Source organism: Perna viridis, chromosome 13, assembly GCF_037379345.1.
Source record: "Perna viridis isolate PV_CMFRI_1.1 ecotype Kerala chromosome 13, ASM3737934v1, whole genome shotgun sequence".
NCBI lineage: Eukaryota > Metazoa > Mollusca > Bivalvia > Mytilida > Mytilidae > Perna > Perna viridis.
In genome coordinates this window covers 3,607,178-3,868,457 of record NC_142457.1, presented here as the reverse complement: position 1 = coordinate 3,868,457, position 261,280 = coordinate 3,607,178, and the positions used below count along the sequence as shown (strand labels likewise).

The 261,280-nt window shown below is 33.2% G+C and overlaps 10 protein-coding genes, 1 long non-coding RNA gene and 1 pseudogene across 29 annotated transcripts; 6 read left to right on the top strand and 6 right to left on the bottom strand.

The window, feature by feature from the left end:
* Window positions 1-1,559: 1,559 nt before the first annotated feature.
* On the top strand, window positions 1,560-10,222 carry LOC148599286 (uncharacterized protein CXorf65 homolog). Its single transcript, XM_088558827.1, has 5 exons — window positions 1,560-1,642; window positions 4,918-5,004; window positions 6,979-7,089; window positions 9,002-9,067; window positions 9,996-10,222. The coding sequence occupies exons 1-5, from the start codon at window positions 1,615-1,617 to the stop codon at window positions 10,178-10,180; spliced, it is 477 nt and encodes a 158-aa protein (XP_088414953.1). The 5' UTR covers window positions 1,560-1,614; the 3' UTR covers window positions 10,181-10,222.
* Window positions 10,223-15,240: 5,018 nt separating this feature from the next.
* LOC148599285 (uncharacterized) lies at window positions 15,241-47,407 on the bottom strand. 2 transcript variants are annotated; one of them, XM_088557721.1, is made up of 4 exons: window positions 46,199-47,407; window positions 30,519-30,654; window positions 23,848-23,951; window positions 15,241-20,554 (listed from the first exon to the last, which is right to left on the bottom strand). In XM_088557721.1, the coding sequence occupies exons 1-4, from the start codon at window positions 46,967-46,969 to the stop codon at window positions 20,369-20,371; spliced, it is 1,197 nt and encodes a 398-aa protein (XP_088413847.1). In that variant the 5' UTR covers window positions 46,970-47,407; the 3' UTR covers window positions 15,241-20,368. The 2 variants fall into 2 exon arrangements, with proteins under 2 accessions (XP_088413847.1, XP_088413846.1); XM_088557720.1 differs by lacking the exon at window positions 23,848-23,951 and adding an exon at window positions 25,073-25,176 and having other exon boundaries at window positions 46,199-47,404.
* Window positions 47,408-52,013: 4,606 nt separating this feature from the next.
* Window positions 52,014-59,588, bottom strand: LOC148599284 (large ribosomal subunit protein uL10m-like). The gene is made up of 5 exons (XM_088558478.1): window positions 59,508-59,588; window positions 57,687-57,871; window positions 54,699-54,877; window positions 53,963-54,102; window positions 52,014-52,258 (listed from the first exon to the last, which is right to left on the bottom strand). Exons 1-5 carry the CDS (start codon window positions 59,536-59,538, stop codon window positions 52,041-52,043), a joined length of 753 nt encoding a protein of 250 aa, XP_088414604.1. The 5' UTR covers window positions 59,539-59,588; the 3' UTR covers window positions 52,014-52,040.
* A 2,526-nt stretch (window positions 59,589-62,114) lies between these two features.
* Window positions 62,115-148,048, top strand: LOC148599283 (hyccin-like). 3 transcript variants are annotated; one of them, XR_015917723.1, is made up of 12 exons: window positions 62,115-62,316; window positions 66,432-66,528; window positions 67,335-67,439; window positions 94,470-94,604; window positions 101,530-101,574; window positions 132,021-132,101; window positions 133,448-133,569; window positions 138,506-138,601; window positions 140,025-140,210; window positions 141,325-141,560; window positions 143,091-146,194; window positions 146,271-148,048. XR_015917723.1 is itself a non-coding variant. In XM_088557429.1 (11 exons), the coding sequence occupies exons 2-11, from the start codon at window positions 66,481-66,483 to the stop codon at window positions 143,552-143,554; spliced, it is 1,518 nt and encodes a 505-aa protein (XP_088413555.1). In that variant the 5' UTR covers window positions 62,115-62,316; window positions 66,432-66,480; the 3' UTR covers window positions 143,555-148,048. The 3 variants fall into 3 exon arrangements, 2 of the variants coding, with proteins under 2 accessions (XP_088413555.1, XP_088413556.1); XM_088557429.1 differs by having other exon boundaries at window positions 143,091-148,048; XM_088557430.1 differs by lacking the exon at window positions 62,115-62,316 and adding an exon at window positions 63,661-63,891 and having other exon boundaries at window positions 143,091-148,048.
* Window positions 148,049-158,090: 10,042 nt separating this feature from the next.
* LOC148599282 (acetylcholine receptor subunit alpha-like) lies at window positions 158,091-173,312 on the top strand. 4 transcript variants are annotated; one of them, XM_088558646.1, is made up of 9 exons: window positions 158,091-158,236; window positions 159,238-159,485; window positions 161,569-161,652; window positions 162,374-162,523; window positions 167,573-167,724; window positions 169,432-169,476; window positions 169,941-170,056; window positions 170,937-171,469; window positions 172,100-173,312. In XM_088558646.1, exons 4-9 carry the CDS (start codon window positions 162,475-162,477, stop codon window positions 172,477-172,479), a joined length of 1,275 nt encoding a protein of 424 aa, XP_088414772.1. In that variant the 5' UTR covers window positions 158,091-158,236; window positions 159,238-159,485; window positions 161,569-161,652; window positions 162,374-162,474; the 3' UTR covers window positions 172,480-173,312. The 4 variants fall into 4 exon arrangements, with proteins under 4 accessions (XP_088414772.1, XP_088414773.1, XP_088414775.1 ...); XM_088558647.1 differs by lacking the exons at window positions 159,238-159,485; window positions 161,569-161,652 and having other exon boundaries at window positions 158,117-158,236; XM_088558649.1 differs by lacking the exons at window positions 158,091-158,236; window positions 159,238-159,485; window positions 161,569-161,652; window positions 162,374-162,523 and adding an exon at window positions 163,864-163,981.
* A 1,671-nt stretch (window positions 173,313-174,983) lies between these two features.
* On the bottom strand, window positions 174,984-182,598 carry LOC148599281 (C-type lectin domain family 4 member A-like). The gene is made up of 4 exons (XM_088558651.1): window positions 182,208-182,598; window positions 180,995-181,125; window positions 179,181-179,271; window positions 174,984-175,852 (listed from the first exon to the last, which is right to left on the bottom strand). Exons 1-4 carry the CDS (start codon window positions 182,548-182,550, stop codon window positions 175,623-175,625), a joined length of 795 nt encoding a protein of 264 aa, XP_088414777.1. The 5' UTR covers window positions 182,551-182,598; the 3' UTR covers window positions 174,984-175,622.
* A 5,054-nt stretch (window positions 182,599-187,652) lies between these two features.
* Window positions 187,653-209,747, top strand: LOC148599278 (heat shock 70 kDa protein 12A-like). Of its 3 annotated transcripts, XR_015917657.1 has the most exons (6): window positions 200,299-200,451; window positions 203,752-204,093; window positions 204,847-205,068; window positions 206,183-206,336; window positions 206,944-208,445; window positions 208,538-209,747. XR_015917657.1 is itself a non-coding variant. In XM_088557191.1 (5 exons), the coding sequence occupies exons 2-5, from the start codon at window positions 203,782-203,784 to the stop codon at window positions 208,014-208,016; spliced, it is 1,761 nt and encodes a 586-aa protein (XP_088413317.1). In that variant the 5' UTR covers window positions 187,653-187,671; window positions 203,752-203,781; the 3' UTR covers window positions 208,017-209,747. The 3 variants fall into 3 exon arrangements, 2 of the variants coding, with proteins under 2 accessions (XP_088413317.1, XP_088413316.1); XM_088557191.1 differs by lacking the exon at window positions 200,299-200,451 and adding an exon at window positions 187,653-187,671 and having other exon boundaries at window positions 206,944-209,747; XM_088557190.1 differs by having other exon boundaries at window positions 206,944-209,747.
* Window positions 187,684-192,635, top strand: LOC148599280 (uncharacterized; annotated as a pseudogene).
* Window positions 192,560-197,616, bottom strand: LOC148599279 (lactose-binding lectin l-2-like). The gene is made up of 4 exons (XM_088557220.1): window positions 197,231-197,616; window positions 196,425-196,528; window positions 194,940-195,030; window positions 192,560-192,777 (listed from the first exon to the last, which is right to left on the bottom strand). The coding sequence occupies exons 1-4, from the start codon at window positions 197,547-197,549 to the stop codon at window positions 192,560-192,562; spliced, it is 732 nt and encodes a 243-aa protein (XP_088413346.1). The 5' UTR covers window positions 197,550-197,616.
* Window positions 209,748-209,892: 145 nt separating the features above from the next.
* LOC148599277 (neo-calmodulin-like) lies at window positions 209,893-212,384 on the bottom strand. The gene is made up of 4 exons (XM_088557192.1): window positions 212,097-212,384; window positions 211,833-211,927; window positions 210,569-210,734; window positions 209,893-210,304 (listed from the first exon to the last, which is right to left on the bottom strand). The coding sequence occupies exons 1-4, from the start codon at window positions 212,250-212,252 to the stop codon at window positions 210,047-210,049; spliced, it is 675 nt and encodes a 224-aa protein (XP_088413318.1). The 5' UTR covers window positions 212,253-212,384; the 3' UTR covers window positions 209,893-210,046.
* Window positions 212,385-226,119: 13,735 nt separating this feature from the next.
* Window positions 226,120-255,969, bottom strand: LOC148599275 (perlucin-like). Of its 11 annotated transcripts, none has more exons than XR_015917833.1 (8): window positions 251,568-251,954; window positions 248,290-249,395; window positions 237,606-237,714; window positions 235,200-235,309; window positions 234,371-234,470; window positions 233,027-233,246; window positions 231,090-231,174; window positions 226,120-226,557 (listed from the first exon to the last, which is right to left on the bottom strand). XR_015917833.1 is itself a non-coding variant. In XM_088557937.1 (7 exons), exons 3-7 carry the CDS (start codon window positions 237,649-237,651, stop codon window positions 232,673-232,675), a joined length of 510 nt encoding a protein of 169 aa, XP_088414063.1. In that variant the 5' UTR covers window positions 237,652-237,714; window positions 248,290-249,395; window positions 251,568-251,952; the 3' UTR covers window positions 232,516-232,672. The 11 variants fall into 11 exon arrangements, 9 of the variants coding, with proteins under 9 accessions (XP_088414063.1, XP_088414059.1, XP_088414057.1 ...); XR_015917832.1 differs by having other exon boundaries at window positions 226,121-226,557; window positions 231,082-231,174; XM_088557937.1 differs by lacking the exons at window positions 226,120-226,557; window positions 231,090-231,174 and adding an exon at window positions 232,516-232,706 and having other exon boundaries at window positions 251,568-251,952.
* LOC148599276 (uncharacterized) lies at window positions 251,947-255,823 on the top strand. The gene is made up of 2 exons (XR_015917834.1): window positions 251,947-252,123; window positions 255,211-255,823. It is a non-coding gene; the product is annotated as an uncharacterized LOC148599276 (long non-coding RNA).
* Window positions 255,970-261,280: the final 5,311 nt, after the last annotated feature.

Genomic DNA, 261,280 nt, shown 5'->3' with positions numbered 1-261,280 from the left:
AACGCCATTGTAAACAGAAAGTAACATGTGGTTTTTCATATAACCCTTGTTCATAAGAGATAAAAATTATATAGAATGCACTGTAGAATTCAAAATTAAGGGAGATAACTCTGTAATTGAGACCAAAATACAATAAAAACTATTGGATTTTCCATGTGGATTATCTCCTAAGAACAGACAAATTGGAATGAATAATTATACACTTCATCATATAGTCCTATTAAGCAACTTAATAACAAAAATAAAAATATGTAGCCTTTTTTTAGGTGTATCACATTTTACAGAATTTGCGTGATTCCTAAAAAAAGACTGTTACTTAATTGTTCTTGGCTTGTCATTTGGGCATGATTATCTCATTAGCAATCATACTATAATAGTATAACTATATCTCCTATTTTTTATATATGATAAGCGACAAATGCATCTTTGTTAAAAAAAAGGGACCAAAAAAAAAAATGTCAAATAAAATTAAGGTTTGATTTTAACTTTCATTCTGACTGAAGGATACACGTGATCAACGGTCAGAAGATTTTATGATATATTAAGGTCATAGTTAACAAGCTAACATTTAAACTTTAGAATTACTTCACAAAGATATCGCACAATCCATTGACCAAGTAGGATTAAAGTGTTTTATTTAGAAATAAAAAGTTTAATTCCATTTATCATTGTATATGTTATGGAATTAAAACTCTTGGTCAAATGGAATTTTTATAACCCGTAGAAAAAGTGCATTCAAAATTTAGTGAATTTACTTTACTTTGATAATACTTTAGGAAAAAGATGATGTTTGATTTTGATCAATTCTAAAAGCAGTTTTATGTCAGATTAACTTTCCTATTCTATGGGCTTGGAAATGGTCCGGTGGTATTCATTATTTCAACAGTAAAGTTATAACCGGTAAATATTGGAAATTACAGATCAAATTAACAAATATTCATTTTATAAACCTCACAAATGATTAAGATGCGATTGTCTTTTCCAGCATGAATGTCATGACTTGATCGTTTGTAAAATAAAATTTAGATATTTGAAGAAAAGACCTATTACAGTATATGAAAACTTATCTTTAATTTCTTAAAAATTATAATGCCTGCCTCTGTGACTATGCTTCGGTCAATATTGCAGTAATTACCCACTCAGTCTATAATTAATTTTCATTTACAATTGATTGAATTACAATTCATGGCAAGTTATGGCACCTGAAATCTTTGTGCCTGGTTAAAAAAAAAATGTTTTTTCCGATCTCAACACCGACCCGAACAGCACGTCACCAAATCGTATGTTAATGCACGATCGGTGATATATGATTAACATGTATAGTTCTGAAGTTTAGTTTTAAGATCAGGCATTTGCTAAAGTCTAACAGACGAAACAAAATTCATAATAAATTACAATTTCACCAGTTATTTTCATTGTTGTGTTGTTTTTTTCACCTTCGGGGAATTTCCAATTTCTTTTTTCTTTATACATATTACCCGGGTTAACTTACACATTTCGTCCCAGGTATATTTAAACTTCGAGTAGTTTGTACTGTAAATAATTAAAACTTTTACAAACGGCAATAAAATAATGGTTACCGCAGCTCTATAAACAATCAGGATATAATTTAAAATGGCGTTCATTACGGTAAAACATGGAGGTATGTATTTTTGTGATTTTTTTGACAGACAAATCTTTCATTACATTGTCCCAACCCAATTATTAGGTCTTTAACAGAATTAACAAACTACTGCCGAAGTATCTGTGCCTTGTGTTGATATTTTCATTCATTCATTGATAAAATATTCTTTATCAATGATTTTTATTTAAAAAAATACCTTTGTTTTCTATTTCTTTGCTTCAATGTTTGTAGATTACAATTTTTTTTCACTTACATATATGTGTTATATGAGGGTAATACACATGTAAAAAGCAACGTAGATATTAGCAATAATGAATATATCGTATAGAAATTTAGTGTAACCTGATTTATTATGGTCATATCTGATGAAAGAATAATCATGGGAACCAAGATTCTAGGGAAATCAATAGAATGTAATCCAAGTACAAAGACCAGACATGTAAAATAGACGCACACAATAAAGAACATAAAATATATTGTAACCAAAATAATACATACAAAGTAACAAAAGTAAATTAACAACTCGGATTCCACTAAAAACTGGGAGCATGGACAAGATGCACTCGTAGAGTCAGCGTCCACAGTTTTTCTAGAAACATCCTTCGAGTTGCTCATAAAAAGTCAAGATAAGGCTAGACGACAGAGAAAAGGAAAACTATGACACGTTGAAAAATTAACTTTCATACACCGTTATAATACACGAGTTCATGATGACGACCATAAAACGTCTGTAGTGATGACTTCAATGTTGAAGAAACGTAGAAAGAGCATAGAAACCTCCTATTCATTTACTAAATTAGAGCCTTTGGTATTATCCAATACTTCCTTTCTCCGAATCAATTAAAACCTACGTTAGTTAGGCTTCATTAAGACATCTCATCACAATACAACTTAATCTGAATAATTTAAAGCTTTTTTTAATGTATGTTTCATTTACATTAAATAATCAATATTTGATTACAAAATTATAAACACTTTTGTTCTGTCAAAATCTAAATTGAAGAGGACAAAATACCCCAAAAGGGGAAAAAAAAAACAAAAACAAAAAAAAAACAAAAAAAACAAAAAAAACAAAAAAAAGCAAAACTCAAAAACAAAACAAAAAAAGCTTAACAATTCTTGTTTTGATTTTTATTCTGTTATTCATAAAAAGAGCAAACTCAAAACAAGTAAGAATATTTCCTGTAACGCAAAATAATTAAACTCGCATTATCAGAAGTTAATAACAAAATCCATCATAAATCACCATACCAACATTTCTTTCATTCAAATCTTTTTACGGATAGTCATAATCTTCTTATCACGTAACTGATTGACATTAAACAGTCTTTCTAAACAAATAGAATTCTTCTATTATTAATATATGAATTCCATCGGTTTGATCAATAAGGATTTGTGGTCAAAATAAAGTCGGATAAATTGTATTCTTTGTTTGTCCCTTCGTATTAAATATCGTCAATGTAATGACTCTGTAAATCGTTGTCAAATCTAGAATTTCCAATGGTAAAAGCAGTTAAATCCAATGAATTATTTAAATATCATGCATACAGGGTTATCGAATATCGATGCAAAAAACCCCGAAGCTTTAACGATAGGACAATTCGTTACGTCAAATTCCAGTCGGTATAGTTTCGCTTAAGGGCCCCGTGCAGGTCCAGGTGTTAAAAGAATAGGCCTGCAGCAGCGCTAAGCTTGTCGTAAATGGCGACTAAATAGTGTTCAAAACCTTAGCCGGGGGCTAGGGCGCTCTGCTCACAGAGCAACTGGGTTGTGTGCCCCAGGTGGTGGAATGCGGTACCCCTGGTGTGTTACATGCTGGGGTTGTCAGGATATAATACGGAAAACCTGGCCGCAGACCATGGTGGTGCACCGTGTTGGAAAAGATGCCACGTTCCTCGCACATTAAAAAACCCTACTGTGGTATTCTCCCGGAGTAGGAACCATAGGGCTCCGCCACAAGAGGCTAAATTGCCCGACCCTACCCACCTCTCCCTATTTCCAGTGGCAATCAAAATTTGTCGACCCCATTATCCTTGTGTCCCATCCTATTTTTCATGTCATTATCATTTCATGTTCATTTTATCATCCACTTCATGTTCATCGTCTGAATATTGCTGAAATATTGCTGCTCGGACGTTAAACCCCAACAATCAATCAATCATTCAATCGACCTTAAGGATGCTCTCTTTTGGAAACGCAAGTCGCCTGATCGCAATTCTGTTTCCCGATTGACCAAATACTGATAACTTCGAACACAAAACAATACAAACAACGTTCACCTGTCAATACATAACCAAATATAATTTCTCGTGAAGTATAGTGAGGGTAAAACAATAAAATGTTTATTATAAAATACTATTATACTAATGAGTATAGAAGTCCATTTTGCTCATTTTTTTTGTAGATTGAAATTTTTTTAATAATGCAATAATAATAATGCGGAATAATGCAAAACTTACACGTAATAACGCGAAATATGATTACACGACGTTTGCAAAAATCGATGGAGACCGAGATTTTATTATTATTATTATTATTTTTAAATCTATCACTTAGTTGAAGTATATGTAGCAGTGCAGTGAGTTTTATCTCTTTCATAGTGGTCACGAATAAACCTCCTTGAAAACGAGAACATTTTGAATTGATGACAAGCATTTCTGCTGTTGCTTTTATCTATTTATTTTGTTTGCATTTTTTTAGGAAGAAGATAGCTTCTCAATATTTTGCTCTTGTGATTCAAATGAAGTGTTTTAATCCATTATTCTATGCCTGAACTCGCATTAATAAAACGAATAATACTTTATTGGTGTTTTCAGTATTTTAGGGGTCGTGCTCAAACGATAAAATTGCAATATCCAATGCCCGCAATAATTACTGAGTTTACAGAATTTAGTCTATCATCGACTGCTCCCTCGAAATTTTCAACGTACCATATACACTTTTGTGGTAAGTTGGTGAGCATGCTCAATATACACTTCCGCGAGGTAGAGCTTGGGTAGAACAAAAGAATTTTCCTCGCGGAAGTGTTTATTGCGCATGCTCTACGCATGCTCATCGACTACCCCAACGTTAGCACAAAAGGGTCTATTGATAAAATACATTTTAGTAGATTAATAGAATTGTCTTAATTATTTACATTAATGTTTGCAGTTCAATTAAAAACGTAACTTCGATTTATTAAAAAGTTGTTCCTGCATATGGTAGATGATATTCGTAAATTAGATTCCTTAGATAACGCAGTTTAAAAGTGGTCTACCTGTTTTATATTCAAAGGGTGAATTTCATTTTTCCAGATTCACAAGAGGATGTATTTAATCCAACATGTAGAATCTTTAACCTCCTAAAGTGCATACAAAGAAGATGTAAATGTAATGATGAAGGTATGAGTAATATAAATCGTTTTATATTTTGTTATTTGTATGTGGGACGTGTGTTGACTGAAACGCTCCCTAAGAAACCAAACTTTGAAGAAAGGACGGGACTGTTGTTCATGGGGTGATAAGCAGTTGGACCGATTTGTTACAAATGCTCTTACCGGGAACCTCTTTTTAGCCATCTGGAAGTATGTTAAGGGGTCTATTATATATATTTGAACTTTACTTCACGGTCATTTTACCATATTTTGAATTCTCTTTCACTTGGCGCCATAGTAGAACATATAATATGGAGTTATTGTAATAATATAGTTTGAAAATGTTTCGAAATAAGATTACATTCTGCTTGAGTCTACTTTACCGTATAACAAGTATTGGAACTGTCCTTATGTTATTAATGACGTCTTAGATTTAAGGCTTTATTTGCAATAACATAGAGCAATATATGTAAAAACGACAAAACAATACAAACTTGATTAACTATGCAGAGAGTAATCAAGGGAACCAAGGTTATAGCGGTGATCAAAAGAATATGATCAAGAGACAAAGACCAGACATGGAAAACAGACAATACACAACAAAGAAAAAAAGTAACTAAAGTCTGAGAGCATGGACTAAGTGCACCGGTAAGGTAAGCGTTTACTTAAAAATCCTGCCCCACCTTAGGATGCACACAGTCAAAATATTTACGAAGTAAAAGGAAGATGATGTTGCTGGGGTCTGAAATCAAATAACCAATACAAAACTTCTGTCCAAATATTAAGTTGCTGTTATAAGTAGTTGCAGAGAATACTGTAACGAAAAAGAGGCCGATGGTCGAATCAAACATACAAGGACGGAGAACGGACAGAAACCATGATAATTATCAACATTTCGCTTCCAAATCTGTGGTATAATTACTCAACATGAAAATCGCCTACCATATATAAATGTACTTGATATTACATTTTGAGGGCATGGGTTTTGAAATGTAAATGAGTTTTTCACACAAATATCTTGGCATTCACATCAGACGATTTAAATGTGTAATAAAAATGAAAATCATTGAAGAGGTTGTCTATGTAGAACTAAGTAGTTTCTATGATAAGGATGGCAGGGTAAATTTTATCCCACAGAATGTTTTGTTCCAAAGTAATGTATATATCATATGTTTTTCAAACAGTATAAAGTTTGCTTTGAATTGAGAGATGTCTCAGAAAATGATTCCAAATTTCCCTTACAAAGCAACAAAACTTTTTTAAAATTAAGTACTAGTAGTTATCTCCCCTTTTCAATGCTTTTTATGTTGTTTATTTCTCCTTAATCGTTGCAGTAATTGACGAAAACATTCAACTTTGAGAAAGGATGCATTTGTAATATGAAATGAGTGAAAATATTTTGAAAACAAAATTTGTAATGTGCCAGCCCTGCCTGGTTTTTGCATGGACAGCCTCTTGAGTATCTAATGCTTAATATTTTCATTTCGGTATCAAAAATGCTTAATAAAACAAATAAAGCCAGGTTTTAGAAAAAGGAAAACAACTCAGCAATTTCATCATCTGTATTTTGAAACTTTTAAAGAAAAATCCATAACATGATAGTATGAGAATAGAAAAAGTGAACGGATTACAAAACGAAAAAAAAAAAATAATAATAAATATTAAAAAAATAAAATAAAATAAATCAAATTTCAATCATTTTACCGGACAGGGTCATTGATTGTCATCACAAAATATGGGTAGATATCACACTGGAAACTGTGACTGTGACGTCTTCAACATATTTTTTCTGATTTACTCCATAAATTTTAATAATATAATTAAATTATATGGAATGGCTTTTATATTTTTCGGTCTATTTGAAATAACTTCAATGCCTGTGGTGCACACTTGAAAATGACCTACTACGCAGTTTATTTTATGTGCACCACGTGATTGAGGACATTTCCTCATGGAGCGTAAAAATATTAGAGTCAATATAAACTGTACTGTTTTTCTGCAGTTGAGTTATCTGATGAAAATGGTAATATCAAACATTTGAGGGACTGCCCAGGAAAATATGCAAACGAGTTATTATCGGACAGAGAGACGTTGGTACTACTTAGGGTCGAAAGTAAGTGCAGTAAGAGACCCATTTGATATTAATGTTGGATAGATTAAAGTTGTATCTTCCATTTTTTATATTTTATAATGAATTTGTTTATTTTTCGTTTAACTTTTGACGACACGATCACATTATCTTTTCAAGGGGTGTTTTCTTCATAGACAAATTGAATGTTAACAATGATCTGTTCGTGTGACGTACTACCAACTGCACTTTATTGGCATATTTAAACAAAATGTACATGGTTCCTTTTTTATTACCGTTCGTTATCTGAGTAGTCAAAATTGAGAGTGTGTCTTCTGTAAACAACGTTGGCAATTATAAAACAATAACAACATGCACGAAAGAAAGTATATTCAATGTTCGAATGTTTTTTTATTTAATTTTTTAAAGATAAATCTAAGAGGCTGTCAAGACAAAAATCATACAGTGGGTGGCACATGACAAATTTTGTTTTAAAATTTTTTTCACCCATCTCATATCACAAATGTATCCTTTCTCAAAGTTGAATGTTGGTTTTGGATAACGATAAGATAGAAATAAATAACATAGAAAGTATTCAAATTCATTGACGATTATTTTGATTATTATGTGATATAACCTCATTTGGCTTTCATACCGTTATGGAACAGTTTAAATATTTTCATGGGGATTATTATCTCCTTATCATTAAATGTCAGGCTCAATAAGAATCAGGCAGTGGTTGACCATGTTTCATTGTATATCAAATGTAATTTGAGTATTTGCACCATAAGAATCAAGGAAAAAACAACATTTTCCTTATCATATCGGTAAACTGAGTATAATTTCATTGAAATATACAGAAAATGAAAATTTTAAGGGAAGATACCTCTGTCAAAATTTCTATTGAAAAATATCTGAGCATATCTAGTGATGCAGAGATCAATTTTTAAAAATTTTTTTTTATATAGAGAAAGCATCGTTGAGTGATATTGTCAGATCCGCGGGTTTTTTTGTGCATGTTCCTGATTTTTCCCATTTTGCCTGATTCTTACACCTAAAAGCGCAAAAAAACTAACTTGGCAACACAAACAGATCAAACGGTTTCTGACTACAATGGATATCTGAAGGATAACTATTATATAAATAGCAGTGATTTATCGAATGTTTACTGTGTAATTTCTTTCGCAAAAACGATACAAAGCAAATATCGTTCCAACTATCACAAAATTTGAATTAAGTTGAAAATTTCAATAAATCATTTCGAAAATCTATATTTATAAATGATTTGACCATATGGTTTTCGATAATGACTCTGGCCAAGAACGCTTAAAGATTTAATTCGTAATCAAATATTGGTTATTCACTCTTTCTAATTAATTGTTCTACTATCCTTTTAATTGATTATCTGATTAGTAAATTAAATAACTTCTTATTTAAATTCACAATTTCTATTATATCAGACGGAAGTAGACAATTTATCATCCAGTTATAAAAAAGAAAAAGACAGAAGTAAATTTTCGTACATTCTTTAATTTTCATGGATATATCGATCCTGCAAAAAGCGTGTATATAAATAGTTCTATATTTTCACTTACTTCACTACCTAATATTTGGAATCTTCTTACTATTTTCTTGACTAACATGTCAGTGCACTGTAACCCTCGCTGGCTGGCTGTTATATCTGGTTGTTTATTTTGACACAATATCGTTTAAAACAAGTTGCACTTATCTGAACTATTCATTTCAGGCTTCATTTCTTGTAATGCACATGGTAGAACCTTTCGGTGATTCAACTTCCTATTTTGATAATTATGGTTTGGAGTACTTCTTGTATAAAAAAAGTTTTGATTTATGATCTTCCTACATATTTGATTCTAATGCTGTTTATTAGAGGTTAATCGAAATTTACAATATATATGAGTGGTAGTTAGTGTATTCCATATTTTACTTTTTGTAGAAAAGGAGAACGGCGAAGTATACATTCCCATGTTAAAGGATGAATATATTTCTGATGAGTTTAGATGTACGTATAACAATATGTAGAATACTGTTAACATGTGCATTTTTGAGAATTCTGTCAAGTGAACATTTTCGTGGTTTCGAAAAATAGCGTAATGTAGGGTCAAAATCAATTTCCAACTTAGAATTTGACATCTATCACAATGCAACGCATTTGCGATCTTATTTTTTTACTACCACGAGTATTTGATTAAAAAAAACAGAACAGTTTGATTTCTAAAGGTTTTACATTCTGAACTTCTAGATTTGAGAAAACACCAAACGCGTAGTGATGTTACAAAAACATTTGGTCGTATTGTTGTTTTTTCTACGTTAAATTACTTACTTTTAGCGAACAAAAATAACATAATACTCATATTTTGAAAAGATTATTCAAATGTAAGTAAAAGTATGACATAACAGTGTACATCAAGATTTGCTGGTAGTAAAATAATAAATATATAGGTCTGTTTCAACAAGAATGGAGACTTTGATTATGTCAAATACATTGTATTTTTACTATTACTGAAAATGGATTTTAACGGAGGATTAACTGCATCTTCTTAACTAAAACAGATCAATTTTAAATAATGATATATATCCATCTGTATGGTAGACTTAATAAATTACAAACGTTATACTTTAGTTTAAAATAAGAGAGTAATTTTAACCTATTGGAATACTGGTGATATTTCGTTTATCTCTCTCGATAATAAATGTTAATATTAAAAAATTCAAATAAAAATTTGTTACTTTCTTTATTTTATTACATCGACAAAAAGTCTCGTAAAAGCACTTTTAAGAACTGAATTTTCACATATTTGTACACTCGTTCGACATGTTCAATTGTAGAAATTAAAAACAATAATGAGTATGAATAAAAACAATGTACATTTTCATAAGTGGAATGTATTGACAATTCTTTTGCATGTGACATATTTACTACATTACAGCACGTATTTCTACAAAGGGGCTGGGTTTGTCTGATTCTCGTCCGAATAGCCGACGGATACGTTCAACCACCAGACGCCACAACAAGAAAGATGAAAAGTCAAAACGTCATGACCCAAGCCCAAAAGCGACACCTGCTTCCGCACGGTTAGATCCTAAACGTTCAAGGTCAAGGCAGGGTAGATAATAACTTTTTTTTCTTCAATAAATAAAAGTTAATACTATTGTATTTTGTTTATGTGATGAATAAATCTCTGAATTCAAAGCAAAGCGACTAAAATTCCGAGAATCAAATACAAACCTTAACAAAGGAGTCGATTAATCTGATGGCCAGCTCTGTGTTGTCTGATTTTGGAACATTCCAGCAGGATAGAAAGAACGATATACATCTAGTAATACTTTTTCATATTTGACATGAATAGTCAGAATTTTACAATAAACTCTACAAACCAACTTGGCGAATGATTACTGTAAACATATCTATTGTTGTGGTTGCTAATTTTCGCGGATTCTGTCAGCTGAACATATTCGCGGGTATCAAAGTTCGCGGTTTCAAAATTTGATCAGCGTTATGGAGTGTAAAAAATCAATTTCGCTAATACTATCTATCGCTGTTTTCTATACACCCGAAAATTGCGAAAATTACAACACCGCGAAATTAGTACGTTTACAGTATAAGGATAATTTTAATAATCAGCAATACCAATTTAAAGCAAAACAAAAATGTCAATCATATATATTGCAAATTTCGATATACGTGAGTAACCTCTCATCAGCAGCATTAGAATCAAATATGATAGAATATCTAAATTCAAAAATAAATTGTATACTAGAAAATAATTCTTGTAACACAAAATAATAATTGAAGTAAATAATACCACATACAACATGTATGGACCACACGTAGAAAACATATTTATTAAGAAAGGGAACATAAACGAGGCAAGGTAAACGTCAAAAGGCAATTACATAATTCAGAAAAGTATTATTCCGGGAAAAATCGTTAGTCTTATTTAAGTCATACTCGTAAAACTAAATTGTTTGAAAAATTAGTCTTCGTTCACTCAGTACTACACTAATAAATTCACTTTTGTCAATATTTTGTCCGAAATATCAAGAAGTCGATAGATGCATCCCATTGTATGAAACCATATGGATGGAGGATTGTTTTAAAACACAGAATAGACATCATGTCAATATTTTATAGGGAATAGTTGAATGTGATGGTGAAAAAAAAACAAAACAAACATTAAAACATTGTCGCCCTCACCCATGGGAAAAGCCTTGATCTGGTTGCATTTTCTTCCGTATAAATAGACTCATGCATATTTAAAATATCTGGCAATTATTTTGAATAACATTAATTTATTTCTCTGAAAAAAAATATGGACTATATTAGTTCACGGTTTAATTCTTCACTTCAAAATTTATACGACTGTCAGACCAACATAATATATTCTCCCATCTCCATGATCCAACATATTACACAAAGAGCAACTGATAAAACAAATAACAACCAAAACATTACGTAAAAAATAATAATTCAAAACGTACACAATACTAAATAGACAGAATATGTAAATAAATAAACACTTTACCATGATTTAGGTCTCAGTATCGTATTAATATTCCTATTGATTTCTGTGGTAAAGTGCATATTTTTAGGATTTAAAAAATATGTAAATTGATCCAATAAAGCTTTCACTTACGTAGCATTTCTAAGGGCATGTGAAAAAAAAATAATTTCCTGCAAAATAGTGGGGTGAGTCCACGCAGATCGGACAGAAAAGTAGTCTTGAACTATAAATAGCCGTTTTCTGCACTTCCACTTTCGTATTGCAATCATCAGACCAACCTTTTCAGTGGAACATTTTATGTTATAATGTTAGATTTTCATAACAAAAAGTTTGTCATCTTATGGAGTTAAATTTGCTTTAACTTATAAGTCATTGCTCATATCTTTTGACAAAACATTCGTTTGTAGAGAGGCAAAAAGAAAATGCACTATATTTTTTATACCCTCCAGGTTTTGACGTACACCCGCTCAGGGTTATGCAATGTCATACTGGTACCTTTATATGAACCGTTGTTGCGCACGACAATCATGGTACAAAAAAGTAATTACTGTATAATCATTTATTTTCATGGGAATAAAATTTAATGATTTTGTCTTAAAAAGCAGTTTCACGAGGACAGTATTTGTTATGGATTTTCGATTAATTTTTTAATGAGAATGTGTATCTGATCCAAGCTTTCTGATTTGGCAACGTATATAGGAGATTCTATTACGTTAAGTATTATTTGTTGATACATAGACCACGTTTTTTGGTATCCATTTATTATGTAGATAGCAGTGTTTTATCGAATGTTCCCAGTGTAATAAATTTCGATAATTCACACTGAAATAAATTCGGTAATTTCACTCTCGTACCTTCTCCCGCCAAAACCGGATATCAATCCGCCAATCATAGAATTTAAAAGTTCATGTTGAAGATACCGATTAATTATGAAGAAAATCTATATAATAAATAGGATAAACAGTTGGTTATCGTGAATAACCAAAATAGGATCACCCGTGCCAAGAACGCTTACGGATTTAACTAGCCCGCGGAACAAAGCTCCGTACATTCGTTAAATCTAGGCGTTTTTTGGCACTTGTGATAATATTTAGTTTATTCACTCTTTCCAATTAGTTAACCTTTTACCATTAGTTAAAACAATACGACATTGGTTCCTCTCATCTCCTATATTTACGGTTCCTTCTGTTTCCGATTATGCGCAAATCAAGGGTTTTACTGAAACAGTGACGTCGGCACCGACATTGTCGCAGTTAATGAAAAAGATATTTTGAATATACCAAGCTATTTTTTTAAAATTTGACATCTGTAAACAGTTAATCAAATTTGCAGCTGTTTTAGCATCGAAAAGTATGTAGTCAATAGAAAATGAAAATAAAGAGAGCCTAGTCTGAAGATTACACTGTCATCCAAAGGATCAATATCCGAAACTTTATTTGCGCGTTACGAGTGACTGGTAGACTAAGAGTAATCAAGGAAACCAAGATTCTAGCGGAAATCAAAAGAATGTATTCAAGGGACAAAGACCAGTCATGGAAAACAGACAAACACAATCATTAAACAGTGTCAAATCCTTACATTCTAAAGAATTTACAAATATGACGTAGGTATAGTTACTGTTACATAATCCAACAGTTGTATAAAGAATATGTCAAAATAATTTTTTGTTGTGGAGATTGTGATTGTAACAAAATATATCTGGGCAATTAATTACATCAGATGTTAACGTATTTAGTTTAGGTCTTCATCAGGCTGGACATACCTTTAAAGGCCATTCTACCTAAAACACACGAACACATATACACGATAATAAAAACACGCCCATGCTTCGAAGATTAGGACAACGAGATGATAAGCCTATATTGTTGTTCAGCGGTTGTTGTGAAAGAGTAATCAAGGGAACCAAGATTCTAGACACACACAACAAAGAACATTAAAAAACAAAAGTAATACATACAAAAATATCAAAAGTAAATGAGCAACTTGGACTCTACTAAAAACTGTAAGCATGGTGCAAAGATATTCCAGCTTGATAGTGTTGTTGTTGCTTATCCTTCAATAATGGTGTTCGTGGTTTATTATTTGTTCAATAGGGCACATGGAGACTATAGTACCTCCTTAATATGCCCCGTGCAGGTCCGGGTGTTGAAAGAATAGGCCTGCAGCAGCGCTAAGCTTGTCGTAAAAGGCGACTAAATAGTGCTCAAAACCTTAGCCGGGGGCTAGGGCGCTCTGCCCACAGAGCAACTGGGTTGTGTGCCCCAGGTGGTGGAATGCGGTACCCCTGGTGTGTTACATGCTAGGGTTGTCAGGATATAATACGGGAAACCTGACCGCAAACCATAGTGGTGCACCGTGTTGGGAAAGAACCCTACTGTGGTATTCTCCCGGAGTAGGAACCATAGGGCACCGCCACAGGAGGCTAAATTGCCTGACCCTACCCACCTCTCCTTATTTCCAGTGGCAATCAAAATTTGTCGACGCCATTGTCCTTGTGTCCAATCCCTTTTTCATGTCATCATCATTTCATGTTCATTTTATCATCAATTTCATGTTCATCGTCTGAATATAGCTGAAATATTGCTGCTCGGACGTTAAACCCCAACAAACAAACAAACAAACCTCCTTAATATAAAACTATTATCAATATAAACAATGCGAAATGAACATTTTAAAAATAAAAACAGAAGTATTTAATTGTTTCAGACCTTACGAGCATTAGGACCATATATGTATAGTCTGTATCATATGAGTTCTCAGTAAGTAAATGGTATACAGAACAAAGTGCAACATATGTGCAACACATTAAAAATATTCCATGACAATTCAAAACCGTTCATATAACTTATATGGCATCAAATGGAAATTACACACAATACAAATTTTATAAATATGTTTTCATAAATCAGGTCATTAGTCCCATACGTTTTATCAGATATCTTTTATTGAATTTATTGCGATTTTTCTGGTGTAACTCGGTTGCTTCTGGAATTTTTTCTTTGTGTTTCTTAAGGCTCTACGTGTGACTAATAAAGTCGGTTTTTGCAACTAAATTAGCAGGTTACCGAGAGACTACTAGGAGTTTTGCGTTATTGTAAGTCCTACTCACTGTTGTTTTGTTGCTAGTGTAGGTGTGCCATCGACATTTTTCTAACATAGAAGTTTTATTTTTTGTATATGACCCATTCTCATTAAATCTCGGAGTCTCGTGACGGGACTTGCATACCCTATTGTAAGACTTGGGTTTAAATATAATAGTTCTACAGTAAATGTAAGTAAAATTTAAACACAATTTAATTGTACACCTTGTACACCAAGATACAAATATTTAGTTCTTGTTAGAGATGAGCAAATCGGTTCTCAAATAATGCAGATGGATACACTGTAATGGACCACAATTTCTTTATGACAACCATAAAACTTCTGTAGGGCTTATGGCATTTTTGATACTCAGAAGTTTATATGGTATGATTTATTTTAAGTTGATTTGTATTTTGTACTTTAGTTCTTTATGTCACCGGCTGTTATGGCTATGCATTGTTTATATATACATTGCTGCTCATTTGGTAAAGTTTCTACCATTATGTGAAAAATATGCACTTCCAAGAGTAAAAAATAAATGCAAATTAAAAAGGAAAGAACGAAAGAGAATGAAAACAAAAACAAAGCATTTGAAACAAACATTTATTAGTCAAAATAGATAATTATATCTTAACAGGAAAGACATATACATCAGTAAGGTGTAACAATTTTCACACAGTTACACAGGAATTGAAGCTCTTTAATCTATATACTACTCATATTCGTATAGGTTTTATTACAATTTTGCGTTGATTCTCTAAACTTATTCATAGTTGTATAAAAGATGTCAATCTCCAACCAATACTAATTTGTTAAGTAATGCAGATTATATTTTTAAACGGTTACCACAAATGTTGGGCAGAGTTTCTTATTTAATTAATATGTACTAGTATGATGATGACTTATCTTAACATATCACTTATAGATCTGCCAAATAAAACCATTTGGTAAACCACAAGTGTCGAGAAAGGTTTAAAAGCAAACGTGAGATGTGAAGAAGTCAACATTGAACAAGTGTAGGTCTACAAATTTACAGCTGTTATACACTTGACCTTCACGAGCTTACACTTGTCTTGTAAAATTTACTAACCACAAATAACATCTTTACGTAATTCATCTAGCCTAGTTAACCACATTGGTGTATTTATACAGTCAAAACACTTGTAATAAATCTGATTTAATTGTATTTGTGATCAAAATTTAGTCAACAAAATTTCCTACATTAAAACCTAGTAACCTCACCCTAAGTCTTCAAATGTATACTATATATAATGAAAAATAGACACATTGAAAACAAAAAGATTCGTAAAATGCATTTGATGAAAAAATAAGTTACATTTGTTATAGGGATAAAATATCATTTATTTCCATTTGAAACATTTATAGTTTTAGTCCACTTATTTGAGGCCTAAATTAACCTTGAAGTCGAACTATGAAAAAAAAAGACAATTACAAGAATAAGTCCTTAAAAACATCTAATGTAGATACTAAAAATACTGTTCTTTGTATAATATGAGCTTCAGATCAGACAGCTGTGTCGTGTTAAAAAACACAGCAGTACACAATAAGATGGTATGGCATGATCTTTATATACGTACCGCTATGCATACACATTCAAGTTTGTATTAGATACAGGTTATTAAGCAATTTATTGTTTAGTATAATTTTTCTTATTGTAAGATTTTACGTTGTTCCATATTGTAGAGCTGGCCATCATTAATACGAGGTTTCATATGTATAAGTAGGTAACCTCCCTTCGTCTAGAATAATAAATACAAGTACAATTCAGTTTTAACAAACATGAATAGACATATGAATATACATATGAATATATACATTATGTTACTAGAACAACGTATAACTAAAAAATCTATGTAAATATCAAAACACGGAAACCAGATACGAGTTACTACCAAACATAAACAAATTATTTCAGTAAGGTTTTATAGGGGTCACAATTATATAAATACATTCAAATTGTATTAAGGTCACTACTTTGAAGTATATAAATACATTCAAATTGTATTAAGGTCACTACTTTGAAGTATTGGTAAATAAGTATTTTTTATCTTGTAACTGTAAATTCAAATAAAATAAATTTGTACTTCTGAAGGTTTCTAAACGATTTTGGAAACTTCAAACTGATAAGTGTAAAATGTGTTAATTTGTTATTGACTTAAAGTATGTTTTACCTTATTCCATATCTAAATTGATACGCATAGAAATATAATCATTACACTTTCATAACTCCTAAGACTAACTCCTCTAAAGATATTCTACAAAACTTGTGATAAAATATAGTATTTTTAAATGGGGTATAATCGTATGAGTTTGTGGTGTGAATCGGCTTAAAACTTGTGTCGTTTTCAAAGGTCACTTTCAAACGATTCCACTAGAGTTACGCTACTTTTGCAGTGTAGCAAAATCTGAAATACGCTCAACTTAGTCAAGCTAATTCTATAACATAACAATCATCAGTCCATTTTACGTTATGAACGGACATATCGGAGCAGGCGTATTTTCAAAATAACGTAAACGAAACAGGTTACAAGACACTGTAGGAAATGCTATGTGACCTCAGATCTGACGCCCGAATTTACCCTGAGGACAATCAGTTAATATTAAAGCACTATTGATGCAAACAATTAAGAGATAAAAGAACGTCATAGGTACTTAGTCACTAACCCCCCCCCCCCAATATACAATGTATAAGAATTATTACATGTTACAGCAGGGAGTACTTCAAAGAGCTCTCAGAAACCAGAGGTTATATATTTCTCTACCTGTATGTAAGTATGTGCTTTAAAATAAAAAAAAAATCTTTTCTGATAAAAAAATAGGAATGCCCGTAAACTATCAATGTATCAAAGAAGGTATCAAACATTTTTATGACGTCACAACCGTCACGTGTTTTTTATCACTCGTTTTATTTTTCTCTTCGATTTCAGATAAAGAACTGAATTTTCAAGTCAGGTCCAACAATACAAGATAAACATATTTATATATCTTGTCAATAGTTAATTACATATCAAACTTAATACTACAGAAATAAAACAACGAACATTATTACAAAAAATAATTAATTACATGGTAGGATATCAATAAAGAACTAAAACAACAGATATTTATTGGTGTGCATTGGAACTTCAGTAGCTCGAACTCGAATGGCTCAAACAATCACGATATTCAAATTTTAAAGTAACAAGGTTTCCTCCTATACAGTCTATACTTAATTCTGGATTTCTAGTATATTCAAATTAGTGTTGGTATCAGCAATCGAAAAGCTTGAGAAGTACCATATGTACCTTTGCAGATATTTTGTCAGCTTGTTTATTTAAAGGTGTCAAAACTGAAGCCCTGTCAATGACGAAGTCAGACATGTACCAGGAATGAAACATTTCCGGAATCTCCGAACTTTTCTCGAAATTCTGAGTACACATTGCATGGTCCCTTGGAGTTCGAGCTGAATTGTATTGAATGTAGTATTATAGTAATTCCAAATGATTATAACTATGATGAATGTGCAAATATGCCAAGTGAACCAAATTAGATGAGGTTTTTAGAATTTTCATAGAAAATAATTGATCAATTTATAAGACAGTTCACTACGTAGCTGATCATATAAATAGTGAAGTTAATATCCAATACTACATTGCCAATTATCAGTCACAAGACATATTACAAAGTAATACGTAGATATTTGAGAATCATTCTGTGTAAGAATCAAGCAATGGGCAAAACATCATTTTTTGTTATTTTTGCATAAAATATATTAGTACATCTAGAATACAACCGAAAGGCAATCTAAATTTATCCTGAAGCATCTGTGACGTAGATTTTCTTTTACTTTTTATTTAGGGAAAAATTACAGGAAAATATTCCAGCCGTTTAAACATAACTTTGGCGAATCAATACCTTAAGAAGGCAAGTTTTTCGAACACTTATATTGTTAACACTTACACAGTATCACGTAAAAAACTATAACAAACGTGTAGTATACAAACACAAGGTGTATCATTTAATATATTACCCCAGATAAAATTTATCATTCTTAAATATGATTTCTCGAATGATTTTCATCTAAACACAATTTTATGCGACAGAGAAATGAAATGAAAAAGATATCTAAAACCTAAAAGACCCTAAAACATGGTGCACACGTCCTTCTATTAATACATTAATTAACGAATAAACGTATTTCATTTTGACAATCATACTGAAACGAAATCCAACTTTCTTTTTGTGACAAGGACATCCTAAAATGTGTGCTGAATTTCTATTATTCAAAATGTAAAAATGACTAAATTTCAACAAGACCCCTGACACAGAATTTCACGAGTAACTAATTAACTTTCTACTGTGCTTGCTAATCTAGTACAAAACAAAGTAAAACAACATTTTGCATGCACATCCTTAAACTCAAACTTCAACCAATCAAATCGCAATAATCTCGAAAAAAAATCTAGGTCTGTTATGTCTGATTTGTGTTTTTCAAAGCCACCAGTGCAAATGCTTTTCAGTCATGACTACATAACAAAATCTTGACATTGCGAGAATCTTCTTCAGAATATATGTGATATTATAATATATGTTATTACAACGTAATCATATTATTATTATATTATTATAATGAATAAATGTTACTGTACAATGCAATTTCAAGTTTTGTATAACACATGTAGTGCGTGCGGTATGATATAACTTTCACTTTCGGTATAATATAACTTTCACTTTCGGTATAATATAACTTTCACTTCCGGTATGATAGAACTTTCACTTTCGGTATAATATAACTTTCACTTTCAAATCATTTTTATATTCGACAAAAGTAATGCAATAAATTATATCAACATTTTGAGTTATAGGTTTATAATGAATATCAATAATGTATTACTCTAGTTCTTAGCTTCCTGTATATTTTACAGCTTAACACAACATAATGATGACCTAAATCGCCAGAAGAAGTGATTCAGCAACATTGATCTTTGTTGAATGGGATAAATACTTTATTTAAAAGTTTGTTATAAAATTATCTGCTTAAAAATCAAACGACTACTCCTCAAATAATTAATGGACCTTGTCCAAGATTCAATGGTAAACGACATAAACTCTGTATCAGATCAAATGACCCATGACCATGATAAACAGTGGTTGGATAAAGTTTTAACAGTGAAAGATTCCTCTATGTGCTTATAAACGTAACGTCGGTTTTCCTGGGTTTAAAGTGATTTAACACAGCAAAAATGGACTCCAGTTCCAGGTTTTTTTTATAAAAATCTTACATTGATAGTTCCCTTAACTCAAACTTTGGGAAATCAGATCGCCTAAAATTGAACATTAAGGAAAACTCAGGAATGGAGGACAGTATCAACATGAGCTTTATTATAAAATCCAGTCCTGAAGAGTTTTCTTGTAATTGAAAATTCGGTTTACTGTGCAGAATGATCTCTCCCACTGCTATCATAAAATTACAGTAAACACTTGTTACATTTATATGAACTATATGTACAAATGACTATTGAGATTCATGAAAATTGCACGAATTATATTCGTTAATGTTCAATATCTGATCAACTATACACAAAATATACATGTTGCATTTGCAAAGTACTGGTTCTGTAGATTCTTTACCACCATTTCTCGTCGTCGAAATATTTACTACTACTCGCCACAATAACGCGTCTATCAGAGTACAAATATGTCAACTGCTTTTGAATTCAGTCGATCATGATTTTGTTATCTTCAATACCATTTTGGTTCTTATCAAGTTGTTGCTTCCTTTGTTTTTCTTTTTCCTTCTCCTTGTCATCTTTCCCAAATGTTGTGTCGTCGACGATACCGGTCGCATCCCAGACTCTCATCGTTCCGTCAAACGATCCGGTAAATAGTTTACCCCCTACGATCTAAACGGAAACAAAATAATTAATTTTCACTTGCTTTCGGTAGACACAAATTATAGTCATATGATTTCAAGAAATAATAATGATAAGTATAATCACATGTAAAGGCTTCTTTTTCAATTATACTAATTTAAATAATGTATTAAGTAAACTTTTTTTTGCCACATGAACGGTATTTAACTATTATAAAATAACTATTTTTCCAAATCAATACAGACATTGATTTACAGTAGAGTACTTTTAAAAAATTATATATTTTTGCTTTGAACACTAATTTGCTTTAAAGTTAATAAACTAAATTTTCGAAACGATGATATTACGAAAGTTATTGGTCATTTTCAGAATGAAGATTTCAGATCATTACAAATTAGCTATCATTATAACAATTAAATGTAACTGATATTATACAGCTCCAAAATGGCCAATATAAAAGATATATAATGGTGCACCGGTAGGGTAAATTCTATAAATTCAGAAATTATTGCAATGTTTTAAATATAGCAAAAAATGCGACTGATGCTATGTTGCAAAAATTATAACTCGCATTATGAAATTTTTAACATAACTCATCTCAAATTTGCAAAAATTAAAATCGACAAAATTACAATAATTAATAGAAGCAATAATTTCTAAATTTACATTATATAAGCATGCGTAGTTTTTTTTTATCACACAAACAAAGACAACATTTAGCTAGAATAGAAAGATGTTGAAATTCATTCAAGAGAAAATAATAAATAGCGAACATATAAAGGAATATAAAACTTTCATTGATAAAGTCTATAGCAACATACGTAAAGTTCCCTATTTAAAGCAATGTGCACCAACCCAGTACACATCATGTATTATTTAACGAAATCTATCGAAGCACAAAGTTCGAACTTTGTACATGTATCAAACATGGGGCTACAAGATTGTAGAAGAGAAGAATAATCAAGGGAACCAAGGTTATAATGGTAATCAAAAGAATGTAATCCAGGGACAAAGACGAGACATGGAAAACAGACATACACACTAAATAGCATAAAGTAAGTAAAATGTAGCTCTTTTAACATACTTTGGTTGAAATTATCAGTGTTAGATTTGGCTTCCTCTTCTTGGGGGGCTTTGAATGCATCTTGTATAGAAGTTTGAAATTTCTAATCATTTGCTTGTTATGCTGCTTATGTAAGGTTAGAGCACGTGTACAGCATACCAAAATTTGCAACATTTATAATGAATTCATAAATATATTTTCTATTTGAAAGTGTAAAGTATGGGTATTTACCTCAATAAATACAATACATTACTTAGCCATATAAAATGGACAATAGGAGGTAGCCATACAATATGGACAATACTTAGCCATATAAAGTGTAAAGACACTTATATTTCCGTATCAAAGACAAATAATCGATAGCAGAGTATGAAACTGACGAAAGAAGACACGAGTTACCGACTCAAATAAGTGAAGCAAATTAATAATTCATGTAAAGAAGAAAGTGTCAATTCCTTAAACCGAAAAAAGCCGGACACCCAAGTCGGAAAAGACGAAAATTTTAATCGAAAATCCTAGCATATGGCAATTTTAATTGTTTCAAATTTCGTTTTTTTTGCCTAGATATTGCCCTTTGTAATAAGGACTTCCAAGTTTTACTATTTACTTCATTTGTTTATTGCCATGAGTTTGCCTATTAGTTCAGTAACATTGTTATTACCCGAAACACGTGCACAACATATCGAAATTGACAATATATATGATTGGCGTTTTGTGTCAAAAATAGTTACATTTTGTATCAAAGGAAACAAAATTCAAGCGGAAATCAAAAGAATGCAAGAGTAATCAAGGAAACCAAGGTTATAGCGGAAATCAAAAGAATGAAATCCAGGGACCAGACATGGAAAACAGACATACACAACAAAGAACATAAAGTAACTAAAATCATACATACAAAGTAACAAAAGCAAATGAGCAACTCGAACTCCACTAAAAACCGGGAGCATGGACCAGATGCACCAGTAGGGTAAGCTAAACGCAGGAATAAGAATAGAAACACAAATGAGAGAACATGAAAAAAAATAAATAACACGTACAAAGAAACAAAAGTAAATGAGCAAAACAAATCAAATAAAACTGAGAACATGGTCTAGGTGCACCGGTATGTTAAGCTCCCTCTTCTTTTCTAGAAACACCCGCCAAGTTGGTCATAAAAGGTCAAGTCCGGGATATATGAAAGAAGGAAGAAAAACCTATATGACACGGTGAACAAATCGGTTCTCATGGTGCAGAAAAGAAAATGGCGCAATTATCCTCACTTATATAAGATGTCATCGATCTTAGCACACGATTCTTAGATAGAGATATTACTTCAATTTGACATATGAATTCAAAACCAAACTCTCATCCGTTGTCAAAGCAAATGTAGATCTGTAACAATGAAACAACGGAAGCATTTCTACGTCATCATTATTATAAATGTACCTTCAGTAAAATGCCTTGTTATTCTTTATAGTAAAACTATATAAACCCTTTTTATCTATTTTTATCATTGCCTTATATGTTTACATATCGTGATGTTAAAATTGATAAATTGATCAAATGATATGAAATTGTAATGTCTATCGATTAACCTTTCATATATGAAGTACTGCACCCCATAAGAGTCATGCAAAACTATAAGAATTATAAGACAAGACATAATATCTGAATCAATGATGGTAATGGTGAGACGAATTAATTTATATTTTACTTGTGGATCCCGAAATAATTCGCCGTCCTTCGTTTAACTATCAACCATGCTTTGATGCATACTTCGTTTAACTTCAGATTTGTTTAATAAAGCCCGAACTCATTTAAGATTCTTACAAAAAACAAAATATTTCCTACAAATGTTTCTGACTTATGAGTTTAAAAACATGTACTTTAAGAATGTTACATATAAAGATCAAAGCATTTTGAACAGCAAACACGAATAAATAAATATACTGAAAAGGCTTCATATTAAAATTGTCTATTTATCAGTTTCGTAAACGTTTCGTTAACTGAAAGTCTGTTAAGTAGTTTAATCAATATATTCCTTGCTATGATACCATTAAGACATGATAATACGCATGCACTGAATAAGTAGATAATGACATACTTAAAAATGTTAGTAAAACAATCTATTCCTTGCATTGTAAGTAACATGCATTATTTAGTGAAGCAGGTATTCATGCCTCTATGATACTAACATGTCAGTCGCATCCATACAGGTATGTAGATGTGCCTTAACTATGGATATTAGTTTCAATTTACATAAAGGTATGTCATACGTTACCTCAATAGAATTGACACAAAATGTATGACCTTCAAATTTTCTCCTTATCCCTGCAGACTTAGCGTCAAAGCACATAGCTGTGTTGTCTCCACTAGATGTAAACACTTTAAAGTATGAACAGCAAAAATAAACACGATATCTTAAAATATTATGTTAAAATAAAAGGAAAGGAAAATGCTCCAGGTTCTGCTAAACCTGTGTTGTTACAATATTGTTTAGTCGAACCCAAAGTATAAAAACACAATCATTTGTTCTCGACAAAGAATTGAAAATGGAATTAGCGGGTTTGAAAATAAACCAATGGCAATTAAAAAAATAAAACAAATATGGTATATAGAAGACTTACTAAAACCTCAGTTTCACACATTTTTAATATAATTTCAATAGCAAATCACTTTCTGAAATAAATGTTGGAATACATGTTGTATTAATCTTGCAACTTCATATAAAAAATAGCAGGTTCGTAATTACGTAATTAGCTATTTTGGTATGACCAACTAATTTGTTAAATTTGTTCCAGGAACGCAACTACATCAATTACCTGGGTTGGACAAAGTTATATAAACCACGACCATGGTAATCTTCTGACTAAATCAGCGATTCTTCCATGATGTAAGAACATGATCAAATATATCTAATGAAAATATCAGATTTTGTAACGGAGAAAAGCGGGTAGAAAGGCAGAAACAAAATTCAAAGTTTAGAGAGCAGTCACTACACTCAGAAAGCAAACGTATGTATATACTATAGCAACCAAAGCAATGTATTAGAGAATTGTCAGCTAAAATATTGAAATAAGCACCAATAACTACCTGGCCTAAATCTGACTGATATACACAAGCAGCTAGAATGGCTGCAAGTCTTTCTGAAAAATGTATGTTGTTCTAAATTTATATAATTTACTATCAAACTTGATATTCTTTTCCTCTTTAGCTGCAGTATTAGAAGTCCCTGCGTGTTGGATTATAGCAAACGAAATTTGGTAGTAAATTATATCAATTTAAAAGAATACATATATTTCAGTGAGACTTATAGCAAGTCTAACAAACAGTTGTAATTTACAAAACGCATTGTAAACAACTGGTTAAGCAGTTAAGCTTCATTTATCTTTAAAAACCCTAGTTTTAGAATGTGACAGCGAGTTATCGGTGCGTTTGATACCATCAAAACAAAATGAAGAGAGTAGACAAGCTCAGAAAAGTATTCAGCACACAGTTGTTTTAACCTGTAAAGCATATATGGCTTTCTCGTGACCTTTGAACTCTCGTTTCAGGGCCCCAGACTTAGCATCGAATACTCTAGCTACACCATCCCCGCATGCAGTATACACTAAAACATACATAGATATTATTGAAAAAAACCTGTTCTCCAATTCTAAGCCAGTGATTATTAAAATATGTGACTTTATAACCGGCTGTTTCTGCGAAAGAGTTCCCGCAGTTTACCGTTTTCCAATTTTTCTACAGATTTCATGGGTGAACCCGATTCTCCTTCAGCTTATTCTTCATTTTATCTAATTCTTCACTCTATGATGAAGTTAAGATTGAAACATAGCACCTATAATAATCTCGAGTGAAGTAAAGCCTTTAATTACTTAATGTGAATCTGTACTAGCATTACTTTTACGTTTTATAATGTAACTTTTAAATTTAGATTTGTTGTCAACAATTCTTTTTCTTTAAATTGGTAGGCGACAAAAACATTTTCTCGTTCTACATTTTGTTGCTTTTGCATTTTTCTACATGATTGTTCTTGCTATAATTTGAAAAGCAGATTTGATTAAGAGTAAAAGTAGCGTGTATGAAATAAAATCGTCTTTCGTTATCATATAATCAGAGATTTATCTTCATTTCTTTACCTCTGATGTATTCGTGTATAGTGATGATGCTTTTCAATCAAATTTTAATGATGCTTTTTCTTTTCGTAGAAAAGATCGAATATTTGTTTATATAACTAATAATGACATTCACAAAACATAGAAGCAATTCATCGTAATTGCATTGGCGTAAGCAAAAGAAAAAAATGTCAATTCACAAAATGAAAAAAACTCATTAAAAAGGCGTGTTTATATAAAAATGTACCTGGTTACCCTGCATTCGTACAATCACATGTTACAAAATAATTGATAAACATGCCACCCTATGGAGGTTGTTAAGGATTGTGTGGGTAAAAAAATGTCGACGTCAAAGACCAATTGGGAATAATTCCGTTTTATCATGATGATATTGCACTTTGGGTGATTAAATATGTTCAAAACATAAAAAAATGTTACTTATTTGAATGAATAACCAGGCTTTAATCATCATGACAGAACAAAGTTTGCGTATTTATTGTGAAGCATGACACAATACTGCATAAAAAACACAAACAAAATGTGTTAATCAACCAGATCCTTATAAATATAGAAATAAAAAACAAAACGAAAAAAATATTTTTTTCGGACTCCGTAAGCCTTGACAATTTTACAATAAAAATCATCTTACTTAATGTCTGAAATAAAACCAAATCATTTTTCTACAATTGAGAATAATAACTTTCAGAGATGTCTACAAAATGAACTTGATCTGCGGCCATTTCCACAAAACAAATCGTAAGAGTAAAATTAGTCGTAATTTGCGACGTCACAATACTTTTATCTATTGTGACATGATAACTTACGACTAATTTGACACTAACGACTTTTGTGAACAGGACCTCTGGCTTAATTCAATAGATAGAGTATATCTTTCAAAAGAAATCCTCCTATTTCTAAGGCTGGGGTATTAAGTAGCACTCCAGATAAGAATCATGCAAAATGTGATTCATGGTTGGAAATCCTACATATTTTTATTTTTGATATTATGTTTACAATGTCATCGTAAACAGAAAGTAACATGTGGCGTTCATATCACCCTGTTCATAGAAGATACAAAGTTGATAGAATGTACTGTATAATTCAAAATTAACGGAGATAACTCTGTAAATGACACAAAAAATACAAAAGAAACTATTGGATTTTCCATGTGGATTATCTCCTGAGAGCAGACAGATTGGAATGAATAATTATACATTTCATCATATAGACCTATCAGGCAACTTAATAACAAAAATAAAAATATGTAGCCTTTTTTAAGGTGTATCACATTTTACAGAATTTGCATGAATCTAACAAAGACTACCATTTAAAAGACAAAGTGGCATATGACATATAGCACCGTGAAAGAAAGTACTTTTATTCGTGGATACCAACATTTGTGGATTAGGAAAGAAATACAACTTCGTGGATTCTTGAATTCGTGGTTTTGGGGGGTTTTCAGTATACACTTCAATGGGAATCTCCTTTTTGAGATGTATCACTTTTTTATTGAAATCTTAGAATAAAGTATTTTCACAGTATCTATATGTTCCATGTCGCCTTGTGTATTAAGTAGTAGTCTTTGTAAGATTCATGCAACTTCTGCAAAAGTGATATATCTCAAAATGGAGATTTCCTTGAACGCTCCTGAATCAGGGGTATGAGAAAATGCGTCTTTTAAGGTCCTTACCAAATTCTTTTTTAAATACAAATCCTTTGGTTGAAAAATACTCAGTTTCTTCTAAAATAATGAGTAATGATTGTTTTTCGTAAATTGTTACTTGTGCTGATGTGACCGTTGATTTACCAATTATGAAAATAGCATGCAAAAAATAAAGGCTATTAGAATGCGTTATAGAAAAGAATCAGTGAATTGGAAATTGCATGGCGAGACTTTTACTTCACGTATACATATTTTTAATTTTTGATATCTTTATACTTATTTTAAATAGTTACACTTTTTGCTTGATTTCTATGTTTATCTTAGGAGTAAATTAATAATATGGTAAGAATATTTGGGCATAATTTATTTGTTTCATATGACCTGCATTTTTTAACAAAGAAGCCTTGAATAATCAGATCCTACATTGAGTTTGAGTTTTCTAATCCTAATAAGGCTCTGGCGATATCCATATAATTGTAATGTTCTTCTAGGTAAGATATAAACTACCAACATCGGTAATAAACAGGCAGGAGTTGTATGGTTGAAAAAAAAACGACAATTTGACAATGAAATTGGAACGAAGAAAGAATTTTCCGGTCTTTATGATTACTGAATTATAACTTCATTACAATGTACATTTTGTACTGCAAATTAATAATTCACAACTGACAAATATTCAAATTTTCTACAGCATACCGACATCGGTAAAATTTCTTAGGTTTCAAGACATGAGGAAACAATTAGCACATGTACATGGAACCAATGTGAGTATAAGTGCACTATACTACTTATTTGTCTTTTGGTATCAATGGTAAAAATCTTTAAAATTTGTGTCTGATTCATTCTTACATGTACGAGATAAAACTTACTTCCTATACGAAACCTTAAAAATACCTCTTTAGTGCGTGTACATCTGCAACTTCTATTTTATTGTCCTGTCGCCAGCAAAAGAGCATTGTTTACTACTATCCACCCGTAACACCCACGTGAACAAGCTTAACTTAAAAAGCTGCAATGGATTTTTGCCCAAACCGGCTACACACTTGGTACATATAGTACCTCTGAATATTTATCTTATATAATACCGTCAACTTTCAACTTAATAGACCAGAGACAAAACGAGCTAACAGAGTTTTACACTGTTAGGGGATGCATTTAATAGTGCCCTTGTTTTTCGTTTCCTATCATGTCCTTTATAGAACTAGATTTTTTAATAAAAATACTTCATATAAATTGATGATACATCCCCTGCCGCCTAAAACAATCCGTTTTTGTTGTCTTAGTCGACTTCCTATGAAATTACAAATCGATAGGGCACTATATATTCCTTAGTCTAAGTATGTGCCAAGTGTGATTGTAATCGTTTAAGGGATGTTGGTTCAACACCGTTCATAAGGGCGGAATGTAGCGCTAAAAACTTAATTCCCTCACTTTACTAGCTGGTAAGGTGATTATTCCACTCATAACTTATTGAATGGCTCCAACAATGAATCGTATTATGTTTCTATTGAATCCATGATGCAGAGGAATTAATTCTTAGAAATAAACTGTGAAATAAGCTTATAAAAAAGCTTCTTACAGTATTGTCCGCTGCCATTCAAATAATGATATCAAAAAATGTATGTAAAAAAAAAATAATTCTTTTCGAGCAGAACTTCATGGAATGTGGGATGACAAAACTGCCTACGATTTTTGTCATTTTAAGATCTTTTCAGATTTAGTTTAATTTCTTAGATATTGGGTTAACTGGTGAAACTGCTCATGTAAACAACTCTGAGTCACAGTTAAAGAGGGCACAGAAGCTAAAACAATAATAGATTTTAGACTTGACCTTGGAGGAACAGAGCTGTAATTGAATTATATCTCATTCTATAATGTGAATATAGATTTTCAAATACTTCAATTGGGAAGACTTAAGGGCTCTTGAAGAATAAAAGTGACTTGCATGATTCGCTTCGTAAAACACAATTAATTTACCCGTTATACAACTCACAAAAAAAAAACAAAAAAAAAACCAACTGTTGATGATGCACTGCCATGCTGTTATTTGTGATTTTTTTTTCGACCAGCTGGGGATACAAGACTTTCTCACGGACAGACTTGTTAAATTTAAAACTCAGTCTTGAAATTTGTATTTATTTTATGACTATGAGTGTTTGATTTTATACCAGTATAGCGGAACCGTTCTGTGCCTATGCCAATTTGTCGAAACAACGTCATTTCCTACTACCGAACGGTTTTGAGCAATCTCCTCCACAGACCTATAACTGCTTCCTGATTCACTTTGAACTACTCCGCTAGTTTCTAGGCTTGGTTATACAGGATGCCAAAAAATTCACAGAGTATTAACACTACTCATTACCATTCCACAAAGCTGTTTCTGGTGTGCTGTACTAATTTGCATAAAGGGTGGCAAAAAAATTGGCATAATCCAGACCTTATCACTTTGTATGAAATATTCTTAATTTTGTTTTAATTAGTGAATTTGTCATAAAACCACCTACCATATCAAATTAGAAAAGTACTTGATATTTAAATTGGGAATATATTAAAATGGTTGATCTTACTTTGAAGTATCCCATAAAGCCTTATTCCCAAGTGAACTGAAACCCAATAATGCTTTTAAAAATCTAATACGAGTATGCACTTCATATCGGTTAAATATGATAGTTGATTTCTGCAAAACGCGGTCTGGTTTTTAAATTGGACGCCCTCTTCAAATAATGTATATATTTTAACCTAATTTTAAATAATATACAATGGAATTTGTAATTGCTATTTAAGCTAAGGTTATGAAAATAAATTTCTTCGTAGAGGAACAATGGTAAAGTGTTGTTTTTCTTCTATATAATGTATTAGTAAATGTAAACTCTGAAATTCCAATTCTTAGTTAAAAATGTGTTGTCCTACTTACAATAAGAAAGTGAAATGCACATTGTGTGTACATACAATTTTCTGAATTTTGCACGAGTCAGTTACTGTGGCAGCTATGCGCAATTATCATATTCCAGTTTTCTACAATTTTCCTTTGGAGAAGCCGATTCTTCATCAGTCAACTCTTGACTTCAAATTTCAATCATTTTTTCTTTCTAATTAAGGATGCTAAAATTCAAAACATTCCTATCTCGAGTAGAAAAAAAATCATCCCCCTCTTGAAAGAACAGCTGTACTTACATAAACCTTCTCTGAATTTGACAACCGCCACCGAATGTTTATGGCCTTTGTATACTCTCGTACAGTCCCCAAACTCTGTCACCCATGCACGCGCCGTATGGTCTGCACTTCCGGTATACATTATTTTGTTCACCACCTGTAAAAATTGAAAAATATATAGTAGAGTTTTACTTTTTAAAAGAGGTTATCGATGTAAAAAATCAGGCATATTCTATGATGGTAAATTTTATTCCACTGAGTATCTTGTTCCAATGTAAATTGTATACATCATATGCTTGTACAATAGTAAAAAGATTGTTCAAAGCAACAATGAAATATTATAAAGTCAACCAAACTTTGCTTAGAATTAAAGAGTTATCTCCCTTTTTTCAATGAATTTCAATGATTTTATGTAATTAATTTCTCTTCAACCGCTGCAATCAATCAAAAATCCAACATTTAACTTTGAGAAAGGATGCAGTTATGATATGAAATGGGTGAAAATCTTGTTTGACATGTATAAAGCCTTATTTTGCTTAAGATGTGACTGGATTAAACACTGTTTTTCAGCATTTATCAATGTAATCATGTAAAATTTAACTATTCAATCACAATTATGATAGACTTTTATGCCAGGCTTATGAGTGTATGATCCAATTTTACAGATCAATAAATTCTGGCAAACCAGTTTTAAACAATTACAATTCAAATCACCAAAAAACAATCTGACAATGTATTCATCTTTTTTTTTCACAAGTCCTCATATCTCATACCCTATATCACACTCCTAGACATACTTGTATATCGCGTATCTTGTATCGCATGCTTACACGGGACACATTTGAAGTATAGTAGAAATACAATGTATTAAGATATAATTAAGTATACAAAAGTAATCACGAATTAATATCTACTTAAGTAACTTTAAGAACAAATTTAAAAGTGGATTTATTGTGACTACGGTCGATAACGATACATCTGTCTCTGCGCCCTTGCTTTGACATTATACAACATACATTACATGACAAATTCTCATTTATAATTAAGTAGCACTCCAGGAAAGAATCATGAAAAATGTAATTCATGGTTGGAAAGCCTACATATTTTTATTTTTGACATTTTGTTTAAAATGTTATAGTAAACAGAAATTAACATGTGGGTTTTTTTGTATATAACTTTATATCTTTAGGAATAAAAATTATATAGAATGTACTGTAGGATTCACAATTAAGAGATAACCCTGAAAATGACACTGAAATTCAAAAGAAACTGTTGGATTTTCAATGTGGATTATCTCATACAAAATATAAGAACAGACAGATTGGAATGACTAATTAAGGATTTCATCATATAGACATAATAGCAATTTAATAACAAAAATAAAAATGTATAACCTTTTTGGCGTGTTTCACATATTACAGAATTTGCATGCTTCTTACAAAGACTACACTGTACTACTTAAGTTATATACTAGGCTTTTGTTTACCAAAAAAGGACATTTCTAAATTCTGAAATTTAAAAATATTAATTCCCTTCTTCAACCAGTTGTAGGTCGTAAAATGATTACTTTATGTCTTTGAATAAAACCCAGTTAATATTCTGTCTGTGCGTCATATATTAGTTTTCTACGCAAATGAGGGTTATTTTTTGTTCCCTACCGGATGGTAGAGCAGCTTGGTATCAGAAGCTATAAATTTCATTTGACACAATTCAATTGATTGAACTTCATCAATACAACAAAATGAAAAACTTTCAATGTGTTAAAAGAGAAAACAGGAAATCTGTGTTTAAAGCTGGTAATCAAAAATCCGGTATCTTAAAACCAAATCTGTTGTATGTTATTCGAAACATATTAAAAATCTATACATTAAAATTACTGACACAAAAAGAGGAAACAGAAGAAATTAACACATTAAACTTCAACAGAACAATACTTCACAAAACAGAAGACATTAACCCAGTAAAACTTAGGCAGAACAATATTTAACCAAAAAGGAGAAATCCACATAATAAAAAAAATCTGCTGAGTAATACTTCACAAAACAGAAGCAGTTAGACCAGTAAAACTTCAACTGAGTAATACTTCACAAAACAGAAGAAATTAGACCGGTAAAACTTCAGCAGAACAATACTTCACAAAATAGAAGAAATTAGACAAGTAAAAGTTCAGCAGAACAATACTTCACAAAATAGAAGAAATTAGACAAGTAAAAGTTCAGCAGAACAATACTTCACAAAATAGAAGAAATTAGACAAGTAAAACTTCAACAGAACAATACTTTACACAATAGAAGATATTAGACCAATAAAACTTCAGCTGAACAATACTTCACAAAAAAGAAGAAATTAGACCAGTAAAACTTTAGCTGAACAATGCTTTAATTGGCAGCAACACAAGAACGCTGAACATTTCAAGAATGTGCCTGCATCATGACTTAAGATGTTTTTTTCCAAGATGCGTAGCTATGGGTCTTGACTCATCTTCCTGTCCTGACCTATGATATTGTTCCCTTGCAAAAACTTTGCAAAAGCCTAGTTCATAATAAAATATGCGCTACACAAAAAAAGATTTTATAAGGCTGGTCTTGTACTTCACTATAGGAACAAGGATTTTTATAATGCAGGTCTGGTATTGCACCACAGAAACAAGGTTTTTTTTATAAAGCAGGTCTTGAACTATACTCGATAAACAAGAACTTTAAAAAGCAGGCCTTGTACTGCACTACAGAAGCAAGGATTTTATAAAGCAGAGCATGTACGGCACTACAGAAACAACAATTTTATAAAGCAGATCTTGTACTGCACTACAGAAACAAGGATTTTATAAAGCAGATATTGTACTGCAGTAAAGACACAAGGATTTTATAAAGCTGACCTTGTATTGCACTACAGAAACAAGGATTTTATAAAGCAGGTCTTGTACTGCACGACAGAAACAAGGATTTTATATAGCAGATCTTGTACTGCACGACAGAAACAAGGATTTTATAAAGCAGGCCTTGCATTGCACTACAGAAATAATGATTTTTATAAAGCAGGCATTGTACTGCAATACAATAACATAGATTTGTATAAAACTGTACATGCACTACACGACAGAAACAAGGATTATATAAAGCTGGCCGTGTACTGCACTACAGAAATAGGGATTTTTATATAGTTTGCCTTGTACTTCAATACAGAAAGCAGGTCTTGTATTGCAATACTGAAACAAGGATTATTTATAAAGCAGACCTGTATTGCACTACAAAAACAATGATTTTATAAACCAGGTCTTGTACTGCACTACACAAACAATGATTTTATAAGAGCAGCCTTGTAATGCACTACATTAACAATAATTCTATCAGGCTGGCCCTGTACTGCACTACATAAACAATGATTTTATCAAGCAAGCCCTGAATTGCACTACAGAGACGATGATTTTATCAAGCAAGCCCTGAATTGCACTACAAAAACAATGATTTTATCAGGCTGGCTTTGTACTGCACTACATCAACAATGATTTTATCAGGCTAGTCTTGCACTGCTCTACACATGCAATGATTTTATCAAGCTGGCCTTGCACTTCCTACATAAACAATACTTTTATCAACCTGGTCTTGTACTGTCCACAGAAACAATGATTTTATCAGACTGGCCTTGTACTGCCCACAGAAACAATGATTTTATCAGACTGGCCTTGTACTGCCCACAGAAACAATTATTTTATCAGCTGGCCCTAAACACTGGTTGACATTTTATTCATGTCACATCTCTAATAAACACTTTTGCAGACCAAACCATACAACAAATTCTGCCTGATAAAGTCATGTCATGCTAACTGAATAGTAACATTCCTTGTACCACAGTTTTTATTTTAGCAATTAACACTAACACAATGATCAAATTCGATATAACGAAAGGAAGACGCCAATAAAATAGTTACATGTAGTTATAGATCAAATAAAGTGATTTTTTGAAGTAAGTTACAGTGATTTACAGGTTACGATAATGGTACATAATAGATCTTCTAACTATGACTGACTCACAAGATTAAAGAGTAAGAAGCCTTAAATTGAGAAGATCTTTCGGACTTTCCTTTTTTTACTATTCCTTTTGACTATTTTTTTAGAGTTAATCAGGTCGGTAATTCTATTATTACTATGCGCGAATATCAGTAAAATATACTTAGTAATTACCCAAGGCATGCAGAGCGGATTCAATTCCACTTTGAAAAAGTCCAAATTAAAAATTAAAAGAGAGAACTAACAATATTCAGACTGACATTAGAGAGGCGTAATCGGAGATATGATATGATTTATAAATCTGTATTCCCTAATGTAAATGAAATCCAATTTATGTCAAGTGAGTAATATCAGTTAAAAGTGTCAAGTAAAATTAGTAGGACTACAGTTTTAGTTTTATCTTAACCTTGTATGCAATAATTGCCATCCAATGAAAAATTAGCCATGCAATGAAGTCTTAAATTATGCATAGGCACACCATCCTTTCTAGAAAGAAATCAGAAAATGTCAAACGTCCCATTAAAAAAATACAACAAATTCATATTGTTGCAAATTAATTCGATGAGCCACTTGCGCATTTTAATAACGTCTGCGCAGTCAATTTAAACGACAATTAGTAAGATACTAACATATCGTTCAAGAGACTCGGTAAACAAATAAAAGAAATGTACAATAAATGTACAATAAATGTACATTGCTAGAAAATATCAAATAAATTGAACAAGCTTTAGAAACAGTCACGAGGGCTGATCTGACTGTTTCGAAGAGTGTACAAATAAATATATCGATATTTTCGGCAATGTTCATGTCTTGTTTTCATCCTGCACCACATATTCAAAATAAAACATGGGAAATTTGTCCAAAATTGTTTAATATTGTCAGCAATCTTTTGAACCCGGCGGTCAGCGAGAGCTCCTTTAAACTTTTTACCTGTTTTCTGTTTATGATGTTGCTCATAACTGAAAAGGTAACCAGGAAACGATATAATGCAGTGGAGGAATAAAGCTTTGCGTTATTCGACATCATTATTTGTATGGTAGAAAGCTTAGTTGCAGGATAAAATAAAGCACCTAATTTTACATTTTATTTTGTAGAGATACTGTGATAATAATCACGCCTAAAGTTTACCGTGGGTGATACCAAATTAGCTATTTATGTCAAGAAAACAATTGCATGAAAAATTACAATATAATTTTACAGCTTTACGAAACAATAAAAGCTTTCAAATCAATTTAAAAAAGATGTGGAACAAGTTTTATTGTTCCACCGAAATCAATTTTTAAAGACTTGATCGCACCATGAGTTAAGGTTGGCATGGAAGTATAATTTTATGATTAAACATTTAGAATTGCATAGAAACATAGTAACATTCAAAAGTTGACATGAATTCCCAGAACCAAACAGTGAAACGTTGAAAATGCTGTCACGCTCGAATTAAGGGGGGTGTATTAGTAAGTCAAACGATCATGATGACAAAATCACAAGCATATGATATACTATGTTGTAAATAGAATCATATCAAATGAGATTTTTTTTTCAGTCAACATATTTGACATAAACAATAATAACGTGTAAATGATAACCGTACAAAGGCCTTTAGACTGTAATGTCTGTTATATTTGACATCCGTATATGATCATCTTAGTATTGTTATTATTTATTACTTAATCGTGAGTGATATCAAAGATCTATTCTATTTTACCTTTTTTATGACCTTCACCCGATTGCCATTGTAGTTATCAACACTAATTAAAAAGGTTCTACGTTTGGGTGTAGACAGAAGTTTTTTTTATACTTAAGATGCAAATACAATACAGGGCCAAGATATTTCAAGGTGATGGTCTAAGTAACTTTGGAACTAATTCCATGGTTCATATGGAAGGATTGTTTTTCACCCGAACACAATTATTTTGTACGTGCGCATGGAAAGGGGCGTTCGGACACAATATTATAATGCCAGCCCATTGCGCTCGTTGTCATTGTCAAAATCAATTAAACGACAGAAAAATGACACATTTCTTCGTATTGTAATCAATATCAAAAGACTGGATGGCATCGTGTTCAATGATAAACATTAATTATATTGTTTAACAAACCATGGCAAAAAAAAACAATATAACTGCTTGATACCACACGGAAGGTTGAGTGAAAACAAAACCTTTTATAAAACAAAATAATATTCCTGGTCGAATGGTTGTCTCTTTGACATATTCCCCATTTCCATTCTTTATTATATCTCATAGACAAATTAGGTAATAAAACAGTTATTAAATGGTTTGGATGCAATGGACCAGTACATTTGTCCGTTGGCCTCGTGCAATAGAACACTTGATCATTCTCAGTACCTCAGGACAAATATTCTGGTCTATTGCATCGAACCCATTTAATAACTGTATACTCAAATGTTGTTCGAGGTATATTACGCTGAGACTTGGTACGTGGACGGAAATTTACTTTATATACACTTGTAAGGGCATGACCATTTGAATCTGAGGTTGGGGATGTCAGATTTTGGAAATAAACATTTTGGCCCTGAACAAGTTAAAAATAAATATTCTGACCTCAGTCCACACACTTTATACAGTAAAATGGAAATAAATAATCTTGCCCCGATGTGATTGAAAATAAATTTCTGACCCACAAAATTTCAAAAAAATTAATATTCTGACCTTACAAAATTTGCCAGTCCCCCCTCAACAGTCAAATGGTCGTCCCCTGATCGTGTCCAGTGTTCTTTTTTTTACACGCAAAAGCACTTAAATGCGATTCCGAACCAAAACGTAACGAATCCGTTAAGCGTACATCCTGTGATTATCCCACAACCCTCTGTCAGTGTCCAACTTAACCGTCTTTGCAAAAACATAAAAGTTGTAGACAAAAAAAAAAAAAAAACAAAAAACAAAACAAAAAAAACAAAAGTTAGCTTGTCACCAGGAAGCAGATCATCATATTCGTCATCCTAACAAAATAACAATATCAAACTTTTATTTGATGCTATATTCAGCCATTGTGGAATTTATTGGAATAAAAGCCGTTAATATACAATTTCTACGTCAATAGTCTCGAATAGATTACGGTGTCTCACAAAAGAAAAAACTATGTTTTGTGATTTCTCGGATGTTGAAACTGCATACGAATCGATACATTGTAAATTTTTATGTGATAGTATCAGATAATTTATACTCGCCAATAAACACAAGCCTGTAGGATGTGCCCTATGTCTCGCGTATGGTCCGGAGGACAATGTTTTTGAAGCCGGTTACGACTTTCAGCTGGCCCTTAACCGGTCAATGTTATCCTATCCTAAGTCGGCCAAGAGCATCTGGTTTGTAAGACTTAGTCCAGGTTATTAAAAAATCTCTGATTGAAAATTTCTAAATCTGATGATGAAAAATCAGATTGCTTAAAATATAAGTTTTGAAGTAAACTGAAACTCAAGATTTTGAGTGAAATTTCGATGTGATATGTTTATGAAAGCCCAGTTCCGAAAACCGCGGTACATTGCTTAAAATCAATATTAATTTAAGTCTATAGTTCATTCCATATAGCCGGTCCAGTGTATTAGGTCAAATTTGCATATAGTTGAACATACTCAACTTATACGGTGCATACTTACTAGTGTGTAGACGGTATATTTCACATTTTGTAGAATTATACATATCACAAATGCCTCACCGAAGACCCATATTGAAATTGAAAAAAAAAATAGTTTGCCTTGTGATTTTCATCATTTAGAACCGTTTTTCTGGGTCTAATTACGGCTATCCTGTTTTGGTCATGTGACGAACAATAATTCACGTGATATCCCGTCGTACTTCAGGTCGAAGTTACTGACAACATATCTAGTGCTACACTAACTGGCTTCTATATGTGTTTCTTTAAATCAAATCAAATTACACTTAATTGCAGCGAATTTGGATTATTCCCCTCTACCCAAGTTTGTATGATGTATACTCAATTATTTTAAATGTAAGCCCTAGACATGGTACTTATAGACATAAACAGTCTTACATCAGTCGAAGTGCAAGACAAACCCAGACACCCAAGGGTGTAATATCAATTTCACTAACTCAAATAAACATGGTCATCAAACATTCGTTGCTGACTCGTTAGCACCTGTGGATAGAAATAGAGTAATTTCTGTCTCCAAAGGAGTTCAACTGCGGACAACGATCACTTTAATAAGTTAGAATGGATATAGTCAATACCTGTTTATTGTCATAACGAGAGTCAAACTCAGGCCATGGACAGAAATCGAGAAAATCTATCGATAAATAAAGTACTTAAGTAGTTATTTAGATGCGTTATTCTCCCACTGTGAGCAATTGATTACTATATATTTTCTCTAAAATTAATTAAATTTTGATCATGTGCGCTCTTGTTCATTTGTTGTTCACCTTTTTATTTAGTTTTGTGGTAAATTAAGTGCTGCAGGCAAGTTCTGAACAGATAGTGATACAAACCGTAGAAGTTGGAAGAGATAGTATTGGACACTACACAGGCAAATATTTTTCACGTGAAATTCATATTAATCGAGCTTCACATGAAATTCATGTGAAATTCATGTGAAATTCACTAACACGAATTTCATGTGAACATTTCGTGTGAATTTCCGGTGAAGGCTCCATTCACCCGAATTTCACGTGAACTCTGTCACTTAGTTTATTTGCTCAATTCAGGTGAAAATCATGTGAAATTCGTGTGAAAATCATGTGAAATAGTTCTGCCTGTGTATCTGGTCGTCAATATGGACTCGTATTTAAATCAGGAAACCATTAAAACAGTGGCGGTTCCATCCATCGGCGTACCTCCCTTCTTTTCTTGTTAATTTTGTTGATTTCATGTAACATTTGGGCAAAGAGTGGCAGGCCGACAAAAGAATGTAACATTTCCCCTTTTTAAAACCCGCCCCTGCTATAGTAATTTTATAGACTCTCCCAACAAAAACATATAGGCAATAACACAGAATGATTTTATATTGTTTCAAAGCGTTTTGCTACTTTACGAGTATAAGCAAAAGGGGCATTTATAATGATTGTGTAAAGATTTTGGGTTTGGTAATGAGTTAACCAGACTCGAGTAATGGCATGTTCACTCATTTCATTTTCGGAGTTAAGAAAGACTAGTTTCGATGATATTGGGTTTTGGAAACGAAAAGAACATGCAATATTCGGTTCCAATAAATGCAAAGAAAACGTCATGTAAGAGGCTGATGTTGTTCAAATCTTGCTACTTTGACCAGCGTTTAATGCAGCCTACTGCAATACCATGAATCAGGCCATGTTTGTTCAGAATCAAGTAGCCGTTTGCTTTGTACCAAGTAGCCATGTTTATTCTGAATGGTACATGCCAACCTCTTATGCTGGATTATTTTTGCTAATACCGGGCTTTTTCAAATCTGTCTTACTCAGTTCTACACCCAAAATCATTTATGCTTATTGGTACAGAAAACCAGGAATAGCAAGAGTTCCCAGATTCGTTCAGTACATATGCTCGTGCCCAGTGAAAACATTTACAACCATGGAATCAGAACTAAATAATCTAAAAATAAGGCGCTTACTAAATCACTATGTATTCATCATGTTTTGGGATAAGACTGAAATCAGGAAACTAACTAGGAAACCGGCCTTGAGCAAATTGACCGGAAGTACTGTTTGATCGATCACTCCTTCGTGGTCAAGGCAATGGCTTCATTTATCCAACCTAATTCACTATACCAAATAGTATGGAGCTTTTTGAGTGGGGTTATTTTAAGGTTTGTTCTCCTAACTTTAAAGCGTGTAGTACTGAGGTCAGACTGATAAATTGTGTACAGACCGATACTTAAGGAACAACCATTTTTATTTCATGGGGTCACAATCCTTTATTTAGTCATAATCTGGACAGTCTAAATACTTGCATATTGAATTCAATTATTGCCATCCCACTTACTACTAAGCAATAATTCTCAAATATTTAATAGGCAAGTTAACCTAAGTTGACGTCCTAGCTCTCATCGGGTTAATCCAAACGTTCACCATCAGCTTAAATGTCAATTACGTCGAATGGCGTCCTAGTTAACCTAAGGTTAATCCAAACGTTCCCCGTCAGGTTAAATGTCAGTTACGTCGACGCCCTAGTTAACCTCAGTTTGCTCCACACGTTCCCCGTCAGGTTAAATGTCAATTACGTCGAATGGCGTCCTAGCTAACGTCAGGTTAATCCAAACGTTCTCTGTCAGGATAAATGTCAGTTGCGTCGATTGACGTCCTAGCCAAGCTCAGGTTGATCCAAATTTAATATCAGATAATTTAATTGGTGTCCTAGCTAACCTCAAGTTGATCCTAACCTTTACCATCAAAGTTAAATGTCAGCTCTTATATCGAGCACTAATCTACTTGACCATCATATATAAGTACTCATATTTATGAATATTTTATCCTGTTGCAATTTAAATGTGATCATACATTCAAATATTTATAAAGTTCCATTGGAAACCCGAAGTAATAATATTCTTCTGTTGATTTGATCGATTTTATTTGAAAGCTATAGGTATTGTATGTATAAAGGAATGACACTACAGAGCTAACCTGTATAGTTTCGGAGCTGCGATCATCGACGTTTCAAAACTTTAGTACTATGATCGGTAAGAATAAGGCAAAATTGAAAAAATGAATAATCATGCTTAGAAAAACACATAACTTTGATATTGTGGGGTCATAAGTTATACTCGAATTACTGAATTTCTGCATTTCAGATGACATTTTGAATTAGATTTCATGGAATGCTTGTCTACTTTTTCCAACATGAATAACCTTCTGCCTGGTTCTTACAGAGAATAGTACTTATGTCAATACGGTGTTACAGGAAATTCAAAGATCTTGGTAGCGCTGGTACATTGGGTTTTATCGGTGTCGCATCTCCAAATGGTTTCAGAAGTCAAAAGTGAATTGAAAGAAAACAAGAAGTATCAGGGTTATAAAGACTAGATATGCACAGCGTTACAATAAGAAACGAGTAGTATAGATAAGCCTTAATCCTTAGGGAACAAATTAACTGATCTAGTTTTATGGTATTCCCTGCCTCTTTTGACCACTACAGAATGAAATAACGTTAAAAGAATAGCGACCAAGGATGTCGTAAGAAAACAGGACCTTACAAAATACTTTGATCGCAAAATCTCACTTACGGGCTGATGTTAATTTCAATTTTTGTCACTTTTAAACTTCAAAAAAAAAAAAAAAAAAAAAAAAAAAAAATGTAAGATAATATATAGTTGCTGAAGTATGTTTTATTCATATTTCTTTGAAGTCCTTTACGTCTTAAACTTGCTAACTAGGCAATGGTGTCATTATGATCTCATTGCCTTCCTCGTTCGCTGTACATGTATGTAAAATGCAGAACTACCACTAAAATGCAATTATAATGTAGACAAACTGTGGGCAAATCTTAGTAAAATATTTATCCGCTCCCTACAAAAGTAACCATACATGGTCAGCATAAAAACATAGTCGTCAAACCGGAAGCTGTTGTCGCTTCAGTCTGAAATCAAATCCCTTGATACTGCATACCTATATAAAACCCGTCAAAATTTCAAGTGGCTGGAATAACTAGCCGCAGAAAAGGGAGCGGACGGACATGTGGACGCATGAATACCATGATCAATATACATTTCCCGCTTTCAAAGCGAGGGTATACAAATGATTAATGATGTACACGTAGCTGCATATATTGATTATCTTTTAGTCCATTAACTGAAGATTCACATATCGTTATAGCGTGTTATTATTACATTTATACTGAGAGTCCCAGTGAAGCATATATTAATCTTATAATTGCATGCATTTTGAAAACCAAATCATGAATGAAAAAAAAATTGTTGGAATTAATAATGTATTGTCATAGGACAGTTCGGGAAAGACACAAAACTGATGACGTCAAATCAACGGAGCGTATAAGATGTAAAAGGAAAGCTGAGGAAATACGACAATGGGCATATTGTTACAACACCATTAAATCGTAAGAAAGGAAGTTAGACCAATAAAAGTAACACAACATATAGCTTATATGTCAATGACACAAATCAAGTACAATAGCACGAAGTCCATGCGGGAAAGTTCCATGAGTTAACTAGGAAAATACCATTTGATTTTTTATGAGGCTACGATCAAACTTGAAATAAAACGGCAGGACAGGTCGTACAAAAATAAAAGCAGGAGTTACTATAATTGTTCAAATATTTCTTGCACATGTATATATCAATCGGTTCATTGCGCCGAAAAAAGCAGCACCCAAAAATAAAAGGCAGAACTAAAAATATTATCCTAGCTTCCCCCTCCCCCCGAAATCAAATGGTTGCTCCCTTAACTACCAAGCGAATTAATCATAAGAGAACAAAACAACGTAAAACGGAGAAAAAAATTCCTGTTTTCAATAAGCAACAGTAATATAACAGGACTACAATCGAAACGACAAGAAATAGACTAGCCCTCAACGCTGAAGTACAATATACATATACAGGGGCGGATCTAGGATTTAAGATTAAAAAAAAATGAAAATAATAAAAAAGAAATTTTTGAAATATTCCTCTAGAGTGGGTGTAATGTAGATATCTTTTGTGGTAAAATTAGCGAGAAATTAAAGTTTCAACCTAAAACCGCCTAAATCTACCCCTGACAACCCATGCTTTGCCTGAATCCGCCCCTGATATAGGACTGTTTTATTGTGGCCTGATATTTCAGGTACACATAATAAATCTAAACAAAGTTCATGATGATTTAGCAGGACATGTGAGAATTATTACCTCTTCCAAAAAAAAAAAACACGTTTGAATAACAAAAATACTACTTCATAAGCCTCTCTTCGTTATAAAAAAAAAATAATTAAAAATTAAATTGTATACAAGAAGTACACAAAATAAAAGTATCGAAACAGGAAGCCAAATCCTGCAATGGGAAGTTCTACCACTGAGAACATAGATATATTTAGAGAATAATTAATCAATCTTTTTGTTTTAAAATATTCAGCTTATGTGATAAAAACAGCAGCCAGGCAGTATTGATACAGAAGAAAGTAGACAAGTCATTCATTTAAAAGATTTAGTAATTTTAGCCTCCTCCCGGCGCACCTGACGTGATTCCTGTTTTTTGTGAGAATTCATGTTGCCATGCTGCAAGTGCTTTAGTTTTTTTGCGTGATGTCTTGTTTTCCTTATTTTCAGTTTTTACGTGAGGTATATTTACTTCGGTTCATATTTTGGGATTTTGACGTATTTGAATTATCTCACTGTTGACGCTTCTGTATTTTTTTTCATATTTAAAATCATTATGTTGCTACTCATAGTAGTGCGATTGAAGCTTTGTTGTGGAATGTTCACATAAAAAAACTATGGAGTGAATTTCAGGCGAAAAACAAATGGACTGTAGCTGACTGGGCAAAGCAATAACATCCAATGTTTCATCTCAGAAATGAAAAAAAAAACGTCCATATCCATGGAAAAAGAGAGATAAAGATAACATGCCAAGCGAATTGAAGTGTAACCTTCATACGGAAAGCAAATTCCTGGTGGTCTTTACATGCAAAGTATACATAGAATGAACTACACAGTAATATATGTATTTTAATCATACTTTAAAACAGGTTATTGCTGGATACAGATGTTTGCTAAGACGGTTGGGTCTTTTTAGTCATAAACACGCAAAAACATGTCTAAATATTCTAACTAAATATATTTGTTGCGTTAAGTTAAATGAGAATGCATTACATAGGCTATATATGACACAATTCGGCTACAAATGGATAATACTTCAAAGGTATATAATTAATGAATAATTAATTTATAAATGATAAGCATATGGCTATCATTCTGAGAATTGAATACTCCAATTACATACTGAATTATTCAATAAATATGATATTTGTAAATTTATATTTAAATGCGTTTTATCTCGCCTTCCAGACCGCATTTATTACTGAGAGACGCAAATAATTGATGAGAGCGCTTAAATAAACTTCTGTAATATAAGAAGTACATCATATCATTATTTCAATGACTTTGAGTGGTGACAGATACATGTAGTAACTTAGTTTTAAATTACCAATCGAACAGCCAATAAATGGAACTCTTTTTCAGGGCAACAAGAAACAAAGAAATTAACACTGGTAGAAAATTGGTACAAGAAGCAACATTTGGTACAAGAAACAACATTTGAACTACCAGTTCACTTACTCAAGACAAAGGATCCCAGACAATAATTCTCTCATTGTTTGCCATCAGGTTTTTTTCCGAAAATAAGAAGAGAGCTCTAAATGGCTTTTATAATATGTCTTAAATGGTCCAGCCCTTTAAATATGCCATACTCATTGTATTGTAATAATTTTCAGCATAATTTTGTTTACTTTCGGCAAATAATTTTCAAAGAATGACATTTCAAGCTTAATGGAACCATGGAAACGGAAAGCAATGATTCTCAATTAAAAAAAAAGTATTGGAATAAAATGCGCTTTAGTTTAAAGCTTATTTGCCATTCGCTTATGGACATGTGTTTGGATAACGTCTCAGAAATATATGGCCTAAGAAAAGTTAAACACATTGGTCTATAAATATAGCTTAAAAGGCACCTGAAATACGGCCTAAGTAAAGTTCAACAAAAAATGTGGCACAAGAAAACTTCACCAAGCAAAATGGTCCATTGCAAGAAGAGCCAACAAGCTATATGGAATTAGAAAAGTTCAAATGCCAAGCTACATGTTTATGGCCTACGAAATGTTCCAACAACCTATATGAGTAAATTTATATCAATTTATATGACTTCAGAATGCACTCATAGAATATCCAATTCAATACAAATCTTAGATGATTTTACGTGTAAATATATCCACTGTAACTAATAAAATCTTTTTTTCTCTCTCCAAGAGATTGATTTTGTGGTAAATCTGCGATAGTTTAATCAGTACAAATTATGTAAAACACAAAAACAAAATTGCAACGCATGACAAACGATACAATGTAGCTAGAAACGTTAATGTGAAGTAGAACATTGACGCATGTATACATGGTTTCGTCAGTTTGGTTATGTGTGACGTAGTGGAGACTACTAGCATAGGCAGATCCAAAAAGGGGAGACTCTGCCTATAATGCCCGATATGTTTGGTTACGATTATAGAGAAAAAAACATTGATATCACTTGGGTGCTTTCCCCTTTAGAATAGTTCGCGCCTCCTCCCTTTCGAAGTTTCTGTACCCGCTTGACTAATTTACGACAAAATCTGTTTCAGCGGATATTCAAAGGGGTTCTATTACTCAAAACCACTGTTTATATATGTGTTTAAGTTTACCATACCTACCTGCCTATCCTAGTACATTTTGATGGTATGTTTTTGATGGAATGCCACTACAAACTATCATTTTTAGTTGGGCATGTAGGGTCTTTCTTTTTTTTGACATAAAACAATTCGATATAACAATTTAACAATTTGATAATTTGTAACAAGTCTAGGGCATACGTTTTACATGCAATTGGCACATTTAGAAAAATGTAGGAGATAAAACAGAACTTTGAACACAAAACGAAGGAAAGTTTCATAATGAATCGGACTTTACACGGGGTTCATCGAAGCAAAAATCCATGAGGGACGGAATATTATTTGACACTAATGAAACTTTCATACATTCAAGACTATGCATTCACAACTCCATACATGAGTCTAACATACCTGCATACAGATGACGGACCCTGTGTGTCCTTCAAACACCTTCATTTGTTCACCTCGGGCTAAATTCCAGCTCCTAATGGTCTTATCAGCACTTCCGGTAAACAGAATTCTACCAAGGTTATCAGTTGCCATACACATAATGGCTCCCTCTCTTGGGTCATGGCCTTTGAAAACTTGCAAACATTTACCGGTTTCGAAATTCCATTTTCTCGCAGTTGCGTCGGCAGAGCCCGTAATAAGAAGGTCATTTGCTCCATCCATATCAAGAGTGCCGTCTACGTCATCGTCGTCTGCAGGAATGAATATCAGCGGACAGACGAACTTTTTATGCCCACGAAACACTCTCAGGCATTCACCGTTTTCGAAATCCCAACATCTTGCAGTGCAGTCGTATGAACTTGTAAATATGAAGTCTCCAGTGCAGATCATTCTGTAAATAATTGAAGTATGTCCCCGGCATATCAACACACACTCGCACGTACTTACGTCCCACTTCCGAATAGTTTTGTCAGCACTACCTGTAAGCACGTAGCAGTCTTCTATAAGAATACAATTGATATATTCTTCGTGTCCTCTGAGAATTCCAATGCATTCACAATTGTGTGTTCGAGTACTCCAAAGACGCGCTGTTTTGTCCTCGCTTCCGGTTGCCAATACTGAACCATCTTCACTAAGCGCCATGCAATTGATGCCTCTCTCGTGACCAACCATAGTCTCCAAATGGTAACTCTTATTTTTTGCCGAAGCGTTTTTCGAACCGCAGCCTCCCATGTTTACAATTCACTCGAATAAAACAAAAGAACTTTGACCAATTCAAATGATTTTAACAACACTAACCTGTTCTCAGAAGTTTCCTTAGTTTCTAATAAAAAATGGCATCGTTTTTCCCATGTAACGAGTTACATCATCAATTCCTGAAGTGCTGTGAAGTCTTTAAACAATATAAAATCGAATTCGGATAAAACTGGAAAGAAAGTGACGGGATACTTCCCAGAAAACTTTCTCTAATTCCCTAATTCTTATCGGACTCTTGATATACACAGTTTGGTTGTTATATTGGTGTAAGTATCTGTAGAAATCGAGGACGATGGTATATTCCCTAGAACCACTGCTATCTCTAAATAAAAAAAAACACTTGACCGTATGTCAGAACTTACCCCGATGTCTAGGATCAACAATCACACATTAATAATGAATAACACCGAGGTGTTACGATTGTATCAATCGATTGTGTTACCTGTTTAATCGATTCCAATTTAATTGCTAGAAATTAGCTGCTATCAAAATAAAATTAATTTCATGGAAATGTTGGATTTAACTATTTTTTTTTTATGTTACGAAATATATAAATCATACTTGTCGAGATTTATTGCAGTTTTAAGAATTATTGTTTAATTTGTTAGTGAAGTAAGATGTATAATTAGCAATGTTTAATCTTGTTTTCTCTATGCTCGCTATTGATTCCTGAATACCATATCGGTTTCCAATGTTTATACCTTGTCGCCATGACTACAACAGAACACTTCCACCATCTTGCATGGGACGGGTAGATGCATTGAATAAAACAAAATATATCTAAAGTTTTATCGGTGAAACATAATGATTTTTTTTTCTTGCGTCAACGTGTTCTCAAAAGGGTACTATGCAAACTTATGACAAAGATATAAATATTGTATCCTCTGTTTTTATTTATCCGTGGGGCGAGCATTTTTCAGCACTTAAATTTGTCATGCTTAATATGTTTTTATTCTAATATGCATAGTCTGATGGAAATAAAGTGTCTGTCACATTTAAATAATTAATTAGAAGTGGACAAAACTCAAGTTAATAGGACCGAGGACTTAGTTTTTGTTGAAACTACTTTTCATATGAATTTTTATTACTTAAAACAAAATATACTATTAAAATGGAGATAAGTCGTAGATTACGGTCATACAATTCTAGTGTTCTTTTTAACTTAGTTTAATTTTACCTTCTATCTAAAGGTGTATCGCTTATATGGTCTAGTGGTAGCGTGCTCGCCTCAAGTGTTACAGATTAAAGGTTCGATTTTCGACCGAGTCAATCTCCGCTAAATACAAGGCATGTTGGAAAAAGAGTGACGACTGGTTTGAACGGGGCTCGGAGTGAGAACAAAGCGTCCGGGTTGCTTCTGTGAGCTTCATGTGGCAAGCTCTGAAACAGCGTTTTTAGAAAATGCAAGAATCTTGCAAAGTGGGAAAAAATATGAATTTTAAGCGACGTTGTCCGATTGTCAAACAAAGTTTGATTTGAATAATGTCCGAGAATCCGCAGCAATTAGTAAAAGAGGAAACGAACGACTGCCGCTGTGATTAGCACATTCAAAATCGACTTGGCGCGTCGAATGAACAATTTTAATGTATTTTTAAATGTGAGCAACATTGCCTTGGATCCATACGATAACGTTACAAGGAGTATAAGCTTCAAATAACATGCATAATTATAAGTATAAAAAATGGAACTTCAATCCATGAGTTTTCCTCGGTTTGAATGCGACTCTGCCGGAGCACCTGATGCCACTCCCAGTATTTTGTGAGCGTTAACATTGCAAGGGCTTTAGTTTTTTGTGTGTAGTCCGGAGCTTTCATATGTAATTGTACCTTATTCTGCTGGCTTCATTGTGCCGTTAAAACGTCTCTGTTCTTTTTTTGTCTACATTAGATAATGTCTTGAAATTCTGATGTGTCTGAATACTTCTTCACTTTTGATGCTTCAATTTTTTGCTAATGTTAAGAATTAAAACGAGACAATACATGAATGGTCAACTACATACAATCGATATTTCAAACGGTTTCAACTTTTATTTTTAAGTCCTACTAAAGTAGACCAAGTCAATTGTGTGTAGGAATTGCATCTGTTAAGTGCCCACTTATCTAATCAACGTACAAAAGCTAAAACACAGCTAAAACACACACATAATTATATTATTTGCAGTATTTTTTTTTCAATTTCTGAAATACATGCAACTTAAAAAAATCAAGGATAAGTCAGATTTGTGTATGAAAGGGAGGCAATCACAATACATAAAGATGCAATAACATAAAATAAAAAAAAACCGTCGCCGAGCACAGCATGATACGACTGCAGCCAGTTACACTATGTTCACTTGAGGCATGTGTACATAGACACAATATTCGTTTTTGACACTTAACATAAGGTCTTACTGGACATTATAGACACATAAACTCACTTGGGTACAATATTGCACAATATTTTGCGATTCAATTTAAGTACAAAGTTCTGCTTCACTGTGCATTCAAGGATCACTTTGTACCTCATTATCTAAAAAAATAAAAAAACAAAAAACAAAAACGTAAAAAACAAAAAAACAAAAACAAGAAATGATAAATTACAAAGCATACTTCTAAAAGCTCTTGTATTTAGGCAGGGATTTTCATTAGAAATCTAATTTTAAAAAAATCAGTCGGACCAAAAATAGAAAAAAAACTGTGAACACTCACCAACTTGATACTCCCCCACTCCCCATTTTTTTTAAATAACATGAACCTTTTGGCCTCCATATTGATTTGGATCAAATCTAAAGGAGGAGGTGCACAATGGGAACATGTAATAAAGTTTCTGTAAAAGTTTCATTCAATTCTTTTCAGTGATGTTTGAGAGATGGGGCCCCCTATGTCCCCATATTTAAAATGACATAATCTCAAATTTTGCTGTTTGAAACCCCTAAAATTGATTCCAATCAAAATCTAAAATAGAAGGTGCACAATGGGAATATGTAACAAAGATTCTGTGAAAGTTTCATTCAATTCCATTCAGTGATGTAAGAAGAGTAACAGATAGAAAATAGGTCTTTCACGCCCCATGTGCCCATAATCATATAATTCCATATCATGCAATGTGAAAGCCCTGAACTAATTCAGACCAAAATTTTAAATAGGAGGTGCACAATGGGAACAGGTAAGAAAGATTCTCATTCTGTGGTGTAGGAGGAGTATAGGATAAATAATAGGTGCCCCTCTATGTTATGGAAGGAAGGAAGTATGGACACCCTTATCACTATATAAACTCCTTTGCAAATGAAGCATAATAACAGAGACATTTTTTAGGAGCATGTTCTCTTTCAGCCCCTCATAGATTGGAAGAGATGTCTGCTTCCATGGGGAATTTAATTTAAAAAATTCCAAATTAGACCTGAAATAAAAAAAAAAGTTTATTTTTTAAGGTATGGCCCCAATTTGCCCTCACAGACTTACAATGCTAAATGCTACTTGAATCTGTTATTGAACCTCAAAATAGAATTAGAAACAAATTTAAAAAATTAACCTACAACAATTCTACATAAACATCTATTTTACTCCTACTGGTCCCTCCTTTGGCAGAATGATAGGGGCCATTGATCCCATTTTAATTATCAAGCTTCCATAAGCAACCAGTAACAATATATCAAAATTTCATCACATTTTGTTTACTACAACTAAAGTTATCACACTGAAATGTAAAAAATAAACAACCCTGATGACGACAACACGAACTTCAATGAACTTAGACAATGTAATACAAAGTCTTTTTTTGCAGTCATATAAAAACTGCCAAACACATGGTGTCTTTTTAAGATCTAAAATCTATTAACTTGGAGATGACAGATGAGAAAACAATGAAAAATATGGCATAATAGAACAAGTTATACCTCAAAACATAATGGTGAAAAAAGGGATGGCAAAATGTTCAAAATAGCCTAACTCAAAAACTATATATTGGATTTTGCTGAAAATTGTACTAATGACAAAGACATTTCACTTTGTGTGGCAGGGTCTAATCAAAGTGCTGTTAGTGTGGGAGGTTTTTGATTCTTTTGAAAATTGCAGCATAAACAAAGTTTGAAATGCTGTCATATTTAAACAGTATTAAACTACTTACACAATTATAAGTTTTGTTCCAATTCACCTTTTCTGCATTTACATTCAAAAACTGTTTTGATAGAATTTTTATCCTACACTGTCATTATACTCAAATAAAACCAATTTCAGCTTAGGAAATTAATATTCTTGAAGATTTTCCAAAACTAGACACTTTTTGTCAATTTGAAATTTCCCACCAATTTTACTTGTTAAAATCACTGCTCTCCACTTCCTGTTTATGAATCATAACATATTAATGATAGGATGGTGATTTTCACGTGTAAGTTTATTAAATGGAACATGCATACTTACCGCATTTAGTGCTTATTGAAACATTACAGCAAGAATTAAATTCCCTAAATCCAAATATATAATAAACATCTTTCAACATCAAAAAGGAAAATAAAGGGGAAATTAGAAGTTGTTGATTTTTTCTATCAATGAATCCCACCATATGGTATACCTACAAATCCCACCATATGGCATACCTACAAATCCCACCATATGGCATACCTACAGGAAGAATGTGTTAAAATTTCAAGTTGATGTGATGTTTAGTTGCTGAGAGAAATTGGAAACTGATGGAAACACAGACCCACAAGCAGGGTTAAAACAGTATGCCCTCTTCCTCCTTTGAGGCGGGGGTATAATAAACCCTAATTGAAATAAAAATTGTGAAAGGCAGATTCTTTAAAACTAAAACAAAATGCTGATCTGTTTACAGCACACATCTTAAGTTTTGTTATGCAGACAAATAAATCCTAGTTGATGTAAAAATGTTAGACATAACTTTAAGAGTATCAATATACATTCAACTTCATCGTCTTACAGGTTAAACCCACCTAATATCATATTACACCCACACACTGCATGTATAATACCCAAGATACATGTGTATTTTTTTAAATTGAGACTTGTATTTAAAACACCTTAAATATAAGACTAATTTTATTAACATAACATCATGATTCTTCTGAACTTCCTTCCATGTTTTGTTTTACATACTGTTCAAGGTTTCTACACAATGTCTGTTGATGTGACTCCAGTAGAGAACGAGTTTTACCACCAGCTGCTAAGTTTAGAATGCTTACAAGTTCACCACGTGCAACTTCTATGCTTGGTAATTTAGCATACTCCATTAGACCGTCCCTTGAAAATAACTGGTTTTCTACCAATCCACCTAAGTATGAGAAATATTTCATTTTTAATACACAAAGTAAAATATAATTAATGCATTTTTTGCCAAGAACATTAGAACAAATCTCATCCATTCCTTCAAGAAATAAACCATTTATATTCAGGTTGACTGAAATAAATGATTTTGGTCCCATATCAGATGTATCACTAACCTCTTTAACTAATATTCAAACATTTGTGTTCGAACTTAAGGAGGTAGACCTTGGGTAAGGGACACAACTGTTACAAATCATAGGGACATTTGTATTCAGCATTTTACATCAATCCCATGTAAGCATCAAATTCACTTGGACAGGTTTTATTCTGCTTCAAACGAAAGCTTGATATGCTTTGGTGAGATTGAATTTAATACAAACATATCACTGAAGTTATGAAGAGTTATGTCCCTTACCCTAGGTCTACTTCCTTACTACAGATTTGTTTACTATTAATGCTTAAGTTATTGACCCATAAAGTACCTATAGGTAATGACTAAAATAAAAATAACCAAAGCCCCAAATGTCATTCTGACGGAAAAACAAAATAGTAGGTACACAATGGCATCATGTGAAAGAGTAATCAAGGGAACCAAAATTCTAAAGGAAATCAAAAGAATATAATCCAGGGACAAAGACCAGACATGGAAAACAGACATACACAACAAGGAACATAAAGTAACTAAAATCATACATACAATGTAAGAAAAGTAGACGAGCAACTTGGACTCCACTAAAATCTAAGAGCATGGACCAGGTGCACCAGTAGGACAAATCAGTTTTCATGGTGCAGATCGATACACTGTAATGATCCACAAGTTCATGATGACGACTAAAGAACTCCTGTAGTGATGACATAAATCTTGTAGCAACATATCCCTGTTCCAGAAACTTGTAAGAAGTCTAGCAGTGCAAAAAGTCTGTATAGTTACGGGATGCTCAGGCATAACTTTATGAGTTGTAAAATGAAAAACTCCATACGCAGGTGCTGAAGGGATGTTGCTAGCCACAGATGAAAACTCCATACGCAGGTGCTGAAGGGATGTTGCCAGCCACAGATGAAAACTCCATACACAGGTACTGAAGGAATGTTGCCACAGATAAAGGAAAGTTTACAATACAGAGTGAAATGTTTGGTCAATAGTTTTCCTTTACCATTGATCTCTGAGTGTAGGTCAAGATAGAGGCTGACCTTTCAGTGAAAGTTTCATCAAATTCCATTCAGGGATGTTGGGGATTTCTGTATACCTCCCACTTTACACGTGGTGTATACAAAACATGAAATTATACCAACTGCATCGTAAAACAAGTTTATCATCAGATCAGGTAATAATGTGTCAGTCTAAGAATCAGGCAATGAGAGAAACATGGTAGTGTATAACCCATCATTTTGTAAAGTGTATTTTGACTTTTTGTACTATGACAATCAAGGCATACAGAAAAGATTGTTAAAATAATTTAGGTAAAATGAGTTATAATCTTATTGAAATGCACAGCAAATGAACAGTGCAGGGGCAGAAACAGTTTAAACCTCAATTCTCAAAAATTCTTATGAAAAAAATCCAAACATCTCCAGTAATGCAGAGATCAAATAGAATTCATTGTAAAAAGAGAAAACTTTCATGAGTGAAAATATATTATCAGACCAGTTAAAATATTTTTTCAATTTATCCAATTTTCACACAACCTTGAATATAATTTTCTTCCCTTACCTAACACAATTAATTCTGGAATTTTCTTGACCAGTTTAAGCACTTCCTTGACTTTGGGTTCTGAACAAACAACATAGACATTTTTAGCTATGAACCATGGCATCATATTGTTATACTGTGGAAACTCTGTAACATATCGTCTGAAAGAAACAACGAAGATAAACACTGTAGATTGTCAAAACTATAGCGTTGTGTTTGGCCAAAAATATCATCATCATACTATCTACCTTACATCATACTTCTGTAATTAAGGCTTATCTATGAATGTATGTTAAAAATTTATTCACAATATTAGTCCAATCAAGTCTATTTAAAAGTTTTGTAAAGTAACATTTTCTTTGATATTATTACAAGTCTGAGAAAAATCAATTATCCAAGTGTAGGAATATAAACTAGAGCTGATTAATTCCGTTATAAGATGTTCTTCATATGAAAAACATTCTCATGTGTCTCACCCTTATGATTCTCATGTGTCTCTAATTCTTACCTACGATTCTCATGTGTCTCACTCTAATTCTCACCTATGATTCTCATGTGTCTCACTAATTAACATATATGATTCTCATGTGTCTTACTCTAATTCTCATGTGTCTCACTCTAATTCTCACCTATGATTCTCATGTGTCTTACTCTAATTCTCACTTATGATTCTCAGGTGTCTCTAATTCTTACCTATGATTCTCATGTGTCTCACTCTAATTCTCACTTATGATTCCCATGTGTCTCTTATTCTCACCTCATTAATCTGTTATTATAGTAATGTATCTTCATGCCATTATCCATCAACTTAACAAATGTTTGATGTTTTGCTTGTGCCGTCATACTTAGTAGTTGGCAGACTACTATCATCTTGTTCTCTTCGAACATTCTTACAATCCTGTTTTTATAAAACCACTCTTCATATTCATCTGATTCCTATAAAGAGACAATTTGTATTACTTGTGTCCTAATGCATGGTCCACTTTCATTCACATCTCAAATTTAGATTTTCATAAAATCCTTCAACTCAATTTTTGACCAATCAAATCACTTGAAATTTAAGATTTGAGGAAAAACACCAGACTTGCAGAAATTTTCAAGTTAAGATTTTTTTATGAAACCCCGGCCAGACATCAGATATTGAATTCAAGTAAATAAGTAAATGTACCAATAAATGTTACAGACCACCAATTCAACCAATGAGCATTTGGAACGTACGCAAAAACAGTCCTACGCAGAAATTACCCCTGTTCCTCATAGTGCTGTGAAAAAAATTCTCATTTTATTTTAAAACTTTAAACAGTTTCTGAAAGGAAAAACATTTCTGTACATTTTATAGGTGCATTTTGCTTTTTGTGATGTGAAGCTGAATCTCCATAATGATTTTTAAATATACCCCATCTTGTGAAAACACTGGGATTTCCCATGCTATTTATAGACCCTTCACTTCCGGTGACCAGTACTGCACTGCAGTCTGCTAACCCCACATGCCATTGTGATGATTGTGAGCTGACATATGTAGAATCATGCTGATATATAGTCCTCTGCAGGTTAAAGTTAAGGTAAAGTCCAGAGAAACCACTGAATATTGTGAAATTAGCATAGAAACCTATGGGAAGTGGAATTAGTGGTTTCTAGCCTACATTGGAAAGATAATGAATTTATTCTACTTCAATTTCAACCGTAAGTCACAGTTTTATTATTTCTTGAAAATGTTTAATAAGTTATAAGAACTCTTAATATAATGTCTTCATATCGTCAAACAGTATATGTTGGTACAATCCCACCTTTAGCATCTGTGCACTGTCTCTTTTCTTTTGCTGTGGCTTTGAGACAAAACACTCATTTAAAAACATTTACGCGATGATTTAACGGCTAAGAGGTTATCTAATGCTATATTGATACTGATACTTATTCAATAGATGGTTTATTTGGATATGTGGTTTATTTCTCAATCCAACTTCCATACGGGGAGGTTAAACGGAACAGCCGTTATTTTGGCTACACCCAGGGAAATTTTTGTCAAAAAAATTACCGTATTTGTCATATTAAAAAAAGAAATAATTCATGGAGGGGGTAGATTTATACTCATTTTAACATAGGTTTGGCATCTATATTCTCATTTCAATTTATCGAATATAAATGCCTTACCGATGTTAAAATGAGTAAAAATCTACCCACTCCATAAATTATTTCTAAATTATAACACGCATGTAGTTTAACTTAGGTATATACATATTGTATACAAGTGACAAAAAGTTGACTAAATATATAACAATACATACTGAGTAGGTCTAAAATATCATCTAAACCTACATGTAGCTAGGTCGCTAAACCTCCTACATGTAGCTTGGTCTCTAAACCTACATGTAGTTTTATAGTCTCTAAACTTACATGTAGCTTTATAGTCTCTAAACCTACATGTAGCTTTGTAGCCTCTAAACCTACATGTAGCTTGAGTCTCTAAGCCTACATGTTGCTTAGTCTCTAAACCTAGATGTAGCAATATAGTCTCTAAACCTATATGTAGCTTGGTCTCTAAACCTATATGTAGATTAGTCTCTAAACCTACATGTAGCTTAGTCTCTAAACCTACATGTAGCTTAGTCTCTAAACCTACATGTAACTTGGTCTCTAAACTTATATGTTGCTTTATAGTCTCTAAACCTACATGTAGCTAGGTCTCTAAACCTACATGTAGCTTGGTCTCCTATTTGTAGTATTCTAATTATACAGAGCAAACTAGAAAAACTGTGAGTCAAACTCAGTCGGTCTTATACCCACCCTCGCTTCTCACAATAAAAAAAAACAACATTTAAGCATCCCCTAAAGTCATTCAAATGGAAAGCCATGTAAGAGGTGTACAATGGTATCATGAGGTAAAGAATTCCATTCAGGGGTTTGAGAGGAGTTGTAGATAAGAGCATGATCACTGCAGAGCGGGGATAATAATCATGGTGATACTACTCAATTACACAGTACACACTCAGTGATTTGGTTACCTTTGTTAGACCCTCCTGCTGATTTTGGGAAGAATATTTACCACTTAGAAACCAAAATGTTCTGGGGTAGTGGCAGTGACTGAATTTAAAGGGAAATACTTGCTACATGTAAATTTAAGTTAAAATTCAATTTTGTTGGTAGAAATTATTTCCCCTTGCTAAAACGTGCATGTGGAATTCTGAGTTCATTATAAATTCAATTAAGAAATAACCCAGAAACTTATATTCAGCAAGTGTAAGTTTTCAGAACTGACTGAGACACCATCCATTTTTATCCTGAGGAGAGGGGCCTAGGATTTAATGTCAGATAAGAATTTAATTTTTGCTCAAGCAGAAAATTTTTATCTTTAATTCTGCAGCAACCAAAATCAATATTTTTATTTAAAAATCTGCCATTAAAGTAATGGGGAAAATATAGAATTATTATCATGATTATTTTTTTTTTCAATTGATAAATAAAATGTTTTCCCCCCAAAGTTCGGAGCATTTATTTTTCAAAAAAGATTCCAGGCCTCCCTCTATAATAAAATGGTTGGTGCCTAAATTTAGCAAGTGGAAAAAAATTCTATATTCAATCCCTGTAGTTGTAAACATTTATTTATCAAAAAGTGAATAAAAATTTAGAATTAAGCTAAGCGTAACAACAAGAATTTGAAGATAAATACTACAGATAACAAATACACTGATAAACATGTACAATATACATGTACCTACAAGACAAATGTACACAATTTTTTGCTTACCTGTACAACACATGCAGCATGTACTCTCTCACACCTGTCTGATATAGGTACAGGATCTTCAAAGTATATAGGTCTAGTAATACTCGCCATAACCCTAACTTTCCATGGTTTAGGCCTTGGTTTTTGGACATTGGTCTTTTTGCCACGAGATACTATCAACTGTCTATTGGAACATCTAAGACACCCTGAGAACAAAATAAAAGCTCTTTAATAATAATACATTTTGTAGTTATAATATGAAAGTATACATATAGAGCTTTAATACTAAGCTTATAGAAATAATCACGTCCTTCGGAAACTTTTCTAATTAGGGTCAGACACGAAGTAGTTTTATATTACTTAGGTGTAAGTTTTAAGAATAATTTTTGAACAGGTTATATCAAATAATATGGTTTACAGCAGTTTGCACTTTAATGTATAAGCTGTTAAAAAAAGTGTAAACTGACCCAAACCTGAATATTTTGTATAATCTGTTCAAAAATTTGAAACATTATTTTCAATTTAATTTTAAACAAATTCATATCCAAATATTGATAAATCATAAAAATGTTATTTTGTTTGCGATTTTTTTAATTGCAGAATGAGGATCAATCAACAGTAATGATGTCTCAGTACCATACCAAATTTAACAAAATAACCTGCTTTGCTCAAAGACAACATACCAATTAGAATGCTTGTTACAAATCAATTAAATTATTGCCATTTGAATAAGTGCTTCTCCCAATAAACACAAGCTGCCAGGTCAGTCCAGTTTTTAAATTAATGTTCATTGTTATTCTCAAGCATAGATTCTTAGTAAAACTGAATGTTAGACTGTCAAACTGTGGTACATGTAGCTGACTGTAACTCGAACTTCAATGAACAATTCAAATGTGTTCAAGATCTGGGTGTTCATGAAACTGAAGTTCAGAAACATGTCTGCTATTGTTCTGTTCTAAAAGTAACCAGGTCATGTGCAATTTCATAGGTAAAATGTCCCAACATGTCAACAAAACAGTGGTTACCATGTGAAATGACCAAGACTTCAATGTCTACAACTGGAGGCTCCCAGTAGCCTGAATCGCCTATCTGGTTCATTTTCACCTTTCAACTCTAACAAGGGATCATTAGGAATATTCATGCCAACTTTGATTATGGTATAATCTGTCAAGTACAGTTGTTTTAGAGAAAAAGATGTCTCAGCAAAATTTAAAGACAATGACAACTTGACAACAGATGCCAAGAGATGACAGTAGCTCACATAGCTGACCTATTCCTTCACTCTTATGAGGCTGACTTCATAGCTGACCTGATCCCCGGAAGATGCTGCTACTGAGTTACTTAAATGAAGATATGCAACTTTCATGAAACTAATCAATATATGTTTGTTGATCTGTATTAATGTCATAAAACTTTTTTAATTTGTTAAAAAAAGAATCATAATGGTAAAATCTAGATTTCAATTTGCGGAATTCCGGTAAAAAGCGGGAAAAAAATCATCCATGTGAAACAAGTTCATGCCCAAAATTTAAGGAAAACATCTATCAGACTGATTATATTTTGTTCTCTAAAATGAGCTATCATACAATGGCTTTCATTGTGGAATAGAATTTTGCTGTCTTGAAAATGGCATGATCTACACTCTGATCAGTACAGACAAGTAAAGCTTTTCATACACGTGAGACTTCAAAACCTTCCGTCCTTCGGCTTCGAACACTGCATTGACACATGATTTAAAAATGATACAAACACAGGAAAAACAACGATCATCACATGTGTTTCAACTTCTACAATTAAGCAAGGTTAAAAAAGAGTAAATCGTTTAAAAAAAGGACAGTTAACCTTGAGAAAGTTTTCTAATAATTGTTGCCATTTCTACTGTTTCTTTTTTAATTGTAACACCTTGGATCCAGTCCGACTGTACCGCATGGAATTAAAAATCGGTAGGACCTAAAATGTGTAACGCGTACCCGTACCAACTTTTCCCCGTACCCAAATAATGTTTAGCTAAAATATTCATGGTATGTTAAGGACTGAAAATTGCATGAGACATGGAAAAATCCGTTTCAGTTCATTTCTAATCAAGAAAATGAATTATATTTTTCTAATATTTGTTCTTTGATCGGTTTTCTGAAGTCAAAAGATCTAAAATGTGTAGTCGGAAGTTACCGTACCAAACTAATTATTGACTACATTATGTATTTCACTTTCAAATTTTACGGTTTTCTAAAATCATTAAGGGGTTAAAACTTCTCTTTAAGACTTTGGATAAGGTTTTGAAAGATTAGGTATTGTTTTAAAAAAGAAGGGATTGAGTTTGAATTCAGTAGCGTATCTAGCGTCAATTCCCGTACACAAGCAAAGAATGAATACGATCTTATCCAGAATGAAAAACAATGTCTAATGCGATTTTGATTTATCGTCAATGAAAATTTTGACAATAACATAATGTTCTAATGTCAAATATGCATTAAAATTGTACAGATAACAAAAATACCGGAGTTTGATTTTGGGTACGAGAATTTCGGGTTGCACATTTAAGACCTCTTGAAAAGAGACAATTGAAAAAAAAATTTTTTTGACAAACATTTAAAAAAATCATGAAATCTACCCTAACCATCATATCATTTTGTAAATATGTATCAACTTTCATTTTAGACCTTACCTTATAATATAAAAACCCAAAAGCCGTTTTAACGTAAAGACATGAAGCGGATAGTATTTTTTCAGACTGTACTAATTACCATGCCTTACATGAAAACTCTTTGAAAATTAGCCAATAAAGTTTTAAAAAGGAAAGTTCTATTACCAACTATCCTCTCATTTGTGAAACATCCCTTTACATTCTTTTGTTTTCCGCTAGAATCTTGGTTCCTTGATACATGTATATATGAATTCTTGATTACTCTTCCATAGTGTCTGTTGTGTCCATTGTCATGCCTATGCAATGTATGAAATCCACGGAACTAAGATCGTTTAAAGACAACATGCCATCTCTACAGCGGAGATAAAATAATCTTGCTATAAACGAATTTCCTTCTTTGGTATACCAGCTATGAAGTCAGTGAAGGAATAGGTCACAGAGTAGCGGACCACAATTTGTTTCTATTGCATGGAATGCTCATCGTCTGTTGAAAAACGCATCCATCACATTGGACAAATGTTTTGTCATTAAAAATAATTCCAGTATTTTGACAACATCCTGGGTATGATCAGAAGATGATTTGGAATAGTTATTTTTTGAAAGTATGGAGAATCTCTATCTAATGCACTGTATCAAGGGTCCCACTGTATGACGGTATTGCCTGAATCGTTCGAGATCATGGAACGATGCACTTTTTCAGTATTTGTTGTGCTCAAACAAGAGACCAAAGTCCAACCAAGGAGTAGGAAAACGAGGGACAAAATCATGTGATTTTTTGGCTATTTTCAAATTTTTCAAAGCATGCTAGGAAAATTGCTAAATGAATACATATAAGGATTTAAAAGTTATCCTGATCTATTGAAAAATAGATGAATTAATTTAATCGTACATGTTAATTTTCACTGCCAAACTTTTAACAATAACAGACATGATTGTGTACTTTTTTTTATTTTGGGGTCTTGCGTGAAACATTTTATAAGCACATAAATTCACCTTACACCTTTTGCCAAGCAATAACTGAATGTTAAAGACGCACTAGAAAAATAAGTTCAGTGTGATGGAAGATAAGATGCCGCACAAAATGGAAATTCACTTTCCCAGAGGCCTTTCTTTTTCAAGTCGAGAAAAATGTGATGTAGGAGATTAATTCTTAGACTAGTCAAGGATTTTTATAATAGACATATTTAACTCCTTGGACTGGTTGAATCTGGATATTAGAAAAGTAGAATGTTACAATAAAGTCTGACTCCCAAATTTTTTTTTAATGATGGGAAAAGTTTATTTTCATCCCTATTGTTGAAGCTGGTTTAAAATTTGAAGCATCGGCATGTAAAAGAGTAATCAAGGGAACCAAGTTTATAGCGGTAATCAAAATAATATGATCCAGGGACAAAGACCAGACATGGAAAACAGACATACGCAACAAACAACATAAAGTAACTAAAATCATACATACAAAGTAACAAAAGCAAATGAGCAACTCAGACTCCATTAAAAACCGGTAGCATGGACCAGGTGCACCGGTAGGGTAAGTGTCCTTTGATTTCAAAAAACACAGTTTTTTTTTCTGAAGTTGCGAAATTATTTCACGACCATTTCTGTTATATTTTTTCATTTTGGATTGTTGGTCATCAGATATTAGAAATTTTCATTTAATTAAAATTTTGTTTTGCTGGGATGTCACATTGACAACAGTTGTATTATTTAAAATAAAATCGCTTTGTTAATCACAACATATTTTATTATTTAAAAAATTGTTCTATTATTTACGTTTAGTATCCTTTAGCGCTGATCACCGGAATAACTAAAAGTCGGACTTCCGGAAATGCCTTGACAGCACCGCCTGTGAAATTTCGTCTGCTTTTTACCCCCATTGACATTTAAAGTGAATCTTTGACACTTGGCTTCACGTTCTTGTGTTCCGTAAAATCATTGGAATCGACAGTAATCGTTTATACTGCAACACAACCTAAAATCAAGATTGTTTGTTCCTATTTTACCAATCAGGCACGTAGATCATGTAGACTGTTGTACAAACATATTTCGAACCGAACTAATGCTGAATTTGTCTTGTCCCAAATTTTCCTGTTGCTGTAAGGCATTTGATTAAACATCTATTTACTTCTTGAAGTGCATTTATATGTAAAATATCTTATCATTGTCACTGTCTGCATAATTTACTATATGCATCAATGTATTCTACTCAAATTCTAGTATTTAGTCTCCAAGTCGCTTGCAAGCATTGTCTGATTAAATCTTAGACTTATCAAATGTTTCATGGTGATGTGATATGCTCATCATATGGTGGGAATTTTGGTAAATTTACATGACAAATTTTTTAACCCATTGTATTTCAGATCCTTAATTTTCATTTGACCGTTTTTGAGTGTAACATGAGGAAATGATTTGACTCACAAAATTATACTCTGCCCCCCCCACCCCCCGAGGATCAAACCCTAGACCGCTCAGTGACAAGCCAGTAACAAACCAATTTGGCTAAAGAATTAATCCTTTTAAACTTTTTAAAGTATATTGCGTCTCAACATTAACTTCATCAGAAATTTCAGTGTGTAAAAATTCTACAATAGACTCTTTGAACTTTATTGTTTTTTTTTAAATATTTAGTTGTGTGTGCTGCAATATTCTCCCATATTACTTGATGGAATTTCTTGAAACTTTGTATTTCGTGTTAAAAAACTATGTTTTATTTTGTTCAGTTATTCAAGATATTTTTTCTTGTCGTAATATTATACCCTTGTTTATCCTTTATTATTATAAGTGGTTCTTAATATGATATATTTTTGGGTGTTTGTTATGTTCATAACTCAACGGAATTCTGGTTACCCTATTTCATTGATTTTCTTGAAACTTTGTAGAGTTGTGGAAGACACAATGTATTGTCATACTGTGCTCATACTCATGCTCACCCTGTTTCCAGCTTATTGAAAATTATCAGATTTCCTTAATTATATCTTATTAACTTTGAAGTTTAATGGATTGGTTTAACGTAAATTTCATATAAAATTTCATTTTCATAAAAATATTTAGAATGATATCATTTGTTTTAAATTATATTAATAGTATCTCACTATACTTTGTTTAATATTTCTAACACATAATTTGCTAATTAACCTTTCCATTCCTAAAATTTTTTTTGTTTAAAATTTATAAGAACTTTTCAATTTTATTTATTAAAATGAATTTAACCCAAAATCTACTACTTTATCTAAAAATTAAATAAAAAAAGGTTGCTGTTCACTTATTATTTTTGATTGTTAAATACTTATAAAAACATTTGAATGGTTATAAAATAACACCCATTGTCATTATCTGAATATCTATTGAAATATTTTCGTTGGCTTTTGAGGAATAGGTAACATATAAAATGTTGGCATTCGAGGAAGACACCCTTCGTACCACAAACGACTCTAACACTAGCTCATTTGCTAACCAAACCCAGTGGATTTTTTAGATGGGTGCCAAATGTAACGGGAGAGAATGATTTTACTCACAATATTATACTCAGCCACTGAGGATTTAACACTAGACTGCTTGTTGACAAGGCAGTGACAAATCAATTAGGTAAAAAAATTAAACTTGTAACCAAGTCAATTAACTGGCTATTTGAATCTCACTACCTGCTACCTAGATTTGTAAAGGAATAAAAATTGATTTAAATCCACAGAATGTTACAATATTTGTTTGATTATAGCTGAAATCATGCAAAGTGAATTTCATTCATCAGTTTATTCCCATTATAAATTAATTAAAAGCTCTGCAGATACTGTGAAATACTTTTTTGCAAAAAAATTTTCTCTTCTAAAGCCATAATAAAATGGTAAGTGTCTATGGTTACATTCTAAGCAAAAATGGGGTCAGTACATGTAGATCACACTGGTATGTGCACATTGTATAATGACATTACCTTCCATTTTAAAAAAAAATTTTTAACAAAAGGATTGTTCACTTTGTTCATTTTCGCTTTATTTTACTTTTTCACTTTTACTTCATCCAAATCATTAGTCTTGGAGTAAATTTTTTAGGTTCACTTCCCTTCATGTTTATTATAAGTGCATTAAGAACCACTGTTAATGTTATAACAGACTTGGTGTCCATATGTCAATATTTATTAAATTTCAGTGCTGACATTGGTTATGACTGGGTGTCTATATGCTTTGACAAACACGATGAACATGAAAACACCCTTTAAGGTAGATCAGGCCTATTAAATGGAACATTTTTTTCTGTTATCTTGCAAAATCATACTGATCAAAGTATATATTTTTAATGAGAAAATAGTGTTTGAAATGATGCAAAAAATATTGTCTTTAAATTATTAAAAAATATTTTTTTGGCATAAACCAACATGTAGACATGTATAAGGTAAAATTACGAACTTTTATTTTCCTCTTTCAAGGGGAGATAATTGAGGGGAAATGGTTCTATAGAAATGTAATGGATATTTTAGTTTTGACGATAGAACAGTTTGATGACCTCCACTTTGCTTTTGGAAAGATATAAAATGTCAGATTCATCTTTTTACACTTATTACGATTCTAAAGATTTTTATTCATATACAGGTTTATTAATAGTAAGCAAAACTGCAAAATTCTCTACAGAATCTATATAAAAAATTACCCTATGTACCTTTGCAGTAAATCAGTAGCATTTTCACTTTATTTTATATTATAAACTACTTGTCATGGGAACTTCAGAGTAACATAAGAAAATATCAAGCAGTTGACTAGTCTCTAACCTCTAGATAATTATAGTAGGTGCCATGTATTTTAACCGGATAAAGTCACAATTTTTAGATCACCTGGCTGAAATTGTTTAATTTAGCAGAAGTCATGGATTGTTATCTGTTCAAAGTGTCATATTTAGAAAAAAATTATTAAACCTTCATCGTTTTAACTACTGCCAATTTCTATGTTGTTACTTTTGCATGTAAACAGTAACTCTGTGATGCACTTCTCCTGGGGATTTCTTAAGTAGACTTTAAAAATCTTCGCTTTCAAATAAACCATAAATAAATTTGGATTTCCTGTTCCTATATATGGAACATCTCAATGGTCTTTGTCAGAAGAATATATTGGCCTCATATATCTACCTTCTGAAAATTACTGCTCTTGCTGTCACATTTTCTTATTTGATCAGACGATTGTTTACATGTGTTTTGTTATCAAATCACTAATAATTACACATGGTCCATGCACACAACCAGCTTAGAAAGAATTTCTCAGAAAAAAGAAAACAAAAAACAAAACAAAATAAAAACACAAACAGAGCACAAACTTGGAAGAAACAAGACACTCAGTTGTCTTGGTGTGGTGGAAAATACTAAAAATGACATCAGTTATTACTTAAGCAAACATGAAAAAATGCAGAAATTGAAAGAAAAGTAGTTACACCCTGCTGTTTGTTGTTAAATGTGTTGTTTTAAATTGAAACCAAAACTTGCTTTGACCAGGTTACATTAGAGATGACTCGTCACACATGTTGATGGACACACCTTTAATGGGAACTTAACCTTTGCATTGACTCAGGGATTGGAAAAAAACAAAAATCAAGCCAACTGATATTCATTCTGGACTACCCCCAATTTTTATATATGCCTATGGATCCACCACTGATTCGGTTTAATTATCTGGAAATTAATTTTATTGTCCTATGTTTTACCGTATTATATATTGTAAAATAAACATGTATGTATCATTTAAGAAAATTAAAAAAAAACATTTTAACAACCAACACTAGGATAATTGGAAAGGCAATTATATTCAAGTTCTATTTAAATCTAGCTGTCACTTTCCTAGTGTTGGAGGAACATATTTGGGTTCATTCTTTTCAGGCATTGCTATTTTGATGAGTAATCTTAAAAAATAAAGCAATACCCATACATGTATATATGTAGTATAAAGTAGAATTGACAAAGTTGTTTCTGATGCTTTCTGTTAACTGAGAGTCTTGGAGCTCATGATTTTGGATTACTTGTTTTGATTATAAGCATTGAAAGGTCATTCTCAATAGATATAACATTTGTTCCTTAGCTACTATCTGTATGAACATTAGTAGACAATGTTTGTTGACATGGCTTATTTGTTTATTTTGGTATTTTCTAGTGCTTGATTAGATGGGTGAGGACAGCTGAGATACATACTATTGTGTAGAATGGCAGAATTGCCACATCCTGTCAAAGAATGGCTCACTGAATACAAGGTATGATAAAAAGAATGGCTCACTGAATACATGGTATGATTAAAAAGAATGGCCCACTGAATACAAGGTATGATTAAAAAAATGGCTTACTGAAAACTAGGTATGATTAAATAATACAAGATATGCATAGTTGAAGAATGGCTTTCATCAAAGTTACAATGTATTCATAGTAAGAAAAAGAATACCATTGAGGCGGTATTCAAGGTTCACATGTTTATACAGAATGACCCTCTAAGTACTCTGGTACTACATTTATAGGTATACATAGTGACAATGAGTGGAATGCATGATTACATAAACTAAAATAATTAAAAAATGGGTAACTGAATACTGTGAAAGTACATTAATTTATGGATACCAGTTTTTCGTGGATCAGGGAAGAAACAAGTTCATGGATTCTTGAATTCATGGTTTTGAAGTTTTCAGTATACTCTTCAATGGGAATCTACTATTCGGTAGAAACCAAATTTTGTGGTTTGACGTAACCCACGAAAACCATGAAAATTAGTACCCCACGAACAATAGTACTTTCACAGTGTTATATACTCATAGTTCAAAGATTGGAGTCTCTGAATTCAAGGTATAAATGTACATCATTCAAAAAATATATACAAAAGAATAGTTCACTATAAACAAGGTATATATATATATATATATACATCTATATATAAAGTAAAAAGGATTGATCAGAAAAACAAGCAATATACACCAATTATAAATATTTCAGTGGATTTTCCAGACCCTTCCACTTAGCTGTTGCATACTTATATATATCTTAGTATGTTCTTACCTGATTTTTTTTCTAGACCCTTTCCACAGAAGAATTACATACTTACAGTAGTACTATACGACAGAATGATGAATTAATTCAATCCTTGTACCAGTTATTTAAATCAGAAACAGATGGCCAGGTAAGTTTTACACATTGACAAAAAAGAAAAAGAAAAAAACATGAGCAGCCATTTTAGAATATTCACCCTGGTCTGACATTTGAAAGATTCAAGACTTTCTAGTTTTAAAGGATTGTAGATATGTCAAAAACTATGTATGACCACAGTTCAATGGTATACTGTTGATTTTGTTACAGAAATATACTTGGCCTGCAATCTGCAAGAATAGAGAATATTTTTTCTTATTTTGGTCTTATTTTAAATATTTTAGTAGTAGCAAAATCAGATCTATTCTGAAAATTGGAAAGTTTTGATAAGCACACCTAACAGAAATTATTTTGAATGTCATTTCAAGTATCCTTGAATTATTTCCCTTTGACAGTAGAGCTGGTGAGTTTGTAAGTGCAATTCTTAGACAAAAAGTTGCATTGATAAGTACGTATTTGGTAATTCACTGCAGTAATATTTTGTTATGGTTATGTCATATCCAATCTTTTTATAAGACAATTGTATGTATATTGTATCCAAATTAAATTAAATTTGAGGAAACTTTAATAAAAACAGAAATTAAGGCTTGATATGTAATGGTTGTACTTTTTGAACTCTTACAAATTGAAATTAAAATTTGCAAATTATTTCTACATGTTTAAGTTTTGATCCTGAATTGACTCAGGTGTCTTAATTCTTTTATTAACTTGATGATAAAAAAAATGTATTCAGAGGATTATTGTTGACTTCCTGGTCTAAAAGATGACAATGTTAATTACTATTCTTGGTCCCTTTTATTGTTGTCTTCACGAACTAAGTTGTGGATATTGAAGGTATCACCCTGTCTGTCTATTTGTCTGTGAATCTGTCATTCTTTATCTCAGCTGCTCAATAGAATTTGATTTACAGGAAGTTAAGGCATCATGTGTAGCAGTGCATAAACATAAGCATGCCACTTCTAGTAGCTACATGGTCAAAGTTCACTTGAAGCATAGGGGTATTCTCTTCATAAGTTCACTTGTACTTCTGTTGATTAATGTTTCATCTTAAAACTGTGAATTGTAATCGCATGAAAAGATATTAGTGTTTTAAAATATTATCATCCAAACAAGTCAAGAGAAGTCATGTATACTGTTTCAAACAAATAAGAGATTCTTAACTTTAAATGTTGGCTTGGTAGTCTACAGCTTAAATTATGGTAGCAAATATGTATAGTTCTTTACAATCACAGAAGAAATTAAGTAGCCTACACCAAATGTTAGGCACCTTTGCAAGTGCCCCCCACTAATTTCAAGGCCGGTAGTGTAATGTATATGGCTTGTTGTAATGAAGTTGACAAAGAAGAATTATGGATAACAATCTGTTATTTATAACTCGTTGCTATGGACAACAAACAATCTGTCATTTATAACTTGTTGCTATGGACAACAATCTTCCATCCACAACTTGTTGCTATGGACAACAATCTTCCATCCATAACTTGTTGCTATGGACAAAAATCTTTCATTTATAATTTGTTGTTATGGACAACAATCTTCCATCCACAACTTGTTGCTATGGACAACAATCTTCCATCCACAACTTGTTGCTATGGACAACAATCTTCCATCCATAACTTGTTGCTATGGACAAAAATCTTTCATTTATAATTTGTTGTTATGGACAACAATCTTCCATCCATAACTTGTTGCTATGGACAAAAATCTTTCATGTATAACTTGTTTTTATGGACAACACTCTTTCATCTACAAATTGTTTTAGTGCTACTACATCAGTTTTTCATCCATTTCACAAAAAGTCTTCAGTGTGATGTTGATGGTAAGTAATGACATCACAACTTAAAATAGCATTGTGACGTCATAATTTACGATCAATTTCACACTTACAACTTTTTGTGAAATTAATGCCTGGTCTTTTTTTTGGTACTTAAAATTAAAAACAATAATTTGGTATTACTTTCTGTTTCATATTTTTTGTTCATTTATCACATTATTCTTAAACTTATGGTGTTTAATAAATTTGTACCATTTGTACCAAAATTCATTCCAATATATTTAAGCATCATTAACACAACAGAAATACTATAACTACTGTAACATCATTGACTACCGGTACTTTTACAAGTCTTAGAGGATCAATTTGATAACGTTATGTGTTGATAAGGATTGACTCCATTTTTTGTTTTTGTGTTTTTTTTTGTTTTTTTATGGTTTGCATATCAGGGAATACATTTGTATGGGTGGTTTCTATATAAGTGCTTATTTTTTACATGATCACATTTTTTGAGTTACATTTGTTATCATTGTAAACAAGTTATTCTAATATATTGTGCTTCAAAGCTCTTTAGACTGCAGCTGTGGTAAAAAAGTGATAAACATATGACCAACGTCATAGATGATTGACAGCTGTTGTTGCGACATCATAGATAGATTTACGGAATTTTACTCCAATTGGCCAATTTCATGCATCGCATAGGCAGTGTCCATTCATTAATATGAAGAAACTGGTCCTATTAGAATGGAAATAAATCAAAGAAACTTCACATTGTCATTACTTTATCACAGGCTGGCCATTTATGTTGTTGTTTTACCCCTCGCTGTTTCTCAGGGTGAAACAATGCGACATAAATGGCCAGCCTGTGGTAAAACAATGGTAAAATGGAGTTTCCATGATTTATGTCTAAGACAGAGGTAGTGACACAGACTGGCTGTGAAATGTATAAATTTAGTCTTGGTAGTTTAACTAATTAAGGAAGAAGACCTAGGGTAAGGGACACAACTCTTACAAATCATTGGAATGTATGTATTCGCTATTTAACATCAGTCTCATGTAAGCATCAAAGTAACTCAGGCTGATTTCATTCTGTTTCCAAGGAAAGTTTCAAAGGCTTTGGTGAACCTCTTTAACACATAATAGTTATTTGAATAATGATAAGATATAAAATTTTCCTAGTTTGAACAACCGGTATAGGGCACATAAATCTCTTCATGTGACTCCATGGATTCACTAAAATGGGTCCTAATCTGCTACTCAAATGCTTGAAAACTGTCATTTACAGAATGTTAAGTTCAGTAATAAAGATGATAAAATTGAAACATCTTGCGGTGTAAAATATTGACAAAAAAAGACTAATATGTTAAGAAAAGCAATAATTACAAGATTGCAGCATTTCCACTTGGAAGTAAACCATGAAATGTAGATCGGTCTGTATCAAAAATTCTGGTACATAAAAATGAAACTAGAACGAGGCTTACAAACCCTATTGTCTTAACCAGCACATTTATTCATGTGCCAAGCCAGTGAAATGACAACATGTTATAGATGTATAAAGGCTAGAAACCACTAATTCCACTTCCCATAGGCTTCTATGCTATTCTATAACTTTTTTCACAGCACTATGAGGAACAAGGAGTAATTTCTGTGTAGGACTATTTTTGCGTACGTTCCAAATGCTTATTGGTTGAATTGGTGGTCTGTAACCTAAACTGAACCAAGTAACTCACAAACTTATCCATTAACATGTCAGTGAATTAGTCCAGTTTATATATCAATAACTTGATTTAATCTTTAAAGTGTTTTTAATAAGATTGTGCTTGATCACAAGAGTTACTTCCCTTATACCAATTTATTCATGAAATTGAGACCTAATAACAACTTGATTATACATGTATTTACATTAGGTAGGTAGACTGTTTTTTATTTGAGATCTAATTACCATTTGGTATTTGATTCCAAGCAGACAAGCATTTGCCATTAAATGAGAAAACTTAGCTACATTTACACCTTAATAAACATGTACCAGCCAAGTGTCACTTTTTGTGGGGGTTTCCCCCATGAGAGCTCCAAAATTTGAATATTCAAAGAGCAAAACTGACCACAATTTACAACCCAAGATTCAAATGAGTTGGGCACTAGATTTGTTTTGTCATAAAAAAAAACACATTGATAAATTTGAAGGTCCTGAATTGGCTTTCTTGGTTGCTCAGGACTATTTCATGATTAAAACCCCCATGGACATTTTCAAAAGTTGGCAGGTATGTTAAAAGGTTTTACTATATATTTTGTGGTTCTATAAAAAGTAAGAACTGAGCGGGCATCAGTAGTGTTGACACATTTTCATTTTCACGCATCTGGTCATATGGCTTTACTGCCTCTGTTCATTAGAACATAAATCCACTTTTTTATATAAATTTATATAAATTTTTATATATGACAAAAACTGCAGTTTTCTAATGTTATGGCACTGTCTTTGTCAATGTTATTGTTGTCTTCTGTGCTGTTATTATTCCTAGATAGTTTGTTTTGGTGTGATAACTTATATCATATGGTGCATCTTTATGAAATTGTACAAATAATTGACTTTCAGTTTGAGTACACAATTGAACACCTGTCTGAATTTGTTCAATTTTCAGTCAAAACACGACTTGGAATTCATTCATAAGAATGTCCTAATTTAATATGCAACTTCGATTTTATGAGTCGTATCATGTCTGAGCTTAAAACACACTTCCATTTTTTAGCTCACCTGGCCTAAAGGCAGTTGGAGCTACTGTCATCACTTTGCATCCATCGTTGTCTGTCATTGTTAACTTCTCTGTAACTGTTGACTAATTGGAATGAAACTTTGCATGGTTATTTCTTAGGGTATTCTGCACGAATTAATTATTTAAAATTTATGGAACATTGAAAGACATGGCTGCTTTTACTAAAAATAGAACACAGTTGTCAAAATGCAGCTTTTTTGCAAACAATTTAAAAAAAATGTTGAATTAAGCAAAATTCTGACGGAGGATATAATGGTTCACCATCAGAAGAGGGACCTATGCAGAAATTTTCAAAAAGAGTCGTCGTTTGATGTAGGAGTTACGGACTTGAAACTGATCTTTTTGTTTTTTTTCACAAGTACAACTTTCATGATTTTCTTCTCTAAAACCATTTGACAAAAAATAATGAAAGTTGGCATAATTGTTCCTTAGGGTACCCTGCACAAATGGATCATTTTAAATTTTTCATTGTACTAAAATGAACATAGGGGTCATTTTTTCTTTAATTCCTCAATTATAGAAGAATAATGAAGATGAAAGCTACCCATAAGATAAACATGATATTGAGACAATTTTTCTAGAGGTCCATTTTCAAACTGCCTTGTGGCCATTTTCATCAGTTGCTCAAACTTCAATGATTTTTGGTTTCTTGTAGGAAACATGGTATTCTAAGTTGAACAGTGATGAAAAAAATTTGTTCTGGATGGCCTTGTTCAAGATGGCTGCCATTTTCCCGCTTTTTTTTATACTTGCTTTGATTTTATTGCTATTTGGTTTGTATAGTATGGTCTTCTGAGTTGAATGGTAATGATGAAAATGTTTTATTTCCATGATTTAACTTCATTTTATGTTCTTTCTCAACAAATGCATACTGGGCTAATTTGTGGGCATGACTTATACTGCCTATTAGAACTCTGATTTATTGATTAATTGAATGCGTCTTTTTAGTTCTATGACAGATATTCATTTTATGGGAATATTTGATCAATAAAACAGGCCCCTCTCTGTACTTGTCAAACACACTGAATTATTACAAAAAAAATGTGCAACTTCAATCCATGAAACAAAAAATACCAAAAAAACAAACAAAAAAAATAAAATAAAATAAAACTTCCATAGGTTGATTAGAAAGGTCATCTGAAAAGAAAGTAGTTTTGAATGTTGTTAGATCCTACATGCAGTAATTAGAATGGAACAAGGAATAAGTCTAGTTTAAATTAGGTTGCATTATTCCAATCAGATACCACAATGAATGGATACTTTTCCATCATTGGGGAAAAAAAATGAACACTGTTGTCTAGGTGAAATACAGGTTTTCTGATTGGTATAAAATATGGGTTAGTAAGCACCTGCTTGTAGTGGTTTTATTCCACTGTGATTCTGGTTTTTTTTTTGTAACATTTCCTCACAATGATGATATTATCATGAAACTGACCTTTTATAGATTGTCTCTGTCTGTTATACAATACCTTGGCCCTGATAGACTGACGTTTATAAGTCATGATCATGTTCATTCAAACCCTTGCCCTTATAGTGCATTTAGGGAAAGTTATTAACTTAAAAAAAATTACCATTTAATTTATTACTGTATTTGGCTGTGCTACCTGTTTTTTTTGTCACCCATATCTACTCTCTCTGCATGTTCCTTGGATTTTATTGACATTAATAGGTTAATCAATGCATCACCATTGCTCTAGACCAATCAGAGCATTTTGGCAAAACTCAAAGATTTATACCATGGAAAATATGAAACTTTAACCCACCTAGTCACAATTTAAAGTTCATGCTTTCAACATTTGGAAAGAAGTCAGTAATTTTATTATATATTGACTTTTTCTTTGTTCAGCATTTTTGTAGTTGTACAGTTTTTAAAATATGACAGTGAAGGCTAAAGTACATTAATATTGTTTATGCCCTGCAAATAAAAGTGGGGAGGAGAATATTGTTTAACCCCTGTCTGTCACACAAGTTTTTGCATGATAACTTAAAAATGCTTGCACCAATTAAAATAAGGTTTGGGGGAAAGGTACAAATTCTTATAAGTAAGCTCTCCTAGATTTTTTGAGATATTCCAATTTTTCATTTTCAAGTTACAGAAATTTATTCATGAAAAAGGTTCCAGGTTTTAGCACAATAACTCAAAAATACTTGCAGTAATTAACATGGAACTTTTGCAAATTTTATATATATAGATATATCCATAGTTGCATTTTACCATTAAAATTTTAAAAGCCTGATAGTTTTTGTTCTTGTAGTAAAGAAATTTATTCGTAAAAAGGGAGTTTTCCAGTATTTGGAAAATAACTCTAAAAAGCTTGCACCATCTGTACCTGTTCTTCTTCATGCATATATACATCATTTGTACATGTGGTGTCTGTTTGTCGATTTGTTTGCCTGGCTGTACATTTACAGTAGTTTTATCACAGTATTTTGACAGAAGTACATGTATTATATAGATGCACCATATCATGGGATTCCATTTCCGACTGAACCAATGTCAACTTCCTGTCTGAAGATTTTTTTTATGCTTCAGCCATATGATTTCTTTAGTTAAAAGTAGTGAGTAACGTTTATTGGGCTAGCTTTTCTCAGTTCTTTTAGTTTTAAATTCTTCAGCTAATTGGGAAGACTTTAAAACCAAAATGTCATGAAATTTTCAAAGAAATGTTAGTTATGTACCAGAAATATTTATTATTTTCTTGGCCAAAGTATTATTTTATATATTATTTTTTTGCTTGCGTTTTTAAATTAGCTTACAGTACAGCTTTTTAATTTCACCATGGTGAATCTGTGTTATTTATTTTTAACTAATCAGTAACTGTTAACTTCTTCAAATTCTCATGGTAAAGAAGGATTTTGAGAATAAAAATTGAGATGATAAATTCTATGTTCTGTAAAATTTCGAACTTGATATGTAGATTTTATTCCTGAGAGAAGCAACCTTTAAAAAAAAAACAATGCCATGACAGTATACTTTTATTAAAAGACCTTTCATGTTTGCAATGAAGAAATAAATTGTTCCTTCTACATATTTCTGACCTCATTTCCTTCCATCTCATTGTTTGTGGTCAGTACACAGAATTTACACAAAAGCTCTTTTTCTTTCCTGAAGATATATCTGGGTTCATGTATGAGTCAGAATGAAATACATTACAGTTAATTGGCCTGGCAAACATTTGAATAATAATTAGTTAAATATCGTATGATCAGTAATTTTTTTGGGTGACAAATTTCGCGGCTTGCTCTGTGAATTTTGTAGCCTTTTTTTTTACCTGTGTTGTCAAAGGCAGATGCAGGTCTAGGAGTCGAGTCCATCTGTCCTTAAAACTTCAGCTTGTCATTGCAATTCATGAAACTACTCTACAGAAATTCTTGAAACTTTGTATGTAGCAAGAACATCATTTGTAGTTGTGCATATTATCAAGAATGTTTTATTCTCAAAATTGTATGGGAGTTAAAGCCCTTTGAAATTGACCAATAATCGTTATGTATCAGCTTGTCATCCCAACTCTCTAAATCTACCCAACAGAATTTATAAAATTTGATATGTAGCAAGAACATTTTATGTTGTTCATATTATCAGGACATTTTTATTCTCATAATTTTTATGGGAATTATTTTCCATAATTCTCTATCTGTTTTCCTCAACAAAATCACAGCTGCAGTGTGACACAGGTCCAGACATCGATTGGTCTAGCTTGTTTGAATAATGGATACTATCTTCTGGATAACTGTAAAATATCTGGACTTATATTTGGCTAGCTTTTATTTCCTCGAAAATGAAAATATTACAACAATAGAACCTCATTAAAATTTCCCACTGTACAGTATGTTATTTCTAGTTACGGATGGCAGATCTGCAATATTCTTAATATATTTTAAATGTACATAAATGGATATGCAGATCATTGGAATAGAATTACTTGACTTCCATAGTACTTGAAAAATTTGCATACTAAATTCTGATAACTATTATTAAACTAAAACAAATAAATCAATGATGGATGATCTGTTTGTCTAAAATTATTTATAAAATCATTTCTGACTTTTTGACAAAAGACTCTTTCAGGGATTATATTACTTGATATTCATCCATAGGGGATCTGAAAATAATCATATGACAATAACAGTCGCCATATTTTGACAAAATTTTACAACAAAAGGGGATCAAAATGAGTGTGATTAGCTAGAAAACTGTCAAAATAGAATTTTGATTGATTAGTAAAAACACAACAGTCCGATTATTGTTAATTGCATGCAAGGTGCGATGCCTTGTTATGAAATTGACAAATATCAGGTGTGTCAAAAATCAATGAAAATCTCAGACACACTTGGGTAATATTTGTAGTTCTCTAGGAGGCTCAGATTTTAATTTTATTTCATTTTTTACACACATTATTAACATAACAAATAAGCAATACATAGTGATCAATAAAAGTAGTCAACTTAATTGTGGGTGTGGCCTATTTAAATAGCTCGAAAATGTGTTTCATCAACTCATGAAACATCACCAATTTAGCCTATTATCCAATGAGATTAGAGTATTTTATTGATGTATATGCACTGGATATGTAAGTATATACAATTTGAAGATATTATATGTCCTATTATGGAGAAATATGATTATTTTTGTTTTATGTGATTTAAAACATTTTCTCTGGTAGCTCATGATGGTTAGTGGTTTGCCTTTAGGTGAACATATAACAATAAAACAAACACGAACAGAAGACCTTATGTAGCTTATTAGGACACAACTAGTGTGTACAAATGAATAAATAACCAGAAATTTGTCACCTTTGTATGTATTTATATGTTTTCACTGTCAGTTTACTTTTATATTACTGGACAACTATTTCACTGTATTTGTGTACAATGTTGTTTTGTGGCAGCTGCACTTTTTAGAAAATCATACATTTATCTCCCACTAAAATCAACCAAATCAAGAAAGATAACTCTTGCAAAATGCCAATTTCATGTACAGTCTATATAATTTTTACCTCAAAAGTGCAATAAATAATGAAAAGTAAAACTGATTTTGTGGTCAGTAACTGTTTATGAACAAGAAGTAAAACGGAATACGGTGGGTTTTTGATATGCACGAATCACCTTCTGTCTGATTTTTATAAAGACTGCTACTTAATGATTGGTAGTCACTGTTTCCCAGCCAAGGGGATAGAGTAACAACTGGTTGGCGCAGAAGACAGAATAATGTGTCCTTGCACAGTATGGCATACTTTTCTGTGCAATGTTGCTTCTGTGATGGCACAGCATGTTAGACTAGTACAAGTCGGGGTCTGTTTGATTGGTAAATCATTCTTGTTCTGAGATGCATGAAATATCTGCCATAGGACCTTAAACCATAATCATCAATCTCACTTGTGGGTGAGATCAGGAAATCACATGACTAAAAATATGAATATCCTTTTCTCATATTTTTAGTCATGTAAGATTTACTGTACAACTCAGCTGTCTTCTTACAGATGAACTTTTGCAGTCAAATTAACCGCGAACTCTGATATGAATAGATTTTCATGATAACAATAAAAGCATTGAACCTAGCTTGTTTATTGGACTACCTACCATAATAATTTCAACGATTTGTCTCAATAGACCTACCTTAAGGGGGTTTCAACCAAACAATTAAAGCTTTGTGGTATTCATGTTATGACTTTTGTAGCCAAAGCCACCAGTGATCTGATATAATACTAAATAGAATATGTTTGAAAACTGTGCTATATGTCCTTTGAAGACTTATAATTTGTTCATATGTACTCTGCCAGTGCACCTGGTCTTGTGGATGCTATTGAGCAAAGTATTGCAAATGCTGCTGATGAACTGGTTTTAAATAAATATAGGTCTGAGAATATTTCCTAATGGTCATGGAGGTACTCCAGTTGAAGAGTGCTATCTGTTGGTTCACTGGTTCCCTAGGGTTTTTGGCATCTTGACAACAAATCGAACTGCACAACCAAGTATTTTAGAGATCTAACGTAACTGAAACATGTACTTCTGACCTTTAGATACAAGTAAATACCAGCTATGGTGTACATTGCATTTATTGTTCAGGAGTTATGGCCCTTATATTTTTTGGCCTTGGAGAAAGAAAATATGCATTTTTAGCTAAAACTCTTCTCATGCAGTAAGATATTTGATTAAAGCAGCTTAGCTATTTTGCTGACAGTATAGAAATTAAATAGAATTCTAGTTACCTGATTTTTTTCCAATAATTAGCATTTGCAAACTGATATGGAAAATGTGCTTAGAGGGGTTAAGAAGGACTTGTTAGAGCTCCATGAAGTAAACAGCAATTTGTTCTTTAAATACCAGGCCATGCAGAATAAATATTAAGTTACAAGTAACACCCAGTTACAAGTATCTTGAGCAAGTTAAACCAGATAATTAATACATTTGATAGGAAGTCCTTTGTTATTACAAACACTTCATTGTTAAAACATGCTTACTTCATCACCAACAAGTTTCACAACACTTTTTTTAATTAAATTTAATAGGCTACAATTATATTTAGCTTATTTAACTGCTATCCATTGACATATTGTTTCTTTTTTTTTAATTATATCTGCAGAGGTAAATGTATTTCTTACCCAAAATTACTAGACATTTTTAATGCAGTTTTGCTTATTTTCAATGCTAAACATGGAAGTAGTCATTCATCAACCAGCAGGGAGATTATCTTCCCATGATTTATTCATTCGTCAATCAACAGGGAGATTATCTTCCCATGACTTATTCATTCATCAACCAACAGGGAGATTATCTTCCCATGATTTAGTCATTCGTCAACCAACAAGGAGATTATCTTCCCATCATCAATTCCTTGGAAATGGGTATATAGAATGTGAAGAAATGTGCACACATTCTTCATTAAATATAATGCCATTGTGCATATCCTATCTTGCATTTCAAAGTGAAGGAAATAATTAGGGTTATGCCATTTTTTGACCAACAGACAACATTTTTCTACAACCACTGTCACAACCACTTGGTACTTTGAAAGAAACTTTATGTAAGTATGTCTTCTATCATTGAACTTGATTGACTTCAGACTAGAGTGCCATCAAAATTCCTTTGGATACTGGATAGGGATAGAGGGGTATCCTGTCTTTTGTCTTTACTCACACTCCTTTTCAGTCTTATTAGTTGTTTTGAGTTCTGGCAGCTTATCAATGGCCACATCCAATAAGGCAACTTATCAATGGCCACACCTATTCAGGCAACTTAATAATGGCCACATTCAATCAGGTAACTTAACAATGGCCACACTTAGTCAAGTCATGCTACTTATCAATAGCCAAACTCAGTCAGACAACTTATCAATGGCCACATTCAATCAGACAACTTATCAATGGCCACACTCAGTCATGCAACTTATCGATAGCCAAACACAGTCAGACAACTTATCAATGGCCACATTCAATCAGACAACTTATCAATGGCCACACTCAGTCATGCAACTTATCGATAGCCAAACACAGTCAGACAACTTATCAATGGCCACATTCAATCAGACAACTTATCAATGGCCACACTCAATCAGGCAACTTATCAATGGCCACACTCAATCAGGCAACTTATCACTGGCCACACCTATTCAGGCAACTTATCAATGGCCACACTCAATCAGACAACTTATCAATGGCCACACCTATTGAGGCGACATATCAATGACCACACTCAATCATGCAACTTAACAGTGGCCCAACTCAGTCAGACAACTTATCAATGGCCACACCTATTGAGGCGACATATCAATGGCCACACTCAATCAGACAACTTATCAATGGCCACACCTATTGAGGGGACATATCAATGACCACACTCAATCATGCAACTTAACAGTGGCCCAACTCAGTCAGACAACTTATCAATGGCCACACCTATTGAGGCGACATATCAATGGCCACACTCAATCAGACATTTTATCAATGGCCACACCTATTGAGGGGACATATCAATGACCACACTCAATCATGCAACTTAACAGTGGCCCAACTCAGTCAGACAACTTATCAATGGCCACACCTATTGAGGCGACATATCAATGACCACACTCAATCATGCAACTTAACAGTGGCCCAACTCAGTCAGACAACTTATCAATGGCCACACTCAATCAGACAACTTATCAATGGCCACACTCAATCAGACAACTTATCAATGGCCACACCCGATCAGGCTCATTTGTGGGTTAAGTATTATGTAATTTGCTTAAAAAAAACAAAACAAAACAATAAATTTAGAAGGCTTGCTATATGTACTATATATTGACATGGTCAATCACTTTCAGAATGAAAATGATCCATTTGGATGTAAATTTGGTCCCTTGAAAAAAAAATCTGAAATTGGCACTTCTGCATCATGTCTTTTCCAACCATATACTGCATTGCTGGTAATTTAGAATTCACTAAAAATGGGTACATATCCTCCCCCAGCAGGAAGGCCATTTTGTGTCAGCATGTTGTCAGTATGTTGTACGCTGATGTTGTTTTAACTGGATGCTTTATTGAGACAGAAGAGTCCAAATATTTTCTAAGAGCCATGATTAGTGGTCTTCTGCACCAATTTATCAGGATGTCATTTCTCTCTTTTACCATTAATCATTTTTACAAAGTTTATCTGTCTCCATGGCAACTGTATTATAGAACTTAGGTAAACATTAGCTCCACCTGTAATAGGTATTGATCAGAGATCGTATATAATTAAACACAGATTATTATTTTTTCCCCATTTCCATAGAAACTCTTTGAATCTATTAATTTTGCCTTCGTTAGTTCTCCATGTAGAAAAGTCCCTTTCTAATGAGCAAGTAGTCCAAACGATCAGGTGTGCTATAGACAAGACTTCAAAGCAAGAAAAGGCTATAAATTAGATGTTTAATATCAAAGAGAAATATCTCTTAGAAAATTTAATGAGTAAAGAACTTCAATACAGTTTGAAAAATGATAGTAACAAAGCTAATCTCACTTAACTGTACAAAATCCCTCTTGCCTTGATCTAAACGAACTATGTCATTTCTTTATCTAAATTTATGCCAAATTACTTATTTGAGAGCAGGTAATACTGGTATAAATACAACTTAAGGAAAAACCATGGGAGAAGAATTCCAATGACAAAAGCAAAGTAAAACTCTCAAGGACAATATTACTTATGATTAGGATATGATATTTCATCTTAAAAAGGTGCCTATATACTAATTTCAATGAAATAAATCATTTGTAAATGAGAATAGAAAGTTTTTCTCAAATGAACAAATTTTTATTGAGTATAGCTATGTAGTTATTCTTTTTATTCCTAGGTTTTTACACTTTTAAGTAGTACTCCAGCTAAGAATCATGCAAAATTTTATTCATGGTTCGAAAGCCTTCATATTATTTTTTTTTACATTTTGTTCAAAATGTTATAGTTAGCAGAAATTATAATGGGCTTTTCATATAATCAGTGTTCATAGGAGATATAAATTATAAGGAATGCACTGTATAATTCAAAATTAATGGAGATAACTCCGTAAATGATACTGAAATACAATTGAGTTTTCAGTGTGAATTGTCTCCTAAGAACAGACAGATTGGAATGATTATATATTTCGTAATATCAACACATGAATCAGCTTAACAAAGAATATGTTGCCTTATGGGGGGTGTATCACATATAGGGTATGTAAGTCTCATCATGTGACTCCATGATTTCATGAGAATGGGTCCTCATCTCCCATTCAAATGCATAGAGATTCGTCATTAACATAGCTTTTAGTTTAATGTTAAAAGCAAAATATTTTTTTGTGAAAAAATACTGATAAAAAATGACAAATGTCTAGTTCTACTGAATAAAAATGTTAAGAAAAGCATAGAAATAGAAGATTTTGCATAGTGATACAGCGTTTTCATTTCACGGAAGTGAACAGTAAAATGCAGACCGCCCTTTGGATTTCAATACGTTCTACATCTAAAATTCCGGAAAGAAAACTGAAACTAGAGCGAGACTTACAAACCCTATTACAGAATTTGTATGATTCTTAGAGAGACTGTTATTAAAACAACATTAAAAATCATATAATGATGTGGTGCTAAATGTCAGAGCATTTTGATGAAATTCTACTACAATAGCTACAAGATTTCAAATCATAAAGGAAGGTCGATATTTAGTTTTGGAGTTATGACCTTAACCATTGTTTTGATGAAAATGGGACAAAACTGATCATTTCATAGAATTTAACTACATAACTCAATTACACTCCTTGAGACGTTAAGGTTTCCTGCAGGCACAAAACCTAAACACACACTAAATGCTCACTGAACGTACATTAAATGAACGCATGATAAATGAACTTTCCCTGTGTGCGTTTAAGAGCATGATATAGACAAACGCTCATAGTGTGCATTTAAATGCACTAGACCAACAATGAAAAAAAAATAATATTAACCAAAAAAGAAGAAAGTAAAAACAGAAAGAAACAAAACAAATGAAAATACCAAAAAAAAAATAAAAGCTAAAAATATGAAAATCATAGTTGAATAAAGGAAATAGTGAATGTACGAATATAAACAAATGCTTCTATTGTGCATTTAAACGAATGCTGCAGTTACATATATGGAATGAGTGAGAAAAAATTCTTCTAAAAAATTTCAAGGAACAAATTTATTTCAAATTTGGTTTGTGGCTTTATATAGGTGGGACAAACAATGTTAGTTGGTTGATATTAACTTCCTGTATACCGGTAAGACTGGGTATACCTAGAATGACAAACATACAACTTTATTTTGATGGAGTCTGTTACCAATTGAACTGAAACTTTCTTTAAATAAAGAAGAAGCTCTTGAAGAGCCTGAATTACTCACCTGGCAAACAATGCCCTATTAACTAAGTATTAGTATAGTTATCATGCTTTGTTACCATGTTTGACAAAAAAATGCTGAAAAAGAGTACATATTGATGAAGGCAGGAAGTTCAGCTAAGTACCTATGGCACTGTAAAACGTTGAAAATGCCTTCAAAGTGTTTTAAGAACCTCTGGATAAAATTTTGTCCTATTATTCCACAGGATCGAGGTGGGGGCATGAGCCCAGTATTCATTTGCTGAAAAAGAACATAAAGTTAAACGATGGCTATACAACATTTTCATCATCAGCATTCAACTCAGGAGACCATGTTTACTATTTAAACCAAATATCATTGAGATCAAAGCAGGTATAAAAATTGGGTGGGAAAATGGCATACCTTAGTCATCACCATTTAACTTAGAATACTATGTTTTCATTTTAAACCAAAAATCATGGCAGCCCCCAAAAAAAATTCTATACTGCCAGTCAACTCAGAATTTCATGTTTATCTTACTAGTAGCTTTCATCGTTATTATTCTTCTATGGTTGAGGAAAAAATAGCAAAAACTTTATGCCAACTTTTGTTAAATTCAGAGAAGATTTTCAAAGTTTGGTCTGTCTTCCAATAGTGAACAGTATTACCATTATCTAGCATCATAATTTGGCTAAATTTAGCAGTCTTTGGTAAATTTCATCCAAATCTATTCAGTTGTTTCAGAGGAGAAAGTGTTTGAAAAATTGTTACAATGATGACAGATGACGTTGACGGATATAAAGTGATGGCAATAGCTCACATGGCGTACTGGTTATTCTGCATAGTACTGATGATGGGATTTTTCTATCTTTCTAGAAACATGACCGCCGTTACTAAAATAGAGCATAGGGGTCCAACCGTTAGGTTAAGCCAAATTCTGACAAGCGAAAGAGTTCAATATGAGTTAGACTTTTTTCACCCTTTTTTATGTTATTTCTTTAAAAAATCTTCTCCTCAGAATATTCGACCAAAGAGAATTATACTTGGTATGAATGTTTCTTAGGGTATTCTGCATAGAAATGATACGAGAATGGATGTTTTTGGCATGTATTGTTGAAATGATCCTAAGGCCTATAAAAGTCTGCATTGGGTCATAGATGACCTTGTTAGAGTTATTACCCTTGAAAGGTGAAAAATGATATATTTTTTGTTTTTTGATTTTTTTGTTTTGTTTTTGTTTTTGTTTTTTTACAGTTTTTAGCCAGTATCTTGAAAATTAGGATAGGTAGAAACTTCCAATTGCTGAAATGGTCCTTATGATTAGGCCTACAAATGTCAGCATTGGATTAAAGATGTTGGTAATTCCTAGTTAGAATTATTGCCTATGAATGGTCAAAAATTATGGTTTTAGCCAATGTCTTGGAAACTATAATAAATAGAAAGAAACTTTCAATAAATGATATGATCCTTATGATGTGTCCTACCTTAGCCTTCTTTTGTGATGAAACTGTTAGACAACTCCTTGTTAGAGTTATTGCTTTGAAAGGCAAAAATTGAACCAGGTGAGGGATTCAGGCTTCCTTTTTTACCATGGACCCATGAAATTTTATTTACTTGTGTCCTGGACATTCAGTCCTTTCATTGACACTTTATTGAGGATTTTTCTCAAGTGGAACACTGAATTTAATTTAGGATAAGTCCATAACCTTTCACTCTTAAAATTAAATTTAAATTCCTGACTCTCCTGTTTGATGAAGTTGTTAATATTCCAAAACATGTGGGATATCCTCAGCTTACAAGGTTTGTATCAACACTGTTTTGTCTTAAACATCAGCAACACCCAAGCCCTTATAAGTTGACATTTTTGTCTATATGCATTTGATAAAATATTAATATTATCCATTTTACAGGTTCTATCAGATACATTGTGCCCATTGACTTACATAATGACTACATTATATAAGAATATTGGCAGCCAGTTTCAATCTTTTCTGTTGTTAAGTAAGAGATTTTTTAGATAAATTTTTCCATCACACCCTTAAGAGTCTTACGGTATTTTAATTACATGGAAGTTAATACTGGGTAAAATAGATACATCCTATCATGTGGCACGCAACTGTCAAGTGCATCTCTTTGGAAAATGTTTACGTTAATGTACACCTTCTCATGATTCTATTAAGTTTTTAATCATTGGATTTTTCTTGGTCTAATTATTGCTGTTGATTTATTACATTTTCAGTCTGCATATTACTGTTTTTTTTCTTATTTGAATTGTAAAGAATTGCGCAGAAGTATTTTATATCTTTAACAAAGTATTGTTTGGTAAGATGATTGTTTTATATCAGTTTGTAGTATTTCTTGAGACTTGAGTTACAGAAATATTTGATATATATATTTTGATGTCCATAAAAAAAAATCCTTGAAACAGAATTTAATTGCGTTTTTAGAAATAATCTTGTTAAATGCACGTTATGTAAACCTTTTTGCAGTGTAATTGTGGGTCAAAAGTGCCTAGTTTATCCCACATAAAAATTGTGTCCAATATGAAACATTTGTCCACATTGGTCTCCAAATATACAGGGTTCAACAGAGTGCAGGGGTATTAGTCCTGTTTAAGGTACAATGTCTACACGGTTTATACTTTATCTTTAACTTGCTCAGTTTTATGCTTTTATTGAAGATATTTATGTGCTGACATGTGTATGATGGAAAGTCCAGACTAAATGTTATAAGTCTTGTTGCTCCATCCTCTGTTTTCATCACCTTTGGCTTGACATGACTGCTTTACCCCATCTCTGTTTTCATCACCTTTGGCTTGACATGACTGCTTTACTCCTTTGTTTTCATCCCCTTTTGCATGGTATGACTGCTTTATTCCTTCCTCTGTTTTCATCCCCTTTCGTATGACATGATTGCTTTACACCATCCTCTGTTTTCATCCCCTTTGGCTTGACATGATTGCTTTACACCATCCTCTGTTTTCATCCCCTTTGGCTTGACATGACTGCTTTACACCATCCTCTGTTTTCATCCCCTTTGGCTTGACATGACTGCTTTACTCCTTCCTCTGTTTTTAACAACACTTGTTACTCCTGTAGTGGTATTCAATATGGATCCTGAAAAATTCGAAAGATCTTTTCGAGACAATCAGTTCAAGACTATTACCAGGATATAATAGCATTAAGACCTATGATTTTTCAACACTGTATACTTCTATTCCCCATACTCAGTTAAAATCCTGACTTAAAAACATTATACATCGTTGTTTTTCCAACAAAGATGGTACACCTAGATACAAATATATAGTTCTTGGTAGTGATTCCTCATACTTTGTAAGAAATAATTCCAAAATCATCTTCCAAATATACAGAAGAAGACGTTTACAAAATGCTGGAATTTTTAATTGACAACATATTTGTCCAGTGTGATGGAAACGTTTTTCTACAAACAGTTGCATTCCAATGGAAACCAATTGTGCTCCTCTACTTGCTGTCCCATTCCTTCACTCTTATGAGGCTGACCTTATAGCTGATCTGATCAGAAAGAAATCGTTAAGCTAGATCCTTTAATCTCAGTTTCCGCTATATAGATGAGGTATTATCTTTAAACAATCCTAATTTTGGGGATTTGATACATCACATCTATCCCCAAAGAACTTGAGATAAAGGATACTACAGACACTGTGAAGTCAGCCTCAAATCTTGACCTACACTGAGAAATAGATGGTAAAGGAAAACTATTGACCAATCTTTACGACAAACATGATGATTTTTCATTCAGAATTGTCAACTTTCCTTTCATCTGTGGCAACATCCCTTTAGCACCTGTGTATGAAGTGTTCATATCACTACTCATACATTATACCAGAGCTTGCTGAAACTACACAGACTTTTTGTATCACACTAGAATTCTAACAAGTAGGCCTCTGGAACAGGGTTATGTTGCTACAAGATTGAAGTCATCACTACAGAAGTTTTATGGTCATCATGATGAACTTGTGTATCCATTTGTGCTTCGTAAACTGATTTGTTCAATGTGTCATAGTTTTCCTTTCCTCTTTCGTCTACCCTGGAATTGACTTTTTATGAGCAACTCGGCAGGTGTTCCTAGAATAGCAGAGGACTCTTACCCTTCCGGTGCACCTGATCCATGCTCTGAGTTTTTAGTGGAGTCCAAGTTGCTCATTTACTTTTGTTACTTTGTATGTTTTATTTTAGTTACTTTATGTTCTTTGTTGTGTATGTCTGTTTTCCATGTCTGGTCAGGGGCAGATTGTGGTGGGCGTGCGCCCCACTAAAATTTGCAAAGCATGGGTTGTCAGGGGTAGATTTAGGCGGTTTTAGGTTGAAACTTTGATCTCTCGCTAATTTTACCACAAAAGATATCTACATTGCACCCACTCTAGAAGAATATTTCAAAAATTTAACCTCAAAATTTTTTTTGGCGAAATTTCGCTCATGCTGGTCTTAGTCCCTGGATTACATACTTTTGAATACCCCTATAACCTTGGTTCCCTTGATTACTCTTTCATCACCTCTGGCTTGACATGACTGCTTTACTCCATCCTCTGATTTCATCCCCTTTTGCTTGACATGACTGCTTCACTCCATCCTCTGTTTTCATCCCCTTTGGCTTGACATGACTGCTTTACTCCATCCTCTGTTTTCATCCCATTTGTCTTGACATGACTGCTTTCCCCATCTCCTGTTTTCATTCACCTTAGAATGACATGACTGCTTTACTCTGTTTTCATGTCATAAGGCTAACTTTTGACTAAGGGTAAACCCCTTGGCCCTCTTGGCATCTAGTCACATGTGCTACAAAAGGTAGGGTCCATTCTGTCAAACTGTTTGTGTTTAGTTTGGAATATCATGTATGTATAATTACTGGAACTGTCTGACTGAAGACAAATTGATCAATTGCTTGGAACTTTTTGTGTGAAGTTAATTTTCGTGAGTGGTAATTTAATGTAATTTACATGCAATAACAGCATTGATATCAGATTAGTCTATCACTGTTCTGTGACTTTTATATACTGAATATTACATGTCAAAATCTGTATCACATGTGGTATCAATCTGAGACTTCTATATCATCCCAAGGGCCACTCGAGGGTTGATACCACATGTGATACAAATGTTGATAATGTCATGTTCGTTATATCATATATTTTAACTTTATATTAAGTATGGTCCATGAAGGGGTGCAATATAGGGTATGCGATATAGGTCTAGTGGTGTGATATAGGTCTAGAAGTGTGATATAGGGTATGCAATATAGGTCTAGGGGTGTGATATAGGGTATGTGATATAGGTCTAGGGGTGTGATATAGGGTATGCAATGTAGGTCTAGGCATGTGATATAGGGTATGCAATATAGGTCTAGGGGTGTGATATAGGGGATGTGATATAGGTCTAGAAGTGTGATATAGGGTATGCAATATAGGTCTAGGGGTGTGATATAGGGTATGTGATATAGGTCTAGGGGTGTGATATAGGGTATGCAATGTAGGTCTAGGCATGTGATATAGGGTATGCAATATATGTCTAGGGGTGTGATATAGGGGATGTGATATAGGTGTAGGGGTGTGATATAGGGCATGCAATATAGGTCTAGGGGTGTGATATAGGGTATGTAATATAGGTCTACAGGTGTGATATAGGGGATGTTATATAGGTCTAGAAGTGTGATATAGGGTATGCAATATAGGTCTAGGGGTGTGATATAGGGTATGTAATATAGGTCTACAGGTGTGATATAGGGGATGTTATATAGGTCTAGAAGTGTGATATAGGTTATGTGATATAGGGTAAACTATAAAGGGTTTAAACAAACACTTTCAATGCATATGCAAAAAAGTTATATTTTAATCTAAATATATGATATAAACTAATATTTTAACATTTAGTTACAGTGTTTCCAGCAGTTAATTTACAAATCCATGTGACTTTTGTAAATACAAAGTTCTGTAGGAAAGCAAAAATAAAGCTTATCAGAAATTTTTAAATTTCCCTTTTTTAATCAGGTTTTTCTTTTTGAAGAGGTAATTACTTTCTAAATTGGAATCTTCTCTAATTTTTTGTTCATAGTTTGATTTCTTGAAAATTTGATACCTTTATTGTCATTAGCTTGCTATATATACTTGTAGTAAAAGTCTGCATTTATGTGTCCGTTTGTCTGTCTGTCAGTTTAAATCAGACCTTAATTGAAGTTAGTAGTACTTAACTTTGACTTTTAATTCAGCTTTTATTGTTGCATCAAGACCAACAAGACTAAATTTATCACTTTCTACATACATTTAGAAATATAGGTTCTCCTTCAGCAACAAGTGGTTTAAATGACTTTTCCACACGAGATAGTAAAATTATAACATTTTCAACTTGCAGCTTTAGTGAGCATGTTAAAATCTTAATTTTACCATAGAGAGTGGAGAAATAATATAAATCATGAATAGGCTGAAGGGGAATTGGATTCTCCCATGAAACCAGTAGAAACAGTGAAACAGTGGCTGGAAAACTCTTGCAGAAATTTAATCACTGCCTGATGGTTAAAAAGGCACATGCATTTTTAATCATTGGCTTAGAAGGAGAGTAATATGATTCTCAGAATAACCTAGTGGTAGGTGGTGTTTATATTATTTGACTGTTCATAGCTTTTTTTAAAGTACAGTAAGATGAAAACTAAATTAGAAATGAGAAAAACAAATATATTAAACCAATATACAGTCAGTTTTTATTATTACATATATTCTACAATGGAAGTATCTTCATACTCTTATTTCTAATTATAAAGATGGGAACTCAATATGGAAAGAAATATATCAGAAGAGTAAATTGTGTTTATAAAACTCAAGTACGTCATGATTCAATCACCTATATCAGATGTAGAATAACCACACATTCAATTATCTCCAATTCCAAATGGGAAATAATATTGTACAGTTCTACATGCACAATACATGGCATAAGTAATGATAATTTTTAATGAGTTGAATAGTACTCAGGTTAACTGGTTCACCTCTTATTTGCTAGATTCTTTTTATACCCCAGCACAGTAAATGTATTGTATATAAATCACATTGTCCTTCCTGCCAATCACAGTGTCCTTCCTGCCATCACTCCAAATTTTATCACAAATCATTTTGACTTTGGATGCTGTCCGAAATGAACCTCTTGTTAATTGTGGGATTTTCTCAGTTGACATAATAGGAATGAGTGAGGTATATCTAGCACAACAACATGTGCAACTTAATGTTAACCTTGGTAAACACTTACCAACAGGAATTGGTGGATCATTTGGAAATTTTCGCCATATTACACATTGTGGGATTAAGGGATCCAATTTCAGGACTGTTAAACATCTACTTCCTGTTTAATGAAAATTCAGCAATTTCTGTCTTTGACTCACTTTCTTATGTGTTCATTAATACCTCAGATAACAGCTTTCTTCCCCACTAAGATAACAGTTTGTTATGCCTGATAATCAGGCGTAAAAACATTCTCTCCTGTGACTAAACAAGACTCCACAAAGTTAAGTTTTGAGTTTTGATCTTACTGGAGAGTATGGATCTCAATCACCCCTTTTTATGTCTTGATAGTACTTGAGAGTATGGATCTCTATCCCCCATTTTTGTGTCTGATATTACTTTAGTGTATGGATCTCTATCCCCCTTTTTGTGTTTTGATATTACTGGAATGTATGGATCTCTATCACCCCTTTTTGTGTCTTGATATTACTAGAGTGTATGGATCTCTATCCCCCTTTTTGGTTTATTGATATTACTGGAGTGTATGGATCTCTATCCCACCTTTTTGTGTCTTGATATTACTGGAGTGTGCGGATCTCTATCCCCCTTTTTGTGTCTTGATATTACTGGAGTGTATGGATCTCTATCCCTCTTTTTGGTTTATTGATATTACTGGAATGTATGGATCTCTATCCCCCTTTTTGGTTTATTGATATTACTGGAGTGTATGGATCTCTATCCCCCCTTTTTGTGTCTTGATATTACTGGAGTATATGGATCTCTATCCTCCTTTTTGTTTCTTGATAGTACTTGAGTGTATGGATCTCTATCTCCCTTTTTGGTTCATTGATATTACTGGAGTGTATGGATCTCTATCCTCCTTTTTGTGTCTTGATATTACTGGAGTATATGGATCTCTATCCTCCTTTTTGTTTCTTGATAGTACTTGAGTGTATGGATCTCTATCTCCCTTTTTGGTTTATTGATATTACTGGAGTGTATGGATCTCTATCCTCCTTTTTGTGTCTTGATATTACTGGAGTATATGGATCTCTATCCTCCTTTTTGTTTCTTGATAGTACTTGAGTGTATGGATCTCTATCTCCCTTTTTGGTTTATTGATATTACTGGAGTGTAGGGATCTCTATCCCCCTTTTTGTTTCTTGATATTACTGGAGTGCTTTGATCTCTATCCTCCTTTTTGTGTCTTGATATTACTTTAGTATATGGATCTCTATCCTCCTTTGTGTTTCTTGATAGTACTTGAGTGTATGGATCTCTATCTCCCTTTTTGGTTTATTGATATTACTGGAGTGTATGGATCACTATCCCCCTTTTTGTTTCTTGATATTACTGGAGTGTATGGATCTCTATCCTCCTTTTTGTGTCTTGATATTACTGGAGTATATGGATCTCTATCCTCCTTTTTGTTTCTTGATAGTACTTGAGTGTATGGATCTCTATCTCCCTTTTTGGTTTATTGATATTACTGGAGTGTATGGATCACTATCCCCCTTTTTGTTTCTTGATATTACTGGAGTGTATGGATCTCTATCCTCCTTTTTGTGTCTTGATATTACTGGAGTATATGGATCTCTATCCTCCTTTTTGTTTCTTGATAGTACTTGAGTGTATGGATCTCTATCTCCCTTTTTGGTTTATTGATATTACTGGAGTGTATGGATCACTATCCCCCTTTTTGTTTCTTGATATTACTGGAGTGTATGGATCTCTATCCTCCTTTTTGTGTCTTGATATTACTGGAGTATATGGATCTCTATCCTCCTTTTTGTGTCTTGATAGTACTTTAGTGTATGGATCTCTATCTCCCTTTTTGGTTTATTGATATTACTGGAGTGTATGGATCACTATCCCCCTTTTTGTTTCTTGATATTACTGGAGTGTTTTGATCTCTATCCTCCTTTTTGTGTCTTGATATTACTTTAGTATATGGATCTCTATCCTCCTTTTTGTTTCTTGATAGTACTTGAGTGTATGGATCTCTATCTCCCTTTTTGGTTTATTGATATTACTGGAGTGTATGGATCACTATCCCCCTTTTTGTTTCTTGATATTACTGGAGTGTTTTGATCTCTATCCTCCTTTTTGTGTCTTGATATTACTTTAGTATATGGATCTCTATCCTCCCTTTTGTTTCTTGATAGTACTTGAGTGTATGGATCTCTATCTCCCTTTTTGGTTTATTGATATTACTGGAGTGTATGGATCACTATCCCCCTTTTTGTTTCTTGATATTACTGGAGTGTATGGATCTCTATCCTCCTTTTTGTGTCTTGATATTACTGGAGTATATGGATCTCTATCCTCCTTTTTGTTTCTTGATATTACTTGGGAGTATGGATCTTTATCCCCCCTTTTTTGTGTTTTGATATTACTTAGATCTCTTTAACAATTTGTACTGTATTATACTGTACTATGGAGGGCTTGGATTGAATTATTTTTGTGGGTTCTAGCTTTAATAGATATCAAATGTCAAAAGGGACTTGAAACAAACATTTCCTGGTGTTCACTCAATAACTTAAGTCTCTTTGAAATAATGTTACATTTAGGTCTATTTCTTAATAAAACTACCTGCTTTTGTTGTTTTGCTTTGTTGTAATTGTATGACAATTTTATTACATACACTGAAGTGTAGGAAGAACCATGTATATCATGTCTTAACAGTTCCATACACCTGTTTGTCAGTAATCTGTACCTATTTTTCTATGATCTTGTTAGCATATATTACATTCTATATCTGGTCCATGACAAGACATTCCAAAATATTGGTCAAAACATTTGGAGTGATTGTGATGTCATCAGACCTTCTATTGCAGGTTTGAATGAAAACAGTATCATGCACCAATAGTGTGTAGTTGCACTTAATGTACTAGATTTTTTGTGGGACCAATGAGTAGCCAGAAAATTAAATGTACATTAAAATAAATAAAACTGCAAAATTTTGATTACAGTTTAATTGAATAATAGTTATTTCATCAAAATATTCCACCTTGTCAGTATCAAAGGTGAAAGTTAGCTAAGGAATGTATCTAATTGAACAGGTTATGTGAAATAACCTCACCAGGTTTGTGGCAGTTTTCACATATAAGGCTGGTTACTCAGGAACTGCCATACTGTTTCTGAACACAGAATGTAGTCCATGTATAATTCCTTTTATATCAATTAAAACCTCTTTATAAAATCATTAGATATGTTTCAGGCAATTATTCAGCTTCATAATATTCTATCATTGCTTCAAATAAAGTTAAGATCTAAGTCAAATGAAGATTTGAGGGACTTCTTTTTGGCCTTGAAAGACGTATAGTAAAAAATTTGCTGTAAAGAAATTTATTTTTTTGCAAACTGTGTTTAGAAGCATGAAATGTGTTAAGCATGTTCTATTTAACACACTTATCCTTCATCCTTTTATCAATATTGTATAATTGATAAACAGGAAGTGAAGGGCAGTACATTAAACCTAGTAAAATTTAGCGGGAAAATTCAAATTAATAAAAAGCATGTATTTTTTTCTGAAATCTTACATACATCTTAGAAATTATTTTCTTAAGTAGAATTTTTTACTGTAATTGCAAATCAGTTTTTGGAGAAGTTAAAAATTTGTAAAAAAAAATGAAATGAAACATAATTTGTAAATGTGAATGAAGTTGGAAACTATGAAACTATTGATCTACAGATCATATTCATACATTAGGGGGAACTCCCACAAAATCTCGGAAAAAAATTAGAATCTCCCACATAAATATATAAGATTTGTGATGGGTTTTAGGGTTAAATTACCATATTTTCTGTTAAAATTATGAATATGAGTTATTTTATATAGAAAATTTGTTTTTATGTAAAAATCTCCCATATGAGACAGTGTCAAAGGTTAACAGGTATGCTTATCTCTGAAATCAGTATTGAAAATTAACTTTTGGTTAAAACATTTAAGAAGAAAAAGAAAAGTTCTAAATTATATGTGAAATGTAAATTTTTGATTTTTTTGATTACAGTTTTATTCTAAATCATCTTATTGTTGATATTGAATATATAGTACTATTTTCACAAGAATCAGAAACCTCCAGTGCTAACAGCACTTTGATTTCTTGATGTTTTGGGAATATTTTGTAATCGTAAGGCTTTGAACAAGTGTGGATAATCAGTTAACTGAAATTAATTTCTTTTTTTTCTCATGATTCTCTTTTTATACCCCTGCTCAGAAGGAGAGGGGTATATTGTTTTAACCCTTGTGTATTTTTCAGTCTGTAACATTTTTTTCTGTTGCATTTTTCTTAGCAACTACTAATCTTGAAAATTGAGCACATTTTTCCTGTAGGTATACTAGTGTAGGGATCTATTTTTCAGAAAGTTTCAACAACAACTTCCTGTTAATTGAGGACTTACTTTATTTTCCTTATATCATGATTGAAAGCAATGGCTCACTGATTTCTTGTTTATTTTACAGGTTTTGGACCCAGTCTGTCACCAATTATTTGAGTTTTACAGATCTAACCTTGAAGGGTTAAAGCTGTTTGCACTAGAATTCATACCTACATTGGAATGTGTGTATCTATCCTCACTAAGTATCAATGGGAAAAAGGTAGGTCTTTAAAATGTCTTCATCTACTGATTATTAGTATGATTCAATGACAATTATTGACTGACCTATTTGTACTGAAGGATCAACTTTGTTATGGGTGATTTTTGACCAAACAAAACTAGGTAAGACTTCTATGACATAACCGATGTGTCTGTGTTAGAAGTCCTTACTTCATTTTCGAACTGCATCACTTCTGACAGGACAATTTTGAGCCATTCAGTTTTCACTCAGAGCGTCTACATATATAGGATGTTGCTGACACTCTCTCCCTATTAGTTATTATACATCATGCTTTTGAACCAAATATCAAAAAATACTGAAGTGGCTAAAATAGGACAAGTCTGAAACATCAAAAACCAAGTACACATGTCCTTAATGTAAACACAGGAAACATTATCTACATATATAATGTGTCTAACAGAATAAAATGCTTAAGGAATGTTTTTAATCTTTGAACAGGTTATACGAAATAATCTGGTTTTGGCAGCCTATAAACTGGCCCAACCTGGTTATTGAGTAGAACCTTTTAAAAAATTAAAATTATTCCTTATAATTTATTTTCTAACAGATGGTTGTCTAGTGTTCATATTCAAAATGTCATTTTGTTTGGTATTTTTTGAATTGCGGAGTATGGACCAATTGATGTTAATGGCATCATAGTACCAAGAGAACCAGCCAATCAGAAAGCTTGTTACAAATCAAATTAAATTATTATTACATGTCAAAACTTCTTATAGTGATGAAGTATTGGCAAAGACTGAACATATCTCTGACAGAGAAGAATAGTGACGGTATTCATTGCTTTGTTTACTGATCACAGGCAAGACATATACTCTATAGATTTGAGATGTTTACAATTTGAAAGACAAAATCATCATGTCTGTCATAAAATTGCAATATTCAGTTATTCTCTGTCTTAAAGGTCTTGGTAGGTAGAAGATGATGTATCAGTTGTCCCTTTAATTTCCTGTTCATTTGGTATGTCTGGGGAAGGATTGTTCAGAGGAGATTTCTTGTTGATGGATCAATATTCCCTATTGTTTTCCTTTGTCATTTCATCATTATGGGACTAAAAAAAGCAGAAACAACTATTTTCTACATTATAGTGCAACTGTTTGTTACATTGATTGATTGATTGATTGATTATAGATGAATGTCCTATTGCAGATGTTTCATGCCTTTCAGGATGATCAAACAGAATTTGTACTAGTGTGAAAAGGATTCTCATCACAGAAACATTTGATTGCAGGTGGGCATGCCACCCCACTCTGACACATTATTCTGACTCCCTGCAATTCAGTCTTCACTCTATCCCCATAAATATACTGCATGCTTCGCGGAGAAGCAGTGACTACCAATTTTATAAATTCATTAGTGTGACTGGGTCGGAGATCCTATTTATGATCTCCTGCACTCAAGGCAAGCATGCTACCCTGAGATCATTCAGGCACCAGTATAGTTACTCCTTGTTACTAGTTGAATTTTCTAGATACCCTGGTAACTGCATCTAACCAAATTAAACCATAAACATTCTATTGTCAACCTGTTTTTTAAGTTGCTTATTTAACCATGATAAATACATTTTAAGACTTGATATCATGACCTTTATATGTAATATATACTGCATGTTTTTAACAGAGGAGGGCTTGTTTTGTGAGAAATAAGTCAGGAAACTGAATTTTCTTAGAAAGAAATTATCCACATAATACAAACATTATAATATGAAACACACAGGAAGCAACAGGTCATAGTGTTGTGCAGGGAATTTTAATTATGGATATAAATCTCTGTGGTCTGTTGATATTTATCAGTTCTCAGCTTAAAAAAAGCATGGCTGTTACCAGATCATTCTAGCTTACTATTCATTTGGTGTTTGTTCATTTTGTTTGACTGAACCACAAAAAACATGAAAACTTATTTTAAAAGCAAAAGGCTTTTTACACTTCTACTTAATGCAAATAGTTCATTCTCTCTGATTTTGGTTTAGTCTTAGTTACTCATTTATCTGGATTTTCCAGAGGAAAAAAATGATTATTGATTTGGTGATGTATATTGGACAGACAGTGGCTTGGCAGGCAGCTGCCAGAATTTGTCCATGCTGTAACTACAACCTCAGATGAAATCATTTTGAATTCTGATGTTTGTTTTGAAATATAAGAAGAGAGGCAGTTGATTTTCATAATATCTGCTATTACCTGTATTGTTATTATTGGCTTGGTCTTTAGTTTGGTCCTTGGTTTAGTCCTTTGTTTGGTCTTTGGCTTAGTCCTTGGTTTAGTCCTTTGTTTGGTCCTTGGCTTAGTCCTTGGTTTGGTCCTTGGTTTAGTCCTTGGTTTGGTCCTTGGCTTAGTCCGTGGTTTGGTCCTTGGTTTGGTCCTTGGCTTAGTCCTTGGTTTGGTCCTTGGCTTAGTCCATGGCTTGGTCCTTGGTTTGATCCTTGGCTTAGTTTTTGGTTTGGTCATTAGCTTAGTCCTTGGTTTGGTCCTTGGCTTAGTCCTTGGTTTGGTCCTTGGCTTAGTCCTTGGTTTGATCCTTGGCTTAGTTCCTGGTTTGGTCATTAGCTTAGTCCTTGGTTTAGTCCTTGGTTTAGTCCTTGGTTTGGTCCTTGGTTTAGTCCTTGGTTTGGTCCTTGGCTTAGTCCGTGGTTTAGTCCTTGGTTTGGTTCATGGCTTGGTCCTTGGTTTGGTCCTTGGCTTAGTCCATGGTTTGGTCCTTGGCTTAGTCCGTGGTTTAGTCCTTGGTTTGGTCCTTGGCTTAGTCCTTGGTTTGGTCCTTGGCTTAGTCCTTGGTTTGGTCCTTGGCTTAGTCCATGGCTTGGTCCTTGGTTTGGTCCTTGGCTTAGTCCGTGGTTTAGTCCTTGGTTTGGTCCTTGGCTTAGTCCTTGGTTTGGTCCTTGGCTTAGTCCATGGCTTGGTCCTTGGTTTGATCCTTGGCTTAGTTCCTGGTTTGGTCATTAGCTAAGTCCTTGGTTTAGTCCTTGGTTTGGTCCTTGGCTTAGTCCTTGGCTTGGTCCTTGGTTTGATCCTTGGCTTAGTTCCTGGTTTGGTCATTAGCTAAGTCCTTGAATTAATCCTTGACTAAGTCCATGGTTTGGCCTTTGGCATGGTATTTGTCTTTTAAATTAGTCCTTTCTTCTTTAAGTGATGTGAATTTTTATGCTACCACAGGGGGATCTAAGGGGATGATCACAGGCACCTGTATGCAAAATTGTTGATTTTAAATACACTGGAAACCTAGGTTTTTTTGGGGAGGTTTATGGATCCATCACTGAAAACAAACTAACTTGGTTTATAGGAGATCCCTTCATTTTCTGTGAATGATACACTATTATTAGAAACAAGAATGGATATGGTGAACCGTAACAAATGCACTGATTTATAACCTTAAAACAAAATATTTTTAAGCACTTTTTAATGTATTAAAAACATAGCTCATTCAATATCTGTTGAACTCCCTCCCTTGCCTAGACTTGAAACATTGAATGTAATTTTGTAGTAGTATATTGCTGTGTAAATGTGACAGAATCACAAACTTAATAAAGTCTGAAGGTGATTTGGTCACGTTTACATATCAATAAATTCTGTAAAAACAATTTTGGTTTGTTATAATTCTAATTTTATGCTACAAAAACTATGTTTTCACCTTTTTAGCTCACCTGGCCAACGGCCATGTGAGCTATTGCCATCACTTGGTGTCCGTCGTCGTCCGTCGTTTTCCGTCGTCATCGTTAACAATTATACAAAACTCTTCTCCTCTGAAACTACCTGACTGATTAGAACCAGACTTGGTATAAATGTTCCTTGGGATATCCTGCATAGAATTGATGTGGGGATTTTAGATTTTGTTGAAAACATGGCGGCCATTACTAAAAATAGAAAATAGGGGTCAGACAGTAGATTTTTGAATATATCTCCAAAACCACTAGGTTGAGCTAAATTTTGACTGGGTTAAAGTGTTCAGCATGATAAGATCTATCTCTGGTCAAGTTTTGGTTTTAATCTGTTTAGCCATGTTGGAGTTATTGCCCTTTTTCATCAATTTTGGCTATTTTTAATGTTATTTCTTTCAAAGATCTTTTTCTCTGACACTACTTGACCAATTGAAACCAAACTTGGTATGAATGTTTCCTGGGATATCCTGCATAAAACTGATGTGGGGATTTTTGATTCGTTGGAAAACATGGCCGCCGTTACTAAAAATAGAACATAGGGGTCAGACAGTAGATTTTTTAATATATCTCCAAAACCGTTTAGTTTAGCTAAATTCTGATGAAGTAAAAGTGTTCAGCATGATAAGATCTATCTCTGGTCAAGTTTTGGTTTTAATCCGTTAACCCATGTTGGAGTTACTGCCCTTTTTCAACGATTTTTGCTATTTTTAATGTTATTTCTTTCAAAAATCTTTTTCTCTGATACTACTTCACCAATTGAAACTAAACTTAGTATGAATGCTTGTTGGGATATCCTGCATAGAACTGGTATGGGGATTTTTGATTTGTTGAAAAACATGGCCGCCGTTACTAAAAATAGAACATAGGGGTCAGACAGTAGATTTTTTAATATATCTCCAAAACCGTTAGTTTCAGCTATTTTTGATTGGGTAAAAGTGTTCAGCATGATGAGATCTATCTCTGGTCAAGTTTTGGTTTTAATCTGTTAACCCATGTTGGAGTTATTGCCCTTTTTCAATGATTTTTGCTATTTTTAATGTTATTTCTTTCAAAAATCTTCTTCACTGTCACTACTTGACCAATTGAAACCAAACTTGGTATGAATATTTCTTGGGATATCCTTCATAGAACTGATATGGGGAATTTGATTCGTTGAAAAACATGGCCGCCATTACTAAAAATAGAACAAAGGGGTCATACAGTAGTTTTTCACATATATTTCAAAACCGTTAGGTTTAGCCAAACTCTTTCAATTGCTGAAATGATCCTTATTATAAGGCCTTCAAAAGTCTTCAGGGATCAAAGTTGTCAGAGTTATTGGCCTTGAAAGGTGAAAAATTACTTTTTTTTTTACAGTTTCAGCCAATATCTTGAAACCTATAATAGATAGAAAGAAATTTTCAGTTGCTGAAATCATCCTTATGATAAGTCCTACCAAAGTCTTCTTGAGTCAAAATTGTTGGACATCTCTTTGTTAAATTTATTACCCTTGAAAGACAAATTTTAACGAGGTGAGCAATTCAGGCTCCTGGGAGCCTCTTGTTTGGTATCAGTGTTGATGGCACTATTTTGTCTCTGAAGGCATTAATACGCATTAAAACTTTTTGATTTTCATGATGTTGACCAATCAAATTAAATGTTACATAAACAATTGGAATTATATAATGTTTAAGGTACACTATGTGTTCTTATTAATGTACAACATCATGATTTCTGTGAACATTGTATAAACCAAGCCTGGCCAATCCTAGAAAATATAATATGGTATTTTATCAAGTTTCATAATTTCAGCCAGTGATATCAAATCGTGACAAAGTAGACTGGTATATAATACCCTACACCTGCCAATGATTAGCACCTTTTTGGTAAATGTGTTATTTTTTATTATCCCCGTAGCCGATCTATGACCTTTGTAAATCTAGCAAGATGTTAATTATCACATATAAATATGGTGTAATTACACAAGTATATTGTAATTTATTCCTGATAGACAGACTCAGATTTTTCTTTTACAATTTAACAAAAAAATATAGTATGGAATTACAGTATTCATTTATGTTATTTAGAAGATCAGGGCTCGTGAGATGTTAGCTATTGAATATTGTAAATTTTTGGCCTCTTTCAGCAGAATATTATTAGGATAATTAATTGGAAAGAGTGAATAAGTAAAAGAACGCCTAGATTGAACAAGTGTTTGGAACTTGTTCTGTGCACGAGTTAAATTCTCCAGCGTTCTTGGCACGAGTGATCATATTTTGGTTATTCACATTAAGTACTTGATTATCCTATTTATTATATAGATGTTCTTCATAATTTATCAACATTTTAAACATGAATTTTAAATTCTGGTTGTGAGGTTTTGGCGTGAAAAAGTGAAATTACCGAATATATTTCATTTGTTGATAGTGTGAATTATATAAATTTATTACACTGGGAACATTCGATAAAAAACACTGCTATCTATATAATAAAAGACTTTTATTCTATCCTCACTAAAAACTTCTTCTGTGATATTTAATATAAATCATATATTATTGTTCATCTAACAACAAAGGGACTAGACACAAATTTTTCAACTTAGTGAAATCCTCTTCATTAAGCATAGAAAGTCATATTTAGAATAAGGGTAACAACAAAATTACTGAACACTAATCCATCCATAATCAAGGCAAGACCAAAGTAAATCTGGCACAATAGATATAACACCACTGAAACAGCTGGTTCAGTAATGGTCCTGACTTGGAACAGGCACTTCAAATGAAATGGTGGGTTAAATCTAGGTTAAACAGCGCGCTAAACCTCCCTCTTCCATTGCGACATTAATATACTAGTGGTGATTAAATAGCATGTTATTGTGTCAAATTATAAGTACCAGGTATGTAAATAAGGATCATACATTAGTAAAGGAAGAAAAAAAAGAACAAACGCAGGCAGAATAGACTAAGTAGTGGTTCATCATTTGCTTAGTATTAGAGATTGATCTGGATAGCATATCATAAACAATTATTGAAGAATTGGAAACTTGAATATGATCATACAGTGACTATAAATAATGGATGGAATAATATAATTCTTTATGATGCCCTTATACCACATACCACTTTTTTGTCTCCATCCCTTATAGGCTAAGTCTATTATCTTATTTTCAAATGAACACAAGCTTAGGAATTGTCACTTGTTTTAAGGAAAAATAAATATTCCACTTCAATCTGTATAAACTGAAGATTTTAGTTTGTTATTTAATTTTTTTTGTAGAGTTGTGGTGGGGTAGAGGCATTTCTTCTTGCAGTATATAATTTGGTAAGTAAATGTGTTCAATCTCACTAAACACATCAAGGTCACCTCCATTTTGTCTTGGTTAGCTCCCCTTTAAAAGACCATGACTAATAATGTGTTTTCATAATTTACAATCCATCCCTTAAGATTGGTAGTAGTGAATATAATCATAAAGGAATAGAGGCCAACTGTGGGCAAATTTTAAAATTTTTTGCATAAATCTCTATCATATAATGTTTGTGAATGAAATAAAAACTGAAGTATTCTAAGTTGCTAATTGTCAAATAATCTATATTGTTGATTTTGGCTTGCTTTAAAAATCCAAAATGGCACATATGCGATAAAGTAAAATCGGTGACTTCCGTTAGAGTCTTGGTTCCCTTGTTGTGATTACTGTTTTTTTAACAATGATGACCCAATTGTTTCTCAATCAAAACAACTGGTTACCAGGAAGTGCGGATAAAATTTTCGTTCCACAAGTTTATCTCCAATTTTTAGAATTCTTTGGGTCGCTTTTGATATTGATGAGGGAACCAGATTAGAAACCAGATTAAACAACTGGCAATGACCTATATAGTCAATTGTAACGAGCCCCCTGTGTCTGAAACAGACACTGAGTGATATTACATTAAGTTCAATGCTAATCGATCATTTCATCTTTTAATGTAAACTGTAAAATATTAATTAAATGTCTTATAAAGGCAAAAATTACATGTAGAACACGTGTATGATAATTAAGAGGTATATTTTTATCTTATATGGAGCTAGAATTGATGGTTTTATGGCACTTATCAGCAGCATAATGTGGTGTAGTAATATATAATTATGCAAATCATATGCAAATGTAAAATACTGAAATTGCAATTGCAAGAAGTGGCTAACAATATTAGTGACTTAAAAAAAACAATTCATATTTAAAATAATGAACTGATCATCCATCACCTGGACTGATCATCCATCACCTGGTGTAAAAGAAGTATTTACTGGATTAATGGATTGATATGATGGATCAATGACGGATCTGAAGCTGATCTCTGGATTTATGGATTGGTGTGATGGATCAATGACGGATCTGAAGCTGATCTCTGGATTTATGGATTGGTGTGATGGATCACTGACGGATCTGAAGCTGATCTCTGGATTTATGGATTGGTGTGATGGATCAGTGACAGATCTGAAGCTGATCTCTGGATTTATGGATTGATTTGATGGATCAGTGACGAATCTGAAGCTGATCTCTGGATTTATGGATTGATGTGATGGATCAATGACAGATTTGAAGCTGATCTCTGGATTTATGGATTGGTGTGATGGATCAATGACGGATCTAAAGCTGATCCCTGGATTTATGGATTGGTGTGATGGATCAATGACGGATCTGAAGCTGATCTCTGGATTTATGGATTGGTGTGATGGATCAATGACAGATCTGAAGCTGATCTCTGGATTTATGGATTGGTGTGATGGATCAATGACGGATCTGAAGCTGATCTCTGGATTTATGGATTGATTTGATGGATCAGTGACGGATCTGAAGCTGATCTCTGGATTTATGGATTGATGTGATGGATCAATGACAGATTTGAAGCTGATCTCTGGATTTATGGATTGGTGTGATGGATCAATGACGGATCTAAAGCTGATCCCTGGATTTATGGATTGGTGTGATGGATCAATGACGGATCTGAAGCTGATCTCTGGATTTATGGATTGGTGTGATGGATCAATGACAGATCTGAAGCTGATCTCTGGATTTATGGATTGGTGTGATGGATCAATGACGGATCTGAAGCTGATCTCTGGATTTATGGATTGATTTGATGGATCAGTGACGGATCTGAAGCTGATCTCTGGATTTATGGATTGATGTGATGGATCAATGACAGATTTGAAGCTGATCTCTGGATTTATGGATTGGTGTGATGGATCAATGACGGATCTAAAGCTGATCCCTGGATTTATGGATTGGTGTGATGGATCAATGACAGATCTGAAGCTGATCTCTGGATTTATGGATTGATTTGATGGATCAATGACGGATCTGAAGATGATCTCTGGATTTATGGATTGGTGTGATGGATCAGTGACGGATCTGAAGCTGATCTCTGGATTTATGGATTGGTGTGATGGATCAATGACGGATCTAAAGCTGATCTCTGGATTTATGGATTGGTGTGGTGGATCAATGACAGATCTGAAGCTGATCTCTGGATTTATGGATTGATTTGATGGATCAATGATGGGTCTGAAGCTGATCTCTGGATTTATGGATTGGTGTGATGGATCAATGATGGATCTGAAGCTGATCTATGATTGATGATAGTTGCAAGATTGGTTCAGGTACTCAGGACATTTAGCATTATTTCAGTAGTTCCTTGTGATTGAATGCAAGTAGCATAATTTCTATGGCTTACCAAACTTTGATTAGATATATGTTTGTCAATTTCAATTAGAGGTAGCCTAGCTCTTAACAATATAATAAAGACTTTTCATTGTCCCAAGTCAGTTTATTTAATATACATGTGTATTTATCATATTTTTGTGAATTTGTGAAGAAGTAATATATACCAGTTCTGAGAGATTTTATCTGCAGAGTATAATAAATAAAAAAAAGACATAGATAGACTGATTAAATAGAGGATGGAATCCTCCTAAAATTTTAACCTTTGACCTCAGAACCAATGTATATCTTGTTTAATAATACTGATGGGAGGTCATCTGCTGTGCAAATCAGATTGTGCTAATAGGGTTTTCTTGTTCTACTTTCATTTTCGGATATAGAACTATTGAAAACCAAAGACTGATCAGCATTTTATTGTTTACTTCCAGGATCTAGAAATGCAGTATTACAATGCAAAATCTACTAATTTTTGCTTTTCTTGACACTTTTATCGTGAAGAAATAGATATTTGCCATTGGTATGGGTTTTTTTACTCAGAACTTGTCAGAAAAATGTTTTGATTTTAATACTGTACTTAACACTGTAAATTACAAATTTTCATTCATTTAAATGATAACCTGGGATCTATTTTCATGAAATAACAGAGTCACATGCATTGGAATATTATTGCAGTGTTTCAAGATCCAGGAAGTAAACAATTAAACAAAGATCGGATTTCAATATGTTATACATCATAAATTCAGGTAAATGAAACTAAAGGAATTCTAAAATAAGACTTACAAACCCTATAACTTGGTGAACACTTTTCATAATTAAAAATTAAATCTAAATACAGCATGCAACAACCATGTCATTAAATTATATTATTAGAGGATCTTTTACAAGACGAAATCATAGTCTTAATAGCCCAAATTTTATATAAAGTTGCTCTTAGGCTGGTGGTTTATTCTGAGGGTTGGTTTTTTTTTTCTTTATTATGAAATGATTAGAAATTGACACCAGTGAGTTCATTAACATGAGAACCCTTGCATGTGTTGATAGTTTTCATAATTTTCAAGGATCCTTGCAAACCACTTCATCAATTGTCATTTGTCCATTAAACAAAGTTTAAACAAAAAATAAATAATTGAAGTCAAGGCTAAAATTTCCACCTGATTAGATAGAATTAGACATAACACATGATTAATGATGATCTTCTATTATTTATTGGCTTACCTCTCTGCTATAAACAAGTTGATGATAGTCTTACCCTTGTTAAGACTTGAAATCTACTCCTACGGTATCATGTTCAAAAGAGAAAGTACTGTAATTAAATGTAAACATTCCTGAAGCTATGTATGGAAGTATATTTCTATGTAACATGACCCCCTATCTGTTGAGAAATTTGTCCTCAGAATTGTTTCCTTAATACATTTAATTGTTTTTCACAAACTAGAAATGGTACAACTGTTAACATGCTTGCCTGTGGTGTACTTTCATAGTGGCTTTAAATCAAGATTTTAGAAGTTTAGTTAGTGTCTTGTTCAGGTTAAAATTTTCAAGGTCTCTTCATGTTTAATCATTCTTTATTTCACTGTTATATAGCTTGATAAGTGGTTGTTGCTGACTCTCTGTAGCTCTTGTTTTCTTCCGGGTGTTGTTAATGTCTTTTTTGCTGCTGTGCAACAATGCTTAATTTTATGCCCTCTGAAGGAGTGTGGGTTATACTGTTTTACCCTTGTCTGTGTTTCTGTGTGTCCATAACAATTTTAACAAGTTTTTTCAGCAACTACTCATCACAGCCACGAGAAACTTGTGGAACAAAAACATCACCTGCATTTCTTGGTAACCAGTTGTTTGATTGAGAAACATGTGAGTCATTAGGGTTAAGAAAGAGTAATCATATCAAAGGAACCAAGATTCTAGCGGAAGTTACCCGATTTTAGAGCATATCGTATTCGTGTCATTTTGGATGTTGAAAGCAAGCCAAAATCAATGACATAGAATATTTGCTGATAAGTGACTTTGAAGACTTCAGTCTTTGATTTATTTTTCTGTATTTCATTATTTACTCCAGCCTTGCAATGGACTGCTGTTGTTAGTCTATGGTTTACCACTCTTTAAATGTTTCCTTCTTTTAATTGTGGTTTGTTTCTAGCTTATTTAACTGTGTATTGTAACCTGTTGTCTGTCCATAGTTTGTTGTTGTCTAACTATTTTTTTTTCTGTGTTACCATTTTCTAAGTCTAGTATGTTAATGTGAGGTTGTTGTCCTGCTGTCTAAGGTTGGGTTCATTGTTATCATCCTCTTGTTTGCTGCTGTCAAAAGTTTGGTTGCTGTTGTCTTGCTATTGTTTTCTGATGTATAAGGTGGGCGGCTGTAATTGTTTTGTTGAGTGGTTGTTGCTGTCTATGTGTCTGAGGATGTGTTGTTGTTGTCTTTCTGTTATTTTCTGCTGTCTAGGGTGGATTGTAATTGTTTTGTTGAGTGGTTGTTGCTGTCTAAGTGTCTGAGGATGTGTTGCTGTTGTTTTCTGTTGTCTAGGGTTGACTGTAATTGTTTTGTTGATTGGTTGTTGCTAAGTGTCTGAAGATGTGTTGTTGTTGTCTTGCTGTTGTTTTCTGTTGTCTAGGGTGGGCTGTAATTATTTTGATAAGTGGTTGTTGCTGTCTAAGTGTCTTAGGATGTGTTACTGTTGTTTTCTGTTGTCTAGGGTTGGCTGTAATTGTTTTGTTGAGTGATTGTTGCTGTGTAAGTGTTTGAGGATGTGTTGTTGTATTGCTGTAGTTTTCTGCTGTCTATGGTTTGGCTGTTGTATTGCTGTAGTTTTCTGTTGTCTGTGGTTTGACTGTTGTTGTATTGCTGTAGTTTTCTGTTGTCTATGGTTTGGCTGTTGTTGTATTGCTGTAGTTTTCTGTTGTCTATGATTGGCTGTTGTTATCTCCCTGTAGTTTTCTGCTGTCTATGGTTTGACTGTTGTTGTATTGCTGTAGTTTTCTGCTGTCTATGGTTTGACTGTTGTTGTATTGCTGTAGTTTTCTGTTGTCTATGATTGGCTGTTGTTATATCTCTGTAGTTTTCTGCTGTCTATGGTTTGACTGTTGTTGTATTGCTGTAGTTTTCTGTTGTCTATGGTTTGGCTGTTGTATTGCTGTAGTTTTCTGTTATCTATGATTGGCTGTTGTTATATCTCTGTAGTTTGCTACTGTCAAAAGCTTGGTTATTGTTGCCTTTCTGTGGTTTGTGAGATTTCCTTCTTGTTGTTTTGCTTTGACTGGCTGCTAAGTCATTGTCTTTTAATTTGAAGATGAGAACTATTTTTTCTTCAGATATGAATGGTTGATATTATTCAGGGGCAGATACAGGATTGTAAGGTTAGGGGTGCTAATAGAATTAAATGCTGAAGGAAGTGGGAGAAACAAAATTTTGGATGTAAAAATAGTTAAAAATCAAGATATAATTCCAAAAGATATATTTTTTTCTAATTTTTGGGTGAGGAGTAGGATGTGCCCCCAACATGAGTCCACACCTTTTTTTTTTGTAGTATTTTATTTATTTGAAACATGGAAGCTTAATCAAGCATATTAGAATGTTAGTTCAATTATTGGGAGAAATATTTCAAACGATGACTTGGCAATATTTTGTGGTATTTTTTAAATTTGTTTGATAGAGATTGGGTTTGTTACAAGAAATTAAAGGCATATGAAATGACTGATGGAAATTAATTCACAGCCATCGTTAAATAGTTGTGTATATTTAAACACTTTTTTAGATTGGAGGAAATATTGTTCTGTGCTCTACTTTGGTTTTACTTTTTATTTTGAAATAAATTGTATTGAAATACTGTGAAAGTTTTAATTTTCATGGTTTCTGTAAGGTGAACACATATTTTTGTTTCCAAAAATGATAAGCTTGGTACAGTGTAAAAGTAAATTTTACCAGTTCATGTACTATTTTTTGCATTGTAATGTTCACTCTGAAAATATAGAAAATTAGATCACCATGAAAATTAATACTTTTGTAGTACTTCAGTAGATATCTAAACTTGATATTGCATAGAAAAAAAGATGTCTATCGATTGTTAATATGAGTTGTTGCCATCATTTGTGGGCACGTTGTGATGTGTGTTCATGTCAAGGAAATTATTATAGATGACAAAGTCATCATAATGATATTTAAGTATTACTCTAGGTAAGAATCATGCAAAATGTGATTCATTTATTTTTGATATTTTGTTTAAAATGTCATAGTTAACAGAAATGAACATGTGGCTCTTCATATAACCTGTGCTCTTAAGAGATAAAAAATAATGTACTGTAGAATTCAAAATTAAGGTAGATAACTCTCTAAATGAAACTAAAATACAATAGAAACTGTTGGATTTTCAAATGTGAATTATTTCCTAAGAGCAGACAGGTTGGAAAAAATAATAAAAAATTTCATCATGTGTAGCCTTTTTTGGAATGTATCACATATTACAGAATTTGCATGATTCTTACAAAGACTGCTACTTAATGTGAAATAAAGTCATAGATTGGAAGCATTGAAAGCCTGATTTTAGTCTGATAGGAAGTCACATCTTATGGAGTTTTCCAACACAAAGTTTGGTATTTTAGTATCTTCTACACTAAAAAGCATTTACCAATATAATACAGTGTTCAATATTAATTCAAATTCTGACATTTTTTTCTGCTTCCATTATGTCATAAGAGTAGGCCTTTCTTGCTTTTGCTAGAAAGTTTGCTGTACAAGTGCAAAAGCATCCAGATGTATAGAAAAAGTGACAAGAAGATTTTAAATATATATACAACTTGGTTTTCTACAGGTTACACCTATCTCATATTAATGATGATAACTGTGGTATGACCATAATTATAATGGAATGACAAACAAGCTTTATTAGTAATACATAGAAAGATACAGCTTATTAAGAGTTATAAAGATATACAAATATAATAGTCATTTTCTGTGGTATCATTGACTTCTACAAATAACATGTTTTCAATATTTTGATAAGCTTAAACCTTCTGTTACTGGTACATGTATATTCTAAGAAATTAAGAATGTATGCTCTTCATTGTGAAGTTAATTTGCTTATTACTTATTTACTTTGATTTTTTGGGGGGTTTTGCTTTTTTGGGAGGGGCAATGGGGTAAGAATCAAAATTATAAAATGGTTTCATTTTTGGCTGTCAAAGGTCATAATCTGTTGTCATACTTCAAAACTTCTCCTCTGAAACTACTCAGTGGATTGTAATATTTTATCAGCTTCATTCCTGGGGTAAAAGTTGTGCCTTTTATGCTGATTGTAAAGATCAAAGGGGTTAAGTTGTTAATTTCTACAAATATTTATAAAACTGTAACAAATATGGTTACAATAAATGTAGATATATGAACTTGATTTCATTGAAAATGCAAGGCTATATTTATCGTTGATTATGATCATGTCTTGACCAATGGGATCATGTAAAACTTATCTTTAACACAGGCTATGAGTCTGATAAAAGTTTAACAATCACTTTCTATCTGCATTTGGTGTTTCTGAAATACGTCACTTCCAACAGAACAGTTTTGAGCCATTCATGTATCAGAGTATTTACATATATTCCATACAATCACTGACTGTTCCATCCCTATGATGATACCACAATGAATTAAAAAACCTTATTTACTAGATGACACTAGACTTCAGTTGAAATCTGACATGAAATGTAGTCATTGTATAAGATTTAATTATTGCAAACTGTATATGGATGTCTTGGTAATGTGTATTGTAAAAAATACTATAATTCATAGTAATACCAGTATAGATAGTTTGATGAAATTCCAAGACTTTTAAAAGTGTCAGTATCTGTAAGAATAAGGTGAAACATTGTATGAAAAAAAGTACCATTTTGAAGTTTAATTTGACTATTTGTACACAGGCAAATATTTTTCACGTGAAATTCACATGAAATTAACATGATTTTCATGAGAAATTCACTAAACATGAATTCCATGTGAACATTTCGTGTGAATTTCACGTGAAGGCTCCTTTCACCCGAATTTCATGTGAACTCTGTCACTTAGTTTATTTGCTCAATTCAGGTGAAAATCATGTGAAATTCGTGTGAAAATCACGTAAAATAATTTTGCCTGTGTACTATCAGAATCAAGGAAAAATTTAGAGTCATGATTTTCCTTATTATTTTGGTATATTGAGTTATAAATTTAATGAAATGAATTGAAAATGTGCATCCTTGAGTAATATTCCTGTCAGGTTGGTGGGTATTGGACATGCATGTTTCTGATTTTTACCATTTTGCCTGATTCTTACAAACACACTTATTAACTCTTAGCAACCAGCAAACAGTATTTGGAAAATTTAAGAACCACTTTGTATGTCAGTCTGTTTAATTGATTAATCCTTTGTCCATGTCTCTTCAGAAACTAATGTGGAAAAACTTGGGGAGATGTGAATTTTTTACAAATTTTCATCCCATTTTGAGTAACCTCTACATCATCGCTACATGGCCCTTGAGGAAATTGATTGCTTATGAACTCAGTGTCCTGCTAACTGCAGCACTAGATATTCATGTAATTTATAGCTGTGAAACGTAGCTCTAACTATTTTTTTTTGTATTTTCTTAACATTAGATCGCAAAATCAAAAAAAAAAAAAAAAAAAGATCAAGAGCTACGATTTCGCAGCTATGTAATTTAATGCTTGTCATTTTGTAGAATAAATATAGACAATAATAAACGCATGAATTCACTTAACCACCCTGGTCTCCTTCAGGACAAAATATGATAAAATTAACATGGAGGCAACAAAATGTTTTGGACAATGTAAAATAATAAAATTTCTTGAAGGAATAAAATGTGCATAAAGGGTATTCTCTTTTGAGGCTTCAGAATTTGTTGCCAATATATACAGAAAGAAGTCCATGTAACTGCTCCAGCATTTGCTTAACATTTGCAGGTTTTTTTTTTCTGCTGAGTTACATTGAGTTATAAATCTTTGGGAAAACACCTTTCCTGTTAAGACTCACCTGACACTCCATTGGTTTTTTTTTTTAATTACACAGGCAAAATTACTTCATGTGATTTTCATGTGAATTTCACATGATTTTCACCTGAATTGAGCAAATTAACTAAGTGACAGAGTTCACGTGAAATTCGGGTGAATGGAGCCTTCACGTGAAATTCACACAAAATGTTCACATGAAATTCGTGCTTAGTGAATTTCTCGTGAAAATCATTTTAATTTCATGTGAAGTTCGATTAACATGAATTTCATGTGAAAAATATTTGCCTGTGTAAGGTTCCACTGATATTACAAGTTATTGCTTGTTGACCTTGAATTTTCAGAAGGATAATCTGTAATTCTAAAGATAATGGGCTTCCTTATTTTATGACTGCAAAATAATATTGTAAGTAAATTGCAATCACAATATTTTTATGTTCACTCAGTGTCTCAAAATGTATTTTTGTGTATCGTCAAAAATGACAAAATAGCACATTGCATGCAATGATTTCTGAAATAGCTGTGTCTTTTAACGTGACTTCCCTTGTTATTATTATCATTTTCTTGAAAAAATTAATGTCAACTCAATCATTTCACCTAATTCACCCCAGCAAACAAAGTTTGTAGTAGATAGACACCATCTTATTCCTCTAGAAATGTTTATAACATTCCAGTAGTTTTTACAATCAATGTATGATATGTATCCATTGCTATCCCCTAAAAAAATGAAACAAAAATTACTCAATTTGGTTGATTACTTTTCATTTGATAATGTATTTGCATTTTAATTGAAATCTTTTAAAAGTTTGAGTAGCTTTATATGATTCAAGTCATCAGTTTAACATAACTATGGAGGGAAAAAATAGGCTATAAACTGTAATCAGCTTTTTTGTTCCAATTTAATCACCATAAAAGATGACATTTTTTCCAATAATCAGTCGTCTCATCGATTATGCTCTTCAATTTATCATGAAACGACTTACGGCAAAACTATCCGCTAATTAAACTATATATCCTAATCAATAAGATTCTGAAGTGAGAATTTGGAATAGGACAAAATCACAGTAATTAGGCGCAAAACATGTAAGAACAAAAATGTTTGGTTTTCCCATGGCCATCAAGTCCCAACATAACAAGCTCAAAACCAAACCTGACAATTTTCACCTTTTGGTTTCCATGGGAATTAAGTAGCGCCATCTGTTGGAGAAGCCACCTCCCACCTGGCACATGATATATAGGTGAGTGTCTTGAGGATGCACAACGTCAGATGAAGAAAAGTTACCTCCATATAAGGCCGTGTTGCTGAAGTGGTGCTAATCAATTTACAGGGAATCAGTAGAAAGATTTGGGAGCACTTTACAGTGGCAGAGATAATGTTTCTATTGAGAAAGTCATATTAAATTGTTTAGTACAAGGTAGGATCTTATTTTACTTTATCCTTACATTGAAGTACATGGTAGGATCTTATTTTACTTTATCCTTACATTGAAGTACAAGTAGGATCTTATTTTACTTTATCCTTACATTGATTACATATTTCCTCATTGTTTCAACAGCTAACTTGTTGACAAGTCTTCACTGCTATAAAGCCTTTTTATAGCCATTTCTTATGTTTTGTCTTACCTCATGAAAACCAGTACATTTATATCCTAATGCTGTTCAACATTACTTCATATTTGTTGGAAGGATACTTTAGGGAATGGTTTCAAATTTTGTTCTTAATTGCTAAGTATATACTTGGTTTGTTATGCACTAATTACATGAAAAGGGCTTGAAGTTGCAGTGATTTTCATCCTTATCATGCTTATAGATGCATGTGATATTTTCCTCTTTTGGGGATAAAATGTAAATTTTTAACGTATGAATAAAATTGAGTATTCAATTGAAAGTTAATTCTATTTCATCTATGAATTGATAGTTAATTACAAAAAAAATCATTGTGATATTGTAAATATTTGGTTGCCAAGAAACAATTATATAGAGACTACCATTGCCAGGCCTTAATTATGGTTTATTCATGATATATAAAGTTTATTCACTTACATGATGGCTCTTCAGAGAAATGTATTTACAGATATTATCCCTTAAATGTTTCCTTTTCATATTACCTTGAATGCTTTACTTTAAATCAAGAATTATGTGGACTGTTGTGTTGTGTGAAGCTGAAATTGAAAATTACCAGTTCTTAAGTATTGGTTAAAACATGAATTTGTTTTGGATAAATTAAATCAAAAACTAATTATTTCTTGCAAAATTACATGAATTATAATAGAGGTTTACTGCAGTTATGCCAGAGGTTGGCTGGAAAGCTGTTTTCTGACTTGATGGAGGAACAGAATTCCAGTTTGTTACATTGTTAAAGCTTTGGAAACTTAGCTTCTGATTATTTGACAGTTGCTTGTTATTTCTTATGCCGATTACAGACCCGATGTTTCTCTATCAGTCTTTCCAAAACTTCAGTTTTTTCTTTCGGGTCATTCAGTCCTGTGATGACATACTATTTTAAGGACCAAACCAAGTTTTACTGTCCATTTTGACAGTAATCAAGAATGACTAATATCAGAAATTTTCCAGACTTCCGGTATGGTGTTCCAGATTTTTTTACCGGTCCTGTCACATTTTTACTGGTGATATTCGACAGTCCGATGAACCTTCGGAAAGACTGCTGTATTATTTATGTGAATACCTGCTAGATTAGTACAGTTTCATCATCATTATATCTGAGTACCTTTAATTGTATAGCTAAAGCAAATGAGTTTCAGAAAAGACAAAAATGTAAGAATAGTTGTTAGCAAAGTGGTGTCACAAAAAGATGGAGGATGTCCATGTAGTTTAGGACCAATTTTTCTCTGAAAACTTTTTGTGATATAGACCACTAGTTATTACATTAATACTTTAATTAGAACTGCTCAATCTTTAACATAAACAATATATTATATTGGAATTTTCTTTTTGAGTTTGGAAAATGACCAAAAAAAATAATTTGTGAAACTAATCCCTACTAATGTGTTCTGTTACCCCTTCAGGGCTAAAGGGTTAGGTTAGTTGGTTTAACAAAACGTAAAGGAAAACTTACTACCCCCTTCCCTTTTAGTCAGGGATAAATTTAATGTATTTTTTAAACTTATTTTTCTAAATCCAAAATTCAAATTTAAATAACATCTTGTTTTTATAACAAGTAACAGAAACAAGACTTTCTACTGTACCAAAGAAAGTTCTGAATTTATTACCTTTTTTTAGAATTTGACAAGAAAAGTACAAGTATTTTTTTCATTAACAAAACACTAAATATTAGTATTAAGTTTTGTGAATACTTATGTATTAATTAATTTTCTAATGAGATATTTTAGCCTTTCCTTTTGTTTCTAAACAAATATGCAATGACAGTCAGAACTATACTTCACTTACATTTGTGCAATGGGGTCCTGGATACTGAAACAATTGACTGACCATCTTGTATATGTTACCAGTCATTCCATCAGATTTTGTCTTCACTTTAAAAGTTAAAGTTAATAATGCACATTTCCTTCAGAAATTTTCAAAACTTGAAAACATTACCATTAATATGAATTATCTGTATTTTAAAGCACTCATTTTGAAATTTTACATTAGCTTAATTTCTCATTTATGGCATTAGTGCATTGGTGTCCATTAGTTTCCTAGACAACCATGGGTGTAATTCTGAGAATCCTTCTATTATCACAGCAGAACTTGCAGGTTTTGTACAGTCAATGTTTAGATGTTATAGAGATGTGATAATCAGTACATATCTATACAAAATGGTTCCATTTAAGGCCAGATAAAATAAACTAGTAGATTCTTCTCATCCCCTCCCCACCCCACCCCCCCACCCCCCCCAAAAAAAAAAATCACAAAAAAAAAAGAAAATTGGGGCGGGAATTTTAAAATCATAGAGACAGAAAAGGGAACTTGTAATAAAATATAAAGTCTTCATAGAAACTTAAAGTTACCTTAGTTTTTCATCAGTATGATAGAACTTGACATATGTTAGATAAAATCCAGTATTTTTCACCTTAAGATCAAGTAAACTTAAATGGTAGATTCACATCCAACCTTCACAAAAAAATATAGGGGGTTGGAAGGATTGGAAGGAAAGAAAAAATATAAGGGGTCGGAAGGATTGGAAGGAAAAAAATATATAAGGGGTCGGAAGGATTGGAAAGAAAAAAAAAATATAAGGGGTCGGAAGGATTGAAAGGAAAAAAAATATAAGGGGTCGGCAGGATTGGAAGGAAAAAAAAAATATAAGGGGTTGGAAGGATTGGAAGGAAAAAAAAAATATAAGGGGTTGGAAGGATTGGAAGGAAAAAAAAAAAAAAATTTTTATTATGATATGCTTTCTATTGTACAGTGATGAGTCATGTCACTATTTAATCAAGTTGTATGCTTTAAAAATACTCTGATTATATTTCTCATTACGATTCATAGTTTTTGGGTTAAGATTAAATTTGTTTGACAAATTGTTTGAAATGTCAAGGTAGTAACTGCTGAAATCATTTGTTTTTCCATATTGTTCAGTAAACAATTGAATTCCTACTTTTGTATAAAAAATATATACATATAAGTGTCAGTCTCTGTAAGAATCAGGCAGTGAATGACACATGGTATGAAAAAACCTATCATTTTGAAAGTTTAATTTGACTACTTGCACTATCAGAATCAAGGAAAAAGGACAAGATTTTCCACATTATTTTTGGTTAACTGAGTTATAATTTCATTGAAATGTACAAAAAAAAAATTAACATTTCAAGGGCAGATAACTGTCAAATCCTTTTTTTTTCTAACATGGTGTTGAAAAATTTCTGAACAAATCCAATGATGCAGAGATTAGATAATGGTCTTTTCAAATAAAGGAAACATCCTTCAGTGAAATTGTATTGTCAGATCGTTGAATTTTTGACATGCATGTTTGTGATTTTTGACATGCATGTTTGTGATTTTTGACATACATGTTTGTGATTTTTCCAATATTGCCTGATTCTTTAAAAAAAACTTACACTTAAGGTTTTTGCAGCAATGTGTTAAGTTTAGTGAACAAATAAAAAAATGCAATGTTGATAAAATAAAAATTTGATAACAAGTATTTATGCAATAAACCTAGAACTCTTTTACATTGTGGCTTTTTATATAGGATTTTTTTCTTCTTTAAGTTGACATAAATAGCAATTTTGTCTGAGGTTGAATATATTGATGGGCACTTGAGAGTTCAATGAAATAACATGGACCTCTCTCATTGAGTGATATATTTATTCAGTGGACAATTCTCAGTGGATGTTCATGTAAACATTGTTTATACAATCTCTAATGGCAACTCTTAATAATTTGTGATAATTTAATGACAAGTTGTGATTGGTCCGCCTTTAGGGACCATGAACAGCTCTGGAGTAAATCATGCAACCAGTTTGTCTGTTTCCTTTTTCACGGCATTTTCCATTTACAGGGTTAATGTACACAAATTTATTGAATTGATATACGACAATGAATGAAAATGTGATTGCATTTGACTTTAATTTTAAAATGTCAACTTTTAAGCTGTGTAAAGGTAATTATTTAGAGCAAAATTCCTATGAGAGATATTTTTTGTTTATATATATAAATTTATTAACATTAATATTTGATCAATTTAACTTCCTCAAATTATGTTTACGTGACTTTTTGTTTGCTTGTGTTCGATGTAAATTTATAAAGCATGAATTATAGTAGATTATCAATATGTACTTTATTTGATAATTAATAAAGTAATGAAATAGAAATAGCAAGCAAATTATTTTAAATTAGGACCTTAAATTTGGATCTGCCTAAGGCACCGAACATTACTTTTCTACGGAGTGGAACTTGACGATCTTCTGTGGAGAAATTACTTTTGCACAGGTGCCAAATTTTTTCAGCAACAAACCAAGTTCAAATTTTAATTTGAAAATCTTTTTTGTTAATTGATGTGGAAAATATTTAAGTACCATTCTTTGTAAGAATCAGGCAATGGGTTGCACATCATATTCCTCAATTTGGTCTTTTTTGCCTCAGGTACATTCAACACATCTAGAAAACAACTGCACAGCTATTTAAATTTATCCTGAACCATCGGTGATATAGATATTTTTTTACTGCTTATATAAGAAACAAGTTCAGGAAAATTTTCCCACCATTTTTCCACAGTGCATTTCAACTAAATTTGACCTATCAATATCTTAAAAAGGCAAACTTTCAAACACTTTGACAGTAATTTCTTGAGGTTATGAGGTATAAATACTTGGATTATGCAATAAAATGTCTGTGCATTTTTTCTTCATGTGCCACACCTTATACACATTTTTTCTTCATGTGCCACACCTTATACACATTTTTGCCTGATTCTTAGACAAGTACTTAAGATTCTGACCATTAGTGAACAAAATATTTTTTTTCTAAAATTTTGAAAATCTTGTAAAGTGCCATTCATCATTTACAAGCAAGTCTGGAAATTTCATTCGTACAGTCATTCCATTCATTCAATAATATTCCTATTGAAAGAACAAAAGTAGCAGTATATAGTAAAGCCTGGCTTTGGTCCAGTTTCTCAGATATCTATCAATATATAGTCAATTGTAATCAACCCATTTAGTCACAAAAGGAAATTACACTGTGATTGCAGATTTTTTTCTAAGACATTTTTGTGAAATCAAACACTGTCCTATTATTATCTGTAAGTGGGTAGCCTTATTTTTCTGTATCTTTAATGTGAAAACTTCTAAAACAGGCTTTTTAATGAAAGTAAGAAGAGACGATTTCCATCTGCCATCTATTCTGCCATCTATTTAAGGTAGATAAGTTTTGTATACAAATATATCAAAGATTGAATTTCACCATTTTAAACAAAAAAAAAAAGATCCTTTGGATACTACATTTAATTCTGCACTATGAAATGTAGGTAAGTTAGCTTAGTTTTGATCTTGTGTTACTCAGAAGCTCTACAAATTTTGTTCAGATATAGTTATAAAGGAGCAAAGAGGAGAAATTTTAAATTCTCTGGAACTGGTCCATACTTCTCCAAAATAAGATAATATTTATCATATTTTGAGAAACGTGGACCAGCTCCAAATTCTTTCAAGATTTCTCCTCTCTGCTCCTTTATATCAAGTCAATGCAGTGTTATTGTCTTTTACTTTGAGAAAGACAAGGACAATGCATTGACTTGATATAACCAATATATAGATAAGACTGCAGGTAAATGTTTGATTTGGCCGAGGATTTTCATTGCTTTGAGCTGAATTCGCATACAAGTTGTTTTTTTTTAGTGACAGTATATTGTATAGCAGGGTATTTTGGTGGGTGTAAAATTTGACGATTTTGAGATAAAAAGGTATGCACAAAATTTGGAATTTCTAAATTTGGTAGATACTAAGTGATTTACTTAGTACTTTAGACCAGAGAAAAAATATGCAGAATTTATTTTGGTGGTTTAAGAAAGACTGCTAAAATACACCCGCTATATGTTATCACATGCAATCATTTCGACTTTTCAAATAGGGTAGTTGTAACATAAAGTGCATTTTCAAATAGGGTAGTTGTAACATAAAATGCATTTGTATCAAAATTCCTTGAGATATTAAACCTTACAACTGAATAATTGAATAAGCACTTTGATTGAATTGAAGCAGATAGTATCAGCTAAAGTCAGCAGTGATTCTCTTGATCTTTATCAATAGTGTTTCCTACCCAGGGCCACAAACTAAAATTGATTGCAATTAATATTTGATGGAAGTTGCTTTGAACAGAATGATATCAGGGTTAATGAGGTAAATGTGTTATTAGCTTGAATTTATATACTGTATGGTTAGATTGTGATCATTGCTGTGTAATGTTGTTTATTTAACAAAGTGTGTAAGGGTAAGGCAGTGTAAGGGTTTATTAAGTAAGGGTAAAGTCGGGACATCTCTCAACAAATTACACTCATTATGATGTTGCCATAACAAGATAATTATTAATGATCCCAGTTACTGAAGAAGCTCAGGTCTAGATATAAATAGATGTTCTGCCAAAAATTGATGCACCACCAAACTTGATTTTTATACCTCCACTCAAAGAGTAGGTGGTAAATTGGAATCATTTTGTCTGTCTGTCTGCCAGTCTGTGTAAATTTGTCGCTGTTGTCTTGGCTCCCAGTGGATGGACTTGTTTCAAATTTGGTGTGTTGCTTTATATATTAGGATCATACACTATAAGTAATTTTGGGTACTGTCCGATATCAACTTCCTGTCTGAGTGGGTGCAACTCTAACACATCAAGGTATGACAGCTTTATTTCCCACTTCATTATAAGATAAGTCCCAAGTTTACCAACATCACAACAAAATGTTGCTTCATAATGGCGGCCGTTTTGTGCAACACTTTTAAAAAATATGCAGAAACTAGTCCTATTAGAATCCACACAAATCAGAGAAACTCAGTTTTATCATTGTTTTACCATGTGCTGACCATTTACATTTATATTTAAAATAATGCAAAATAAATGGCCAGCACATGGTAAACCAATGATAAAATGGAGTTATTTGTGATTTATTTCTTGTTCATCAAGTGTTCCTCGGAAGCTTCTACTTATCATGTACAGTCAGCAATTTTGGAAAGCCCTTCCACATTTAAGGCAACTTCTAAAAAATTAAGGTCATGACAATCACCCAGCCTATAAGCAGAATATAACAGATTCTTTTAAATAAATGCACTAGTATATGAACAATGAAGTTGTCTGAAAGGACTTTAGTTCCTGTAACATTGCAGTGGTATGATAATGAAAGTAATTAAACATCAATAGGAAAGTAACTTAAGTGAAAAATTGTTGAATGTAAAACAAATTCCCTTCTTTTACTCATAATGAAACAAAGTTAAAACAACCGTAAGTGGATTTTCAGCTGATTGGGTTCAATTAAACAGCAAATTAAAGGAAAAGTTCTGATACACGGAAAACAGAGATAAAGCATGTTATACACGCTATAACCAAATTAATAGAATTACCTCCCTTTTTTATTACTCAATTAATTTGTGTGATTATTGTTGAAGCAATGTAGAATGGTACTTTTTCCCGAAAAAATTGTCCAATCAATATTGTTTCAGACGATTGGATGTAGTTAATGAAAATTACATCCAAACCTTTGCCAAACACTTTCAGTAATTTTCATCAAGAATTATACCCTGACAAGATAAATTATTTAAGACCAAAACTTGTCCATTATTGATTGGCTGTGTTGAGTGAAGAGACAGGTGCTTCTTGGTTCTGGTGTGAATTGGCAGTGAATGGTTCTGATTAACACTTGTAATTATATCCCCTTTAAAATATGTTATTTAATATTCTTTATTATTCCCTTGTTTTGCTGGGTTGTTATGAAACTTATTCCCAAATATCTGCATAATATACTGAAGCGGCAATAAATGGACAATACCGATAAAAGGTGTGCATATTTTGGAAAAGGGGGTTTATCAATTATTTGCTCACCTTTGCCCTATTTTTTCACAGATTAACAAAATTTCCAAACAATAACAACAACCTCCCCAAGATCCACTACTGGTGTTCATTTAAGCATTAATACATGCCAATAGTTTTACCCAGACAGTTTCCTTCTTTAGTTAGTCCCTAAATGGTCACTAGATAGTTCAGTATGTGAACTGAAATTGTCTCAAAATCTCACGTTTTTTTATCTGCCTGGTTTGTGTATGTTATTTCAGATTTATAATTTATACTCAATTTAAAGCATAAATGTTCAGTGTGTGAGAACCATAATGTCAAGCTCTCCCAAAAAACAAAAAAATTGAAAACTCTGAACTAACTATGTTTCCTTTATATGACAACCTTTATGATAGCTGTGTGTTACCATCAAGGATGGAATGGCATTCATGACAGAGTATTAATTCTTGTATAAACTAACTTCCTGGATGATCTCTTTTTATCATTATAACAAAAAAGTAAGTAGCTCTCTAGCTATTAATCATGCAAAGTGTGATACATGGTTGGAAAGCCTACATATTTTTATTTTTGATATTTTATTTAAAGTGCTTAAGTAAACAGAACATATTATGTGGCTTTTCATAGAAACCATGTTCTTATGGGATAAAAATTATACAGAATGCACTGTAGATTTCAAAATTAAGGGAGATAACTCTGTAAATGACACACTAATACAATAGAATCTATTGGATCTTCAATGTTGATTATCTCCTAAGAGCAGGCTGATGTGAATGAATAATTACATATTTCATTGTATAAACCCATAAAACAACTTAATTACAAAAATTAAAATATGTAGCCTTTATGGAATGTATCACATTTTTCAGATTTTGCACAATTCTAACAAAGACTACTACTTAATTTCTGATAAATGGCATTTTTACAGACATAAGCAACCTATTCAATAAATATAATAATGAAGTAAGTTTTTAATTAAGTCACTTGTATAATGCTAAAATACAGAGAAATTATCTGTGATAAGAACAGAACCTACATAGGGCAAACAAAAAAATGATCTGTTTCCTGCAACCCTACCTTCCATAGTTTATAGTGCATACCCTAAACATTGGCTCAAGCACCGTTAAAGTCTTGATTGTTTCCCCATTAACTCAATTTAAAATGTTTTTGAAAAATAAGATAATTTCTCTACCTACCTATCCTATTTATTTCTTTCTGGAAACAAGACTAATATATCTTCATTGTCATATACAGATGTGAAGTTAGAAATAACCATTGTTTTGTTGCATTCTAAATAATGATGAAATCTGATGAGGTGCTAAAGATATTTTAGTAATCACCATAAACTGTTAAGCTGATGGAGAAATTCATTCCAGGTGATAATTAAAAAACCTACATACTTCTGTCAGTTAGGCCAAACAAAATAATACATGTACTTGTGTTTGTTTTTTTCCATGCTTTCTTGCTTATGCCTTTGGTACCGATGAGGTACACAGGGCACTAACAACACTTCTCCATCTAGTTCTGTTTGTGCAAGTCTGACTATGTTTTTTTTTCATACATGGATCAATTTTTATTTAAAAAAAAACTTGATTAAGGCTCATCTTATTATGTTTATTCTTTTGCAAAATATTACTTGGTGCACTATAAGAATGTTTGATAACAAAACCATTCAATCAATTTGTTTTCAGTTGAAAGGTTTTTCCACCTTTTTTTCCATTTTAAATTCTATTATGAAATTTACAGTTTATCTACAATAAAACATGTTTTAAGACCGTTTTACTTGATTTACCTGAGGAAAAAGTTGAAGTGATTTTTTTTAAGGGCTATTAATTGATTACATCTTTTTAAATGAATATTTCAGTTTATAATATAAAAAATACTGTAATCTGATAAAATGTCACTAAAAGTACTTTAAAATAAAAATTTAATATGCTTTTCTTTTTTTTTTTGCAAGTAGACAAAGGAATTGTAATCACAATAATTAAACTCAAATAAGATTAATAGTCATATGGGAAATTCAACTGTTAAAAGAACGTTTACCTAAATTAAACAACATTGCAGTAAAAAGTGCATTAAAAGAAATATTCTGACAATTCTATCTTGTGAAAATATTTGGCTTGGCCTATTGAGCTGACTGACCACACCTTTAGAACTCCACCTGTCCAGGTAAGTTAACAACTATATCACCTTTCTGCTGATGATGTTATTGTGACAAGCCAATCATTATCCACCTTTGGGAGGTAGGATCAGGTATTTAATTATCTTGTTGGTGACAAATTATTCCATATAAGATTGATCAGCATCAAACTGGTCTTCTTTGAAGCATCAAGATATTGCGTTTATTAAAGGTAAGAGGATGCTTTGTAATATATGATATTTTCTCAGAAAATGACGATTGAGCTTCATTTGACCTTTGAATTTGCTTTATCTTTTTTTTTCGTCATGTATTCTTTTGAATTTACTTCTAATTTTTTTTCTGAAAGGTGAAGCTTTGTTTCAGTTTTGCTAAGTATTAATTTTTTATTTTGTTGATGTGATGAAATATAATAAAAAAGAAAAATTGAATCATTTCGTTTTGCAGTAGATAAGTTCTGTCTTTGTCTTAGTTAAGTTATTCTGTAGCTTATTAATTACAAATATATTTGTTTATCTTTTATAACTCCACCATTGTGACTTCTTGTTGGCAGGTAGAGAAAAATTTTTTTCTCACCTGTGACCCTAATACATATGGTTTTCCAAGAATCAGAATTTCATGCGACCTTCATTCATATTGCTGAGGAATATCAGTTTGACAAGGTTTTATTTTGGCTTCATGTTTAGATATTGTTTGTTTGAGATGTTGTCTCTTCAGGATTGATTCCTTAGTTTTTCCTAGATGTTGTTGTTTTATCTACTTCTTGGATGACTAGACAAGGATGTCAGTTGTATTTTAAATAGCTGGGAAAAAACAGAAAAAAGTAGCAGGTAAACAGATGAAAATTTTGCATGAATTCACCCAGTTTTAAAAATAGAATAGCAGTCAAAATATGAGCTTTTGTCAGTTGAAGGCTTCTGTTGACATCCCTGCTAGATATTTGTGATATCACACTATACACAAGTGATATCAAACATTCACCAAATACTAGTAGGTTGTTATGTGTTAGTGATGCATTGTATATAAAATCTTATTGGTTGAAAGCTGCAGGTACATTGTAATGTTTCTTACATAATCTGATTGGTTGAAAGCTGCCGGTACATTGTAATGTTTCTTACATAATCTGATTGGTTGAAAGCTACCGGTACCTCATAATATTTCACTCACTATGAAACCGTTTGTATTGCTGTAATATGTTTAATTTCCACTATGAAACCAAATAATGAGATGCTACATTGTAGTGTTTGTGTACTAAATACTTTCTTCATGACACTCTATATGACCTACATTGAAAGAACTAAAATAAAACTCTTGCAGCGATTGATTCGACCCATTTTAAGGTTTCCTTTTTTCTGTAGAAGGAAGTTTTCCACTTTGATTAAGTTCTAAATTAGAAGGATAAAGTATGTTATAGTATGGAAAACACTGATTAAACTCAAAGATATTAAAGGAAAAAAATTGATATTAACAACCTCGTATAGATTACAGATTGTACAAAACAATGAGAAATTCTGTAGCTTTATTTTATATGTAATCACAGTAGTGTTTCTCCACAAACAAGGTATTATTTGAATTTGGAATTATTTTGGATTTAAGATAATAAGTGAAAAAATATTTATAAAACTGACCCCTACTAATTGTGTTAGTCATGCCGTCATGACTAAAGGGGTTTAGTAAGTTTCCTTTACTTTTGTTATCCTACTAACCTTACCCCTTAGCATGACTAACCCCCTTAGTTACGGTTAGGTTTACAAATTTGTTTTTGGTCATTTTCTGAATTCCAAATTCAAACAATACCTTGTTTACAGGAAAGTTAGGTTTCTGATATTTTAGTAATATTGGGGTCTTCCATGTTATAAGATATCAACTCATCTGACACAAAGCATTCTGCTTTTGTGAATGATTTTGTATTTCACATTTTCAGGCGCAAATTCATTTTCTCAGTAATTTAATTTTATATTATGTTTGTTGATGCATGGCTTGAGGATAAGGTACAATTTACTTTCACAAACTTTTTTGTCCCATTATAAAAGGGAAGTAGATTTACCTATTTATATTTTATATAAAAGGTGCAGAATGATTTAATCAATATAGAATAGAAAAAAAAGTTGTACTAAATAATAAAAAAATTGAATTCTCAGTCAAAACCCCTGAAGATTATTCTTAAAACATTGACTACTTTGGTTTGAAACAATTGCTTGAAGACTTAAGAGTTTTGAAGATTTCAGGATACATGGTTGCTTTTATGGCTTCTTTTCTGGTGTTTTGTAATCATCATATTCTTTGCAACATCCAAGTAATAAGGTCATAAAGCTTTAATTTTACTGTACTAATAAGATTAGTTTGTTGTAAACTAGGTCCTATAAACTTTATGTCGAAGTGTAACTGTAAACTAGGTCCTATAAACTTTATGTCGAAGTGTAACTGTAAACTAGGTCCTATAAACTTTATGTCGAAGTGTAACTGTAAACTAGGTCCTATAAACTTTATGTCAAAGTGTAACTGTAAACTAGGTCCTATAAACTTTATGTCGAAGTGTAACTGTGGTTAAACTAGTACTCCAGAAGTGTGATTCAGATAAATAAATGAACAGGGACCCAGTTACTGAGCTATAAGTATAGTGAAATCCAAATAAACTGAACACTTTTTAAATTGAAACTTTTGTTTAGTTAAGGCAGAGATTTCATTGATAATAGCATTAAATTCACAAAAAAATGTTAGTTTAAAGTTTATTGTAAGTGTTGAGGTCACAACAGAAAATAGCTTTGGGACATCATAAGTGTCAATCATGAAACTTACAATTTTTTGTGACATTTAAATGCACTAGAAATGATGTCAGGGGAACTTGGAAAGAAATCTTGTTTATGAAGACAGATTTGTCGTGAGTTCGGTTTTCATTATTTTCTCTGTACTATAAAAATTTTATGGCATTTGTTACTTTAGGCTGAAATGTCAGTCTATAAAGTAAATATAAAAATCTCTTCTGTTTAGGATCCATAATCCAGGAGATATAAATATTGGCACCTGTTCATGTAGTTGATTTAATTATTATAGTAACCTCAGATAAGATTTGAGCATGTTCAAATCAAAAATTTTACTATCAAGAGTTGGAAAAAAATCATTAAAGAAATATTAGTCTATATGGTAAATATAAAAATCTCCATCTACTAAGACCAGGGGTTGAGAACGCAAAGGGCCATGGCCCATTCAGATCGTAAACATCCTGTAAAAATCTTGAAAAGACCCCTTCTCAAAATTTCCTTTCTAAGCACTATAAGACACTTTGAAATATATATAGACCCCCCCCCTTTCGTGTAGTTATTTTTTCCCTCATGATTGATAGTAAGAACTTCACTCAGCATGTTTAAGTCCAAATTTTACCATCAAGAGTTGGTAATAAATAAATTAAGACTTTGCTTATAGAGAATTAAATTTCTTTTACGTAATTGTTTAATTTAAAATTGTAAGGAAAATACTGGTGAAAAGATCTTACATTATCTACAACAGTATATCAGTTGAACTATTGTGTTAGTTTATAATTCTACAAAATGCCTGGTGCAGTGTCAATTTGATGGCTACCTGTAGCAATTAAACCATCTTGTTAGTATACTCTTAATGGCTTATATGACTGGTACTCAGCTGTGATCATAAGATTATTTTCTTGCCAATGAAGAGATGGGAACAGTTTATTTCTCATTTGATGTTTTTGTGTTATTTTCATGGCTAATTTTAGCTTGAATGTGCATGCATTTGCATTAAACCTAATATTTAAATTATCAAGATATATTGAGTAGGGTCACTAGGGGCTTTATATCATATCTCATAAATCTGTGGAAACATGCATTTTCTGTCTTCTCATTTTTGCATCATATATAATAGCCGCCTTTATTACCTTTCCAAAAAGCATTCATTTGAGATATCAATATTAGGTTGGGATTACAAAGTAAACATACTTGTGTTGAAAGAAACATTTGCTAAATGGTCTATTGTAAGTGTCCTTTATTGTAAAAATCTCAATGCAAGACATATGGTTTAACTATAAAGAACAAGACCATTTCAAAACAGACAGACTGACAGATTATACCCCTGTACAGTAGCCATGGTTAACTGGTTGTCATTGGCCATTAAAGGAAATGCATTTCGTTTGAAGAATTGTATACATACTAGAAGATCGTTATTCTGTTACAGTTTAGCAGATAAAGTCTAGAGTATAACATACTGACGTTGGCTATGGTCCAGTGAGATTGTATTTACCAATGATTCATGTATGACAAATCCTGCACAGACCAGATTTTGGAACATGTATGACTATTCCACACCAGACAAGATTTTAGAACATGTATGACTATTCCACACCAGACCAGATTTTAGAACATGTATGACTATTCCACACCAGACCAGATTTTAGAACATGTATGACTATTCCACACCAGACAAGATTTTAGAACATGTATGACTATTCCACACCAGACAAGATTTTAGAACATGTATGACCAATCCAGCACAGACCAGGTTTCAGAACATGTATGACCAATCCAGCATAGACCAGATTTTAGAACATATATGACAAATCCTGCACAGACCAGATTTTAGAACATATATGACAAATCCTGCACAGACCAGATTTTAGAACATATATGACAAATCCAGCTCAGACCAGATTTTAGAACATGTATGACAAATCCTGCACAGACCAGATTTTAGAACATGTATGACAAATCCAGCACAGACCAGATTTTGGAACATTTATGACAAATCAGTAGACAACTGTTAGATAGTCACTTTAATTTATCAGCAGTTGTACCACTGATTTGTTTTATGTTTCCATAGCAACTAACCTATTACTAACACAGACAGAGGTCAAGGTTAACTACTACTAATTTCTACTAACAAATGACTCAGCACAAAGAGAAAGGAATGTAATATACTATTGTGTGACATACTGAGCACTGTACTGGAGAGAACATGCCACTAAGGAATCTTTGACAAGGCTGTTCTGTGTAGAAAGATGGTAAAATAAAGAAATAACCAAACTGTTGTTGTATGTAGTCTGAATTATTGCAGTTTCTATACTTAGCAGTTATGTATTTTTCATTTATATTACCGGTACTTCATATCTTACACACAAGCATTGAATAATACTTCTCTATTTTTGTTAATAATATGCTGTCTTTATTCGTCACATCTTTTATTAGAAGGATGTTAGTGATATCCCATAATTCTATGTTTGAAATTTCATTTAAGTCTACAACTTTATATCAAAATATTTTTCAGGCCGAAAATTGTTTAAGGTTAGCAAATCCTATATATAATTCTTAAAAACATTTTATTCCACAATGCATTTTTTGAAAAGAAGACATTTGTAGACAACTTTATGTTTGTAACATGAACAATTTATATTCTAAGTCATGTATTAGTTGTAGTGATGGCTCAAGATTTTAATTGCTTTTCAGTTTATCTTTTAAGTACTTTTGACTTTAAAGGTCAGGCAGATTGGAATTAACTGATTGATTTAATTAATGTTTAAAGTAATAGCTTACCCACTTGCCTATCATAGAAGAAAATGATCTCCTGAGATGTAAAATTTTGGCTAATTTGACCTGAGTATGTCTACTCCTGAGAATAACATAGGCTAGCAACAATTGTCCTCTTTTCTGGGCACTGCGAACAAGGTCATGCTTAATATAGCCTACCATATCATCTCTAACCATCTCTAAAAGTGTATAGTTCTTTAGATGGTCATATTTGAGGCAACCATGGAGCATTATATAACTATTCCCAGTTTAGTTACAATGCAAACTTGCCTACTGAGGCAGCCTTTGTCAACACTTACTTCTTGCCAGAACTTAAAATTGTGTTGTACCGGAGACAATCTTTTAATCACTGATGTTCTGTGACAGAACAAAACAGATCATTGTAATTACTGGAACTGGGACCAGATCATAGTAATTACTGGGAACCAGGACTTCATTATTGATTACTTGTCTTTACATGGTGACAGTAATTAAGAATTACAGGATTACAGAGAGTCTTGCAATAACTCACCTGTGAAATACGACCATGGCATACAATGGTTAGCTCTTTACAAAGAAGATTTGTAAAGACACCAGCTGGTTTAAACTGTAAAACCATTACATAATGATTCTGTATTGGGTTGTCTTCATGGTGACACATAATTCTTTGTTCAGTTTTTCTAATTGTTTTAAGAATTAACAAAAATTGTTTCTTACTCGAGGGAGAAAACATGTTTTATTGTGTACACAAGGGAGAAAACATGTTTTATTGTGCATGTCAGACTTTAAGAATAGAGTATCTTCTTGTAATTAAGTTTCGACTCTACCTAATTTTGATATGAAATGTTCATTCCTAACATTGGACCATCCTTTGGGTTTTGTTTACATTGACAACCTCAACCTGGATTACAAATTATAGATCTTTTACATCATTAGCTAGATCCTTTACTCTCGGTGTCTGCTATATAGATGATGTATTATCATTAAAGAATCCTAGTTTTCGGAAATTGATACATTGCATCTACCCTAAAGAACTTGAAATAAAGGAATTGCTACAGACACCTAGAGATCAGTGGTAAAGGAAAACTATTGATCAAGCTATATGACTAATGTGATGACTTTTAATTCTGTATTGTCAACTTTCCTTTCATCTGTGACAACATCCCTTCAGCACCTGTGTATGGAGTGTTCATATCATAACTCATAAATTATGCCAATATGACTTATTGTATCGCTCTAGACGTCTCACAATTAGGCTCCTGGGACAGGATTATTTTGCAGCAAGATTTAAGTCATCACTACAGAAGTTTTAAGGTCATCATGAACTTCTGGATCGTTACGGTATTTTCATCTGCACCATGAAAACTGACCTATTCAACATGTTATAGTTTTTCTTTCCTCTTGTCTACCCAGGACTTGACTTTTTATGAACCCCACAGGTTTTTCTAGAAGAGCAGAGGATGATTACCCTACCAGTGCAACTGGTCCATGCTCCCAGTTTTTAGTGGAGTCAAGAGTTGCTTATGTACTTTTGTTACTTTGTATATAATTTTGGTTATTTATGTACTTTGTTTTGTATTTCTGTTTTCCATGTCTGGTCTTTGTCCCAGGATTACATTTTTTTTATTTCTGCTAGTACTCTTTTCCAAGTATACACAGATGATGCTGTAATTACACCCCCACTTGACTAGTTGATGATACATTTGAATCACCTTATCTGTCTAAATTCATTGCAATTATCTTGACTACTAATCGATGGATTGATTTCAAATTTGATATGTAGCTTTATATAGATAGGCATATGTTGTGATTTCAGTTGTTGTAGAATATCAATTTTTTGTTCATGTGATGTCTGGCCAAAAAAAATATAATATGTCTGTTTCCTGTCACCCTTCCTACCCTAGTTTTCGTGCCTTCCCTAAACATTAAATGGTCATTTTGGCTCAAGCACAGTTAAAGTCCAGATTGTTTCCCCATTAACTAAATGTAAAATGATTTTGGAAAATAAAATAACTTTCCCACCTACCTACCCTAGTTTTTGTCTTGTTGTTAGCAGGAAACAAGACTTTTATTTTTTGTCTTATACCTTCAGTAATAATGCATGTGTGTTGATTTGTATAGTATTTGTCTTAACATGGAGTAAGAAATGACTTCATCTTCCCCTCTGACACACTCATACTCATTATTACATGTCAGGTTGTCATGTCATTATAGTGTAATTATAGAAAACTTTACCAAATGTGTAACTACTGCTGTTAACATAACTAACTTTTATGGATTCTGTCGCTAAAACATTATTACAGGTATAACATTTCACAATTCAGGGCATTTTGACATGAATTATTGTAAAAGTAGATGAGTTTCACGCTATAATAGAAAGTGTTCATTAGTTTACTTTAGTTTTTTTGGCCTTTTTTGCCTTTTCTCAAATTTTTGTTGAAGTTTGAAAATGTATATAGTACTTTTGACCATCTTTGCTACAATTTGACCTTAGATTTTTTTTTTAAGTTACTTAGTTTTTAAGATTAAAACTTGCTATTCTCTCACAGCATACCTTCAGTGATCTGCAGCCCTTTCCACAAAAAATTGTAAAGTAAAATGAGTCGTAAGTTATGACTTCACAATTGTAACTATGGTGACATCAGGTTTTATGAGTAATTTTCTGTGGAAAAAAACCACAGAATCTTACAGTAGTCTTATGGCTTGTTACTTAAGCACATATATAAAGAATTTCACTTGTTGAGAAACAAGAAATTTGCACATCAAAAATTCTTTTTGCAAAATATTTTGGTAAAGTTTTATTGTTTTCTGGAAGTTTTATAGTTATAGGTAGTAAGTTTGGAAACCTTAGCTACCATTAATTTTTTATATCAATTTTTTTTGTTTCGATCAAAATTAACAAGGTTAAAGGAGAAACTCACAAAATCTCATTGTATAAGGCTAGTTTTTGTCAGTATTTGCATTAAGCAGCCTGTTTTTCAACTTGAGATACCAGGGGCAGATCTGGGCACTTTGGAAAAGATAGGTGCCTGCCTGGGTTCCACAGAAAAAGATCTGAAAAGTCTGGAGGATCCTAGTACATTATTTACCTTTTCTTGTTGTCAACTTTACACATGAAAATGACTAATTTTCCAATAAAAAGGACGGATGCCAACTCCTTTCACTCCTCTTCTGGATAAGTTATTGGTTACAATGACAAGAAATAATGGATACAGTCAATACTTTATTCCATTAGCATTCTATGGAAACTGGCAAAGTCTTCTCATTTTATGATAACTGTTATTATCTCACAATATAAGGACAAATATTGCCTATGGTCATGGAATGACAGATTTATGCTCACAAAATTATGGTTAATAAATAGTAACAACTTACAGAAAAATCAGTCGTGTCATTGGACAGTTTTAGTTAATATTTTATTTTTTTAAAATATGGTTTTGGTAGTCATTGTGTAAATTTATTATTTAAGCTTCATTGTGCTGATATACTACAGATAGCTGTGGACTTTTGTTTGCTTTTATTCAAAGTTGGGTTTTTATCCTGAATTGCTTGTAGTTTCTGTCATTAAAATTCACTCAGTTTCCTTTCAGCCAATCAACTGCCCATTTAACATATAATTTAATGAACAGTTTTAAATGGAAGCGTCAGTTCCTTGGCTAGATGACAGTTGTTTGTCCTGAATTTCTTTACCAATCAATCAATCAGTCAATCAATACATTATATTTTGTGACAGTTTTACAGGGAATGGCGGTTGTTTACACTGTATTCCACTCTTTTCACTCTGACATCCCGGCAAGTGTGTGATAATGTTAAACAACTATCAACCAATCAATCGGTCAATCAATACATTACATTTTGTGATTAACAGTTTTACAGGGAATGGTGGTTGTTCACACAGTATTCCACTCTTTTCACTCTGACATCCCGGCAAATGGATGATTATGCTGAACAACAATAAATCAATTGTTTTTATTTTTGCAGGAGATAGTTGACAGTGATGGTAAACCAAAGACAAAGACATTCCGTATCCCTACATTTGGTCAGCCATCAGTTTATCATGAGGTAAGATATGGTGTAGAGTGAAACGGGTATTACCATAACCCTTTTTTGACTGTAGAATTTGTTGGTTTTAGATGGATTACTAAGGTACATAATACATTGAAACTTCTATGACAGGACTTGAAAAAGTGTCTGGTTAAAAGAAAGCTTTGGGTAAGAAAGGTTCCACTGTACATCATAAATATTGTTTTTTTCCTACCAAAGCTGTTATAAAAACCTTACAGTTATAGCTTTCACATATAAAGTTCCCTGAAATGTTAGTACATGTAAATACAGGCTATATTACAGGTAAAATTATTATTTTTCTTTAACAACACAAAAGTACATTTCAATTAATATAGGCATTGACTTCACTATCATGGACATTGTTTACAAAAAAACATTAAGCAGTACCATTGTTAATGCATAATCAGAAATTCAAAAGCAAAAGAATAAAGACCAAACAAAGAAACACATGTAATACTAACAAACATACAGAAACCAAACAAAAAATGCTACAGGTAAATGACTTCAAAAAACACTACAGGTAAATGACTTAAAAAAAACACTACAGGTAAATGACTTCAAAAAACACTACAGGTAAATGACTTTAAAAAAATGCTACAGGTAAATGACTTCAAAAAACACTACAGGTAAATGACTTAAAAAAAACACTACAGGTAAATGACTTCAAAAAACACTACAGGTAAATGACTTTAAAAAAATGCTACAGGTAAATGACTTAAAAAAAACACTACAGGTAAATGACTTAAAAAAAACGCTACAGGTAAATGACTTAAAAAAAAAACACTACAGATTAATTACTTAAAAAAAAACGCTACAGATAAATGACTTCAAAAAATGCTATAGGTAAATGACTTATAAAAAAAATGCTGCAGGTAAATGACTTAAAAAAAATGCTGCAGATAAATGACTTTAAAAAAATGCTACAGGTAAATGACTTCATCAAACATAGGAACATTTTCCATGTATCTAACTGAACTTTGCTTTGTACAGCATAAAGGTAAGTAATCCTTGTGATACTTGGTAGACTGCAAACCTGACCAACTGTTTCCTGTAAAGAAAACCATACAAATGTTTATCTCCTTTATTATTTATTTAGTTTTTGCTGTGAATGGTTGCCTTGTTTTATTGATAGGTTTTAGTGCCTAAGATATTTCTATTTGTGGTAATAATAGGTAATTTTTCCAAGGTTTAAAGGAAGTTCTCTAGAATTTTGCCACGTTTATAAGGGCTTGCATCACAATGTTTAATGGTGTGAAGATTAAAAACTACTAAAATTAAGATGTCAATATCTATATAAAACAAATTGTCAAATTTTGCATCCTAAAAATGTTTCTATTTTTCAGCCGTCTGCTCTCAGCAGCCTCTCCTTAAGTGAGAGTATCCTATCAAGATATGATAAGACAGAGCCGGAGGTTTGGAGAAGTGGACCGTACCCTCAGTATGAGGCTGTTAATGGCCAAAACAGGTATGATTGAATCGGTATACCTGACTGTGATGTCAACACAACACAAAGACACAATTTTTGGTCAGGTTTGGTATACTGTAAACTTAATTTTCATGAGGAAATGAATGAAAATCACAAAAATAAATCACAGAAAAAAACATCACTTTGTTGTTTAAGTGTAAGTCTTTGTAAGAATCAGGCAAAAATGGGAAAAATCAGAAACATGTAAAACCCCTCTGATCTGACAATGAAATATCACTGAAGAATCAATAGAATCTTGGAAAAGTAAGGTTTTTGACAGAGTTATATGCCCTTGAAATATTTCATTTTCAGTGCATTTCAATGAAATTAAAACTCAATTGCCCAGCATGATATGGCAAATCTTGTCAGTTTTCCTTGATTCTGATTGTGCACATAGTCAAATTACACTATCAAAGTCATAGTTTTTTTAATCCATGTTTCACCTACTGCCTGATTCTTACAGGGACTGACACTTAAAATACATCTTTAACACTTTGTGTTGTAATTTCTCTATAAAAAAACAATAAGAAAATTTCTATTCAAACATCAATAGTTTTTAAGTAAAATTTTCATATACTGTGAAAGTACTTATTTTCATGGATATCAATTCTCGTGGATTAGAAAAGAAACACAAATTCATAGATTCTTGAATTTATGGTTTTGAGGTTTTCAGTATACAAATCGATGGAAATTTCATTGGTAAACAAATTTCTAGGTTTGGCCACCCATGAAAACCATGAAAATTGGTACCCCACGGCCCATGAACAATATGCCCTTGATAAGACAGATAAGACAGAGCTGGCTGTACATTTACAGTATCATCATAGTGATATTGGTAAGGAATATCAAAACATCAGACACAGATGAAGATTTGTCTGTGTTAAAACTATTGAATATACTTTGATCAGTACAAACTTGCTGAAGTTCAATGAAATCATTAAAATTAAAATTTCATAAGAACCAATATCTGTCAGTATAACAATATAGACATTCTACATGATCATATATTTTAATACCAGTTAGGGACTACATAAAATTTTAACTCCACTGCCAAGACTATAGAGGTATGGCAGATTGGTGATTGAAATGCTATAACATGAATTACTGTATCAATCCCAGACTAATTATTATTACTTTATTGACCAGACACACAGGGGAAGGAAATAAGATGCATCAATTATTCAGTATCTTAGTCTTGGTTTATTGACTTCTAGGGTTCTACACTTTCTTAAACACTGATGTCCAGAGATTTAAATATTCTCACATGTTCTATATTTGTCCCAAGGAAGTAAAGAGGTGGTGTATATTGGCAGGCATTTGGCCTTAAAATTTCATGCATTGCCTCTTCACAAATCATACAATAATGCAAAATCGCTTTCAGGGAATCAAATTTTTTTTTTGGTACTCTGTCCATCTTTACAAAAGATGGGCTCTTTCTTCCCATTTTTTCAATATTTTTTTCAGCTATTGAAATATTAATACTGTGGGGAAAAAAGGGCATGTTTATCATTTACTTCAGGGCAGCTGTTTATTAAAGTATGTAGTATGCTGTAACTGTAAAAGAATTAAATTGCACTGATGCCTGTTTTTCAGATTCTGTCTAGTTAACATATTCCCAAGTTTCATTTTTCATGGTTTTAACAAAGGATCATAAGGTTTCACAAAATAATTTTTGTAGATTTCATGCTTATCTATCCTCCATGAAAATAATGAAAATCAGTACACAACAAAAAGTAATACATTCACAGTAGTCCTTTAACAAACACCGACTGAATACATGTAGTCCAACATCAGCGATAATCACTAACCCCAGCCCCACACAACTTGAAAAATTATTTAAGTCTGAGAAAATTCTTAACTGTTTGTGACGTCATCAATTTCAAAGACTTTGATTGGAGTTATAATACCATGGATGTTAAGAATATTCTCAGATGTAAGTACTTGTAAACTTTTGTGGCGCTAGGGCCTGTTCTCATAAATCGCATCTTTAGTACTGAAAAAATATATCATACATATCATATAAGCCTACATGTACAATTTCTTCACAAACTTGTTACATAGATTCAGATTCAATATTTTTTGAAAGTCTCACCACTTGTACAACATATAAAATACCATAATTTATGCAACATACTTATGCTTAAAAGTCAACAATAAAAGACATAAAGGAATGAAAAGCAGTATACAAGTACCATTCTATTAAAAATTGTGAGAGACTATTAAGATTTATTTACATATGTACACATGCAAAATAAAAAAAAGAAGAAATATACAGCACATTTATAAAAGTTAACTATTTATATAGAAAACTAGTCCTCCTACATAAAATATTATAGCAGGTTTTAGCAGTTGACACAATTCTTCACAATTAAAAATAGAAATAAATTTATTGTTATCAGACAATGTATAAAACAATTCATTATATTTACATGCTTCCTCAAATAATAAGTTACGAACATCTGCATATAATTGACATGAAGTTAAAACATGTTTTTCTTCTTCGATAATATCTTTACAATTAAAACAAATGCGCTCAGATACTGGTTTGTTTTCATAACGTCCACTTTCTGTTTTTAAAGGAGCAGCACCACATCTAAATTTTGCAAATGCACTTCTGTGCTTTTTGGACATATTTATATTCTATTTTGCCATTCACAAGTAAATTAATCAAATACAAAAGTTTCAAGTTGAACAATAATATGTCTATTTAATATACTATCTAGATTTGCATATACATCAAAATTACACTCTTTGAGTTTTCACATTACTCTAAAATACCAGTTTTTCTTTTTATTTATAGCATTTCTATGGGACCATTTAAAAACTTTATCATTAATTCGATCACTATACATAACATTGCATCTAGCCCAATGTCTAAAAACACATGTTCATTGCTTATCATTGAGTGGTCTCCAGCCCATATCACCATGAATAGCAACATTTGGTGTATATTTGCCAACCCCCATATAAAATCTGATAGCCCTGTTCTGGACAGCATTAATACACGAAAAATTGCAAGTACCCCAAACTGACATTCATAGCTTATTACTGACCAGACAAGGGTATCAAAAAGTTTAGTAAAAGGACTGTGCTGGAAACTACCATGTGCTTTACTTTAAACAATAAATAGATCAAGAGCATGACTTTGAGACATAGCAATAGCTTTGGCCATTTCATTATAATCAAGAAATTTGGTTAACAACAGTCCAAGATATGTATAACTTGATACTATTTGTATATTATTATCATTTAAAATAAACAAATTCCATGTAACCTTTACAGAGGGTTCCTAAAATGTACAATTTTGACTTATCTAAATTGACTTTTAAACAATTTGTTACACACCATTTACTTAAAACATCCAATGAAACTTGTAAATCATTTTCATATATAACAGTATTGAATGATTAATCAATACTCAATAGTAACTTCATTAAGGTGAATGATTTAATTACCATTAAATTACTATTACTCATTTGGAGTTGTAATGGCTGTAATGACTAAACTTAGTATTTCATCTTGTAGTAATGACTTAATTTTTTTAAAATTTTTTATATACACTGTTAACTTGGAAATTTTTCGCACTGTCTTCTATTCGTAATTTCTTTGGTCAGTCTAACTTCTTGTACCTTTGAATTAGAAATTTTTCACCAAATTATATTATTACTTTCTTTGAAGAATATATTCACAACGATTTAGTTTTCATGTTACAGGTATTACTACAAAAATTGACAAAAAATTACACTGCCACGGAAAATTCACGATTAACAGTATCTTGTTCTATTTTGTGCTTTCTAAATTTTCACATGGTCTTTTGTACTATTTTGTACTTGATGTAATTCTGGCATCTGTTTGATAATTGGTATGAGGTCATTTCACATATGGCCTAGCTACATTTGATGTTCTCTGTAGAAATTTAAACATTATAAATTATTCAGGACAATTGAGTTAGTTAATTGACTTAGAGAACTAAACCCTTTCAATGTAATTGATACCAAGAGAGTTAAAATCTAAAATTAGCCTAGATTTTTGTAACTCTTTAAAGTAAATGCATTTTAACTTATAGATTAAAGTAGGTTGAGAAAGTGGTCAGAATTATTAAATGTCAGTCTCTTTAAGAATCGGGCAGTGGGTGAAACATGGTATATTTTGACAGTGTAATTTGGCTACTAATTTACTATCAAAATATAGAACTAAGAGCCAATTTTTCGTATCAATTGAGTAAAACGAAGTATTAATTGAATTAATATTTGAAGAGCAGATAACTGTGAAAATTCTCAATTTTCTATTGTTTTAAATTGAAATAAATTTCAAACTTATCCAGTGATTCAGACACCAAATAGTTGACATTTTAGATAAAAAAAGGCTACCTTGAGTATGTTGTCAGTTTGTAGATATTTGACAGGCATGTTTTGGATTTTTCTCTTTTTGCCTGATTCTTCCCAAGACTTGTATTTAAGTAGATCTTGACTGCTAGATAGTCTCCCAAGTCTCACTGGTTATCAGTTAGTTAAGGTAGTTGATCTAGTGTGTGTTTTCAATCGTATTGTGATGCATCACTGTTAATTTAATAGAGTTTTAGATATATTACTGTAGAGGTCTTAACTTGTATTGAAGATGAAGCCCAGTAGTAGTCAACCAAAAAGATTAAATTTTTTTTTAAAAAGTCTGCTAGCGTAGTACACCAAATTATTGCTTGAGTCACAGAGAAAGTGAATGCCTTGTTGGTAGTTTCCATGGAATTTTAGAACATTTCAAATTTTAAGGATTTTTTTAATTGTATATTATCCAGGTCAGTTGTCTCAAGACAGTAAGAGAGTAAGGTTTTGGGTATTTAACCTTTCACCTTTCACCTAGGAAGGTCTTTCTTAGAATTTTTATGGTTTATGGTATGGAGAAAGTTGTACTTGAACAGAATCTTTTGTCTATATTTCAGGCAGTCTGTATTGGCCTACCTGTTACAGTGTTACAATTCCTCAATATCAGACCTTTCTATCCTGTCTCATCAGATGTACTGTAGAGCATGCTCCAGGTAAATATACCGGTCTACTGGTATTACCGGTAGTTTTTTTTTTAATTATGTCCCTTAGTATGGTAGCTTCTAAATAATGATATAGGGTTATTGCATGAATACTGGTGAATATTATTCCGAGCAAAATATTATATTGCATGAGCTTGCGAGTGCAATAAAATATTATTCACCAGTATTTATGCAATAACCCTTTTATTATATAGTAATACATATTTCAGTTAACATTATACTAATTTGTTGGATATAATGCATTTGACAGTTGTATGTGTTTTATTGCAGTAGTTCAAATATGATGCATAATAAATATATAAACTAGTGCAATATGAATTTATGAATGTTTGATAAATTGTAGTAAAATTGAAAGGAATGCATTTTTTGTTTGTATTATTTGAAAGAAAAATGGAATCACAATAACTGTCACCAAACACGGAAATATGTTGACCTATATAAAGAGGTCATTGTCATTTTTATAACAACCTGTCAATATCTCGTTCAGCCATTTTTTTAGCAGACGAGAACAGTGCAGTGAATTTAATGATAGATTGATTGTTGTGGTTAAACGCCCAAGCAGCAATATTTCAGCTATATTTAGGCAATAAACATGAAATGGACGATAAAATGAACATGAAATGGAAAAAGGGATGGGACACATGATAATAGGGTCGACAAATTTTGATTGCCACAAGATAAAAGGGAGGGATGGGTAAGGTCGGGCAATTTAGCCTCCTGTGGCGAAGCGCAAAGGTTCTTACTCCTATCGAATACCACAGCAGGGTTCTTTAATGTGCGACTATGGTTTGCGGTCAGTTTTTCCGTAATATAGCCTGACAACCCCAGCATGTAACACACCAGGGGTACCCCATTCCACCACTTGGGCCTACATCCCAGTTGCTCTATGGGCAGAGCGCCTAGCCCCCGGCTAGATTTCTGAGCACTATTTAGTCGCCTTTTACCACAAGCTTAGCGCTGCAGCAGGCCTATTCTTTTGACACTCGGACCTGCATGGGGTCAATAAATTTAAAAACATATTCAGAACATCTACAAATTTTTCCAGATATGCATGAAAGTTTGCGTGCAAATACAGGGATATATTGCATGCTTTGTTTTCTATTGATTTGAATAGGAAAATATTTATTACTATACAATAAATCACTTGTCATGATTTATTATTGCATTAATGTGGTCAACCCATTTACTGATCATTAGGTGACCTAGTTGATTCGAAATGTCTTTTGTCCTATCTCTGTCTGTTACAAAGTTTTCTCCATATGTTGCTATTTCTTGTTAATCAGATTGAAATAAAACCATACATATAGATTTTTAAAATTTGATAAAGGTTTACCATGACATAAAAAGGGGGGTACAATAGCAAATTATAATTGTATCACAGATTTATATATTTATTTTCCCCTATGTTTTACAGCTTAGCAACTACAGGGTTTGATGATCTATCAGACATTTCATGCAGTGTGAAGCCATCAGCAAGTTTTAACCTTTCAGAATCCTCACCAAAGACCAAACGGAAAAGTCATGTTGGTGAGATGTTACCAAGGATTGCCATTAGTCCTACACTGATGATAGAGATGGTGTCTGGGTTATATTTTATCATGTAAGAAAATTTATTCTCTAATTTCCTACAGATGTAAATATTTCTTGATCTTTTGTGGAAATATTGATAATTTTACATATAAGTTCTTTGTTTTGGTAATTGCCGTGAATTCCTTTGCAATAAAAAAAAGATGATTATACACAAAGGTTAGGAGAATTTGAGCTGCAATTTTTATCTGTGATTTATCTAGAGAATTACTATTGTACTGCAACTAATAGGACTTTTAATGAACCTGCAAGCTGTCATTTTATGAAATACAGTGGTTGCATGCAATTTCTAACTACTGGGGAAACACTTTTTTTAATGATTAAAAATTTTTGTGGTTTAGGGTACCGGTAAACTTATCAATTTTATTGATTCTGGGATTCGTGGATTTGTCTACTCTATCATACAAACAAATAAAAAATTTACTTTTTGTTGGAAACCAAATTTCATGATTTACTGAACTCACGAAAACCATGAAAATTGGTATCCCACAAACAATACTATTTTCATAGTATTCAATGTCAATTAACATTCAAACAAACAATTGAGCTTGCAAATTTCTTCAAAAGAATGCATGTCTTCTTTATTCCCACATCTATTACAGCCCTACAGTAATTGTAAACATCTATTACAGCCAAACAGTAATTGTAATTGTAAACATCTATTACAGCCGTACAGTAATTGTAATTGTAAACATCTATTACAGCCAAACAGTAATTGTAAATATCTATTACAGCCAAACAGTAATTGTAATTGTAAACATCTATTACAGCCGTACAGTAATTGTAATTGTAAACATCTATTACAGCCAAACAGTAATTGTAAATATCTATTACAGCCGTACAGTAATTGTAAACATCTATTACAGCCCTACAGTAATTGTAATTGTAAACATCTATTACAGCCCTACAGTAATTGTAATTGTAAACATCTATTACAGCCAAACAGTAATAGTAAATATCTATTACAGCCGTACAGTAATTGTAAACATCTATTACAGCCCTATAGTAATTGTGAAGGAGTTTTTTTCTGTACGTTACTTCTTGTATTTTTATCTTAAAGAATATACACAGATATCGATTTTAATAACAATATGTCTTATTTTTTTGTTTTGTATTTTGTTTTTTAGGTTCAACACAGACAAATATTTAGCATCCAGGGCCATATTAGACATTCACAACAGGGCAAGCTACGAATTGTATCCAGACATTATACTGGTTACCAATGCCATAAAAAACTCACTTCCTGTGGGGCAGGAGGAAGTTGGCCCTATGGGATTGATGACTGTGACCCCTTCAAGCTCAGGGCATACTATTGCAAAATCTGCTATCACAAATGCTTCATTTAGAACAAAGAAATTGCCAGGTATTTTGGATTTCTTTAAAATACACGGAGTTATCTTTCTTCGTATGTAATTGCAATTTGAAAAATAAAATTTATTTCTGTATCACAAAGGTAGAAGGGTATTTATTCATCCTGATAAAGGTATAAGGGTATTTATTCATGAAAAGTATAAGGGTATTTTTTCATAAAAAAGTATAAGGGTATTTATTTATCTCATAAAGGTATAAGGGTATTTATTCATTAAAGGTATAAGGGTATTTATTTATTCATAAAATGTATAAGGTATGAGGGTATTCATCTTGATAAAGGTATAAGGGTATTTATTTATAAAAGTTATAAGGGTGTTTGTTCATAAAAGGTATATGGATATTTATTCATAAAAGGTATAAGGGTATTTATTCATCTTGATGATGGTATAAGGGGATTTATTCATAAAAGGTATAAGGGTATTTATTCATCTTGATGATTGTATAAGGGGATTTATTCATAAAAGGTATAAGGGTATTTGTTCATAAAAGGTATATGGATATTTATTCAAAAAAAGGTATAAGGGTATTTATTCAACTTGATAAAGGTATAAGGATATTTATTCATAAAAGGTATAAGGGTATTTATTCATCTTGATAAAGGTATAAGGGTATTTGTTCATAAAAGGTATATGGATATTTATTCAAAAAAAGGTATAATGGTATTTATTCATCTTGATTTTCCAGTTTTTGAGGTAGCTGTATTTTCTATTGCAGGATTCCACACATAATGAGTATAATTTAAATTACTTCTCTTATTCACTTTTCAAATCGAATTTTTTTTTTGGTTTCATTAAATTTTAATTTAACATTTGTTTATAAGGACTCAGAAAGCATAAAATCTTGCCTCACTGTCCATTAAAGTTTTATTCACATTCAGATTTAGTTCTGAGAAACCTATAGCTTTAAGTGAAGAAATTCTGTCAGCAGTTGCCTTTAATTTATTGATAATACTGACATCATTAAGAAAGGCCTATGATTAAAACAAAAAAAATGTATGTATTTAAGTAGCAGCCTAAGTAAGAATCATGCAAATGCTGTAATATGTGATACACCACAAAAAAGGCTACATATCTTTATTATTTAAGTTGCTTTGTAGGTCTTTTTGATGAAATGTATAATTATTTTATTGAAATCTGTCTGCTCTTAGGAGATAATTCACATTAAAAATCAAACAGTTTCTATGGTATTTTAGTGTCATTTACAGAGTTATCTCCCTTAATTTTGAATTTTACAGTACATTCTTTATAATTTATATCTCCTATGAACAAGAGTTATGTGAAAAACCACAGGTTACTGTCTGTTTACTTGAACATTTTAAACAAAATATCATAAATAACAATATGTAGGCTTTCCACCATGAATCATATTTTGCATGATTCTTAGATGGAGTGCTACTTAACTTGTATGGTCAAAACATGAGTTTATTGAACTTTGAGTGAATAAGGTGTTTCTAAGGCATTATATGATGAAAGTTGCACAAGACTTTATTACACATTTCTAAGTGTTTTTTTTTCTCTTTCAGATGACATAGACATAGTGGAAGATGATGAAAATGTCAACAAATTAGAAACAATTGAAGAGGATAGCGATACTCCAACAAAATCTGTAACTAAACTTCCAAAACTTTCCATGGACAAGTTCAAAATTGGTATTAAAAAAGACAAGTCTAAAGCTAAAGAACACAAAAGAGAGAGTGATCCATCAAAAACACTGAGTAACGGAGACCCTGGTGACTCTGTACAAGTTAGTGTTGTTAAAAACAATGCAAGGGTCGTGGTCGATACCATCGAAATGTCAAATGTTTCCAAGAAAAATTCCTTCATGGATGAGATTTCAGAAGACAAGGTTGGAACTTCCCCTCATGGAATCTCCAGACAGAAACATCATTCCAGCAGTTCGTTAAAAGAACTTAAAAATAAACCTGGACATACCCGACATTCTTCTAGCTCATCTGTAAATACGGAAACATATAGCACTGACCTTTAACCTTAGGTTATTTATAGAAAATTTTAGCAAGGTTTTAGATCATGAATATAGAATTCAAAATGCAATTTTGAAATACTCTTTAAATTGAGAACTACTTTTCACATATCCATGCCTTAGACAGTGTGAAATATCTTTTGACTAATTGTTTTATTTCATAATTGTTTGCACATAAATATATTCTTATATTATTTAGTTTGTTATTTTTATTTGCAAAATTTTAAAAGTTAGATTATCAGGCAGTAATATTAGTGATGTTAAGTGTAAGTTTTTGTAAGAATCAGGCAAAGTCGGAAAAATGAGAAACTTGCATGTCGAAACCCCTCTGATCTGCCAATGTAATATCACTCAAGGATACTTTCTCTATTTTAAAAGACCATTATTTGATCTTTGCATCACTGGCTTTGCACAGAAATTTTTCGATAGAATCTTAAAAAAATGAGATTTTTGACAGAGTTATCTGCCCTTGTATTGTTCATTTTCAGTGCATTTCAATAAAATTGTAACTCAATAGTCCAGCATATGGAAAATCTTGCTAATAGTCAAATCACACTATCAAAATGATGTGTTCTTTCATACCATGTTTCACCCATTGCCTGATTCTTACAAGGACTGACACTTAATATTGACCATTTTTTGAGATGATGGATTATATGTAAATGATTTTGAATGGAAGCAGAGCATTCATAGCCCAATATGTTGTCATCATTGATATATTATATAACCAAAATATGTCACTAGATACAAAAATTGTAAACCATTTAAAATTCATCAAGGCATACATGTTCAAATAGGAATACTGTTCAACATATCCAACTCATGTGAAATTTTTATTAAAAAATATTGTAAAACTTATTTTTTTCTAAAAACATATCCTAACAAAAAGTTTTATTTTTATTTTTAAATTACTTGGTTGTCAGACCCCCCCCCTCCTCTTCCTAGTTGCAACTGAGAAGGGTCTCATGAACAACATCATCTTTTCAATGAGCAATATAAAACTCATCAATCACTCTTTTGGGTAATAAAAGGGGAAGGCCAAATCAAAGAAAATTTGTGTAGTTTCAGTCACTTCTTTTAATAAAATAGTGGAAAATCATTTTTTTTTCAATGAACAATATAAAGCTCATCAATCACTCTCTTGGGTAATAAAAGGGGAAGGCCAAATCAAAGAAAATTTGTGTAGTTTCAGTCACTTCTTTGAATAAAATAGTGGAAAATCATTTTTTTTTCAATGAACAATATAAAGCTCATCAATCACTCTCTTGGGTAATAAAAGGGGAAGGCCAAATCAAAGAAAATTTGTGTAGTTTCAGTCACTTCTTTGAATAAAATAGTGGAAAATCATTTTTTTTTCAATGAACAATATAAAGCTCATCAATCACTCTCTTGGGTAATAAAAGGGGAAGGCCAAATCAAAGAAAATTTGTGTAGTTTCAGTCACCTCTTCGAATAAAATAGTGGAAAATCTTTTTTTTTTTTTCATTTTTCATTTTTTTTTTCAAACAACCCATGAGGTCACCTTGAAATGTCACAAAATCTTGCAAGATGAACATTCAAGTGTCCATTGTAAATATTAATTACAACAAACTGATCATTAGACAATTATCACAAACAGGAAAGAAACATCAACAGGCTGTAAATTGCAAGCAGTTATTATCGTTTGCTGTTATAAATACAGAGTTTGGTCTGGAAAAGTTATGAAAAAAAGTCTCTATTACCTGAAAAGGGTAGAGTTGGTTGGTTTTTTATTTTTAGCTTTTTTTCTTTTTGGCAAAAAGAAGTCTATGGGCAACTAGAACCACACATATTTTTTTATTTGGCCTACATAAATGCTTCACCCCTCTGGTATTTATGATAATAGTATAAGAACCAAGAATTTTACTTTGAAGGGCCTTATCATCTTACTTTTGAGTACCTTTCATGTATATATTCTTTTTCTCTTGTCAAGTTCAACTTTTCCTTTTGTACACATGTATCTGAATGACAAATTATGGTTTAATGCTGTCTATCTTCACATTCTTCTAAAATGCTTTAATATATTTGGTACAATATTTACAAAGGAAGGATTAGAATTTTTCTTTTTTTTCAACTGGACCTGTTTCATAAAGAATCTTATATGATATTTCCCTCTAATCTTTAATAAATTCAAGTGTTGATCAATCCAATTGAAGATGAAGATAAGAAGACCAAGCTAAAATGCCTGTTTTTCTTGTAAAAACTCTCCACTCAAATATGGTCCTTCCGGTCACATCATAAATTTGTTTCAGAGTTACACGAAGGTATTTATATAGTGCTTTAGTTCCAGTAAGACTAAGGCTTTTTGTAGTATAGGTTTGTGTCTTTTCACTTTTCTTTTGTTCCTTTTTATGTAATTTGTTTTGAATCAGAGTAGCCTCCCTTTTCCCAGTTTATTTAACTTCCCCTGCTTTAAATAAAAGAAATTGTGATATATAAAAGTAAAGGCACTGTTGAATTGATGCTCATAATAGTTTATAGTTTAAGAATTAGGTATTGTGATTACCACTACTATGGATTTTGTAGTTTTTTCTAACATGAATCCAGTGACTGGGAAAGGAGGAACCATGGACATGTTGGATATGAGAATAACCTATTAGATTTGAAAGAGTAATCAAGGGAACCAAGGTTACAGCGGTAATCAAAGAGTAATCAAGGGAACCAAGGTTACAGCGGTAATCAAAGAGTAATCAAGGGAACCAAGGTTACAGCGGTAATCAAAAGAATGCAATCCAGGGACAAAGACTGTTTGAAGAATTTTCATTTAGAGACTTAAAAAAAAGATGGCTAATTAGAACTTTTAATATTTGTGAAAAATGGTGAAAATAGCTCATTAAACAAATCCTTTCTTAACCACTGCATAGCAATTTCTTTCAGCTAGAATACTTATTTTGAACAAGAGTAGTACAACAAAGTGAGAAGTTATTATGTTAATATAATCTATTTTTAATAAACACATTTTGAATCAAAATAAATATTAATCTATTTTGCCACATCATAACAGTTATTTTTTGTCTTAAAAATTTATTTTGTTTAGTTGTGACATTCTATTAAATAAGTTCTTTCGGTTTTCAAAGGCGTTAAAATTTCTAATACATGTAAAATCCATCCTTAACCCCCATTGTTCTGCTTCAATCATACACTGTTTTATTTGAAGGTTTATTTTCTGTGTACATGTAATGGACATATGGTTTTAAAAGTGAAACTTCAATTTGATGAGGCCTAGGATTCATAAGAAATCTCAATTCGAGATTCTTTAGTTTTTCCTCAGATCAGGGGCAGAACCAAAACATTTTTAAAAGGAGAGGTGCCAGCCAGGTTTCTTTAAAAGAAGGGAGTGATTTGACTATTTTTTTTTTGCAAAAATGACAATTTTTCCAATAAAAGGGAGGGATATAAAACACCCCCTTTGGATCTGGGCCTGCAGGTCTTTGAATTGATCTGATTGATCAAAGAATGAGTTAAGGAAGGATTTCAGAAAAAAAACATTATCTGCTGTATATAAAATGCATGTCTTACTATACTTCAGACTTCTATGCATTGGTCTCTTACTTTTGTCATTGGTGGCCGAATGACCAGAGTATGGAACTGGGTCTGCTTAATTCATTCTAGTCTTTGGAAGTTGCAGCACATTTATTATATTTATTAATGTTAAATTATGAACAAAATATTGATTTTAATGTTTATTTATACCTTGTTAATATACAAGATTTGTTCAAATACCTCTAATTATTTATTAGCAGCATGATATAGGTGCACGTATGTATAAAAATTTATATATAGCTAACAGTAAGGCAGTATTTTTGGTGAAGGTGGTCTAATAAAACATCAAACTGAAATTCTCCCCAAAACGGGAAAAATTCCTGAGATTATTTTGTTCAATAATATAATTTTAACGAGTTTTTAAAGACAAATATATTGAGCAGTGGAAGTATTTAACAACTGGCCTTAACCACAAAATGTGATGTATTTAAAATTATTATATAAAAATAAATTAATATAGAAATGTTAACCTCGACAATAGTCATAAATCAGTGATGTACCGGTAATATAATTTATTGTACACTGGCAACGTATTTTTTACTTATGGAATTTTACCTTTTGTGGTATGGAGATAATATTTGCACCATGTTTATCAAAGAGTCCAAAAACACCAAGTTCAACTTATTGGAACTAAATAATAATGCAGTAACATTTATCACACTGAAAAAAAATTATTTCCAGAATTGACATTTTTTTTCTTCGGTAAATATGGAGTTTATAGTTAGTGACTGCTTCCCTGGTGATAGAAATGTTTACATTTTGTATCACTGATCACCATTACAGCAACACTGAAATAAAACTATGTATTGGTTACTTTTATTTCTTAAGTACAAATGTATGTGCAAGCAACCTCTAGGGCAAGTTTATCTAGAATTAAAACTGTTACTATTTATTTACATATATATATATATTGCATCAATAAAAGTAATGAATACACGATCTTGCTTGTTTACTTTGTTCTGGTAGTCCAAGGGGTATCTATTCTGTTCTGATTTAAACCTCAAACTACAGGAAAGGTCGTAGAGCGAAGAATACGACAAAAAAATTGTATCCATAGACACCAGAAGAAAATGTACAGGAAAAGGAAAAAAAAACCGACTACCGTCTTAAAAGTTAATAGAATTGATAGCGTACGCTGATATGGGAAACAACTGCTATTACATACTACATGAAAATTGAGTTATGAATAACAAAAAGAAAAACGTCGGTCATAACATGAGTATGAAAGTTTAAAAATGTAATTTTTCACGAGTGACGACCTCCGCGGTGACTCATGGTAGCGTGTTCTATCGAATGGGTTCGATACCTAGCCGGTTCACTCCAACGACATTTAACTAGTCATTGCTTTCAGTAAAGCACGTTGTATTAAGGAGGTGACAACTAGTTGCTTTGGAGTCAGTTTATGTGTCTGAGTGACTTGCATTGCCTACCTGCAAGCTGTTAATTCTGTGAGCCTTCACAGAAAGTCCAGCTCATCGTGACGGACTTGCGCAAGGCAGGGTATGTTTGACGAATAATCGAACAGTTTCGTCCTGAAATGCATGAAATGTTTGCTCTAGGACGTTGCAACACAATCAATCAGTAAATCACGCGGTGACTGATCATGTACCAAATTTGTAGGAGAAAGGGTTCATACACATTTTACATGAGGAACAGGGTAAATGCGTAACCTAAACTAATTTACACACTGAATACAGTAGAATGTAAATGATGTCACAAAATGTCTTTAAAGAAAATAAATTAATATTCATCGCATCAGTTTTAACCAAGCATGGCTGTGTTTCCCGTAGAACATTTACCACCTGTGCATAAAATGTATAAATCCCTGAATATCGATTATGGTTACAGGAACTACATTATGTAATCCTGAATCAATCTTTGTCAAAAGGCCTTAGATAAGTAAAATATATAGGAAGTATACCCAAGACATTTGTTATACCCCCACTCGCGGGTATATATTGATAGGGGTGTTCGTCCTTCCTTCCATCCGTACTTCCTTCATTCCTTCGTTCCGTTACCCAAAGTGCTACAAATGTACCCATCTTTTATTTGTTACTCCGCCTACACCACTAAATGGACTTTGATGAGCCTCACATATTCTGTATCACATATTCTCATTGTGCACCTTTAATTAGCGCACCTGGCCTATTACCACATCACTAGGTGTCCGTCATCGTAAACTTTTCTTTAAAAATCTTTTCCTCTGAAACTATTCTATACATTACTACCAAACCTGGTACATAATTTGTGTCGATTGTTTAGATCAGGCGTAAAATATGTCTAATATCTTGTAAACTATAACAGATAAAAAAAACTTTCATTGATGAATTGATACTAATTAGAAAGTGTGGTAGCAGTATAGGTCTTATTACTGCCATAATTTACTATGTCTACGTCTAGATCTGATAATAAAATGGAATGTAATACATTTTGCAGACAAAACAATGTTGTTTTTAGCTTTGTCTGCTGGTATGACAACATATTTGTCATGTATAGAACACAATGGTCTTTTTTCTACCTTAGGGTCTGTGAAACAACTGATGTAGCATTGATTCTCTTTGAAACTACTTAACACTCTCATACGTTTCAAAATTAAAGACATCACAGTCTTTACCCACTCTGATAGTAAATCAATGTCTTCTTGTACTCGTTTTATTCATTTTCTTGTGTGAGCCCTCTACGGCATCCAAAACAACTTTGAAGTTATAATTCATATTTATGGAACGTGGTTCTCGGTAAGATCTTTTAGAAAGTACCTTACGGAAGGATACGTTTTCGATGATGTTTAAATCTCCCATAATGACGTGACCGGAAGGACCATATTTGAGTGGAAAGTTTTTACAAGATTTTAGCTTGGTCCTAAGTGTCGAGGACCTGCCATAACCTTTTATGATTAAAATGTTTGGATGCAATATTTGAAAGAGTAATCAAGGGAACCAAGGTTATAGCGGTAATCAAAATAATATAATCCAGGGACAAAGACCAGACATGGAAAGCAGACACATACAATAAAGAACATAAAGTAACTTAAATCATACATACAAAGTAACAAAAGTAAATGAGCAACTCGGACTCCACTAAAAACTGGGAGCATGGAGTATAGGAATATGAAAAAAATCAATATTGATTTGGCTTTGAAATACGGGGGAAATTTTTTCCTGATATTTTGTGATGTTATTAGAATGTTGCATGTCTTGACTTTTTATGAGCAACTCGGCGGGTGTTTCTAGAAAAGCAGAGAACGCTTACCCTACCGGTGCACCTGGTCCATGCTCCCAGTTTTTAGTGGAGTCCGAGTTGCTCATTTACTTTTGTTACTTTGTATGTATGATTTTAGTTACTTTATGTTCTTTGTTGTGAATGTCTGTTTTCCATGTCTGGTCTTTGTCCCTGGATAACATTCTTTTGATTACCGCTATAACCTTGGTTCCCTTGGTTACTCTTGCAATGTTTAATTGCACATTTTGATATAGTACAATGTGGTTCTTCATCGTTGTAGTCAAATATATCATTCAAAGTGATAGAACATGGTTTGATTATTTTGAAATAGAATTTTTGTACTGAAAAAAAAGATGGTAATCAGACTGAACGTACGATTGGATACATTTTGTTTGAATTGTCGAGGCGCTATCAATACCAGATGTGAGCCTGCTAAGATTCCCATGAGGGGATACAGCAGTCTTTAACGGAAACCTTGTGTCCGGTCTGTTGTCAGGTTCGGACCGGGGGACATCCGAGCCAGTTTTTCATTTATTCCTCGTTAAAACTATGAATTATATTACTGGGCTGACAATACCTTCGGGGACAAAATCTACCGACAGAGTTATCGACCCAGTAGTGTAATCAAGTGAACCATGATGGAGCAGAAATCAAAAGAATATAATTCAAGGAAAAAGACCAGACAGGAAAAAAACACACACACACAGTAAAAAGCACGAAATAACCCCCACCCCAAAAAAACAAAACAAAACAAAACGTACAAAGAAACACATACAAACGAACAGCTCAGACGCCACCAAAATACTGGAAGCACAGACTGGGTGTACTTTTAGGGTAAGTTCTGGCATGACACTCGCTTTAATGATAACTAGCTACTGAACATTCAATCCGTTGAAAGAGGGAGACTTTCTATGAATGATATAAAGGTGTTTTTCATATCAGTCAGCCAGATCATTGTGAGCTGCTGGAATGAAATATGACCCTGTATATTTTCTTTAAGAGGCTGATCCATATCTTGATAAAATTGAATAGCATTTTCTATGTAAGTATGTTAGTTAAGAGACAGAAACTTCATACATGGAAGCAGCTGGAATGGGAGTTACAGTAAAGTAGATATAAAAGTATTAGTATTGTAAATTTTCGTTACATGTATATAGATGACATTTTGTCCTTAAACGATCCTAGATTCGAGGATTTTATACATCGCATCAACCCCAAAACAATAAAGATGAAGGACACTAAAGACACTATGAAGTCGGCCTCATATTTTGATTTTGACCTACTCATAGGGATCAATTGAAAGGGAAACTTCATGAACAATATATCTGATAAACGAATCGCAAAGTTTCCTTCATACTAAGCAACACCCTCTTAGCACCTGCGTTTGGAGTTTTCATATCAAAACTCATTTGCTTTGCCGGAGCTTTCCGAAAGTCTATTGACTTTTTAAACTACGCTAGACTCCTTTGATTCGGGTTGATTACATGGTTATGTTGCTACAAGATTAAAGTCATCACAACAAAAGTTTAATTGACTTCATAATGACCGTGGATCGTTCTGGTATGTGCATCTGTTCCATTATAACCGATTTATTTATACTGTCGTAGTTCTCCTTCCTCTTTTTGTTTACCTCGGATGTGGCATTTTATGATCAACTTGATGGGTGTTTCTAGCAGTGCACCTGATCAATACTCCCAGGTTTTAGTGAATTCGATAGGTGTTTCTAGCGGTGCAACTGATCAATGCTCCCGGGTTTCTGATCAATGCTTCCAGGTTTCAGTGAACTCGATAGGTGTTTCTAGGGGTGCACCTGATCAATGCTCCCGGATTTTAGTGAACTCGATAGGTGTTTCTAGCGGTGCACCTGATCAATGCCTCCAGGTTTCAGTGAACTCGATAGGTGTTTCTAGGGGTGCACCTGATCAATGCTCCCGGGTTTTAGTGAACTCGATAGGTGTTTCTAGCGGTGCACCTGATCAATGCTCCCAGGTTTTAGTGAACTCCGGTTTGCTCATTTACTTTTGATTCCTTGTTCGTGTTATTTTGGTTGTATCATGATTTTTGTTGTGTATGTCTAGTCATTGGATTATGTTCTTTTTGATTACTGTTCGAATCCTGATTCCCTTGATATCACTTCCGGTATAAGTAATATCTCATCAATAGTATCAAAACCAAATGCTTATGATACTTAGAAAGTTCAAGCGTTAAAAAATAAAGTATTATGATATATACAAAAGGTGCTACAAACCAAACTTATCAAGGGGCACCGATCAGTTCTATAGGAGTATATCAAATGAGCTACATTGTTTTAGCTACCATGTTTACACAAAAATAAGTTTGAAGCGTTTTAATTTCAAAAATACAAAATACTAAACATACAAGTATTGTTAAGTTCGGTATGCTGCACAGCTGTTTCAAAGAATAAGCGACCTATGAAACAACTTTGTCGTGTTTTTTCATGGTTTTTATTGAAAGCTTTCAATTTCAAGACAACGACAAGAAGAAAAAAGCTATTTTAACTACAAGAGACGATGATGGTCACAAAATCTAGGATTGAGTTTTTGATAAGCGAAAGTGGAAGCGCAAAACTGTTTCATTTGTTAGAGTAAACTTAGGATAATATCTGCCTCATTTGAGTTTTATTTTCTTTTCAGTAATCATGGAACTTCTGATAGTCCAACTATGGTGGACATTTTTTATTTGTTCATTGTATATGTGAGATAGATGAATGATACTTCGATTATGTTTCATATTCGTCTATTCCAATACTTTAAGATCACGTTTTTTAGGTGGAAAGCACTGCATGATATGAATTATAAGCAAACATAAGATCCAACCAAAAACTTCTTTCTTTTTTTTTTTTTTGGTTTTTTTGTTTTTGTTTTTTTTTGATTCGATGAAAAGTTAATCCCTGAAGGGACATTTATATCAGAAACATAAGTATGAAAACTAGTAGTTTTAAGAGACACCAATATGACTATCGGAAAACATACTGTTCAGGAAACCTTTATTCCAACATATTCAAGACATATTTCGAGACACTCCGAGAATCAGCTATGATTAACTTTGGGATAAAAGTATCCAAAATAGACATTTTCACCTAGACGCTTCCTTACTAAATATTCCAGACAAACACAAGTTGTTCCGACAAATCAACAGACCAACATACTTTTAAAAGGTTTTTTTTTTCAAAAAGTATAACGTAAAATGGAGTGGCTATAATACTTTTCAATTTTCTGTACACAAAGAATTCATTCGTCAGTGACAATATATCATAATTATTTTTCTTGTAATTTAGTGTCAGGCTCTGTAAGAATCAGGCAGTGGATAAAACATGGTATGAAAAAAAACACCATTTTTTTAAATTAAGTGTGACTATTTACATCAACAGAATAAAGGGAAAAGACAAGATTTTCCATATTATGTTGGTATATTGAGTTAGAATAGAATTTCATTGGAAATGCACTGAAGATGAACATTTGGATGGCAGATAACTCTGTCAAAAACTTCATTTTTCTAACATTCTATTAAAAAATGTCAGAATAAATTAAAGAACATGAGATCAAATAATGGTCTTTTCAAACGGAGACAGCATCCTTAAGTGAAATAATATTATCAGATTGTTTGTTTGGTTTTTGACATGCATGTTTCTGATTTTTCCCATTTTGCCTGATTCTTACAAAAACTTACACTTAGTTGTAAAAATAACCTGTCTAGGCTAATAAAGAGATTTTCCATACAGACATATTTTTTTCGATATGAAACGGAAACCTGTTTTTTTATTCCAGAATTTACAGTTTTGATTCTTTTGTATTTTGAATTTACTGGTGATATTTGTTGGAATCGCACATGCTGTCAACACTTATTAGATAAACATGAACATCCCACACTATTAAACGATATAACAAAATTTAAAGTACATAAGCATGTTTCACTCTATACAATTCATTCAAGTCTTACGTGAAATTTAATACGTGAAAAATTAATACGTGAATTTTTCGTCTACCCCGGACTTGACTTTTTATTAGCATTCGGCGGGTGTCTCTGGAAATGTAGAGGACGCTTTCCCTACCGGTGCACCTGGTCCATCCTCCCAGATTTGAATAGAGTCCGAGTCACTCATTTCCTTTTTGCTTTGTAAATGTTATTTTGGTTATTTTATGTTCTTTGTTGTGTATGTTTTCGCTGTCTGGTCTTTGACCCTGGATTACATTATTTTGATTTTCCGCTAGAATATTGGTTCCCTAGATTACCCTTTCATGACACCGAAAAGCTACATAACAATCATGTGTAGTAAATTTGCAAAAGGGCATTAAGGCAAATCTAAATTATTTTATCGATAACTTTAATGAACGTGACCCGCTTCTATCTGTATAAATTCTATGGTCACCATTATGATCATGTCGGCCGATTGAACGTAATAATTATCATAAATGAATGAGGACGACAGTGACCCTTTGATTGAGGTCAAAATTTTTCTTAGTTTTACAGACATGACAAATCTAGAGGAATTCTTAGTTGTTAATACATTAACCCTGCACATTGTTTACAATTTACATGTCATCTGTGTTTTTAAGTACCAGTCAATATAAAATTTAAACATTTTCCCTCGGTAAAATGATTCATGGTGTGAAAAAAACCGAGTGGTCTTGGGCGCTGGACTTTGTGCAGGCAGTGTTGCCATAAATGTCACTGCGGTACGAGTTTGCATCGCAAATTTGACAGTTCTAACATCGTTGGGATTTTTTCAGACCTTTCTATATATATAAAGTATGCTCAAATGTAAATGTTTTTTATTTACTTCAAATATTTTATAACTTCAGCCCTAAATGATAAACCTTTTTCTCTTATCAGTTTAACTTTTTAATTAAAAAGACCAATCTGTTGATTCTCATATTTTAGTTCAAAACTCACTAAAAATCTGATATCTCCCAAACAATCATGCAATGCCACATACATAATTCACCAATTAGAATACATGATTATACATCCTCATTATCAATAACTATATATGTTACAAGTTTTATTAGTAAAGGGTATCATGACATTAAACACGCTATAGTACCATCTCATTCTATTCATTGATAATATACTGATCTTGAAATGGAAAATTCAAAAGACGAACTAGGTTTCAGTAAAGCATCGTGTAAATCATTCAATCAATTTTGAATATTTTTAAATTATATATGAACAATACATAAGAGACCACTTTAAATACAAAAGCACCAATCACATATATGTGCAAATATCTATATGCTGTACATGTTTCAAAGGAGTAACCTCTCATCGGTAGCAGTAGAATTAAATATATAGAAAGATCTAAATTCCCAACAGTGGTTTACAAGATGTACTCAAATTTTTAAATCAAAAATTTCGAAATAGGAAGCCAAATCAATCACCATGTGCAATACAAGAATTGAAGCCTCAATGATTTATTGACGCCTTCACGTCTCATTCAGATTGTATTTGGAACGTTTACAAACAAAATTTTCATATTAATAAAAAAAAAAAGATGAGACCCTTTTATCTCTGGCGACAATTAATTTTCAAGGATGGATACAAGTGTCATTTACTATATGGATTTTCTCTTTTGACTATTTTTAGCGATTGCATACAGTTAACAAGATACATAAAATTGTTGTTGAAGAATTAGATACACAGGCAAATATTTTTCACGTGACATTCAGGTTAATCGAGCTTCACATGAAATTCATGTGAAATTCACATGAAATGAACATGATTTTCATATGAAATTCACTAACACGAATTTCATGTGAACATTTCGTGTGAATTTCACGTGAAGGCTCCATTCCCCCGAATTTCACGTGAACTCTGTCACTTAGTTTATTTGCTCAATTCAGGTGAAAATCATGTGAAATTCGTGTGAAAATCATGTGAAATAATTTTGCCTGTGTACATAGAGTAATATTGCAGTCTATGCAACCCTCTCAGGAAATGAACTTTGCTGTAGAAAACGGTGATTTAGTGAATTGTGTGATCACTGTGCTATGTTTCGTAATTCAATTATTTGACTGGTTCAAAAAGTAAGCATTACCAATTATCCGATGTATTACAGGTTGCTCATGATTCTATATATATATAAAAATTTTTAATTTTACCATCTTCTGGTGATGTTAAACATATTTAGACGTTTATTTTATTTATTGTTATGTTTCGCATCGTTTTTAACGATCCATCACCCCGTAAGAGTGATTGTTGACTATTATTTAGACGATTATATATATATATACAACGTCTCAGAATGTGACGAGTCTATATAGCCTAGCTGGCCGAGTGGTCTAGGGCGCTGGACTTAGTGCAGGCGGTGTTGCCATAGATGTTACAGCGGTACGAGTTCGAGTCCCGTAGGGGGAACGACAAAAATTTGCTTCGCAAATTTGACAGTTCTTACATTGTTGGGAATTTTTCAGACCCTTCTATATATATATATATATATATATATATATATATATATATATATATATTATATTCCGGACACTTATGCTCCCTATGCACAGGCAATATTATTTCACATGATTTTCACACGAATCTTACATGATTTCAACCGAACAGTGTAAATGAACCTTGTGACAGAGTTCACGTGAAATTCGGATGAATCGAGCCTTCATGTGACATTCATTTAAATTGTTCAAATGCAGGTCATGTTAGGTGAATTTCACGTGAAAATCATATTTATTTCTTGTGAAGTTCACGTGAATTTTATGTGAAGCTCGATTAAAATGCATTTCACGGGAAAATATTTGCATGTGTAGAGCTTCACTGAATTTCATTGTTGCTTTCACTTTGGTAAAATGAAATGCGAGGCTGAAAGTCCCATTGGTTACATTGCCATGGTTAGGTATTGTGGGTGTCACGTGATGTAAAGACAAACTCAATACCCACTGCGTCGGAAGAAACAAAGTTAAACATAATATGATTAAAATAAACAAAAATAAACCAACAAACCATAGATGGCTGTCCAAGTCTGGATGATGTCGTTGGTCTTCATTTGGCAACGATTCAGAGAGTTAGAACAACAATTCAAACAATCATCATTTATTGATGTCCTCATCAGCAAGTATTATCTTTATAATTAAAATTGACTTTAGATAATGGTATTTTTTTCCTCGAAGAATTAAGTAGCTGTCTTTGTAAGAATTATGCAAAATCTGAAAAATTTGATACATCCCAAAAAGGCTACATACTTTTATTTTTGTAATTAAGTTGTTTTATGGGTCTATACTATGAAATGTGTAATTATTCATTCAAATCTGCATGCTCATAGGAGATAATCGACATTGAAAATACAGTAGATTCTATTGTATTTGAGCGCCATTTACAGAAATATCTCCCTTAATTTTGAAATCTACAATGCATTCTACATAATTTGTATCTCCTAAGAGCACAGGTTATATGAAAAACCACATGTTTATGTCTGTTTACTATGAAATTTCAAACAAAAGATCAGAAATTAAAATATGTAGGCTTTTTACCTATAAATCACATTTTGCATGATCCTTAGCTGGAGTGCTATTTAAATCATTCCATTAAAACTAGGGTTGTTATCAGGATACATTGATTATTATTGAGCTTGTGAGTTGAGATGTTTTGTTTTTGTTTTATTTCCTATAGAAAATAATTAGAGTTTTTTTTTAGATTATTTGCTATGCAATTGAAGTTATGCATCGATAAAAACCATACAACGATAACAGAATATTATGTAAAAAGGACCGAAACCTTGAATATTTGTTCTACTCTGAATTCAATAATTTCAGACACTTTTATAACTCATTAGTAAATGAATGGAGAATCCAACAATACAACTGTCTTTATTTGGTTTTGTTCATGTATATTTTTATTGGTATTACCGACATAGATCTGTGAGAGCAGAAAGGATTTATGTAACAAGTAAGTAATATAATTTTAACTTACATGAAAACACAAATAAAGAAATGTTTTTCATTATAAATAATTAAAGATCAACAACAATGTTTTTTTTTCTATTTAGAATTTTTTTTTGCATGTAAAGGTGATCATAACTATTTTTTATCAATCGAACTTTTTAATATAAATAAAAGCTTTTGACAAAGCTGCTGGCTTTCTATTTTAAGTTAAGAATGTAGTGAGTTTTTCAATGTTCCTAAATAAGATAGATTGTATTGGGTTGGCAGGTTCAATTTCTAGTGTTATGTTTACAAGCAAAATGCGTCCATGATTTTTTTTATTGTTGAGAACAATCACGTTTTTTGAATGCCTTCTTATTCTTTAAAAAAGTAAAGAGAACGATACATTTTTCTTTCCATTTCAAAATCCATTCAATGTCTTGAATTCAATTGTACAATTAAGCTTTTGGAACAGCTAAATTTTGTTACAATTTTAAAGTCTTTACACCACAAGTTTTGTGCTCGTTAATTTTCTCGGTAGATCCATCTGAACCATGAGGATCGATTGGTTCGCCTTGTCATAGTTCTTCTATTACCCCGACGTGAAATTTTAGCAGAAGACACTAACCTACCGATGCATCTGGTTAATGATACTTGTTTAAGTGGATTCCATATTTCTCATTTACTCTTGTCTCTCTGTGCTTGTAATTTTGATAATTTCATGTTCTTTTTATGTGTATCTTGTTTCTATGTAGTTTTGTTATCCCTGGATTATGTTCTTTTTTACTACTATTTGAATTATAAATCCTTTGATTTGCCTTACATTTTTACAGATGGAATTTATTTGGTTATTAAAATGACGTATTTACATATAATTACAAGATTCGTTACATTATAATTTTATATTTCTCTTGCTTGTATATTACTAGTATCCATTTGAAAGAGATATGGTATTATGTCCCCAATATCTGTTTGGTTATTTTTTGCAATGGTTTTCGATTGTACATGATATTGATACTTTTACAGGAATCGTCCTTCTTGAGTTGGTTGAATCACAATCTCCTGTACAGACGGTCTATTCGCTATTTCAAAGCTTTACACCTCTGCCACACTCTGTGTTTAACTTTATCCCTTTATGCAAAAAGTACAGTTCCTCGAAACAGCTTGGAAATTTGTGAGGAGAAATGCTCATGCCCTACGATTTTATCACAACCTGCAGAGGAGATTGAATGAAAGCATGGGTTTCTCCAAATAGCAGATCTGTATTCATGAAGGTTAATAGTTACATAATTATAAAATAAAATGCACTTCGAATTGCTTCTACCATTGACATTGTCTTAATTTAATATAGATTGATACTAAAAACGAAAAATCCTTAGTGTAAAAGAAAACTGGAAGATTTAGTTGCAGCTTCACATTAAGTGGAACATGATCACATCCATTTCTGGACCGCTTTTCTGTTTTTAATAGAGAGTATTGTGAATTTGATTTTTGAATCGAAGGCCAGTGCTGTACTGGGTTATCATCAATAATACTTCCAAAACCCAGGCACTAGAAGTATGAAGTGTAGATGATTTGGCGAACATTCACGAGGATGAGTACATATATCTTCTCTCAACTAAAATCAAATAGAGTTTCACTGTACAATGGCATTCATGACGTTAAAACTGAACTACAATGGAAACAACTTAAAAATACTTATTTACTCGTAAACTTATTCCAGCCAACGAAAATGAGACTCTAATAAAATAAAATACCAAGGCGTCGTTTTATTGAATTGTTATAATAATTATTCAATTATTGAATTGAAGTAATTTAAGTAAATTTGAATGAAGCGATTTATTATACATTTGACATCAATTAAGTAGCTGTCTTTGTAAGAATCATACAAAATCTGAAAAATGTGATACACCCCAAAAAGGCTACATATTTTTATTTTTGTAATTAAGTTGTTTTATGGGTCTATATTATGAAATGTGTAATTATTCATTCAAATCTGCCTGTTTTTAGGAGATAATCAACATTGAAAATCCAATAGATTCTATTGTATTTGGATTTCATTTACAGAATTATCTCCCTTACTTTTGAATTTTACAGTGCATTCTATACAATTTTTATCTCCTATGAGCACGGGGTTATATGAAAAACCAAATGTTAATTTCTGTTTACTAAAACATTTTAAACAAGATATCAAAAATAAAAATATGTAGGCTTTCCAACCATGTATCACATTTTGCATTATTCTTAGCTGGAGTGCTACTTAAATATCTTCAAATGAGGGCAAGATTTTACATATACCGTAACTTTCCTCTTACATTATGCTTCATGCAAGAATACAGGGTATGTACAGTAGATAAATCATGACGGACAGAAATGTACCTCACATATCAATGAAAATCTCTTTTTAATTAGCAATGATAGATCATCAATGACCACTCGGTTAAGGAGTATAGGCTGAATTGGTTGTACATGGTAAATATTCATACCATATCGATTTCGCATCTAGGATTCTTTTCGTAGTACAAAGATTGATCATAGCATAACCTTTATTTATTCTTAAACAGTTGGAATATTAATTCCAATAAAACAATTAACTACTGTAATTTGTAAACATCCTGAAATATTTGCTACGATTGTGACAGAAAGTTTTGTTTTTTTATTTCTTATTCAAAGATTGTTTTATGTTTAATATCTGTGATAACCATCACGTACCTACAATTTACCTTCTAGGTTTAGCATGTTTAAAATTTTGCTTAAAAGAAAGAGGAATTGAACCATTCGACTTTGAATATGAGAATGGGGGAAGGAGGACATTGAATTGAAAATTGACTATTCCAAATAGCTTTAGTTCTATACTGTCCTCCTCATAAAGAAATAGGAATACCTAATCTGTATTATGGTGGAAATGTGTTTCAGTTACATATGACTAGTAGTATTTTTTAAAGAAAAAATCTTTGTCAATATGTTTAGAATTGTTGATGACCTTTACAAACTGTCTTCTTTCGATAAAACTGGGACACCTATCTGTTCCCTTAAAGTTGTCATCGAGCCCGATAATTAATGTACATTTGTATGTTCAAAGATTGCAATTTTTAAACAAAGCGGTTTTCTTAGTGACTTCGGGTTCCTTTGTGTTATGTGGTATATGGACAATATTATAAACATGTTTATTTCCCAAAAATATCAAATTCATTAAGGAACAGTCAGATCGCGAGGATTCCTCAATCTAATCTGAATGTTTCGAAGCGAGTACAAATGCATGTATTTGTATTTTCGGCAATGTTCATGTATTATTTTAATTTTGCAACCACATTTTCTAAATAAATCATGTGAAATTTGTCCAAAATATTTTTTCAGCAATCTTTTGAGGATGGCGGTGGGCGTGGGATCCTTTAAACTTGTTACCTGTTTCCTTTTTTGACGTTGCTCATAACTCAAAAGGTAACCAGTAGACGATATAATGCAGTGGAGGAATAAAGCTTTGCGTTATTCAACACCCTTTATTTGTATAGTAAAAAGCTTAATTGCAGTATAAATTGAAAAAGCTGTTACTGTCTATTATTGTCTTTATTGCCTGATATTTCTGTCTCATTTATTTCTGCTGTGATGATACAATTAATGACTTTAGATAAGGTTTTTTCTTGTTTATTAAATATACACATATTTTTCTCTATTTTCAAAATTTATTCAGGACAGGACGATCTATTGCACTGTCGATGTACTATTGCACGGTGCAATAGTCTCCTTGAGGAGTCTATTGCACTGACCCCATAATGACCTTTATCTAAGCCTTTTGATTGATTGAACTTTTTTAAGCGCTTCATTGAAGTGGAATTTACACACAAAAAACTCGTGTGAAAAAACGTAGATGGACATATTCCCCATTTCCATTCTTTATTATATCACATAGACAAATTAGGTAATAAAACAGTTATTATTTTTTTTTAGTTTTTAGTGGAGTCCGAGTTGCTCATTTGCTTTTGTTACTTTGTATGTATGATTTTAGTTACTTTATGTTCTTTGTTGTGTATGTCTGTTTTTCCATGTCTGCTCTTTGACCTTCTTTTGATTACCGCTATAAACTTGGTTCCCTTGATTACTCTATCAAACATTTTACAGGATTAATACATTTATAATTAATGTATGTCCCTTTCATATTCAGTAGGTCGCCATAACCAGATACAGTGATTGATAAAACAGTAAACAATAGGTTGGATCAGTTGAAAGTAGCAGTCATTAGAAAGTAAATGTAAAGCTGGAAAGATGAATATTCCGAAAGGTTTTGGAGTTATACTGTTCTTAGGATTAGGAGGTATTTTATGTTTACTATAAAACATATAATGTGTACATGTTCACAACCAACAATGCCACATATGATAATCATTTGGTTCATAAGACAATAATATGCTAACATACATATTATAGTCACATGATTATCATATGATTCTCATTTGTAATTATTGGCTTGCTAGTATGTTTGTTTTAAATACATATGATTATAATGTGTGAATTGAAACATATGTTAATCATATTTCGCTCGATGTTTTTGAAATGTTTCACTTAATATGATTCTCATTTGTGGCACTTAATATGATGCTTATTTATGGCACTTAATCTGATTCTCGTGTATGCCACTTCATATGATTCTCATGTGTGGCACTTAATATGATTCTCGTGTGTGGCACTTCATATGATTATTGTGTGTGTGGCACTTAATATAATTATTGTGTGTGGCATTTCATATGATTCTTATGTGTGGCACTTAAAATGATTCTGGTGTGTGGCACTTAATATGATACTTGTGTGTGGCACTTTATATGATTTTCATATGTGGCACTTCATATGATTCTCGTGTGTTGCACTTTTCTGCATAACGGTATGTTTTGTGTCATTTCAAGCCCATCAAATTGAAAAGTGTGGTTAAATGAATAGTGCTTCGGTGTCAGGTAAACTATTTGCTCCAATACAAATATTTTTTTTTAAATTATTACATTTCTTCCTTTGGTAATTTTTAACCATGAGGGGATTTTTCGATTGTGGCGTCACAACATTTAAAACATCTATCCAATATAAATCGGAAAATACGGCTTTTTTGACTGGCATACGGTACTTATTGCAAATCCAATGATAAAAATTTGTAATATCATAAGAAAAAAAACACAAAAATAAAACTTAAATGGTTCTTTTACGAAAGACCAAGGAAAAATGGATGTTATAATATATATTTCTAATAATAGATTAAAATACATGTTAATGGCCTACTGCTTCCCATTTCTAATGAACTTATTTAAAAGACGTGTAAAATCTAAATTATTTAGAATTTCAATAATTTCTTAAAACATTTAAATAATCCCATAGCAATTGTGAAATTACATATATACCGCTTCAGCAATGGAATCTGTTTGTGAACAATAAATTTTGTTTGTCCTCTCTACTTTATTTTACCTGTTTAATTGTGCATTCAGTATCAGAATTGACGTATATCACATTAATTTGTAGTAACTTGTTAATGCAGCAATTACAGTGACAGGTCCGGACAAAACAAAATGTCTAACTTTACTGATTATGTGTTAATCATTAAAACTTGTCCATTATTTCATTGTTACGAATTAATTTATTTCTGCTTACGCCTTCACTGAAGTTCAGTGATATTATATTTTTGATATAAATTTACCTTTGAATGACGTATCGTCGCTAATTTACATTAACTTTTGATAGTTAACAATGTTTTTGTTGCATGGATTATTTGTTTATGTTTTATATTCTAACAGTAAGTGAATATGTATTTTATTCTGTGGGTCTTTAATTCTGAAAATAGCTAATTAGGGTTCAAAACTATGTCAGTGCGCATATCTAGCTACAAAGGCTGTGCAAATCTATCACCTTAACCTAAGGTTTGATAAGTATTAGAACTACGTATTTTATTCTGTTTTTTTTTCCTACAATTTCAACTTAAATATAACACCATTCAATAAATGATGAAATCCATTTATCTACACATATTTAAAATAGTTGTCATTCAATCAGTATTGCATTATACGTCTATAGTACAATTTAAAAAAAAAGTGAATAAGTTCTTTTTCAGATTAACTGCTGTTTGTACATCTTTCTTATCATATGCAACATATTATCTTCTGAATATAAAGAATCACATCCGAAATTTTTACATGAATTTACATTGAACCTTTCTAACAGCAAAAGAATTTAAACAAGTACTATCTTTAAAAAAAAGATAGCCGTTGCAGTAAACATTTCTTCTTTTTATTTCTAAGTTTCGACATTCTTTCAAGAAAATAACACATGGCATGCAATTACAAATTTTCGAAACATTTTTTCGAACGCCACTAAGTTATCAGTATCTGGCCAATCGGGAAACAGAATTGCGATCAGGTGACTTGCGTTTCCATAGAAGAGTGTCCTTAAGGTGAAAGGGTAAAAGCGAAAATATAAATAGATAGATAGATAGCTTTATTCAGATCAGAACATCATACATACAATTTACAGGACAGCATCCATTCATTAAATACAGTCATACAATATATAGTATACTCTTATGACAATATAGTATTAAAACTTGCCATGAATGCATCTAGGCTAAATGTTAAAATTTAATTGGTAGCCTTAAAAAGTAAAAATTAGGTCGATGTCTAACCTTGGATAGCCCATTAAAGCTTTTCAGCATATTTCCAATGGGGTCCATTAAATGTACCCAAACCTATTTAGGGCTAAACATCAAAAAGCAACAAATTGACCGACGCAAGACTTAGGGAGGCTTTATATTTATATATTATGAAATAAAATTATTTTCTAAAGTAACCTTCATTTTTTCAAAAAGAAACTTTTTAAATTCAGCTTTAAAACTGTTCACATTTTTTGTTCTCTTCAATTCTAAGGGGAGACTATTCCAATCCTTTATAGCATTATAATAAAATGTATTTGAAGAATGGCAATTAACCGATGGAGTAAAAAAATGAATTTACTTGATCTTTAGTATCATAAGTATGAATATCTGCCATTTTCACAAAATTGCTATTCATGTACCTTGGGCACTTATTATAAAAAATTCTATGTGCATGGTTTAGACACATTTGTTATACTCTAAGTTCAACATTTAAAAAAACAGTTGTTAACAAAACAGGGTAATCAACTCTTTTCCTGTGGTCAAAACCATTAATAAATCGTACAATTTTATTTTGCATAACGTGAAGCTCTCTTTTCAGAGATTTATTTATACCACTATACAATGACGAACATGTATAATCAAAATGACATTGTATAAGGGCCATACTAAAAGTCTTCCTCGCATTTTTAGATAGACATTTGGCATTCCTGTATAAAATATACCGACTGCGTCGGAAAAAAGAAACAAACGAAAAGAAAAACCATGTCAAACGCATTCCACACATCAACTACTGTTTATATGACCAACAACTCGTGTATATTAGATATGAAGAATAATTATGTGTATGTGTATAATACTTTTCGTGGCAATGTTATAGTTAATGAAACAAATACATTGTAATGTACTACATGTATCATTATACATGAAAGTGCAATAAAAACGTTAATCTAAGATGGTTTTACATAAAACAAATTTCACGTCTTTGCTGTTTACAGACAGAAAGATAATGGTCGCATAAACTGTAAGGTACTCCACTGCAGAACTGCCACTATAGTTGTATGCAAGGGTTACTACTTACAGGTTAAAAGTTTCAAATTACTCTATTCAAAACATATATGAAGTCATCCAGCAATATTTAATTGATATAAAATGTGTTTAAAAAATAAACATTAAATGACGTATCACTACTAGTAATTCGGTCTCGATGATTAGGTTTGATTTATATTTGTCAGTCAGTAAAATGGAGAGGAAAAATAAGATATTCAAAAAAGCTTCTAAAATATTTGAATGATGCGGACCTTACATAGAGCAGTAGATAACATCAATTAGGTTATAAGTAAGTAGATAATGAATTATTAAGGCTTGTAAGTACCAGTCCATATACAATTCATCACTGCCAATGGTAAAGTGATTCATGGTTAAGAAAACCCACCAAACAAACGATACTTTTTCAGTCTACATATGCTACACTTTCACATAACGATAATCTTTTCTGCATTCGATCTTCCACTAAAATCAACCCAATGAAGTCATGTCAAGAACGATAACTCTGACCAAGTGCAAATTCCATGTACAATCTATATAATTTTTATCTCAAAAGCGCAACAACCAAGACTGGTCAGTAACGGTCTCTGAACAAGAAATAAAACTGAATTAAGTGGGTTTTTGATATGCATGAGTCACCTTCTGCGTGATTTTTAGAAGGACTGCTACTTAAATCTTTGACGTATAAGTATAAGTTTTATGAAAGATGTTATCACCTTAACCTTTCAATAATTCCTAGGCCCATTAACAATTATAAGTTAAGTATTTATGTTTCCCTGTTTCACCCAATGCATTTGAACGTATTTCAAAAGTAGCTCGAATCTTTCGACAAATTCATATGATTTACTATTTACTAATGCGGTAAAATATTGTCTATTTCCCCCCAGAAAACGACCGCTGCTCCGTTCTTTGCACAAAATACATTTAATTGTTGCGATTTCTTTTTATTCAGCAATATACAAGAATATAAATACGTAAAATACCAAACATATGAATATTGCATATTCAGATATGCTGAGATGTGTTTTATGCACTAAACCCAATAATAAAATAGAATAAAATGTCTCACTGTGTGACTGAAATGCCATAAATTCATTAATATGGCCGATTAAAAATTTAAACAAAATATATATATATATATCTTCCCATGTTTTTAAACGTATGGTGACACATACTTTATAACGAATTTGAAATAGATACTGTCGTTACGTTGTTAAAAAAATGACGTTCATCAACAACCTAAGGGTGCACTGTACAGTTACATTAAGGCACACTGTTTCGCACACCAAGTTACCCCGGTCAAATTTTGTAAAACTAAAAATTAAAAGTTGAATTTTGGTGGATACAATGTTTAAATGTAATTAAGCATTTATACATAGACAGATTTAATATATGTAATGGTAAACAGGTGTAGTTTAAAGGCAGAATGGTATCGGGAACGTTTCAGTCCCCTGCCGTATTAGGTTCTCTCCTCAGCACCAGATGGCTGATTTTCAAAATACCTTATTTCGCACGAACTTTTGGAACTAAAATTGTGAGAGAATGAATCGAAAAGGTCTTATTATTTCTACCCTTTTCCCACCTACTCCGTGCATGCTTTCATCCTGTGGTAGTGTCTATAAAGCACATATGTTGCAATGTTTTCCTGTGCAATATAAGTTGCTGTAACTAACATATTTTTATTTCTATTTGAAGGTTTTTATCAAGTATATGCAGCCTATAGCTACGCTACAGAAGAAAGTCTAAGGTCGTCGTTGGGAATAGGAACCACTTACAACATTTTTGTTCGACCTTTGGCAAATGTCAATGTAACTGTGGCACTGAATATCATTACCTTAAACTCTTTGGTAGGTCAAACAACAGACATAATGGAACTAATATACTGTATGAGCCAAATATTTATTCTTGTACATGTAACCAGCAGTCATAATTCCAATCTAATTAGCATATGCCTTTTTAAGTATTATGATTGGTTTTTCATCTTTTACGACCTCAGCGATGACAGTTTTTATAACAGTATAAGTTCCATGTACAAATCGTAAACAACATGGCTATCATCGCTTCAACAAAAGATAGAGCCTTTTCGAGGCTTAAAACAGTATTATCTGCTTCATTCCATTCATTGTCGACATTGTGTATTTAAAACAACAATGAGAATCTTTTAAAAAAACTATTAATATATTTCAGATAATTAGGGATAGAAATTATAAGGATTTTACATTGTTTTTCCAGAATTTATGGATGTGTAATATCGGACCATTCACTCACAAACATGAATTTAAATTGATTTGTGAGTGAATGGTCCGATTTTACACATCGATAAATTCAAGGAAAACAGTGTTTAATCCTATAATACGTTTATTTATTTATTTTTTTTTTGCTCACAGCCAGTTTATAATTTCTTACGAAAGTATAAAATATCACTTGTTTACAACGCGTAAATAATCCTACCTGTCAAACAGAAATGGAATTTTATTTTTTTTAATCATGGAGTTTGCTACATAAGCGCATTATATCAATAGATAAATTCGTGATAGTGTTGAACTAATGATATCTAGGGTCATTCATTGGTAAAAAAAAACAATGTTCTGTTTTTATGTTGAAAGTTCAAGTTCTAAATTCGTTGTTTCGTCATAATTAAAAAATGAATATATATATTGTTGTGACATGCATCATTAATTTGATCCTCTATTCTTCATAATAACACCTAGATGAACTGTCCCGTACTACCATACACTCGTGTACGAAGTTACAACCCTAGATTAATTCTACAAGGAGGAATGACCCGGCCAGCGAAAGCTATATTTTTATATAGCCTAGCTTGCCGAGTGGTCTAGGGCGCTGGACTTTTGTGCAGGCGGTGTTGCCATAGATGTCACAGCAGTACGAGTTGAGTCACGCGGGGTGAACGACCAAAAATTTGCATAGCAAATTGGACAATTCCAACATCGTTGGGAATATTTGAGAACCTTTTATAAGTTTCTATTATCTTCCCTGTATCAATTTGATCCGATGGAGCAGTGTAGCGAACAGTGTCGTCACATTCTGAGACGTTTGTGTAATATTGAGACAGTTCATCTAGGGTTTTGTTATGTAGGATATGGGATCAAATTAATGATGCATGTCACAATAAATCGATTTAATACAAACGTCTCAGAATGTGACGACACTATTCCGATGGAGCAGTGTAGCGAATATATTTTTGCAGATTAGTGTAATTCGCTTATTATATTTTCTGTATTCGTTAAACATTCACAAGGGCTTTCAAGACACAAGTTAGATAAACATACACACACAAACACCAGAAATGCAAATGTTGACCCAACAAAAGCTGGTATTTAGACCTAATACATCTGTAGAGTAAGCATTATAGATGCTTTCATAGAAAAATACGAGGACATTTATAGCTCTTTGTCATATAGGCCAAATCAATGAATAGTAATGATTTGAAGAAGTGATAACTTATATAATAATAATATGTGAGAAGCCATTGTCCAGTTCTAAACTCCAATCTTCAAACAGCAGTTCAAAATGTATTATTTGTTTTATTCTAGAGCATAGCAGATCAATCTATGAAACTGGCGGGATATTTAACCATGGTACGTTTTTGTTGTTTAACACTGACTTATGTATGGTCCTTGTAATTCTTAATTTGTCAATTGGTTGTTCATAAAAACAGGTTATTCATTATTCTGGTCATACATAACATACTGTAATACACAAAGCTGTCGTTAAGTCTTTCATGTTTCAGTTTGTGTTGCAATGTTTTAAAACAGTGTTTATTTGTACATATGTTTTAAGGAAGTAGACCTAGGGTAAGGGACACAACTCTTACAAATCATTGGAACGCTTGTATTCAGCATTTTACATCAATCTCATGTGAGCATCAAAGTAACTTGGACTGATTTTATTCTGTTTTGAATGTAAACTTGATAGGCTTTGGTAAAATTGAATATGATACAAACATACCACTGATTTCAAGATTTATGTCCCTTACCCTAGGCCTACGCCCTTAACTCAACCATTCGATCAACAAACAAAACTTGTATTGTTTATTTTTCAGTCCTGGAATGACCAACGACTAGATTGGTCAACTGATTCCACATATAACAGCGTCATACCGTCAATATATACCAACGAAAATTACATTTGGAGGCCTGCACTTATTATAGAAAACTCGTGAGTGTAAAATGGCATCAGTATAAATATATTATGAATTACAACCTAACCATACAGAAGGCTTAAAACATGTATTTACATTACAATTAAAGCTAATTAGTATTTTAAGTGTACATTTTGGTACGAATGAGGCAAAATGGGAAAAAGCAGTAACATGCATGTGAAAACCCCACTAATATGACAATATAATTTCGCTGAAGGATGCTTTCTCTATTTAGATAGATCCTTTTTTGTATCTCTGCATTACTGGATTTGCTCAGAATGTTTTCAATAGGATGTGAAAAATGAGTCATATGTCCTTGAGATGTTCATTTTCAGTGCATTTCAATGAAATTTTAACTCCATTTACCAAAATGATATGGGCATAATTGTCCTTTTTCCTTGAGTCTGATGCTGCAAATAGTCAAACCAAACTGTCAATTTTTTTTATTTCATGTTTCACCCACTGCCTGATCTTTACAGAGACTGACACTTAAAACGTATGATTTACTGCCTTCATAATGTAATATCTCAAGTTGACTACAAAACATAAAACATCACTTATTACTGCATAATCAGAAATTATTGCTACAATATAATTAATGGCGGAAAAAACCAACGCAATGGACATTTAATTGCAATAAGTAAAACTAATATTCTCGAATATTTTACACAATAATTGTGAGATTTTCTTTAAAAGCACAATAATTGATATCCCTTTAAAAGATTTACTTTGTTTACTGTAAAACAACAGCTTTCGTTCATAGTTCTCCCTTATTTTTCGATGCAGACATGTTTCTAATTATGAAACTAAAAAAATAAACGTTGAACACTTTGCATTTTTTCATATATCGTTAGTTACTTTCTTTTCATTTACCGTTTAAATGTCATTTTCTTTTAGAATTAACGATATATCTGTAGTAAGTGATGAAAAAGTATTAATGCAAGTTCAGATGTCAGGAGACGTCATTTGGACTCCCTCTGGAATTTATACAACACACTGCGATACGGATGTTACGTACTATCCATTCGATACTCAAAAATGTGACGTCATAGTAACCACATGGGGATATACTGCAATCGAGTTATCGTTGATTATAGATTCGAACCCTGTCAGACTAAGCTATTACAAAGAAAACGGCGAATGGAGGTACGAAGGGTACACATCATACTCATCAACAAATACAAGAGAGGGCGCTTCAACCCCGGATGTGACGTTTACATTAATATTCAAACGACGCCCAGCCTTCCATGTACTGAATACTTTAATTCCGGTGTTTTTATTAGCGATTCTCAGTGCATTGGTATTCAAACTGCCTGCAGATTCAGGGGAGAAGATTGGCTATACTTTGACCGTATTACTGGCCTATGCAGTTTATTTAACTATAATTTCAGACAATTTGCCCTCGTCCTCAAAATCGACGGCAATTTTGAGTAAGTATCTTTCTCTTTACTATTTTATAACATAAATTCAGTCATTGTACGACTTATAATACAATCGTTATTATATAAGAATATTTTTGGTGTCGCATTTATTTTTAATTTAAAAAAAAATACAAAGGGTTTGACTGGGCTGATTTAATCTGTAGGTTGTATATTTCAAGCGTATCCGTGTGTATCATTTCCTTAGTCTGGTTCACATCAAGCAAGAATACTTAACCCTTTGATTTAATGAGTCTGAATAACAAGTGTGTTGGATGAGATGATGATTGAGTTTCAGTCCATGTACGAAACAGGCATTGGGTGAAATATTGAACATTTTATGAAAATTAGCCACTAATTTGGCAGTGTAATTTGCATCAAGGAATAAAGACACGATTTTCCATACCATTTTGGAAAATGAGTTACAATTTGACTAGAATGAACATTTTAGGGTTAGAACCTATATTTACATTTTCGTAGGGATCAGATAGTGGTCATATGAGTAGGAATGACTTCCTTAAGTGAAAGTATATAAGTATTGCCAGATTGGCAAGTTGTTTACATGAGTTCAGGTTTTTCTGCTTCCTATTTTTCTTGATTTTTTCAAAGACTTGTAACTTAAAATTCTTTGTTTTCTTCCAGCTGTGTACCTGTTATTAGTGTTAGCTCTAGGCGTCATTTCCGTTATCATTACCATACTTGTACTGGATGTTCACCATAAAGACGATTCACTTCCTGTCAGTAAATGGGTGACAACTCTTGTTACTAAATGTTTGGCACCCGTATCCTGTTGGCAACATTATCGTTGCATTTGTGGAAAGAAAGTTAGACCAAGGTCAGAGGAGAGTAAATACGACAAAAAGGTGGAAAAAGAAGATTTGGACGAAGATCACGCCACTCCAACGTGGAAAGATATTTCCCATGTTTTGGATGCTTTCTTTTTGCGCGTTTATTTATTCGTTATATTGTCTTTGAATTTTGCAGTTCTGATAAGTCTTGGTATTGGATACAATATGGGTTGAAAATTAACATGCTAAGTTATGTAAAAGACCAATTACAGGGGTGTTTATTTCTCATGTAAGTGATGGCCACCACCTAATGAACAACAAGTTCATAATGTTGACCGCAATCTCTTTGATTTTTTCTTGTTTCAATAGCTTTTGTTCTAAGAAATCATAATCAGAATGTTAATGAAATGGCTGCCACTTTAATTGCTCATTTTTCATCATCGAAGGCCAGTAAAACCAAATCCGATACCCCAAAATCAAATATTTTGAACGCTTCGACATCTAAATTCTGTTTACCGCAACAACCAATCAGAGTTGTCGAACTGCACTGTGCCACAGAGGTTATTGATATAACATTGTGAGATAGATCCGCGGAGTGCTATATATTAATTTTTTTTCTGTTAATATTTTGTTACAACGTATATATTACAAAAATCCATATTTCACGATTAAACCTACATGTAGCAGCCAAGGTGTTGAGACACAAGATACATGTGCAATTACAGTATATTTAATCTTTCTATTCAATTTTTGTCGTCATATATTAAGTGCCAGTCTCTGTGAGAATATGGCAGTGGGTGGAACATGGTATAAAAAACAACATCATTTTGATAGTGTTACTAGAGGATGCAAAGTGTGAACACAGTACTAATTTGACGGATTTAAACATAATGAGTAATCGTTGTAAAGGATCTACGATCATCTTCCATATATAAATGATGTACAGCTTTGTTCAAATTGTTTTAGTGGTTTGAGAGGAGTTGCCCATTAATTTTTCAGGGGGACTTGGTTTTCTTTTTGACTCAGAATTGGTTTTTTTTTCGCAAAATATATACTTTTCTAACGCATGTAAGCGAATTGTTTTTTTCTTTTTTATTCACATTAATAATTTTTTCAAATCTTCCTTACCAAACTATTTTTATTCCAAAGTCAGGATCGAAATATTTTTAACAACCAAGGACAAAAAAATCACATAAAAATTGGAAGGGGTCCGGACTTCGGGCACAAATGTTTACACATAAAAGGGGAAGGTTTATTTCGACACGTTCTACGCCTTTTCATGTCTGGACAGTTTTGCACCCCAGCAAAATGGTGGATGGCGTTTAATTAAGCAAAATGATGAACTTTCAATACCCGTGTAACACATGTGCACATGACCCGGACAGTACGTCGATTGAGAATGCGCGAAAGCGTATTATAACACACGGACCAATAACGTTCTTTTAACGTGGATATTTTCACAAAAAATCGCGATTTCCGTAGAAAAAAGACAAATTTAGGAAGTACACAACACTACATTTATACCTCATATCACAAATATATTCGACCTTGTATGGTTTCAGTGGAGTTCCTCAAAGAAATCGGTCTATCCCTTTAGTAGTTTTGATTATACTATTTGCACCCTCAGAACCAAGGAAAAAAGATGATATTTTCCAAATCATGTTGGTGCATTGAGTCATGAATTCATTGAAATGCACTGAATATTAACATTTCATGGGCAAAAACCTTATTTTTCCAACATTCTATTGAAAAATATCTGAGCAAAGCCAGTGATAGAGAGATCAAATAATGGTCTTTTCAAATAGAGAAAGCATCCTTGAGTGAAATTATACTGTGAGATCGGTGGGGTTTTGACATGCATGTTTCTGATTTTTTTTCCATTTTGCCTGATTCTTTCAAGCACTTACTCTTAATTGTTCCGTGCAGCAGACAAAGCCCAAAATGATACCGACCGTTTGCCTTCATTAATGTATTAACGTAAACTACATGTATGCTTTAAAATATGAATCACCTTGTAATAGATATAACTTATGCTATCTTTACGCTCTATATACTAGTATTAATACAGAAGTAGTGTACTGCCAAGTTTATCCTGTCTTTTTTTCTGAATTTTAGAAATTGCAGATTGCTTAGTATGAATGTCAGCTACGTACCTATAAAACCCTGGAAATAAAATTAGATCACGTGAATGTTTTGCCAATATTACAGCATAGAACAACCGTGTATCAATTTCTATACGTTTTTACCCAATTTCGAGTATTTGTACCGAAATGCGACTTTATTGTTCGCTAGTTTAACATGTATGTATGATCTACCTCACGTGATAAGACGTAAAAAATGTTTAAATAGTCATAACAATCCCTTAAAGTGAAGAAAGAAGCTTACAGCATTCAGTCGATTCCTCTTAATTGATATGTGTTTTCTTCTGTAAAACTGTTAAAACTTGTTTCCAGTGATCTTTTCCGACATTAGAAAATATTCATAATAGGCTTCTTCATCGTATATAGACAATAACAAGATATAACGTAATTGTTACGGGGAGAGGTGGAGTTTACCGGTAGTAAAATGAGTACTGAAGTAAATTTGGTAGAATTTGAAATGCAACATTACTTACAGTGCATAGTTTTGCAATTTCGATTATTGTTCTAAATGTTATGTAAAATGGTTTTATACCATGAATTATTTTATATTTTCGGCACAAACTAATTCGATACCATAAGTATAATGGTATCGAGTATGTAAAACAATAGAAATTATTTGATTTTTAATGTAGATTATCTCCAAACAGCAGATGAATGAATGATAATACATTTTATCATATTGACTCACAAAACTTAATAATAAAACATAAAAGGTGTAGTCTTTTTAAGGTGCATCAAATATTACAGAATTTGCAAGATTCTTACAAAGACTGCTACTAAAGCATGCCCTGTACATGACACTCGTCGTAATGCAAATGAGTAGTGTATCTCCCTGACGCACTCTCTCCCAATGTATAATATAGAAAGTGGTTTAACTGACAAAGAAAACAGAACAATAATTTAAATAAATGAATGCTTAATAGTTATTAAATTCATTGGTAAGCTTATTGACACCAAAAATAAAACTTTGTCAATTTTTCGAAAGGTTTAGCATTTTCTTAGAACACATAGGATAGAAAAAATAAATAAAATTTACGGTTAAACAATTGAAAATAAAAAACAAAAAAAGACGTAACTATCTATCTACCGATTTCAAGAAATTCTGCTCGATAATTCTGTATTTAATTTCTGAAAGGAATATTTTGTGACACAATTCTTTTCGAACATTATATAGAAAAGCCAGTAATTCAATTCAAACAAAATTTTCATCCCTCAGATGTATGTTTGGCGATTGCATTAGATTAACAAAGGAATTTCACAGATACAGGGATAAGGGATATTAACGCACGATATATCGCCCCATCTGTACTGGTAGGCAGAATTAGAATACAGACAATGAGACACGTCAGGTGTATTAGGTTGCCCCGGTTCCCAGTCTGAGTAGCTGATTGGAGTGTTAGGGTCACTGGCCCATTCAAACGTGGCATCAACATTGTAGTTATAACCACCTATAAAATACCTGTCACCTGTAAAAATAATAAATCAAATTAAGACGTTATGCAATTTGTGGTAATATATACATGTATATATATATCCTAATCCAAAGCATCAGAATGAATGAATTAAACTTACTCGATATATGTATATTTTTAGATTTCTTTTGCTCGGGTTATAAGACGCTAAAATAGGCAACGGACTTTTCAATTCTGCACACATTAAACTACATAAAAGCAGAAATCTTTAATATCAACAGCTTTTAAATTCTTCCACCCGTAGAAATACAGCGTATACTCCGCGACGTGACTCCCCTATGAAGAGCAACTCTCCAAAACAAATCTTCGAATTCAAAATAATCAATATAAACATCATTATATTCATCTGCTTACAAAGCGTCGATGAAAGTCCAATGGTCCGCCAATCTTTTCTAACTCTGTGGTTTTTGCCAATCCACCTATAACAATTTCTGATGCTTTACTCTATTGTATATGGGTTTTACATATACAGGGCTTTCTTCTGGTCTAAATTCTGTCTTCAGTAAAAACTAGTACAAAATATTTGAAACACTATGTTCAAGCCGATCTTGTTTTGTCGCACCATTGCCCAGAATTATAACCCCTAAACAGAACCTTATAATTTCATATCTTGCCATCAGTACAACATCTGAAGTTGCTATTGCTTAAAATTGGTTTCCCTTTGTCAAATATTTACTTGAAATTGACACAGATATATATAGGGGGATTCTTGAACACCTACCGCTAAAGATAAAACCCACTCTGACGTAGTAACATTTAGTCCACGACGAAGTAACATTTAGACTGACTTGATCTGTCTGTCGTATACCTCGACGTAGTAACATTTAGAGTGACTTGATCTGTCTGTGGTAGACATCCACATAGTAACATTTAGAGTGCCTTGAACTGTCTGTGGTAGACCACGACGTAGTAACATTTAGAGTGACTTGATCTATCTGTCGTAGACGTCGACGTAGTAACATTTAGACTGCCTTGATCTATCTGTCGTAGACTTTGACGTAGTAACATTTAGAGTGCCTTGAACTGTCTGTCGTAGGCCTTGACGTAGTAACATTTAGAGTGCCTTGAACTGTCTGTCGTAGATCTTGACGTAGTAACATTTAGACTGACTTGATATGTCTGTCGTAGACCTCGACGTAGTAACATTTAGAATGACTTGATCTGTCTGTCGTAGACCTCGACGTAGTAACATTTAGACTGCCTTGAACTAAGTTAACTACATTCAACTTTCTTTGCATTTTACATAGCAGATCTCCCTGAATAGGACTTTCTATTAGAATATCAATTGTGAATACATCCTTTGTAACCATGTGGAAGGATATGCCGAAGCAAACTCCTTCACTATCAATGACAGTGCATCCTTAGCAAAAGGTAGTTGATTCTTATCACTGGCACATAACTTTTGATATCAATCTGTGGATTCGGACAGACGCGAATGATTTTATTGTCCGAAACCTCCGTCTGTGAAGATTCTAATGAACCAATTCAGCATTCAATGCCCACCTTGACCCTGCTGATACGATGTGCAAGGACATTTTGTTCTTCCACAATATGAGCGGCCGTTATAGTGATGTTCAATATTTGACTTCAAAGAACAATTAACGTCATTCCTCTTTTAGTAGAGATGATTTCTCCTTGCTGTCAGGCTAGCAATTTTCTATCTTCCGACTAAATTTTACCAGTAAACTTTCATTTGACTGAAGCTCCTGTAATCTAAGAGATTCGAATGTGTTTCAGCTTCCTTTTGGAGAGAATCACCTTCATATGTGTATTGTCTCCACTGAGCATCTACTTATTAATCTCAATTATCTAAACTTTAAGTCTTATTTTTATCTTACATTGCCTTACGAGTTAAAATCAAATTACCACTTTTACCTGTTCACAAAACATTGTAATGTATATACCATGATAGGAATGAACGTTCAAGACATTTGACGTTAATTTCTCCTCTAGCCCAGCTGCAAGTTCTTTGAACTTAACTTCATTTCTCCTCTACACTAGCTGCAAGTTCTTCGAACTTAACTTATGCTTTTTAGGAGAATTGGTCTGAACCAGTTTTGCTTAATCATCATAAGTATAAGGTTTTTTAACAAGGATGTCTCATTATGAATGTTGCCATCCTACTGAAAGACGATTATTTTTTAAACCGAAAAAGAAAGCTGCTTCATAGTACGTAACCGGTACCACAATGTTTCAACTTGCGGAATGAGTCCAACGACCGAAGATAAAAAAAATTTAGTGGCATATTTATTTTTGATACAGAATCAATTATGATATTTCAAATTAGATTGATATGGATTATGCAGTGAAATACCAGAAGGTCACATGCACTCATTTGTTCTCAAATCTTATATATATATAAAAAGTGGCTGTGTTAAACTTATATTAAGTAACAATCCTTGTAAAGTTCAGACACTGCCAATGTTTTTAAACTTAAAAGCGATTCATGATGTAGAAAAAAACACCGAACAAACGATGTTTTTTCAGTCTATATATGCTATATTTTACATAATGATAATAATTTCTATATTCAGATCTGCACTTTAGAGAAAATCATACATTCATCTCCCACTAAAATCAACCAATTCAAGAACGATAACTCTTGCACAATCTATATAATTTTTATCTCAAAAACGCAACAACCAAATGAAAAACTAAGACTGCTTATGTGATCAGTAACTGTTGCTAGACAAAAAATAAAACTGAATTCGATGGGTTTTTGACATGCATGAATCACCTTCTGTTTGAATTTTAGAAAGAATGCTACTTAATTATTGACTTATACAGTTATTTGTTTTATTAAAGTAAAACAATTTCAAAGAAATTATATTTAGGTCGAGAAACAAATAAGGCAACGAAAAATAAAATAAAACAAATAAATAAATAAAGTATAAGTGCGACATGATGATCAAGCCAAAAGACTGACTTTGTCGTCGATTGGAGATTATGATAAAAAGCTAGGTAATTCTAAATATCTCATAAATAAAGTGTAACAATTTTACATTTAAAGAACAAAACAGTACAAAATAAACCAGGGACTTTATTTACACTCCTTGAATAAATAAACAACAACAAAAAACAAAACAAATCAAAAACAAAACAAAACGATAGATGGAAGTTTACGCCAAGAATGTACATTGCATAAAAGGGATCAAACATTTTCTTCGCAAATATATAGCAGTGAATTTCCTCTCTGATAATTCGGTTAAGTTATGCCCTATCTCAGCTTTCGTTTAATGTAATAAATTTCTGGTACAAAAATGTTTCATATTTAACAATTTTAGTTAAAGTTTTAATGCTTTTATTTAAAAAGCTAACTAACCTCCCTTTGCCTGAAGTAATGACTTGATAAAGTCATTTTCTTCAGGTGTCTCGGCTTCTGCTAGTTTTCCGCCATAAGGTTGACACGCAGCCTGAAAAATCGCTTTAATTAAAAGTTTGTAAAATCTTTAGATTTTCTCCTTTTGATGTAGCTTAATCAGCTTGACCATTGCAAGGCACTATTTCAGAAGGTATGTACCTACATATACATATAGATCCTTACACTATTTCAGTTGGTATGTACCTACATATACATTTGGATCCTTCCACTATTTCAGTAGGTATGTACCTACATATACATATAGATCCTTACGCTATTTCAGTAGGTATGTACCTACATATAGATCCTTACGCTATTTCAGTAGGTATGTACCTACATATAGATCCTTACACTATTTCAGTAGGTATGTACCTACATATAGATCCTTACGCTATTTCAGTAGGTATGTACCTACATATAGATCCTTACGCTATTTCAGTAGGTATGTACCTACATATAGATCCTTACACTATTTCAGTAGGTATGTACCTACATATAGATCCTTACGCTATTTCAGTAGGTATGTACCTACATATAGATCCTTACGCTATTTCAGTAGGTATGTACCTACATATAGATCCTTACACTATTTCAGTAGTATGTACCTACATATACATATAGATCCTTACAGTATTTCAGTAGGTATGTACCTACATATAGATCCTTACACTATTTCAGTAGGTATGTACCAACATATAGATCCTTACCGTATAATTGTTCACCGATCACTTATTAGGATTGTACTAATGCTTATAATTTGTTGAAGATTGTTGGTAAATATTAGAAATCTTATATATTGTTGAAACTATGCAGATACTATGATGCAGGCTGTATCACACTGTTTTATGTCAATGTTATGTGAAATTAACTCAGTGTTGTGACAAAAAAAAAACCGGGATTTTTCTGCCTCAAATGCCAAATCAACCAAAATATGAAGACAAAGAGATGGTTTTCTTTATCAAAGGTGTTAATTGTTATTTATGTAATTTAACCATTGAAGTAAATTACTAACATTGATTACAGCGTCATGCAGGCAGGCACGTAGCTGAGGCCAAATTGAAGTGTAGGCAAAATTACGGCAGGGGGTCTGGGGAGATAGCGTTTTAGAGCATCATTTATGCCTCTCCTGGATGTATTTTATCTCAAAAAAAAATAATAAAAATTGGCAAAATTAAGTGCAGGCAAAATCTTTTTTGCCTAACGGCAGCTACGAGCCTGGCAGGTGTCCTTTGTCTTCCATGAATATCCTTTTAAGGGATGTCTCATGACTTTTAGTATTCTTCTACTTTTTGATCTGACCTACATGTATCGTTTATTTTGACTTTCCAATTATAAACTACCTCTTCCTAACTAAATGTAACTCGAATAATTCAGCGCAATCGGAGAGCGACGGAATATAACGACTAATACATTGTACATTTGTATTACTCCCTAACAATAGATTAACATGGTTTAACGTAACGATATATACAAAATGTAACATTATCCAGTTCCTCGTCATTTCTGTATTTTAGATAAGGTTCTCATATGGATTTTTGTTGAGTGGTCACAATGAATACTTTGAAAATTGTCTCGTGCTCATTCCCTTCCTACTTGGCAAAAACTTAACAATATTTGAATCAGTACTTTAAGTTTGATAGTCAAGAATTTCAATACTCAAGTTTCCTGACCTGCCCCTTGTCCCGTGTCATTGTTGTATCTATGAATAGTTGCTGAAATAAATTATTTTGTAGTACTGGACAGCCAGTATATACCCCGAACTCTAGTATCCTTACCTGTCCCTCGTCCCATGTCATTGCTATGTCTATGATTAGGTACTTAGATGAACCGTAGGTTGAACATTCACCCGTGGGACACTGCAGTACGGTTGTGGTTGTTGGCAGCGCAGCTGTTGTTTCCATCACGTCTAAAATTAGGCGAAGCTACGGTTAAATCCACATTTAATTCAGAAAACAAAACCAATGAAACCAAAAATAGTACCGTTGTAATCAGTTCGAGTTACAAAATAATATATTTTCACTTGCAGAATTAACATGTCTCTGGGACATAAAAATTCTGAGGGGAATTTTCATATTTCTGTCTAAAAAGATTTATCATGTTCTTAGGACTTTATCTCTTTTCGGAAGGTATGCAGCCGAATAGGTACAGGACATTTACACAATTAACAAAAACTGTAAATTCTAATGTGGCCCGCAATCAAAGGAAATGTACGGAAGCGTATGTAATAACCGTATCTGCCTAAACACTTAGCCTGTGCCGGTGGATCTGGTACATACTTACAATTGTTGGCAGAGTATTTAAGTATCAGTATTTATAAAAATCTGACAGGAGGTGATTCATGCATGTCAAAAAACCATTGAATTCAATGTTATTTCTGGTTCAGAAACAGTTACTGATCACATAACAAATTTCAGTTTTTCATTTAATTGTTGCGCTTTTGAGATAACAAGTGGAAGATAAATGTATGATTTTCTCAAAAGTGCAGCAGCCCTTTTCACAACAAATCGTAAGTGTAAAATCAGTCGTAAGTTATGATGTCATAATAGAGTTAAGTATTGTGACGTCACAACTTACGACTAATTTTACTCTTACGATTTTTTGTGAAAAGGGCTGCAGATCTGAATACAGAAATAATTATCATTATGTGAAAATATAGCATATGTAGACTGAAAGAGTATTGTTTGTTTTGTGGGGTTTTTTTTTCACTATGATTCACTTTACAATTGTCAGTGTCTGAATTTTATGTGGACTGGTACTTGAAATCATTTTTTTTTTTAATTTGCTGCCAGTTTTCTTTTGTGCTTTTACATTTTATTTGCTTCTTTCCCTTTTCTTCTTCCTGTCCTTTGAACTTTTTAAAATATCTTTGACCTGTGTTCCTTTTGAGTCCATAATTTTGAAGAAAATACTAAGAGCATACACTAACTATTACATTGCATGAACATAAATAAGGGCATGTACGATTTCTACCATATAACTTATTCAGACCTTGGTTTGTGTTGAAGTATGTCCAGTTATATCCTGGCTGCTGGGCTATAGTCGCTGGAATGCTGAACTTAGAATTAAACACATCGCACTGTCCTGACACCGCGTTATAGGAGTACGATACACATGGAACAGTTTCCATACAAAAGGCGAGACAAGCGCTGACGCTGCGAGCATTCCAGGAATTTATGGGAGGTTCGAGAATTTCGATGTCAGAAAAATCTGGTACGATTTGCGCCGTTCTTTCTTCGAATGTCTGTTCAGAACGATCGAGTAACAGAAAAATGCAAGTGAAAAACCACAATTTACGGAATAAGTGCTTCATTGTGCATACGGTGTTTTTCATCTAATCCATATTTTGAAAAAAAAAAAAAAACACTATAGTTCTAGATTGTTTAATTGCAATGAGTTGTTTTTACAGTATTTAATGTTACTAATATCACTTTATTTTTTCCTATATAATATTAAAAATAAATTTATTAAAATTAAAAGTACAAAATAAATAAAAACTACTCATCAAAATTCAAAACAATTGAGATAACCGAATAATAATTAAAATATCTTTTTGCCCCAGTTTTGCGCCAAACCTTTCTACCAAATATCGAAAAAAATGGTATTAAATTTAAATTCGTCGAATGAATAAATTCAAAAAAATCTTTATTTGCAAGCTTACTGGTAATTAACTGTACATACCCTGACAACCGAACTGAAGAATAACGACAGACTATGCACTATATTCATTAGTATTACTCAGTTTACTTTTACTTTTTTTTGTTCTTGAACATTGATTAGTCGAAATTCATTGTGACTTAAACGGTTCTCTGGGCAGTAAGCATATAAAGAATTGATGGTACTATGCACTAAAACAAATAAAACGGGCCACTCAAAATAAAATACTTTGTTGAAAGTTCTAAGTGTTAGATATTCATTGTTTTCTTTTTAAAAAGTGAATTTGACAGCTGTGAAATATTTGCAAACATTTCATTTAAAGAACAGAAAGAGTGTATTTAATCGAGTTTTTAGTGAACATGCTTTAGGTAGTCATCACACGTGGTTATGGTTGTCAATACTGAATACAGTTGTTGATGGCTGTTATGACAATAAATTAATTGGTGTTTTAAAATGTATCCATTCTTGCAGTAACATGCCAAAAACATTAGTACAACTTCAATTTCACTGAAGTACATCTGGATACGATGTAATGTACGGAAAGAAGCAAAATAGCTATGTTCTTTACGATAAGTACACATGTACGGAACCATTGATTTTGAAATGGGGCAGCAGGCTTTTATTTACTAATTTATGTCAATAAAAACCCCAAAAATTCCAACAGAAGGGGAATGGGGATTCCAACAACTGGAATCCACTTCAGATCACTGGTGTACACAAGGTACAATGTCTAAAATCGAGAGGCTCCTGATTGAAGTTAAAAAGTTATATTCTCTGGTAAGATAAAGCACACCGTAGGTCATAGAACTTGCCAATGGTTTGCCTTAAAATTAAGAATCATTTTTTTTGTACAATCAGAAAAGTGCGTTCTTGGCGCATTTGGCGTAAACAAGCCGTATATAGGGGCAACTATTTGGCTGTACCTATGTATTATGATGTTTTTGGGGGTAGCTCCCATGTGGTGTGAAGATTTCCTCGTTCTTCATTGAAGACCCATGGTTGGCCTTGGGCTGACATTTTCATCTTGGTGGGGTTGTTGTCTCTTTGACATACTCACCATACCTATTCTCGTTGTATTTTATATTTTCGAGATATACCACATATATACTGTATTTATTAAGTTCTGGACAAACAATGGTCAATATGTACATCTTACCATTTGTAGGTTTAACAGTTGATCAATAGGAACTTCAACCTATAATATTTAGATATAGGTTAATAATATTTGTTCAATTTATCGAAAAGTCGAATTACGAATTGATATGTCTATGCAAAAGAATTTTTTTCTTGGCATGGGTTGTTGTTGTTTTGTTTGTTTTTAGATTGAAAAGAGAAAAGGGTTCAATATCCATTAGCTCAGCCATTTCGTAAATTTAGTAATAGAATTTTATTATTAATGGGAAGGTTTTTTTTATTTTCTTATGACTCTTTTCTTTGTCCATAAATACAGCATTTGAAAGGTTATATGGTCTCTGTAACTGTTTCTAAATAAAAAAATACAAGTGAAATTTGTGGTGTTTTTTTTTAATTTCCAACATGCATCATGTCCTGTCTGATATTTATAAAGACTGCGACTTAATTAACCAAGCTCAAGCTGCCGAACCATAACCCAGCGATTGTACCGACATTCTTAATGACAGAGTAAGAACAAGGATTTTTATAGTCATGATAGTTGTCTACATTTAACTCCTTGGTAAGATTGACAAAAACTTCACACTTTCAAACCTACAGGACCCATCTTGTAATCGTATACATTAAAAATATACAACTCAAAGAGTGTACATTGCAGGTCCAAAAATCCGTCATTAAAAACTCCCGACATCTTCTTGTGAATATTTGACCGGGTTGCTCGAATAACCAAAAACTTCGGTGTTATGTAAACACACTTGCAAATAAGTTTTTTTATTAATATTCCAACACTTTCTAGCTACCTGTAATAATCAATATGGCGTCAGTACTTTGAAATTAGTCGGAGGTCCTCCAGACGCCATGTTGGTTATTAGAGACTCTCGTTGGGTAGTTAGAAAATGTTGAAATATACATAAAAACAATTTTTTCACGAAAAAACCTTCATAATTGTATATTTAAATAATGTAAGCACCAATTATACAACAAAAACGTATTTTATCGAGGTTTTCAGATATATATATACACCTGGTTTTCGGTTTATTTGTGTAGTTTTCGGAAAAGAGACATGTTTTCGGTTATTGGAGGTACCGTGTATGACCTGCGTCAGGTTAATTATAAAAAATAGTCCTGCTCGCGAAGACAAAATTCAAATAGTTAAAAAAAGCACATAATCATAGAAATATTGCAATTCAAAAAATATTACTAAGTCTACTAATTACTATTTTTTAAATGATTTATTTTCCATGTGAAACAGATTGAAAAAATGAATTCATGTTTTATTTAGCTTTGCGTAGATAGGCGTTAGAAAGTAGATTTCATACTAATTTAATTTATTTTGGAGACTGGGTTAGGGCCCTCATTCGTAGATCTGAGATTGATAACTCCGTTAACTTTAATGTATAGGTTACAGACCACCAATTCAACCAATGAGCATTTGGAACGTACGCAAAAATAGTCCTACGCAGAAATTACCCCTGTTCCTCATAGTGCTGTGAAAAAAGTTCTCATCTTATTTCAAAAATTTAAACAGTTTCTGAAAGGAAAAACATTTCTGTACATTTTGTAGGTGCATTTTGCTTCTTGTGATGTGAAGCCTAATCTCCATAATGGTTTCTAAATATACCCCTATCTTGTGAAAACACTGGGATTTCCCATGCTATTTATAGACCCTTCACTTCCGGTGACCAGTACTGCACTGCAAGTCTGCTAACCCCACATGCCATTCTGAGGATTGTGAGCTGACATATGTAGAATCATGCTGATATATAGTCCCCTGCAGGTTAATGTTAAGGTAAAGTTTAGAGAAGCCATTGAATATTGTCAAATTAGCATAGAAGCCTATGGGAAGTGGAATTAGTGGTTTCTAGCTTTAATATTACACAAATCAGTTACACAAAGAAAGAATAATGTTGAAAATTAGCAATTCCACTTCTATATAGATTCAAAATATATAGATACAAAAATAAATTCCATCCCCTTTTCGTCAAAACACAAAAAACAAAAACAAACAAACAGAAAAAAATTAACGAAATAAAAACAAATAATCACCCGTCACTGTTAAATTTCACTCCTCAATAAACATTTCTATAAATATTTAATGCAATAGAATGAGAAAAATGAGGTGTGTGTTGGGTGGGGGTCCCAATTTTGGGGTTTCGATCTATGTGCACATCCTAGAAATTTGGCTGTTAACTAACCAAAATATTGAAAACTCAGCTCTTAATTGTCCACAAAAGCTTAAGGTTACTTCAAAAGGGCTCCCATGAGTAACATAAACTGCCAAATTTTACACGAAACTTCTTCAGAACTGTCCACACAATGTATATGGATTCTAGAAATTTAGAGGTGAACTAACCGTAAGTGAGACTACCCTAAATGGCATAATAGGTCATCACCAATATTGACGCTCATATAGTTTCTTTTTAAAATGTGTAAGCAGCAGACGTGTGGAGCAAAGGTAAAAAGCTGAAAGAACGGTTCATATGCACACCCTGGAAATTTAGTGGTGAACTAACCGGTATGGTGACTAACTAAGCCTGAATTGTCTGTAAAAGCTTTGCCGTAGGAAATTTTTATGAGCCCCTGAAGAGGGGTCCCCCTCATGAGTTTCTTGCCAACTTTGAATTTCAATCTTGGGAGAACGGTTCATATGCACACCCTGGAAATTTAATAGTGAACTTACCGGTATGGTGACTAACCAACCCTGAATTGTCTGTAAAAGCTTTGCCGTAAGAAATTTTTATGAGCCCTTGAAGAGGGGTCCCCCTCGTGAGTTTTTTGCCAACTTTGAATTTCCAGTTTGGGAGAACGGTTCATGTGCACACCCTGGAAATTTGGTGATGAACTTCTATTCTATTGTGGGTCAGGTTATGACCCTACCACTTCGTTCACCAGCAAATTTCTAGAATCTATATATGAACTGTTCTTGTGAAATCAGGTTTGAAATGGGCAGTTCAGTATGTTATGCAGGGGACCCCCAATCAAGTAGTTAAAAATATTTCGTAGCCTTATACTTTTAAGAACAATTAAAGGGTGAGTTTCAGTATATTGGTTAGTTAACCATAAAATTTCTAGGATGTGCATATGGATCTTTCCCCAAATCAGCATCCCCCAACACATTATTTTTTCATTCTAGTTACGAATTAACTATTTTTTAGAAATGCTTTTTCGAGGATTGAAATTTAACAGTGGTGGTTCATAATTTGTTTTTATTTCATTGTTTTGTTTTGTTTTGTTTTGTTTGTTTGTTGTATGCTTTTGTTTGTGTATTTTTACAAAAAGGGATAATAATTTATTTTTGTATCTATATAAAAGGAGAATTTTTTATTTTTAACATTATTCTGTTTCTATGTAACTGAACTGAATTGTACAATTAAAGTTGACAGAGTTATAAATGTCAGATCCAGATATTTATAAATCGGGCCCTAAACCAGGGCCCAAAATTAGTTAATAGAATTTAAGATTTAGCTTAAATTCGGTTATCGATGTGCCGGAAAACGTTCCGTCTTTTGTCGAGTTTTATTATCTGAATAGTGACGTCACTTGCGTTGACCATTTCCTGATCAAAAAGATAGTGTGGGTCTGACGATTTTTGAAGTCGAATCTATCGACATCATCGCTTGAAGCAGCTTTGATTTAGCTTACATCAAAATGTACCGGGTGTCAAAACGTAAGAGAACGCCTACTTCATTGGCTTTATCCAGTGTTTCATCTCGAAAGCAGCCAAAATCAACTATACTCGAAGTCACATACCGCACATTTTCGATTTGAAGCTCTATTTTTTAAACTGTCGGGACTTACCGCTAGAGTTGTCTCTCTTTTATTTAATCTGAAGATAGTTCGCATATATGCATGACGTGATAGTTCCAACGAGTCGTTCATTGGCTGAAATCGTGCGTAACAAATCCTTACGGGAAAATCCTATACTAATATCCGCCATGTTGGTTTCTACGGGACGATGTGTTCACAAACGAAGTTCGTAAGTTCCCGTCGAACTCCGGTGACAATCGTCTGCTTGATCAAACTTCTCGGTGTTGTACGATGTTCGCGTAGAATAAATCCGAGATATCCGAATTAGCGCCGAAATGCATTCTGGGTTCTTCGGTTTTTGGACAAACCATTTAAAAGTAAACAACATCTCCTAGCAACCCGATCACTGTAAACATGGCCGACTTTTGATAATGTAAATAATGGGACCGAGAATTAAAATCTCACCGGAATTTAACGATTCAATGTTTAGGGAGAAGCCGTTTGGCTAAACGAATGAGCAAGTCATTTAAGACAATTTAAACGACGGTATGTGTCAATAAAGTCGTAGAAAGTATTTTTATTCAAATTTTAACAGTATCTTATTTATGTGAAGCCGAGTATATAAGACGTAGCGTGGATGAAATGGTACCATCATCATCTGCACCGATTTTACCTATAACTCAAGCAGCCATGCCGATGACGGCTCCTTTACCAGTGACATATCCTAGTGAGCCTACAGTCACAGTACCAGCAACTTTGGCCTACCAGTCGGTGACGCCTAATCCTACAGTTCCGATTCTGTCATCAAGTATTCAGTCTTCAGGTAATAGCGTGGTTAATAATTCCCTACCCATATCAAACACACAACCTGAACTAAATCCTGCGCAAATACCAAGTGTTCATTCAAATTTAAATACATGTATTCATGTACCTCAAAATATCATTGAAAAAATTCAAAGGGGCGAGTATATTGATCTAAGTACCCTTTGTCAAACAACCAGCATAAATCAAAAGCACAGAAACTCCCGTTAGAAGGTGGCCAACTGGTCTTGCAGCATGATCAAAGTAGTTCAATAAAAATTGCATCGATTGAACAGTGGACCGATGCGTTCATTAATTTTACAAGTATATTTTTGTTCAGTCCACCCACTTCGTTTCCAGGAACTTTTATGTTGTTTGTTGGGGTTTAACGTCCGAGCAGCAATATTTCAGCTATATTCAGACGATGAACATGAAATGGATGATAAAATGAACATGAAATGAAAAAGAAAGGATGGGACACAAGGATAATAGGGTCGACAAATTATGGTAAGGTCGGGCAATTTAGCCTCCTATGGCGGAGCGCAAAGGTTCCTACTCCTATCGAATACCACAACAGGGTTCTTTAACGTGCGAGGAACGTGGCATCTTTCCCAACACGGTGCACCACTATGGTTGGCGGTCAGGTATTCCGTATTATAGCCTGACAACCCCAGCATGTAACACGCCAGGGGTACCCCATTCCACCACCTGGGGCACACATCCCAGTTGCTCTGTGGGCAGAGCGCCTAGCCCCCGGCTAGGTTTCTGAGCACTATTTAGTCGCCTTATACGACAAGCTTAGCGCTGCTGCAGGCCTATTCTTTTAACACCCGGACCTGCACGGGGCTCCAGGAACTTTTAAAATATATGGCAAATGTTCGTTTGGGAGCTCACAGATGTCATGGTATGAGCTGGAAGCTCTATGATGAGCAATATAGGTTACGCAAAGCTACAGATCCAAATAGTTCATGGGATACAATTGACACCGAGCTATGGTTACTGTATATGTCTAGGACTAATATGGTTGAGTTACAAAGCACCCCAAATTCGAATAATTCAAGATTAAAGTATTATACATTTAATTATCAAGGTACCTGCTATAGAGTTCCATGTCAATATGTACATTGTTGTTTATTTTGCAATGGAGGTCATCCAATCACACAATGCAAAGTAAAACCAAAAAATACAAATATTACTAATTCAAATACAAGATTTTATCAACCATTCCAACCACAACATACACACTTAAGACATGCTGTCAATAACACTTCTCTTTCATCAAATTTTAGGGTTCAGCAGCAACGATTCCCAAGACCAAGAGCTTCGTGGGATATTGCGGCAAATAGGCAAAACTCCTATTAAATTGTTTAAATTGAAGGAGTTTTTGGAAAATTATCCGAATCATTTAGAAGCAAGAGAGCTTTATAAAGGTTTTGAATCACGTCTTAGGATTCAGTACACTGCTCCTCGTGTTTATAATTTTTCTAAAAATCTCATTTCTGCTGATCAATACACTGAGGAAACTTTTAAAAAACTGAAACGTGAAATAGATCTGGGACGAATATTAGGGCCATTTTCAATCTTACCGATACCAACTCTTCGCACATCCCCTATAGGGATTGTTCCAAAACATGATGGTACGTGGCGATTAATTACTAATTTGTCACATCCTAGAGAAAACAGTGTAAATTCGGCTATAGACCCTGAATTTTGCAAAGTAACCTACTCCTCATTTGATTCTATTTTAGAAAAAAATCAAGATTTGGGTAGGGGTACCAAGCTCGCAAAAATGGACATTAAATCCACCTTTCGCTTACTACCTATTCATCCCGCGGATTTTGATTTAATTTGTATCTATTTTGATGGTCATTATTTTATTGATAAATGTATGCCAATGGGTTGTGCTATCTCGTGTAATGTTTTTGATGTATTTGCAACTTTTCTACATTGGTTGGTTCAGTTTCACTCTGGCTTAGATTCATTAGACCACTATCTAGATGATTTTATTTTCATGGGGAAAAGTAATACCGGGGACTGCGAGTACCTGATGTATATGTTTGAGGATACTTGTAACAAGCTTGGTGTCCCTATAGCTCATGATAAAACCTCTGATCCCACTACTGTTTGAACTTTTTTAGGATTTATTATTGATACTGAATTAATGATGGTTATCTTACCCCAAGGAAAACTCAAGAAATTGCACGAACAATTAAAATGCTTAATGAAGTGGAAAAAGTAATGTTGAAGGACTTACAATCGGTTGTAGGCTTGATGTCTTTTTGTGCAAGGGCCATCCCCTCTTCCAGAGCATTTTAAGGCGTTTTTATAATCTTATGTCGCAGGTGAGACAACCTTTTCATAGAATTGGTTTAAATAGTGAAGTTAAAGCAGACATCAGATTATGGTTAGAATCTATAGATAAATTCAACGGCCAAATATTTTTCCCGGAAAAACTTTGGCCATCAACTGAAATTTTAAAACTTTTTACTGATAGTTCTGGAAACCCAGAATTGGGATGCGGGGCCTACATGTCTGGGAAATGGGTTCAGTTAAGATGGCCACAGCATTGGACAAAAACTGAGTTAATGAAAAACATGGCTTTTCTAGAGCTAGTTCCGGTTGTTCTTGCGACTTATTTATGGGTCCACCTGCTTGACAATAAAAAAGTTATTTTTCATATTGATGATTGTGGTTAGGAAAATGCTAGAAGGTGTTAAACGCTCCCGAACGATAACAAAAGATCCACGTTTACCACTAACAAAAAACTTGTTAAAATTGTATTAAGTCGGCTACACACAGTGTGTCGTACCAGATATAAAGTTTTGCGATTCTGTGCCGCCTTTTCGTTAGCTTATTTTGGCTTGTTTAGAATTAGTGAAATAGCTATTTCTAATTCGGATAAACATGTTGTTTCATTTTATGACATTGAGTGGTAAAAAGTTTCTAAAAGTACACCTTTCTTTCTCAAAAACTGATCAAAATGGTAGAGGGTCTGATGTTATAATTACTAGTCAATTAGAGGTATTTTAATTGAATATTGATTTGTATAAATTAAACTGTGGTCCTTACCGCAAACTGTTAGTGTTACTTTGTCAGGCATCTTAGATAATCATATCAGTATGCAAACTAATATCTTACGTCTATGAAGGCATTCAAAATTTTATTTCAAAAGTTTTCAATCTCAGTTTCAATGTAGCAATTTGAAATGCATTAGAGGTACGTGCATAACACAATAGTGTCAAAAATTTTACAACGAAATAATTCAAAGTACATAAATAATATGAAATAAAATGGCCGTTGTGTTCTCTGGTTTTTAGATATTGGAGTTTCCCCGTGTTTTTTTTTTATTGTTTGCTGCCTATTGTTCGCTAGCTTGATCGGGCTTATTATTGGCTGGCTTAATGTTCGCTGCTTTACTGTTCGCAAGCTTGATCTGCCTTATTGTTCGCTAGCTTAATCGGGCTTATTGTTCGCTAACTTGATCGGGCTTATTGTTCGCTAGCTTGATCGGGCTTATTGTTAACTAATTTGATCGGGTATATTGTTGGCTGGCTTATTGTTCGCTAGCTTGATCGGGCTTATTGTTGGCTGGCTTATTGTTCGCTAGCTTGATCGGGTATATTGTTCGCTGGCTTATTGTTCGCTAGCTTGATCGGGTATATTGTTCGCTGGCTTATTGTTCGCTAGCTTGATCGGGTATATTGTTCGCTGGCTTATTGTTCGCTAGCTTGAGGTAGGTATTTAATTATTGGTAAATATATTCAATCCTTAAAGTTTCCAATGAAATTGTATTTCCAGTAAGAAATATTTGTTTAAGTTGTTGAACTTTCAATTTTTTATTTAATTTGTATGAATAAGAAATCCTATAATGAAGCAGACCTTGTTTTGAGTACATTTAATCGTTATATTTGATTTTTTTTTAATCTAAATCCGCTAACATTTCTTGTTCGTACTTAGGTCTGTCGTACAAGTTTAAGACAGCAGCATACAAGTGCTACAGTTAATACTCAGGGGAATTCACATATATATGGATATGATGATGTACACGAAATATCGCCCCATCTATACTGATAGGCTGAGTTCGAGTACAGACAATAGCACGATGATATCGAGTTAGGTTGCCCCGGCTCCCAGTCTGAATAGCTGATTGGAGTGTAAGGGTCACTGGCCCACTCAAACGTGGCATCAACATTGTAGTTATAACCACCTATAAAATACCTGTCACCTGTAAGAATAATAAATCAAATTACGACGTTATGCAATTTGAGGTAATATATACATGTATATATATATCCTAATCCAAAGCATCAGAATGAATTAAACTTACTAGACACATGTACGTGTTATAAGACCTTTTAAAATCCTCTACCAATACAGTGTATTCTCTGCGACGCGAATCCCCTATGACGAGCTACTGGCTCAAATCTTGGAATTCAAAATTAAAAAGTGTGATACAGCCTATAACACTGATCTTTGCATTTTTTTTTAAAGTAAACGTACATGTCCATGCAATATACTACATGTAGTAGTAATAAAGGTTGCCAATTAGTTTATTTTACAATTCATGCGTGAAATTTGTGATTTCTCTATGTGTATAAGTTTTAGCCATCATTTGTGTTCAAGGAGGATTTGAGGACTTTAAAATGAAGCCGGGTCATGTGTTCTAATCGACCTCACTATATAACGGTATTAACAGATACAATAAACAACATTTAATTATACTCAGTGTTACACAAAATTTATGTTCATCGTTGGGTGAGCGTTCTTCATGTGTCCTCAGGGTGCTTCGCCTGTGCCTACATGTATGTTTCGCTCACGTTCGACAAACCGGAACGTCTAATATTTGACGCCTGTATGAGTGCACCGTAGGGAAATGTCGGACACCCGAGGGTAAGATTTACCGGTCTTTATCGAGACTCCAATGAGTTAAAGAACTATTACATCTTACCCTAGGATGTGTGAGATTTCCCTATCTTACATGAGAGAAGCGGGTGTATGATTCTTTTTCTCACTTCCGATAAAACGTACCAGGCCAGTGTACCTCGCGACAAAATGTAAGGAATAAAGTCAGTTAAGTCGAAGCAGTATAAACAAACTGCAAGAAATAATCAATCACGGCCTATACTCGATACACTTATCATTTTGAATTACTTTCAAACATACATATACGATATTGGTAGGATACGATCTTTTATTAACTCATTTATTCAATAGTGCCAATCTTTTCATGCTCTCTCTGTCTTAACCCGTGGGTGAGATACAGAAATCTCGCACAACTAAAAATAGGGATTTTCTTGTCTTTTTATCTTCTAATGCTAGAGATAAGCAGAATACAACTTTATTTACTGAAAACAATGTACAATTTGTAGTATTTTATTTATCATTTGATTTCTTCGTACATATATATTTTAATAATAAAAGCTCTGTAAATGATAGTGTGTCTTGACATTGGTTTCCGACATCATTTCGAATATTCACCGCTATTTTAATATTATGGCCCGTTCACACGGATGTGCATTCAATATAGGATTACACAGCTATTCTCGGTCGTTCATGCACGTGTGAACGGATCTCGGAGCTCCCAAACTCAATGAACGGCCGAAGGCCTTTCGTGTAATGTTTGAGAGAGGAGAGATCGGTCCATACATCCTTGAACGACCGAAAATAGCTGTTTAATCCTTAATGCTATCCCGACATTTGGGAATTGCATTTTTTAAATGTGTTGAACCGGTAAATGTATTTATAGAATCTAGTTCTGGGACAATTCAATTTTGGGACGAATTTACTTGTAGTTAGATTTTATAAGTTTCTTTCTCTGAGCTGAAAATTACTCTCAGTAAACAAACTGCACTGGTAAAATCAATGTGGATGTAATAAACCATTCTTACGGCTATATTGTGTCGTTTAGTTCGTTGCCACATTCTTTCGAACTACACGTTCATGCATGTATTAACGATCTGAAGAAGTTCATGCAAGTATGAACTTTCTGGCAAAGACGTTCTCGACCAATCAAAAACGGATATAAGCATGAAAACTCTTATGATTAGAATTATTTCGTATTAAACACGAATTAAAATGCAGTTACGGGTTCACACATAAAACGAAGTTCATATACGAATTAATGCAAATTGAAATAATGCGCATTTTTTATTCGCTCCTGGATATGTTTTCGAGATAGTGCGATTCATTAATTCGCATGCTGTGTAAGCGGAAGATTTCGGCGGAAGCGAATCCGACGTGAATTTAACGTTTTAACGAGTGTGTATTGATGCGAATTAAAAAAAATACGTTAACATTATCGACGTTTTCAATACGTATTAACTCAATGCGAATTGGATGATTCGAATCGAGTGTGAACACAGCTTTATTTTGACCATATATGCTCACCTCCTGCAGCCTGTAGTTCTGTTTTTATGAACGTGTTTTCATCCACAGTTTCTGCTTCAGCTAACTTACCACCTAGACTCTGACATTCAGTCTAAAACGGGAAAGAATTCTTGCTACATAAAGCTTTAGTCAATTTTGTATTTATGTTTTCATGGCCACGCATGTATATAACTGACCTTATAAAAATCAGACATAAAATGATTCATGCATGTCAAAAAATTCACAAATTGAAAGGCATTAATTTTATTTTTTATTCAGAAACAGTTACAGGCCACAAAGCCAGTCTTAGTTTGTCATTTGGTTGTTCCACTTGCTTTTGAAGTAAAAAATATACAGATTGTACATAAATTGGTACTTTGCAGGAGTTATTGTTCTTGATGTGGTTGATGTATGTGGCAGATGACTACGTTTTTCTCCAAAATACAGATTTGTAAAGGGAATTGACTACAAAGCGTCGTTTTTTGTTTGTTTTTATTTTTTTGCACCATAAATCACTTCTACCATAGAAAGTGCCTGAATTTTATATGGACTGGTACAAATTTACTTAGTAGGAGGTCCAATCAAGTGTTGACCAATTAGTGTGTTATTCATTTGTATACAATATGATATGAAGTTGGAAAGATAACCGACACGAAACAAACTGTTTAGAAACTATACGGTCAAAAAATAAAAGAAGTCGTCAGATGAGTAGTTAATAAAAAGCTTCTTAAAAATGTCAAACGGCTGTGATAAGTAGTAAGAAGAGAATTAAACTGGTACCAAATATACAAAGTATAAACAAAGCCGTCGAAACAGGAGAACGGCATCCAGTAATTGTTTTTACCTATATAAATTTTAAAAAATGGCAGTCATTAATAGTTGTGCAGAAAACTGATTCGAAAATGTTACGGACGGACGAATTGATGGGATGACACCATGATCATTATATATACTGTATATATTATTCTCTTTATGAAAAGGAGCCAAATTTTATGTTTTTGTAAATGCCGCCTCGGTTTTTCTTCGATAAAAAAATCACAGGAGAAGATCTTCGAAAATAATAACATCAAACCTGACAAAACTTACATAGCTCTAAATAACTTAACATATGTACAAGAAAATTTGACCTCAAATAGAACTCATCATACTGCACACTATCACATGTACCCCATGTCAAAATTAGGCTTGACCTAACGGTTTTGGAGATATATGCGAACAACTGCTGTCTCACTCCTATGTTTATTTTTAGTGAAGGCGGGTATGTTTGGCGACAGATGAAAAACCTCAACACCAGTTCTAGCCTGAATACCCTTAGGAACATTCATACCAAGTTCGGATCTGATTGGTCTAGCAATTCAAAGAAGAAGAGCATTGAAAAATTGTTAACGACGACGACGGACGCCAGTTGACGGCAATAGCTCACCTGCAAGGGCCAGGTAAACAAGAAAGGAAAATGCAGAATTCGTAATGCCTCAGCGATAGATAGGTACGTAACCACAAACATACCTGTGCGTCGTCCCAAATTTTGTTCGTGGTTATAATCAGATACTGGGATGATGAGAAAGTGAGACATCCTCCATTCTGGCATGCTGCAACTGTTTGTGGTTGGTCTACAGAGAAAATTTAAATAAAACCACAACTTATATCATGCTTAAACATTAAGATTTCCTGACAATGTCTTTCCTAAGGAAAAAATAAACACCTCTCTCATTTCATTATTATAAAACAACAAAAAAGAATGAAAAAGATTATAACACAATGATGGATACACGTGAAGGATATTAAAAAAGAACGAATCTCACAACACGAAGGAAGATATGAACACAGAAAAATACGGACTTTATTTAGAAACCCGGATACCGTAAACGATCAGCTGGGAGCTTAGGACCATAAAGCACCATGTACAGCTATTTGATTTACTCTACGAATATAATTTCACATGACTACAATATCACCAGCTGTTAAATGACGCAATTTTAACATGAGTTTAACAAGCTAAATAACTTGTTTTGATGACAAGAGGAAGACATTTTTTCTTACAAGAAGATTGAAAGCTAGGCAAGAATTAGAGAAATGGGCATTTTCTTCTATTATCATACACAATGTACAAATACATGTACCGATACATAGAGATGAATATGTTACGATATGATTAGGCCGAATTTCCCTGACCCTGCAACACTCCTCTTTTATATTTGGATACTGATATGTCGGGTTCAATATCCAAATATAAAAGAGGAGGGTTGTAGTGTCAGAGGAAATTCGGACTACGCTACGATGTGTTCTGTAGAATGACTACGGACGATCATTACCTGGAATAATCTTATAATAATTCCATCCGGACACTACTTGGTGAGCTACCGATGCTGGAACAATAAAACAAGTAGTGTATAACTGACACAGCTCACTAATCCAATTATAGGAGTAGGATTCACAAGATGTTGTTTCCAAACATAAAGCATGACACGCGATGACGCTTGCAGCGTTTCGTGACATCATAGCAGGTTCAAGAATTTCGATGTCAAAAAACTCAGGTATTTTAGCAGCAGTACTTTCTTCAAACGTCTGCGTCGACAAATTGATGAAATTGAATACATAATAGGCAATGAATAATGCTTGGTTATGGTACATTTTGTTTTTGAAATTTCGACGTAACTTCAATAAAAAAAAACTCCATCAATGAATAAGTCCTATGCAATCTTGTTTGATTCCCTGAAGTAAATGTTGTTTTACCCTGCAACAAATATTATATTACTAAGTAGTCGGGAATGACGTCATTGCCTATGTATTTTTAATATACAGTTGATTTTAATTTCTATATTTGCACTTGATGTTTATTTCTTTTGTTAATATATTTATTGTACTTTTTAAATCCACTTGTGTAAACATTTATTTCTATTAGGCTTTCCTTAGATCTTTGTTAACTGCATGCTGAGAGCCATGAATATTACAAATTGTAAGACAATGTTTTAGTGCTTGGGGGCAACACTAGGAAGTCGTCTTGACTACCAATAATTTTGAATATACATGTAAATACTAGACCTATACAAGTCATTTGCAATTGTCACCATAAATTACAAGAGTTATCCTCATTTTGTTAACACATGGGATAGTTTTACTTGAATAAAACATTGTTTTACCATTTATTTTGATTATGGTAACAATTTTAAAGTTCATTTGTACTTTGATACATTAAATTCTTAAATATTAAAGGATGCATGCTAAATTTGAATGAGTGAATATATAACTGAAATAGTGTCATCAGTGTAGAAGAACGCTTAGATTAAACGAGTAAGCAGAACTTGTTCCGCGCATGAGTGATTTTATTGAGATTATTCACGATAACCGATGGATTATCATATTTTCATGCAGATTTTCTTATAGTTTATAGCTATTTTCAACGTAAAGTTTTGTGATCGGCGGATTGATATTCGTAAATGTGACGTATTGGCGGGAGAAATTCCGAGAGTGAAATTTTAGAATTTATTTCACACTGTGAACAAGGAGTTAAATGTATAAGTATATAAAGCCTTGCTGTGAATTTTTATCTTTTTATCAATTTAGATCGAAGATCAGAATTGATATGGCAGTTGCCAGAGCCTATATATTGTAAAGCCTATTAGCATCTGCAACTATGTCTTACACCGCCGCAGTAAGATAGTTCCATTGACATTTCTCATTAAGGTTCAGATGTAAACAGTTACTCTTATCTTTACATTTTTTTTCTAAAATATCAAGTTTAATTTCATGTTATTTACGTCAATAAACAAAACCAATCAACAACCTGTACATGTATGCTGATTAATTTGGTTTGAATTAACAACGTTCCGATTAAAACTGACTTCCAACCCATTATCAGTACTTGTTGTTCATTTCTATGCATTTACTCGAATAAACCAGAATACATATAAAATAAACAATGTAAATTAATTGTACATATCATTTTGACCATACACAGTGTGTGTTTACGTGTCTGGATGCAAACTAGATGTAGCGGTCATTGACAGTCTTGATTTTGCAAGACATAACTCAATAAGTTAATTCAAATTTTAGAGTGATTTTGGTGACCTTTCAATGAAAAATGGCGGATTTCTAGATTTTTTGTGACTTCACTTTATAAGTGTCTATCATTTGAAGACTACATGTGTATTTCTTACAATCTGAATTATGCATGGATTTAAATGTAGTTTTTTTCCTCTTTTTTTTTGCAGCCATTGTGAAAATCCGGAAATTGAATGCACTTGGCCTTATGATACTTGACTTTTATGGCAAGTTATGACATCCACGAAAAACTTATATCAAAACAATAACTTGAAGCCAAAAACGTCATTTTGACGGATTTATATAACAGTTAACGCAAATCTGTAATTATTGTTAGAAAGGTTCTAGCTGTTCGTGGAGCGTATCTAGGAGAAAGAAATATAGAAAACCCTGGGTCGGGGGTTTGTGTATCAGTACATGTACATAACATGAACGTTGTCCCAAAATATACAAATAATTAATACAGTTGCAACACCGCCTGCACAAAGTCCAGCGCCCTAGACCACAGTATAAATAAATATCAGTGTTTGCATTAGAGCACATTCAATGTATGAGCAAGAGCAAAATCCATAAATCTATAAACGGCATGGGAAAAGGGTGTATGCTGTTCCGATCTGGATTTAAGAGGAGGTTGCAAGCCGTCATTTGCCCATTTTTGCCAAAATTTGCAAAAAAAATAATGGGATCACCAAACCTGGAACCCTTCCCCTGTGCCGGACCCACCAATGCCCACGTATTCTACTCGAAAACTAATTTAGCCACAATATGTCTTTTCGATGTTTAAGAACTATGTTAACCAGAATAAAAAGAAATACTGGGAATTTAGCTCTTTAATTGTATTCAAAGTCTAACATTTGTACTGTTATATTCATGAACGTTTGTATAGCACGTTCAAGGTATTTTTTTTATATTCTTTGTAGTGTATTTTTTTTTAACAATATTATTCAGTAAATACAAAGAAAGTATACCAAACACCAACAATGTAGAAATAATTCCTGCATCAAATCGCGATCGATATCTTGTTAAAAGTGTTGTTTTTTTACATATGATTTACTTATAAGTAAATATACATAAAGGATAAATCAAATAACAAATTAACTGAACTGATTATTTCATATGCTTTAATATACACGTTAATTTAAAAGAAAAGAATGGGTCTAATATGGAGCTGTTGGTAAAGAATTAAAAAAATCTTCCTTAGTTTTTAAATTTTCTTCAAGAATTTTCAGTTCAGTTGTTATTGTGGCTATTGTAATATGATTTATATCTGCGTGTAGTTACAAACTAGTCAAATCAACAACAATAAATATAAAATATAAATAGTGAATCATTCAGTGTGTCAGACCTATATACATTCATTATCATATGTATATAAATAGCTGTTAACTACGCAATACGTTTTAAATTCTTATCAATAATAAGTATACCCGGAAGAAATATTAAAAAAGGCAACAAAATGGATGAACAGTTTTTGTTTTGGATACTCAGATTTGTAAGTTCATTTCTAAATCATTAACTGTACAGATTTTATACATCTCATTTTGTGTTTCCTATAATAATCCATAAATAAAGGTCTGTCTTTCTTTCCTTGGAAGTATCGACATTTTCAGTGTGAATGTACGAGTCACTGTCCTGTTGACATCCATGGTGTTCAGAATATGTCGAGAACTGTACATGTGAATATGTAACATCCAGTAGTATACTTTGTGAAATACTTTCCATCGGAAAAAAATAATATCAAATTTAATCCGGGGATATAAATACTAGTAGTTAAAATGTTTTCCATGGCTGTCAAAACCGCTGTTAAATTGTTTCCTTACAGTCAGATATACACAATATGTTCATGATTAAATATGCATGTGTCTAAATGGTAACTATTACTTAGTCTATGTAAAACTTCGGGCTTGTTTTTTTCTGTAAGGTAAAAAAGAGTTCACAAAGTTATGTGTTAAGAGGGGTGTAGCTGCCTATACGCAAATACGCAGTTGCGTACTTTCGGAAAAAGTAACAAAAATAAAAACACACATTTTAAAGATGAAATAAAGGTGATTTAGTTTCCCTCAGGGCTTTGCCTTGCCTGACTTACTTGGGGCCTTGAGCTACCCCCCCTCCCCCAGCAACTACTTAATGATTCGGATAGTTTTTGATGTGACATGTTATCCAGGATATTTTATTTTATATTTATAAATATTCCAGTCATTTTTTTTTATAATAACTAATTAGAATATTATTTTAAGGGATGTTTTATCTAGGATATTATTCTATGGTTAAATGTTATTCTAGAAAAATATACCTACGTGTACATTTATGTTTAAAAAAGTATTTAAAATAATTGCCAGGATATCATACCAGGGGTGCATCCAGGATTTAAGTTGGGGTGGGGCGTTAATTGAATCAGATGCCGTGCAAAGCAAGGCAAAAAATATGATGGGGTGAAACTTGTGATGAAATTTTTTTTCTTACAAATTTAGAGGGGGCGTACGTCCGACACGCCAGTCCTTGTATCCGCGCCTGCATACAACAATAAAGTTTCACCGTGGATGAGTTTCAATAACAAAATAAACATATTGTTAAACCAAGTTATCCGTGTTGGGTTTTTTTTAGTACTGCCTGAATACTAGAATTCCAACCAATTTGACAGGATTTTTTTTTTCATTTCATGACAGTACTACTGGAGCAAATCCAAACAAATCTATTAATAGAACTCACAGAGACTGCCTTATGTAATATTATAATTCATCTCTCTTAGGGTGTCACTTCCGTAAAGTACTGAGACATGGGTTTTAATACGAGTATGAATAATGTTCAACATATGTGAACCATGTTCTGGATAATATTTGTAAACTTATTACAAGTAGAAATACTTCTAGCTGTTTTATGATGAATTATAGTGATACTATAAATCAAGCATTGGAAACAATTTAATAGGTGTGGAAAAGTTTTCATAGTTAAATGATATCCTCTGAAAAAAAAGTTATATGAGATGATATCCACAAGAAAAGATTTCCTCCTGGTAGTATTATGTCTTACACATGTACAATAGTGGATCCAGAGGGGTGCAAGGGGTTGGCATCCCTTTTTTATTGAATTTTTTTTTTCATGTCTGAAATTGACAAAAAATGGCAAATGATGTCCTAGCACCCCCCTTTTTCTAATGAACTCCGGCTGGTACCCCTCCTTTCCAAAGTGTATGGATCCGCCCTGTATGTATGTTTGTAATCCGGGACTGTAATTATATTACATGTATTTTGAATTTTTCTCTTTTTACGTAAATAACTCTAAAGAAGTGCAGTGTCGTAGTGTTAATCTGACAGTCCTCTGAAAAAAAAGAGACTGTATGTGAAGATTAATTATAAAATCTAGCCGTGGTATTTATTGTATCATTCTACTGTCTACATTTTCTTTGTATCATGTTTTCACACGTTTTGGCTATGTTCTTGGACTTTGGGGTCTCTTTTAAAATGTCTTCTACATTGTATTTTGGTATTTTTACTTATAAACTGATGAAGGATAATAACAAAATCACCTAACTGATAAAATCTAGGCAGTAGTCAAAAGGAAAGTCTCCTCAATGTTCCTGACTTGGTACAAGCATTTCAAAATGAAAGGTGTTTGACACTAAATTTGTTTGGTGGTTTACATGACTATTTCAGAGGTAAAACAGGTAGTCCGTAGACGGTAGTAACGGTTCTTTTCTTAGATCTTACGAAAAATAAGGCAAAATTTAGATAGTCCATAGGACTACCATGAAAGATTTTCAAGTAGTCCTTCCAAAATTAGGGTGGCACAGAACTACTGTTAGTGTTGATCACTGGGTTATATCCCGGGTTAAACCATGTAAATCCACACAGATTCTTTGATAAGGGTGTCAATATATAAAGAGGTAAATTTTATCCAACAAATATTTTGTTTGAATGTTATGTTAAACTTATTATCATGATTGTAAGATGTTAGAAAGAACTGAATTGTCCTCAGAATAAATGTTCAAAGTTCCCAATCAACTAAATAAAATTATAAACGAAAAAAAAAGTCATTTCCCTTTATTTCAAAGATTCTAGTGCTTTAATAACTCTATGTACTTTTTTTTATTCTTACTATTTCAATTACTCATCTTAGAAGACGCGAGGTTTTGATCTCCAATAGACAATTTTTATCACAAAATTGTTCATGTGCCACCCAATGCCTGGGGCTTCCGAAGAAACAGTCTTACAATTTTCGACTGAAGGGGGAGTAGTAGTATAACACTGAAGAATTGTCAGCACTTGTATTGTGGTCGTTTTTGTTTTTCCTTTGTTTTATAATTGTTTTCAAGGAATTCGCCATGGCGATGACAAATCTTTGCCAAAATTTCATTTTTTTAATATATTTTCGAATGTTGACGTCTTTTTTCTTGTGCCAATGAGGTTGTAAAGGAATACGTCCAAAATTCATCGGACCCCACAACCTTTCTCTTTTTCAAAGGATACAGATGCAATATCATATTGGACAGATTAGGAAGGATATTTTGAGAATGGACACTTTTCAAATGAATCTCGGAACCTTAAAAGGGCCTTTTCTTCAGATTTTAATGAAGCATTTGGGGCAGCCGGTATGCGGTCAATAAAATTTGCCCCTGTCTTATCTCAATCACTTAATAGAATCGGATTTGATGTCATTGATCGAATAAGGTGAAGTGCTCACAGTCCAAAATTTAAATGGCGAATGTATGCAACTCTAGGTGGTGTTGCATTTATCTATAAAGTTTATATTAATTACGCCATTTTTTATAGTCGCAAAAAACATCTTTTTTCAGGAACTATGATGTAGACTTAATGCAAGCACGATGACAGAATCTAGGGATCATTTAATGGTGGCGGCCATTGATTTCGGCACTACCTACAGTGGTTACGCCTTCTCATTCCGTCATGACTTCAAAACAGATCCACTGAAAATTCAAGCCAACCCAGTATGGAAATCAGGAACCCGACAGTTTATGTCTCTTAAAACACCGACATGTTTATTATTGACGAAGGAGAAGGAGTTTCATGCCTTTGGTTTTGAGGCAGAGAATCTCTATGTAGAGGCATTACTTGATAAAGAAGAAGACGAGTACTACTACTTTCATCTCTTCAAAATGCACCTTCACAACAATAAGGTATAAAATCAAAACAGGTGGAGGGGGAGGTAAAGTAATAAAATCAATACAGGTGGAAGGAGGGGGGTAAATGAATAAAATCAAAACAGTTGTAGGTGAAAAGTGGGAGGGGGTTAAATTAATAAAGTCAAAACAGTTGTAGGGAATTTCTCAATTAATGACAGAAGCAAACAGCCTGTCGGGTTGGGGCGGGGGTAAATAAATAAAGTCAAAACAGTTGTAGGGAATTTCTCAATTAATGACAGAAGCAAACAACCTGTGGTGGGGGGGGGGGGTTATTTAACAAAATCAAAACAGTTGTAGGGAATTTCTCCATTATTGACAGAAGCAAATAACCTGTAGGGGTGAATTGATAAATTGAGCTAGATAGTTTACTACTTATAGTTCAATATTTGTATGTTTCGCATGTCGTAAATTCTACATGTAGATATATAATTATCATTTACCGTTCATTTTTTCCATATCAAATTTTTGGAAAGTCAAAATTTCTTAAATGAATTTGTAGAAAGGACACAGCCTGAGCCTCTTGGTGCCACTCCCCCTTTTTGTTCTGCAGTTTTATTCTCCTTTCTCTATGATTAAAGTCATTCCAAATACAATTCTTACTTAAACCATCAAACAGCGCTTTCTGTCCATAGTTTTGTGGTAACTCAACTTTCGAATTTTCGAATTTAAATTAATATTATTTCAAAATTCCCATTCCATGCTCATTATCAACAATGTGTTAATCAACATACACACTTTATTCTTCAGAATATAACATGTGATATGAAATTGGAAGATATCACCGGAACCAAAGTATTAGAAGCCTCCACGGTTTTTGAGATGTCAATAAAGGCATTAGTTGACCATTTGATGGCCGAAATTCATAAACAAGGGGCGCCGGTACAACCAAATGAAATACAATGGGTTCTGACAGTCCCAGCCATATGGACGGACACAGCTAAAGAGTTTATGAGAAAAAGTGCAGAGAATGTGAGTGGTGTTTATTGTTGTTTTTTCCATTTTAAACCACTTTAAACAAATGACATCAAGTGGGAGAGTAAGAGGAGGTAACTCCATAGTCAGCAGTGGAAAAAGGGGAGGTAACTCTATAGTCAGCACTATGTGCATTTTGAATATTTAATCAAAAATTATCTTTCAACATGCGCCGACATTCTTTAAGTTCCATTTTGTGCAAGAATCAGGCAATGGTTGGGACATCTTTATCTCAGTTGGGACTTTTTTGTGGGCATATTCTTCCACCATTTTTCCATAGTGCATTCCGACGTAATTTGACCCTTAAGAGTACATTAATGGTCATCTTCTGGATACAAAAAAAACCGACAATGTAGTTATAATCATCAGAGAATATATAATAATCCACTGTGTCTGGTGCGGTTATTATGGTGTTGTTTCTAGTATCATTGCTTCAGGAAATCCTAGCTACTCACAATGCAAAAATAAACAAATTCTTAAATGTTCATGTATACATAGATTATCTTTGGTTAAAAGAGACTAAAACGCTTCTTAACATTTTTTGTCATAGAAACAGACATTAATTGAAAATTCTCCCAGGTTGAATGGACGTGTCTTATAGGTATAAAAATTCTTTGTCCAATTTAAGATCCTTTAGATTCCATTTCCGTAATTTTCTACCCACTTTAAGAATCAAAGATGGCTTTATATAGCTCTCGAATATCCTATAACATGGCATGGTAAAATGTCGTAAATAGTAATTGTTCATTTATACCTTGCAAATATGATTAATGTAAACACATAACATGAACTACATATATTTAAAGTAGACACAACGGAAAAGTGCTATTGGAAGTAGAACATAAGATGTCTCAGTTAATCCCCCTGGAACACTAGGTCCGTTAGCCAAGTTTTGTATTAAGTCCAATATGAGTTCTTACTTGCAAATGCATTTCATCAAAGCGCAGTGGACTTTTTACATACAAAGTGACCCGGTAGATAACGTTGTTACTGCGCGTCTTGTGTCTTAGAAACACTTGGTTAGTTAAATATGCAACAACTTACAGTATACATGCTATCTTTATTCAACAACAAATTAAGCTCATTTGTCGTTTTTGCTTTTATTTTAAAGGCTGGGATTAGTAGAAATAAACTAATACTTGCCTTGGAACCGGAAACTGCTTCCATATTTTGCCAGTACCTGTCGATAGAAAAAATGAAAGGGTCAGAACCAGGGTTTACAGTAACAAAGAAAGGAACAGAATATATGGTCGTCGATCTGGGAGGTGAGTGTTTAGTTCATCCGTACATACTAAAATTTCGTGAATAAACGAACTTGAAGGACATACCAAGAACCTTTTACTTGAGATTTTTTAACGGAAGAGTACATCCACTGACTGGGGTTTTGAACTCCTCCTTTTTTTAAATGCTAATTTCGTGCAAAATCGGCAAAAAAAAATAGCCGAGAATAAAGTCTGGATCCGCTCTAGCTTTATTTGTGATTTATGGTGTGTTACCAAAATGCAGACATATGCCAACTTTAATTGCACCGTTTTATTGTTATATAAAATGTTTCTTCATTCATTGAAACTAAAAAACTATGTTGGTTTTGGATTGATAGACAAAACTGGCCTGTATTGGTTTTACAATGCGCGCTTGTTTCTTTAGTTGATACAGTTCGTTAATCTCCGAGAGGTATTTGAATTTGTCACACTAATCAATGAACAACAGCATGGCGCAGTTCACCATAATAACGAGTGTGAAAAAAATATTTGGTTCCTTCTTTGAGGACTACACAGACGGTCTTTTCTACTATTTACATGTAATAACAACAAAAAGGAAATGGACAACCTTAGCAACTGTTCTTTAATTCTATTATTATTGTTCTTTTAGGCGGTACAGCAGATATAACCGTACACAGAAAAGTTGCAGATGACCAATTGGAGGAAAAACACCGAGCGGTAGGAAATAATTGTGGGGGGACATCTGTCGACCGGAAGTTTCAAAATATCTTTATAGATATTATTGGCAGGGAAATGTTTGACGCTTTAAAACAAGACGACCCTTTGGCTTTCCTAGATTTCGTTAGAGAATTCGAAGCTGTAAAGAGGACAGTTAATACAGCAGAAAAGGATATAGAACAGAAGAAAAAGAAAGTTAATATGACGATCCCAGTCACGAGTCTTGATAAAATATGTCAGAAATTTCACCAAAAATCGTTTGAAGATCTGGTTAAGAAATCAGAGTATGCAAATGACGTTACATTGATGGGTGACAAATTGCGAATTAACGGGGATTTCATGCGCAGTCTCTTTGAACCTTCCATTGACGCAATCATTGTGTTAATGAGAGAAATTCTGAGTAAACCGGAAGCGAAAAAAGTTTCGAACATTCTAGTGGTCGGTGGATTCTCAGATTGTGTGTTAGTACAAGACGCTATTCGGAAGGCATTCAGTAACAAACGCATAATAATTCCCGAGGATGCTGGAATGACTGTATTAAAAGGTGCCGTTCTGTTCGGTCATCGACCGAATTACGTTAATGTCCGCGTAATGAAATGTAGTTACGGACTGATGACGAACGTTCCTTGGGATTCAAAGAAGTATAACAAGAAATACCGTACATTGATGGATGGCAGTGACCGGTGTGATAAGATATTCTCCAAGATTGTTTCAATAGATGAACCTATTTCAGCCGGTAAAACTGTTAAAAAGGAACTTTTTACCTTGTATCAGAATCAACCGGATATGGAATTTAAAGTTTACACAACTGAAAATTTCAACCCTTGCTATGTAGATGAAGAGGGTTGTAACCTCTTGTGCATGAAAACTTTCAAATTTCCTGAAACCTGTCCGGAGAAACGCTACGTTGATTTGGAGTTTACCTTTGGAAACACCGAGATTGGATTTAAGGCAATTGATAGACGGTCTGGACATGTAATGCTCGAATCTTTAGAGCTTATCTAACGGGTTGTAATCGCGGTTTTGTTGTTAGTTCATGCGCAGTAGTTACTGCCAGGTTGATACTCATTTCCTTTCATTGAAGTGCTTGAGTTTTTTTTTTCAAAGTGCCGATAACAACATTTGTTTTGTACAACATGCACGTAAGTCTCATTTCATGCAGAAACAGACCAAATATGGACACGATTTTACATGTACATTTTTACTTGCAGCATATCAGATATATATGCTGTTTGTAGAGCTAGTTTTAGGCAGAACGTGTATGTTATAATGGCTAGTTGTGCATCAGTTTGTTTATTGTTGCAAAAGACAATTATTATTCTTTCATACAATTCACATCTGACAGCTTCAGATGATGTTTAACCCTGTATTATAACAAAAGTTTTTAAAAAGTACGTCATGGTCTCTACAGGTCCGCACTGCAGGTCTCTACAGGTCCGCACTACAGGTCTCTACAGGTCTGCACTGCAGGTCTCTACAGGTCTGCACTACAGGTCTCTACAGGTCCGCACTGCAGGTCTCTACAGGTCCGCACGTCATGGTCTCTACAGGTCCGCACTGCAGGTCTCTACAGGTCCACACTGCAGGTCTCTACAGGTCCGCACTGCAGGTCTCTACAGGTCCGCACTGCAGGTCTCTACAGGTCCACACTGCAGGTCTCTACAGGTCTGCACTGCAGGTCTCTACAGGTCCGCACTGCAAAAATGGTCTTGATTTAAATGCCAGTTTTTTTCGCGGTCTTTTTAGGTGGACTCCGGGTTGCTCATTTGCATTTTTCTGTATCAGGTGTTATTTTTGGTTGTTGTGTGCGTCTGTTTCCCTGTCGTAATCTTTAGGTTATGTTCATTTGATTCCCTTTCCTGGTTCCCTTGATTAAACTTTCCCCATTCAGTATAAAATAGCAGCTTATATAAAAGACAGTTCCTGAAATGGGGAGGTAACTCTATAATCAGTACAATGTGCATTTGGAACATTTAATCAAAAGTTATTTTTTCAACATGCGCCGACATTCTTTAAGTTCCATTCTGTGTAAGAATCATGCAATGGTTGGCACATCTTTATCTCAGTTGTGACTTTTTTGTGGGCATATTCTTCCACCATTTTTCCATAGTGCATTCCGACGTAATTTGACCTATCAATATCTTAAAAAAGACAAACTTTACAAACACTCTGATGGTTGTTTCTGTAAGTTATGCGGTATTATGAATACTTGAATAATGTTATACAAAGCTCTGTTCTTTTTTATTCTTCACACGTCGCACTTTATACGCATTTTACCTGATTTTTAGAAGGAGAAGTATTTAGAATCTTGTCCAATATTTATATATACATGTAATTAAATCCTAGATCCGCTTTCCATACCTTAATAAGTACAAATGCAAATAAAATTCAGGTTATGTCTATGGTAAGGTGATTCATGGTGTAAAACCTATGGATCAGACGATGCTTTTTTGGTCTACATGTGCTATATTTTATGTGGCAATTGTCTTCTCTGTATTTAGAACTGTACTTTTGATAATCTACACTTTAACCTCCCACTAAAATCAACCAAATCAAAAATTAAGTGCTATCTATACAAATTATACATCAAATGCACTACCGCCAAATGAAAAACTGAGACTGGTTATGTAAACCATAGCTGTTTCTGAACAAGAAATAAAACTGACTTTGGTGGGTTTTTGACATGCTTAAATAACTGATATCTGTATTTTGTCTTAATAGATTTATATTTTTCTATGTTGTTTTAGATGTTTTCAATTTATATATTTAAATAAATCATAGTAGTAAAAATTTCTGGCAACTCTGCCTCAATTAGGACTGGACTAAGTACATGTATCTGTTTAAGCTCACGTGTAAGCACTATATACATCTATGAAAACAATTTACATTGCAAGTGTATTTTTTAATATTATAACGCATTTGCGTAAACACACACATCCAACAGTAAGAACATTGATACAAGTTACAACAAATAAATTATAAACATGTCTTGGTACAATGTAAATGTGAACACAAATTAATTTAGTACAATTGTTTCACCCTCTTGCATTTTCGTAGGCTCTAATAAACTCGTCATACTTCAGATTCTTACTCGCACCCTGACACCAAGTTACAAGCATGTTAGCCAGTTTCGGTGCACACAATTTCAGCTCCTCGTCCGACTGGATTCCGTTAATTATTTCTTCCTTAGAAAGATTTCCACTTTTGTCTGCGTCAAGCCTTTTAAATATATCTCGCAGTAATTCGCCCGTTGAACGCCGTCCCCAGATGTCTAGAAACTCGTCATAGTTTATCTGTAATTTTAAATTAGCATAGCAATTCGAATTTTGTCGAATTCGAAAACTAAAAAAACAAATGAGCATAATAATATTATAATGATAATTGTAAAATTGACATTACGCGTTTTAATAAAATTCAAAGCCATTCATAGAACTATTTGAAAAGGCATTTTTATATTTTTATACGTGTAATCATTTGCCGTTAACATTTTTTAGTTTCTTTGCTTATGTTATGTCTAATGTTTCATTTTCCATCAATTATATAGGTTACATGCATACCTTTTTATCGCTGTCTTTGACAAGCGCAATGAGCATGTCAGAAATCATTTCCGCTTTCACATCGAGGCCACATTCGTTTGTGGCAGCATTTATAATTTCATCTTGTGTTAGAAAGCCACTGCCATCAGCGTCTAAATGTTTGAATGTGCGTCTCATTACAAGTGTTCTAGAAAGAGAACGAGAAAAGTATTTAAAAAGAGCAAGACAGTTTAGATAAACAAAAAAATACTGTTCGAAATAATTACCACTACAATGGTACTATACATACATGTATGTTCAAAGTGAAACTGAATAAATAAGGGGTGTGAATTAGGAAAGATCAGATGTCTATTGAACTGAATATATATATATATATATCTGTTTGTTCTGAAGCAATATTATACGTATTAACTTTATTGCCATATTTGTGCAATATCGGGAGACGTTTGATAATTCATTCATAAAATAATACATGTACATTTCCACAAATTGTCTTGTGCGTGTAACTGCACAGTGCATTATACATGCACTTCGAATTATCCAAATATTTCTATAATAATTGCCAATATGTATAAATAGATTGTTACAAGTGAAGTGCCCTTGGAACACAGACGCTGTGATAATTGAATAGCAGTACGCTTCTCGTTATATTATGAATGAGTCATGGGGTATAACTATGTTCATCAACATGTTAATTTAAAGATTTGGTTTGTGTATGTAGTGTTATACTGAATTTGTTTTGTATTGCCCATTAAAGTTAATTTGAGGCACCGACCATTTTTATCCGGGTGGAAATGGGGGGGGGGGGGTCTTGTCAAGTAATGGTGAAAATATAGAAAAAAATATTCATATACTAATTTCCATGGATGATAAAAAGACTTTTCTCCAAAATTTGGAACATATTTGTTTTTTTTCCACATAACATGATAATTACAAAACATGATGACAAATAAAAAAATCATTATTACTAATTAGCACTGTACATGTAAAATATATTGCTTTATTCCCTTCACACCGAAACCGTGTTGAGACTTTAGGTTACATTTATAAGATGTACATTATCTGTCCATCTGGGTACATACATGTATATGCATGCCATGTAAAATGATGGATTTCAATAAATATTTAACTATGAACAAAAGGACGAAGCAAGATAGGTATCACCGCGGTTGTTCCCGAAAGGAAGTTGTCTCTCTTACGGCTTTTACATGCTGCAAGCGGTGCATATATATCTCTCAGCACTCACCTAGAGTTCTAGTTTGTTACCTAAACCATAATCACTTACTTGAAGTCGATCTTAGGAACCTTTAGCATGGCATTTTTAAATTCACTTCTGGAAACAACTTGGTTCTTGTCAACATCAAGCTCAGAAAATATTTTCTAGAAAAATATAACATCCGTCAATGATACTGAAACATCTAACAAAATTACTTCAAATTTGAGCCCATGCATACAAATTGAATAATACGTTCATTGTCAATTTCATTGAACGTATGCATTGAAGCCAATAACAAAATAAAGTATGGACACTTTAGTATACATGACCTACCTTAGCTTCGTCATCACTGCCTTTAAATCCTGAGTTTCGAAGGACCTGTATCACTTCAGAAAGTTGTAATGATCCGCTTTTGTCTTTATCCGCCTGGTTAAAATTTTCCTCGATTCTGGAAAGATGACGCTGTGCCCAAACGCTGAGATTCGCCATTTTGAAAAGTTAATGATACAATGATATTTTGTGTGTTTTGATGATGCAGACTGCTGATAGCTTACACGTGCAGTAAGAGTGTTGAAAATTACTGTATAGAAGTTGCCAACTCGATATCTTAGATCGTAAAGAAAATCAATTAAAAATCAGTTGATACCGATGGCCTTGAAGGAATTTTGGAAACGAATATTTTGACTCTGACCTTTCAGAAAATATATTAAAGTATTGTAATATGCATGAGGTCAACTTGTTGCTGTAAACGTAACGATTATAATGTTAAATTTTGGGATGAATCAAGTTCATTCAACATGCTTCAAGCACATGTCCAAAAAACACTATTTGTGATGTAACTATAATTTTTAGGTTCCGTGTTAAGAATAGTCATAATGCATGTGAAAAAAAAAACATTACCTTTGAAGAGTATTGACAAGTTTGATTTATTATCCACACGTCAAATATTGAATGTTATGGTATATGTTTAACCAAGCAGCATGACACCGTCTTCAATGTTTATGAATGACGACATTTACGTTTACTTTCACTTCCGGGTTTTGGGGATGGCATTTCATAAGTTTTCAAGCTAGGTTTAAGTTATATGTTGATCTTGATATTGTTTAAGGTAAATGTTGACTCCTAGATTGATAGCAGTTTCGATATTTATTCCGATATTTCAAACCTGTAGATATTTGGGACCATGGATTATTTGTAGTGACGTATTTCACCACTTCACATAGCAACAGCGTCAATGGAAATGCTGGCCGATTAATTTGAGTTTTATAGAAAAAGAACGAGTTCATGGAAGAGAACCGCAGGGATCGTTACACAACTATGAAATAACATTAGGGACATATCATGGGCCAAGGACCCTTTGTTTGCTTACATGTAATCATTATCATGAGCCAGCGTATGAATAATTTCGAAGGTATACATATGAAGCAAGCTCGTCGAACAAGGAAGACTGCATTTGGCCGCAGTGCTGTCAACATCATTTGAAATATAAGGAAATAGCCATGGGAAGGACTTTATGCTACAAGAAACCAACATTAATGCAATCGCCCACCACACCGATAGTGTCGTTTGACGTTTATTGCGTTTTACAATATCATGCGATATTTTCCGCCAATATAGGAGCACCACCGGAGGAATTTAATGGGAACCTGACTTTGAAATGAGTGAAATACAAGCATTATTTATGGTGGATAAGAAATACAAAGGGACTTAAGGACGCATGGTTAACATTTTTAAGGATCGTTTGATGTGGAAAAGGAACTAGGAACTATTAACTTTAGCTGGTGAATACCAGTGCTGAAAGCTATTAGTATTATCTTTGGACTAGGATGAGGGCAACATGACAATAATTCCAAATAATCTTCCAAATATACAGAAGTGGACTTTTTAATCGACAATATATTTGTCCAGTGTGGTGGACGTGTTTTTCAACAAACGGTCGACATTCCAATGGGAACAAATTGTGCTCCTTTACTTGATGACCTATTCATTCAATCTTATGAGGCTGACTTTATAGCTGATCTGATCCGAAAGAAGGAACATCGTTTGGCTATATCCTTTAATCTCAGTGTCCGCTATATAGATGACGTATTATCTTTAAACATTCTACCCCTAAAGACCTTGAGATAAAGGATACTACAGACACTGTGAAGTCAGCCTCATATCTTGACCTACACTTAGAAATCGATGGTAAAGGTAAACTACTGACCACACTTTACGACAAACATGATGACTTTTAATTCAAAATTGTCAACTTTCCTTTCTTCTGTGGCAACATCCCTACGGCACCTGCGTATGGAGTGTTCATATCACTGCTCATACGTTATGCCAGAGCTTGCCGAAACTACGCAGACTTTTTGTATCGCGCTAGAACTCTAAGAAATAGGCTTCTGGAACAGGGTTACGTTGCTACAAGATTGAAGTCATCACTACAGAAGTTTTATGGTCGTCATCATGAACTCGTGGATCGTTATGGTGTATCCATCTGCACCATGAAAACTGATTTATTCAACGGGTCGCAGTTTTCCTTTCCTCGTTTGTCTACCCCGGACTTGACTTTTTTTGAGCAACTCGGTGGGTGTTTCTAGAAAAGCAGAGGACGCTTACCCTACCGGTGTACCTGGTCCATGCTCCCAGTTTTTAGTGGAGTCCGAGTTGCTCATTTGCTTTTGTTACTTTGTATGTATGATTTAAGTTACTTTATGTTCTTTGTTGTGTATGTCTGTTCTCCATGTCTGGTCTTTGTCCCTGGATTACATTCTTTTGATTACCGCTATAACCTTGGTTCCCTTGATTACTCTTTCACACAAGGCCTACATTTTATTAAAGACACAGAAACTGCTATCACTAGGAGTCAACATCATTCTGTTATATATCCTGCTGAACAGAACACGCATTTATTGTAATAAATTAATCGGTTTTTTTTTAATTGGTTTGTTCTACATCCATATGCCTACCTCATACACAGGAACGTAATATTTAAAACCGAGAGCCATCGTATCCAACGGACCACTCGCCATACCTGTTACAAACTGGTGTCAGATGTGGGATGACACAGTATAACGTGTTATCCAGGATACGAACTTCACGTCTTAAAATATAATTGTTAAAGATATCGGTGTGGTGGAAAGCAGTGCGGCACTACCAGACGTACAGCACATGTGGATAAGGTCCAAAGGGAACCAACTCTAGGAAAGGACAGCAGCATGGACAAATCCGGTCGAAAGGATATTATAGTCGCAAGTAACTTTGATCAAGAAAGTCAAATATGGCATTTTAAAAACAAGGCTTGGACAAAGATTTGGAGCACTTCGAAAATCACAGACTTTTGGATGGAGAGAGAGGTTTGAGAATAGACATCGGAAAAAGGGGAGTCTATAGCATCACTTGCGGATGATCTGCACAAACTATCGAGAAGGGCATTTCCGGATTTCGATTCAGACATTCAACTAACATTGGCTTTGGACCAGCTCTATAAATCAGTTAAACCGGTAATAATATTACGATGCAGAGAAAATGGATGTAAAACACTTTCAGAAGCTGTAGAAATTATTGAAACATACGAGGATATAATGGCAAAAGACGATACATTTAGAACAAGAGAAAGCATGGATGAAATGCAGATCTTAGCGATAAAGATTAAAAGGCTAGAAATAAATGTAGAAAACTTACGGGAATCATTTGCAGAATGGAGGGACATATGAGGAAATACAATACCGGTATAGGAATTGGACACCTGGAAAACTGGGAGACTTGTTATCTGTGTAGTTCAAATAACCACTTCACAAATAATTGTCCATTCGGGGGAAAGTCTTTAAGATAAATAAAGGTCATTTTGCAAGACTAATAAATGTCGTAAATTATATATCTTTTATAGAGGAAATATGTTGATTTCTTTACGCCAATTGTTTAATAAAAGAGGACATACTGAACTGCGGAGCAATATTGAGTTCTCGAATCATTTATTGTACATGTAACTACATCAAGACATCGAAAATACTTAGAATAACGAAGTTACTTGACTCTGTAAATCATATGAACGGCACCAAATGATGAAAAGAATGAAAATGAACATTCTGGTTACACTGCTCAAAAGATGGATCAAAGAAACAGACATTAATCAAAAGAAATATTTGTTACCTGCTTAATCAATGATTAATGAGTTATACTGACTAAATGAACAGTTGAAATAGTGGATAAACTTGGTGTCAGGATCATCAACTTATTGGATGGACGTGGTTGCCTATGAGAAGTCGTACCGGTACGCATTGGCAGGTTTAGTTGGTACCTGTCGCCAGATAGTTGGTCTATCTGGTGGTTTAGGATTGGTCTGGTCAACCAGATGCTAAACAAACTTGGTGGAGGATGTCTACCAAGATGTCATAGGCACAGTTTCTTGCTGATAATTGATGGATTGAGACAAACGTAACCAACAGAAATAAAACACACAGACGTGGAGGAAAATCAAAGCACCGGAGCACTGAGGGTAAAGTGGAGCAATGAAGGAGTTTTGGTAACTCGAATAACAGGATGATCAACGAGATACTGGAACTGTTATAAACTGAAGGATCACACTCATTTAATATGGAAAACGAAAAAAATAGTACACAAAAATATTGATATTGTTGACTATTGATGTATGGTGATAAGGCATATTAAAACCGATCTGCTGGACAGAGTAGAAAATGGATGGTGGATGATTAAAATAGATAGACGACCTGCTGTGTGCTGCTGAGACTTTGAAGGGGCGATGAAATTGTTGGACTTTTCATATGAATAATCAATTATTTTCTGAAATTTCTGTATGTTATATTGTTAATGTATTGTTTATGTTTAAAGCGAATTCAGGAGAATTCATTTAATTAAGGGGTGGGGAGATTGTAATATGCATGAGGGCTCCTTGTTACTGTAAACGTGACGGTTATAATCTTAAATTTTGGGATGAATCAAGTTAATTCAAGGACATGTCCAAAAAACACTATTTGTGATGTAACTATATTTTTAGGTTCCGTATTAAGAAGAGTCAATTTTGGGATGAATCAAGTTCATTCAAGCTTCAAGCACATGTCCAAAAAAAAACACTATTTGTGATGTAACTATATTTTTAGGTTCCGTATTAAGAAGAGTCATAATGCGTGGAAAAAACATTACCTTTGAAGAGTATTGACAAGTTTGATTTATTATCCACACGTCAAATATTGATTATTATCGTATATTTGTACCCAGGCAGCATGACACCGTCTTCAATGTTTATGAATGACGACATTTACGTTTACTTTCACTTCCGGGTTTTTGGGATGGCATTTCATATGTTGATCTTGATATTGTTTAATGTAAATGTTGACTCCTAGATTGATAGCAGTTTCGATATTTATTCCGATATTTCAAACCTGTAGATATTTGGGACCATGGATTGTTTGTAGTGACGTATTTCACCACTTCACATAGCAACAGCGTCAATGGAAATGCTGGCCGATTAATTTGAGTTTTATAGAAAAAGAACGAGTTCATGGAAGAGAACCGCAGGGATCGTTACACAACTATGAAATAACATTAGGGACATATCATGGGCCAAGGATCCTTTGTTTGCTTACATGTAATCATTATCATGAGCCAGCGTATGAATAATTTCGAAGGTATAAATATGAAGCAAGTTCGTCGAACATGGCAGACTGCATTTGGCCGCAGTGCTGTCAACATCATTTGAAATATAAGGAAATAGCCATGGGAAGGACTTTATGCTACAAGAAACCAACATTAATGCAATCTCCCACCACACCGATAGTGTCGTTTGACGTTTATTGCGTTTTACAATGCGATATTTTCCGCCAATATAGGAGCACTACCGGAGGAATTTAATGGGAACCTGACTTTGAAATGAGTGAAATACAAGCATTATTTATGGTGGATAAGAAATACGAAGGGACTTAAGGACGCATGGTTAACATTTTTAAGGATCATTTGTAGGAAATTTTCATCAACTGTCAGATTATTTATTATTTTTATAATCTACATAGTTCATTGATGGGGAACATATTGAATCATATTTTCGTTCTTCAAATGACTGATCATGAGTAAAACATTTTTTGTTAAAATCTAAAATCAATTTATAAAAAAAAATCAGACCTCTCCCACGCTAATGTACGTAAATCAATGCATTAGCGACAGGATTTGTATTATTTTTTTCGAAAGAGACTGTCCATAAAGAAACCAGACAGATCCTATGATATGGGCGGACTAGTGTAAACCAATTGGTTTGTTCCAATGTAATTTTACACTCATTATGATAGGGATTTTTCTGTGCCATAAGATGACCATAGTTACATATTTTAAGTATCGACAAAAAATACCGAAGTATCTGCAGTGGGATGATTCAAAATCGCCATACTCCAAAACCTAACAAATTTGATTAAATTATCATTTGAATAGATTAGAGTTATTTACCTTTATTTTAAATTTGGTAGTACTTCCATGTAAATTATTTCGTTCTTACCCATTCCATAAATGACAAAGCCCCCTATTTATGGGCAAAATTTAGCAGGTTCCACCAACTGCCTCGGTCTCCCAGGAACACCCTGTTACACGTTAGTTGTTAAAACGACTTAGTAACTCGTTAGCAAGCGTAAACAGATGTATTATCAACATGGTTTCACTTGACTTTTAAGGATTATTTTATTTTTTTTACTACTGACCAAGTAAAGCGAAATAATCAACATTGGGGCAGTTTACTATTCATGTTTATGAACATGCGTTTCACTTACAAACTGTTCAAAGTGCATAATGTTGAACGCGATTGAGAACCTATTTAGTCTCAGAAAACATTCGCTTGTTTCCACAATCAAACACAAATCGAATCAAAATTTTTTTGAAGTTAGATCTGGCCAAACGCGGACATTTCGGCCCAAATATATTTCAGACCAAGCCGCCTAAATGTTTCTTCGAAAGCGTTTCAGGTTTCACTAGCCTCATGTTAATGACTTAGCTTACTCGTAATGACGATTTAGCTAACTCGTTAAAACAACTTTAACTAAAACAATACCAAGTAAAAATGGTTGGTTCCTTAATCACGGGTCACAGGTAATCTCCTGCACAGTGAGTATGTTACACCTCTGCCATACTCAGTGTTAAACCCACACTTACTTTAATTTATGCAATTAAGTACATTAACGTAACACCGGAAACTGCTTCACTGCCCTAACAGATCCAAACTTTTGATTGTTAATTTTTCTTGCCTTCTGTTTGCATATAACTGAAAGTGCTGAGTTATGTGGGTTATATTCAGAATTATAAGCATTGTAATAAGCACATAAATAATTTATGTTCGTTTGAACAGAGTGAATTTATAACGTAATAGTGAATCAGGAAGCGATAATACATGTAGGGCTGGGGAGGAGATTGAGTAACATGGAAAAAATGTTTCGTTAAAAGATATTGATGTAGTATTTTGTCACACTAATCTGATGTATCTGAAGCCGTTCTTGATGTAATTGATTATTATGAAATTAGTGTAGGACTGGTACGTAATCATGAAAAATATCTCATTTAAAGAAACTAAAAACATATAATTATCATTAAATAAGCATTTTATTGTACAAAGTACACATGACAAAAATATGCGCAATTTAACAATTTTGGACACCTAGCCTACTTTTCGAAGTTAAAATGGCTGTAGTGTGTAAAATCCCTAGCTTTCAACATATGTAGTTTGGTCTGGACTGTGTCTGAATTGTATATCCCGAACATTGCACAGAGAGATTGCCCAAAGTGGTTATAGGTCATATCTACATTTTGTATTTTATAAACGGTCGAATCCTTTACAAGAATAAATCCTGAGTTGGGAGAGAGAGTTTTGTCGACAAAAACACCAAACTTTTCACTCATTTCAGTTCCAACAGACGACGGACTAAATACTTCTTCTTTATAAATTTTTTTCGAGTCCTTTGCTACTAACATTAAATAGTTTGAACCATATGACCCTCGTAATTGAAATGCAAAGCCTCCAGAACTATCATTTGTAACTGAATAAGCATTGTCTGCTGCGTTATACGACACCAGCCCGAATTCAAACACTAACCAGGATGGGGACCGCTTCTCTTTTATTACTTTATGACTATATTCCACTTCGTAATAGATTCGTTTCCAATAATCAATCTGAACTGAACCCATCGTTCCTCGATAGTTTTTAAAGGCTCTTGATACCTGTTCCTCGCTGTAAGGAGTTTCTCCCGTATACACATTACTCAAGGTTTTTCTGTCCTTCGATATAAACATGCCTTTGCTGAGTCTGTCATAGACGAACTCCATATCAATACTATCATGGTCTGTAACAAAGATCTATTTTATCAGATATTTTGATAAAAGCATCCGCTTTTTTGTATATGCGTTATAAGTCACTGTCTAAATTTCATATTGTTTACCTTATATTGTAAACCCTATATCGCACCCCTACTGGTACAGTTACAATATATATGATGCAATGAACATAATATGTCAAAATCTGAATCTGTACCACATGCTGTATCAACCCTCAACCAATATTTTCCCTCGGACTGCTTACCCTTGGGTTATATTTGGATCTCTTGTTAAAACGACACGTGATACAGATATTCGGTACACTGTATGTACTGAGGATTGGGTACAAATGTTCCAACCAGTCTTCAGTAAATCCACTGTTTTTCACACATCCAAGTAAAGGGAAATAAAAATCATATATGCAGTTATTTAGACTTGAAATATTTTAAAATTCTCAAAGATTTTATAACTGTCAAATTTGCGAAGCAAATTTTTGGTCGTTCCCTCTGCGGGACACGAATCCTTACCGCTATGCAACTTGTACAGAACCTTTCAGTACAAGATTACTATTTTAGTTAATCAAAATTTTTACCTGCAAAGTTAATTCTAAACATCAATACTTATGATTTTGAAAGGTGCGTAAGAATAACTGATTAAATGATTAACATTCGATCTGAATAGTTACTTTTGTCGAGGAGACAACAACCTCACCGGTATGAAAAATGTCATCTCAATGCCATCCATGGGTCTTCAGTGAATGACGACGGACCCCTCTAGTGCTGCAGACAGGTACCTAAAAGTGCTTTAGTTTTCGATTTTAATAGGCCTAGAGGTTATACGGCTATATCATGTGTCAATGGAAAGATAAATCAATGTACTTTTTTTAATATCGTTCTTACCCAAGTGGAAAACGGTAAAGTTTTCTACTATTTTGCATTAATTAGAGAAGGGGTCAAAGATCAATTGACCCCAATACACTTTGCTATAGCCGTATACCTTCTATGCTTATTAAAAAGTTCGAAAAATCCTTAGCCGCCCGCAGCACTACTCATACCACAGGGCAGGCTGCAACTGTCCCCAAAGCAACATTATAGTCACATGTACAGCGATATATTTGCCCCAATATACTCTACAACATAAAATAAACTGAAAGTGAAAACGAAACAATACACACAGAGGCCAGAAATTTCTGACTTGGGACAGACGCAAACAGCGCGGCGAGGTTAAAGAACGTTGGCGTAATCACAACCCAACCCCTTTGAAATGTGACTGGAATTATAAGACATATAACATTATAACCCGTGTCCGAAGTTACAAAATGGTTGATTCTCAACATGAATTCTACCAATAAACTGTTCACCTTGCTACAAAATAATTCTACAGCCACTAACGCGTTATTCACAGAGAAAATATTTAAACTCGCATACAAGACGTGAAAAGGGCGAAAAACTTTCTACAAGAGACAGGAGAGTTCTGAAACATTAAGATGTGATTCAAGTGGCATCTTTAGAAAATAAAACAAGTTTAGAATAAAGTACTTTGTAATTACAAAAATAATTATACAGGGTGCAACTTGTACTTTCTGTCAGAATCATGCACAATGGAAAAATCAGAGGCATGCATGTCAAAAACTCACCGATCACCAAAAGATGATTTTTTTCCTTGATTCTTATAGTGCAAATTGTTTAATTACACTTTTGAAACGGTGTGTTTTTTTCATACCATGTTTACCACTGCGTGATTCTTACAGAGACTGACACTTAATAAATACACGTATGTGTTCCAGCCAATTATATGCGCATTCAGATCACGAGAGCATGGACGGACACGTTTATTTACATACTTTTTACCGTAAAGTATGCGTACACAGCCTGAATACATGTATATTTACAATGTATGTTTGTTGGTTTATTGAATAAAAATGAAAATCTTTCAATGTGTATAATTTATCCATTTATCATATAACAACTCATACGTTATGCCAGAGCTTGCCGAAACTACGCAGACTTTTTGTATCGCGCTAGAACTCTAACAAATAGGCTTCTGGAACAGGGTTATGTTGCTACAAGATTGAAGTCATCACTACAGAAGTTTTATGGTCGTCATCATGAACTCGTGGAGTCCGAGTTGCTCATTTACTTTTGTTACTTTGTATGTATACTTTTAGTTACTTTATGTTCTTTGTTGTGTATGTCTGTTCTCCATGTTTGGTCTTTTTTCCTTGATTACATTCTTTTGATTACAGCTATGACCTTGGTTCCATTGATTACTCATCCATAAATGCTGAAATTTGTTTCAAAATGAATTATTTTTTCAAGTTAGATCAAGCAAATGTTTTTTTTTTCATTTTTGTTGGTTCATTTTTTGCATCAGGGTTCAAAATTAAACACTGCCTAACTCTCGTGTTCATCAAACACAGACATGCAGGTACATGAAAAACATGCATGTAAAAAGAAAGTAAAAATCAGATACACGAACCTTTTGCTCTAAAAAACAATTCATTTAAAAAAGATTTCCACGGAAACCTAGTATTTGCTAGCTCTCTGACACCAACAGCCTGATTGTCGCTGCTGCACGGCATTTTATAATTGTCTGCTCTCTGACAGCAACAGACTGATTGTCGCTGCTGCACAGTATTTTATAATTGGCCGCTCTCTGACAGCAACCGACTGTTTGTCGCTGCTGCACGGCATTTTATAATTGGCCGCTCTCTGACACCAACAGACTGATTGTCACTGTTGCGCAGCATTTTATAATTAGCTGCTCTCTGACATCAACAGCCTGATTGTCGCTACTGCGAGGCACTAAAAAGTTGGTCACCCGTTGTCAGTAGCACATTGAATGTCGCTGATCGCACGACACTTAACGTCTCTCTCCCATTTTGTATAAAAAATGATAATGAGGAATTCAATTGAAATATGCAAGTACAGTATACTTACGCACACACTCCCTGAGTTGACATGACCTAGATTTTGTATCAAACGCATCACTGTCACAATATTTCCCAACTTCCACCTTGAATTTCCACGACCTGCCTTCCCCACAGCTAATATCACAAGGTGTCCAAAGACCATAGGCTGTCCAAGAACAAGCTGGAATCTTTTCCGTTTTCTCTTTAAAAGTAAATATCATTAATTATTTTGCGAATGTTTTGTGAACTCAATAAAAAAAACAAGATAGAAAAAAACGGTGATCAATGCTAAAAATGTGATACCTCTGTTCCCCTCCATATAATACAGGTACATTTACATATATAGGAGAACAGATGAAAAAATGATAATGAATGTATTAAAGTTTCATCGAATTCCATTCATCAGTAAATAGAGGAGTTGCGAATTAGGGTCCCCTTTTTGGTCAATGAATGACAAAGTCCATGTTTAGTACAAGGAAACTCAAAAAGTTTTTCAGATAGGAAACAAGCTGACTAATCTGTCACCAACGATTTCTATGGGCTTAGACCTTTAACTGTGTAGTCTGAGGTCGTGTCATTAAAGGTGGAACCTATCGTGCCAAAATATAGGGGGTGCACAATGGCATCATAGGATAAAGAGTGTGTGAAAAAGTTTCATCAGATCTCAAATCAGCGGTGTCAAAGGAGCTGCGGATTAGAATTGGGATAGGAGAGCATGCTCACTATATACATTGTACATGTACATTGTACATCATACATGTACTTTTTACACAGGGTATAAAAAGGAATTTCAAAACATTCTTATAAGAGTCGCGCAATCGTTAAAAAGGTTCAAATGCACCGAAATGTGTTGCACCCTGTTAGGGACCGAATCAAATTTCTTGTACAAGTACTTTAAATAAGTTTCAATACAATGTCTACAGAATAATGTAGTCCGGGTTCGTGTCATCAAAGGTTTCTAAACAGAATCGTGTAGTCCGGGTCCGTATCATCAAAGGTTTCTAAAACAGAATCGTGTAGTCCGGGTCCGTGTCATCAAAGGTTTCTTAGGATTTAGTCCTAAAATGGTGTGGTTCGGTCCGTGTCATCAAAAGTTTCATCGGACTTATACCTAGAATTGTGCATTCTGAATTCGTGTCATCAATAATTTCTAAGGACTTAGACCTAAAATGGTGTAGTCTGATGTCGTTCAATCAAAGATTTCTTATCTTAAACCTAGTACCGTGTTGATCAATAGCTTCTTAGCACTTATACTTAAATCGTGTTGTTAGAGGTCGTGCCCGATTCTTCAATGAAATTAACAGATGATTTGCTTTTGTAGAGGGCATAATCGATTAATTGACTGCTCTTGGGAGGTGATATTAACTTCCACATTGATAATGCAGTCCAGAGCATTATCAACGTTTCGGACAAAATTCTGTTCCGTGGGCAGTCAATTCACATTGTATCATGATAATACCCGTAATATACATTGTATTAACAATTATGGTATACATGTATAGTAGTTATGGAGATAGCATAGACTAACACGTTACCTTATAAGTTGTAGTGTCACTAAAATATCAAAAGTGTTCCCTACCTTGGATGTTTGAAAATTTGCTTTTCGTTACAAAATATGTAGTTAGTGCAGTGGTCAGAATTGTTATGGCAACAGCAACAAGAATGGTAACTCCCACTTCCCAAGGAAAGCAATTGTTAAGTGATGTAGGTTCTGGTCTGTTAATGTTGAAAGCGACATTTTGGTCGACGGTTTTTGGAGTATCAGTGACACACATATAAATCGGGGAACACACTTGTGGGCCTCTTGTGTCTTGTAGAAGTATCTGTTTCTTAGCCTTGTCTATATGTGACAGAGTGGAATTTAACCAAGAATTGACTGTGGATATAATATTCATTTAATGTTACTCTTTTTATATATTTTTGTATTGTATTTTATTTATTATATGATAATTGATTTGAGATTAATAAACGAATGGTTTATATGTTTATTAAAACTTACTCACATTTATATTAAAATGTATACGTGTTGTTACTTGTATCAGTGTAATTGATAATCATTTACTTTGACTGATGGATTTATCTATCAGCTGATGAGCTATTTATAGAACTCTTTATTTCTTTTTTATTTATTGGTCTATTCAGGTCACATGTACTTTAAAATTCTCTTTGGGGTTTCCTTTGGAATGTGAGTATTATTCTCTTTGAGTTTGCTGAGCTGGATGGCAGACATATTGATTTCCTTGAGATTTTTATAACTTAGTCTATAGTTTCTGCCTAGTATTTCAACATAAATCTACTTTGGAAGTTTAGTTGTATTGCTGAGTTTCTGGAACTTGTATTTGAGGTTTGTTTCTATATTTCTAGCACTTTGTCCCACTAAAATAACGTTGTCTTAACTGAGCAGCTAGTATGAGGTTGAATGTTTAGTTTGAATTTGAGAATGAATTTGCAGTATGAAAATGAACTGAGTGAATGAGTAAAATCTATTTAAACCATTTAAAGAGACAAAATGATATAAAGGATTATAAATATTTAAAATAGTTAATAATTGAGCTATTAAACCAAAAAGTTTCAAAAGAGACAAATCTTGAATGAATGTGATTTCTTATAATAAATAGGATATAAATAATTGATTAAATGGTTAAATTTTAATATGTTAAATGATATTTTTATTTAATGATGTACTCAAAGTGTTTGGTGTTTGTAATGAATGTTATTATTGTTCCATGAACACATCAGTTATGAAACATACATTTGCTTCAGGTTTTATATGATGTGTCATACTGTATTATACCAGACAGTTAACCTGACCTTTTCATCTATTTGAGAGGTAAGCATTAAGTTGTGTTTTTATTATAATTTTTTTGTGTTAACATACCATTTGTGGCAATGTTTGGCAAACTTATGTTTTGCTGTTATTTTAAATCTTACATGTTGCATACAATTAATAGAGTATAAGAGATTTGTACAGAATACTATTATGTCAGAAGTTACAAAATTATATTGGTATGAGATTTATGTCAATCATGAATAATTATAATTCATACATGTAGACGCAAGATATATTGAGTCTTAGAGACAGACAAATACATGAAAACATAATCTATATTTTATTCTAACAATATTGTACAGGTTGACAGAATATGTTCTTTATTTAAAAATAGAGTTATCTTTCTTTTCTCTGTACTTAAAGTATTTTATTGTATTACAGGGTCAATTAATTTATTTGTAACAGATTCCAATCTGCCTTATCAATAAAAGAACCCTAAATCATCCATGTGTATTTTGTGGATCCCAATATGGTTTCATATACTATAAGGATATAGCGGGGAAGTTAGTTTTGAAACTGGACTTTCGTTCATGTAAATAGGTGAGGTTCTCTGTAAAACTTTGACCCTATGTCGAGGAGTCGTTCTGTGTTGGTTTTGGCTTCTATTTTGAGGAGTCTTTCTCTGTGGAATTTGACCTGCTTTCTGGGGAGTCATTCTATTTTGGATAGACTTTTCTTCCGATTCTTCGAAATTCCAATTCTCACAGATATTCCCCTCATTGTCACTCCGGTTTGTTTTGCTGTATTGCTTTGATGAATTCATGCTACAATATTAATGAAACGAACCAAGTCATTATCAGATAAAATATAAAACTGTTACAATTATCTGCGCTAATTACTAGTTACATGTATAATTATGGTATATTACGGTCATTCTGCACAACACGATGACCCTACTAGACGTCAAAGGGTCATCCAGTGCTGTGCAGAATAACTGCAATATATACTAATAATCAACGAGCGTTTCTTCTTTTTTACACATTACGTCACAACCAGAACGGCAAAAACAGAAGTACAGATGACAAAGTTCAAGGACCGATCCAGAAATTTGTAAAGGTGGGTCCAGGCAATTATTTGTTCATTTTAGCCCTAATTTTGAGCAAATTCGACGTATATGTACATGTACGTTCAAACAAATAGGAGGTTGGTTCTAACTCCTTAGTCTGACCCCATGACCCACACTGTACATGTATTTGGATATTTTCTAATTGTAAGATTATCATAGGACAGTGACTTAGTGGATTTAAAACAACTGACAAAGCTTCCAACAATGACGTCGATTCTATATGTACATGGATTTATTATTTCCACCAGACAATTCCTGTCAATGAGACATTTACAATTTACAGATGAGATCAGTTTCAACCTCTCACAAAACTGTCCTAGAACTGACTGAAAAACAGTTCTACGACAGATTTAGGGCAGTTCTATGACAGTTCTAGAGCCAGCTCGTCTGGGAGTTCTAGCAGAGCAGGCTGTTGTAGAGCTGGCTTTACGTCTGTTCTCGTCGAGCTTACTCTCGTAGAACTGTACTTGTAAAGCTGTCTCTATAAATAGAAAAGTTCTCGTAGAGTCAGATCATTGGAGAGTTATCATAGAACCGGTTCTTCTGACAGTTCCAGCAGAGCTGGCTCTCGTGCAACAGTTCTCATAGATCTGGCGCTACGAGATCAGAATTAGATCCGGCTCTGTTAGAACGTCAGAAGATCCGGCTATGTTAGAACGTCAGAAGATCCGGTTCTGTTAGAATGTCAGAAGATCCGGTTCTGTTAGAACGTCAGAAGATCCGGCTATGTTAGAACGTCAGAAGATCCGGTTCTGTTAGAACGTCAGAAGACCCGGCTATGTTAGAACGTCAAAAGATCCGGTTCTGTTAGAACGTCAGAAGATCCGGCTATGTTAGAACGTCAGAAGATCCGGCTATGTTAGAACGTCAGAAGATCCGGTTCTGTTAGAACGTCAGAAGATCCGGCTATGTTAGAACGTCAGAAGATCCGGTTCTGTTAGAACGTCAGAAGATCCGGTTCTGTTAGAATGTCAGAAGATCCGGTTCTGTTAGAACGTCAGAAGATCCGGCTCTGTTAGAACGTCAGAAGATCTGGCTCTAAAGCTGTTCTATAACATTTTTAGAACTGTCCTTCAGCTGACACATTCTTACACCTAAACTGACACTTACTGATTAGCGAAAAAAGAGAAAGAAAAAATGAGAATGCCATAGATGATGACTATAGAAATACTTATCCAAAGTATTTTTTATCCTAAAACATGTCACTTAAGGAAAAATATATATGGCTACAATTGAACATATCAAGGATTAAAAAATGTTTGGTATAGAATACCAAAATTGCCAGAAAAAAAATGTTTTCACATACACATAACTATGTAAATGACTCCACTGCATAAAAAGAAAAAAAAAGCTAGAAGGAACTATCACCCTATAAAACTTCCGACATCTGTAAAACAATGGAGAATTTTATTAGAGGCTGTCTGTTTGATCATATGAAGAAGTCACTTAATTGTTCACGGTACATCAACATGCAGAAATAAAGGTAGATCCTGGGTTACACACGCTAATTGAAATAAAGGATGACAGAACATCAGTTGATTCTATATATCGTGACTTTAAAAGGCTTTTGATACAGTTCCACATCAAAGATTATTAAAGTAATTACAAAGTCATGGTATATGTGGACACATTCATGGGTGAATCAGTGATTTCTTGGCCAACAGGTCAGAGAAAGTACATATAATGAATGGTACAGACTCAGATGGGGGAACAGAAACCAGTGGAATTCCTCAAGGAAGCGTTTTAGGACCTATATTATTCGCTATTTAATATATCTGACGTTTTGCGAAATATATAATTTGCCGGTGACACAGAAGTGAACGCAGTCGTAAACATAGAGGAGTATCCAGAATGATATAAAGATACATGTATGAAATTCAACAAACCATAGTGCAAGCATATTCATTTTTGACAAACTAAACATTATCATTATAAAATGGACGATATTGCTTGAACTCATATAACTGAAGACAAAGGTCTAGCAACAGTAAATGACAATTCTAATAGGACGTGCTTCAAAGCTCTTTCGACCACAGCCATAGTAAAAAAAAGTGATAAACACAATCGTAACCAACATTTCGTGCAACACATATGCTGCGTTTTTTCAATTATATGGAGAAACTGGCCATTTATGTCGTTATTTAATCTTCGCCATCGCTCGGGGTAAAACAGTGCAAGATGAATGGCCACCCGTGGTAAAACAATGATAAAATTGAGTTTCTGTGATTTATTTTTTAAACAAAAGGTTAGACACCACTTTTATCTAGGACAAATTATGTGAACCAACGACTACATGTAGGAATGACAAAAAAAGTTGTAGTTGTATGGATAATATATATGTTTCTGACAAACTGCATGCAGTGACTGAATGGAACAAAATGATAGGACTAATTTAAAATAGATTGGTCTATGAGAGAGTAATCAAGGGAACCAAGGTTATAGCGGTAATCAAAAGAATGTAATCCAGGGACAAAGACCAGACATGGAAAACAGACATACACAACAAAGAACATAAAGTAACAAAAATTATACATACAAAGTAACAAAAGTAAATGAGCAACTCGGACTCCACTAAAAACTGGGAGCAAGGACCAGGTGCACCGGTAGGGTAAGCGTCCTCTGCTTTTCTAGAAACACCCGCCGAGTTGCTCATAAAAAGTAAGTCCGGGGTAGACAAACGAGGAAAGGAAAACTATGACCCGTTGAATAAATCAGTTTTCATGGTGCTGATGGATACACCATAACGATCCACGAGTTCATGATGACGACCATAAAACTTCTGTAGTGATGACTTCAATCTTGTAGCAACATAACCCTGTTCCAGAAGCCTATTGTTTAGAGTTCTAGTGCGATACAAAAAGTCTGCGTAGTTTCGGCAAGCTCTGGCATAACGTATGAGTTGTGCTATGAACACTCCATACGCAGGAGCCGAAGGGATGTTGCCACAGATGAAAGGAAAGTTGACAATTCTGAATGAAAAGTCATCACGTTTGTCGTAAAATTTGGTCAATAGTTTTCCTTTACCATCCATTTCTAAGTGTATGGCTAATCAAAACTGTAGTAAGTTGAAAGCTGGAGTACGGAAGGAAAATATGATCAGTGATCTATAAAAAAAAGAGGGAATATAGATGGAATATCCAAAGACGGGCTACCAAAATGGTCCGAAATATTACACATGTAAAATAACCTTCCCATTAAGAAGAACCACTACTAGGGGTCATATTACTTTAAAGAATTGACGATTAAACATCAAGAAATATGTTTCACTTGAAAAATGGTCACCAAACAACATCATCGAATCAAAGACAATCAATGCTTTCAATAGCTAATTAAACAAACATTGGAATAAACTATATATCAAGTTCTTAGCAGACACATGCATCTACCAACCGGAGGAAAACCAAACAGTATAAAGATGGGACCAAGGCGTATTATATATACATGTATAATTATCTTTATTATTAAAAACCAGCTAGGGTACAGAGAAACGAAAACCGTTAAAAACCAAAAATTTCTAAGCAGTGCATTATCTAAATTATTGTACGACTTCAAAGGAAAAATAACCGATCATGTCTATAATAAACCTATTGTTTTGCGTTAGAGCCTACGACAGGTAAAAAAAGAAACAAGTTTCCCGTATCGCGTGGAGCAAGACACAGTACATGTAACGTGAAAAAATATCAGGTCTTTCAAACATAACTGGAAACATCATAAAGATATAGAGGTGTTTAATAAGGACCTGACTAAATATGGAACCAGAAGATGAAAATCATTTTCTACAGTTGCACACTGCTGTTGGTTAAACTCGGGAAAAGGAAGCACTTACCTTACCGCCTATTGTATGAATTTGACTGTTTATCAACAATGTGGTCCTCGTATGTTTGTTGAGTGAACACTTTTAAGCGTGTTCACATATTAAGGTAATTTCCCACTCATTGATCATCAATTCAGAGAAATATTGGATCACATCGAAAATCAATTCTGCACGGGACACAGTTGATCGACGGCATTCTGTATTTCCTACAACCCAGCCTTTGTAAGAAAGGCAGAACAAAATCAAAAACCAATATAGTGTTACTCATAAACACCCATCGATCTGGGTAGGCCAACAAAAATATGTCTGTTGTCTGCCTACCCACCCTATATTTTAAGCATTTTATGGCCATTAAATCAATGTATTTAATGTATTAAATGTTTTTGAAATACAAGATAATTTTCCTACCTGCCTACCCTATTTTTCCCTTGCTGGTAGCAGGAAACAGTTTAATACCATTATTTTCTTGGCCTTAAATTTTTTTAAGTAGCAGCGTGGTACCTAGAGTAATTATATAAAATGTTATATAATACAACTGTGCCTGTTTTGACGTTTTTTGTTACTTTTTTTTAAAGTTAACAAAATTATTTTATGAGTATCCCTCTAACGTTTTTTTATTATTTCTCTTTGATTAATTTTACTTTTTTTTGTGATCAGTCAGATGTTTTCGTTTGGTATGAGTCACAGTTTATGTCGAATTGTTCTTGTCGAGTTTTAACTTCAGTCTGGTGTTATAGTCTCGTATTTCACACAATTATGCTTTGCTATTGGCACTCGGGGATCGGTTTTACACTTATGTATGTACATGTTAGGTATATTAGTTTAAGAATTTCGATAAATAACTCAAAGTTTTTTTTGTCACTGTTACGACAACATGTTTTCAATGTTAGCTTAACATTGGATATATGTCTGACAAACGTAGACAAAAAAAAAAACAAAAAACAAAAAACAAAAAAAAAAAAAAAAAAAAAAAAATTACACAATACACGTTTTCTTTATTTATGAATAAATATTAATCAAAGGAATGTCAAATAGACATATGAATATAAATAAATTTTGGAATGTATCCATTGGTTGGGAGAGTTTGACCAATCTACTTACTTTCTATGATATAAAATATTGGAATATTATCGCACCAATTCTTGCATCGATTGTGTTTAAGTCTTTGTTAGCCGCATCATGGCAAAAAAAAAAAAAAACATTTTTGTGTAATAATTCAGTATTTTATCATACGATATCGATACCGGTTTCCATCCGTCCGTCGTTCACACTTGGCACAAAAACTTCTGAATGCTGACTCCAATTTTGTGAAACATTGACGAATTGCTTCTTTCTATTGATGTCAGCTCTTTTGGGAATCGGATTTTCTTTTTAATTTTAGATTTTTCTTCATTGAGTTACAGGACTTTATTCGTACAAAAATGGGGGGTTTCCTATTTTTGGACTTTAAAAATCCCCGCAGTAATTTCAGTAAAATGTCAGTGAATTTCTTAAATTTACTCGCTTTCAATTTTTTAAAATTTGTGATTTTGCTATTTAGAGTTATGGGACTTTCTTCATAAGCAGGTTGAATTTCGTAGTTTTCAAACTACTGGAACAACTCAAAAATAGGAGTTCCACCTATTTACATGAAACTTTGGTGAATTGTTTCGTTTGATTGATATGAGGTCCCTTTTGATTCAAATGCACAGTATATTCTGGATTTTACATTTTTGAGTTATGGGACTTCATTCATAAAAATCTGGCGGAATTTTCTGCTTTTGAATGTTGAGGCAGAAAAAAAGTAGAGTAAACCATACCAGCACATATATACATCCGGGTTCTCGTGACTAACAACAAGCCTTGTTATTTTTACATTATGTGATGTACCATGATATGATATATTATGGTTTTTTATTTTGTAAAATTTCATGTATTGTTTTCAACTTATAAATAATCATAATTGTTTTGTTTTGTGAACTTGAAATGTTTTATAAGCATTAAACACGTATAATACTGTTCATCCAACAACTGGTGTACCTCCGCCCTCCACACTGTGAAAAAGAACGGAACAAATAACATTAACGAACGTATATATACATACATGTATGTAGTAGAGCAGGTAAACTACACAATTTGTTTCTGTTTTAATATGTATAATACATTATTTTTTGTCTCTGGTCTGGAAACCTACTGATTGAACTAAAAATGTAATACTCATTATGTAACACAATTTCAGGGAACTATCTAATAATTAAAACCTTCTACATCAGTGTAACAGGACACAACTGAATTAACTTTTTTCTTGTCGTGACACATGTATAGCCCTGATTTTCGATACCGTATAAAACAAAATATCAATAAAAAAACTTGCCTTTTCTCACAAATGAAAAACTCCGCTGGTACGTCACAATTGACATCAGCCCATAAGTAGTCCTGGGACAACAAACCTGCAGGACGATAGATAATGGCACAATGTTCCAAAGAGAAGTAATTATCTGGTTGGCCAACGTTCCAGTTAGTGTAACTAAAGGGAGTACCATCGTCCCACTTCCACGAACCTGCTTCATTATTAGCGCCGATAACATAACTAACTGTAATGTTTAAGAGTGATAATCACTAAACCAAATAATTCAAGACACTGGTTCAAAGGGATTGACAAAGGCGTATGCCGCAACCCCTCTACAATTTGAGAAAAAATCCCATGAAGTATTGATTTTCAAAACAAAAACTCTCGGAACGTCTACTAGTTTGCGTTTACTTCTTGGCACTATTTCGAACAACGATTGTTGTCTTACGATATGGAGTTAAATTATACGACTTTTTTGTCAAAAAGATTTTCCCTTTTGCAACATATTCTTTATTTTAGGTTGACCTGGTACTATACATTTGTAAACATTTAGTCCTGATAAACCATGACGTTTGCTAAGACAAATTTGTAATCTGACGGTTAGGAAGACGACTATGCAAAAAAAAGTTTGTGACAGATTTATCTGCTGTTGAAATGTTTATTTTCAGTGCATTCATTGAAATTATAACTCAGTTTTCAAAACAAAATGGAAAATTTTGTCTTTTTTCTTGATTCTGGTGGTGGAAACAGTCAAATCAAACTTTCAAAATGGAGTATTTTTATACCATGTTTCACCCACTGCCTGATTCTAACAAAGACTGACATTTAAAAAAAAATGTATGTTTTTCTCTCGTTTCTTTCGGAAGGAACACTATTCTTAGCATTACCCGTCCTGGGCAAATTGTGAGAGTAATTATATCTACATGTATATGTGAAGATTTTTTTTCGCTCTTGTTTAATCTTATACATTTATTTGTAAAATACACGCCTTCATTTCCCATGGAACAAAACCCGGAAAAGTACTGTTAAGCTTGTTAAAAAAAGATCCACCCATACCCGTTGCCTGTAATCAGCATTACAGAAGAAAGCATTCTGCTTGGTCAATTCTAAGTTAGATTTACGGTACGGCCATTTGATTTTACCGGGTGCATAGGAAATTAATTGGGGCCAGAATATTTGTTCTTGAAATTTTGCGGGTGAAAATATTTATTTTAAACAACATCCGAGATCATATATTTCCATTTCACTGTATGAAGTATCTAGACTGATCTAAAAACATTTATTTATTTTCGAGGCGTAGGTCAGAATATAATTTTGTTTTTCAAAATTGGCCTACTTAGAATCAAATGGTCGATCCCTAAGACTAACCTGCTAATGAGTTGTGTGCTTTGGCTTGTGCGTTGATAAATGCATTCTCTTGTTGAGAGCTTATAGAGACTAAATGGCTCCCCCTAGCTTGACATGCTGCCTGAAATAATGTTAAAATAAAATGTCCGGTGAGGTAATATATTCTTTATGACATGGTGGATTTTCAAATGTACACTACATGTAAAAATCTCGAATACACGTACATATAACACTACACATTAAGTTTTAATTAGTGTTCTGTACAGTTATAGGCAGTCTCCCTTGGTGTTCATTTGGGTGTATTTTTCTGTCTTAAATTCAGCCATCTAATAAAAGTACTAATTGCCCTACCCAGCATCCGCAAAAATATGGAATAATTATTTATCGTTTACATGTACGTTTTTGACTCAAAATCGCAAAATTTTATATCCCCATGTTTACCTATCAAATGATTTGTCACTCTTTGTAACTGTTTAGGAAATCTTGAAAATTCCTTTATTTAAAATATTACATGATTGTTATATGCTGACTTTGTAGTTCTTTGTAAACAAAACATGTTGAGAGTTAGAGTTAACTCAGAAAGTGACAATTTCAAATTGTATTGGTAGACTGTTGTTTTAACTTGAAAAAGATTAATGCGACTGTTTTCTTTACAGAGTTTAGAAGATCGTGCAATAGCGGAGTACACATGCTATAGTTATCACTACAGAAAATATACTGTATACATGTACATGTATGCATGGAATTATATATGGACGTTCTATAACACTTATTTTCGGCACATGTGGACTTTCTACACTTACACTATAGACATACATGTACATGTATAAGGAATTTCTAAAACACTTACTTTAGCCATATGTGGACTTTCTATAACACTTCCAAAGTAATAACAGCTCGTCTGCCATTGAACTTCATCAGCTTGACAAGCAGCCTCGATATCACTTACTTGAAAGACAACTAGAACGCAAGGCATTTCATTCATTTTTCATTAAGAAATTAAGTAACCATATTATAATTATATGTTTTGGGGACCGGACAGCACATTTCACCTACTCGCCATGCAATACTTTTTCACATATTTTAATAGTTTAAGATTGTATACTCTTTATTTTTTTCCCGATCGCCTACGTGTACTTTGGGACCCAAATTATTGGTACATGTATACACAAATGACTACTTTATAAAGTTTTCCCTCTGACTTGTGTTTGGTAAAGTTGACTGACTTGGTTTCAACCTAACTACCCGTAACTGTCAAATATTCTAGGCATCAACTGTGCACGCACATGGGTTATGTTCTACGCATGCCAGCCTTAGACCTAACAGGAATTATTAACACTCAATTTCTAGAATCACTTTATATCTATTCAAGAACAGTTTCGGCCCACCTTCTTCCCCTGACAAAAAAGCTAACAGTAAAATCCACATATTTCTAAATCTCCCTAATAGAAGTAGAATTTTCAGCAGGGAAAGTTAGGCAGATTAGATTGGATCCGATATATAGTTTGACTGACCGTCATCCTTTAATACCTAGCAAAATATGTGAGGCAAGAAATAATCACAGGTAGAAAAAACCCTCTTCCAAATGTTACTTAAGTGTTCTACAAAACCGTAATACTCACCGTAAAGAAAAAAAGATAGCAAAGAATACATGTTTGTATTATGATTAAATCAGTCTTTGACCTATCTCATATTTATATGATGGAAGTACGTACACAGCTGTTAAAATGGGGGTTGATTCCTGGGATATAAGATTACATGATATAGGTCAGACGGTACCATAAAGCATAAAAAAGGTCAAAGTGTGCAGTAGATATGTCAAAAGCCAGCTGTGCCACTTCCTGTTTTATTTTTCGTTGGGTCAAATTACGGAGCCTCATAGCTCGACTCACAGGACACACAAAACAATTATAATACACGCACAAAATATTATTACATGTATGTGCACAAAAATATACTTATTTCTTTACATGTCACTTTCTGGGCTCCGTAAGATATTATGACTTAAAATGAGAATTCAAATATATTAGTTTTACATTCAAAGGTGAAGAGTTAGACTGATAAGCTCAGACGCTTATGTCAGGGAGTGTAATATAAAGTCCCTGCTTATGTTAAGGTCTTACGAAAGTTTTGAAGATGCATTGACAGTAATCCACTCTACACATGGGTTCTCAACGAACGAAGAAGAAACTGTCACTCCACAGAGCAGGCTGCAAGCTGGCGCAAAAACAAAATTATATATATACAGTGCAGCCCAAGGCCACCCATGGGTCGTCAATGAACGACGAAGAAACCCTCTTTCGATAAGACAGGCTACACCTGGACCAAAAACTACATTATATAGGTACAAACCAAGGCTACCCATGGGTCCTCAGTGAACGACGAAGGAACCCTCACTCCACAGGGCAGGCTGCAGCTGGCGTAAAAAACAAAATTATATATATACAGGTGCAGCCCAAGGCCACCCATGGTTCCTCAACGAACGAAGAAGAAACCCTCACTCAACAGAGCAGGCTGCAGCTGGCGCAAAAAAATATACATATATACATACAGGTGCAGCCCAAGGCCACCCATGGGTCCTCAATGAACGATGGAGAAACCTTCACACCACAGGGCAGTCCGCTACTGCCCCAAAAAGTACATTATATACACTGTCAGGTACAAACCAAGACCACCCATGGTCCGCAATGAACGACAAAAAACAGAAAACCGTTTAATAGAGTTAAATCCAGAGGTATTACCTTTGGATATAAAACTGAATTTGATAATTTTATTCAAGCTTTAGAATCTGAAAGTAAGCTTGTCTTTTGGTTAAAAGTCTCAAAAACTTTGTTTAATATAAACGATGATGTTATTATTGGAAATGTTTATATACCTCCTGAAAATTCTTTGTACAGGGCAGAAAATCCCTTTAATGAATTAGAACAAGAATTTTTGAATTTTTTTTCAAAATTACAGCTATATTCTCCTAAATGGAGATTTCAGTGGACAAACTGGTACAGATCGTTTTTATGGAACCATATTCCTTTTGATAATATAGTAAATTATGCTAACATTTTACCTCAGTATGATATGTAGTATAGACTTTGTAAAATCATATTATGGAAATCAATTGTTGGAGTTTTGCAAAAACAATAATTTATTTATTCTAAATGGTAGAGTTAATGGTGACAAAAAAGGAAGACTTGTGTACAATCAAATGTTGTAGATTATTGTATTTGTTCTGTTGATTTTCTACCTTATGTTGATAATTTACATGTACTAGATTTCTCATCATTGTACTCTGATGTCCATTGTCCCATTTCTTCATCTCTAAATTTTACACCTGCTTATGACCTTCACAAAGAGGGTACTATAAGTGTTGACTGTAATTATAAGAAAATTAAAAAAAAATGAGACAATGATAAAGCGGAGGAATATAAAGCATACATAAATGTGACAAAAGTAAATAGTATAATTCTGCATTTGAGTCAGATTGATACAGTTGCTTTGACACAAAATGACATCAACGAATTAGTGTATGATATTAATAATATTTTGATTGAACCGGCAGAACATTTATTTGATTCATACTATCCTCAATATTCTACTGAAAAACGTGACAAACGCAAAGAAGGTAAGCCTTGGTTTAGTCAAGAATGTTGGGAAAAGAGAAAAGCTTTGTGTGTAGCTAAGAGACGTCACCAGTTTAATAGATCTTCTTTTCATACGTCTGATCTGGACAAAGCAAAAAGAATACAAGTCTGAAATGAACAAAGCAATGATTACACATCGACGTCAAATGAGAAAAAAAGCTTAAAGCACCCAGACGTTGTACTAATAAGGAATATTGGAATATATTAAACTGAAATCACACTAGAAATGCACCGGAAATTTCCATTGATTCCTTGTTTAACTTTTTCAAAGATTTAAATAGCGCCGATGACGACGAGGTTCAAACTTCGAATTCGCATAGCGATGATGTAGATTTAAATTCAGTTATCAATGATGAGATTTCTGAAAACTATATAGCTGATCTGATCAGAAAGAAAAAAATATCGTTTGGCTAGATCCTTCAATCTCAGTTTCCGCTATATAGATGACGTATTATCTTTAAACAATCCTAATTTCGGGGATTTGATACATCGCATCTACCCAAAACAACTTGAGATAAAGGATACTACAGACACTGTGAAGTCAGCCTCATATCTTGACATACACTTAGAAATCGATGGTAAAGGAAAACTATTGACCAAACTTTACGATAAACGTTATGACTTTTCATTCAGAATTGTCAACTTTCCTTTCATCTGTGGCAACATCCCTTCGGCTCCTGCGTATGGGGTGTTATATCACAACTCATACGTTATGCCAGAGCTTGCCGAAACTACGCAGACTTTTTGTATCGCGCTAGAACTCTAACAAATAAGCTTCTGGAACAGGGTTATGTTGCTACAAGATTGAAGTCATCACTACAGAAGTTTTATGGTCGTCATCATGAACTCGTGGATCGTTATCGTGTATCCATCAACACCATGAAAACTGATTTATTCAACGGGTCATAGTTTTCCTTTCCTAGTTTGTCTACCCCGGACTTGACCTTTTATGAGCAACTCGGCGGGTGTTTCTAGAAAAGTAGAGGACGCTTACCCTACCGGTGCACCTGGTCCATGCTCCCAGTTTTTAGTGGAGTCCGAGTTGCTCATTTACTTTTGTTACTTTGTATGTATGATTTTAATTGCTTTGTGTTCTTTGTTGTGTGTGTCTGTTTTCCATGTCTGGTCTTTGTCCCTGGATTGCATTCTTTTGATTACCGCTATAACCTTGGTTCCCTTGATTACTTTTTAAAGTGTGTTAAAATTTAAAAAAAACTGCTAAAGCCAGTGGGGATGGTTTAATAATTAATGAGTATATTAAAAATACTTGTCATATTCTTATGCCCCTATACATAAATTTTTTTAATATTATTCCATTTTATAAAAATATGGGAGACTAATTAGATAAAAAAAAACTATAGACTTGCAAAATAGTAGTTGAGAGGTTTGAATTTTGTTTTATTCGTTTCACTAGACTATCAGAAACTTTCACGCATGCTCTTTGAATGATAAAAAAGTCATCTAATGTGAAAACCTTGTTAGCACAGCGTCTCCAAAACACTCAAGGTATTTTGATAAAATTTTATGTGAAGAAATGCATCAGTAGAGATAGATTCAATACAGTACTTTTAGCTTTGTATATTGTAGGGACAACCTGATATTACCAGATGACTATTAATACATTGACCAACCTGATGATGGATTGGGTTTTGGATTCCGTAGTGCGAGCAACATGTGGTCACTTATAATTACAGGTATTCTTATATATGCATAGTACAGCATTACTTGTAAATGCTTTTGAAAAGTTTTTTTTTACGTAATCAGTTTACTTAAAATTGTTATTAATGTTGTGCACTCTGTTGGTTAATGGAGCACAAGAAGCATATTACATGTAGTTAGTTTTTCAACTTAGCACATTAAGTTCTATCTTTGATAGGTTATGAATCCTTGTAAGAAACCTTTAAGAGTTGAAAACCTACAGATTATACTTTGCTTGGCTTTGAAAAGTGAGGGGGCCGGGTGGGGGTGTTACCTGCTGAAACTGACCAATCACCCTCATAGTAATTAGTCAGTCAGTAACACAAATCATGTCTACACTAGGTTGTTACGGTTTCATCTGTCAAGGTAGGTTTTTGATAACTGGCATGTTATTAAGCATTTTCATGATTCATAGCCTTCTATATGCTCTAGGATTAATTACCATTGACCTTGACATCACATTTTTGTGCTTTGTTTGCATTTTTTTAATTAAAAATCATGCCCAGTACTATGACATTTTTAGTTCTTAACTATTTTGTAGGTATCATTACTGGCTGGGATTCTATGGTCAGAATGGCTACTAGTATACCGCAAAATTGTATATATTTAAGAGCAACGCTATCATGATCAGATCATCACTACAAAGTGTGCTGAACACGACATGAGCTTTTACTATTATTACCATGAAGTGAGAAATTGAGGATCTTCTTTTGGTGGTACTGGAGTACAGTTGTAAAGAAATCATCATTGATACCTAAATGTGATATATATACATACATGTACTGGTGACTGCTAATATTATTCCCACTGAAGCTAAAGTGTTGACATTCAAGGAATAGTTTGGATGTATTAGCCTCATTCACAGGAGGATAAAATTGAAGGAAACTATAGGGGTTTAGACATAAGCAACAAACATGTAAATTCTGAAATAGGAATGTAGTTACATGTTTATTCATCAGAAGAAATCAATTCATTTTATTCGAAACCCCACCATTTCAAAAAAAGGTTTTAATTTTCTTAAATAATCATTAATAAATGTCTGCCGATTTAGGAAAAACTTTGAACATACATTATTGTACCTTACTATGATTTGATGTGCTGTAATGTGTATCAAGCATTCAATTTCTGTTAAAGTAATTTTATATCTGTTTACATTCATGACAATGTTGAGTCTTTTTAATTATGTCAATGTTAGCCAGATTGGAATTGTTTTTATGAACTGTGGTTCTTGCACACTATATAAGGTTCAAAATGATAAGTTATACTTCGATTCAGACATTTACTTCCTGTCAAATTGCATAGGCATCCATTTCATATCAGGGACAGATCCTTAGAAATTATGGAAGAGGTTTGTAGAGGGTTTTCAGGCTTTTATTTGCTCATTTTTGCCAAAATTTTGCACAAAATCAACCCATTTTTTACACAAAAGTGGGGTGTATTAAATTTGATTTTGCATTTTAACACATTTTGTATCTGCGGTAATGAACAGAATGTATTGAAATGCGTAATATACTTTTCAAGATAATGATTTGTTCGTAAGAATGGACATAATGCCATAAAATACAGATACTTTTGTGTTGAATATGGATATGGTTATGGAATGTTATAAAAGACTAACCTTTTTGTAGTTAGTCAACAATACATCAGTACTTTTGCAAGTAATAAATAGAGTTACTAAATGTGACAAAGCATTGATTATTACCCACTTATAAATAATAAAGATGTAAAATTATTTAAATTCTATAGCTTCTTTCAATCTACAGATACATTTGTACTTTCTGGTATCTTATCATAATACCTCTTTATACACATGTACCCCCTTTTTATATGTTTTATAACAATATTGAATTTCAAGCAAGAATCCTATGGAACAAAAATAATCCCATGGGAGAAAAAAAAATCCCATGGGATTCTATGATTTATTGATTGTTGGGTTTAACGCCCGAGCAGCAATATTTCAGCTATATTCAGGCAATGAACATGAAGAGGATGATAAAATGAACATGAAATGATGATGAAATGAAAAATGGGATGGGACACAAGGAAAATGGGGTCGACAAATTTTGATTGCTACTGAAAATAGGGAGAGATGGGTAGGATCGGGCAATTTAGCCTCCTGTGGTGGAGCCCTATAGTTCCTACTCCGGGAGAATACCACAGTAGGGTTCTTTAACGTGCATGGAACGTGGCATCTTTCCCAACACGGTGCACCACTATGGTTTGCGGTAAGGTTTTCCGTATTACAGCCTGACAACCCCAGCATGTAACACGCCAGGGGTACCCCATTCCACCACCTGGGGCACACATCCCAGTTGCGCCCTAGCCCCCGGCTAGGGTTCTGAGCACTATTTAGTCGCCTTTTACGATACGCTGCTGGAGGCCTATTCTTTTAACACCCGGACCTGCACGGGGCGCAATGGACGAGTGGAGGATTGGGGAATCGGTAGCAATTAGCTACATGTTGATGATCAACATTTTTTATTATAACATTATATCAAATAAATACAAACAATAGATAAATTTTCGCAACGCATTTATCATATATGGGGGCCGAATACGAATGGGGAGTGGCACATAGAAAGTCTAAGCCCATAGAAAACCTTGATCTCTATTTGTACATGAAGTCCTACAGATTTGTTGTGTTTTGAACCGAATAGTCTTTTTTATGTCTTTTATTCAATGATTTATACATAAAGGTGAATGTTTTTTTTTATCATTTCGAAAATATAATATCTGTCATGTTCGAGTACACGTGTATTACAAATTATCAATTTACTTGACTGCATAACAAGTACATTTTGTACATGTACGACCGAGCGTTGTGTAGACCACTCGTGATTGGGTAAAACCATTCGTCCAAATAACTGTTGATGAAAATATTCGAAAAGCACAAAATGCAAATGACCATAAAACGAAAATCCAAACAGCAATGAGAATGACTTCGAGACTAATAAAGCACGTTCAACTATTTGACCTGAATGTCGTGACAAAGATAGTTCAGTCAGGCCACTGACCAGTGTGTACATTTTACCTGGACGCCATGACAAAAATAGATTTTACCTTGTAACCACCCCGCCCCTCCCAAAAAAAAAGAAAGAAAAAATCTTCGAAGATTAAAAATTTAATTTATTTCCTCATAATATATATAAGCAAAATCGTACAAAAATGTTATAAACTCCCGTACTATGATTATGTGATAGTCAGTAGGTCTGTTGGAGGAATTCCGCTAAGGCCTCATCCTCCAACAGAATCTACTGACTGTCTAAATAACCATAGACGGTCACCAAGGAGCTTATAACTTATATTGTTTTAACTAATAAACCATGGTTACTTGTAAAATCAAAGACTTAAGTCTTCAAAGTCGCTTACCATCAAATATTCTACGCCACTGATTTTGGCTTGTTTCAACATCCGAAATGTCAGGAATGCGATATGCTATAAAATTATGTGACTTCCGCTAGAATCTTGGTTCCCTTGATATGATTACTCTTTCGAAACCGTGGTGACCCGAATGTTTCTCCATCAATGCAACTGGTTACCAGGGAGTGCGTGTAATGTTTTCGTTCCTCAAGTTTCTCTTAGAATTTTACCGATCTTTGGGTCGCTTATGACCAGGGAAACATATAAGGAATCAGATTAAACAAAATGTGATAGGACAGTGGTTAGACATTCTTGATTAAAAATGTTAGTATTTGAGAAAGGGAGGAGAGTGTATGGACATTTTGCGACTTTATAACTGATATTTTGTCATGTGATCTTTTGATTAAATAAATATGTTAACAGGAACAGATTTTCATTCTGTTAGCCCCGTGCAGGTCCGGGTGTTAAAAGAATAGGCCTGCAGCAGCGCTAAGCTTGTCGTATAAGGCGACTAAATAGTGCTCAGAAACCTAGCCGGGGGTTAGGCGCTTTGCCCACAGAGCAACTGGGATGTGTGCCCAAGGTAGTGGAATGGGGTACCCCTGGCATGTTACATGCTGGGGTTGTCAGGCTATAATACGGAAAACCTGACCGCAAACCATAGTGGTGCACCGTGTTGGGAAAGATGCCACGTTCCTCGCACGTTAAAGAACCCTGCTGTGGTATTCGATAGTAGGAACCTTTGCGCTCCGCCACAGGAGGCTAAATTGCCCGACCTTACCCATCCCCCTTTTTCCAGTGGCAATCAAAATTTGTCGACCCTATTATCCTTGTGACCCATCCTTTTTTTTTATTTCATGTTCATTTTATCATCCATTTCATGTTCATTGTCTGAATATAGCTGAAATATTGCTGCTCGGACGTTAAACCCCAACAAACAAACTGTTAGTCTCAAAGACTAACATTATGAAATCAAGAATGTCTAACCACTGTCCTATCACAAATATAGGTTATAAACATTATCGGGGCCCTGGGTATAATGCATTAAGTTTAATGCTGACCGATCATTTCTTCTTTTAATGTAAACTTCCCGTTCTCATACAAGCAAAAAAAAAAAACACGTAGAACACATGGGTATGATAATTACGAGGTACATGGTGTAGTAATATATAATTATTAGTATGTACCTATAGTATAAAAAGTGGTAAATTTCTACCGATTACGTTGTATTTGTAGCAACAATTTGTTATTCAGTTCTTTGTTTGTCACGGACGATATGAAAAAACAATTTAAACACCCTGTTTCAAGGTTTTATATTTTTCTACCTGTACTTTATATAAGTTGCATTACAGCCCTGGGCGACCTGGGGTTGGGGGGGGGGGGCAGGATCAAAGCCTCAGAATTGAAGACGATCATTAATGTGAACGATGACAAAGGACTAAGCGTCATAAAAAACAAATATTTCTTATTCCCCGAGTAGAAAACACAAAAAAGGAGAGACAAGATCTCGCAGGCAAGCATACAAAAAAGGAGAGACAAATTGTTAAATTAAAAACGGTAAAGCCTTTTGTCTTGACTAGTACTTCCGCGAGGAAAATGCCTTTAATCCACCTTAAGGAGGCAGACCTAGGGAAACGGACACAACTCTTTCAAATTATTGGAATTTTTGTATTCAGCATTTACATCAATCTCATGAAAGCATCTAAGTAACTTAGATTGATTTCATTATGTTTCAAATGAAAGCTTGATAGGGTTTGGTTACATTGAATAATGATATAAACATATCACTGATTTCAAAATTTATGTACTACCTTGCGGAAGAAAAGTCAAGGGGAACCAGCATTCTAGCGGAAATCAAAATAATTTCATCCATGGAAAACAGACAGACAAACATAACAAAGAACATAAAATAATCAAAATAAATACGTAGAAAGCAACAAAAGTAAATAAACAACTCGGACTCCACTAGAAACCGAGAACATGGACCAAGTGTACATTTTTGTACCGGTAGGGTAAGCGTCTTCTGCTTTTCTAATACATCCGCCGCGTTGCTCATAAACAATCAAGTCCGTGGTAGACGAAAGTTGAAGGGAAAAACTATGACACGTAGTTTATATAGAGACTACCCCGCAGTTAATAAGATAAAATTGTCTATAATTTTCTTAGTAGACTTATACTAATAAATAAACTATATTTGAGATAACATGTGTGAAGGGTGACAACTATGGCTAAACTGGTTATGAAATAAAAAAATGTGTTATCCCCCTTTTAATATTAACCTTCATGAAAAAAAAACACGACGCATTTTTTTTTATTAATACACAGAAGCATAGCTTCGTATTAGCAGCATGCGAATAATTTTGAGAGTTTTAAAAGTTTGTTTTTTTTTGAAAACGTGAGAATCTGCTTTTGATATCAAATATTTGTCCCCACAACGTCTAAAACTTCTTACGAAGGAATACAATTTTGAAAATTTGAAATTTTAACACAGTACGGTCGATTTAATTTGTCGTACTGTGTTGAGTGCAACAAGAGAGAGACATATCAGAATGGAGGAAACTTAGTTTTCTTGAAGAATGTGTCGTGTTCAATTCAGCCGAAATACACGATATATATATACTCATGTATTATGTCCATCTTTGTTTTTATACTCAAGGTTTTCTTATTAGAAAGTGCTCATATTGTTGAAAATCTTCATGTACTACTGCATGTACTTGAATGAGATGTTTCAGTTTTATTGGTCTTGGTTCAAACAAACATGGGACCTTCCTTCTTTAAGATAACATAAATTGAACCCCATTTAATGAAGAAATATCTTGATCCGCCCCTTTATTGTAACTTAAAGATAACAAAAAGAACATTTTACAAATTGAACAGCGAAGATATCACCAAAGACCTGGAGGTGTACCTGGAAGACTGTCGTCCGTGTTGTTTTTCTAAAATCCAGTTGTCGAGTGGCTTATGCTAGCGCCGCGAGTGAATGGTTACCACTTTGTATATTGAATATGACAAAACGAAATGATGGCAAGGTCACCTCGTCTATCACGGTTTGTCACGAGTTTTGAATAACAAGTGACCAACTTCCTCTTTTTACAAGTAACCATGATTTTCAGGTACATTTAAAACACACATGCACTCGAACTATCATGATAAATAGTACTTTTCGAAATGATATAAATAAAGACAAAATACAACAAATAACAAAAACAAACAAACAAACAAAAACAAAAACAAAAACAAAACAAGAAACAAAACAAGCAAGCAAAAACAAAACCTTCACCTATACATATACATGCATAAACCAGTTATTGACTGGTAGAAAAACCTTTAACTAAACATGTACATCCATAAACCAGTGATTGAAAGGTAAAAAACCATCACCTTGTTACTTTGTATGTATGATTTTAGTTACTTCATGTTCTTTGTTGTGAATGTCTGTTTTCCATGTCTGGTCTTTGTCCCTGGATTACATTTTTTTGATTACCGCTATAACCTTGGTTCCCTTGATTACTCTATACATGTATAAACCAGTGATTGAGCGGTAAAAAAACCAGCGATTGAAAGGTAAAAAAACCTTCACCCATACATGTACATGCATAAACCAGTGATTGAAAGGTAAAAAACTATTCCATTAAAAAAGAAACAATCAATTATCTTAACATGTAAGAACAAACTATCAAGCATACAAACTAACCAGTAAATATAGGACTAATCAGAATCCAGTTTCTTCATGTAGATTCTACCTCCTCCGGTTTTCTATGGAATAAACTTTCCATGTCTCACTCCCCTTTCATATTCATCCCCATACGTAATTGACACGAATTATTCATGGTACGAAAATTGATTTATTTATATTTATTTGATACAATATTTAACGCATTATAGTCAAAACAAGCTGATCGTCAATGTGTGGTTGATTTGTACCGATTCCAATGCAAAAATACCAATACATGTAAAGGAAAATAATAATGATAAAAACAACAAATAAAAACAAAACAAAACAAAAATGAGGCATGTTTTTGTTTGTTTATTAGTTATTTTTGTTTTTGTATTTTTTTTTTTGGGGGGGAGGGGGTATTGGCGTTTGATGAAGTGGAGCTGCCTTAATGCGTGGTCGTTACAATTCTGGTTTATGCCCTTGTGTTTTAGCGCAATAAAAACAAAACAAATACAAAAACATATATACACAAAAAAAAAAAACCAAAAAAAAAAACCAAAATCAAAAAACAAAAAACAAAAACAAAAAACAACTCTTATAAATAAACGACAAAAAATATTCCATTCCGTACCCTTCTATAAAACAAAAAAAAAAAACAAACAAACAAAAAACAAAAACGCAGTCGATTTACTCATGCCTATAGATAAGCACATATTCATTATTTTTCCTTTATCGTTTGAATAAGATGTGCAGGTCCCGTGCAGGTCCGGGTGCTAAAGGAATAGGCCTGCAGTAGCGCTAAGCTTGTCGTATAAGGCGAATAAATAGTGCTCAGAAACCTAGCCGGGGGCTAGGCGCTCTGCCCCAGAGCAACTGGGATGTGTGCCCCAGGTGGTGGAATGGGGTACCCCTGGCGTGTTACATGCTAGGGTTGTCAGGCCATAATACGGAAAACCTGACCGCAAACCATAGTGGTGCACCGTGTTGGGAAAGATGCCACGTTCCTCGCACGTTAAAGAACCCTGCTGTGGTATTCGATAGGAGTAGGAACCTTTGCGCTCCGCCTCAGGAGGCTAAATTGCCCGACCTTACCCATCCCCCCTTTTTCCAGTGGCAATCAAAACCTTGTGTCCCATCCTTTTTTTTTTATTTCATGTTCATTTTATCATCCATTTCATGCTCATTGTCTCAATATGGCTGAAATATTGCTGCTCGGACGTTAAACCCCAACAAACAAACATCGTTTGAATAAGTATTATCACGACTTCTGTCTTTCTAACTCCAACGTCGACAACATTAACATTTCTTTAACAACATCAGCATTGTTTTTAACTGCGCTGCCTTTTCAAAAACTTTCTTGTGGACAAAATGCTAGTTCTTGGAAGCTTACAGGGTAACGAGATGAACTATCCAACTTAATATCTTTTTGTGTAAGTATGTAAGTACACAATCAATTTTCAAAAGTTCATCTCGATCTTTTTAAATTTCAATGTCCATACATTGAGGACGGCATAAATAGATACTGGATGCTATCTACACACCAAGTTTAAGCTTCTAAGTCAAGTTTTTGTGAACCATGTTTAACCCACCTTCATTAAGGAATTCCTGTACGATTGCAGTGGTTTTCAACTATCCGGATTTTGCACTGATAAAGCCATTCCATTTTACTAGTGTCTGGATTTTATCACTTGATCATCTCTGCAGTATACTGGGTGGGGGAGGGCATCTCTGCAGTATACGGGGTGGGGGAGGGATAACTTAAGTTCAATGAGTACGTACAGATGTGCGCCCCATATCGGTCTACTTTTTATGATCAGTGATACATGACAAGGGTAGGAATTTGAGTTGCAGTATATGTGATTGGGGTTAACATTTACAAATCGGCTAGTATACATTTACACATGGTTGTTGATATGACATCAATTAAATCATCCTTAAAATTATCAAAGTAAATAAAGATTAATACTTGACTGATAAGCAAGAAGGGGCATGAAGGTGCCCAATTAGCTCTAACATGATAATTTGCTTTAGATACAATGTCATATGCTCTGATCAGCATCCTGCTGTGATGTGTAGACACCAATAAATGCCATGCTTATATCCCCATATGTAAGTAGGTTACATAAATGCATTACATATATATGAATAGGTGTCAGTTATTCATTCAAATGTCAGAATACATGAATGGGATGGGTAAAAATTTTCCCGTGCTGCATTAGTTATTGTCTTCGTCATAATATGAAGTTTCTGTCTCAAAGATGAAATAAAGAAATTTCCAACAAGATTTCACATTTTACGGGATTGACAACCTAACGAGTTAGACACTACCGGATTTTGTGACGAAAATACATTAAAATTTCGATGCACCTGTGTCATTCCCGGTTGATTTATTTTTTTGTTGTGCTGACTGTTTCCCTAATCTTCCGTTTCTGCATGTAGTTGTATTATGTTCGGTTATCTACATTGTCTAATAAAATCTAGTTCCCGGTTCGACGTTTTGGCCATGAACTATGATTATCATGTCTCAGTCTGCATTGTCCTTCTATTTTGATGCTAAGGTATTTTTGCCCATATTATTATACAATATTGTTACGAAAGACAGTGACAAATAAAAACTGGAAAATTACTCTATTCATTCAACATTTCTTTCTTTGCTAACTTTCCTGTACGTAGGTGTAATCTTCCCCCAAAAAATCTTTAAAAACAAAGACAAAAATAATGTAAGTATGTAATACTAAACCAAACCAACCAATGAACATATGTTCAATCTATTTTTAGTACACAAAATCTATCATGTTTACATGATTTACATAAAATATATTATTGTTAACATAAAATATATTACAATGTTTATGTCTTGATAGTAGAGAACGACAATGTCAAAAAGATGACAAACACAACCATAATGTTGCCCGGAAAAAAATGGTGAAAACTATGTAAATTGATTCTATTGTGCGTAATCGATTTTGCAATTATTTTGCATGTTCCGTTCACAGATCTGTTTATGCCTCTTTCAGAAAAAACAAAGATCCTTAAACAATCCTAAACTTTGTTTAATATAGGTTGATAACAGCCACAGTCAAAAGACCTAGAACACTATGGAGAATCTTGAAATTTGTTAGTTTTATGCTGAAAAAGGATATCGGTTATCCGAAATATGCAATGTAAATTTAACCATCACTTGGTGATGATGAACATATTTAGACGTTAATCTATATACAAAATTTGTCAAAGTTCTAACATCGTTGGAAATTTTTCAGACCTTTCTATACATTTACATATCTTATATATATATAACTGATATCCTTCTTCAGCATAAATTTAGGTTACAGACCACCAATTCAACCAATGAGCATTTGGAACGTACGCAAAAATAGTCCTACGCAGAAATTACCCCTGTTCCTCATAGTGCTGTGAAAAAAGTTCTCATCTTATTTAAAAAAAATTGAACAGTTTCTGAAAGGAAAACCATTTCTGTACATTTTATAGGTGCATTTTGCTTCTTGTGATGTGAAGCCTAATCTCCGTAATGATTTCTAAATATACCCCTATCTTGTGAAAACACTGGGATTTCCCATGCTATTTATAGACACTTCACTTCCGGCGACCAGTACTGCACTGCAAGTCTGTTACCCCACATGCCATTCTGAGGATTGTGAGCTGACATATGTAGAATCATGTTGATATATAGTCTTTTGCTGGTTAAAGTTAAGGTAAAGTCCAGAGAAGCCATTGGATATTGTGAAATTAGCATAGAAGACTATTGGAAGTGGAATTAGTGGTTTCTAGCCTTAAACTCATAAAACTATATTAGCATAACATTCACAAAACTTCACGAGCATAAATATGCATATTGTGGTCTTTCCCTCCGCGGGACTCGATCTAACTAAGTCAAAATCAAAATATTTACATATGAGAATCACGTGTTAAGCATATGATATACTGGGGAAATAATCATTCGATAAACATAGATACAAAAGAGGCTTGTCAAATATGGTCCTTTGAACAATCTTCCGCGCAGAAATGTATTCGTTACTTAGCACCTAAGTAAATGATAGTACAGTACACGAGAATTTTGGATAATAGGGATCATAACCGTCCGTCAAGAAAACATTACCCCTTTAATGTAAATTGATATGACACGTGACATTTTAGCAATTTTTGTCCTTCAATGTAAGACAATACAATAGCTAGCTGAATGTTAGAAAAAAATGAGGTATTTGACAGAGTTATCTGCCATTGAAATGTTCATTTTCAGTGCATTTCAATGAAATCAATTACCATATTATTTACCAAAATAATGTGGAAAATCTTGTCTTTTTTTTCCATGATTCCGATGGTGCAAATAGTCTAATTAAACTTTCAAGACGGTTTTTTTTTCGTACGATGTTTCACCCACTGCCTGATTCTTACGTAGACTGACACTTAATTCTCCAAGTGTCAATATAGTAATCAGATATTTGTATCAGAACAATAAGTCTACCATATCTCTGATATTAGGTCATGTTACATGATATATTTCCTTCCAAAAATATGTTCAGTTCATCTTTGGGACAGGTAAACCCCTATAACGAACTTATAAATACTAACAGAAGTGTCATATAATCAGAACTAAAGCTGAGCTGAATATAACAATTTACTTTACATATAGCTCAGGTCAACACTTTTGACGTGTTTCCATGGCGGCCGAGTATGTGCAAATCTCTTGGCTGGTGTGTTTTAACCACTGATGCCAAGTTGCTCACAATTCCAGGCGGGTTCAAAATAAAGAGAATTGTCACTAATCAACAGGTTATTCCGATTATACATAAAATACATGTTACAGGATGAAAAGTTATTTTGACATAAGAAAATTACGAAAACTCACATATACGGTGCGCTCAATCAAGTTATCATCTAAAAGTTCTCAAAATCCTTAATACGGATGGGATCCATATGGTAGAGGGGAGCAACACAACAGACATCAACAATCGAGGAATTCTCTATAAAGCGATAACGTCCTGTTAAGGCAAGTTACACTATCGTCAACACATACAATCTACGACCTCGGACCACCGTCAGTCACCTCGGACCATTGTTCGAAACACGATAACTTCCTGTTTAGGCAAGTTACACTATCGTCAACACATACAATCTACGACCTCGGACCACCGTCAGTCACTTCGGACTCGCAGAGGTGTATATTTTCATGATAATTAGTTGCATGTCTAGATAAGCATATTTTGATTTAGTCATTGTACCGTTAGTCTTACATCCAGAATTTTATCTTTATTATGATTTTAAGTGGTTTACTTTAGGAAAGGTGAAGTACAGTATCATGTTACCCATATAGGATGTTGTTTTAAATAGCTGTCAAAGTTTTTGATTTATTTAAAATTGGTGCTAATTTGTTTTTGAATTGGTCCTTAATTTAGACCAGTTATGTAAGTTATGATAATTAAAATAGTTGGTGCATAGTTGTTGTAAAATTGGTGTTGAAAAGTATATGAGAGCTTTGATTTTCAGTTTTAAAAAAAGATTGGAGATTGAAATTTAGTAGTGGAATAAAATGGGATAGGTGGCCAAAAAGGAGAGAAGAAGGAGAGAGAGAGGAGGAGGATTACAGATTTCATGTTTAGGAATATACGGTTGCAGACTGAATGTAAGATTGGAATTTATTTTTATGTGGTTAAGGGATGTATTTTTCGAGACAAGTAATGCAAGAGGAGTATTATTTTTGAGAGTTGTAACTTGCCTAACTGGAAGTTAACTCGTTGTTGTTGATGACTTTGTTTGACGTTTTGACGTATACTTGCCTTAACAGGAAGTCTTTCTACATATATGTTCCGAGGTTCCGGACAATGGTCCGAGGTTATTGTGAATTATTGACGTTAGTATAACTTGCCTTAACAGGAAGTTATCGTGTTCTGGACAATATGTTCCGAGATCATGATTGTATGTGTTAAATATAGTGTAACTTGCCTTAACAGGAAGTTATCGCTATATGGAGAATTCCTCGATTGTTGATGTCTGTTGTGTTGCACCCCTGTACCATATGGAATTTGAGAATTTTAGATGATAACTTGATTTACCCAATTTGAGATAAAGGATACTACAGACACTGTGAAGTCAGCCTCATATCTTTACCTACACTTAGAAATCGATGGTAAAGGAAAACTATTGACCAAACTTTACGACAAACGAGATGACTTTTCATTCAGAATTGTCAACTTCCCTTTCATCTGTGGCGACATTCCTTCAGCACCTGCGTATGGAGTGCTCATATCACAACTCATACGTAATGCCAGAACTTGCGGAAACTACACAGACTTTTTGTATCGCACTAGACCTCTAACAAATTGGCTTCTAAAACAGGGTTATGTTGCTACAAGATTGAAGTCATCATTACAGACGTTTTATGGTCGTCATCATGAACTCGTGGATCGTTATGGTGTATCAATCTGCACCATGAAAACTGATTTATTCAACGGGTCATAGTCTTCCTTTCCTGGTTTGTCTACCCCGGACTTGACTTTTTATGAGCAAATTGGCGGGTGTTTCTAGAAAAGCAGAGGACGCTTACCCTACCGGTGCACCTGGTCCTTGCTCCCAGTTTTTAGTGCAGTCCGAGTTGCTCATTTGCTTTTGTTACTTTGTATGTATGTATGTATCAATTCCAGGCGGGTTCAAAATAAAGAGAATTGTCACTAATCAACAGTTTATTACGATTATATATAAAATACATGTTACAGGATGAAAAGTCATTTTAACATCAGAAAATTACGAAAGCTCACATATAAGGTGCGCTCAATGAAATTAAGGAATTCCCCATATAGCGAAAACTTCCTGTTAAGGCAAGTTACACTATCGTCAACACATACAATCTACGACCTCGGACCACCGTCAGTCACCTTTGACCATTGTCCGGTACACGATAACTTCCTGTTAAGACAAGTTATACTAACGTCAATAATTCACAATAACCTCGGACCATTGTCCGGAACCTCGGAACATATTGTCCGGAATACAAATACTTCCTGTTAAGGCAAGTATACGTCAAAACGTCAAACAAACGTCACCAACAACAACGAGTTAACTTCCAGCTATGGCAAGATACAACTCTCAAAAATAATATTCCTCTTGCATCACTTGTCTCGAAAAATACATCCCTTAACCACATAAAAATAAATTCCAATCTTACATTCAGTCAGCACCCGCATATTCCTAAACATGAAACTGCAATCCTCCTCCTCTCTCTCTCCTTCTTCTCTCCTTTTTGGCCACCTATCCCATTTTATTCCACTACTGAATTTCAATCTCCAATCTTTATTTAAAACTGAAAATCAAAGCCCTTATATACTTTCCAACTCCAATTTTACACCAACTATGCACCAACTATTTAAATTATCATAACTTACATAACTGACCTAAATTAAGCACCAATTGAACACCAACTTAGCACCAATTTTCAATAAATCAAGAACTTTGACAACTACTTAAAACAACATCCTACATGGGTAACATGATACTGTACTTCACCTTTCCTAAAGTACAATGACTAAATCAAAATATGCTTATCTAGACATGCAACTCATGAAAATATACACCCCTACAGTGTGGTAAAATTAGAACTCGCCATAATTTTATTTCTATATTTCATAGGGCTAAACAATCATAAGATTATAACTTGAAAACTGGATCTTGGATTGCCCTTTATATTAACCTTTCAAGTTTTGATCTGGAAATTTCACTGATGTACATCCATCCTGATATCAAAATTAAGCCCCCATACATTGTGGGTATTATCACAAGAAAACAACCCCATAAGATACTGATACCGAGTTACTTTGTTGAAGATATGTTACGTATGAAACGTATCAATAAATGTTTGTTGATCCGTATTAAAGTTATAAAACGTTTTAAAATAAATGTGGGTATATGGGTATTTGGTAATCATTTTAGTCCATTCTGTCCTGTAACGTTTTGCCTCGGCAATGTTACCCCCGGATCCGCCCCTGCACTTTGTTTAAAGGGTTCTTTTTTAGTTTGAAGATATTTCCTCATAAAAATTACTAGGGCACATTTTGAAATAAATAAAAGTTTCTCCCAATAGTGACGTCACATCTTTAGGACGACAACGTACAACCGCTGAACACCATACGCTAAAAGGATGTGCATCGAATTTTACATGCTATGTCAGGCAAAAAAAAAATGAAATATGGATCAAGAATAATAGTCAAAGAGAGTGAAAGAAATAAATATACATTTGTCTAAATGACAATTGTATATATACATGCAGTTTCTAGATAGCAATATTTTATATATACAACGCAGTTTGTAAGTCTTTTAATTTTTAGCACACATGTATATCCTCTTTTCGTGATTCCTTCTTACGTTAAGTAAAACCTTGGATAAACTTGAGTATTCCAAAACTATAGAAATGTGACATGATACAACCCGTCAGTAATGGTCATGCTTTTGTCTGATTTTGAGGTACAAATTGAATACCACCCTCTGATTTTGACGTACAGATTGGAGTGTTAACATTTGATACCACCGTCTGATTCTGACGTACAGTTTTTGAAATGTTAACATTTGATACTACTGCCTGGTTCTGATGTTCAGATTTATGTGTTAACATTTGATATCACTGTCTGATTCTGACATGCAGATTGAGAAGTTAACATTTGATACCATCGTCTGATTCTTAGGTACAGATTGGAGTGTTGACATTTGATATCACTGTCTGAATCTGACGTACAGATTTGAGTTTTTTTAACATTTGATTCCACTGTCCTATTCTGATTTTAGTTTGTAGTAGTCACGCTTGCAAAAAAACTGTCTGATTCTGACGTTCGGATTGGAGTGTCACATTTGACATCCATGATATGCTTAATGTTTGGATTGGAATTGCCACCTTTAACCAGAATGTTTGACCACGTGTCCAGTTTGTCAATCAACAGAGTCGTCATAAAATTAATTTACCTGATGAACCTGCTTCTGGAAACTAATTATATTGTGCATTGGAGTTTCTCAGCCCCAGACAGTTTACCGTTCCGATCCGAGGCATAACGCCTCTTAGACATACCTAAGGCTTAATTATCAATCAAAAGATCGTTGAATAAATGAAACGTCATCAGTTTTGGCTCTAAATTATGTTATTATAATTATTATAATTTATGTTACCTTGTATTCTGCCTGTGGAGTTTGTTCTACATATCCACCCGTTGGGAAATTAATCGAGACTGGTGTGCTAGTCCACCTGTGTAATACAATGTAGCACAGTGAAAATATACCGGAAGTAGTTGACACACCTGTGTAATACAAATCATATAATTATGTACACGAGTACAGTGTAACTTCAGCGTCGATTGATCGTAAATCATAACGTCAAAATGCTATTTTAGATTGTGACATTATTACTTACGATCAACTTGACACTTACGACTTTTTGTGAAATCGACACCAGAACGCTTATTACATGCATTAGTCAGAAAAAGTCATATGGTAAATTAATTGTGCAAATACCTAAAGATTATTTAAGACTTCCGTATGAGAATTAAAGTTCTTATAGTCCAAAATAATGTGTTACAAACTAGAGTTTGCAGAACTTGCTTAAATACGCAAATAGTTGAATTTAGAAATTAAGAAATTAAATGAATATAATGAGACATAATATTATTCATTTTTTTGTAGAGATTTATGCAGGTATATATTGTCACCTTCAGACAATTAATAAAAAATAATCGCTCCCCTTTTTGGCGTTGAAAACATTAGAGGAATACAAATAAACAATGATCACAATTAAAGGTCATGGTAGGTACTGCCATATCTATAGTGTGGTAATCAGACATATTAAATTTTCATCTCGAACTTGAAGCATATTTCATAATGATCAAGATCAATTTTGAAGGGCACTTTGTCTCTGTGGTAGGGATTGAGATTTTTCTCCTCAATACTTTTTGTCACTGACGAAGGCCGTAAAGTCGAAAATTCGGGCTCATATTTTTCAATATTTCTACGATTTATTTATAATTGATTTGCAGTTAGTTCCTTTCCACCTTTTAAAATTGACTATTGTTTACTAATTCATTATTCTTAATCAAACAATCGCCTTTAAACGTAAAAGTCACCAAGATTGTTAAAAAATGCATCTTCCAAAACTAGGCATTTGAACAGAAGTGAATTAGTTTTCTTGAGAACTAAAGTAAGCTCTATGCATAATCAAATTTTGAAAAAAATCGCAAACTTACATTTTAAGATCGGGTTGGAGGGGTCACATTTCACACTCCTGACTGATTCTGACGTTTGGAGTGAAGTGGTCGCATTTGACACCCATGTACGATTCTTTCGTTAGGATATGTCTGCAATGACATATGACAATGCAATAAGACAGCAATGTCTGATTATAACATTCGAGTTGGAGCGGTCACATCTGACACCCTTGTCTGATTCTGACGTTGGGATTGGAGTGGTCACATCTGGCACCTATGGTTGATTCTGACCATCGGATTGAAGTGGTCAGGTTTAACACACGTCTGATTCTGACGATTCGACGGGAATGTTACACTCCAATATCTGATTCTGGTGCTCAGATAAAAATAGGCACGACTAGACAGGGAAAGTAAACACACTCAACAAAGAACATGAAATATACAAAACAACAAGTACAAAAAAAATAAATAAAACGAACGATAAACGAAAGGAAAAAAACACGTGTAAAAAAAGAACAAAACAAAACAAAACAAAAGTAAAAGAGCAACCTGGATCCCATTATAGTTAGATTAGTTGCATGTAGGTCACATACATACTTTAAACCTTGTCCCACTTTACGTATTATCAACACCATCTTTAAATGCGACTTTAAATTTCAATTCTTTAATTTAGATAACCTTTGTGTCACGTCAATTTGACTTCTTAGCATAGATGAGCTATCACACAAGCTATCAATACTATCTGTTGTTTGTGCAAATCATGTCATTGACATTTGGGCAGGTCAAAAGTCCAGAGAGATAACCTAAATGCGCCTCACTTTAGAACCAAGGTAATTCCAAATTATGTACCCTTGACTTTGCCCTAATAAATTGAAATCACGTACTATTACCTTATTTGGAATATGAAAATACCGATGGTAAGTCCCATTCAAGAGATCACTGACAGAATTTCCATTTCATATTTGAAAGATTGTGTCAAATCGGGTAATCGGAGATAGATTGATATCCGAAATATTGGACAAAGTATGTTCATATTTCACCAAGTATCCTTAACTGTAGAGTTAAAATACATAACAGGGTCCAAATTAAATAGTTTTAAAATTTATTTTGAAAAAAAAAGATAATAACAATTGAAAATAAAGTAGAAATGCTTAATATAAATAATATTATTTGATAAGGGACACATTACATGGTTTTATAATGTAACAAAGAAGAATTGCATATCAACGAAATTATAGCAAAATTTCCCACAACTGATTGTGCAAATACATTGTAGTCAAATTAAATTTTCAAAATGGCGGTATTTTCATATACGTTTCAGAATGTGACGACCCTATTCGCTAAACTGCTCTATCGGATCAAATTGATACAAAGAAGATAACGTAAATATACAGAAAGGTCTGCCAAATTATTAACAATGTTAGAACTGTCTTTGCAAAAGCACATTTTTGGTCATTTCCTCTTCTGTGCCATCAATGGCAACACCGCCTGCACGAAATCCAGCGCCCAAGACCACTCAGCCAGCTAGGCTATGTATGGCGGTACACAAAAAAAACACATTGTTTCTTTGTTAATTTCATGTTTCAAAGTTTACGTTCGTGATATTCTCGCAACTAGGAAAACGTTTAGATAATGCACATGTTTTAGTTTAAAGCACTTGTAATTAATGTTTTAAGAAATGTTATTTTTAATTCTTGGGTATGCATAATTGAAATTAAACCATTCAAATTATTATTAGAGCTGGCTTAAAGCCGGCTCTGTTGGAACTGTCAGAAGAGCTGGATCCATAAAAAAAATTGTTTTATGACATTTAAAACTGCCCTAGAGCCAGCTCGTCTGGCAGTTTTGCTGAGAGGTTAGGGGAGATCTTATCTATACATGCAGGACAAACAGTGGTGATCAAGAAAGGACTTTCTAGGGGTTTTACTCCTTTTTTGACGGCATATTTTGTTTATTTTTCGCTTGATATGATTAGAATCCCCCTTTATAAATGTCTCTATCAGCTTCAGGTAAGGTTTGGAATTCTTACATTAACCGCAAATTTTACGTAATGGTCAATTAGTTCAAGTTTAAATGAATGACACTGAAATGTATTTCATGTGTCACTTAATTTTATCATTTCCTTACAATGTTTTGATTTTTCGCGTTTTGCGTACTTCTTACAAAAACGTACACTTAATATATATTAAATCTGTAAAGGAAAATTGATGTTGGTTAGAATTCGTTGCAGATTTGTTTAAGGGTATTCCTCTAACAAAACAATAATAAAATCTCTGTTTCACAATGCATATATAATTAAAATTGTTATACTATCGTTTAATTCACTTGAACATTTTTTCTAATTGGATCATGCATTGCTAATCTGTTAATCTCAAATTTGCCTTTAGGAACAAGTAAAGAAAAGTCAACTTAAGGATTTCCGAATTGATTTAATTAAAAGAGTAATCAAGAAAACCAAGGTTATAGCGGTGATCAAAATAATGTAATCCAGGGACAAAGACCAGACATGGAAAACAGACACACACAACAAAGAACATAAAGTAACTAAAATCATACATACAAAGTAACAAAAGTAAATGAGCAACTCGGACTCCACTAAAAACTGGGAGCATGGACCAGGTGCACCGGTAGGGTAAGCGTCCTCTGCTTTTTTAGAAACACCCGCCGAGTTGCTCATAAAAAGTCAAGTCCGGGGTAGACAAACGAGGAAAGGTAAACTATGACCCGTTGAATAAATCATTTTTTCGGTCACTTTTAAGACCTTTTAATAAGTCCGGTGGAACATCAAACCGTATATTAATAATTTCATGAAATTACATAAACAATTGTTTTAAGAAACCTACTTTTAAAAACCCGTTTTATATAACGTTACAAAAACTGAACAATATTCAAAATTTTTTCATAACCAACTACAAGAATAAAAAAAAGCCAAAATCAACCTAGGAGACGGTTTTACAATATGAGTAATGTTAATGCTAACCGATCATGGTTTCCCCAATAATGAGTAATAAAACGAAAATTGTATGCATTTGTCATTGATATGTTCAGTTAGGCTGAAGGATTATGTGAACACAAAGATTAAAAAAAACATTGGTAAGGTTAATTAAGCCATCTGATGAGAAAAATGAAAATAAAATTCTGCATATATAAAATAATTTTAGTAGATCTACGAATATCAAACATAACTGTCACTTTGCGCAAAGAATTGCGTTGTATTAACAAATTTGCTGATGATCGGTATTTCTGTGTGAGAACATGAAACATGTTTTTTTGTTGATTTGTCATTTTTTTTTATTGCAGATACATACAATATTCTCTAATTATTTTTATCGGTTTTCACATTTCTTGAAAAAGATTTTGTCGTCTCTAAAGAGATTTGAGCTTTTAGACGCTGCCAGAAGGCAGAAGACTAGTATGTCACAGGAAAATCTACTTCCAAAGAATGTTCGTGTTGCCGATCAAAAACCTTTAGAATATTCTCTTTTATCATTCCTGCAATCGTACGCTTGACAAGACAACATATTTTGGTGATTAGATAAACAGGATAATAGAAATATTTACGGTATATTCTTTGTTTACATATTATTTGCAGTACATGTATCAGTACAAAACCGACTTAGTGACGTCACGAGCCAAACGGAAGCTATCGGTTAAAATCTATAAAGTCTATGATCTTCCTTCAGATAGGAGAGTTCTGCAAGATGACTATTTACATATATTTCAAAGATTTCGAACTTTGCATAGCCTTGAGCATTTTATAAAAGGGCATTTTGCATTAAAAATTAATTAATTTTATTAACGTGGGTACGATTTATCATAATAGCCGAACTTAATACAAAGGTGATCTTTCCCTTTAAGAGAAACAGAATCTACAACTAGAGCTTGTCAATTATGAAATTTCTCACATCTCGATTAAACTCATAATCATTATTGATTCTATATTAATCATTTTCATTGCTTGATTGAATATTCGATTCGTTAAAAAGAAACTCATATTCATTCTTTTTTTATTTGAACACTACATGTGATCAATAAGTCGACATAACATGTCTTTGCATATCATTGTCGGGATTCATCTTCAAATTTTACATCATGCTATGTTTAACTGTATATCAGTTATTGTTAAACAACTGTTCTGTTCTATTTATGACAAACAGGAAGCATGGGAAGTGGTCATAACAAGCGACAGCGACAACCACTACATTGGTGTTAATAATATGACGCAAAAAAACTATGTCTGTGAAGAACACTTTCAATTAACAATTGTTTGATGCATGCAAATAATTGACCTAGTCTCGACATTGATTTTGAGAAAAAACTCCCGTAGCTGGTATTGATTGTTAGTCAGTGCAAACATTTTCTATAAAATCGTGTAGAAATGTTCATG

Coding starts and splice junctions, on each gene's coding strand:
- LOC148599286 (XM_088558827.1), top strand. CDS start 1,615: ATGGCGTTCATTACGGTAAAACATGGAG. Junction 1,643..4,917: donor CATTACGGTAAAACATGGAG/GTATGTATTTTT, acceptor TCATTTTTCCAG/ATTCACAAGAGGATGTATTT. Junction 7,090..9,001: donor GGTACTACTTAGGGTCGAAA/GTAAGTGCAGTA, acceptor TACTTTTTGTAG/AAAAGGAGAACGGCGAAGTA.
- LOC148599285 (XM_088557721.1), bottom strand. CDS start 46,969: ATGGGAGGCTGCGGTTCGAAAAACGCTTCGGCAAAAAATAAGAGTTAC. Junction 23,952..30,518: donor CAAATTCAGAGAAGGTTTAT/GTAAGTACAGCT, acceptor CATACTTTAAAG/TGTTTACATCTAGTGGAGAC. Junction 20,555..23,847: donor TTTGTGTCAATTCTATTGAG/GTAACGTATGAC, acceptor GTTTCCGTTTAG/ATCGTAGGGGGTAAACTATT.
- LOC148599284 (XM_088558478.1), bottom strand. CDS start 59,538: ATGGCAACAATTATTAGAAAACTTTCTCAAG. Junction 57,872..59,507: donor TATTAGAAAACTTTCTCAAG/GTTAACTGTCCT, acceptor TTTTGTTCTCAG/GGTGTCTTAGATGTTCCAAT. Junction 54,878..57,686: donor ATGCTGCATGTGTTGTACAG/GTAAGCAAAAAA, acceptor GTCTCTTTATAG/GAATCAGATGAATATGAAGA.
- LOC148599283 (XM_088557429.1), top strand. CDS start 66,481: ATGGCAGAATTGCCACATCCTGTCAAAGAATGGCTCACTGAATACAAG. Junction 66,529..67,334: donor AATGGCTCACTGAATACAAG/GTATGATAAAAA, acceptor TTTTTTTTCTAG/ACCCTTTCCACAGAAGAATT. Junction 138,602..140,024: donor TACTGTAGAGCATGCTCCAG/GTAAATATACCG, acceptor TATGTTTTACAG/CTTAGCAACTACAGGGTTTG.
- LOC148599282 (XM_088558646.1), top strand. CDS start 162,475: ATGAATATTCCGAAAGGTTTTGGAGTTATACTGTTCTTAGGATTAGGA. Junction 169,477..169,940: donor TGGCGGGATATTTAACCATG/GTACGTTTTTGT, acceptor TTTATTTTTCAG/TCCTGGAATGACCAACGACT. Junction 171,470..172,099: donor AAAATCGACGGCAATTTTGA/GTAAGTATCTTT, acceptor GTTTTCTTCCAG/CTGTGTACCTGTTATTAGTG.
- LOC148599281 (XM_088558651.1), bottom strand. CDS start 182,550: ATGAAAAACACCGTATGCACAATGAAGCACTTATTCCGTAAATTGTGG. Junction 181,126..182,207: donor ATACTTCAACACAAACCAAG/GTCTGAATAAGT, acceptor GCCTAATTTTAG/ACGTGATGGAAACAACAGCT. Junction 179,272..180,994: donor TGACATGGGACGAGGGACAG/GTAAGGATACTA, acceptor GCGATTTTTCAG/GCTGCGTGTCAACCTTATGG.
- LOC148599279 (XM_088557220.1), bottom strand. CDS start 197,549: ATGTACCATAACCAAGCATTATTCATTGCCTATTATGTATTCAATTTC. Junction 195,031..196,424: donor AAATTTGGGACGACGCACAG/GTATGTTTGTGG, acceptor TTCCCGTTTTAG/ACTGAATGTCAGAGTCTAGG. Junction 192,778..194,939: donor AGAACTACAGGCTGCAGGAG/GTGAGCATATAT, acceptor TTATTCTTACAG/GTGACAGGTATTTTATAGGT.
- LOC148599278 (XM_088557191.1), top strand. CDS start 203,782: ATGACAGAATCTAGGGATCATTTAATGGTGGCGGCCATTGATTTCGGC. Junction 204,094..204,846: donor TGCACCTTCACAACAATAAG/GTATAAAATCAA, acceptor TTTATTCTTCAG/AATATAACATGTGATATGAA. Junction 205,069..206,182: donor TGAGAAAAAGTGCAGAGAAT/GTGAGTGGTGTT, acceptor TTTATTTTAAAG/GCTGGGATTAGTAGAAATAA.
- LOC148599277 (XM_088557192.1), bottom strand. CDS start 212,252: ATGGCGAATCTCAGCGTTTGGGCACAGCGTCATCTTTCCAGAATCGAG. Junction 211,928..212,096: donor GCAGTGATGACGAAGCTAAG/GTAGGTCATGTA, acceptor ATATTTTTCTAG/AAAATATTTTCTGAGCTTGA. Junction 210,305..210,568: donor TCAAAGACAGCGATAAAAAG/GTATGCATGTAA, acceptor TTAAAATTACAG/ATAAACTATGACGAGTTTCT.
- LOC148599275 (XM_088557933.1), bottom strand. CDS start 237,651: ATGGGACAATGGACATCAGAGTACAATGATGAGAAATCTAGTACAT. Junction 234,471..235,199: donor AAAGTCCACATATGGCTAAA/GTAAGTGTTTTA, acceptor ACATTATTTCAG/GCAGCATGTCAAGCTAGGGG. Junction 233,247..234,370: donor AGCACACAACTCATTAGCAG/GTTAGTCTTAGG, acceptor TAAACATTACAG/TTAGTTATGTTATCGGCGCT.